Below are 288358 nucleotides of genomic sequence, written 5' to 3'. Positions count from 1 at the left end.
GTAATGCAGCCTTGTAGGACTGACAAGGAGTTGATGAGAAGGTCTGTTGCTTCTACCCTGAAGATCAAATGGCAGGTTCTGTGCACAAAGGATAGTGAATGAGATGAGAACTTGACACATGCAAACAGTACAGCTATATTTGGTTTAGCAAGATCCCAATTCACACTGAGTAGTATGAATTCACTCACAACTACTCTGACTGTGACACCTTGAACTCCCAACATATAATTGCAAATTTACTTCCTCTACTGCCTTTCTTTCAGAAAAACACAGAAGTTACCTATTGCATTAGCAACCTAACGAAATAAAATGATTAATGTAATCAGTAACAGGAGGATTTTTTTTTCAAATAAATATATCATATATGAGAAGGATAAAAGCATTTCACGGAAAAGATGGTTATTAAGATTAACGTAATCATAAACTTCACTTAAAATTTAAAATGAATCTTCTTAGAATATTCTTCTTCTATGTGTGTATATAATACACATACGTATATATTTGTACATAGGAATATATGTATGTAATATATACATATTTGGAGTAGTTATAGAAGAGAAATTCCAGTGTACAGAGAAAGATTTTACTTAGCTTTTGACATGCTACTAGATCAAAATCTTAATACATCCTCAGCCAGTTAAAATAGTACTTATGTGGCACTCCTCTGAAAACCACCATAATCTACAATAAACAGGACATCGCCAACAAGTAGCAAAAATTAGAAGTAATACATAAGAAGCTTAGTTGTTTGTGTTCTCTCTGAGAAGATCTTGAAGTCTGATAGCTTGGGGGAACCTCAGATTAGCAACCTAACTCTTTTAGGTCTGCAAAACTGGAAGGAGGTATCAGCAGAAACCACTTCACTTTATATTGCTTATCTGGACACCTTCACCATTACATTTTGCAGGTCACAATCACAGAAGTATCTATTATTGATTTACCACATGGTTGGAATTGGGTACTTCATATTTAGTACTAAATATAGTTCATAAATATAGTTCACTTAAAGGTATGAATATCCTAACACTATTCCCTAGGGATCTCCTTGAACTCAGAACATACTTTTTCAGAGCACCTATAACTGTTTTCTGTTGAAATGCAAATATGAAAGAAAAGAACTTTCCTTAAAGAATGGAATTTCTTTCACTTATTCATAATGTTGCTATCTTTCTGCCAGGGTTTCTGAAGAGAACAGTCTTTTCATGTGCAGTAAATTCGTGCATCACATTTACTGAAGACATATGGACCAACTAAATAGCACAGTAAAAATGACACTTACCATGAAATTTTGGACTTACTATTTTCATGCCATGCAGATAAATAGCATACACACTGTAAAAATGGGTCAGCCTCCACACAATGTGTCTGACTTAAGTCAGTATTCAGAAGATGCAAGTGGATTACTGGATGTCCAAGGATTCAGAGAGAAGTAAAAATTCCTCAAATTTCGGAAAATATTTTTGTGTGATACAAGAAGCCATATCTAGAAGAAACAAGATGCATGCATAAAAGCCCTACTTCTTTATTTACTTCTCTCCACCCTTTTGTAGCATCTGGAAAAGTCAGCAAATCAAAGAGAAAAGCAGCTATCATGCCAGAAAAAACAAAGATGTAAAAAAAGGAAAAATTATGCTTGGAAAGAGAAAATAAGCCAAATAAGAAAGCATTCCAAAAATAAAGGATAGCATTGTTAAAACTGGAAGGTTGCCATGTAGTTAGAGTTTATCTTGTATAATCAATTAAATTTGTCAACCCTGGATAATTGCCATAGATGACCATGAACTAAATAAATCTGTGAGGAGGGTATGATAATTTTCTTCAAGGTAAACACTAGGACAAGCAACATAACTGCATTCAGCTTTAATTTGTAAGTTACAATATTATTTTCTTTTATTTGCTTGTCTTAAGAGTATCAGTATTAGCCTAGAAACTTGTTTACACAATGCCAGCTTTACTGCAACAGTCATTTACTGTATATACCACTAAATGTAATTACTTTGTGCTTTATTTAGAATAAAATCCTTTGGGCCATGAGTGGCTTATTTGTTCTCATGCAATAATTCTGTTTGAGAGGACACAAAAAGTGCTTAGTAGAAAAAATACAGGCTGAAAGGGATGCCGCAGAGCTGGAATTCCAGCACTATTCAGCAAATCTCCTTAGTATTTAACTATTGGCACTTACTTAAGACCTCTTCCCTAAGTGATACTTTCACGCATGGATTGTAAAACTTTGGAGAATTTGGCCCTATTGTCTATCAAAATGACCAGTTCTGCTCCCCGTGGAGGCAGTAAGATTTCTGTCATTGACTTCAACACAGGGAAGACATAAGTTTCTCAAAATTGCCTTGAACGTGCCTTTGCCTGTGTAATAGCCACAGTCAGGGCACTGAAATTCTGTTCTGCGGTAGGAATCTCCAGTTCTGACATCCTTTGCTTGTTCTCACTAGATTTCAGTCTATATTCCTATTTAACAGAATGGAAGAACTGAAACACAGAGAAAGCTGTAATTATATTTTCTTCAAAGTTCAAAGTTTCTGGCATTTGTTATTCTCTGCCAGAATGAAAATTGCATCTTCCCCAGAACTCCACAAGGAAACAAGATCAGCTCCAGAATAGCCATGGGCTACAGCTACAGCTATGGTAAATCAGGGTCTCAAACGTGAGCCTCTCATATTCCAGACAAGTGTTCAAATCCTTCGATCACTGAATTGATCTTATGTATTCTCTTGATCTCTTCTGTTTTCATAGCATGTGTAGGTGAACAGTATTTGAAGTAAAGGGAAACTGTATCTTCATGATATAGAGTAGAACTTCAAAAAATCAGCGTAGTGTATCTGCATCAGCATGGCACTGCATCTGCTACTCTGCATGTGTTAGCATGGTTAAGGCACACCTAAATTTCTGTAGCCAGTAACAACAGTAAGATGCACAAAGAAGGCAACCCCATAAAATAAGAAATAAATTACAACCTCGAGGCTTTATGTCATCTGAACAAACTCTAATTGACTAATTAGTGAACCTGGAGGCTGCTTGGAAATGACTATTTTTTCTTTGCTATTGATTTAATTTAATTTTATGAATCTATCATTTTTGATTATTTCAAAAAATGAAATAATGAATCAGATTTAAGTTCATTTCATTAGTGGCAATGTGTTGACTTAATCATTTTCTGTGGGGTTACTATTTCTTGTTCCTGTCATTTCAAGGAACCTTGGCTTTCCTTTTCTGCAACAAAATCATGAAATCATGTGATCTGTGCCAAAGAATCTCATAATAATAATCAAAAAGGCATACAGAAAAAGGAACATGATAAACAATGAGACAGAAAAGAATCCTCCAGCTGCCTGAAGGGGATGGGGGGTCACCATCAAAACACCTTGGAAACCAAACATCAGAAAAGACAATAAAATCACTTAGCAAAATTATATTGCTGTTGTTTGTAAATTAAGTGCATTAACAACAGGAAACAGAAATGTTATGTATTCAAACACTTTTGGGGAACCTCAGTCACTTCCAAAATAAAAAGAACCTATGTGATCTTTATTAGGAGCTAATTATTGTAAACTTTTTTGATGTGCATATATTAGAATCTACATGGACAAAAAGTGTTTATAGAGTAGTCTCAGACCTGACATCCTGTTAAGTGTGATTTTGCTTCTGTTGGCTGAATAAACAGTGTGGGACCTACTGAGACTCTATGTCATTTGTAGTGAAATGGTGCTGATGTCCCAGGGAAAAATGCCAGAGTCATTCTTTTCATTTGTTGTGTGTGGCCATTAAGTTAATCTGTGATTGCCAGCAAAGTGCACGAAGATATATATGGATGAATTATTGATTTACATTTGGTCACTAATTGGAATAGGTTTGCAGTTCATCTCTAAAGCTCTCTTTATCTTGTATGCAATAAAAATAAAAACAAATTTAATTTGTCTTTCTGTTGTTCTTGTGATTAATTGGATGTATAAAAACAAATCAGCACTAAGTTCCTAATAAGACATATGCAAATGAACCTTTAAGGTTTGAAGACATCATTTTCCTTATTATATAACCTTAGAAACAGCAGTGATTGTCAGTAACAGCTTTTCACAGAAGGCAGGAGTTGGGGGAAAATTAGTTATATGTTAATACTGGATTTATAATAGATAATATGCTTTGATTTGAAACTATTGGAAAAATAAAGCAGAGAACATTTTATAAAATAGTAATTTATCACATGATTATCTACTGGCAATGGCTTTCAGCCTTCCCTTTTCCACTCCCTCAGCTCCCTAAGCCTGTGATATGACATTTACTATCATATGGCAGCAAACCTGAAACTCCATTGAAAGCTTCCTTTGAGACTGTCCTTGTTAGCTGGGTGAATAGTACTGTCTCCCTTTTGCTTTAGAAACAACGGTTTCAAAGAACAGCTCTGGCCACTGACAATTTAAAATACGGAGCAATGGCCTGTGCTGCCACCACAAATTTCATTTCACTCTTTATCATTAGGATTTCATCTCAGATTTTGAGTTAATCATAAAGGTGCCACACTCCCAGGCAAGCAAAACCGATCTTTAACAAGCATCATCTTTCAGCAGGATCCTCTCTTACTAACTCATTTTTTTATAGTTTTTAAAGTCAACATGTGTTGGATGATCCAACACGCTGATATGACACAAAAATGTGACATAATTTATATATTAAATGGGAGAAACAAAGATGACTACATGAAATAACAGTTCCAATTTGTTCATCTTCATTAGTTTTAAAACTTGATTTATGCTAATTAAATTCACACTATAGTTTTTATGTTAACAGTTCACAATTACCTCACTACTTAGTATTATTAGATTTATTATACCTTAAAGAACAGAAAATCAGAGTATTATCAGGCTGTTTTCTCTTGATGCTTAATAGCATGTGTAAGTCCACAGACAGAAGAATAAACACTACTTGTAATTCCTCCTGCCTTCCACTGCCCCCAGATGATACACAGACATCAAATTGGGCATCTACAATATACACTCACTTTTTATATATATTTATATATTTATATATATATAAAGATGTAAGAGTGCTAAGACAAGTATTCACACTCAGGAAATGTCAGAATTAAAATGTGCATGTACAACTCTAATTGGACTCCTTTTCTACTTATATCCCGAAACAATGCCTGAAGAACAAATGTATTTTTCCACCGGACTTCTGTGTCACTCAGTACACAAATGAACAACACACACTAATGAGCAACTATTCAATATGTTGTTTTATCTTCCTTGTTCGATATTATCAGCACATTTAAATCCTGATTTGAAGACAGAATGATTAATTTCCCTATTTACTCTTCCATAATACTTATCACTACAGTGTCCTAGTGCTTCAGACATTGATTCACATTTCCTCAGCATCTACGTGAGATAAGGGGGCATTGACGGCATGTTTAAGTAGAGAACTAAGTCAAAAAGTGAAAAGGTAACTAATTTTAGTTACTAATTTGAAACATCTTCATCCTGATCTTGCAGAGCAATTAGCATTAAATAATACTACCTAAATTTAAAATATAGTCCCCCATATCAGTTGCAGTTGCAAATGCTCTAATGCCATCAGACTTTATCATCTCACACTCTCCTGCCAGAAATGAGGAATATAATTAGTGAATATCTATGAGAAGTTTTTTTTTAAATAACTTGTTTAGCATCAGTCTAAAAATTTTGGAATAAAGAAAAAGGAAATCAGTTCACTGGGTTGGCATTCAACAGTCTTGCATAAAGCACCATCCTTTCTTTTTTTGCTAGTAATCCTCTGCCTCAGTCACCACACATTTTTCAACTAATGTAACAAGTCACTTTTATTCATCTATAGAAGCTGCTTCCTGCACAGTGAATTAGCCAAAGCTCTCATGAGAACAACGGTGCCAGATCGCTGGCCTGCAATCCTTGCCTCACTCCCCACCAGTCCAAATCTGTGAACTGCAGCTGCCACTCCCGATCTGTAATCTTGATTTCTCACCCGCTCTCCTGCCCCCAGGTTGTCCCCTTCCTCCTTTGTTGTCCTTCCTCAGTGCAGCCTCCAGATCCCCTCCAGGCCCCATGCCCGTTTGCCCTCACTCCCTAACATCGTTTGCCAAACGAGCTCCCTCGTGCCAAGGATGATTCTTGGCCTCCTACAACAACAGCAGAAAACAAGGCAGAGGGAAGAGGCCTTTGGGTTTCAGAATACTTGTGGATTCTGAATGGCTCTGATAATATTCAAAAGAAGTTTAGGACAGGTAATAGTTGTACAGGCCTCTTCACAGGTCAAGGGGAAAAGAAGGAAAGAAAACAAAATGCCAGAGTCTAAAAATATACCAAAGGCAAGTAATTTTAATCTGTGACATATCGCTGTTGCCCCCATCTCTCTCGATTTGCTTCCTTTTTCTCAGTCTTACTTTAATCTGAAAAGTCTCTTTCAATCACTAAAAGTCATTTAATTTTCTTTTACATAAATCACCTTGAAAACTAACCATTTCAGGAAGAGAAGAAAATCTGCCCAGTTTCCTTAGCCTTTAGGGGATTTTTTTATTACACTTTTCAGTTTGTTTGTTTTTTTCCCTCCTCCTGTCTTTCAAAATTAAAAATGTAAAGACTGGTGTTTGCTCTGTTACAATGTTTCTTATACAACAATAGGAAACAAGTAGTATTTACAATTTTTTCTACCGGTTTTAATTTTGACAAATTGAAACATAATTATCTAGTGTGTTCTGAAGATTATACTTGAAAGGAGTTATGGAAATTGTTTTTATTTATCATATTCACTATCATCTATTTTATGGATTTAGAATCCCATAACATTTTAAACAAAATCAGGCATTTGAAACCCAGGCTACAGGTAGATCTTAGTGCTGGTCTTAAAGTGCTAGTTCCCAAAGTCTTTGAAACTTCCCTTAATTAATTTTTCCTACAATAAATAGTTTTGGATGAGGCTATTTCATTGTCCCATTTGTCCCTATTAGCCAATTACATTAATTCCTTACAGGATATAGCCAACAAGATTTTCTTCTGCTTGCTGTCCAGCATGTTTGATGTGCAATTTTTTCATCAGGCTTTGGCTTAATTGGTGTCCTTGGGTTGTTCACAAGTTAGCGGAACTAAAGGCTAACACTCCACTTTCCATTTCCTGTTAAGTACATGCAATTAGAAGTTCTTAGAGAGCTTGCTCTACACCGACAGCGTGAGGTTTCTACCGTTTACTCATAAGCTTTAAAATATTTAGTATTTTCATGGTCACCAAAGGAAATAAAGACATCTCACTATGTGAGTAGCATTTCTGGGATCCCTACCCACATACCAGCTTGCATCTATGTATTTATATAGCTCAGAGCAAAGGAAGTAAAGGTGGGATCATTTGATCCATTAGTCCAGAGGCCCATTTGGATGGCAAAAATGTTGGACCTGATCTATCCATATTCAAACCTTTCATGCTGTTGATAAGAGTAGCTATACTGGTCTACATCCCCTACGGAATCTTTTCCATAGGGATTCTCCACTGGCTAGAACTACTGAGTTTTTGTCCACTCTGTACCAGGGCAATAGCATCAAACAGATTTAACAGTGTACAATAGGACTGAAGACTTAGATCAGCGTAAACTAAATGAGGTATTGAAATAGCAGGAAAAAAAGACAATTATGCCTTCAATTTACATCAGTAAAGAAACAAAGAATAGATCAGATACTAGAATCTGCAATCTATACTAACTTGGGAATATAATGAATTTGATAAGCAATTTGAAAGAAATGCAATAAACAGCTTTAAAAAAGATTTAGTCTGTATTTTATATATTCTGAGGAAGTAAAGTCATAGTTTTACATCCTACTAATTCAACCAAAATTTGGAATTGTCTGTTATGCCTATGCTGAAACAAATATAAGCATTTTATTTATATATTTAAAGCAAAATCCTGATTGAATCACATTGGGTCTAACTCTGCCATACTTTTCACACCATCTCCACCTCTTCACCATCACGTTCACCTCCACTTTAACATTTACCCTGTTCTCATCATTTACCTGGATCTTGCTGTGAGAGCATGGAGAAAAAGCAGACTCTGCTCTTTGGATGTATACAATTTGAATAAATCCACAGAGGAGTGCATGAAAAGAAGCAAAAACTGAGTAGGACCTCAGCAGCCCTAGCTTGGTGAGGAGAGCAAGTTCTTAAATCTTTTCAGATACGGGTGAATGCTACAAGGTGATGAACAGCTCTTGCATTCCCTGGCTCCCACTGACTTGGGTGTACTCAACATTTTGAAGGACCGAGCCCACAGTGCATTAGAAATTATCCAGATCATCTCAACCTAGAGTCTATTTCCGTACATGCAGGTTAATATTTGCACGTTTGAGTGCAGTGATGTGGTGTACGTTTTGCTAAATTGCAGTGGATAAACAGGGTAATTGCATATGCCATAGTGGATCCCAGGTCCGAATTTTGTTGCTTTCAAAATATTTGGAAGTTTAAATACATTAAAATATTTTACGTTGCATCTTGCTTTAATTTGCTAAGTAATTATCAGTTTCTAGAAGGTTTGCTTCTCACTCCACGAAACAATGATTTCATTTTTTCATGTATATTGCAGAAATGGACAGAAGTGGATCGGATATGTTGATAGTAACAAAGCAAAAGGGCTGCAAAGAGACAGTCACTCCATTTCAGTAATGTAGCTCTACAGTCTTAGAAGATCCAGGCCAGTTTGATAAGAGTAAGAATGTGCCTTATACATCTGCTGTTTTGGATGACTTCATTATGTGCATTTTTTATGAGTTAGCACACACTGAACACAAGTCAGGCAAAATTCCAAGCCACAAATCAGTCTGAAAGTGAAAGTGAATATAATGAGACTGCTGAACTACTTTATACAGAAATTCTGTCTTCAAATACCTGAGTTATTTTTCATAACTATTTATTCTAGAAGCAAAAATTCCATTTTTCCTATATATATCAAAGCAAATGCAGAAAAAAAATCTTCAATGGTGAACCATGTGCAGTAGTTCAGTCTAAAAAAGGCAACTCCACAAGGAGCCACTAGAGTATAAGAAATTTCACTTATTTGTAAATGCATGAGAAATATAGTTAGCCAAATCCAGACAATGAAATATGAATGGTTCTCAGTGAAGGAGGAAAATCATACATACCATACAACTGACAAAGAACATTTTGGCATCCAAATACTGAGAAAAATACTGAATACAAAAAAAAAATAGTAAATGACATTATGAAAACATTTTTTATCTCAGAGCTGCCAATCTGGTGGTAAAATATATGTTTTGAGGATGCTGTCCTTTATTTACATAAAGAATTAAATGCTGGAGCCATGAATTATGTCATCTATCTGTTTCTGGTATTTCTAAGTTGCCTCCCCATCTGGTAGTTATTAAGATCTGTTTTTCTGAAGTGCTTTTTTTAAAGAGAAAAGCTTTTGCCTCTAGCTACACTTTTTGAGTACACAAAAAAAAGAGCAGCATGGTTTTTGTATTAGATAATACAGCAAAAAAGGGAGAGCAACATGAAGTGTCAAAGGTCAAACTGTAAAAGTGCTAAAAGTATAAAACTTTTAGCTACTCCTATTTTTTGCAATTCATGGAGATGAGGAAGGGATAGGTGTCTTGTTTCATTCATATCTGATTCATGGAAGTTGCCAGTCTATTTACTCATCTCATGCCAAGTCTATTAGATCTAGAATCATATACACTAATGACAGCAGTTTGCCATGACAACTATTAATATTTTCCTTCCTGCAAATTGAGACTATTCAACAATAGTTTCAGATAGACCACGCTGTTATGAAGAGAAATAATATTCTAACACAATTCCAGCGCAAACCTGGCAAATGTGTTGCATTTCACGCACATTCTCTCACAAGTCTGCTTTTCCCCTGGATCCTGAAAGCTTATCAAACCAAATCTTTCCCCTTTTTCTCTGTTTCAAAATCTTACTGTCAGGGCCCTGGCATAAAAAGATCTTGCAAATCCATAGCAACCTAATTTTAAATCTGCACCACCAAAAGTACATGCGCATGCGCCCCCTCCCCCCGCATTCATATGCCCTGCTGACACATCCAGCATTGGGCGCATGAGGGATTAGTCACTGGAGCAGCAAGGGAAAAGTAAGGAGTCCTTACAAAAGAAGGGCCTTAAGATTCATCACTCCCTTCGTGTGAGAATACTAAAATACTTGGCATGGTTAATGGCAAGTTGTCTTTTTAAAAATAAAATGATAATACTGGGACCTCTCTGACAGCTGCTCTGTGGTTAGAATATGAATACTTGTCCCAGTGGGGACAGATTAGAAGGCAAAGTGCAGATGAAATGAGGAGAGGTGAAAGGTTACTGGCCCGAGACATGTGTCTCCAAAAGGTATCATATAGGTCTTCACCACATAGCTGTGGTTTTATTTTTTATTATCTATCTATTTTGACTGGTTGCTCTTTAAAACTGGATATTTATAAAAATATAGATTACATCGTCATTATACAAATGACATATCTGCAAATACTTTGCACATTTCTAGCAAACTTTATGAATACTATATATTATAATTAGGCAGTGCGATAATTATAGGCAGAGGAAAATTCTCAGATTACTTTTTTTTCTTTTGCTCATGAATTATTTTCATATTTACCGAAGTATGCACTGTTATCAAATATTACTTTTTTTGTTGCAATGTTTGCTATTCAGGTAAAAATACTGGTAGCTGCCAATAATACTTCGCCAAATAATTTTTCTACATGGACAGTCTAGTACATGACAGGAATAGGTCAACACTGTAGTCCTGGCATCAGATATTGCATGGAGAATGTGCTGAAACTGCTGGGAGCAGCTCTCAAGATTCAGAAATGGGATATGTTATGGGATCATTATGAAACATTTCTGCCACTCACCTTCTGATGTAGCACATATCCTCAGCAGCCCATTTTGTACCTGGGCTAACATCAGACAGAAGTCACCCAGTTCCTCCTTAGAGAGAAAAAGAAAGCTGAAAAACTCTTTGTTCAAGCCCTGTCCCCCTTAGGATGACAGCATATAGCATATGCTGCCGTAAAGCACTTAGTGGTAACTACGCATTCTCTAAGGATTTACACACCATTGACACTATACAATGAGGTGTGTCTTAAAGTCTTACATGAGATATTTTAGTTTTACTTTTTCCTTTCAAAAATATCTAATGCTGAGTAAAAATGTACTAAATGATTCTTAAGAGGTCATTTTAACGTTGTTAAGTTAAGCACTTGAAATTTAGGAAATGCAAGATTAATAGATGCTTCTGAAATTTCAATTTGTGTATCTTTGTGTACATGCATGTTAATGTTTTTCAAGGATCATTTGACACATTTTACACTCATTTTAAACACACAGTGTACACAAGGAGAATGTAAATAAGAGCTCTAAAGCTACTTTAGTTTTGTATTTTCAAATATTTGAAGTCCTAACTTATTTGCAAGCTAAACAGTATCCTTCTAATAATTCTTGAATACCATATAATTATAGAATATCACTCTCAAGCGAATAAAAGCTTTTGAATCCAGAGAAACACTTTTATCACTACGAACCTGCCAAGAGGTCCCTGCAGTACTCAGTGATCAATACTCTAGAAAACATCAGGCACATCCAACTTCCCCTTTCTTCCCATAGCACTATCACACAGCATAGGTAACTTGACACACAAAGACTTCCCATAATGCCAAAACCCCTGACAATTCAGTGACATATTCGACAACTTTTGAAAGCTACACTGAAGACTATTTTAGTGGGAGGAGGAGTTCAGTATTAATTGAAGAACAGCAATATCTTTTTCTCTAAGTAAAATGCATTGCAAGTTTGGAAAAAGAATAAAGGGTAAGTAAGTATTAGAGGCTCTGGCACTGGTATGTATTAGAGGCTCCTGAGCAGAGACAGTTACTGTGTACGGCAGGCACTGTCAAAGTAACTAATTTAATCACTGGAACTAACTCCAGAAAAAAATCAGTTAATTGTGATCTTATATAAGAAGTGACGTCAGTCCATGTCTCAGTACTGGAAACTAATGTAGCCCTGTGGGGGATTTAAATCTGGCAGCTGGCAGACTGTGATGTTGACAGGGAGAAAGACTAGAAGCAAAAGCTATTTTATTTCTAAAATCAGGATTCTCAGTTCGGAGTTGGGAGACATTTAATATTTTTTCTTTTTCCTTTGCCGTCTGCCAATTTGGAAGCTACATTGAGGCAATTGTTCTAGGTTAAAGGTGTGGGAACTAAATGATCTGGAACCTGGGCAATGTAAATTTTATCATTATCATTTACCTGCTTCAAATTGCAGATATGAATAAGCATCATGATAGTCATGCTACCAAACACTAAGAAATTACTGTGAATGCAACATTCATCATAATGTTTTCCCTCAAAGGAATATTTGAGAAAAATGTAAGTACTCCTTATTTCTTCAAACTACTTTCAGAAAATGTTCCTTAGGGATCTTCCCCATTATGCAAGTTGCTGCATCATGTGAAATTGCCAGTCACGTGGCACATAATTTGGAGACACGGCTTGTAATGTGCTCTATGGACAGACCAGCTAAGGTACTAGGGCAGCACTGCATTATGCAGGCTCCTTTCTGTGACTGTGTACAATATCTAATTCACTCATCTGGGTCCACAGTGGTGGGAACAAGAGCAGATACCAAAAAAGAAAGATGTGGATACTGTATAGCTGATCTAATATTTTGTTTCATGATAACAAAGCTACTGTTTTGTTTCTATGCTACATGAGTAACATAAAACCTTTTCTCTATGAAGATCTCTTTGAAGAGAAAAGAAAGCATGATGCTCTCTTACAGGTAGGAAAATCAAGGTCTAGTAAACTGAAAGGACCGGGACACACTTAGGCAGTAGGCTTCTGGCAGAGCTAGGAACAGAACCTGAAGTTTTCTGCTCTGATATACCATTGGCCTACGCTGCCTCTTTGGTGATTAAGAAAAAATATATACATATACATATGCTCTCTTAAAACTTACGTTTTTGACTTGGATTAATTTCAGTACAATTTAAATCTTTATTTTAGAGGGTAATGACTCGTCAGACTCCAGAAATAGTAGCTGGAATGTCACTTAACCATTCTTTTCTTTTCCTCCACTCTCATTTGTGCAAACAGCATTTCTGTACCACTAGGCTGAGGGCACTGAAGACTTTCAGTAACTCACAGGATTGAAAACTAAACCATCACACAGAGCTCTAAATAATTTGATGAGGAAAAATATTTCTCTGTCTCCTCCCAGAGGTTGCCTTCAAGGGCATAGATATGTTTTTCCACCTATAAAAATTCTATTGTTCTCCTTTAAGCAATGAATTGCTAGAAACAAAATACTACTGGGCACTTCAGTAAACCACTTGGAGCTGCTTGGCTTTGCTGACATGGAATGAATGAGTAATAAATGCCCCTTGAAGCATCAGAGCAATTGCCAGTGAATGAGATTACAGGCAGCATCCTGCTGCTGCCTACCCTGGGTTCCAGTCACACATAGGAACATTAGAGGAAGATATTATGATATCTTATCTTATCTTTAATATTTATAATATTATAAATATTAGTTGAATATAATAGTGGAATATGAGTATCTAAATAGAGCTATTATCTCATGATAAACAACAACTGAATTTCAGGTTCTACACCACCTGAAATGCAACACTTAAAAGAAAAATGCATGAGCAAGCACAGTAAACCTATAAGAAGAAATTAAATTTTACTGAATTTTCTGCATTCATATTTCTGAAAAAGCCACAAACATTGCTTATAATTTTTCCCATGGAATATCATTCTGTGAACTCCATTTGGTTAGAAATATGTTCATTTCTGCACAAATATTAAAGAAGAATTCAGAATGCCTAATAATTTGTCTTTGAGATAAATGAGCAACAAGTATATTTCTCTGTGCCATAAATCACAAATATACAGGAAGGCCAACCAATCTGTGAACCAGATATGCCTTCTTTGGATTTAACATATAAAATAAAGCCATTCTGTCCTAAGACAATGATAGTGCTTTCACCACAGCCAGTGACTGAGCTACACAGACCAAAGGTAGCTGTAACTTGTGTTGCCAACAACTTATGCAGCTTTTCTTGCCCTCTCATTGTGCTGTTCAATAAAAATGCATACGAGTAGTTACCATGGTAATTCCTGCATCATGTGATAATCATAAGCTGTTGCAGAGATATAGAGCATCTTCTTAAAGACACATGCATAGATATACACAGATAACATAGATAATAAATTTCAGACAAACTTCCCTGTTCAGTACATTTTAAAACAGATCAGGTTTGAAAACATCAGCACAGAAAAATCATGTCAAGACTTTCCTAGCTAGACAACTGTAACAGCGTCTATAATTAACTGAGTAGGCACAAATGACTGACCATATTTCAAAGCTTTGGGACAAATGTTGTCCTAATTTCTTGTATAGTGTAAAGAGTATTGCATATACTTTGTAAATAATAACAAAAATGACTGATGGATTATTTCCTTTGCAACATAGACTTGAAAGAACCTGATATATATGCTAAGAAGGTACCCATATGCATTAAATTAGACACATACAGTCACATATAAACAGCAGAATGGATCTGATTTCCAGATTATGGGGCTTTTTCAAATATGGAAGCAACAAATTTCATTGGTAAAGCATGTGTTCTAGTCTTTGGTTACAATCTAAACATGCCTGAAGAGAATATTCCAGTTCCTCAAACAGAAAGAAGCATTTCAAGCTAGGGAGGACGTCCTTGCCTTAGCTTCTACATCTGAGATAAGAGCTCCTTTTTTGCTTCTGAGGCAGCTTGTCTTTAACCGTGAAGCAATCTCTCTCTCTTGTCAGAAGGCTCAAAAGTTCTCACTTAAGTCGATCTAAAGCAATGCTTACAGTGTGACTAGGGAAGGTCAGGAAAGGATAGAGGAAATATTAAAATGCTTCATTAAAACATGTTTGTTTACATGTGTGGGGGGAGAAGAGGAGAGGGGATGGAGGAGGCAGTGTATTTATCTCATTACTTTTTCTGTTTCTCTGCTGCAGCTACTGAGTTTTTGTGTGGCTCACAAAATGCATGGAAGAGAAGGCCATTAGGCAGCCTCATTGGTGTTCTCAGCACAATAAAGGCAAACAGGGATTTTTCATTTCCTTTTTCACATCATTTACAACCTGCTACAGTGATTTTTCACAGAATCTTTCAGCACATTGGGCCAGACATACTATAAACAGTAGAAAGATGTGCTTGTTGCAAAAGTCTAGCCTCTTCTCCCCTACCAACAATACAGAAACAATTCAATGCCGAAAAGGGAAAGTGATGTTACCACTACTGTCTACCAACAGGATTTGTAACAAATTTAAAAGCATTGAAAATGCCTGTAATCCAGTGGATTTCCCCTGACGATGCAGTGGCTATTTGAATCCCAAATACATTGGCTCCTCAGCCAAACTAACTAAATTTACATCAGGTCTGATGTTTGAATCAATCTCTGAATTCTGCTTCAGAAGGTCTACTAACATTTACACAGCAATTTTGAAAATATTTTAAAAATCACAAATATTTCATTAGCCTTTCCCCCCAAAGCTATTAAAATTGTACACAGTCGACTACTATACTATACACTGCATTTTTGCATTTCACATCAATCTTTTGCTATTGTCACTACTTATCCAGTATCACCTGATTAAGAACAATGGTGATGAGATCCTATTGCCATAAAAGCCTACGAGAACTTTGCTTTTCTCCCTAAGTGGAACCAGTATTACATAAATATTCTGTTAGAAATCCTGTTTTTGACTGTTCAAGGCCATGTAAGTGAAAACTAGCATCTGGATTTAAGCCAGCATACATGATGAACACAGGTGTAAGACGTTTAGTGTGAAAACACTGCAGACTGAGTGACAAGTTTTTGCACTTTCCCTCAATCTTTAGTGAGATTTAATGAAAAAAAAATATACAAGATAGATTGTAGAGACAGTACTGGAGGTGACAGAGTCCAGCTGAGAGGAGTGCTGATAATTTTAACTGGAAAGCCAAGACTGGTATTCTTTGTCAACTGAAGATAGGGAGAGAAAAATTAAACATAGCTCTAATTAGGGACAGAAATTAGTGAAACTTGATTCTGTGTACAAGCAACTGCCAGGAATAGAGCACTGCAGCTTCTACTAGCCACTGTAGACAAGGAGGGGTCATAATCACTTCACCAATGCTTTTTCCAACTTTTGAAAGGTTTTTTTTTTTTGCCTATTTTCTTTGTCTATGTTCCATATCAGAGCAAACCTCATTTCCTCTGTTCATTGCCATAAACTACTTATAGTTAACAAAACTCAGTTTCAGAAAAATGTCAAATATAATGAAAAAGAAAGAGGAAAACTTATAAAAGAGAGAGAAAGTTGGCAACAAGTTCTCCTATGGGTCACATTCACACAGGTTCTGCAAGTTCTTCTGTTTCATCCACTAAAAAACGTGCTACCACCTCAGCTGTTTCTTCTGCTGCTCTGGTTTGTGTCACCAGGGTATCATCCATAAAAAGAACACCTCCTAAAGACCTGCATAATGTCAATGCTGGTTGACAAGGTGGAAAAACAGCTTTACTATTGAAAAACACCAACAATGAACCACTGGGAGTTTACCCCTTTTCTTTCTTTACTATCAAGCAGATTGTGAAAGAAATGAAGAGTATAACAATGCTGATGAAGAAAGAATAAAATATTCCTGAAGTTATTCATTATTGTAATGTGACATTCAAGGATAATTTTGAGGATTATTAGAATATATGATAGATCTGAAACCTGAGCAGTGTCTACAAAAGAGAAGCATGAAAAAAGAGGAAATGCCACTGGTTTGTCAGTCCTATATAATCAGTAGAATGGTCTCTGTTCAAGCACTTGGGAAGCTAAAGAGAGCCACAATTTACAAGAATAAAAATGAAGGTTAGGATTAAACTAGGAGTTAGTGGGCAAGTGCTGAAAAATAACAAAAGCCATGTCAGAAAGTTTAATATGTTTTTGCTAAATTACCTGCTGGATCTCTATGTTGACAGCAATTGGTTTACAACTAGTGTGAAATTCATTCTTAAAAAATGTAAAAATTAGCTATCAACCAGACCCCTACAGAGATGTATTTGAGTCTCCACAGATTCCAAAGACATTTTAGATAATACCTATTGTACTGCGTGAGACTTTAAAATGAGATACAATGAACATCTGTAGACATTAAAATACTAATGACTGTGGGGAGAAAGTAATGAGTGATTTCTGTTAAAAGTGAGGGTAAATAAGACCCTTCATTTATCATTTAATGATGTTTATGAATACCTTCCACAGCTGTAGAAACCAGCAGATCTGATTTATCTCAATATCCTTCAGAGGGAACAGGAATTTGGGGAGCAGATGAATACAAGAACAATGTAAGGTAGGATCAAAGTACAAGCTCATTTATAGTTTATAAAAGTTAGAATGCCAACAAGGTGTCTAACCACCAGACCATTGAGCTCCTGGAAGAGCTTTCTGCAAGGGTCATGAGGACAAGAAAAATAAGTGCTTTTAAAATGAAGCTTGATCATTTTATGAAAGTGTTTATCTAATGTGGTTGCCTCAATAGCAGCAGACTATAGGTGAGGACTCACAAGTTTATTTCTAGTCCCTGCAACATGTAGGAATATTTTTCAAGCATCAGAAATCAGCAATGGGAAATATTCTTAAGGCAGGCATCTCAATATCACTTCACCTCCACTCTCTTGGCATATAAGCAAAGTCTAGTCTTCAGAAAACATGATGTGATTTTTTTTATTAAGCTGGATTCTGTTATAGAGAAAACAGTCTTTGGTTTTCTTTTACAGTGAATTCCTGAGGCAGAATGGCTAAGAGCTGATTACTGGGCTGAAAAGGGGTTGCTTACTGACCAACTGATTGTTATAATGCTATTAACTGGCCCTACTACTGCTTTGCAGCTAACATACTCATCTACATTTGACCTTTAGGTCTAGACTTTCCACATACAACTGTATCAGGCTGTTTTCCAAAACTGCATTTCAAACTGACAGAAAAAATATTATCTGTTCTCTTCTTTTTCCATATGTTTTCTGGTTGTGAAAGAAAGTTGTTATTCTCTAAATAACCAAATGCATCTTCTAAGTTTTATGCATATCAAAAAGTCTGTGAGGATCAAGATGAATCATTTGACACACACATATTTCAATGAAAATATGGGTGGATGCCAGCATGTTTTATCCTTACTGTTAACTTTAAGGCTACAGTCTTGTATCAAAATTATATCACTGATTCCACAGAATCTTCACTAACAAAATCTGTCAGGTGATGATTAAAGAATTATTCTGAGATTTGGAAGATTTCGCTTTAGCCCCTGGTTATGATATGGGCTCCCTGGGTGATCTCCTGCATGTTATTAAAGCCATTCAAACAGGATGCAGAAGGTCTATGTTCTCTCCTCCATACCAGGGCATTTGTGTCCCATTCTCTCACAAGAGTTGTGTAGTCACCAGGGAGTAAGGTATGGTTTGGGCACAATCTTTTACCCCTCTCTGCTGCTGAAGCAGAGGACACATTGCAAGGAACACAAGAATAGCTGTACTGGTTCAGACCACATAACTTAGTACTTTGACTACAACAATAAACAATAAACAAAACTGAACATGGCAAGAATATGTGACATCTCACCTGTTAATACTCACCAGCCTCCAACAATTTTCAGCTCAGAAAATTTTCAAAGCCTGCTGGTATTCGTATACTTAGTAATCCTCAGTGAATCTCTCTCCCAAGTACTTATCTAGTCTCCTCTTGACACATACATTTTGTCATCCAAAATGTCATAAAGTAAGGAATTTCACAGGTCTAATACCACTTCCTACTTGTGTTTTTAGTTTTGTTCTTTTTTCAGCTTGGCTCCTACTGGCCTAATTTGATGCCCCCAAGCTCTTGTGATGGAAAAGAAAAGGAACACCTCACCCTGCTACTCACGATTCTGTAGACATCTGTCTTGTCTAAATTGTCTTTGTTTCCATGCAGAAGAGTGCTAGTCTACTCAGTCATTCTCTGCATGGAGGCTATTCCGTTCTTTTCTCTGAACCTTTTCCAGTTCTAGTACGTATTTTGTGAGGTCAGAGGGCCAGAACTGTCCACAGTATTTAAGGTGTCAGCAAACTACGTATGTATTCAGTGGTTTAATGCAGTCTTCTGTTTCATTCTCTTTTCCTATTCTAGCAGTTCCTAACGTTTGACTTTCTTTTTGACCTCTGCTGAGCGCTGAGCTCAGCCTGGCTCTATCTGATTCCAATGCTTTGTTTCTGAATGGAAATGGTAATCTCAGAGACTATCATATTATATATGAGGGTAGGACAATTCTCTCATGTGCAACACTTTACACATAAACACACCTAGATTTTCAAATATAGTTTATATATAAATAATCTAGTCCAGAAATGAGAACCAGGAATAGGAACACAATTAGCGTCACAAAGAAAGGGGAAATGAGATTCCTAATCCCTACTTCACTGAATAATTCATTTTTTTTTATATTACTTATTGACTGGAAATATTTCACCCTTCCTACCTTAATGCTATCACCAGGCTGTACGCTCTCTCCCTTTTCTCAAACATGCATTTTCTCTCTCACAGATCTCCATAAATATTTGATAGTTCAATTCAAGTGAGGGACAACTTCAGGCAGGAGAGGCCAACAACATACTATTCCACAGTATTTTACTGGCTGATGACTAAAACTGAAAAGAAGGGAGAGAGATAGGGAAGGAAGCAGAGACAGAAGAAAGGAAGGAGAGTGGGAAGAAGAGAGAAAGCAAAGGAAGGAGCAGAGAAGTTAACATTTGTTAGACAAAAGAGGGAACTGAACTTAAGTCTATAGCTCACATTAGTCCTTATACTACTGAGCTATTAGATAAATCTTGGAGCACCTGCTTCTGCTACCTTTTGAAAGAAGATTGGCCTCACCTCAGAAAAAAGCTGAAAAGCTCAATTTCAAGAGAATGTTCAGGACTGAATTGAAAAAAGTAATTCCTATCAGTAATGCAGATCAGACTCAGCCCTTAAATTCCCAGCTGGAGATGAGTTCAAGCTGCATCTTTCTCGTCATGATTTCCTGTTTGCACATTACAGCTTCTTGGTCAGTATTCTAGTCTTTGCACATCACATTTTCTGCTAAGCCTGACTCTTCATGCATTGTACAGGACCTGAGGGACTTTGGCTGTGGACTCCATCTGGTGGCAAAGCAAGCAAGGGTGAGGGTCTGACAGGTGTGGCATTATGAAACCCAAGACCCCACTAGATTCTTATTAAACAGAAATAAAGTGGCTTATTATTTTTGAAGATCTTAGTGTAAGTCACTTATTAATATGACACAAGTTCCTAAATGAACTAGATATTGAAATAAAGGATGAAGACATAAAAAGGTATCTTTAATATATAGCACTTTAAATGCCTCTATGTCAGTTCATTCAGTTTCCCATATGTAAGGTTAGTATGGTAATGCTTTCATTCATATATTATTTCTATGTGGACTTCATGCTTTTTTGGGACAGGTAATTTTATACTGTACACACACTACCTAGTGTTGCAGGGTCCTAATCATAGTTATGGGCTATAGTAACCATGGCAAGATAGTGGTCACCTATTTCATTCATATATGAGCCTTTTTAGTCACCACTATCTGCTTTCATTATGTCCTTCTCTCTCACAGAGAGAAAAAAACTTTCAAAATAGTGGAATTTGTGGACACTAATGCTGGCACACACACTTAAAATACCTGATTCCATATGTGTAAAGAAGAAACCTGAATAAAATCAGCAGTCACTTGAAGTGGCTTTGAAAATTCAAGCCTATGGGATTTATATGTTCATTTCCCATTGAAATGAAAAGGAAATAGGCAAATACCCTACACAACTCTGAAAACCTTATCTTAAGACTTATGGCAATGTCTAAAAAGCTGAGAAGGAAATTCTTTCCTCAGCAAGAATATATGTTATTGATCTCCATATTTAGTTGTATTTTCATTCTTTGGCAAAGAATAAAATATTAGTAAGCCTATAGATCCTGTTTTTAATATTCCTGGCAAATATATAATTGTCTTCATTAGTGGCAAAATTACTTTTGTTCAGCAATGCACCATTCATTCTATATGAGTTATATATAAAGCTAAAAGGTTTCCTTGGGTATGCAAAATAGTTTATTATTATTAACAGTCACATACAGCCAAGTTTAGTTAAACAAATATGTCTGGGTTTAAAGGGTACAAACCTTCCAAAGACTTAAAAATAATCAATTCTTTAGGGGGTTCTGTAGCTTTTAAGTATGTTTCTGCACTGCAGAAATCTGATGTGGATTATAAAAAGAAAACAGTACTGTAATAGCTTACAGTATTATTTTACATGACAGAATTGTCCAATTCAATGTGTACATTGAATAGGTATAGGGCCAAAATCTGCCTCAACTTACTCCCATGTGTCCCCATTGATTTTAACATGATTTAAAGTGTTCAAAACAGAAAGAAAGCTCTTGTAAAATTTTCTAGGCTGTAACACACTTCACTGTAGTGACATGTATAGTTAGCATACTCTATGGAACACAGCAGAATTTTCACCTGGACTAAGTCTACCTTTTCCTCCAAAGGTGTAGAGGCCTCTGGGCAGTGAACCAAGGCAGTTCTAGTAAATGAGAGATTACTACATTTGAGCATCCCCGCCAAAATAAAGGATTGCTACATTTTAGCCCAACATTTGAGCATATGGAATCTGAGGATCCAGCACTGAACATCCTACCCTGAATATTCACAAAGCATTAGTCAAGCCCTCAAATCTATGGATTTAGAAAAAAAAACACATAATTTTAATCAGTTAAAATTTAGTTTAGTTATTCTCATATGCCTTTTTCTTGCTTTCTGGATCATAGCAATGTTGTTGCATTATGCTGACCAGCTTTCTTCAACATTTATGAGGACTAGGAATTTGCTTTTAAAAAAATTGAAGCTTGTGATTCTCATTGAACTGTCTGAAACAAGAAGCTGGGTCTTGGACAAAACTGGTAAGCCTGGTTACACTTCTGATAAAATGCTGACAGTTCACTTGCAAACAGGTACCTCAGCGGTTCCTTCTACAGTTTCCCTGCGGGATGTGTTCAGGCCATACTGGCTACATAGATTAGGGTTCCTCCTCTTCTGGGCAACCCTGAGAACAGAACTAAACCCCATCCGGTTTAGTTGTTCACAGAGCTGAAGCTAAAGCGTATGATATATTATCAGGTCTTTGACACCAGTGTGGAGGTCTGGTACACTCTAATCCGTAGACACGCTGGGATTAGTAAAATATTTTTACAAAGAAAAAGTCTGCTATTTGCAATGAGCTCTCTTCCGTACAGCATTTAAAGTGTTCTACCTTCCGAGGAAAGGATGACAATCTACATCCTCATTGGACTAGTGTGCTGAGAAGCAATCCAAAAACTATGTTATTGAGCGGCATTTTCACAGGAGAATGAAAAAAAGACAGTGCCACATGAAGATGGTAACACACCTGCAGCATAACTTCTAGTTTCCAGAAAAGCCTCCTAACACTTTCAGAAAATGCTGTTATGTAAAAGAGAATAAAGAAGACAGAAACTAATGGTATCTCTTGAGCTATACTAAAACAACAAGACAGATTTAACAATCTGAGGAAGACCATAGTATTTAGCCTCATGGCAGCTTTCTAGTTAGTTCTTGTGTGTCTTCAGCCTCCATGCATAATTAAAGACATGTAGCGTAACATCATTAAAGGATATATTATTCCTCAGTGTACAAAGAAAACACTGATTACATATACATTTATTAAACCAGCTTGTTTGACCACACCTATGATTTCATGCTTATAAATTAAAAATTTATTTAATGAGAACAAAGATGTGTAGATGTGTACATACTGCACAGTCATACAGCTAATACAAAGCAAATCTCTGGTTCAACTTAATTGGCACACATTAGAAAAAAATGTAGATTTTTCTACAAAGAGATTCTACAAATCTACAAATAATTGCAGGTTTTCCACCAATCATATGTCCCTTTCTAGGTAAACTGTTTACTGATTGGAATAATGCTAGTATTAAAATGGCAAAAGAATATTAAATGACCTTTTTTGTTGAAAACAAAAAAGATATATTTTTTTCATTAAGTAGAAACATTTTAGCAATATTTACTCAGCCTAAGTTTTCTACTTGTATGGGGGCAGGGTGGGCCCAATGTATTAGAGCCCTTAAGCATTGGCACTTCTAACTAAATCCATAGATGCTGGCAAGCTTTGCTTATTTATCAGAACACTCTTTGCTCTGCTTGGTTTCACAGTAGCTGTAAAACTGGACTCCGAAGCCTGTGCACACCACAGATATTTATGCATACAAAGGGATGGAAGCAAGCAAAAGCTTTCCAAGAGTGGGCTGCTTGTTCCCATCTGGAGCTCTAAATGAGAAGCTTTAGCCTCACTCTGCCCCACAGGGTACATGCACACCACTGCAATAAGGTTTCCTATACATCTTGTTAAGCCAGCATTAGACTGAAAAATGCCAGTTTTCATCCACATGCCACCATCCCCTGAGCCCTCAAGCTTGTCCTCAGGTCTCATAAAATACTTGCTTCCACCTGTTTCCACCAGTATCCCCTAGAGTTTACAGTGAATTTAATTGCCTGCCGGTTTTTATGTCTGCTTAAACTACAAGACCTTTAAATAATTTATATCCTAATTACTGTTCATCATTTTTTAACTAAAAGTCTCAATCCAATTCACACAAAAGAAAATTCATAGGATTTATTCTGAGGAAATACTTTCAAGGAGCCATATAAAAACAGTCAGTGTGATCATGGTTTTGAAAAATGAAGTTAAACTTACTTTAATAAAATGTCATAAAAATATTAATCATTCCCTCCTGATATGGATCACAGTCATTTTAGCACAGCTTCTATCAAATAAGTTGATAGTTCATGTGAAATCAGTTTTCTGGGAGTGTTTATTTATTGATCTTCTCATTCAGGACTAACATTCTGCTTACAATTTATATTCCTTTCTCACAACCATCAGGATTAAACCCAACTGATGTTTTAATCAATCTGACAACCTCAGGCTATCAAATTCAGCTATGGTAATTTGGAGCAGAAGCCTGCAATGCCTCTGGGCCACAGTTCAAAATTAAACTTCTTTTTTTTAAAGGGAGAGTGATTTTCTTCAGGACTATAATATTTTCAGGTACAAGCAAGTAATGCTTTACTTAAAGTTGCTCTATGATTTGTGATAGGGCATCTTAGGGAGATGGGAAATCATTCTAATGGAGTGTTATAAGTTTCCCAAGTTCAACAAGTTAATAGAAGACATATGTCTGGAATAATTTTGCTGTTAGCATTTCGTCTGAGAAAAATACACGAAGGAAAAACAGAAGATGAAATTATAGGACAAGGGTAGACTGAAGGCTTTTGAAGTTTTACTGTCGCTACCAGGAACGGTTGTAACTCTTTTACAGGTTTATGGTATTCCTGTTAAGTATATCCTGGCCAATACTTTAAAAATCTGATTGTGTATCCATGCATAACTGCCTCTCTGCTTTTGCCCAGATGGGCCTATTCAAAGGAGTAAGGGCCAAAACTTCAAAAGTTCCAAGCACCCAGAAGCTCCAAAAATGCATTCATTCCAAAATTAAAACATACCTAATTTTGTAGACAGAATTAGGATTTACAGGAGACATTGGTTATTAAAATGTTTATTTGAGAAAGTAAAATTGCCAGATGCTGAGCACTGTAGAAAATATAAACACATGTAATCTGATTGTGCAAACATATTTGTACATAACTTCACTCAAATGATTAGAGCTACATTTATGAGTAAATGTTTCAAAAACTGGGTCTTAATTTGTTAATATATGGATATTCAACCTCTGGCTGTGGGCTGGATCTGACTCATCAAAATAATTCAATGCCTGCTCTCGAATTCATCTCTTCAGGAAGCCCTTTCAGCTTCTTATCACCTGATCTATCTGGCCTTCATAGTTCAAAAGTGCAACGTCCTCTATCACAACAAGTGCATAGCATCGTAGGATGCGAATATCTGTACGGGTGTATTCATGAAAACAATGCTGTGTTTGCTATTGTGTGCCCACATGTATGTGCACTGCACTGGCTGCATTTGGTCAGATACCCTTGTAGTCGTGCAGTTGGGGAAAGGAGGATACATGGCTCTCCATTACCTTCAAAACAGACTACTGGCATTTCCCCTCACTAAAAAGATTGGATAGAACTGGGTGAGCTGGGGAAAAAGACAAAAGCAATCAAGTGAATCCACTCAGTTGTGATCAAAAGTCATGTATGAGATAAAAAGCTTCCCAGCTAGTTTCCTGTAAACCTTTTGGAGTAAAGGGGCTACGCAAAAACAAAGCATATATTCAGTGACTGCATATTTAGATTGCAGAAGTTACTTATCAATTGCCCGCATTTAGTTTGCTTTACTTGAACACACCATCACTTTTGAGCTTCGGCTATTTTTGACTCAGGAAGTGTGATTAGAATTTTTTATCAAATACTGAGAAAAGGTGGCAAAGATTTCTGAGCTGATTTTCTTCCTCAGCTTTCTCTGAAGGCCTGGCAGATACTCTGTTTTTCACCTTGAGGAGAAGCAACATATGGAAATAATATTGTGCAGATCTCACTACAAGCCACTTTTATTGCTCTTTGAAACCTGACTGTTCTGGAGGCAAAAGTGTTCTTTGACATAATCGCTCTCAGCTACTATGTTCTTGCTAAGGCAGCCGATATTGTTTTCAGCCCAGTCTGAACAAACAGAGTGACCTGTACGCTCTTGGACCTGAGAGATATCTCCTCCTATCTCCAGTCAATCCATATCATGCCTTTATTGGAGTCTATCAAAAACCAGCATACAGTCACCTACAGCAGCTTAATATAGTGCAAATTCTCGGCACTGTGACACTGAAGCCTTTTAAAGACAGCTTAACACTTTCTACTTGCTTCCAAAGAAATATACATGCACCAAAGAGAAAATCAGAGTCTCACTTTGACATCATCTGCCCAAGCTTGGAAGTTTTATGCCTGCAGAAAAATACTTTGAAGAATTACAAGCACACATGGGGATTACAGGGAAACTCTTAAAAGCTTAAAATAGAATTTCATGCTTAGGTCAGTTACACTCTTCTGACCTTGTATCATTAAAATTAAAAGCAAAGATTTTTATTGTTGAATTGTATTAAATACAATATTTTTGCTTTCACTGTATCCCTTGTTTAAAACCAGATAGCTATATCCTGTGAAAGGTTTCATTAATGACAGTATGGATGTGAATTTATAAAAGGATAGTGACTATATGCAATCTATTTAGCAATGCTAATGCTGCTTTGCCAAATGTTTCATCCCAACAATTTTTGTATAAATAAGGGAAGTTCAGGGGATGTTGCTGTAATAAATTACTTTTTCCTGAGAGGGATTAGAGTCCTCATGTGTTGTAATAACCCTGGGCTACAACAATTTCATCCACATATCCTTTGTTGATTTATTGCTTAGCTAATAGTCTTTAGAGGGGAGATTTGCTAATATTTTGTAATTCACTCCACACAGAGTTAACACAGACAGTATTATGTGTACCATGAAATTGTGAATTTCTAATGGTCCAAAAGAATGACCAGCAGGCTCATTTACAAGGAATTAATCAGTATCTAAAGATAAAAGATCCTGTTCAGACAGTGAGAAACCCATTAGGATACATGACTCCTATCTCTTAAAGAGAAAGAGACTTTAAAAAATCATTTAATAATTCCTTTACAGAATAAAAGTTCATATGTTGTTTCTCACAGAGCAGCAATTAAAAAATCTAACTAGCTAGTTAAAAAGGCAGATCTGTCTGTTAATTATGACTAAAAAGATGCGGTAGGTGACGGAAAAATCAGTTACTTACATTGTGGTGTATACTCTTTTTTTCAACAGAACTATTCATGGAATATGAGTTGCAGAACCCAGATTTCTGTGAATATAAAAAAAACAGGTTTGTACTTCAAGTTCACATTAGAAATACTGTTGTTACTTAAAGAAATCATTTAATTTGTCCAAAAGAGCCACAGAAAATATATTTATAAGGTTTTAAAATTTTCTTTAGGTGAATTGTATTTGATCGCTGAATAAAAATTAGACCTTTCACTAAGAAAAGGACTCTACTCCTCTGGTAGGAGCTGATTTGTCATTCCATGGCAGGCAAAACTTCTTTAAAGTTTTTAATGCTGGAACAAAGAGTGCTGAACAGAAGCTTATATGAATTCTCATTAAAGACAGCAGACTGGTGACATCCTTGCTCTGCTTCTGTCCCTAGAATTTCCTTCTCTCAAACTCTACTTCTTCTATTGTCTTTCTAATAAGTCCATTAATAGGTATGCAATTTGTGCATTTGCTTAGTTGGTGTTGATGACTGCCTTAAATTAAAGGACCATTATTCATCTCTGTTTCATAATTATTTCTATCCTGTTATAACTTCTTTTTTATTATTTCTTGTGGGGCTCTAATGTAAAGTCTATTTTGAAAGCTATAGGAACAGTATTCATAACTAGTTTGGCAGTATAAAAAGCCTATCTACCTAATTTTAGTGCTTAAGGCTTATATAACTCTTGTTTCTTTTCCTCTTCACCTCTCTCATGCACCAGGTACCCAAACTTGCTATATATAAAGTGCATGGGTAGAATATATCCACGCTCTGAGTACTCTCTGATCACAAAAAAAAAGTATTCTTAGCTTTATATAAATGCAGGACATACAAGAAAGCCAGAAAAGGACAAAGTAACAAGCATCCCTTATTCCTTCTCCTTCCTGATCTTTGAAGGATAACACAGCAGAACAATAAAAAATAAAATAGTTGCTGCTCATGTATTATAAGGCAGGATCAAGGCAACAAGTCTTATCTGTGTTTGAAAAATATGGTCCAGAAGTTCAGGCAGAAGATGAAGACATGGTCTGTATTCATTTCCTTGTTCTGCTATCAGTTTTCTTAAGAAAATGTCGTGACCTTTTTGCTTCAGATCCCATTTCTTATCTCTCAAGAATGTTTTGTGGACACAAATACTAAATCTTGCTAAGTAATCAAGCAGCAAAGCAGTAGGAACTATAGAAATACCTATTTCATGTTATTTTGACAAGCCAGTACCTGCTTTCCCATAGCCACTTTCTATAGACTATGCCACTTTCCATAGACTACATTTCTACATTCCTTCTACCAGCTGCTATTCAGAATGCAGTTGTTATAACAAATCTGAAAGTAAGTTCTCTTTTGATTTCCATTAATAAGTTAATACACCATTCCTAGGTGTGTTTACTAGATTTATATAAAGAATCATATGGATGAAGCAAAATATTTTGTAACACATTGCAATGGACTAGCAGAGAACAAACATTCAGGTAGTAGGTGGATAGTAACTTCCCCTTGCTAGAAGATAAAACAATTTTCATTTCAGTCTTTTTTCTCATGTGAGATGGTGCTAGTGTTCAAACAGAACTGGCAGCTATTTATGGTCATGAAATTTCCAAAACACAAAAATCACAATAGCAGTAGCCCCACAGTCAGTGGTGGTGGAATTCAAGACCTGACCCAAGAGAAAATAACCAACATTGAGGTTGTCTTTGTACAAATCAAACCCATAAGTAGTATGCCACACACGCTGGTAACTTCTTTTTGATATATTTCCACTTGTTTCCTCACAATTGTAAAACACCTATCTAATAACAGTTTCTAATTGTTTTTCTTAGTTAATCAGACAGATCTAGTGGATTGCAGACTGGTTTTGCCCCGATACATTTTTAGTTTTATCACGAAACTGAATTACTACTTCTGCTCTTTAATACAGGAAGAATAGTTTCCCTTTACACAGATAAAACCAAGTGAAACAAAGGACAAAAAAGTGGAACATTTTATTACTGAAGAGGCATTTCATATTCATCTGAAGCATTCCAATTTAATCAAATCCACTTAATGTTATTTGTAGTCTGGCCCAGTGTTGATTTAATCAAACTGATGCAGAGCAGTTGAAATCAAGACCTGGTTGAAGTAGCATCCTCAACTATATTTTCCTTGAAGCTGGACATATTAGTTTAACACACTTTGACACTTCTGATAATGAAAACATCAATAGCTTGGTACAGTTGTAATGAACATATGAATAAAAGCTACAGGATCAGGTTTTTCATTTGCTACAGATACTTGGGAAGTTCAAGACACTTCTGATTGGGACACAAGAATCTGATGAAAATGCAAAGTTATGAACCTGGGATGTAATAACCCCATGCAATCCAAGCTGGGCACCGACTTGCTAGAGAACAGCTCTGCAGAAAGAGAGATGGGCCTCCAGGGGGGAAAACAAGTGGAACATGACCCAGCCCTGTGCCCATCTGGCAGAAAAGGCCAAACATGCTGAGCTGCATTAGCAAGAGCATAGCTAGAAAGTTGATGGAAATGATTCTTTTCCTGTATTCAGCACTTGTGAGATGGCATCTGGAGAACTGCATCCAGTTTTGGGTTCCCCAGTACGAGAAAGATGTTGACACACTTAAGCAAGCCCCAGGGGAGGGCCACCAATACAATCAGGGGACTGAAACATAATGCATTAGGAGAGGCTGATTGTGTTACAAGAACTGGATTTGAGAGAATGCTAAGGGTGGATCTTACTGCTGTATTCAAGTGCCTAATGGGAAGGTAGAGAGGATAGAGTCAGAGCCTTAGTGGTGTACAGTGGTAGAACCAGCAGCAATGGGCAAAAGTTCTAAGAATGGAAATTCTGATCAGATATTAGGAAACTTGTGTTCACCATAAAGGCAGTTAAATACTGGAACGGATTGTTCAGGGAGGCTGTGTAATCTCCATCTGTGGAGATGCTCAAAACTTGACTGGATGAGGACCTGAAAAACCTGATCTAAACTGACCCTGCTTTGAGGGCAGTGGGTTTGGACCAGATGACCTTCAAAGTTCCCTTCCAACCTGTATTGTTCCATGATTCCATGATTACACTGAAAGACATCTCTAGACATTTAGTTCATTTTCTGGTTCTATCGCAGATATGTGATATGACTAACAGCTTTATTATAATCGTTCTGAATCTTTGTCCTCACCTAAGATGTAAAGAAAACTATTCTCTATCATTTGTCTTAGATTGTGCATGTTCTTGAGGGAAGGATTTCTTTGACTTTACGTTTGGGAATGACCAACCACAACAGGGTCCAAATAAATCTTTAGGGTTTTTTACACTTCACAAAATCTGATCTAGAGCCACCAATAAAAAAGGATAATAAAAAACAAATTACTGACTTCTTATCTGTTGCTTGACTTCTTATCTGTTACATTTGGTCAGATATTTATGATATCTCTAACTTAATGCCATTTTGGTTGCAGTACTGGTTTTGAAATAACTATGATCAATGTGGCATTAAAATCATGCATCTGCTTCTTTAGATTCCTATTATTGTTATATATATTCAAACTTCACCCTTAAGCTTTAGACTGATTTATTCACTATGCCCTCTGACTTGCAAAGATGTATTATATATATGTAATGAACAAGCAAGGGCTACCTAATAAATAGAGTTCACATCTATTAAAAATGGTAAACAGTTACTGTAGAAAAAGCAGTACAATCCAGTAGACAGCATATAAATTGAAGAGATGGTACAGGTTCTATTCTAGCCTCTGTCATATCTTGCTATGTAACCTTTTAATGCTAATTAAATCCAGGTCACTGTGGTTTCCTAGTGAATTTCAGCCTTCTTTACACAATTATTGCTATCTATGAATTATGTAAGTGCTACCCAAATAAGATTAAGTATACAGCATCAGTATTCATACAAAATTTGAAAGTGATCTTACGTCAATGTGTAGCATTAGATCACATCCAAAAAGCAAAGCAGAACCCTCCCTTCTCAGCTCATTCTTTAGTTCAGAAAAAAAATATGAGGAAATATATATTCATTTCAGCGTGCCCTGAGGGTGAAAAAAAATTTGATTCAATGAGGAAGGAATCTAGGTGATACTAGGTGAAGAGAGCAACTGATCAAGGACAACTTGTCTACAAAGATATGATTAAAGTAATGAATGATTTGCAATTAATAATATCAACTGAGTTTAGCCTTTTCATCTTCATGGAGTATTTTCAAGCAGGCTGTGATATACTAAAATTATTTCCTTACTGACCTGATCTAAAATTCACTGAAGTTAATGGAAAGACTTCCATTAATAGAGATGCCATAACTGTTTTGGGAGATAGTTTTGGCTCTGGATTGGCCACAAAGAAATCTCGGCAAACAACAGAATTTAAAGAAAGTAAGGATGGAAGGATCTTCTTCTAAGGGTCATCTGTTACTGCTGTGCCTTTGAATAACAAGTCAGAATAAATACTAGTATTTCTATTAATATACAATATTTCTTGCTGGAGATGAGTGGTTCATGTTCCATGTCATGCTGCTTTCTGTGCCTGCTATAGTACTTCTGTTTCTTATTCTGGCACAAATGCTCCCTTGTATAATTTTAAAATTTAGTTTCTACTAAATCATGTTAAGAGTCTGTGAAATCTTGTGCCAATAAAACTCAGCTCCGCAAAGTAGCTACAAAAGGGACGTGTGTTTGAAACATGAGCTAAATGCAATCACTTAAAGACAAGAGAGGACATTTATGTGAAGAGTTCTTACACAGTTGCTGTTATATCCATTCTCATTTGGGTGTCTGTTATACAACCAGGAAGCACACACTAAAGCTGCGCAGTACTAACTACTTCCATGACCATATGTTCATATTGAACATTTCTTTAATCTGAAATATGACATTCAGAAAGATGCTTTAACTGACAGCCTTCAGTAGTCTTGAGGAATCAGTGATACAAACATGAAGTTCAGCTCTCTACTTTTCCAGTCTGGGCGAACCACGTCCTCCTTCCAGCCGCAGGCAGCTGGGCCCCGGATCATGGATAGCCCGGAGCCCCTCTGTGTGGCAGCCAGCTGGCTCCTGCTTAGCCTTGCTGCTGTCAGGCTCCAGGCAGCCACGTGCCGAGTGCTCTGCACTGAGTCAGGGCATGCGAGCAAACACTGGCATGACGTTGCCTGCAGTGTTTAACTGCGAGCACCCTCCCTGGCACAGTGTTGGTCTGTGCCAGCCAGCATCCTCAAGTGCTTGAGTGTGACAGGAGACACAGCACTGGACAGGGATTATTCTTACCAGGCAGTATGAGTCAAGGCCACCTCTATAGGGAGGAACACAAGCTGACCCTATAGCTGTGAACCCTGCTGTGCCAGAGAATGGGCCTTTGTCTATTTTACGTGCCTTGACAAAGTCAAAAGGATGCAGGCTCCTTTTTAGAGAATACATGTATGTTCCAAAGGCAATGTCTTTATTTTCCAGAGATCTTGCCATCTGCTAAATAATACATCAACACAGGAATTTTAATATAAATGAAAATAAGCATTTTATGTGCCTTTACTAATGAGACAAAACGCTAATTTTACACGTGAGTTATAGATGAGAACTGTTGTAAAATTTCCAAATAAAATATTCATCAGAATTCAACATTCTTGCAAAATTAGAGCAATAATATAGTCTAGCTACAATTAAGCACTAATTGCTTACCACATTGTGATGAATGTCTTTCTTTACACACACAATTATATGTTTATAATATACTATAGTACTACACTTCTGTAGTGCAGGCTGATTTTCTGAGATAATATATTTATAGCTTAACAGTATGAAAAAGCAATGTATTGATTATTTTGAATTCACAGCAGGTGTCCCCTGTGACTAATTGTGCATTCTGTTTTGCTGCCGATCCTGCATCCCTCTGCAGCACTCCCATGAATCTTTAATTCCATTCTAACTCAGCAATGCCAGAATCACTTATCATCATCATATCCACTCAGCTGAATTCCAATGATCTCCACAAAACAAAATATCAAAACATATTCTGAGATTGATTGCTTCACAAGTCATGAACTATAATAGAAGAACATTAAGTTTCATTATACACACTGTCTTCTTAAAGATTTTTCAAATAATGTTTCCTTTGACTATTTCAAATTCTTGGGAGTAGAGGAAGGTGGGAAAATGAAAGTGGTTTCAATAACAAAACAGATACTTTGGAAAAATTATTTCCATGAAACTGATAATTTCTCATAAATTATTTCTTTTTCAAAGTAATTCACTAAAATTGTAAGTAAAAAATCTTTCTTCTTCTTCATTTTTTTATCTCCTTTTTTGCTGGTCCTCTACCTCACTCCTAGATTCCTGCTATGCAATTTTATTTTGTGGTATTTGTATCAAAATTTCCGTATATATCATTATTTTTATTCCTCTTCTTTGATCAGCCTTATATTTTGCTGGTAATAATTTTTTATATTTATTCAGTAATACTGCTCCTTTTTGCTGATTTTTTCAAACTGTATTATATTTTTATGTTTATGCATCAGTTTCCATAAGATTTCTTTTCCGTGTTCAGCTAAACTTCATCACTGCCTTCCTCACTATTGCATTGCTTGTTTCTTCTTTGTGATGGAAAGAAGTAAAGAGCAATGCATTCGTAGCCTCCATCAGTTTGCCATATTTGTAAACCCAACAAATTTTAGTAGGAAAATTTTAATTTCCATAATGTTGTAATGTTTTTTAAGTCACTTATTTTGAAAATTAAAGTATTTAAATTAAAAATACCAGATATATTTTGTAATTATGTGTGAAGACTTTGCATCTTGTATTATCAATAGCTGTGTATTTCCTGTATTTTGAACAGTAATTATAGTTTTGCTCATTTACCTAAGCATAACATTTGACTATCTCATGTCCAGAGCACTCTGTGAGAATATAATACATTAAAAAAATTATTTCATATATTATTTTATATATATCTATAGGTATTGTGTATATATATTTATACCTATATATTTATAGCAGTGCTAGAATATATATTAAGATATAAAATATAACATATATTATATATTATATATTGTATGTTTTATATATTTTATAAGATGTATACATGTTTTTAGCCCTGATAGTTATTCCTCTCTCACCGTGTTCAGTCTACCTACATCTCTCATTTCTCACTTTAACTGCCACAACATGGCCTTTGATTAAAAGATAATTTGTGGTAGTTAAATTCAGAGGTAACAATTTATCATCAGCTCTTTGGCATTATTTTTGGCAATAGTAATTTCAAAGCCAAGAAAATGCATCATAACTCTCTACTAAATGATGTAATACAGTTAGTGGAATCCTCATTCTGATAGGCAGTAGGGGAAAGAAATTGAGAAGAGAATATCAAAGGAAAAAAAAAACATCAGTGCACCCATAATTTCATACAGGCCAGACTACAGGAGATGAGAAATGATCTTGAGTGCGAGACAGCGCACAACTTCCCTGAACCCAGGAGAAGCGCTGCTGAGCTCACGATGCCCCTTCCTGGAAAGGGGAGCCAGTTGCTTCAGGCTTCCAGCAGCGAGTGGTTTCATCCTTCTTCCACACTCACACCCCCCACTCGCACACACCACAGCTGGCCGGCATGGGGAATGGGAGCAGCTTAGCCTGCTTCCTCTTGTCTCCACTCTAAACTAGAGTGAATATAAATCACAACGGCAAATAAGAGGACATCTTCTCTCTTTCCCTCCTGTCACATGTATGTAAAGTCAGCAATAGAGTGAAGTGTGTAGGAAGGAAGTGAAATATATTTAATGTTTATATTGCAACGTTGCCTCTTCTCATAAATAGATGCAAAGTTCCCTTTCTCCTTTTTTCTCTCCTTTAGCCTCTTTTTTCTTAGTTGTCTACAGAAATGACCACTTAAAGATACTGTATCTATTTGTATCAAGGTCACCACAAAAGTAACATGCTACTACCTACTGAATTATCCCTTATCTGAGAATAAAACTAGAAAAAAAATCCCAACATATCTTCAGCTACTTTAGTATTGCATTTCTAACTGTTTCTTCAGATGTTTTTGTTATAGCTGCTGCTAATAAACAAAGTTTTGGATATGGGGCAGTGGACCTTGAAAGCATGGTCTGACCAGATGGGTACAAGCACGCAGACAAATAAATAATTCAAGATAAATGAGGCTCCATGGCCCCTGCAGGAAATGAGTGACAGATCTCATACTCAGAGCATTAACATGACATGAATTCAAAAGGCTTGAAATTTATGTGGACTGTTAACATTGCACACATGTGCACAAACACATGCAATTTCTTAATCAGTCCTGGCTCTATTTTCATATACCAGCCCCAGGTCAGAAAGGGTGAATGCTTCCAATCAATATCCAGTTGTTAGAGTAACAGCCATGTCCGTTCTGGATGGCTGAGTGGGTGAAAACATGTTTGTTCTACTTAATGTGACACAGTCCTGTCAAATTAACAACCACAACGGCAGAAGCAGGCTTGCTTAATGGGTTGAAGTCAGTTCCACAGAGAATTTATCAACACTCAACCAATAGATCTGAAACCTCATTACTAAAGGTTTATTTGCAGATAATAACTAAAGGCACACTTTACGTACATAGGGGTTGTCTGATTTTAAAGATGCAGTGTACTATACTGCTTAATAAACAGATGGTCTTTAAATTGACATAACCTCAATATAACATAACATCTGTATGTTATGTGAGTAGTAGAGTACAGCCCTCATTTGGTTAAACTACCATAGGTGCTACCCTAGTAATCACACACACACACACACACACACACACACATATTTTTTTTTTTTCTGTGTGTCAAAGATAACTGTATAGGGCTGTATAGAACTATGCACACAAGAAAGCTGACCCACAACACGCGAGGTCCAGTCAAGGTCTGAATCACAACCTTTAGCTCCCATGTGCATAGCTCTGTCACCTGACCCAACGGAGCAACTGGTAAAGCGGGTTTCTCTCTGGGCCAGCTCTTTGTCAGCAAGCTGCAGGACTCTTTGCTACGCAGCAGTGAAATCCTGGTAACCAGGCGGCCAGATCCTCTGCTTTTTCCCCATTCCTGTGAGAATGATGTCTAGTGGTTATAGACAGCACAGCCAATCACATTCATTCAGAAGGATACCGAGACTAATTAGATACGGCTTGAATTTGTCTTACTAGATCGTGCTTCATCCTCAGTTGTGGAAGAATCAACTTTATTTAGCTTCTCAGTTAATCTAAATGTACATAGGAAAGGATTTTTCTTTGCCTGACTGCTATGGATAGAAAGTTTTGGATATTTCATACATACACAATACTACAGTGTCTATATTTTATGAAAAATATTCTTACTAGTAGTTGAGGTAAGATTAATGGTTTTCTGTTTCCCAGAAAAACTATTCTTTTCCATATTGAAAGCAATGTGTTATGGAAGTAGCAACATATCAGAGCAAAAGTTCATCTGCTGGGAGGAAGCCCCTGGAGTGCTGAAAAGAGTCCAAGATCCTAGTACAAGCCCCAGGAGGGCTGGGCAGTGTTAGCAAAACTCAATTCTGCTGCTGTATGGATGAGGGGATGGGGCCCAGGGACTCCTGCCACAGGCGGGAGAGAGGAAGAAGAGCTGCCAAGCTGGCTTTACCCTTCCTGCTGCCAGAAGGGGATGGCAAAGGCGAGGATGACAACGGGGAGGACCTCTGCCCTCCCAGAGGGCTGCCGCAGCTAGCCTGGCTTTCTAGAGCGCTGGGCATTTTGCTGTCCCGGGCAGCCTGCTGCCATGGCCAAGCGTTTGCGTTGCCTTCCCTCTGAACTAGCCCTGAGCCTTCCCTTGTGCAAAGGATAATTTTACATAGTTCCTCGCCTTGTCTGTTCCTGGTTGATTTCCACTGGGAAATCAAAATTCACCAGTTTGCAAGATAATTCCCTGCCACATTTCATAAACATGCGGTTAACTAGAGAAAGGCTTAAAAATTCATAGGGGAAAATTTAATACTAGCATATTTCCCCCAACATTGTTCTCAGTAGTTCTCATTTTCGCTTCTAAAAATTGCAGACTAAATTAGCAATCCAACACTAAAAATTCAACCAGAATGAAAGCTTAATGAAATAATTAGTTTATAAGAAGATCTAATAATGGCAAATGTTAGTCCCCTTTATGGCACAGAGGCACATATTAACTTTTCCCTGTAAGCAGACTTGAATGAAATGTTTCCAATAATACAACAAAAAACCATCCAAATTGTTTCACAGAAAAATTGTTTTTCACTTATTTTTACTGTTATTATTCTACCAAAAGGGCCTGTTTTCCATGGAGAACTTAGAAATTTAACCAAAAACTTCAGTGCTTGAAAACTGAAATATTTTGGCTGCAGCTGAACATCATTTGATTATGAGATGCTGCCACCACAGAATCTGGAGTGCAGGTGTCCTCTTGGTGTGCTAGGAAGCAGGGTGAGGCAGAAAGACGCAGACCACAGTCAGCTTAGTGGTCTGTGCACTTACATAGGAAGAGCAGAGATACAAAGAAAGGGCCTGTAACAGGTTTACGGTTATTCCAGCTTCTTTGTATATTGGAACAAAACTGCTAAAATGCTGCAGCTATGCAATATACACTAAAACAGGTATATTTTTGAAATCTCAAAAAATGTAGTGATAGAAAACCTGGTTTAACTCACTTGTCTCTCACTAAAATATTTTGTGGTTTTAGCAAAAAATTTATTAAAAATAAAATTTTCTACAGTAAAACAAACAAAAAGCTTTGGCAGTATCTTGAATTCATCCCTAACTACAGTGAATTAAGAAAAGCAAATATATCTTTATTTAGGAAATAAAGATAATTGTTCTAACATTTGGCAGAACTCTATAAGAATTTTTTCCTTAGATTCAAAGTTTTTATACCTCCTAAATCCCAATTTAATTATCTCTTTACTTGCCAGACCCTGGGTGACACGCTTGAGTCTTTTTTATTCAATTTATATTTGTCTTTGAGTTTTTCAGCAACACACACCCGCTATCCGTCTGCTGGGGAGCTCTTAATATTGCCCATTTCTTTCAAAGAAGAGTCAGACAGGAAAAAAAAAGAAAAAAAACCCTTAATCTCTGATTTTGGACTGACTGTGTGAACATATGGAGGCAGGCATGGTTCATGTTTTATGACTGAAGTGTAATCCATATCTAACAATTTGCAGCTTTATATATTTCATCCTGAATTTCCAATTCATCAGGAACTCTTTTAAGTGAATTAAAGATTTAGGAAGGTGAAAGCAGCAAAACGTAACAGACTTAGGGCAAAATCCTGGCCTCGTGAACTCAGTCAGATTTTGTTATTGATTTAGGCAGAGTCAGAATCTCATCCTTATGGTCTGCCATTTTCTCTTGTTGTGACTGTTCTTAGGCCTCGGATGCATCCTTTGCCAGGCAACATAGCAACGAGGAACATTCTGTGATCAAAAACCTTCGGATTAAACAGAGAGTTTCAAATAATTTAGTCAATATATACAAGAAAATTCACTCCAAGTTTTTGTCACGAAAATGAATGATGAAGCACAAAGCATTACGAAATGGGCTAGGAGGGTATCTACTTCGGAGACAAAGGAGTAGGTCAAAAAAGCTTGCTATTCTGTGACAGTTAAAAGCAGGATTTTTTTAGAGAGATGATATGTACTTGGATACCTTTGCCTGGTAATAAAAAGCCCTAAATCTATCAGTGCCAATGAATCAGCTAGAAACAAGACAGAATCATATCTGCTTCTCATTAAAAAAGGAGGCATAGGGAAAAGTATAAGAAAAGAGTTTGTATGAGAAGGGAATAAACAGCATAAAATTTGTGTGCATGAATAGATCATAATTTTGTAAATTTTCCTTTTGATCTTTGCAAATTATTTTCTTAGACTATGTCTAAATTGATACACTCGTACTAGGGTTGGCTGCATTAGGTAGAGTGTTGGCAGCAGGTCAAAGTGATTCTTCCCATATACTCTGCACTGGTGAGGTGACATCTGGAGTGCTGGGTCCAGTGTTGGGCTCCCCAGTACAAGAAAGACATGGACCTGCTGGAGCAACTCCAGCAAAAGGACACAAAGCTGATTAAGGGACTGGAGCATCTCTCATATGAGGCAAGGTGGAGAGAGCTGGGATTGTTTAGCCTGGAGAAGAGAAGGTTCAGGGGGGATTTTATCTATGCATATAAGTATCTAATGGGAGGGTTTAAAGACGAAGGAGCCAAACTCTTCTCAGTGGTGTCCAGTGACAAGACAAAAAGCAATGGGTACAAATTGAAACACAGGAAATTCCATTTAAAGGTAAGAAAGAAACTGTGAGGGTGGTCAAACACTAGAACAGGTTGCCCAGAGAAGTTGTGGAGTCTCCATCCTTGGAGATATTCGAAACCTGACTGGACACAGCCCTGAGCAACCTCCTCTTGCTGACCCTCCTTTGAGCAGGGGGTTGGACTAGACCATCTCCAGAGATGCCTTCCAACCTCAGCTATTCTGTGATTCTGAAGCATTAACCACCACCTTCCTGCAGAATTGTTACTGCAGGAAGGAGACCAGGGTAGATGAGCCAAATGTGAACTGCATTATGCTCAATCCAGGTCCCCAATTTAGATGATCCTCGGTTCAGAAACTCAGGTCACATGCAGAACTTATCTGCTCCTTAACTAGATGGAGACACAGAAGTCCCTGGCGTGCAGAGGATGTTAAAGCAGCACAGAAGAAATCCTGAAAGTAACCACTAGGAAACACATCTAAAATATATTTGCTTTAATAAAGAAAAGAACTGTCACGGATTCTTATTTACAATGACTCAGGTTATAGTGGCTTAGTTATTTGTTCTTTGGTATGTCTTTCTAAAGGTTTGCTTCCCTTGTTGGCTGCTTCATATCAAAATAAGGTTATAAATGTGACAGCTGTTTATTAAGTGCAGAGAACACAGGTGTGTATCAGTTTCGGCAGTCACATAGGACAATATTCTGGCCCATAATAAGTAGATTCATTGAATGTTGGCAGGAGATTGAAGGGGGGAAAGAAGGCTGTACATATGTAAAAGAGGGAACTCAGAACAGACATCTGCCATCCTTAATATCCATGTACAGCATCAGAGAAAAACAAGACAATACAATGTATCTTAGGATGTCTGTGCTTAAGAGAAGGAGCTCTTACGAACTCTATCTTAAGCTTTGAATATAAATCATTTTCTCACAAAACACTTTTTGCCTTCCCTGACATCACAACTTATCCCTTGGAGCAGTGAAAAGCAAGGGCTGTAGCCAAGCAACAACAAATAATCTTTGAGACTCCTTCTCTCTTCAAAGCAAAACAGATCCTCAACCCACACTACACCATCCTCCCTTCAGCAACGTAGGCAACATGGAGCACAGCCTGTAGGCAAGTGGAAAACAAGCAAAAACCTTTGTGTTTCTTTGTTTCTCCAAAATAAATAAACAAGATGTATGAACAGATTAAGTTCTTTTAGCATATTTTGGAATTCCTCCTTTCATTAGAATTTAGCAAGGCTGGCACGCAAACTGCTAGAAAACACACAGTCTGTTCAGACTGAAAGCGCCTTAGACAATAGTAGACAAAAATTTATGTGCAGATTCATGTACTTTTCCCCTGCGCAGTAAACCTAGACCTGTACAGTTAATTGATTCGCTGGCTTACTAGAAGGAAATAAGTCTTAGTAGAAATTAAAATGTCAGATTCTCAAACGAGTAAAAAGTCCTGAAACAGTGAAAACTCTAGTTTCATATTTAAAGTCAGTTAGCTAATTGAAACAAGAAGACAAGATCTTAAGTTTTTGAAAAAGTAAGGTTCATTCTCCCCTACCCTTTCTGTCCTTTTTTGGCTGACAAAGCTAAACAAAAATTCATGCAACAGAGCACAGCATTTCTGAATGTCCATTTGTCAGAAAAACAGATTGAAAATTTTGCTCGCCTCTAGTGCAGTCTTACTCTTGTCTCTCCACTCAGGATGGCTTTGTTTTCCAAGCAGGCTCTGGAACTGGCATTGTTTTTTAAAAAAAAGTTTAACCAAAACTATTTCAGGGAGATTATGGAGCATTATCTCTTACCTTCTAGCTTACCAAACAACAAAGAAAGCAAACTATTTCCCACTTAGCTGTCTGCCCGAGGCCATTAGTTCTGTTGGCAAGATACTGCCCCCCCAACCCTTCTGAACAGAGGACCTTAATGCCACAGCTAGTGTTAATACTTTAAGGACAGATGTTCAGCAAGAAAATATGGTTTCAGCAAATGCTGCCACCTTGCAGCAGATGCTTGAGGACAGAAGGCATGTTGCTTACCTTCTCTTGCCTCAGTTTCCTTAGCTGTAACTTGGAGGATAATGATAGTCGTCTGCTTTGCAAATGGTATTGAGAATTGTTGATGAAAAGATGAGGTGTATATACCTATGCCTTTAGCAGTAACTATGAAAAGGCCTGCTGAGAGTGTTCTCTGTAGCTAAATTTCAGAGTCATCCTGCCATATCTGAAGAGTGGAAGGCTATACGTAGAGAAATTAATATAAACACTTTATGGTAGCAGTATCCAAGTATATTTCTCCATCAAAAAGGTTCTAGGTAGAAAAATTAATAGCTGTAACACTTAAATAGCAATGTTTATATTTTTCTCATAGATGAAAAGTTGCTATACACTTTCCAAATTATCTTTATTTTAAGATGAGGAAAGGTAGGAACAAAGGAAGGGAGAAAGCATTCACTTAATATTCATTCACATAATAATTAGCTTTGTTTATAACATGCTGACTCTGAAATGGGCACAAAATAGCAACTGTTTCCAGAGAAAAATGTTCCTATAAATAAATTAATTAATACTGTTTTTAAAAAAAGTGTAACAGTTCACACACTATAGCAAAATATTTTTTTCCACTGCAGATGCTGAAAAACTTAAGTTGTTTGACTAAGTTTTGACATTCATTGCTACAGAATAAAGTAAGAAAGGATGTAATTCTTTACTAATGATCAGCTCGGCCTGCATTATATTTGACTCAACAGTTTACCATAATAACTTTATCACTTACTGTGTGGCATTTTCCTCTCCTACAATTTACTTGTAAGTAACACTGTATGTCACAACATATTCAGTGGGCAATTATAACAGGAGCATTAAAAATAATCTAAGATGAAGGTGTTATTCTCAGGGTTTCGATAAAAAACAAATACATTTTGTTAGGAGAAACCTAACATGAAAGACATTTTTTCTTTGTTAAATACTCTCCCTAAGGACAGCCATAGCATTTTGTGGAAAGTGAATAGAGCCGATGTGATGAATGGCAGGCCAGCAACTTAATTTCACTAGAGGTGTAAAATTTGTTATTGTCAGATACACAGCTTTCCTGAAGTCACATCCAATCCACACATCATCTAAGATAATCACTTGTAAGATGTCTCAGGTGAAATATCTCTTAACCTTCAGGGATAAGAGAAAATTACAACTAACATATACTGCTCTAGATTTTTGCAGTGCAGATTCCATAGGATATAACCTGCTTGCATCGTGTTTCAATCAATGTAAATTGATTTTATGAGAGCTGTGTTGCAAGCTCTCAGCATATAGCAGTTCTCTTTGCTTAGATCTACTCTGCCCTGGTATAGCATATTTCTCTTTTGCAGTTGCCTTTTTTGTTATATTTTGCAATTAGAAAATAATTCATGGTGAATAATTTACCTGACAAATTTAGGCAATAAAAACAGACACTACAGAAGGACAGAAGAGTCTGTCTTTTGGGAGTCTATCAGAGAACTGGGGCATAAATATCTCTTTTTGCAGCATATTTGTTCACAGACCTGTAAGTGTGCTCATTATTTGGAAGTACATACTGTTTGATAACAATTTAACAGTACAACATTCAAAATAGAATATGAGACTGTTAGCCATGATTACATGTTAATCAAGTGAAACCATTCCCATCCCTGAAGTAGATGTGCATAACTTCAAAATCCAGTTGAGAATTAAAAAAACGAGCATAGCTTTGCATAGATCTATGCTGACGTCAAGTGGGTGATTAAGGATTGTGTAGACAGCCTTGTGCTAGCTTTGAACTGGCTATTGGAAACACGTATGATGGAGGCTGAGGAAGTGCGGAACATAAAACACATTGGAGACCTAAGTAAATACTTGATTAGCCCGAGTTCAGTTCTGTGTGCTATAGGCTCTTGCCACCAGTACTCAAACCAGGACATTTGAAATTGAGTGTTCACTGCTGTATTAACATGCCCTTACAAGCAGTCAGAAGAAAGTAGCAGTTTTGTGAGTACAAAGAGATTAGAGAGCTTGAGTAACTCACGCTCCTTGATGAAGTTTATTTTTGGATGGTAAAATACAACTTAGATGAGAAAAAGTCTATCTGATTGCTCTGGTTTCTCTTTCCTTTCCTGCCTAAGTCATATATCTGTTGGAGCTGGCATTTACCCATTTTTTAGGCTGCACTGAGAAGAGAAATTATTTATTATTTAGAGCAGGTGTAAAGTTCTTTTGCATGACTAATGTAGCAAAAAAGGCCATTAGTGCAATTAATGTCCATTAATATCCATTATCCTTATAAAAGGCTTCATAAAATAATTCTAAAAAAATCATAGGAGATTTTTGGCCCAGATGTTATCTTGAGCTATGTATGTTCATAAACCCTAACACCACTGTCTAGTAACCACAGAGGAAGCTTTTTACCCGTTTTGGATTCAGAAAGTATTATATGCTTGAACTTAAGCATCAGTGGATGTGTAGGCTTAACATCTTAGTTACATGTTTACCAACCAAACTCACATTCATGTACATTATCCTTTCTATAAGTAAGAATAATATGCAGTGATAGCAGTCTAAATAAGCTTATAGACTATTAAAAAGTGGCCTCATATTATTGCTGTTTGCTGAGTGAAAATCAGTTACGTTTTAGTTTTCATGCACCAGAGGAGAAATGGGTATCCTAAAGATAGAGAAAAGAGGGCCTTATCACTACTTCCCTACTTCTTGATCAAAACACGGGGAGGAGAGTGCGTATGTAGAAGGGCTGATGCAGAGAGGACTGGAAGAGGGGAATAGTTCTTGGAATAAAACAAAAAAAGCATCCTCAGCTTATTAATATTCTATGTCATCTTGCTTGCTTCACTTTGCTTCTGGAGCTCATTTTGAAGGTGTGAAGATGACGAATATGCATCCCTTTTAGTGTAACAGATGGTACAGAATTTCTGTGAGGTGTCTTAAAAAGATGATACAGTGAAACCAAAAATAAGATGACTAAATGTTTTGGTACTCAAATCACCAGATAATATTCTCCATGGGAGTCAATAAATATTCAGGAAATGTGTTTTGCCACCAGATGCTCTCATACAAGATCTTATGCTTTTTTGAGGTACCATAGATATGAAGAGCAACGTAATTTTTTAGGTCACACTTCATGAAAAAGAGCCTATGTACAGTGAAATGAAGTAGGTCAGGTGATGCCTGTCACTGGTTATACAGGGTGTCTAGAGGGTACTGAAAGGCTCTTGCCTTCTGAGAAGGCTTCACCACACTGCCTGCTGAATATTACTCCTCCCAGGACTTCCCACAACGTTACAATATCACGAGGAAGAAGAGAAGAGTCAAGAGGACAAAGGCCAGCACCAATTCACCCCACGCTACTGCAAACTGGACTGACTAGCTCTGCCTAGACTGCAAACATGTGAAGACAACAGGGTGGAGGATGAGGCATATACCCATTCTGAAAAAATATATTACAATTTAAATGAAAAGAGAGTCTAGGCCTCTGGCAGAACTGTCTGTAAGCACCTTTCTACCCTGGTACATCAGTCTTTCCTTTTCATGTAAAGGTAATAAAACATGTCAATCTATTATATCAATTACTATCTAGATAAAAATGAGGCAATTACTAATTGCTATGAATGTTTAACAGTGCAACATTAAAAATAGAATATGAGACTGTTAGCTGTGATTACATGTTAATCAAGTGAAGCCATTCAGTATTTTATTTTAGCTGATAAAAGTTATTAAATGAATTGTTATTTTTTCTTTCCATAGAATTTAAGTCATTTTCTGCATCTTTTGGAATTTGGAAGATCTACATTACTACATCATCATAACTCAACAACACAAATAATTCTCCAGACTTAGAGTAGAAAAATACATACAACTACACAGCATGCAGCTCTACACAGCTGTATCTGTGGAAGCAAAGCTAGATTCAGAAGTGCCCACTCTCCTTCAGTTCTCACAGCTCATTTCTGACTCCCCAAAGCAAGAGTGGTGCTACAGTAAGGGTTTTGGGGACTGAATTCAAAACTGGATCAATGATATGATCCAGATTTAAGGAGAAAAAAATAAGAGTGGGAAAACATTTGGGGAAATATGGTTCTGTGAATAGGACATTTACTTAGGACTCAAATACCTATTCTTTTTGGCCTAGCCTGTGGCCTGCTTTATGACTTCAGATAATTTACATTCTCTCTGCCTCAATTTTCTGCCTGTATAATGGGAGAAATTTTGTAAAATACTTCAGAATCTATAAATGAAGAATGTTTTCTAAAGAACAGGTTCTAATTTTAAAGAATTTAAATTATACCTAGAATTTCTTCTAATCTATTTCAGGGGACATTTTAAAATGTGAAGTAATGTTCAGTATTTTATTTTAGCTGATAAAAGTTATTAAATGAATTGTTATTTTTTCTTTCCATAGAATTTAAGTCATTTTCTGCATCTGTTAGATGCACAGGAAAAAGTTCTACTATTTCTAACATTCAGCATAGTCAAACCAGCCAACCATGAACTAATTAATTAACTTCTGTGACTGAAAAACATGTTCTTCTTGTGCGACAGTAGGCAAAATATGGCCATGATCTCAACTGGAAACTTTGGCTGCTTTATTAAATAATAACTACGTGGGTGAGAGTTAATTTAATCTTTTATTTGGCTACCAGTGAATGAATATCTTAGTTTTAAATGAATTATTTTGTGAAGTGTTGAGGTAGCTATCACTGTTCTTTTCTATGTGATTTTAGCATGAATAAAATGTCATATTAGGAAGAAAATATATTTTTAAACCTCTTGAATTAAAAGTCAGCAGTTCTGGACCAATATATTCCAATGGGATGAAATAGAATGCAGGGAAAAAAAGAGGAAAGAAAATGAGATATGATATCACGTCAGTCCTAAGACAAATACTAGAGCTTAAGCTAGCCACAAACCTTATACAGAAGAGTTATAAAAAGCACCAATCTTGTAAACTCTTGCATATATGTATAACTTTGAATATATAAGTAGTTTCCTCCCATTAGGACACCAGAAATAGTAGTGAAAATTGGAATTAGAAATTGATGTGATATCTGAGAGTGAAATTCTGGCTCCACTCTGAATGCTCTATACATTGCCACTCTGAATAACAGCATTATGATCAAAAGCACAGGTGACGATTGTAAACCTGATGCTGTTGTGAATGTATTTTTAGCACCCTCATTTTCATTCATTCATTCAAAAAAATTAAAAAAAATTGGGGATAGAAGCTCATTATTTGGTATTTTCTCTTAATTATTTGTCCATTTTTGAGCAGGATAGTCAAATGAGGGAAGAAAGAAAAATGTCTTACGTTACCAGTTCCATACTACTAATAACAGGTAGTCAAGGAGCAGATATATATATGCTATAAACCACCTTTTCCATGTTTATAATATCTGTCAGGATGCTCCCAATGAGAATATCTTACAAACAATAAATTATACATTAACTGGTGACTAATAGCAGGTGACAGCCTATAGGTTGAAATCAGTTCACAAATGATACATAAGAAGAAAAAAATCCAGGCTAAGTTTACAGTAGGTATTATTCTCAATTAATAATTCAAAGAGATGCACCTGAAACTGGCACACAGAACCAAAACAACGCCGAGTGCTGCACTTGGCGGGTTAAAGGCTCTGGCTAAGGCAAAACCTGATGCCAGTGATGGTCAGTAGCAAAAATTTAAGAGTCATCTGAGAAGAGAATGTACAGAAAGCAATCATTCAGGAACTGCTCAGGCAATACAGAGAAACACTTTGCAGAGCTATTGTAGTGACATATTCTTATCTACACAAATTTAGGACCTAGCCCAATCTGAAACAATCAGCTGTCAAAAGTGGAGAAATGCTGCAGTGCGCTGCTGTTCGCATTTCACCCACAAAGCGCCTCAAGTTATCTCAGTCAAAAAAAACAAGTTTCCCCAAATACGGGGAGCTAATAGGGAGGGGTTTCAAAGTTCTTAGAGTGCTTTGACAAATAATGGAAGCAATACCTTTTTTCTCCATTTAAGCACACTTTAGCAAAAAAGTTGCTAATTCAAAATGTGATGTCTATGATGTTATCAGGACCCTTTATAAACTTTAAAGAGAAGTGAGAGAAGGTATATGCTTTGGTTCTTGCCATCAGTATTCACGATATTGGACCGATAGGAGATATCATCTGTGATTAACCGATTTTCTGCAGGCTTAGGAAAGGATTTTGAAAGTCAGTGTCATTGGCAAATGTTCCTACCAATGCCCCTTCAGCGCCCTGAAGAAAAGAACATGCGAAGAATAGCAACACTACCTCACACCTCAGAAAAACAAAAGTTTGGGCTGAAGTGCAGAACCAGCCACATTGCCCAGAGCGATTGCATACAGAAGTCATCTGCCAAGACTGTGAATAACCTTTAAGGCCAACACAATTAAACCACTTCTTGGAAAGCGTTACTGTGGTTTGCTAGATTAAGCCAAGTTTAGACTATATCTGTGCTGCATTTGTGAGCACATGTGTTGTAGTAATCTTTCAGGGTAATGCATTGGCAGCAGTGGGAGACATTTTATTTTTACAATTGCTGGTGCAGTAGAAGCATATTCATCTGCACTTAAATACACTTTATAGTTATTCACGTTAGAGGCAAATTTTCAAAGAGCTGCTTAGGTTTTTGGCCAGGTAAGCCATTGATTTTATTGGGAATTGCATGTGCTAAATTGAGCAACGTGCTTTGAAGCACATACATACACTTTCTTTTTCTGAACATTCAGGGATGTCTGATTCCCCTCCGCCCTCTCCAAATTTTAAAGGAAGTTAGTGTGACTGACATTTTGAAAGATATGCAGAGAGAACTTTGATTCTCTTGTATGGCTGAGAAAAACCCTGTGCCCCTTGAGGCTTCCCTGAGATCTGGAAATCCTCCTGTGGTGTGGTTCAGAGGCTGTTTTGCGCCGCTGAAGCAGTGCAAAGCAGTCCAAAGGGTGAAAGAAACCCATCCAGAATTGTAATAGAGAGGTATGTTTAAGGCTAATACAGTACCGTTTCCCCTTTCCCCTCCCCAACCACACTGTCTTCCCCACAAAAATCACAAAATGTTTCAAAGCATTTTCCTTTTAAGTTTGTATGCTTGAAAAGAGGTCTAAGCTGATATTAAAGTGTCCTTCTCCAAACTAGATGGCCCACCACCAACAAAACAAGAGTATATATTTCATGCAAGCTCTTTGGTGCTCTTGTTGGCTTCAGTCCTGCAGAAATCCTGTCAACTCCAATATCCTGGCAGTTCACAAAGGCAGAGCAAGCCAGAGAAGCAGAAGGAGTGGAGCAGAGACTGTGTCCTCTTGAACTATGTATGGCAAAAGAGCAGCCACCCCAAGTTCAGAACCCTAGGTCTGCTGCCCAGTCTCCAAGGATTTGCCCAATTACTGGCACATTTAAATGTAACTTGTATAAAAGGAGTATCATATCTTGTGACTCTTCCTCTAACAGCGATTAGAAATACTTTAATTTATAAAAATTATAAAACCCATAAAAGTATAATGAATGTTACTATGTCAATCTATAATTAAGTCCACATTGTGCAATTTGGAATTCAAATTGGCTTCCTTAAGATGCAAAAAGTACTGGCTAAAAGATATTTAAAAGTATTTTTACACTTTTTGAAAGAAAGTGCTCATTACTTGATATATTAAGACAACAGTTATATCTGCAGAAAAAGTGAGGCAATCACTATACATTCTCCAAAGTGCTAACTCAATGTGTTAATTACTGTTTAATGTGGATACAGATGCTGCTCTAAGGCAATTTTACCCAGTATCTGGAAGAAAAGTTAAGTTTTAATCATAAATCAGGCAGTATGTAAAATCACTCTACAGCAGCTGTACACTTCACTCAGTACACATGCTGGACCTGCTTTTAAAAAAAGATTAGGACATGTTTAAGAAGCTACTAGGCTTAGAAAATCACTTTTCTTACCAAAACCTAATATAGCAGCAGATGGTGAACTGGCTTTAAGAAGCTGTGGAGAAGTCAGTACCCTTTTTTCCAGCCTTGCCTTTCAACATTAATCTCCCCAGATTTTATGTAAGATAAAGAGAAGGAGAAGCAAAGACTATGCAAAGACTATTCTCTCAACAAGTATTTGAATTAGTGGAAAGACAGAAGAAATTAAAGATATTGTCATTCAGCTTAGAAAATATGCCAACCAGAGGAGATTTTAAAGTCCGTCTGGGGAGGTAGAACAAATTATTTCCTTCTCCCAAAAGAAAGGGGAAAATGACAGTTACCAGAACCATCCTAAAAACATCCTAAACAACAGAAATAACTGAACCTACTGATCCATAAGCAATTTCAAAGAAATGTTATTCTGTTGAGACAGTGACTCCTGGTTCAAATACAAGTAATTGACCTCAAAATAGGGCATACAGCAGATGCGGTTGAAGATTTCTGAAGTGTGCAATCAAATCTTCTGCTATTATCCAGTTAACAGTCTCAAACAAAAGGTAGCATTGTTGTGTAGCCTGAGTCTGCAAATTCTACAATTTTGTAAAGCAGGTTTTCTGTTGGAAAGCTGGATATAGCACTGAAAATAGCAAATAGCCAGTGCTTCCTGCTAGCTGGACTACTGGAAGAAATAAAAGAACATAACCCTATTTCAGGAAGACACTGCTGCAAGGGAATATCACAGATTTCAAAAGACCAGAAATCTGTATTCAGGGAAAAAGACAACACCTTTCTTAACCAACACATGTTTGTTGGCACTAGGTGTGATCTATTATCTAGTCTTGAGCACCAGCAGCAGTACAAAATAAACTGTCCCATTCTGAAAGAAAATGTTCTTCTTCCTCTCCTATTGGCAACTTTCTCTTGCATTCTACACAGCCCCAAACTGTCATTTGCTGCTACCAGTACCTGGGCTTTAGACATCTCCTGCCTTCCCTAAATATACAGTTCATTGTATAGAATAATAAAACTTGCATCATATCAGATATGTTTCTGAGTGAATTAAACCACTACGGTCTTTTCTGTTTTATGGGATGAAATTTATGGACATTTATGTACCATTTATGGTCTCTGGAGCCAGAATGATGTACTGTGGTTAAACTGTTTCAGCTGAAGCTGTGAAGCAGTCTAGAAAGGCGAATGAGTCAAACACCTTCAAAGAATTTTGAAAATCCCAGTCTATTTAAAGAATTATATTATCTTGAGATATATGTCAGAATCTGGCAACATAGGTAATCCACAGACATGGTCTTCATATTACTAGTCTTTATTTTAAGGGGTTTTTTTTGCCTCTCAGCTGTGGTGTTTGTTTTTTGTTTTTTGTTTTTTTGGTAAGTAATTCTGTTTGCTGCTTTGTTTTATTCCTTCTGATTTAACCGGACTGCTGTCTTGATCATTTCTACATAGCACTGTATGGTTTGTTACTATACAGCCTGTTTTGTGTTATTTTGCCTCATTCTGAATTGCTTATTCATGTAGGCAGTGCTTCCTTTGAGCTGAGTGGCCATATCCTATCGCTTGCCTGTGACATCTGCTTCTGTTCCCCACCTATACCCAGCAACAAAGGGATTGGTGCCTGTTTCTTCAATTTGGATCTTTTGTATAGGATGCTGCTGTGCTGGAGGGGCTCAATCCTTGTTCTCTCTGCAGCAAAGAGTGGAAAGAAACAAAAACTGTTTTCTTCCGGGAACAGACTATTGTTGAGATGAAGACATAAAGATATATCAGTATCTTTCATCTGCTGCCAAGATACAGAATATCTACCTAGAATTTGCTGCCAGGATATGGAATATTGAAATTATCTGCCAGGATACAGAATTTCAGAATTGTCTAAGCGTGTGACTATTAGAAAAAGATTTCCATGTGTTATTTTGGAGAAAGACTTTTTGTTGTAAGTACAAAACTATATGATGTACAAAGAAAACCAGCTTTTTGCAAAGGTAACGTATTTTTTCACAACAGCTAGACTATCTTGATTTAAACTTCCAGATATACTCTGCACCCAGACAATGACCCAAATAGCCTATAGCTATGACATACCTACAATAGTAAAGCAACTGGATGTAAATAAATAAAATGGAAGCTGTAAACATAACTTCAGGCTGAATGGTCTTGTCATATTTCATCCTCTCATTTTAATTCAATGCTAAGCAAAGCACAGAAACGTTTACCTTTGTCTGATCTTTAATTCCCTAAATTTATGTGGACTCATGCACAGATGCTCTGGAAGCCAGCCTGGAAAAGCCTGGCATTTTAATTGATCCCAGAGCCTCTTCCCTCACAGCCCCTGCTGCTATGAAGTCTGCTACCTCTTGCAAAGCCCCTGCGCGTGGTTGCCTAGCCACAGCGAGAGCCCAGTCGAGGTGGAGAAATCCAGGCGAGGAAGTAACCAATCAATTTTTTAATTTTCCTGCGTAAACAGCAGCAGCTCAGGATGGATTTTGAAATCTCATTAGTGGAAAGTGAGATGCATTGTGCACACTGGAACATATGTATTAACCATATGCAATGGCTTGTGGCCAGAAATTATAAGCCATTAGGTATTTTTGACAAAGTTTGTTTGAGGAAATAATTTGAATGTCAGTTAAAAATCTGAATTTTCTGAAAAAAATTTGGTTTGCAAAGCTATACCACTACTTTCTTAATATTTCTCATGTTTCCTTATACTATCAGTTAATCATGTTTAAAATCATAACCAAATCTTGATGCTAGTAAATCATAACCAAATCTTGATGCTAGTAAAATTTAGTACAAAAGGAAGAATTATATGCTTGTCTCTAAAGGTTTTCAATTAGAGTTGTCTTGGCATATGAGTAAAAAAAAAATAAACGTTTATGTGTTGCATTTGTAAGTCAGTTGTTTGAGTGAGTTTTGCTCACCTTCCTGAACACCACGATGTTTTCAGGTTGTTTTTAGATATTTAATACAGGTTGCCTAGGAGGGTTGCCTTTTTGTGTCATGATGGATAGGGGATTTTTCAAGGTATTCTATACTTTCTGCCACATCACCCCAGTAAATTCCTTGAATAAAGGGTCAATCTTTGAAGCTCAAAATTTTAATCTGGATAATTGTTACATATGCCACACAAAATTTCTGACTTTACAGTAAGATAATACATGAATTGGTTGTGGTAAGCGATATGGGGTTTGAACAACTATGATGCATATAAGCTATATACTCCATCAACAACAAATTAATAACAAATATATATACATATATACTGACCTTGCAGGAAAATGGCTCTTGTGCTTTTTAAAGGAAAGAATAAGTTGCTTAAATAGTTCCCAGGAGAGTCCCTTTTAGTGTGGTAAAAATATTAAACATGGACATTAAAGACTTCAGAGATCAACTCATTTTTTCAGTAATCTTGAAAAGGAAAGGAAATCTTAGTCACGTTCAAACTCATATGAGTTTTGCCACTGCCAGCACTTCATCCAAGGACTGAACCAAATAAGAGCAAAGGCCACAAGAAAAGAGCCAGGCTGCCTGATTACTGGAAGTGTGTATGACTGCGGGAAAAGAGAAGAGGAGAGACAAGAAACTAAAGAAGGGTCATGTGAAAGGTACTGGGGAAAAATTGTCACAAAAGAAAATTCTAACCCCATCCCCACGAGTGAAGTAAATGTACCCTATATGATTCAGACCCAGCAGCACATTGGGAAGATAACAACTGCAAGATTTAATATTCATACTGTTTAAAAAAAAAGTTATTCAGAAAGGGAACTAAACCTTCGCGGCCATTAATACACCCTGTCACAGTGATGCAGACTGGAATCTCTGAATGCTACTGAATTTCAAATTATTATTTTGTTTTTAAGAATAGATACGATGCTCTCCATTACAGTCTCCTGAACGCTGTGAGTCATGTTGGTAAACTTTTTGATGAACTGTCTTCCTATAAACACAAGAAGTAGCCTCTGTTGGCTAGCAATGGGAAAAGCTGATTGGAGAAAGGGCCAGAGCAAACTTTTCTGGAGTGCTCTGAGTGCTAAAGATATCCCCCCTCCCTCCCTCACCCCCAGTCAAGCTCACATGCTTATTGCAGCTTCTCCAATGATTTCACTTCACACTCCATCACGAGCCTGAATGCAGATGTCTCTGGATGAAAAGAAAGCATATAAAAGTCTCACTAGTGAGCCAGCAAGAATGCAAACAATTCCAGGGGTCCAGAGCCAATGCCAAAGTTGAGATGCAAGGCAAATCATCTGTTTTTGCATAACTAGAAGAAGGTCTGTTTTACTAATATTCAATGTCAGCCAAAAGCTTGAGTTTTCCAAGTACTTCAGAAGTAAGAAGAATAGATTTGATTTTAAAAACACAAATGCAAGTCTAAAAAATGCTATTTCACAGGCTGTGAACTTGAACTGAAGAAAATATTTGCTTAAAAATTGATATATTAAAGGCCCTATACTAATCATTCTCACATATGGAGATTCATACTCATCTAACTGAAAATGAAATTTTGCCCAAGGCCAATAAACAGCCTGAAAACCCTAATCTGTAAGGTAAATTATTATTTTCATAGGAAGTATACTGCTTACTCCAAGACTTTGTAAATCTTTATTAACAAGTGTAACTGATAAAATATATTAATCCACATGGAGTTGTGCACACCTGATTTTTATATCAAAATACTGAATGACTGGATAGCTGTCAGAAGTCATGTGACCTTTGTAACTACCAATACGTTTAACACAAACTAGCATTTGTATGCTCAAACTGGAAAAAGTACAGTCATACCTTTGGCAGGGTGAATATGGAAGGACAGTACTCACCAAGAGCTACAAGTATCAGGTATTCGGTATAAGCATTCCAAATAATCCCACCTTTAAACCATTCCATCCTTATGTAGGGTAGCTGTCTCCAGAAGAACAATCTGCAGTCGAAGAACAGCTGTGCAACCGCGGTGTTTATTAGAAGGAAAAGTTCCCAACATACAGCAATCAAATCCCAACAGCATGACTCTCGCGAATCCCAGAAGAAAGATCATCATGGATAAATGTTGCTTCCTTGATTTTTTTATTTTATTTTTTAATTTGGGCATGTGGAACTAGTCAAAGCAACTGCAGAGTTACAATCCCTAAAATATTCTGAGACACAAGTGACATCTCCACGTCCCACATGCACATTAGCCCTCTAGCGCATAGGGACCTGCACTCTGTGCTCTAAAACTCTAAAACCTTTCAGGATTAGGGATAGGGCCAGAATTTATCTGCTCTTTCTCTAAAATTTAACTGGCTTAACAGTAAACCCAGCTCACTCCTTTTCCAACATATGAGACACTGACGAAAATTAAATTTGATTAATTTCACTTATTAAAATAGAAGCAGGAGAAAAGTTCTCAATGAATTACAGAGACTGTGCCAAGCTTCATGCTGGCCTATTGGAGCCAACCAGCAAATTCAGAGTAACTGCACAGATGTTAAACAGACGTATGTTAAACTGGACAGCAAACAACTTCCTCCATGGACATTCCCACACTGCTTTGCCATCACCCCATTTTGTCATATCGGGAAACACATGCTATGCGTGTGTTATTGTGAGCTAATTTAAAACCAACTTAAAGACCCTTACAAGGCTCTGCCATTTAGAGCAATATTTTGCAAGCAAACTGGTGGCTTAATTGAGCTAAAATTATCCTGATAATCTGATCAGTTCTTGGTATGAAACAACTACAGCCAAAAGGCAAAAAAATATTTGTTTTAGAAGCCAGCATTATTACTTTTATTTTTAGTAATTTTCATGAGAAAAAGTGAAACTCAGACAAGCAATATTAGATTTTGTAATAAGTAAAAGAGTTGTTTGGTTGTTGGTTGTTTGAAGAGCTGTTTCAATTTTTTTTTTTTTTTTTTTTTAAGTAAAACTGCTTTTTGTTATCTTAGGTCCATATACAATAAAGTGGATGCTATTTGCATGTCAACAGACAAAATCAGTGAAAGTACCCTAAGTAAACCTCACATTCTGGAATGAAAAAAAAATATTTATTAAGCATTAATTAAAATCAGCAAAATCCTCATTTGCTTTACTGAGCTTTGATTCAGACTATACAGATACTAATTTAATTATAAGGGTCACTGAAAACTTTATCAGATATAATCTAGAAATAGTACTTTTATAAATGCAGACACTTTCCTGTCCTTATAAGTCAGTCATTGTTTAGAGAGAAGAGGGAAAATATAATAAAGGACACTAAAGGGATACTTCATTCTCAGTGGTTCATTGTATCCTGGACTTCTTTGCTCTAGCCTCCATAAAAGGTCCTAGCTAGAGACAAAATAGTAGCAATTTTCTCTCCTAAATGAAAATTCAGTAAGAGGAAAGAGACTTACTCATCTATTGGTCAGAAGACCTATGACTACTAGAATCTTCCACCACTATCAACCTAAACTAATTTTCAATCTACATGGCAAATGAGAACAGTTTCTCATGAACACTAAGAAGAGTGTTTGCTCTTTGTCAGACAGTTTTTCAGAATAACATGAAGGTGGTTGTTAAAACTAAAATCAAAACTTTTAGGTTGAAACTGCTTTCAAATAAAGGAAATATCCACATTAATGCTTTTTTCCTTAATACTTTTCCATTTGGCAATGAATGAAAGAGGAGATAAAAATATCTTTTACTCAGCAATCACATGGATATGACAGTTCAAGTATTTCTTGCATCATCTTTCAAATGGCATGAAAACCTGTGATGGCCTTGATCAGTTCTAAAACTTGAAAACCAACAACTAATAAGAGTATTAAAATAGTCACCTCATATTAAAAGCTTGATTTTTAAAAGCATACATCTCATCAGGTCTGAAATACTATAACGAAGGGTAAAACAATAGCAATTTTCTCAGAAATCAGAACTTCTGCAGCAGTTTGAGGGACTTCATTTTAGAGTTTTTTCTTTCCCATTACAAGTCAAGCCATCAAATATTTCTTCTGTCTCCCACAACTCTTCACATCAGTTTCCCCAATGGATTTTCCACTTCTTTACCTTTTTGTCTCTACTTAAACATTAATTTTCCTCCCATTTCATTGTGTGCAGGCAGAGAGGTGAAATAATTGCAGATGTTCCCTTTTATCATTGTGGTAAATAGGAGGACTCTCTTCACTCTGACAACATACTCTCAAAAAGCTGGACTTTACTTGTTTTACCAGACATTTGCTTTTTAAAACTCTCAAAGGGCCTGACCATATGTTCAGCTCACATTTGTAAAGCCTGGTTAATTTAACCCATTAGAGTCTCATAACTGGCTTGAGAAAGTATATTTCATAAGTATACCAGGCTTGTAAATGTAATTCTATAAAACATAAATAAATTTTCAGCGTTAGGACACTCAATCTAGGTTTCCTGTTTAAAATACTTCTTATTTTATAGAAAGTGCATAAAGTCTTAGGCCAGAAAAAAGAAGAAATCCATTTAAATCATCTCTCAAACACGTGATCTTTTCCAACTTTGACATGATGATTGTGGAAAATGGACTCTCAAAGTATTAACAGTTTTATTGATGTTTTGGTAAATGTTGCTTTTCTCATAATGATATATTAGATTAGTATTTGCAGATGTTCCCAATAGTAGCTTTTCTTGTGCTTCACCATAACATTTACAGTCTCTGGAGCAGCAAGACTCTCTAGAGACAGCAAAGAAAAGTGTTGATTCACCCCCAGCACTGTTACAAGCATTTCTTCAGAGGAGAGGAAATGATGGTACTAAGGCTGTCCCTACACTGATTGCTTTGAGACACAGTAGGAACTTTGCCAGCAAAGGATACTAAAATATTTAGTGATTCCTGAACTTCTCTTTTCTATATGAAGAGCATTTTGGGCTAGATATATTCCTACAAATTCCCAAATAGGTAAAGGACAGTGTCACATCCTACCTTAGCATCCTAACTTTGTTCCGCTAAGTTGCATCTATTTTCCCTGTTTAGTCAATGGAGAGATGTACATGCCTGGGGCCAGGGGGAGAGGAGGGCAATGTGGAACATCTAAATGAAGTGTCCAAAGGAGACTGAACAACAGTACAATTACTTCCTTTTGCATGACTGTCATCTTCCCAGCTTCTTGTGAGCTTATGTTGAGGAAGGCAGACTTAATACTACACTGGATCTGGTCTATCATAATTAGGTTGAGATTTTCCAATATGTTCCACCCTGGCCTTTCCATATACAGCCGTGTTTTTTCTATATACCAAATGGAAAGAGAATTAGCTAACACTGCTTTAAAAATCCTATCCCTCTGCTAGTTTGCTTATTTATAAAAATATGGCACTGTCACATGTAATTAAAGATAAAGGTTACTTGTTATTAGTTTTCAGTAACACCTGCAATACAGTGGGCTCTAGAAGACATAGGGAAAAGATCTTTCTTCCCTAGAAGGGTTACTGGATAGAAGACAAGCAAGTGGAATAGAGGACATAAATACTGTCTCTGACAGGAAAGCAGTTCAGGTAGTAGCAGACCTGAACAATCCCAGTCCTGATAAAAAGCCTATTGAAGCCAGTGAAAACCTTTGGTTTTAGGATTAAGCTCATGAATTACAGAGAGATGATATGAAATATATAACTATTTATTTTTAAAAGTGAGTTTAATTATATTACATTTCCTACTAGCCTTCTCAGTAGGAAGGGACTACTAGAATATATTGCTGTATGAAATTACGGACAATGGCTTCCCAGGCTACTTTCTTAGAAAAGTCTTTCATAAACAAAAGAACCACTGCAACAGCAAAATATTCTCATATCTGTGGAAATCAAAAAGCCCACTTCATAGAAATTTCTGCTTGCAGAAATTAAACATTCATTTCTTGGGCTAACATTTCATTATCTGACTACACTTGCAATCAGGTGACAAACCTTAGGTACATGTACAGTTTATATTACTCTGCTTTTTGCATGTTACTTATTCACCGACTTAATCCTCAAAATAGTTCTATAATCAAGAAAGCATACTATCTTTCCCATTTATTTTCTCAGTGATGGCAGAAGTCTGTGCATGACAATGATCTGATCACAGCCTTTGATCTAAATCAAAGTCCAAATCCTTGATTACAAATATTTTTTCTAAACACAGCAAAAGGAGACATCATTCAGGTAGGTATTCATACCACCTGGTTTTGGAGAGCTGACTCTCTCTGTTCATATATAGCTAATGGTGGGAGTATACATATTCATTCTGGAACTGAATCAACTCAGAAGAACCCACCTTTCTTCACTAGTCATATAAAGAGTCATGAAAGGCTAGGCTTCTGAGACACAGAACACAGCTTCCTGGAATTTTCCAGTTTTTTCTTGAGGCCAGAAACTGCCTGGTATACTTTGCTTCCAGCACGGACTGGCAGCCCAAATCACATGGGGGATGCTCAGCAGAAAGGTAAACCATGATGGGAAGACAAAGTGAAAGAAAATGACTCACCAATCGTAACATTTTGGTATCACTTTTCCTGATAAATGTGAAAAGAATGCAATATGGATGCAGTCTCTTATTTGGTTAAGACAGTTGATGGGGAAAGTGACTTATCAGAATTCTTTCTCTGTCCAAAAGTAATTCTATTTTCGTTTTCACTTGTTTCAATGCATCATTGTTACTTCATACATTTAATTTAAAGAAAAAAAACTTGTAATCTTCACAACTAATGATGACTTAACAACAAACGGCTTTGAAACAGCTGCCATGACTTAATGTTGTACATAGTTGTAGATTTTGCCATAACTGTACATACCGGTAAATATCTAGTGCTTAGTCCGTTTGGGGGATAACTGTCTACAGAACTAACAGCTAGGAGTAAAATCCAGCACCTGAGCTATGTTGTTTTTATTCATGCCAACAACTGGTGATGGAAAGGTCTTATAAATATATCCCACACGAATGCTAAATTGTCAAATCTCACTAAACACTAAAATCATTAACACATGCAACAGTAAAAAAGAATTGACTCAGAAGATGATGCAAGACATTTTAAGTGAGATGTGCCTCTAAGTTCCTGTGATTATGGTATGGAGAAAACACCACTTAAAATTATTTTGTAATTATGCACTTATATTTATTATAAAAATCCTGAATATCAGAATCACAATATGGTTGAGGTTGGAAGGGACCTCTGGGGATCATCTAGTCCAAACCCTCTGCTCAAGCAGGGTCACCTAGAGCACATTGCCCAGGATTGTGTCCAGATGGCTTTTGAATATCTCCAAGGAAGGAGACTCCACAAGCATTATGTTTAAAACTATTATGCCTGTTCATTTGTGCAGAAGTAAACAGTAGAGCTCACTAGAAATACAGACTGCAATAATAAAATATTTAAAGAAATTGATTCATGCTTGCATATTAGTAAATCAACTGATAAAGTGAAGTTCATTACCAAAAGGTCATTAATACAACTTTTAAAATATCACTGGGTAATACCTGATGCTACTTGGAGGGTGAACCGAATATTCTATTATTTTTACTCATACTTTACAAATTTTTCCATTTTCAGAAATGGAGATTTATGGATGCAGACAACAGCAAAACAAATCTACTGTACTGTACTGGGAAGCTGGCAGTTTAGCTTAATGAAATCAAATACATCTTGCAGGTGTGATTGCTCCTGCATTGGTTAGTACGCTAGGAACTGAACTGAGTTAGAGGTAAACAAATCCTGTTGGCTTCAGGATTCCAGGGATTTTTTTTGTCTCCCAGCCCACAATAGGCAAGGCTCTGCAGTGTAGAGTTCCCTCTCTGGGTGCAGCCAGTAGCAAGGCTGGCAGACAAGACTGCTTTTCCTGGCACCCACATAAATATCGTGCCCTGGTCTCCTCTGGTAGCTGGAGCCCCTCAGCCTCTTGCTCCCATGGCTGGCACTCAGACCTTTCCTCCTACCTCCACATACAACAGTCCAGTTTTACGTTTGCTAGCGTTCACATTCACAGGCTCAAAATAGAGAGCGCAACCCCCCCACAAAGATAGGAATAGGATTTAATAAGACTGTAGGATAGCTGGTGGGGATCTAGCCCAGGGGTCAGTCAAACAAGCAAGACCAGCTGTCTGTTGGCATGTCTGATAGTTTTATCCCCCTTCCTCTCTATTTCCCCATGTTTGTTTCTCCCCAGTCCATCTTGATCCCTCCCTTTCCCCACCTTTGGTCCTTCTCTTAAACATCCCACAAGAAGTTTTGCACGTTCCCACAATCTCCTTAAAAATCCCATATTAAGGTTTACACTGTCCCCAAATTCTCTTCCCCCTGCATCCCATAATAAGTCCTATACCCCTTTAGTCAATCGTCCCCTTCAGGTGGCCTGGCCTTCTGGAGAGAGAGGCTTTTTATTGAGGCATCTGGGTGGGTTTCACACCAGGGACCATGGTGTAATCGTTTTCCTCTGGCAGTCTTAGGAGTAGCCAATTCAGGGGGATCTGCTACCCTTTAACCACATAACACCGAGGACACTGTGAAGTGTCGTAATATAAGTGACAGTTGGCAGTTATAGAAAGTCTGTTCCTGTGTCACCTGAATACAGCGAGTTATCTCACAAGTGAATTACGCATCACAGTAGCCCACAGTACTTCTTAAACCTAATTGTATAGCCTAAATGTAACTCAAGTGACTCCATCAGCCTACTCCTGCCTTTCCGAGTAAGATGCAGATCACAGTTGAAATTCACTTCCAAATAGGTGTATTCAAAAAAACTGCATGCAAAGCTTGACAGCTGCAACTTTAAAGATAACTTAGAAAATTTAAATCTTAAAACCTGGTTCTGTCATAAAACCTCCCAATGACTTCAGCAAAGCTTGATCAGCTCTTTTTAATACATATACACAGACAAAAAGAGATTTTATAACTGATTTTTGATTAGTAACTCTGAATCTGATATATGCTGTACTTCAGAGAATACTTTAATGGATTATATGCACTATATGCATCCAATACACATTCCTACTCTCATTACCTCTAATCTCTAGCTTACTTTTTGCCTTTTTTTTTATTCAGATTATTTTTGCTAACCATTTTGCTAACAGTTACAGCAGCTAAGTACCCCATCATGCACACAGGTCATCAAAATTAATTTCTTGTCAAGCAGCATCAATAATGCATTGCTCTCAGAATAGAGCAGGCTTGGTCCCTCATCTGAAAAAGGATTCGGCTTCACCCTAATGATGAACTCAGGTTTTCTTCCCTTTGCAGCTAGTTTTAGTAGCTTGTTAGGAGCTGTGTGACTATTCAGCAGATTTTCTGCATTATTTTACATTCAGTTTATGTTTGCAACCTTTTTTTCCATAATACAGATGATTTCTTTTATTAAAACAAAAATTGAGAGACTTTAGGCATAGGCTTCGTGTGTCTGTGCTTTCACCTGCTCCCTTTATTTTGGCCTTTCTTATAGTAGTTAAAGACTGATCCAATTCTGCAATTCTTGCTGAAGAAAAATTCATTCATTTAGATTAGTAAAAACTGCCTCTGAAATATAATTAAAATATTCTCAGAATTACTATATAATTTTATTTGGTAATCATGGATCCACAGTAGCAATTTTTATATTTGCTGTAGCCTAGCCAAAATTTCAAATTATATATAATTGGAAGTATGCCATACTTCACACCTGAAACATTTCTCTTTCTACAACTCCCCACATTCTTCTTCATCTTCTGCAAGTGATTAAGGTACATGGTTAAATTTTGATCATGAGGTCATGCTTTGATTTTATTCCGCAAAAATAAATCAGCAACAAAAGCTGCTAATTCAGATCAACTTTGGTGCATATATTAATACAGACTTCTGCACTGATACAGATTGTTGTCACAAAACGTACTCAAAAGGCCAGTGTTTCTGCATGCTCGCGCAAATGTCAGACTATGGCATCATTAACATTGTGTAATGTCCAATAACTCTGTTCTCCCCATGGAGAAGGACTGTGCAGAAATAATTACTTGGCAATCACATGCACTTCATCACTTCCAAATTAGATTTTAGTAATCCACCGCTTTATTTCCAGAGTAATCAAATTACTACAATGGAGTTTCCTTCACTTTTTTCCTTTGGTTTGATATTTATTACCACAGATGCAAACTGTGAGTTAAGCACAGTCAAGAGAAGTATGATTTAGGGAGAAACAGTAGGACAATGTTTCAGAACGTAAATGAAAACAATCTTCCAGATCTTCTCTATTCCAATGTAATCACATTCAGTAAAGCAACAATATGAAAAAGAACTAAAACCATTTCTATGGATACTCTGAAGAGATTCAGATTTTGAAAAATAGTAATTTTCCCGTCACATAAGAATTCACTCTTCACTTTTAACAATATTCTTACAATGGAATTCTATGAAAAATTCTATTTAGTCACCATGGAAAACTTTGTGTCACCTCATTCTACTGCTGTGTTATCACCAGAAAAATGAAGACAATTTTTTTCTGCTAATAAATATGTACTTGGAATGTGAGAATTTGGGCTTTTTCTGGACTCCAGTATGGCTCTGGATCAGGCAAATTAGCCCATATTTATGAGGTCATGTCTATTCATCACTACTTAATCAAGTGCTTAAATTTAAGCACACAAGCTCCCTGTTCTTGAGCAAGATCTAAGGAATTGCTTACATTAAAAATATATTTAAGGGATTTGTTAAAGCAGACTTACTTGACTACACTTTAACTGTTTTGTTCTTTATTTTCTAGACTGGGGACTTGGTGTTGAACCAAACTTATTGAAATCTACATTAAGTCTTGCAGACCCTCATGATCCATACAGCAAGCTGATGATTATTTTTGTAACTCTTTCTTCTTTATGGGTTCTAAGAAATTTTTTCATAGCAAGGGCGGTTCTAAAAGCTGACATGATCATGTATCAGGTATTTGTTAAACTGGCACCTATCATGTTGGACCTTTAAGCAGCTATGTACCTGAATTTTACTGAAGTCTCAGCATGCCTTTTATGGATGAATCAAGTACACCAACATTCAAATGAAAGTTTGAAGCTCAGAGTCAATCAGTCTTTAGTGGGTCCTGAAAAAGAATAAGCAGGGTTCTTAGTTATTGCTATATTCACAATGAGATAGAAAGGTAGGTAGATCAAAATACTACTACTTAAAAAATACTGGGAATCTCATGACTTTGACTAGAAGCAGAGGTGCCTATTGGTTGCTGCTGTGATATTAATGCTTTGAAATATTATTTCTTCTTTATTTGTGAATGTACAGATGAAGGTATCAAGGTAAACCGTAATTCCAGAAAGCAGTATTCTTGATTGGCTGATAGCCTAGGTTTTATTTCTACAGTAATCAAAAACTAATGTTTCAAATTAGAAATACAGACTATTGATTATTATTGCAGAACTCAAATATCTCTTTTAAAACTCTAAAAATGCAGAGCATTTCATATGATTTTTTCTTCAGGGAATCAGTATCCCTAAAGTTTCACAAGTCAAGAATGAGAGAACAACCACATTTCATATTTTTCTCCCACATTTTTTATTGCATTTTCAGTCTACTGGCTTGCACATCCTCTACTTTACGAAGGCATTCTCTGAGATCCTTTGATTTAGGTTACTTTCTAAAGAGTATTTTCAGGCACTCAGGGGCACAGCTTGCAGTATTTTTCTTGTATCATGAGGTGACAGAACAGAGACTGCAGTACTGCAGTCACTGAGGTCAGCCTCGCAAACACGGAAAGAGAGCACCAGACTCCCATTTGATGAGGATCTAGAGAACCTCTCTGAATAGAAAAGATGCAGCCCCTTTGAAGGCATAAGCACCCTCTCTGAAGTACAAGCTTTATGCTAAAGGTGGTTCTTCCCCCCAGCATCAAGGATGGCTACACTAAAATCAATACAAGTTTTGTTATTGCTTTAAATGGGGACATGATTTCATTCTGTGCGGCCAGCCAGCACTTCTATGCAAATTTAGCTTGCAGAAATACCAATGTAAAACAAGCAAGCAAGCAAAAAAGTCACTGCCTGAAATCCACCCCAAGCTCTGTCTTTTTATTGAGACTCTCTCATTGATGGCAGTAATAGCTATGATTAGATTTTCATCTCTCAACTCAAACACTGATACAACCATATTAATTGAAATTCTGAGCTAGGAAGAACTGTCAGAATTGTCTCTCTAATAATGCTTTGTGTTTTCCACTTTACAATTGCTAGACAGACTCCAGTGTTAGAAACTTAAAGCTCAAAATGTCTATTGACAGAATGAGCAAGTGCAGGCAGCACTTATGCAAAAAACCCTGTGAAAGAACAACTGGTTTTAACTATTTAAAACCTAAGCTTTAAGTTATACTTTCACATATGCTATACCTAGAAGCTGAGCTTTCCTTTTTAGACATTGATTAAAACTGGGTTAAAACTATGCAGACATTTAGTAGAGACTGGTGTTTTACAGCATAAAATAACTGACTATTTTAAGGTGAGAGAGGTTACTGGAATCAGTACAGTGTAAGCAAACATTCTGGTGCACTCTAGTGGCAGAACACTGAGATTTACAATATTTCTGGTATTTATTTGCTTTTAAAAACCTTGGAAAAAATAGAATTATTATTTTTCTATTCTGGATACAATTTTATGTAAAGGCAAGTAATGGTCCCTGTACTGTATGTAACTAATGTTCTCAAGTGGGAAAAAAGTGAGGCATTTTTAAGTAACAATAGTAGACAAGGAACCCACAATAACAGATCTTCTGCAAAGCCTATGGACTTCTGATTCAAGGCTTCATCTCAAAAGCAATGAGTTACTTGCATCTAAAGCACAATGATTTGGATTTGGATGCTAAGTCTCTCTACCCTCAGCTTGGAGTTTGTGGCCTTTCAGTTTCAGGGTTTTATGACTGATGATTACAGACACATAGTTGATGTAACAGTCATATAGAGACATGCATGCATGCCTGTACATACACCTGCATTTACCAATACACACACACATGGAGTTAAAGGCCTTATATCATGCAAAAAGATAGTAACATGGGAAAGGTAAAGAACCATATGTGCATACTGACCAACAGTTTCCCAAACATTCAGAAATTAAACAAGACAAAAGCTTTGGAAAGAAAAAAAAAAGGAAGCTCCCCCTCTCCCCACAAAATAAAGAGACTTGATGTACACCATTTTGCACCCCCTCAAAAAGCAACAAAAACAAATGCCAGGTATGATATTCTGAAGCTGTAAAAATTTTTTTTAAAATGCCACAATTGTACTAAAATAATCTATATGCAAGACCGCTACTCTTGTTGATAGAATAAATTGTTTCTGTTAAAAAGGTACTTGGCTTATTTATTTTAATGGATTGATACAGAGCTATTAGGAAGAAATCTCAGCTATTCTGAGGAGGGGGACAGGGGAGACTCCATCCCTAAAAGAAAAACAAAAAATGTCTCACCCAGCACTAGGTCACTAGTTCGTACATGCAGAAAGTGAGATGCAGGAAGATAAACTATGTTGCCCAAACTCATTTCACTGGCTAATGGCAAAGCAGAATAAGATCTCAGGTCTCTCAAATTCCTCTCTAGTGCTTATCCAATAAAGAACACTCCTCAGTGAAAGCATGTATCTTATTTTGAAAGCATAATGGAAAAATGCTTGCTTTTGTGGAAACTATTTTCACCCTAATCGCTCCAATTCAGGTGCTTTATCCAAAATGTTGGGATGAATGCTTAGTTAACGCTTAGTTAAAAAACTTTGTGCAGCACAAGATAGATGCTGGTGAATGAGAGTATTACATAAATGTGTATTAACATTTTTCTCCAGAAGCGCAGTTACTTTAGGACAAAATAAACAGTATTCCTCACCTTGAGCATTCAAGTTTCATTAGCCAGCTTGTCTCTTTCTCAGATACATAAATTTGTTCTGTTGACTTGCTTTCTAGCCTATGAACTTCTAGCTGTTTTTTTTTTTTTTTTAAGCATGCAGGTTTCTCCCTGAAAGCATGAGACTTAAAAGCTTACCCCCCCCCCAAATAATTTACCAGATGTACTCACATGTCCTAGAACTGAGGCTTTAAATCAAAAAGACTAAATTTCATGAAGTTTGTGAAAATTCAGAGAGATGGCAAAATTTTATATAGCTAGAGATTAAAAATCAAAGGCTGGAACACAGGATAAGAAGTAAGCAGAGATTCTACGTATGAAGGACAGCAGGAAAACTCCCTACTTCCATATGCAGAAGCCAGAATGTGATAGCAATTAGTTTCCCAGAGTAAATACAAATATTGTCACTTCTAGACCATTGCTTCTAAAGATGTCTACTTTGGATTCCAGAAACACAATCACAGCTTGTGTTGATATATGTAGACTAGGTTTAAACTAGTTAATTTACATTAAGGATAATACCAGTTGTTCCTGCCTGGGACCTGAGGTCTGTATTGCACAACGAAAGCTCAAGTCAGAGCATCTGCAGTGTTATCAGTAACCATACTACACTGCAAAGGTCTATACAATATGTGGCCAAACTTGGGACAGAAATGTACATATTATCTTAACCCATTTTCAGATCCCTTCAGATTTTAACCAATAACTTGCATTTATCCAGCACAGGCTAATTTCTGGTACCCCTAAACATACTGAATGCTATTCTACTCCATTACTAAATCCATTGAAATGAAAGGGATTTCTCAAGTAGCAAGATCCTACATATATAGATAGATAGATAGAAAATTGATAGCATAACTACATTTTTCCACTGCTAGGTTTTAAAAGTGCTCATGCACAGCAACACGTAAAAGATCTTCTAATGTAAAAATAGGATATTGAAAGTATTTATCAGGTGCTGAGAAGGTAAGAATGATTTGCTAGCATTTGGACAATTACAGCCTCATTTTTAGTATGCCATTCTCTATTATTTAATTTTCCACCCACTAGCACCAGGAAGGACCAGATTTTTCAAAATTTCTGAGCATTCTGAGAAGTTCTCAGAATTCTTCCCCTCAAATTAGGATGATTTATGGTATCTAATCTCTCATTTTTCACTGGGTGGAATGGGAAAAAGAGGTTATGATGATTGTGAACTGGGTTGTGGGCTGCTGCTGGGAAGGAAACGCAGATGCAAGAACAGAAAAGTAGAAAAAATAAAGGAGAACAACATAGGAAGAAAAGCAGAAAACAGAAATAGCAATAGCATAGAAAATATTTTTTAGAGGTATAGTAAATATTTAGTATTTCACTGTCACAAATAATAATTAAGAGCTACCACAAAGACCAAAATCTCTTTTAAAATCTACTGATTTCATACTGATATCAACAGAAGTCTCCTGCTTCTGGCCATGCAAGAATTATGGCATCAGATACCACACCATAGTTTGAGGATTTTGCCCAGATAAAGCCTAACCTATTGGCATAGTTCTAATGCATTTAATAATTGGTATCACTATAAGCTTTCCTAATAACGTGATAAGAAAGTTGGTGTTTCATTTTCATATCAAAGTTTTCTGCAAAGGTTTGTTAAAAAGTGAAAATGAAGAGGAAACACCTTTATGGAGCAGTAATCTTACACAGAGAAGGAAATTCTTTTTCCAATCCAAAAATACCAACCCAAGGGTATTCTTCACCAGTTCTGGGGAAGGGAAAGACCAGACTCCCAGAGGAGAATGAGTCAGACTTCTTGGGGGCTCACAGCAAATTACTCTGCTTTTGACTTTGTATTTGCCAAGACATCTCAAAAACAAAACAAAACCAAAAAACACTCCCCACACTAAAAAAACACCATGATTTCAACCCACAGGAAGGTATTCTACAATTCATTCTAGGCCAAACAAAGTAATTTCATTTCTTTGCTCAGATAAACACACAAGTTAAGTGTGTTGTTGCGATGCTCCCTCACAGCATCTTCACTTCCATGTACATCAAGACAAGAGCTTGAAGAGTAGAAAATCTACCAGGGAAGTTGCTTATCATTCATCTGTCAGATGAGAACTCACACTCCCACATTATTTTATTTCGAAACACGACTACATAGCAATTCTCTGCAATTGCTTACCTCTCCCAAGCTCTCGGAATACCTGAGGAGATTAAAGTTCCAAGACAGTTTACTCTAGATTACTTCTGAAGATTTTAAAAACCTGTAATGAGTAATTTAAAGCCTTCTAACTCTAAATTGCTAATTATTATTTGTAGTATTCCTGATCATGGATGCTGCTGTGCCTTTTGCTGTGTAAAAAGAGAAAAAAGAAACAGTCTTTATTTAGGATTCACACTTAATTCTGTATGTGTTGTCTCCTGTCTTCCACATAGCTTTGAACTGCGGAGCACAAGATTATAGTGAGCTGTTTGTGGAGCTTGTTCTGGCTCTTCAAGAGAAGCATACCAATTCAGAAATATATGTTGGTGCCATCTGGACATTGCCTACAGGTTGGTAGCCATCCAGACTGGTGGGAGGAAGTCAACTGCCAGTGCTGTACTAGCAGTGGTATGAGACAAACAGCAGGTGCTTTATGCACAGAGAATTAATATACTTAATAACCCTGAAATCTGTTGCTTTCAGAGAATAGCTTTCCCAAGCTGCATTGCAGGCCCTGAGAGCATCCATGTGCCAATAATTTGCCAGCCATAAGATCACAGGGATATGTCCTGATCACAAAAGATGCAATGTCTTCATTCTATGGTACTGACAACCACAAACACTGACAACCAGGATGTACCAGAAAGGTACATAACAGCAGAGAACTAAGAAGCTTTGTAGCTTAGCTGGGAGACTGAAGAATTTTGCTTGCTTTATTTGAGTATTTGTGATCATAGCAATAGTCATTTCAAACTACATTTAAACACACTAGGATCTGTTTTGGGGTTGGGGAGGAGAAAGGAATTAAAGCAGTCAGACCAGGGTCTGTTACCATAATTGGTTTTAACATAATTTCAGGCTAGGGAATACCTAGAGGATGTTAATCTGCAAGAGAGGCCAGAGTAGGCTAGTACTTTAGCTATGCAAAGGAAATTTTTCATTGCTTGATGACTGAACAGTGCTGGAGAGAAATTGTAAATTGCATGGACAGCCTTTGGATGGGCGCCCTACCCAAAAATCTCACTGATTGCCTTGGGTTTCTCCTGTACGGAAAACTTCTCACTGTCCAGACGTGACAGAAGACGCAAGTAAATACTTAAGGTTTTGAGGTATGGGGGAGAAAATCTGAAGATCATTGATTCTAATTTTTTACTCTCTTAAACAATTTAAAAATAAAAGAAATGCCAAAACTCAGTATATTTACTATATTGATGAATAAATAAATTTTTTTTCTAAGGCACAGAAATGTTTTCATGGAGATATATTTTGAGTACGAGGACCAGGTCTTGGTGATAGTGCATCAGAGTTTCCACTGAAAATTAAGTCCTTCACCCAGTGTGAAAATACAATTTTTAGTAAAAAAACAAATGTGAACTGTTAATGAGCAATCACAGACAAAGAAAAGCTGCAGATGGTCACACCCGTCTGAACAGTGGAGCAGAATAAAGAAAAAACAATTTTTTTTTGCAGTAAAAGTAAGAATGAAAATAATCTTTCAAAGACACCAATCCCCTCCCACAACAAAAATCAAATTAAATGAATGCATATTTAAGGCATATTCACTACACTACTTGCAATTTGATCACATGAGTTGGAATAGGCATACCACAGTGTGTTATGCTACTACGGAAGATCATTCTTCCCTTTCCGGACATGAGTTCAATGGAGGCGTGGACTACGTTCAGATAAGAAACTGTAGTCTAGCATGATTTCAGGTTTAACCACCATTGCTTCATTTTACTCCTGAGAATTTTTCAGACTGTGCTATTTTTCATTCCATAATGCTGTAATACTGCCTTTAACCAATCACCCTTTCTTTCCTGGCATGTTTTTCTTCTCGGATTCTAAGTCACAAACTGACAGCTTGGCTCATTTGCCTTTGCGAGTGCTTGCAATGCAAAATTACAGGCTCAGTACAGCCTAATTGAATTGGGCTAGACAGATAACTCAGGAGCATCGTGCTGCCCCTCTCAAGAAGAGGGCGACGCCTCTTGCGGGGAGCTCGCGGAACCAGGGAGGCAGGCGCTGGGGAGCTGCCTGCTGCGCAAGGGGAGGCAGCTGCCGCTCCCTGCCGCCAGCACCGGGCAGGCGAAGAATCAGAGCTTTTGGGAGATTTCCTGCCTGTGTTTATCTCACCATCTCCCAGGACAGGGAGCAAAACACCGGAAAGAATACAGGACAACTGTTTTCTCAGCATAAATCTAGAGGAATTCTAACTTAAGGCAACAGGAATATATTGGATTAAAAAAATAAACACATTGAAGTTAGGATCTAGTCCGATCCATTTAATTACAAAGACAGTCAAGGATGCATTTGTATCCCTCTATCAGCACAGTGAGAGTTGCAGAATTTAGAAGCAGCCAGGAGGAAAAAGAAAAAGAAAAAAGAAAAAAAGACAGTAACAAGAACTAAACAACATTAAGAGAATATTAAAAAGTAAAATCAAGCCCTCAAAAGTTTGGAGTAGCCAGAATTTAATGCTAAACATACAAATCCTACCTTTTCCTTCTCTCCCTCTCCCTTTCCCACTCCACTCAGAAATAGATTAGGTTGCTGGAACTTTTCAAAAATGTTCATCCTGGGGCAGACACCTGGCATGGAAAATTTAGCTGAACTGTCAAAGTTTGGAAGAGTTCTAAACATTTGAGATAATTTTTAAAATGGGAAGTGTAAGATAAGCATTACCGATAATCAGCAATACGGGGGCTTCTTATAACCTCACATTTCCCGGATAAAAGGAGGCAATTACAAAAGTGACACACCAGGCAGTGCACATTGCTCAGACTGGTCTTCATTTGATAAAATATTCCATATAATTCCAAAATAAAGGACCATGGTCTGTGACTACAGTGAGAAATGAAGACAGAGCAGAGGTTTGCTTTCCAGCTCCACCAAATGACACAATGTTTGATCCTGATCAAGTATTTTGGACTATATCACTGAACCATCCACTTTTCAGATTTCAGGAAATTTTATCCAAGTCCAAACCTTATGAGCTGAGATGAGCAGTCCAGAACACGAGATCCAGACAGCCCTGTGTTATTAGGAAATTTGGATTTAGATCTGGACTTTTACACTGGGAATCCTCCCTGATGCTTATGAGACACTGAGAACCATGGAGGCATGGGAAAGTTATTAGCACAAAAATCCCGTAAGACCCTGCAAAATCTGCCACATGGCAGTGCTGGGATTTCACACCCTCAGCTGAGACAGCTATGATGCAGCCTTTCATTTTGTTGCTTCCTAGTTTCTTAACAACTGATTCTGGCACCTTTTGCTCGCCCGGGCTGGTGCTTCCTTCCCCTCCTGACTTTAACACATCCACTAGGCAGCACTACCTAACTTCAGCAAGTGTGGCTGCAATCCAAGCCTCGCTGGGTAAACAGAGAGGCTAGCAATTCATGTAAGCACAGTCCCTTTAATGTACAAGCCCCTCACCAGAGCATTTTTCTCATTAATATTTAAGACATTCAGATATAAAACCTATGGGGAATACCTTGAACGCATTTACCTTCTCTGCTCTTTTGCTCTGCTCTCCTCTTCCTCCCCACCTCCCATCTTGGTTTCTCAACTTCCATGCCAGTATTTTTATCTTTGCTTTCCCTGATTTATGCTTCTTATAAATTCCATGAATGAATTTATGCCGTGTTGATTGTTGGCTTTTCACGTGATGGATCTCATTTGTTTATTTCTGTGTTTATCGTTTGTTAAAGTTTTCTACTGTGGTTTTCCACAGTCCTATTTCTCAGATCCTTGCCTCTTCCTTTTGAAGCCTGCTCAACACCACAGTATGTCTATCATTATCAGTCCCTGAAAATATTTTCAGATACTTTATTCAAAAATTATTAAACCTCCTCTTCACCGACTGAAATACAGAAAGATTGTCTGCTTTTTCTTTCCCTTTGTGAGCTGTTCCTGAAATTCTCCATTTTTACAAGTGTCTTATGTGAAACTATTAGCTGAATCATCCTAAAAAAATATTTTAAGCTACGAATTCATCATTAAGGGTTCCTGCTGAAAATTGCTTCATATACTCAATAAATACTTATATACTGAAATCTATGTCAGCTGACCACAGAAGAGACATTTGTTTTCAATCATGACCATATTCTTAAAAAAAAAAAAAGTTCCCTGTGATTTCAAATTCAAAATCCAAATTCCATATTCCACAATATCCTTAAGGCTTCCTGTGTTAGTAAATAGTCATGTTAATTTTTTTTCCAGAAAAATCACAGAAAATAAAGGCAAAAGATGAATGTAACAAATGAGTTAAGACTGATAGCTGAATTAACATATATATTCATGATTTCTATTTCTTGCATTTGTTTAAAAAAAAACCATTTCTGCCTTAAGCTATAAATTACACTAGTATCCTTAGCACATATAAAAAAGCAATGCGAACTAGAAATATGATGTAGTAACTTATTTGTGCATGACAACTTGCATGAAAAGTGTGGCTTTGACTTGTTCAGAAATATGAAAAAAGTTCACCATATATCCACCAAAAGTCCTCTTTAAAATATACGTAGAACTACATTACCATTACTCTAAAAATTAAGTATCTGAAAGTATCTAAATATCTAATCATAAGCTAGAATACAATTAAAAACTGCAAGAAGGAGAAACTGTAATAAAGTTTACATGGTCTTCCAAATTCAAAAGGTAATACATCTTAATCCAAACCTAAGAGGATAAATTCATCTTGGTTCTCTGCTGTCTATGGAGATACTTGAAAATTGTCATAACTAAAAGCAGACTTTCTTTTCCAAAACAGTTTTACTTGAAAGCATTTGCAACCAGTGCTGAAAATTCTGCCCGCAAACAATAATTATCCTGGTAAATTATACTATTATACCAACCAATTCGCATATACATATTTCATTATTGAAAACTAAATGGAAAAATAGCACAACTAAAAGATTTCAAAGGTATAACTTAAAAGCTCTAAATTCAAAGAATTTACAGCAGTTCCTTTTATGCCCAAAGTAGTCTATTCATACTTTATCACAACATCGTGAAGTGATTACCATTGATATTACAATGTCAAGACAATAAAATATTCTGGATATAACATATATATATGTGCACTACAGCCAATTTTCAAACTGAAACATCTTAGCAGTTTCAAGGCTTTAAAAACTATCTAAGAGGGGTGCTGCTTGCAAAATCTAAGGTTTCTTTAATAAGCAAGTAGATTTTGGCAAAAAACTCATGCAGGACTGTCTTTAAACTACCTTTCTGCACTGCTCAGTAACTAAAACATAGCTTAAGATATTAAAACCATTTGGAGCTTTAAAAATGCATTCATGCTGAAAAGCTGACTAGTAAAGTACAAACTGAAGCAGCTGGGGCAAGAACCTCACAAAATCAGGTTTTGTAATGAGAGAAGCATCTTGGTTTCCATTAAGAGTGGCATTAATAGCACATCTAGAAAAGCGATTGCTTTTCAAGGTGTCAGTGGTCTGACTGCCTAAGTGACTTGCCTGAAAGTCTCTCTCTGAAAAATCTGGTTGAATTTGCATGTACATACACCCACAAACACACACCCCAGCCCTGATGATACTAAACAAAAGCCCTTGCTAAAAACTTTAAGTGAAAATGCTGCCCCCAAATCTATCCACCACATGGAGCAGTCCCTTAACACTAGCTAGTATCTCTTTTGGAAATCTTCTTAGATAAAGAGCTCTGCTACCGGGGCAAGTTTGAGGGTTGTAAAAAATAGCTTTTTGCACACTTCTGCAAGGCAAGACAGGCTACATGCGTGGATGATAGTGGAAGGCAGTCATCCAGAAAAGGAAGATTTACACCAGCATTAATTTACACTGTACTTCTGCTATTTTGAATGACCAGCACACCTTAAAGCTGTCAAGAAATGTTCCGATTCTGCCCCAGGCCCTAGGAACTGCTCTAAAACGGGCCAGGAAGGAGACAGGAGCCCGCTTTGGCTGAGAGTGGCGAGGTGCACAGTTTCGCAGAAAGACATTTCTTGCCCTCTGCGGTTGGGAAGAGTCTGTTGTGAAGTGGAACAGAAAAGTTTCACTGTCTATTGATTCAAATCAGAGAAATATCCACAAAGGGAGCGAATTTTCTGTCGGAGTCAACAAGTGGTCACAGAAGCCATCAGAAATAGCAGTGATTGGAGGAATGGCTTCCAGATTACAGGCCACCATACGGGCTCAGATGTTACTCCCAGCTCGCCCTCTAGGTGCAAGCTTTACGCACAGGTCTGAGGAAGCCTCCCTTCGTCCATAACCAAAGCATATATGGCCCAATAGACAGTAACAGCACTCACAGCTACTCCTGTGCCAATGACTGCAAATTTAACCATGCATAGGGAATCCACAGTTACTCCCTTGACTTTTTTTTGGTTCTGCACCTGTACTTAGCACATTGGCAAAGCCACGCTCTGTGGCACTCAGGAGTTGCACTTGATTTTCCTACCTGCTCTTGCACAACAGAAAACAGAGGCAGCAAAATTGTCAAAAGCCCTAAGGCAGAATTTAGTCCCACTATAAGAATATACTGCAGTAAAAGAACTGCGCCAAGACAGTACAAACATAACATTACCTAGAGCCCCAGCACAGAATTCTTAAACCTACGGTTAAATACCCATCTTGAGGAATCATTGTGATTTAAAATCCTACAAAAATGTAGTAGTGAAAGTGCAATTAGCAGAAAGCAAATTTATTTCTAAAGTGGTAACAATAAACTAGTGAACAGGCTAAAGTCGCAATATAAAATTGTTAGTGAGCCTAAAACAGATGGTATCTCATTTTTAGCTACAGGCAAAATGCCAAATGACATGACTAAATAGAAAAAAAATCCCTATAGTATTGCATTTTTGTGCCTATTGAGCATGGAGACTGAAAGGCAGGAACATTTTTAATAACCTTTCTTTGACAAGCTTAAAGCCATTTAATGCTGAAGCCTGTCCTCGACATAAAGCCAAGAGAATAGGCCCCAGAGAAAGCTCACTGCTGCACAGCTTCACCTCCCAGCAAAACACATTATGCAGCAAAGCCACATAATACTTACTTTCCATAAAAAAAAAGAAAAAAGAAAAAAAGAAAAAAAAACCCACAGACTCTCATCGGCTATCGCAGTAGTGACCTTTCAATTCAGGCTTCTATAGTATTTATTGGCTGAAAAGTTGGTTCTATGAATAGCAATTGTCTGGTTTAAAAACTGAAAATCTCTTCTATGTTTCAGGGAACAGCATTTATAAAAGCAATGGAGTCCAATGAAAAAAACGAAGGTACCTCAAAGTAATCAAATGCCATATACTCAATGACTTCTATTAACTACTAGTAATACTGAGCGTGTTTTTGCCAATAAAGCAATTTCCATCAGAGGACCTTAAAGTAATCCCAAACACAAAGCTTCTCAACATGAAAGCATTCCAGCCATGAAGGCTTCACAACACCTTTGAAAGATACTTATATGACAGATAGGTAAATTAATTAAATAGCGGGCCATGCTCTGGACTTCATTTTGTCCCCCTTCTTGCTCCTGGAAGAAGTCAGAAAGCAGCTAGATCTTTCCAACTCAGGATTCACCTAGCACAGAGAAGTCTCCAGCTGGCCTCACTGGCACCTACTTAAGGCTCACCTGGAGCAGAGTGCAGGGAGCTCTGGGGACACTGCCGCAGTATTCCTGCACTGCCGCAACTTCCCAGCTGGCAGGTCGCCCATTTGACACTGCAATGAGGATGGCCAGACCAGAACAGCACCAAGACCACGCTGATTTATGCCAGCACTCAGAGCAGCACAGCGTTTGCCCCAGAACCCAGGAAATACTGCTTTGGCAACTTCCCACTGTTTCAAAATCAATCTAGCAGATCCAAGGAACAAGCAGGCCAAAAAGCCTTACTGTTTTGCCCAGTCATCGCTTAATGCTTCTTTGGTAGAGTTAAGAGCTTAGCATGTCTCTGCCCTATTAAAAAAACAAAACAAACAAACAAAACATCTGATTCCTACAAATGTAGGTAGCAAAATATAAGAGAGAATCAACAGTACTTGGGGCATAAAAGGTTAAGAATATCATGGTCAAGAGAGTGAAATTTTGTAGATCCAAAATCAGAACGAAATTGCTTCCAGCAGATGAGCTGTTTCTAACATACTTAAAAGAAGCGGTGTGGAATTCTGGACTCATTTAATCCCCACTGATTTCACTGGGAATCAGTGTTGCCAAATCTTGTGATTTTATCATAAGTCTTGAATTACTTGGTGATTTGTTGGTTTTTTTGCCCCCTTTTTAAAAAAAAAACAGAAAAGCTCTTGCAGTCCTTATATATGTGAGAATCTGTTTTTCCTTTCTCTTTCTAAAGTATCTAACCCTCTGGTTGTAGGGCGGGAAAAAATCTAAAGAACAGAAGCCTTAAGGCTCTAGCGCCTAAGTTAAAAAAAAAAAAAAAGAGAGAGAAAGAAAAAAGGAAAGTATACCTTTAAAATACTAAGATGTTTAAGTCAAACTTATGATTTGGGGCCCAGATTATTATAAAGTATTGCAGTAAGTATAAAATGGAACAGAATTTTTTTTAAACAGTGCATTTTATATTATATTTTATATAATTGTTTATATATATATAATATATAATATTTTATATTATTAATCATTCTACAAATTGTAAGAGGGAATTCTCAAAAATAAAATAATCCTGTTAAAATTGTCTTTTCCCAGTAAAAGATCTAGTGTTACTCAGAACTAAATATAATATTTTAGTAATCTCATCTTCTTTGAGCACCAGTTATTGGCATGTATTTTGCCAATAACTACATTTGTTTTTCAAAGGATTTAGTAAATAAGAACATTTAAATAGACATTGGGCATTTCCCCCTTGCGCTAAGGGTTTCAGCTTGTCTCAGCTGTTTCATTGTCTTTTTATCAACCCACAGTGTTCCCGCTGTAATAACTATGAGCTCCCGATTCCTTCTGTTCCTTCTGTTAAGGACACAATGGCACAGAAGCCACTTTCATTCAGAGCTTACCAATTTCAGCGAACGTTTCATTTAACCCTTACTGTGTAAGTTAACAGGAAACCCAAATACCTCCCCTCACCCCACAAAAAAGAAAAACCCTGTAGAAAAGGTATCAATTTCTTTTGAAATGTTATTCATTTCAGCTGTACAAAACAAGTGGTCTCAGTTCTGCCTTCCTTGTTCATTCTACCTGTACATTGTACTTTGTCATTAAGACTAAAAGGGGCTTAAAATACTACTAGACATGAATAGAGGCAGCAGAATCTGATAGCCCAATTCATTAGATCACATGTATGAAAGTGTGTTGCAAATTGTCTTTCTGCTTCAGCTTACATTTATTACATTTTTCACCAGCTATCAAAAGTACAGTGGAAGATTTTCAGTGTTGAGTGACTGTGATTTTATTTTATTATTACTAATTTCACCTCTGATTCATTACATTGCATAGAGATACTGCATTGCATACAGTCAATCTCAGAAGAGCTCTTCAACAGTATAGCCTTTGGTGTTTAAAAATAAGCCTTAATACTAACAAGAATATTTTTTCAAAAGTATATATTATGCCACACATTTATGGCATATTTAAAATTCTTAATAAATTAATAATCACTGCATCAGCTAATTAATGCATTAATTGATGGCTACATTACCTTGTGATCATGATATTACCATAACTTCTTAATAGAGAAGATATTAAAACTGGAGAACAATGACAAAGCTCCCTCCTCAGCCTGATTTTGGATAAGATGGATTCCACAGGACACAGAATAAGGAATACGTTTATCAAAGCTGTGGAACGTCAGAACAACAAGTTCCCCGTAGGCCATCACTGCATACGTGTTATTCCACTAAGCAGAAAACGGGCTGTCAGAGATGCATAGCAGCAAGCCACTGTCAACTTTCCTCAGCGCATGCCCTGCCCCAAAGCACATTCATGTTACTATATGAACGATGCTCCAGAAAGCCAGGCCTTTATACAGCCTCTATTGGGAGGTTTCAGTTCAACTTCTTGTCCTTACTTATAAACACCGGGAGGTTTTATTACAGGTAACTTGCATAACAGTGGATGTCCTGATAGGCACAGCAGCTTCCCCTAATAAACTGATTTTGCCAACTAGTCAGATCATTGGCCCTTCTGTGTGGTTACAGACTTCCAACAAAGTGCCAGGTATTTGGCCACGTATATTCAATATTCTGCTCTTCTGAGCCTTTCCATTTTAAGCACATCTCCTACTCTCCACCAGCCTTAAAGAGAGTAATGAAACTTATCACTGTCTGTTTTACAATTAAAAGCAGGCTGTTAACTCCAGCATTACCAGCCTATAACCCTCTAAAATGCAGTTGCTGCATATTCCTAATCATGTTAGAAAAGCCTAAGAAAAATGATGTATATGGAAGCCCTAAGGAAAAAAAAAAAAAGAATTCTTGTACCTAATAGAACGGACAAAAGCATAATGGGCGACAAAGCTCTGTGCCAGGGACCTCGTGAACAGTAGCTTTTAGAGAGAGCACAAGCAGGAACGGGCTGAGAGATGGGCCAGGCTTGCATCAACCCCAAAAGCTGATGAAATGACTTGGCAAGTAAGAGAAGGCATGACACAAACTCTGCTAATGCTTGAATGTTTTCATACATTTTCATGTAGGGACTAATAAAGAAGAATTTTGGCTCAGTTTATATGTGGTCCATTCATCCTTTCTTCTAACATAGGAGAGAGTAACAGGGACACAATCCTGTCTCTAATTACATCAAAACAACAATGAAATAAGGGATCTGTCTAGTATTTTACCTATTTTCCCACATCCCAGGCATTCCAAGGTCAAAATCACGTGTTTCAAATTTGAATTATCTGTTTTTTCCCTATGTAACATTACAGCTGAATTCTTTTTATTCCTGCTTATTCGAATGTCTCCACTCTAATATACTGAATTTTTAAAGTAACAAATGAAGCTTCTGCAATCAGTATGATAATTTTCCTATTTTTCCCCTTTCCTCTTCAAAAAGTTAAGGATTCTTGTCAAGTTCTCTTACTCCTTCGTTTTTGCTTTCTGTTTGAAGATAAAACCTGCTGTCACCGTATTGCACAGACAAGGCTACAACAACGGAAAAGGCTGCCATATAAAGGTAAGAAGGTGCTTCACCTACACCATTACTTTGGAGGCTATAAAAATTCCCAAGGAGGAACATAGCAATGTTGAAGTGTCTTCTGGAACACAAATTCATGATAAGCATCTTTGTCATTGCTGAATAATGATAAATCTTTTTATCTCTTATTTCTGCATTATTTGTTTTCTTTCAAAGACAACAGAAACAGCACAAGTGTACGCTGTCGCAGGCCATTCACAACTGAAAAGAGATAAAATGAAATGAGTTCTGTTCTCTACCTGCTGGAATATACATCTGCATTAAAAGTTATTTTAGTCTGTTCACTTAAAGTGTAAGGGCATAGAAGCTATTTTCATTCATAGCTCATGACAAAATATTTAGCAATCTGGTAATTATATTAGCTATCCTATACTCTGTCAAAATGGCCTCCTTCCCAATTTATCTAGCTACGAATCTTAGAGTGAAAAAACAGACCTCAATTCAGATCAAGTCTGAACATCATGTTTATCTCCAATCCACCATGTCTGAGACAATATTGTATTAAAATAGTTTAAAGGATAAGAATCTTGGACAAAAATTTTAACTTCAGACTCTTTACAGAACAGCACATGAATTGCATTAGACATGCCCAACCTTATCCCAGATTCAGCTATTTCTTCCCTTTGCTAAAGTTCTGACTTATGCTTCCATTTTTAATATTAACTTTCTATTCTTTTCTCTGAAAAGGTGTTCAATTACTGAATTTTTAGTCACCTGTGCATTTTACTATACCTTTAATTTTTAATGACCAACACACAAAATAAACAAGAACAGTTAGAAGTAATACATCAACAAAAGAAACTCATTAGATAAAATCTGTTTAGTCTACAAAGTTATAAAAATCTATATAAACACAAACTGTTAGAACATGTTTTCCGTGTATTTTTATGCATTACTGCAAATGCACACTGAACCTAGCAGGATATACACAAAGAAATACTGTTTTCCTCAATATTTCAGCCAAAAATATTGTTTTATGAATTAATAGTATTTTTGTAAAATTTCAGGATCACAAAATGTTTTGCAAAAGTTAGTTAATTTAGTTTCACAGATCCCTAGGGAATGAGGAAAGTATTATCAACATTTTAGAGGTAAAGAAACTAATGAATGACTGTTGGTAACTGATGCACGAGCTCACAGAAATCCTGCACCACCACCAAAAAAACAAACCAAAACAAAACCACTACAAAACTTCTTCTGTATTTAAGACTTGAGTTATAATAACACAATTTCAATACTCTTAGAAGTGTGATAGTGGTTACCACACATGCTTATATCAATCCCTCACCCTTTAACTTTGGCTGCTGAAGAGGCTTGTGACATAAAGTTACTTTTTAGTGTGAATCCTTACACAAGTTCAACTTGACCAAATTCTCACAGCAAGAGAAAGAGCTGTTTGTACGAGAGGTCACTGAACAATCACAGTTAATAAATTGTCCTGAAACCATGAGGGCACAGCATGAACAAAGATTTACAGGTGTGGAACAGATTCTAACACAGGGAGCGAATCAAACAAGTGGTGAGTGGAATTTTCTCTACATTTGGCAGAATGTTTATATAGAAAACATTATGGAAAGTGAGAAAAATTTAGAATACTGGAAGTATTTTCCAAGTACCTGTGCCAAAAGTAGTAAAAATTTTGATTATTTACTGCATAAATGCTTGTCATATGTATAAGACCTGGAATAAGATGATCACATTAGTTTTAAGGATTATTATATTGCAAGCATGAATCGTTATTTTCTGTTTTCTTCAATCAAATAAACAGACCAATTAATAAATATAATTAGTAGAATCAATTACATTTCCTAACAAAATAGATTGATACATTTATTAACAAATTAATGAAATTAATTTATCAGTTTATAAATATATGGATATGTATACAAATAAATCATTTCATAAATTAAATCAATTTCTGCCTGGGCAGGAAGACTGAGTAGCTGATATAGAAAGATTTTTCATACCTATTGCCTACAATTCATTTCTGCAATTTTGTGGATCAGCATATTATCAATATCAAGAATTATGAAGTAGTGTTAAACACTGACCAATGTTAAGTGGAAGAATGCTATTTGAGGGAGATGGGGAATGTAGTTTGCTAGCAGATATCTTGAGTCTCCTGCATGTCTGAAAAGAAAGAATACATCATTAGTCAAAACAAAAGCTGGTTCATGAACTGCTAAACCAGAAACTGAATGCTCTTGACTTCATGCCAGAGAGGATGCAGTTCATCACAGTTTCACATAGTTAATCTCTATCACTGAGCGCAATACTGTGAAACTTTAGAACAACTCTTCTGCCCAAAGGAGTTATTCCTTAAAATTAACAAAAAGCAAGTCATGTAGACAATACAGTTCAAAAATAACACATCATATTTTTCCTTATAGATGCACTAAAAACATGCATTGTAATTTGATATCCAAACTAAGCACTACACTATAAAGAACCTAAAATCTGCAAAAGATGAAGATGCTAAATATGCTCCAATATGGAAAGATTCAGCAGGCAACTCCAAGAGAGCGGCAATATGTAACTGCCATTGCCATCAGCTATAAAAAGATAACTCACAGCTACTTTCATGGTATCCATGCTAAAAATAGATTCTGTTCTTCAAGTGTTTGAAAATTGTGCAAGAAGTTCAGCTCCCAGTGTGGACAGACCCTGTAGAAGCCAGGTTCTCTATTCTCCAATTTGAGTGTCACCACTGAAAAGTCCACTAGACAACACAGTATAGAATAAAAACATCATTTATTATGGCAAACTCCACAATAAGCAGCTATCCTGAAAATTCAGTGAACTAACCAAACTGGAAGCTGTTCTGTACTGTAAGATATTCCACAGCTAACATTTTCATGTTCCTTCAACACCTCTCTCTGTAAACCAGCAGTGAGAGTATACATTTTACATACTTGCTTTGATAAAAGTCAGGATGACATAAGATAGTTTCATAGATCTCAGATCAGCAGCTATTAAAGGACAAACACGTTAACAATGATGAAAAATGAAAATTATGAAAAAGTTTAGATCACTTGCACAATTAAAAGTTCTGATGCTATTCATATATTTTCCTTGGGTATAAACCATTCTTAACCATGCCTTCACCCAGCTGTGTGCCAGGGAACTCAGAATTTTAACATGTTTGTGCAAGCACAGTGCAGCTGGGGATCTTAAACTCTTTATAATGCAGCTGAGAGACTACTTTAAAACAAAACAAAAAAAGCTGCAGCCAATCCAGACAGATGCCGAAGAGAAGACAAACCTCCCTCAGTGACTGTATTTGTCCTCTGCATAGCTGCAAAAGGAGTGCAGTGATGGATTTCTGGAAGATATGAAAGATTATTCATCTCTAAAAGTGACTCAGACCTGAAGAATGCTGAACAGTGAAACTCCAAAGCTTAAAAACTTTGCAGACAATTTTGTTCTTTAAACTTACTATTTGCCTCTTCACCATTTTCTTCAAATAGAAGCCAAAAAAGTTGGCTGAAACTTTCCTTTATGACAACTTCATTGACTCCTATCAGGTTTGAGTTTGGTGCTCAGACTTTAAAAGATTTGGTAAAACAATAAGCATCACTGATTGGATCCGTTAGACAAAAGAGTTTTTTAATCTCCTTCATGGGTCCACCCAAAGAACTTGCCTGATGTGCACTGATACACTTGCTTCTGATACGACAGCCTAGGTAGGAAGTGAGTAGTGCATGGGTCAAATTTAAGACAGGCAGATACTGACCAGATATATACTGAATGTCTGACACTTCAGCAAACTACTTCATATTAGTTTATAAGAAAAACAATTAAAATCTGGATTACACTGAATACTATTCATGGTACACTGCTATATTTATTTCAACAACCTACTTGTTTAAGTAAGGATTTAGGGATCAAACTACTATAATCTTTTTGTTCCATTCTTTAACAAACAGCTTGAAAATCTGACCTAGAAAAATAAATAATGATTTCCTGGAAACAGAGAAATCCACAGCAGGTAAAAATGCAAGATGATAGGGCTTGACAGGGACTGAACCACAATATGATGTGCTCCAGTAATCCCCAGGTGATGATTTAGCTCAGCTGGCTCCTCAGTTTTGTACTTCCAAATCCAAAACTACTACAGAAGAACTACTACACAGATTGTGGATGCTGCAATCCTGGTGAAACAGTAAAAAGCTTAATGTGAAGCGCAAAGGCCTGAATTTCAAAAAAAAATCTCTATGTATCAACTGCCATAAAATCAGACTCCATGTTCTCAGTTTACACCCCTTTCAAAAATTGAGGCATCCAAAATACCTCAGTTACTCTCAGAAGTCTTGCCCACAGCTCTTCACGTATGTAAGGGCTATCAGAACCTACTGACAGAATCTATAAGTTACAGTAAAAAATGTATTGTATGTATACATTTATATACACAGTATGTATATATAAACACACACACATAGCAAAATATCATAGTCCTAAATATTTATTTCCTGCTTTTGAAAAGTACAGGGTTATGAGTCAATCTGCACAGCAGTATCTGAGATTTGCAAGACAGAGACAAGCATACATTTGCTTTTATTATCATTGCTCACAATTGTTAACTATTCATACATGATAGCCACTTAAGTGGCTAATTGTGCGTCTTGCTGGGCTGATAAATTGCCAGCTCTGAATGCATCTTATTTTTCTGTGGAAAACTGCTTTGGACTTCCTATGAAGTAGGATCCCTGGTAGGATAAGTACACAGATGCTTGCAGCCCATCTTTTTTCCCCTGTGTTCATGCTATTTTTCTTCTTGTGGGACAGGTTGCATGTCCATCATCAACCTTCTCTTAAGATTTCCAGGATTTTTCTTTTGTTTTTTTCTATTGTTATTTTCAATAAGGTTTTGAGTTTATCTTCCATTTATTAAATCACTCTTCACAGGACAAAGATCCTCCTTTTCTGATGTTCACTAAAAATCTCAATGCTTTCAAGTTACAGGGTTCTCCTGCTGCTTCCAAACCTGATCTGAGTGGTCCCAGCACATAGTCTCTCTCACCAAAAGGAGATTTTAGAAGTGAAAATAAGAGACAGACTTTGAGCAAATGTCTTAACACCATAAAACCCAATATTCTGGGCCATATCTGAAAGTATCCTAAAAAGATGACAAGTATTAAATAATATGTCGAAGCAGCTTTAATATTAAAGAAGATATTGAAATCTAATAATACACAAAAAAGATGCCTTGATTTGCTAAAACAATGTTGCTTTTTTTTTCCAGATTGTTAGCTCTCTCAGGTTACCTTAACACAGTTCAAATATGTCTTATTAAAAGGTACGCTAGTATCTTTGAAACTATATTGTTTTGTTAAACATGGCCAGCTAAAACAGTTTAAAAGTGCCAGCTGAACTTGCAACCACACATTTCAATCCTGTTAAATTTGCTTAGAACAACTCATTGAAAGAAAAATCCTACTGCTAAAAGCATCTAAATGCTTGTCTATACAGGAGATTTTTTGAAGCTATACTGGAGCTAAATTGCTACAGTCATACCAGTACAGCTACCCCAGGTTAATATTTTTATTGCAGAGTAAGAGCAGCCTTTATATTGTCTAAAATATATACTTTTAAAAGACACAACATGAATTAGAAAAAATAGGAAAAGAAGTTAGGGGAAAAAGAATATAAGTGTCTGTAAAAAGATTGTACGTACCGTTAACTATACCGATACAGCTATGGAAGTGAAAATTCATATCCTGCCTTAGATACAACAGACTGGGTCTCTGTACCCAAATGAGTTACTAGGATGTAAGATGTGCCAGTCAGCTACTACACAGTAATTGTCAACATGTCCTCTCACCATATAATAATATCACATAGCTTACCCCTTCAGGAAAGGGAGCTAGTCCACCTCACATCGGAAAAGGACAAATCCAGCAGATCAGCAGCTGCCATGGGATACCTGCTGTTCTCTAAAGTCACACTAACTTGTCTAAGTGCCCATATCCCAACATCTGTAAATGGATGATGATTCCCACGTGCTGACTGAACAAGTGGCATGATCTTCACATGTAAAGTTATGATAATTAAGAAAGAACAGCCTTTGTGGTGAAGGCATTCCCTTTTCTTTTCAGCAGGACTGTTTATACTCTAACAAATACTTCATGAACAAGGTTCTTCCAGTCTGTCCCAGGCCATGGTCTCAGTGAAGACTGCAGTGTAATGTATTTCATTATTATATTTACACAGACTTAAGATATGTTCTTATGACCAGTGCTATTTATGCAAACAAAAGGCATGTAACAAGACTCTGAGATTGCTTTTGCACTGCCGTATCTGGCAATTGTGCAATGAACTAAAGTTGTATTCCTTAATTCGTTAAGTCAAGAATGTTACAGAATCAGTTCACCACTTGCTAAAAACTCAGAGAGAGGGAAAAAAACCCCAAAACTAAATGAAAAATGATACAACTGAAAAAAAGATACTGGTTTAAACCTTCACTAGGCAAAACCATTAGCTAATATAGCTGTGGCCTAGCTGTGTTCGTTGCAGCAGGTGCTGTTTTTCAACCGAAGGGGACCTCTCCCTGTATCTGTTATATATGGCATGTCTATAGTAGGTTTGTGGAGTAGGCTCCGGTTCCTGCTAAGCTTAATTCATGTGCACTGAAGTGAGCTACATCTGCACAACACAGTTCTTTGTGACAATGTGCATTCTATTATCAATACTGAAAGCATATAAAGTTCAGTGCTCATTAGGTCTTTGTTTATAACACTGTTACGGACACATCCCTACCCCATATTAGCTTGGAAACTCTCCAGTCGTCTCCCACTGGTTTGCATCCCAGCAGGACAGCCCCTTCTGAAGCCCTCCAAAATTCTGATCTCGAACCTATTTAAAACAGCTGCATCTGCTAGAGCCTTCTCATCAAGACTGCCCATAAACTGAACAGAGAAAACGCTCTGGGAGTACCAAAAGGCTTATTACATTATGGCACCCAGATACAAAGGAAGTAACCTGGAAAGAAAAAAGGGGGGAAAAAAAAAAACAACCTTGCAATCTGCCAATATCAGGAGGAAGCTGAAAGGTGCAACCAAATTGATGGAAGATGCTTTATTGCAGACGTGAAATAAATAACCGTGAATACTATCCACAAGTCCCATAACCCAATGGATACAATGTACAAGAATGGAATCCATAATGATCCACTAACAAAACTGACAGGCATTAAAGGAAAAAAAAAACAAACAAAATATGCATTTATAGATCTCTTAGAACATGAAAAGCAAAGACGGATGGCTCAAAAATGGAGAGGATTCCTCTGGTCTGAGTAAGAGGAATTACCACTCTAAACTGGTTCTCCCTTTGCTCAGGAATTGGCTCAAAGAACAATACCAAGAAATTATGAAAAGGATGCAGAGGCAATTTCTGAAAATCACCAACAGGCAGGCTGGCTTCCTCAAAAACACAGCACAGCTACGCTCCTTCAGCACCACAAAGCAGCTTCCCTGGAACCGCTTCTGGCTCACAGCATTCCCAGTGCTCCAGATCGCAGTTCAGCACAAGCTGCCGCTTTCCTCCCCTTCCACAGCAAAGCCCAATGAGTTTGAGCTTGTACATTAAGAAACTGCACGCTCCTAAATTTTTGTTGAGTTTATGCTCATGAATGATTTCAAAATGTCATTTCATTACTTCAAATATTTGCACTTCTGATAGTTAAATATCCTTGTATTTGGATTTAAAATATTTAAGTACTGAATACTTCAGGAGAATTGAATATTAAAGATTCTATATACTTTAATATCTCTATGTAAATACGTGCAAAAATATTGTCTGAAACATTACGGAGTTAATAAGGAAAATACAAGTTTAATAGATGTATATTTAAAGTTACATAACTATATCCCTATAGGCAAGTGGGACTATTAGGCAGTCCGACCACATGGTCCCTCCATGTTGCTTGAGGGAATCTCATGTTACAGCATTCCAATAGTCTCTGCCTTTCTGCCTCTTAACTGCTGCTGAATACCTCTTCTTCGCTTTCCGCAAATATCACAAATGCAATGTACAGTTGACAGAAGACCAAGATTGGTCAGCAACTTTTAGAGTTATCAGACAATAGATTTACTCAGTTTTAAAAGGAAAAAATGCTCTTTTTAGAGAATCTATACTCTCTCAATTAGAGAATGCATCTTTACTACCTCAGAGAACCATAAGAATTTTCACACTACTATTTTAAAAAGAAGCAAGTTTTTCAAATATGGATTTTAGAGACAAATAACATTTTTATGTATATGCACTGGGACAGATTTACAAAGAGCTCCTATATCCGTGTGGGCACCGCAGCACAGCAGTAATATTTAAAGCAGTGTGGTGCTCCCCACTGCTACTATAGCTACCACTCTCCCTTCTACAGAGCACCCCACTATTGCCGAGCTTCATCCTTCCTCACCCAATGCTCATGCCAGGAAAGCGGAGACAGAAACCACAGGCTTTTTTCTGCCTCCCCTTCCTGTTTGTTACATTACAGAGTGGCAATCTAGCTTGACACCTTTAACCCTCCCCGCCCTCAACTTCTTATTATTATTCTGAAACTATTATGATGCTTTAGGAAAACGATCTTGCCACTGAAATCCATTTCAGAGAACATCCATATAGAAAGTTATAACTAACAGCTGAACCATCAATCTTCCAAATGTACTCAGGCAAAAGGTAATCAAGTCTGTGTGTCATGTTAAAATAAGCAGAGAAGGAAACATTTTAATTAATGAATATGAATGTTTGAATTAATCATGGAGCTTACAGAAAGAAAAAAAAATTACTATTCTTGGTAAAGACCCCAAGGAAATAAAACAACATTTAACAGAGCTCAATTTTCATTTGTCACTGAAATAATGAATACTAGAATAATAATTAAATGCCCTAAAGATTTCTGTGGTAGCTGGTAATAACTATATCATGAACCACCTAGTAAATTTCTGTGTTAAGGTTCCTTAGCTGTAGGTATGTTAGTTTAACGGACTGAAATAACTATAGTACAAACCCTCAATTCTTTTTCTGCTTTCATAGCCACCATACACTGCAGTCTGAGGCTCTGACGATTGGACCAGCAGTTCTGACACAAGGTGCTGTTGCAGCTCTGCTACTACAATATCCTTAAACACTATCCTAAGTAGTTTTACTTCATTCTTCAGGCTTGCCAGGCAGCCTGAGATATCTCAGATATCTCCATAATTAGCCTGGTACCAAGACCACGCCAATAAGCCCGCCTGAGAGGCTGGCTAAAGCTCAGCCTGTGTTAATGGGACCCTGTGCTTTTTTGTTCACTTAGCGTACACAAAGAACAGGCTTGTAGAAGACAATGAATAATATCCATAGTTATTTAAAGCATAAGCCCTCCGAGACAGCGTGCTCCTTTGGTCTCTTGCTCCAGGACACAACTGGGGCCTTGAGGCTAGCTGAGCGCTAACAACACTGTTGCAATACAAATGACAGCAATGCAAAGATATGAAAATATTAAGGAGGGAGACAGGAAAAAAAAAACCAAATACTTTGCTGATATCATCACCCCAGCTTTATGGGAGTTACAAAAATTTTTGCTTACGATAGTTAATGGGTGTCATGATCAGTAGCAAACATGCAATTTTTCTGTCATAGCATAATGACCTTCAGTAAATGACTGCCACTTTATTATTTATGCCATGTAAACATTATGCTCTTAAAGGTTAGAAGAGAAATTTTACTTTTGTTTTGCCCATTGTAACTTGATAACTTTTTCAGTCCAAATTTTTCTTGGATTATTCTGTTCAATCAGGATAATATTTTGATTTTTGGGGGGTCTATATAGTTGTGAAAAATGTATTACTTAATCATAAAACTTTTATATCCAAAATCTGTACATTAGGAAAAAAATGAAGAATGTTTTATTCAATGTTATACATGTTTTGTGTATATTAAAGTGTATCTGCATATATTCTGCCAAATACTGTGCCAATTATAGCCTTCCACCCAAACTTAAGTCACATCAGTCACTTCAGAACAGAGTAGCAAGAAAGTGAAAGCACTTGAAGTTGGATTTATATAGGGGCTTACTCTTCATTTAAATAGACAGAAATCCACCCTCAGGAGAAACAAAAAGTCAAAGGAAGAAAATGGAGGTAGGACTGGTTACAGTAATTTAAGGAGTTGCAAAAAGCCACCACAATAAAATGGAAGAAAGCTCAGGTATAATGTTATATCAGGATCAAAACATATATAAATCATTTAAATCAATTAAAAAAATACTAAATATATATATATATAAATGAAATAGCTAAGTAATCTAAGCATGAAATGCTAAGAACTTACACAAGAAAGCCTGTGCACTTGCTAAATACTTAAGCCATTCCTAAAAGGCCAGTTCACCAGTAAGTTACCACATGAAATCTCATTTTAGTTGCAACTTCGACGTTTTCAGCAGAATAAAGTACGAACAGCGCTTTCGCTGCCTTTTGCCCCAGGCTATTTCGCCTGCGGGGCGGAGCAATAGGCAGCCTCCTGCCCGCGCACCTCAGCGCAGCCTCCGCGGGGCTTCGCGCGCCCGGGACAGCGGAAACGCCGAGTGCCGCTAACGGGTCGGAGGAGTGACGAGGGCGCCGTGAGGGGAAGCCGAGCCGCCCCCTCGCAGCGCGGCGCCCGGCCCCGCAGGCCGCCTTCCTCGCCTGACACACAAACCCCTTTCCCCCCAAATAAAGGCGCGGGCCCCAACCAGCATAACCTCCTGCGCAGGCTTTACCAGTGCTCACCCCTTCTCGCCCGGCTGCGAGCCCCCGCTCGCTTCGCTGCCCTGCTGCCCGCCGCGGGGTGCGACGAGGCCGCCCCAAGCCTGTGCCGCACCGCGCGAGTCCCCGCCGGCAGCGCAACCTCCGGCAGCCGAACCGCAGCCAAGCCTGCCGCTGACATAGCTCCGAGCCGGCACACAAGCGCGCTCATCACCTCGTCATGGGCACAGAAACCGTTACCAGCGACCTTCATCCACGGGATCTCAGAATCTGTAATCTACTTTTCCAGTTCCTGAAAATCTCCTTGGATTGTACCAAAAGAAATGTTTGACTTGCTCTGTCCTGGAATCCTTTTGGGCTTGGGCCTCTGCAGCCAGAAAGGCAGAGCAAGTTCAGTGTGTTTTAGAAAAGAATTTGAGACAGAAATGCAACTTGGCTCTAAGTAATCTGGTTGCATTGAGATATTCTGACCCGGAAACTTCCTTACTTCATGTGGCAGAAAGAGCATGGTAATGACCCAAAACACACAGCATGGAAATAAAGCCTGCAGAGTAACTCACATATTTAGATAACCATCTGGACAGTCCTGTTCTGCAGCCCCTTATGAAGTCCTCACCTTTCTCCACGTCAAAGAGACAGGGCTGGGGAAACGTTGACCCGTTCCAAGTCAATAGATGCATTATTGTGACTCAGAGCTGAGATTTCACTTGTAATTTAGGTCTACATATCATTTTTTTCCTGACCTACAATAACGAAACACAGCAAGCCTAATGAAAGCAGTTCCTGGCTGTTGGGGGGAGGAAAGGCTTTAAGAAATTAAGTCCTTTTCACACTACTGTATCCCAAGTAACAACAGAAGGGAGAAATAGGATTTGGACTTTTTATTTCTGTTCTTTGAAGTGTTATTTCACAAGTTAAAATTTCAGAACAAATATTTTTATATATTTCCTATAAAATAAATTCAGATCTACAAAAAGAGAAGAACCCAAGGACCCTTGCTTCTGCTGACTTCAGATGATTTACAAAACATTCAGGGTAGCACACCAACAGGCAACATTAAAACATAAATAAAAACCTAAGGCCATTTTTGTGAAGGAACAGGCAAGAAATCAAGACAGAAATCAATGAAAAGCCCACTGAAATTCTGTGTGGATTTTCACATATGTCAGTGAAATGACATTATATTTCTACAGCTTTATTCTCCTTACATCTCTATCACTAAAACTTCTTTGTGTTAAGAAAAAAATACTGATGATAGGAAGGCAAAAGGTTACACACACTCAATACTAAGTAAATTATCTAACAAGTCCATAAGCTAATATTCCAACATTTCAGACGATCAAGTAGTATGGCTTCTGAAAAATCAACACAAGTTTTAACATGTCCTATACATTTAATACCGTAGAACAACCAAATACGTCCTTTTCCCTTTTATTTGTACAGAATGGATTGAATGTTTTTGTCAGAAGGGAGATTTTTTTTTTTCCTCTCCAGGCTGATAGGTATTGCAGAAGAATATAAAACAAATATGCTGTTGCTGACAGCAACCACCTACTGATTTTACAACATGGAAAAGTTTCAGACCCCAGTTACTTAAGTGTGTGTGCGCGCACATGTGTGTAGATGTGAAAGAGAAAGCCTAATGAACCAGCTGAAAGCTTATCAGCAGACACACCTTGTGCTATTAAATTCTGCTGCAAATTTTAGTAGTAGTAAAGGTAAGGAACCTTCACTTTCACCGGGTTATGCCTAATAAAAATTCAATTATTATAGTATGGTCCTGTTCAGAAACCAAAATCTAAAATATAAATGTCAAACATGAATTTTAAAGCAACGTATTATAGTGTCAGGACTGAAAGTCTTCAACTGATATTAATGCAGTGTCCCAAACAGTTCCACTACTGAGGTAGTACAAGATAGAAGTAGACCTAGTCTTTGCAAGATTAGGATTTCCCCTCCCTTTTTATTAGATCTACAGCCCTCCCAAATAATCTTGTACAGTAAGAGGCATTTCTTCCAGATGGAAGCTAACAACATTGTTTTCAAATTGTGAAAAAGGATTTGAAAAAAGTAAGGAAAAGGATTCAACTAAAGTGACTGTAATAATGTACTTTTTAGAATCATTTTATTTAGAACGATTCAGCAAAACATACTAAAAGTTGTTGTCTTTCAATTTATCATATCTGAAACGAATACATGAATAATTCTTTAAGACAGCCCACCATGTGCACTTTTGCAATGGAGTAACTTAAAAGAAGAACTCAATTCCTCTGCTGTGCTTGTTACCGAATCGAAACGTCTACCCATGTGCTATACTGTTGGTCAGAAGCAAGTAAAACACATACTGAAGGGCATATGTACTTGAAGACAGCGTAAGGTACTAAAGTTGCCAGAACCAACTGTTCTACGTATCCCCTAGCCCAACCATATGTTCCCACACACGTACCTTCCCCCTTTGCTCTAGCACAAACACTTTTGAGCTGTAAGGTGAACCAGAATGGGAACAAATTCAAGTTTAACCTAATGCGTGCTGGGCTAGCAGGGCCCCCGAGCCACTTCATGTGGCCACACAAGCACTTGGCCTCCCCATGAACAGGAAGGCAAGGCCACCTCTTCCAGCGGCACCATCATGAGGATACAGCAAGTAATGAAGCCGCGACTGAGCCTGAGCAAACTAGCACCCAGCTCCAATTCCCCGGTGGAGGAGCAACCTCCTCACTGCCACAATCTCAGCTCCAGCTCTCTAGGTTCAAAGCAGACAATCCTAACACCATGCAAACAAGCAATCTGCTTGTCCTCTTTCACAGTGCCCTGGATATATTTATAGGTCTCAGTAACCTACTTCCCAGAAGGCAAATAGTGCCAGTGATTTTGTACCACTGGGGCACTCCCAAAAAAGAAAAATAACCAAAGAAAGAAGGCATTAATGGAATGAAATGGTCCAGTGATCATTTTGGAAGTGAAGCAGCAAAGGTATTTGGAAAACTAATCCAGACTACCCATACAGAAATAAAAACTAAAGGAACAGTAAATTGCCAACTCAGTAAGTATATCCAAAATGGTTGTCTTTCCTCTCTCCGAAAAGCCCAATTCCAAGCAGGTATAGCTTGTCACAGCTCTGCAGCAATTCTAAACTACATCAGTTCTAAGTTTGGTCCTTGAATACTAGAAATTCACATCTGAGAACAAGCCACACAAGAATGGAATTCTATATATGCCTGAGAGCATCAGCATTTTTGCTAGTAATAGAGTTAGCCCCCAATGCTGTGTTTCATTAGTAAAGCTGGGGGGGGAATCAATATGACTGGCCCGTGAAAAATTAGGAGAGATGTATTTCATAAACCTTTGTTAGTTTAGCTGTTATGAGACTATTGCATAAGTACCCCATACTAATTTTATTGGCTCACAGCACATATAATTTGAAAGTATTATGTTACCTGCATAAACCATACATATGGTTCAGAATGTTAGTTTAATCTGTCTGTGGGAACTGTAATGTATGATTGGAGTAAAGATGGTGTACATAAATTATGCAAGTTATTTTCTAATCCCCACAATATTTCAAGGAATGGGACAGCCATTATGTAACAAGAAATGTCTCCTACACCTTTCTGACAGATGGGACATGAACATTATTACTTTTCCCTATTCCTTCAGGGCAGGTCACTCTTTCAGTTCACCACAGTAATGTGCCACTAATTCTCAAGGCTTCATCATTTTTCAGATTTAAGCATTTTGTTGTGGTTGAAAAGCTACTATTTTCCATTTACTTCATCTGAAGTTTATTTCTTTGACACTATTATGATAAAAAATAATAAGAAATTGGCCTGAAGTTCACAACATTGCATGTGATGACAATTTTGTTGGGAGCATTAAATGTCTATTTGCATCTTCTGAAGGGTTATATATCCTTATAGTCCTTATATCCGGACTGTTGTGAAACATTTGAAAACGTCTCACTTTCATAATTAAAGGAGGACAGATTAATGATGAGACACAGGAATCAAACTCTAAATAGCTGCATCAGGTGTCCAATTGACACAAACTCCCTATATCACTCTGAACAACTCATCTGATTTCTTTGTACCTCAAGTTTTGCCTTATTAGCTTCAGACTTACAATGCTGATGTTTACTTCTTTAGAACTTAATTCAATTAACAAAGGACATGGGACATAAACTTTGTCTGATAATTTTAAAATAAACATATTTTACATTTAGGACACAAATTTTGCAATCCAGAGCCATGATTCAGCAGCATATATTGAAAATTATGTTGTATCATTACTTCTCCTAAAAAATAGATGTGCTGAAAACCACAGGCAGGCTGTAGTTTGAGATTTTGTAGAAAGATATTCCAAATAAATGTATTGAACAGCTCATATAAGTATCAAAATAGTAGAAGATAGTAGATAGTAAATGATGTCCCTTCTTGAGCCCACTAGCTGTAGTTGGACCAAGCCACTACAGTCCTGAGAAAGCTAATAATACTGCATATTACAGGCAGAAAAGACAGAAAACTAAAAGGACCAACATTTCCAGCCTTTGCAATGACAAATTCACTACACAAAGCATATCTTGATGAGGCTAAATGCAAAGAAAAATTAAAACCAAAGTCTATTCTAATCTTGTTGGAAGAAAGCCCCTTCCAGACCTTTGCCAGCAGCTGAACTTTTTACCTCGAATAAGTGTGCAATGTTCATCAAACACTGAAGTCATGATCTTCAGGATAAAGAGCAGAATGCCTCTGTACCTGAGGCTTTTGTAGTAACAAAGCTTCATCAGATATGTTATGATTACATGTCCCAGCCGCCAAGAAGATGAGAAACCTTTGCACTTTAAGAGGCCTTATATTTTAGGTTTATTTGGATACACCTTGATGAAGATGGAGGAAAAACTTCATCCAGGAGCTGGGTTATTGTCCTGTAACTAAAGACAGCAAAAAAAAAAAAAAAAAAAGTTATCTATTACTTTTAATTACTATTAGACTCAAATGAAGAGATTAAAATAAGAACATTATCCCTACCAATATACAGTAATTCTAACTTGTTCAGCTAACCCATTTACTGAGCTGACTGTATAGGATACAGTCCCGTTCTCCCCCCCGCCCCCCACCATCACCATTTTACATATCTTTTAAATGGAGTAATAATTTCTTGACTTATGGTCATTCCACCCAAGCAGTGGTACAGAATACTCATGTTGTCATTTTTTCTAATTTATAATGCAAAATTAAAATGGTCATAGAAGTCATGGTCTTGATTTTCTACTGCTTATAGTTTCTTGAGTCTTCTCAATCGCTGCAAAATAGCAATAACCATGGTACTGCTGTTATGCTATATATTTCTGTTATTCTGTATTTGCTTTGCAAATGTATAAAGGACTGAACAAAGCACAAGGTCAAGAGTTTGGTTTACATGAGCTTAAAGAAGAGTTTAGAAAATTACTATGTTGCTTAAATCACAGTAAAACAAAATTGCATGCAAGTGTTTAGAGACTGTGCTATAATACAACACACACATACACAGAGAATATGTCAGAGAATATTACAAATCAAAACGCAATCACTTTCTTGCGCTTAAACTGCTGTAGGAGGAACTGAAAGGTTAATGAGACAGACAGCTTTAATTGCTTTTTTTCTAAATATCTGGCCCATAAACTAAACACAACTGCCTTTAAAAGCTCCATACTCCAAAATTTCTATAGCAAATGTTCTTCTGTTTGAATTTTCTATTCATGGAACTGGACTATAAATAGGGATATAATATACTTAATAGGTTGCAGAAACCATACTCTTTTCAAATATCCTGACTTTGCTAGAGGCTATAATGACAACAGTGAAATAGCTTTGATACCACTGGGAGCAATTTGTCAGTGCAGTGCACAGGGTCCAGTGTTTTCCTGTTGTAATTAGCGGATAGTGCACGCTTACTATTAGCTTAGTTACTGTAGTAATTCCAGATTCAGTCATATGTCTGCTGACTGGCAAAGTGCATGTGTGTGCATGCGTATGTTTGGATAATGCACTGTCTGTAAATTGTTCCTGTTAGTCTTTTGCAATTTATTTCATGTTTCCAACAACAGTCTTCAACTGGCAGGGTCAGTGACACGTGTTTTTGACATTATTAAGAACGCAGACAAGAAAGTTCTGGGCCATTTTTCCCCTCCTCAGACTGAACAGGTATAAAGTACATGTCATCCACAGAAAGTTTTAGAAAATCTGACTTAGATGGAATGTGCAAAGATAAAAGTTTCATGCTATCAGAGTTGCAACTCAAGAATCTTTCCTCAGTTACTGAACAGAAATAATTTTTTTTTCACATTGTAAATTCCTTACACAGGAACTCCTGCCCTAAACATGTATTGGTACAGTCATTCCTGAATGAGTGCAACATTTCTTCTGCACTGACGTAATAATAATATGGGCTCTATCTTGCTCAACTACAGTCAGTGACAAAAGTCCAAATACCTTCAAAGGGAAGCAGTTTGATCCAGACAAAACTTTTCTCACTTTTACTGGATGGATTCCAATAGTCTTAAACAAAGTTCTGTTCACAGATATTACAACTTCAGTTTTAGTCATTACGAGCCATGTGCTCTGTGCTACACTCACCACTTACAGGAGATCAGTGTCACAGGGTGTGACAAATATCAAGGTACAGCATGTTAAAACGGGAAAAGCCATGCACTGGCACAATGTCCTACCAATATTTGGATCCAACATTTTGCCGAAGATAAATCAGTTTTTTTGTCAAATAAGAACGAACATAAGTGGGATAACAGTGGGAGGAGCCAAGAGGATCGTGGTATGTGCTGAACAGTGTTGTCATATCACAACAAACTATGCAAAACTCACGCAGTGACTCAATGCTTCACAAGGCAGCATCACCTTCTAGACCCACACTAGAGCACACTTCAGAGTTTCAGTTGACTCAAAGAAAGCTTTGTCAGATCTAGTAATGCTGGCAGAAGCCTTCTGGCTATATAAACCATCTCTCTAGCTATATCCATCTCCTTGGCCCTTGAAGTAAATCCATTCATTTACGGTAAATATGATTTATGAGGTTTTCAGCTATGAATAAGGACATATGCTCCATTTAAATCTGTGCCACCTTTGGAGGTAGCTAAGTCTCATAGGCCAATGTGCCTATAACAGAGCTGGCTAATGGTATGGGCTCTTTACTTCACACAGTACAATCCTGTACTTCAACATCTCCTGGTACTGACAGCAGGATTAAACCCCTAACGATCTCCTACTGTATCCAGAGTGCATCACCCTGGATGTATCCAGATACATCACTTAGTAACATGTGGCCTTGAAAACAGCCGCATATCTTTGCAGATCTTCCTTACAACAGGAAGATCCAGGGTACCCAGATTCACACCCCTAACCAGTGTAATAAATGGTTGCTTTTTTGCCCATTTTTAATCTATTTTTTTAATCCTCTTTTTCCTAACACAGACCATAGGATTCCACTTACTTGTTCCTACTTCTAGCCTAGAAACTTCTGGCAGAAATAAAGAAAGTATATTTTAGGAAGAAATTGAGTCTTGATGAAGTATTGGAAGCAAGCAACGAAAACCACAACTGTTGATAAGTATCCCAATAGCTGATATTCTCACCATTTCAGAAAACAGAATCTTGCTTTTAACTGTTTCAGGCTTTAACTTCCTGCTGCTGGATCTTATCTTTGTTTTGTTAGGTTAAACAGCACAGTCCGGCACAATATTTTTAAGTGTTTTACTGTCTTCTTGGCAAATTTTTCATTTGAAAATGAAAGTTTTAATTTGACTATTCCAGTAGTAGTAAGAAATTCTAGTTTCACATTATAGAAACTAATTTCTGAACTTTAACCCCCCCCCCCTTTTTTTTTTTTCTTTTCTAATTTCTAAATGTCTTCCTGGCATTCCCTTAATATATATTACCTTTAAACCTGAACAGATTTCTTGGCGTATTTATGAGGAACAGAAGCAAAGGTGCTTCTTACATTTGGGGAAAGCAAACCTGTAAACATGAATGCAAGAGTGGTACATGAATTGGAAATGAATTCAGTGCCCACACTCACTTGAAGTGAACATGGGCCGGATTATTTCACCAGCAGAATACAGCAACAAGCAGTATCTTCTTATTCAAGAGTAAATCAAAAAAAAATCTAGACATAAGTAAATTAAATCATGGCATTTCCTTGCTTCTCACTTTCAGTACCTAAAGATTTCTGTGTAGGTTTTGAAATCTTTAGTTTCAGAGTGAAAGCGTTCCCTCCAACCCCACAGCAATTTCCAAGCCAACAGAATGCTAGGGTACACGTTACCACGAGCACAGCCAGCCCTCCTAGGAGGTAAGCACAGCTGCTTTGCAAGGATACCAACTCTGGTGCTGTATCCTGCAGGTAGGGAGACAACTTTGTGTGTTCTTCGGAAAGTTTTGCCCAGACCTGGTGGCATTTGATTATCGCTCTTGATGGATCATTAAATTTAATTTTCCCTCTACCTTATATTTTACTACATGATAGAAATTTAAACTTAGTTACATGAGATAACCATTTCAAGGCAAACTGTAAGTCATCAAACCCTTCTGAACTCAGCAACTTTCACTTCAACATTAAGAGCAATGAGTCTGTGAGAGACAAGAGTCCACAATTAATTGTCAAAAGAATAATGATTTAAAAGCCTTTTCCCCAGGGCATGGCATCTTTTCTTAGCTGAAAGGGCAAGGTTAGCCTATTGCAACATTAAGCAGCTGATGAATGACCTTGTCACACTTGTTTCAGGGATTGATCATGTCCAGTTAATTCCTAGGAGAAATCAATTGTTCTTACCTAGATCATTTACATTAATAAGATAATATTAATGACTTCACTGCCTGTAAGTATTGGAAGTGGAGGCTGCATTTACATTTCAGCCTGATAGTATTTCAAGAGGATTCATTAACTCTTTCTATGAGAGCAAAACAGATAAAATCACCCAATTTTTCCTGTTATTCAGCATTAAAAATCAAGTATTTCTCTGTGCATTTTATTGACAATTAGATCATACAGCAATTAATTGTGGATTACTGACTTATTTTTATGGGTGGCTTTTTTTAAATCACACACTAGAGAACACACATTATTATTTTCTTCAATTGCTAAATTTATGTTTAGAGAATCACTATGTACAGATACTCAAAAATCACAAATTATATGATTTCCTTTTCAAATAGTCATAAAATATAATACACCATAAGGAAAAAGCGATATGAATGTGCAGGTAAAAGCAGTTCATATTATTTCATTCCTGGAAACAAACCTTAGGAAAACATTCAAACCGACTCTTTGTGGTGGGATTTAAAACTCACGATGACTGCCAAAAACTTAAATAATGCTTTATCAGATGCTGGGATTAGCCTCTTTGTGAGCTACACACTACGAATAGTACATGTCTGAGCATTCATTCTGGACTTTCTTCCCAAAGGGAGAAATATAATAGGAAGGTATAGTTCAAGACTCAATTCAGAATGTGATTTCTATATTCTCTGTTCAATGCATACTACTATCATTTCTGGTAAAATGTTCTAGTTAGGGGTTACAGTAAATTGATCACCTAATAGTACAGGAATTTATCATGTAATAGAAAAGGAATTTAAGAGCTGAATACCTAGTATTATTAATAAAACAGGTCTGTGAATAGAGACAACTAAGGGATACAGTTTATATTATTACCTGATCCCAGGTTAAAACAAAGGGCTGGTAAGACCAGCATGCCAAGGACAAAATAGAATCCCAGTGGGATTTTTCGGTTGGAAACTTCTGACTGGATAGTGCAAGAGTGGGTATTTAATCCCGGCATACCCTCTACCTCTGGAAGTGGCCCACAAGCTCTGCTTCTCCTTCCAGAGCAGGAGTCCAAGGCCATCTGTGCAGAGAGGCTCTGCTGCCCCCCTCTGTGGTGCCCGAGATGATTCAGAACACTAACTAAATGAAATGCCATCCACTAATCAGAGCTATGGGCAAAGATCTTTAGCCGTGGAAGAAAAAAAAAGCTGAAAACAAAACTACTAGGATATAATGAAATGTGGAATGTAATCTCAGTAACTCAAAGGTATTGGCACACAAGAAATTAAAGCGATGTAGGTGCACAAATGACTTCAGTATTAAAAAGTAGTATTTAGATTACATAGCTTAACACCTTTTCACATTCGAAAATGACAGAAGAGAATATATCTTAATTGTTTCTTTATCTCTGGTCTATCTCATTGCTAGAGATATTTCTTTTTTCCTCCTCTGAGAGCTTTTAAAAAATATAGGTAAAGGAGAACAAACACGTAACTGTCTCCACGTCACCTACGATCTTAATTTAACTACTTAATAGAGAAAGATGTGCTTGGTTAAAATAACACTGAATCCCTCAAGAGACAGGTAGAATACCTACAGTGAACAGCTTGTGCAAAAGATTTATATTAATGATTTACTGATAAAAGCTACTTTTTCCTGACCATACTTGGGATTATTCAATTCCCTTTTATACCATGATAGATATTATTTTTTGCCCACCTCTTTTGGGAAACCTAGGTAAATAAACACTATTTCCTACCTTGCATACATTACTTCCCCCCCCCCCACTCACTGCCAAAGTATTCTTGCCTGTTAAGCCACTGATCCACACAACGCTCATTAATGTCCAAAGGAAGGCAGAGGCCGAGTGCTTTAGCAGAGCAGCCAACATCAAATCAAGTCTTTTCATTTTTCTCATGATACTCACAGAAAAATAATCATCCCCAGTGCTAGCAAAGCCACACAGTTTTGGTGAAGGGCAAAGTTATCCTTTCTCCAGGGTGTTCACAAGGGAGGAGTTTTCCACCTTTCTTCCCTCCTCCCCATCCCCAATTTCTACTTGCATTACTGTTTTTCCTGTAGCTCTCCCCTTTGAACTAAACAAGCTGTGAAGCATATGGTTCCCACGCTAGTGGTGCCTCTTAGCTTCATCCAGCATGGGGGTGGTGTGGGGCCTTCACGCCCGTTCTGAAGTTGGTCATTCATTCAAACTGTTCGTGAAAGATGGAGTGTAGTCTTAAATTTTCCATTTTTGAGGAGGAGCAAAACTAAAAATAAACCATACGACTTTAACTTAGCTTTGTATTTAGACACTATCCATCTGAAAATACTACTGCCACACAATCAAAATATTTTACTGCATCTTGACCTAAAAAATATCTTCTTACACACAAAAAAGTGACTCTTCATTATCGCTGAAGGATAAGAACATTAGATCTTTTTTCTCCTTTTTGCACACAATCCAAAAGTTAATTTCACTGCATTAATAGACTTTACATAAAGACTGAAGATTTTGAATTTAACATGTGTCCTTCAGTCACAATCAAGTTCATATGTTCATCTGAATGGTGCCAATCTGCTGATATATTTTCCTAAACAATTTATTCTACCTCATTAAACCTTTTTTCCAGTTTCTAGCTGCATATTGCAAGTTACTAGAGAAGGCACATAATTTGTTTTCCTCTAAAATTGCTTAGCGGGTCACATTTAAAAAAAACAACAACATAGTAGTAGCAAATTTTATAGGCCTCGACTATTGGGCAAGTAAATTCCTCCTAAATCGCTATGTAAAGAAAGAAATCTTAATCCTTACAAATCTTCTGTAACAGATATAAAAAGGGGACCTAGCTCCTTTCTCATTGTAACACTTTCTTCAGTCATCATTTTTAATATAGAAGATAGTCAAGATCTGTTTCCTTTTATTAGTAAAAGGGAGGGGGGGAAGGAGGGGGGAACAAAGGGGTTGTAGCCTGTCATTTCTAATATCTTACTTCCCATAACAGTTGGAATCGTCTAGGTCAAGAGTTTGCAAGTTTTGGGCTACACACCTCAGCACCCAAGTATGAGCTGCAAGTACATAAATGGAGGAGGTTACAAATATCACACCTTTTCCTGTTTACACTTTTATTAAAAAGGGAACTCCAAAAAATTTTAATTGTGTCATTTGTTGCACGGCTACCTGGCAAACTCCACAGGCATCCTGAAATAATAGGGGATGTGAACTGGTGCATTTATTTCAATAAATGCCATATGTATTTTGGATTTTGGCAATCACAGATCTGGCATCTCTCTATAATGGATGTGTGTATATTTTGGACAGTTTGGAACATTTTTGCAAAACTGCTATAATCAGGTGCTTCTGCCTCACTGAGGTTAGATTACCTTTTCCTATTCAGGTTTCCTCATAAGGAGGACAGAATGGGATAACAAATATTATCTACACTGGCCAGTTCTCTCTCTCCCACACACTTTTTTTTTTTTTTAATGTCATGCTAAGGCACTGCATACTGCTATTACTTCCTAACTACTACAGTAGAAGATTCTAGAGTTGCATTTAGCTATTAAAAAGTGTAACCCTCAATTACTTGGAATGAAGACAACTGTCTTTACAAACCAAATTGGGTAAGTGAAAGCTTAAGTTTTTCAAAAAGCAAAACTGAAAAAAATACTGCAAGTACAAACTCCCTAAAAGCATCAGATTTATCCTAAAAATACTTAAACGATGCTAAGGCTCTTAATTCATTGGCAACATGCTGATTACATTAAGAAACATATCTGCCTAGCAAAAACAGGACTTAACTAGCACTGAAATCTGTCAAAGATTCAGGTATCTGGGAACAATATATTTTTTAAAAGTTGGAGTACCCTCAGTAAGAGAGGAAATGTCAGTAGCTTCTGCTCAACTTTTCCTGTTTGATGCAGAAAAAGGTGCACTGATAAGGTTTGTTTTATTCCTGTAACATATTTAACATCATTGCAACATTTGATATTCCTACTTCATGTATCAGGGGAGAAGGGAATGACTGACTAGTATCTTTGGGTATATCATTCATCAGGAACCTCCGATAGCAAGAAGTATTCTAGCAGACCAAAAAAAACCCCAAAAAACAAAAATCAAACCATGCCTGCTAAAAGCGTTAAGAGTAAGCTCAAGTGTAGAATTTCCATATCAAATGCCAAAACTACATAACACAGGGACCTGTGGCTAGACAGCATAAGTTCAAACTTCATACTTTATACTTTTAAGCAGTTTTAAATGTTTATAGACAATGTTCATATTCCTTTCAATACCACAGAAACACTGACTCAGTCCTGAGGTCCACTGACAAGGTGCTCTCTCTTTTGAGACTGACTACCACCCTGACAAGTTCCAGAAAGTGAAACAATCCCATTTTTAGAAAGTGCAAGACAAAGATCACTGCAGCTATAGATTTTAAAATATGTTTGTCTGCAGATCTCCATAACTTTATTGCTACAATGACACACCATAGCAGGGAATTCCACTTCTCCCCCCCCCCAACCAAACAAACCCCCAAACAAGTCACACTTTTGATCAGAGAATAATGGTGTGCCCTTTTAACTATTTAAAGTGAGCTACCTTTGAGCACTTCTTTTGCTATGGAAGAAGGGGAATGAGAACAAGAACTTATGTCATATATGTCCTTAATTACTTCCACACAAGTTAACATATGCTTCATTTCTCTTCCCAGGTAAACAGTGCTTGTCTCCTTGTATTAATCATTTCCATTTCTGAAATTATGGGATCCTTCCCCTCTAGTTCTGCTTTGTGGTACAGAAATATCTGCTATAGCTGTGCACACCATCACATATTGTAACACTGTATATTACCCTAATTAGTTTCAGTCCTTTTATTTATACATATCTTCTTTTCTTTTTTAAGCTTATAAGCAGAAACTGAGCACCTTCTAAACCTTTCTAAAGGGATTTCAACAGCAGCAGATGAAAAAACTGATCTTGAACCAATAAGAATACAGGCTACAGGAACTCTTTGACAGGTACTCCACACATAGGACTAATGGAGACCTCCTTTTGTGGCCTTTGCATATAATCTCCTCTCTTCCCTGGCTATTCTTTCTCCTATCGCACAGTCCTCTTTGATAAGAGTAATTCACAGAGCTGAATACACATGAACTTGTTACTTCTGTATTACAATACTCATTTTAAAGGACACTGATAAGGTAAGATAGAAAATATCGTGATCAAGTTTTGTTTGCAAAAACTGATTAAACATAAATGAAGAGAACAAAGACAAACAAGTCTCATCTCATGAAGAAATTCTGTTGTCTTGTCACTTTTTTGTTCCACAAAACAAACATATAAAACACACCAAGGAAAAGGGAAGAAGAACAAATGAACAGAGCACCCTATTTTTACTACAATTTTTCTAGGACATACTTGTATATAAGCATATAATATGGTAACTAAAAACGTGTTCTGATTTTAGAACTTTTCAGTAGGTTTTCCAATTGGCTTTCTCTCATCTTTACTTAAACCCAGACGTAAAGCCACACACAAGGTATATGGAAGCATGAAAACACCCACCAAAACAGATGACCCAACCAGTACAGCTATTACTAACGTAATCCTCAACTTGTAGTTTTCAAGTCTGAAAGTCCACCTTCCTCTTTGAACATTTGGTCAGCCTGCAACAATTAGAAAGAGACAGGACACTGTCACAACTGTAATGCATTTGAACTGCAATATTTTCTAACACCAAAGGAAAACTACTTTTTCTGCTTCTAAAACAAAAGGCATTTTCTGCATTTTATTATATGAACAGCAAGTACTGAAAAGGAAGACAGTTCCTGCTAGTGACCAGGAGAGTTAACTGTACAATTACAAAAAAGGACTAGGCCTCCTTTAACGGACATCATATGCAGTTAGAAAGAGTATGTTCAGTCACGTGAATGTTTAGTCTTCAGCCCTAAATGAGGTGCAGCTCTCTTCCTTGCCTTTCACACTAAATATAGAGAAGGTAAGTAGGTTTCTTGGATTTAATAAGTCTTAAGGTTGCTCTTGTGTTCACATTAGCGCTCCACTTCTTTTCTCAGGGATTTCTCTACCTCCATCAGTAAGTCAGTCCACACACTTAGGCCACAGACGTGAAAGTCTCCATCCTGCGCCTTCAGGAGCTCCAGGGCAGCTTGGGTCTGTCCCCCGAGTGGTGCAGGTCCCCGGCAGAGGCAGTCAAAACGCTCCCTCAGCTCCTCCCAGGACAACTCGGCCTTATCAAAACAACTATTATCCCACCGTCCCTGCAAGGGGTCATAGAGCAAACGGCTTCCCCAAGCAGTTAAGAGGTCCAGATAAGGGGCGCTTAACTGGGAATAGTGAGCAGCTAGGGAGGCGAGAAGAGAGCCTGGGAGCAGGAGGCAGAAGGCAGAAAATCGCTCCGGGCTCTCCAGCAGCCAGGAAAGCAGCGGCCCAGCCACGTGTCTGTCTCCTGCTCTGCCCCTCAGTCCTTCCTCGCCGCTACTCTCACCCCAGCCCTCGTCGCCGCCCCGCTGCTGCAGCAGCGCCGCCGCCACCACCTGGAAGGCCCTGGGCTGGGGGAGCTGCTCCAGGAGCCCGGCCACCCAGAGCAGCCGCTCCCGGGCCTCGCCAGCCCGCCCGCCCCCCGGCTCGGCCTCCTCCTCCTCCCGCAGCTGCATAAGCAGCATTTGCGCCTCGGCCCGCACCTGCGGCTCCAGCGCCGCCAGGGGCCCCGCGGGGCGCGGCGGCGCCAGCAGGCGGGAGGCCGCCTTCCGCCGGGCGAGCAGTGCGAGGCTGGGGGACTGGGCGGCGGCCCCGGGCTGCAGCAGGCTCTGGAGCAGGCGGCGGCAGGCGGCGGGCGGCAGAGCGCGGTTCTCCAGCAGCGCCAGCCCCAGCAGCGCCGGGCAGCGGCCCAGATGGCGGAAGCAGAGCAGAGGCCGCGGCTGGCCCTGCCGCAGCCGCCGCCCCAGAGCGGCCCGCAGCCGCGGCCGGGCGCGGAAGCGGCCATGGAGGTGCTGGAAGTAGCGAGCCCACTCCAGGGCCCTGCCGAGGGTCGGCGCGTCCCAGGCGCGCACCAGCGCGGAGCGGGAGACGGCCAGAAGCCCCGGCAGCTGCGCCACCTGCTCCAGCAGCGCCTCCATGGCGGCGCGCCCGGCCCCCGCCCCAACCGCCACCCTCCCCTTGGCGCCGCCGGTTTGAGCCCGAGGCCCACCCCCCGAGGCCCGGGAAACGGGCCAATCCAGGCCGGCGAGGGTGGGGCTTCGCAGTGCTATTGGCTGGCACTAGCGTCAATCCGCTGCGGATTGATTTCCGTTAAAGGGGAATTTCGCGTGCTCGAGCCTCAGGTGTTTGTTTTTCGCCTCTCAGTGAACGGGAGGTGAAGGCAGTTGAGCAGAATTAAAAAAAAAAAAAAAAAAAAAAAAACAAAACCCTAAACTAAGAGCTGTGTGACACCTAAGCGCCCCTTTAAAAATAATAAAAAAAGAAACCTCTTCAAAACCTGATACACTGTGCCTCGGGGGTGCACTCGCTGCCGTGGGTGCCCCTCGCTGCCAGGGAGCAGCCCAGGTCGGGTGAGGCGCCGCCTGCCTCTGCGGTTTCCTCACTAGTGATACCTCACGGCTCCGAGCTGGCCCTCAGTCCTCATGTGGCACCACAGCGAGCGAGGCTCGCTTTCTGCGTGGTGGTGGTGGACTCCTGTCCAACGGCCGGGTGTGCCCCCGAGCCTGCGGCGGAGGCCCCTGTGTGGCACCTGCATGGGTGCATCGCGGAGAGCGTGGCGTAAGCGTTCCCGTGCTCCTCCTGCTGCTAGCAAAGAGGCACAATCCCTCCTTTCCTTCCCTGCTCCACCACTCGAGCTAAAGGACTGTTTTACACCACGTGCAAGGGGTATTAGTCATACGCCCCAGGCTGTGGCCTACCTGCTGGAATGACGACGGCTCCTGCTCAGGTGGAAAACAGGCAGTTGAGCTCCTTCCTCGCCGCCAGGGCAGCAGCAGGCAGGAAGCATCCCTGCAGGGCAATGGGCCACAGCCCAGTTCCAGCACCTTCCGCGCGGCCTCGGCCCGAGGCTGCCCGCAGCGCCCCCCCGGCAGCTCACGTGCGCCGGCTGCCAAGCAGGGACGGAGGAAGGGGCGGCCGAGGGGCCTGGCGGGCCCGCGGCCAGGCCCGGGCTGCTCTGCGGGGCAGCGTCCTCTCCCCACGCCGGCAGAGCACTGCCGGGCAGCGAGGGGCACCCGCCCCCCAGGAGCACCATCACTGCTTTGGTCAGGGCCTGCCGAAGACAAAGCCAACGCCTGGCAAAGTGAACGAGCTCTGTGTGGAGCTTGTTACCGACTGTGAGCTGTAGTGTTGTAGGGCCAGCTGTAGCATGCTTGCTCTTCTGCATGGCTCACGTTTGCTCCTCTACATCTTAGAGCTGGCAACAGTTGCTTCTGGAGTTATTATCTGAATTACTTGCACTTGTGGGCAATGGACTGGGGGCATATAAACTCTTGATGGCTGCTCTTCTTTAGCTCAGATAACAAGGGACTCAACTCTTGCAGTCTCTGTGTCATACCAGACTTGAAACCAAGATGGCTGGAAGGCAAGAGAGAAGCCTAAGGCTTGCTTCTGCTGCTTTCTTCTTTGTCATTAGGAAAAACCAAAGCAAGTGCACAGAGCCCCTGAACCTAATACAGTCCCCCCACCGTACTTGAAGCGTGCTCAGATCTTGTCGCTGGCCACAGGCCCTTTCCCTAAAAGCAACTGCTAGCTGTCGGTGACCGCTCCTCTAGTTTGCATTGTACTTCTGTGAAAACAACAAAGCAAAAGAGAGGGAATTGTAAAAGCAAAGGAATCGTAAGTAATGGTTTCTCCCATTTTGTCTCTCTCCTGGAGTGCCCTGGATGGCTGTTTAGGTTTTTTTCTTTCTTAAGTACTCTCAGGAAACCAAAGCCAACTGAGCTGTTGTGTGGTTTTCTTAGATCAGTCATCTGTTTGTAAAACACTGAGGTTTCAGGCTTGGTGGTCTGGATCACCTCTAGTTTAAGAGCCTAATACAGGAATTACTGAGTGAAAATCTATAGCCCTTTTGATTGCAGCAGGCCATAGCAATCCCTTAAAATCTATGAATGTAGTGTATTTTAAAGCATTTTTATCTCATTCTAAAATAGATGTTTTTCTCCTGAACAGTCTCTTTTAGGCTTCTCGTTAGCTCTTCATAGAGCAGTAAATGTAAAATTCATAGATGGCTACAGACCTGTTGCATTGTTAACAATGGAATTTTTGCTTTTCTTATTAGAAATGTGTACTTACATATTGTCTGTGATTCCCCTTAGAATCCAAAGCATATTGTAAACTAATATACATTAAAGGTAAGATGAAACATGCAAACTTTTCAGTTCCATGCAGTAAGAAACGAATATGATAATGAGAGGCATGCAGTATAGAAACTTTTATACAATGAAACAGCAATGAAAACCTAAGGTGGTTGGAATACAACTAAATAACATGTAATTTAGCATCTCAGTTAGGTTTAACATAGCATGTCTTGAATTAAGCACTGTGGCATAGCGAGAGAAGACAGTTACAGTGAATTTCAGACACACATTCTGTGTCAGTTAGGGGTATTTTTGGAGGTGTATATACTCCATGTCAAAAAGAAGAGAGATTTCCCTTCACATCAGGAAACTTTCACAAGAAACTTTTGCTTTTACTTTTAACTTTGCTTTTACTTTTCTTTTTCTTTATTGGATGAAATTTATAGGTTTATATCCTATGAATGTGTCTGTATATTTCACTTGAAAGAAATCAAATAATCACATTTGCAGCACCAGAAAACTTAAAAAAAAAAAAAAAAGTAGTGAAAATCTAATCAGACTGGAAAAAGCACTAAGTAACGCAGTATCTGGAATACCCTTGCACTGAAGGGAGATGGCATGTGTATTCTAATGGGTCTCTGTAGGGCTGACTGAAAAATGGAATTTCCATTTTATGAAAAACTCTGATATTTCAACACTTGTTTTTGTCTCAAATTAGGATGAAAAGTTTAAATATCAGCATTTTTCATTGGGGGGATACAGTTTGACATCTCTGAAATAAAATGGTTCTTGAAATAAGATATTTATGCATTTCTAGGCATTGCAGCTGTATCTGGAGTCATGATGGGGCACAGCTGATGGTTATAATGAAAAATAGAGCCTAACCTGAAGAAATAGCAGAATTCTCTTTAAGACAGCATTACAAGATGAATTCCAGGAACGTATAAAAGAAACAAGGTAATACTGAGACTCTTATGATTTATGTAACATGGGGTAACCCTATAACAGCTCCCTAAAAATAGTAACTCTTTTTCCACACTCACCACTGAAGGAATTCCCTTGCTGCCCCAAATTGTACGCTGTTGTTTTGTGAGCCTTGCTACCTTCAGAATGTGCTTTGCGTTCTTCACTGCAAGACTGGAGCCTATTGATCTGTTTAGTATGCTGGTGCAATATAGTAATCAAATTAAATTGAACAAACTTGGTTTCTTTTTCACAAGTGAATTCTTTTTCTATAATTTATAAGTGCTAGTATTTTCTCTTCTGTAGCTAGGCTTAATTCTAGCTAGGTCAGGCAATAGCTTGATAGTCCATGGGGCTCTCCTTACCAAGAACAAGTTGACTGAGCATTAAAGCCTGTGTTCTGCAGGGAACTTATGTCAAGCCTGTTCCTACCCAATGGCACTGCTGAACCACATTGCAGGCATTGATCAGAAATGCCTGTGCAGCACTGAGTTTGTTTTCCAAGTGAGGAAAGCCCATGGGACACTGGGGAGACCTACTTGGGCAGTAAGCACTGCAAGACTGAGGAGCAGAGGTCTGAGGTAGATTGGTGTGGTTGGGAATGGGAAAGGTTGGGTTGGTGAACGGTTAGGATATCAGGAGATAGGGTAGGAATACTACAAAAGTGTGGGGATAGAATAATGTTAAATAGACTTTCAGATAGCTTGGAAGGGTGACTTCTTGCTTAAGATGTTTATTTTTTAAGGAAAAAATTAAAGGTCCCCTTCTGGACCTCACATAGGACTTTGCTTGTTTAAGGTCAGTCTGCTTCCTCCATTAATGACTGCTGTAGTAGTCCCTTGTACTGTGTTTGGCTGTGTATTGCATGCTAGAGAAATTATACAGTCTCTTTATTTTGTTTAACAAGAAATGGAAGCTACAAAGGCATCTTAAAGAAAATCATACCTAGCACATGCAGTATACAAGTGTTTTTTCCTCTTCTGAGGAGATTGGGGAAATGTGTGACAATAGCATTTGTCAAGTATTCTGAAAAATTATAATTTCATTTCACAGTCTGAAAAGAAACCTTCTTGTTTTGCCTGATTTAAAAATAATCGAGAAAATGAACAAAAGAGAAAACAGAAAAAAGGGGCATATTTTGTATAACATGCCAGTGTATAAATTTATAATTAATACTTGCATCAAAATTGACCGGTTAAGCCCTTCTGGCAGATGCTCCTCCAAAGTAGCCATGATGACAAATGTGAACAGGAGATAGCAAGTGTCTTAAAAAAAAAAAAAAAAAAAAAAAAAAAAAAAAAAAAAAAAAAAAGCCATCCTTTATTTTAATGCTCAGAATGAGTGTTAAAGTAAGAAAAGATTATTTGAAGATAATCACCTACCATTGTGTTAGGCTGCATTAAATGTTTCTACATTACAGCTTTTGATTGATAGGATACATGGCAAAGTTGTTGAGCAAGTAAAAAAGCAAGTGTCTGGTTAGTTAAAGAATCAGGGAAGTCATTTCTGCAGCTCCCTGAAAACAAACCCACTTTTCACTGAAGTATTGCAGAATGGTTTCACAGGCCCTGTATTTTGTTTGAATTACTGTACTGTTTTATCTAAGTTGAGAACTCAAGTGAAAGATTCATATGAAATTTTATGAAACTAGTGAGTTTTTTCACTCTAGTTATGGAGCCAGTAAAATTCACTCTGGCAGGGAAGATAAGTTTTGAAGCTAAACTGGATTCCAGACTTCTGGCAAGTTAGACCATTGTTATATTTACCTTCCTCTCAGAAGTCATATTTGCTGTAACACGGGTATGCTATTTCTCCTAAAAATAAAAGGGAGATACACTCTGTTTACTCAGAATACCTAGTATTACAAAACTGTGAAATGATCTTTCCTTAGATATGAGGCATTTGGTTCAAATTACAAAAATAAATAAAAGAATAAATTGACAGGAGCATATGATCATCCTATATATTTGTGGTATTAAGTTGTTGTTGTTGTTGTTTAAAACCAGTAAGGAGGGTTTTTTAGCCTCCTCAAATTGCATGTTGCCGAACCCGTTATATACCAACTTGAGTATATTCATGACTCTGAACTGGTAGACTGTGCTGGTAGAATGGTTTGCTATTTCTGCAACAAACTTTGTGGAAAACTGAGGTTATTAGCCAACCCAGTGCTTGGCAGAGTATGTCACCCCTTCCAGAACTTCCAGAAGTCCTTGGGAACGTGTTGTCAATGGAATCTCTCATATCTGCATAGCTAGTAAGCTTGTGGTGGGCCTTTGGAAGGAGAACAGAAGAAGTGTGTGATCAGACTGCCTAATAAAGGTATGAAAAGGTATTGAACCTGCTAACTTGCGTATCAGTGGGAGTCTTAGACTGTACAAGAGGCACATCTGTCAGCAGGAGAATTTCCCCTTGAGACCTTTTTGTACTATACCCCAACCGGGATAGCATGGTAAGTCCTGCATACGCTCATTGCGTTGTATCAATAGCAATGCCCCAGCTGTGATGGGTTAGACATATGACTTGAGGAAATGATGCCAATGACCAAGCAGTGCTTGTATAATGAACTGGACTGCGTAAAGAAAATCTATGTGTTGGAAGAGACATATATGTAATATATGTCATACTGAGATAAGCTAAACAACACTTTAATTAGGTATGATACCTATATCTGGCTATACCAAGACTGATTTTCTTGGAAATTCAGATCAACAGGCAGACTTTACTGCTTGGTCCCATTTCGAATTTTGATATTATGAGTCAGAACTGTATTAGCAAAGCTACTAAGCTAGAGTTTAGCTCTTAAGTATTCTGGAAATAAAAATAAGTAAAATTCTGAGTGGCAAATTGTACCTCCTTCTGATTGTGAACAGACAGTTAGAAGTGGTGAAGTTGCTACAGACTTAAAAAGCCTCCTTTCACCAGATGAGCCACATTAAATGATCATATGTAGCCTCCTAACCAATTGCAGTTGTTAAGTTTGCACTAGCTATAACTAGTTCTGCCTTAAGGTTGTTTCAGCTAATACGTTTTATCTGACATTTACAGTGGAATAAGAGCACACATGCAGTCAGTTAATGCTGCTTGGCTGATGAGTAGTAAGGTATTAAGCTGTGCTCCTTGATCACTTGCTATTGTTTCTTATACCTTTCAGAGAGGTTTCATCTGCTCTCTGTATCATGGCCACTGGTTTGATAGATCATGGCATGTATGATTGGAGTATTTCCTTGCATGTATTTGTCCAGATTTCTTTTCCTTGAAGCCAGGAAAATTCTTAGTTATTTATTTTAAATACTTCTTTTATAGGAACAGGTGCAAAAATTCAGTCTGTAGTGATATTCTGAACTGCATTTTTTTTTTAGGGTGCCAAATAAGTATTTTAAAGAGGTATCCGTTTCACGGAGCATATTATCAGAATACTCTGAAAATAATGGCTTCTATAAAGCTTGAGGCATGAAACACTGGATGTGACCAAAGATTTGTAATTTTGGTTAATAATGCTTTGTTACTTGTGTAAAGTCAAGCATCCTAGGACTAAGCTAAATCAAGCATCACAGGTTTACTACTTAACAATGAATTGTTTTTAACTGTCTTTGAAGCAAAATGCCTGCACTTATGAATAACAGCTAAAATTCTTCTTTCTATTCAGATTTTGCATGTTTCCATGACAGTTAAATTGCTGTCATTCACAAGAGTACAGGGAGATCTTATAAATACGCTTTCATGTTGGAATCCTGTCAAATTGGTTATATTTTTCACATATATAAAAATTTATATAAAATTCAATGAGACAACTATTTGTAAAGCTATTTATATAAATGTCTGGGTTCTAATAACATAAGTCATTTTGATTTTCCTTTACTTGCCCAATAACCTGAGAACATCTTAAATATTTGGATGCGCTAGTATCTCTCCTTCATAGCTCTGTCCAATATCCTTAGAAATAATACATGTGTCTGTGTGTATACAGATAGACACATTAACACACACACATGCACATGTGCATGCTGGATAGACATTTCTTTTTTGAGCAATAAGTTTTTAAGTATCTGTTGTTTCCATTTTCATGTCTCCTAAGTTTTTATGTGAATTCTTCCAGCACATTTCTCATTATTCTCTCAACCTTTCCTCTGCTGGATGGCTGGGGTTTCCAGACATATAACCTGAAATGTCCTGGGAGAATTTACATAAAAACAATAAAGCCAAGGAAATGGAAACCACAGAATATATACATAAATTTTTTTTCAGTCTTTGCTAAGAAGCTCATTGGTTCATATTTACAAAGGAATTCAATTTTCCATATTAACATCCTTTTCACTGTGAAGCAAATGTGGGAGATTGGGATGGTAGAAATTGTTACTTAAGTGAATATTCTAGGTTGGGGGCTTATATGTTAATCTCATTAATGATTAAAAGATTTTACTTTCCTCCATCCCAGCACATCAAGAAGAACATACCCTGAAAAATCACAGAAATGGCAATTATGTAAATCCTAATGCATAATATAGAAGTGACTTTATTTTCCTAATTAAGAAAAGTTTAAAGAACTCTTTTGTTTGTTGATGTAGTTCAGCAAACATAAGAGTACTTACTGGTTTCTGTTATCTATATGTATAGCATCTTCTGAAAGCAAATCTTATTGAAACTGATACAGCTGCTCACAGGATCAATAATACAGTAAAACAACTCTCTTCTGTTGAGATCCGCTTGTTCATAGTATAATGTGTTGTGTACCTGTCTATGTGAGATGTCTCTGACAGGTTTTGTCTGGACCTTCCTGATGGTAAGTGTCTCAAATCATGGAAATCACCACCATAACTGTCATATTCTCCTGATATTGATATTTTCTGCAGAAGGAGCAAGTCAAATAAACAAGGACTAGAACCATTTTCCTGCCTCTGGGGTTTTTAGTTTAATGGTCTGTGGGTTTTTTCCCCCTCTTCTCAAAGTCTCCCCTCCCCCCCCCATTTTCCATAAAATACAGTTTTGTATTGTTTTGTTTTTTTTCATGAAAAATGCCCAGAAACCAAAATATTTTGATCTGGTGTTACAGTGTAATACCACAGCAGTAATGATCGGTGTGTTTTATACTGATTCCGTGTTGCTTTTGGTTTTCTGATTTGGTTTCTGGTCCAATGATGAACCACAGTTAAGGGTTCCTATAATGGTGAAGGGTGGAGCCATTTTGGATACCCCAAAACTATCACAATACAGGTGATTGATTAGCATATGCTAGTCTACAGCTGAACCTGAGACATTGCACTAGCTTTCTGAAGAAGATAGGAAATTAGCAGTGCTAAACAATTAATTGTACTTGCTGAAAAGAATAACAGTGGGTGAAAAAAAAACAGAATTGAGATTGTAGCACGTAGGACATTTGCATAACCCTAAAATCCAGCAGAAAAAAATTCTGTGTAATTCATACCTGTGGATGTGTTGAAGGCCATGAGTGAGGTTGAATTCCTATAATTAAAAAAAAAAAAAAAAAGCCTAAAGGAAAGGTCTGCTTTCTTCAAGGTCCCAGGTTTTGGTAAGAAAAAGGTAAGTTACCCAGTATTAAATCTGTGAATATTCAAATTCATGTTAATCCAAATTATTCTGATGAAAACAGGGAAAACAGTGTGCTCAGTTGAAGCCACTACTAAAATTATCCTTCTGTTTCTTGATATTAAATGACTTTCCCTAGTTTGAGAAATGCATTTATAACTATGCCAAGGAACAATTATTCTCTAATAATCTATTGGAGTTTTACACTCCACACAAAGGAAGAAGTTAACACTCATGAAACAATGAAATACTATTGTTTGTGTCTCTCCTTTTGTTTTTCTATGAAATGCTGATGCTTATCAACTGTTTCGTGAGAGTATGAAGTTCTAGTAACTGATGACTTAAAACCCTTGAGGGCTGGAATTGGTTCCCTTGGCCTTTTGTAGGAAAAGTTGGATCTAATGGCTTTAAGACAAGGGACCATGAATAAGTCTTTCGGGCATAACCTGCATGTAACTGATTGTTCAAAAACACCTAAGGGAGTTAGGCCCCTTGCCACAACAGCAAGTCAGTGGGAACCAGGTGCCTAACTGTCTTAAGATTTATTGAAATTTGTGAATAATAGAGATGTTTGTGTCCAGGTTAGGGAACTTCATTCTTCTAGCAAAAGCATCCTGTGTATCCAGTGGGCAGTCATGATTGAAGCTTTACATGTAAATCTTAACGGCCTGTAATCTGGGTGTAACTCGTATCTGAATACTACAGGCTTGGCACATGGATGCTACAAACTATAGTATAGAGAGCGTTCATCTGAGAGAGTAGTCCTGAGCATTTCCATGGGAGTAATTTCTGAGCAGTATTTTAATCTCCAAATTAAATATTTATCTATTTTCTTGGTTTGTGTTTGCTATCAAAAGGTGATTTCACTGTGAATGAGTTGCTGGAATTTTCTACAGAATGAAGTTATCAAATAAAATGACTTAGGATCAATTAAAATGTTAGTTTAGATAAAAATCATAATCTTTTGTTTAATTTTTGACTTTTTTTAAATAAACATTTTAAAGCGCAAATTTGGTTCAAAGATTTTTAAAGATTTGTTCAGAAAAAATTCGAAAAGTGCTCCAATTCTATAGTGATGTTGAGGAAGGGGGTTTATTTTTTTTACCTCAACAAATTTTTCTCCAAGCAAAGCATCCCTTTGGAAGGTTCAGCTGTGTGCAAGGCACTTCCCAACATTCAGTCAGAACATTTTCAACCTTCTCATGTTAGTTTTAACAGATGTTCGCTGGCTTGAACTGCAGTTCATTGACTTGATCTGTTCAAAGGGCTTGGACGAGAAGGAGGAGTCTTGTCAGTCTGAAAAGTGGCCTGTTGTCAGCATAGAGGTTCATGGCCTAGTTCAAAATGGCCCTTACTCCTGTGGGGGAAGAACTGCGGAAGAGGAAGAATCAGAAATGTAGAGCCTGCCTGGTAGGATGCAGTGGTTCCTCAGACAGTCTGAGAATGGGTTGATACCCAAACTGAAGATGTTTGTTTCTCTTTTTGCTTATGATATATAGTTTGTTTTGTTTGCTTCTCTGATTGAAGACATAACTGTCCCTATTAGTGTTTTGTTCTTCTTGGTTTCTAAGTCCTTTTCTTCTACAGTTTTTACAAAATTTTCACCTGGTAATGATTTCAGCATATGGATTTAGGCTTCATACTAAACATGTAATGCTCAAGTTATACACAGTACATTTGGTTCTAAGTATTTTTTCCTGCAGCTACACAGTGTGCAGATTGTGTCTTTTGTCTGCCTAACTTGCTACTTTACCTAATGAATCCAATGAGTTGTTCTGAGTCCCTGAGGAGAGTTCTGCTGAACTTTGCAAAATTGCAAGTCTTTGTTAGATTTTGTTTTTCAGTATCTCTTCCAGGAGAGTTTTCAGGTAATCTTTTCCAAAATCTATGCATTGTGGGTCTGGCATTCTTTATGCTTGCTACATTTTTACAGTAGCATGAATCTTGTTGCTTCAGTAATGCTTCTTCTGATTTGTCTTTTATGGCATTTAATGAAGCAGGAAGCAGCCCATGAACTCAGAGTTTATTGATAGGTTATTAGATATGATTATCTACTCTAGTTTATTATATTATTAGGTTTATAATTTAATTTTTATTATTAGGTTAATAAAAATAAGTTACCCTAAGTTATGATTTTATCTATGTCCAGTAAGACTTAGTGTGTATTACAGCAGAAGATGTGGATCACCAGTTATGCCTCAGTAGATCATCACATTTTTCTTTACCTTACATTTTTTCTATGGATCATAATTTCACACACATAACAGTTGGTATGGAAATCAAATGGTCTTTATGAAGGTTTTAGTCCCTAGCACTTGCATATACTAAGTCTGAAATATCTCAAATTTAACATCTTTCCCATCTTGTCTTTTGTTGAGCAAAGCCTCAGGTTTCCCAAGGCCATAGATACTCAATGCACTATTTGATAATTAATTCCGTCTGGAATTACTAGCATCCATGTACCTTATGCTATCATTCAGATTTCTGATCTGAATGTTCAGTTTTAGTTATTTGGTCTATTTAGTTCCTAATACTTTTCACTTATCAGGCCTATGATATTTTGCACAAGCTTCCCACCCCCGCAATTTATTGAGTTATTTCTTGTTTTGATTATTTTTTTTGGGCTCTTTACCTGGACTTCCAATAGGTTAAGAGCATGCAGCATAGTAAATTAAAAGATCGCACACAATGTTTTCTAATATTGGAATTTGGACACTAGTCTTGCAAGCATGCCTATAATGTTCACAAGGTAAAGCACTGGCTTTCTGTCTATGACTTTCTCTCCTCATTATTGGTTTTGGGCATCTGGTTTCAAGGTTGGTCTGAAATTTGATCTTTCACAAATTCTCTCAATGTGTTTCAGCAACATATGTCATTAATGAAGTGAGTCGGGTAACCTGTCTCCCCATTGTTTGTAATTCGGCCTATGAGCAGGAAAGCAGAAAAGGTTCAGCTAGCTCCAATTAGGAAAACATGCCAAAGGCATATGCCATAGTATAAACAGAGGTTTGTCAAGTCCCTCGCTAGAAGGAAACCAAAAGAGTACACTTAGCAATGATGCTTTGCTTTTACACTGAACAAGAAACCTGCTGAGAAGAAAAAAAAAAAACAAAAAAACCCACCTTATATTAACGTTAGTATGGCTAACAGCGAGGATAAAGAATCTTTCCCAACTAGAAAAGGACAATCTGCAGACTAGGTGTTGAAGTAATGTTTATGCAAAGTAATAACCTCCTGAATTAAAAATTTGCAGGACTGCAAGAGCATATTTGTGCTTGGAACAAGCCTACTAAAAACCTAAAAATCTAAATAGAAGTCTTCTGTCAGCAATTACCACATTTCAGATAGTAATGCTGTGAACTGGGAAGATTCTTCTCAAGGAAACAGCCATTCAGCAACATAGCCTTATACTCTGGAAGACTAATTTTAAAGAGCAGATTCTGGAATTCAGCAAGTTCTTCACAGCAAGAAGAATGCTTGCAAAAGAGGTAATAAATTAGAAAAGTAATCAGCATTTCTGTAGAATCTTCAGTCTGTGACATCAGAATGTCTAATAAGTGTCTCTTACCTCACAATTCAAGGTATATGTAGTAAACATCTTATAGACTGGAAATTTGAAGCATCTGGAAGATTAAGTAACTTTCCCAAGATCACACACAGATTTCTTGTTTTGTTAGGACAGCAAGTGACTGTCAGAGCCAAGATTATTCCCAAACCTCCTAACCTCCCTTCTCTAAGAACATATTACCAGATACATGGATTGCAGGATAAGGAAGAAGGAAAGACAGAAAAGGGAAATATGTTCAGGACTCTTCTATGAATTGAATTAAGAAATCAGGCCCATCTTTACATAATTCTTGCTGTTTCCTAATGTCAGACTACTTTGCAAGGGAAGATTTTTTGCATATGCCTATTTTACAGATGGGAAAACTGATATAAAGACAGTTAAAGTGATTTGATGAAACTCATACAACAGATAAGTTGCAGGGCTGGGAAAAGAAACCAAGTCTCCCCCCCCCCCCCCCAAGATAGGAATAACTTATTGTATGAGCTGGCGTTCACCCTATTTCATTTGGCAATGTAACACAGTGCACAGGGAATGATGTTCTTTCCATTAGGAATGCTTCAATGATGCCCCTTTAATAGAAGAATGAAAAGGAATGCTGGAATGAAAGCATTCGCTATGGTTTAAGATTGACTGTTTGAACTAAACAGTTGGAGGGAAAAAACTGAAAAAGAATAGAACTGAAGTAATATCTCATAAAGGAGAACAACAACAAAATGCTGAAAAGTGGTGTCAGAAACACCAGGACAAAGACTGCAAGAACTATGAAGCTAGTATGGAAAGAAAATCGAACTTGCAGAAAACATAAGTGAAAACCTGATTTTCTCCTACAAGGACAGGTCGGCTTCTCTTTCCTCTCCATGGTTGGCCAGGCAATGAAGTTCTTCAATTTTGCTGTTACAAAGGCAGGTTTATTACGAAGTTACACATTTTGTGAGTATGCATCACTTCATGTGAGGTAGGATTGTGTGCTGCTTTTGACTTCATGCATAGAGCAATGTGAGAAAAGTAGAACTGAGCTTGGGAGATAGCCAAAGAATCTGCTGCTTTATGGGGTTTCATATGGAAATAGGAGCCTGAATGGGACTACAGAAGTTACTCCAGCTGTCAGGGTAGAGTAGCTCCATGAAATGGCTATATACGTATTCTGAAGCCAGTGGAGAAGGTAGAGCCCCAGATTTGTCTCACATAGGCTCGTATCTATCTCATATATGCCACACATTCAGTAATCATAAGTACATAAGGAGTATTTGCTTCTGGACTAAATTTAGCATTTTCATTTAGAGGTATCAGATTGCTAGCTAGCCTATTTAAATACAGAGCTATATCTGTACTTATTTACAATTCTTCCAGATTTAGGATAACTGCTGATCATTTAGTTCAAAATGTTCATTCTTCCTGTTAGAGGAAGGATTATAAGCTAGAGATAATTATATATATTAAAAAATAAAATAAAATAAAAGCCCAATCTGATTTCCTTAACATTTAAGGTCAGTTTTACTACCAGTGACACTGGAGAGAGAGTTGGACCCCAGGTTACTACTGTAAATAGAAACTTGAAAAAATGGCTTCACACCAAGTCCAATAAACATATAAAATAAGTTACTAGGAAGGAAAATTGAAACCAAGAATGTTAATGATTTTAAGGGAAACATAGATATGTGCTTGGAAAATGAAGACATTGAATGGTTAAGTGGGAAGGTGGGATTATCCCCAATTAAAGAGGAGCAGGTGGTCAGGCGTACTAGTGTGTTAAAACGTTTCCTGTTTTAAAAAATTTTCAATTCTTCTTGAATAATGAATTGGACTTCTGGTATTCTTGGTCTGGAAAATTTGCTCACTTTAAAAAACTGATCTGCATCTGCACTTTGTAAACTGTCTACCAAAGCATAGCATCTATTAGTTAATTCCTACAAAAGTTAGTTTGATGTGTATTTTAAGTCAGCCACTGTACAAACAGAAAGCTGATACAATGATTCTAAAACATCTCTGATGTAAGAGGACAGTATTGTGGTGGTAGCTGTTGACATTCTTGGATTCTCTCTTTTTCTCATTGCTCTTCTTGTGCTGTTGGTAGTTAGACTTCGATGCTTCTATTTGACCTTAGATAGCACCTTATTTTAATGACTTGTCCTTCCCAAGTAGAAATCAACTGTGAAATCTGTGACTTTTGTTGTAAAATCTAAGGAATAGAGATTGATCTTTATTTTTATTCAGTAGCATTCTAGGTACTAAATAATCAAAATGGTGGTGTACATGGACATAAATATTTTATTCTTTAAATTATTTTGATAATGATTATACAAACTGAAAATCTTGGAAGCACAGTGTTTCAACTGAAGGCTGATTTACTACATGTTTACCTTGGCATAACAACAGAATTTAGCCTATGATGCTTATGACTTCATCTGACCTTGTGGCAGATGTCTCCTTGGAGATAAATTTGTATCCTGAAAATGTGTGAGAAAATAAAAGGGGTTGCACTGAACAAAGGTCAATAGACTTAATTTGTCTCATCAAGTAGTGGGGAAAATCCCCAAATCAGTCTACATACTCACTCCCATCACTTTCTGTTTACATTTGGGGTAGTTCTGTCAGGTATTTGAGATACTTTCAAATGCTATCTGGAGTGGTGTGACTGACAGCCAACTTGGAGTTCCGTATAACAGAATCATCCATTTCTGTTGCTTTGGGAAGGGCCTAAGGCACTTTGACGCCTATCTAATTGACCTAGGCAGTTAATGATCTTTGTCAGTGTAGTATCTGAGATCCTCCCTCATATTTAAGAAAAATAATAATCGTAACAGTCGGTCTTTCTTGTTAATATCTAAGGCACTGGTTTGTTTAAAGGCGGATTATAATATTTTAATCTAACTGTTAAACAAAACGTAAAATTTGGTCTGCTAATCACTGTGTCAGTCCCAGTATTTTTCTTGGGATGTCAGTTGCATGCTCTGTCTCCATGAAGAAACTATTATGACAATCTCAGTCAAAAAATAGCTTTCTGTATAAATCCAAATTGTGACCACTTTGTGCCTGTGGTGTATATTCCATAATGTATGGAATGTATGTCCCAGAGAGGCATCTTCTACGTACCTTTAGCTTCTGAGCAGTCTCTATATGCTGGTGGAGAGTACAGAGATTCTGGTAACAAACAGTTTTCTATCATCACAGAGTGCACACATTTGATCAAATTTCATCCAGTTGACTTCCCTTACACTGATGAAGATTACTCAAGGAGATCAGAAGTAGGCGTATTTTGATAAATATGATGCAGAGGAAACAACTTCTATTTAGGCTTACAGTGATCAAACTTGTCTTGACTACAGCAAATGGTTTCACATTAGACATTAACAGCAAAAAAGTTGGATGAAAATTGTAGTTATTTAAAGTCATGTATAATTATATGAATAGAAATTACATTTCTAGCACACAGTTTACAAGGTGGAAGGACAAAACATACTGGTTTATAGTGTAGGAATTGTCTGCAGAGTTTATTAGTAGATTTTTAAATGGATATTCCACTGCAGATTTGATAAAAGTTCCATCAATTGCAAAATCATTGTGTGCACTGGACTGAATTATCAGAGGATGGAATTAATGGAAAGGGAAAATCACACATGACTGAATTCATTTGATGTTTTATCCCTTTATGTTTTTTCCACATGTTCTTCAAATTACCAAACATAGAACACCAAAACTAGGATCTATATATTATATTCCAGCTGTTTTAGAGAAATGTAAAATTCAGAGGTATCTGCCACCAGTTAGTGCAATAAGTTTCAGTTAGTTCCTCAAGGATATATTGATCACAGGGCTACTTAATACTTTTTCCTTCTTTCTTTCTTTTTCTTTTTTTTTTTTACTCAAGGAAGACATGGACATTTTTTCCCAAAGTAAGTCCTGTAATATTGGGATGACACCAGGTCACTTACAAAACATGTCCTGCACTCATTGTGGCTGCTCAGTAGAGTTCTCACATTCTCACATGTCCTGAGTCATGTATCAGCAGTTTTTATTCACCTCTTATTCCACATCTTTTGAACTCTAATTTCTATGGCATATACAGCAAGAAAAAGAGTGTGTCTGGAGTAAATGTATTTTTGCATTCTTAACTTCCCTAATTTTGAGTTAAGCAGCTTAATTTTATAGTCCCTTCAGTGGCAAAAATCAATGAAACCAACAGGTATGACGTGTTCTACTCAATATACACTTTATTCATCATTTCTGTTCCTCAGCCTCACTTGCTGTCCCTCATCAGTGTTCTCTTATTTCTCAAGGTATGTCCTGTTTAATGATCAGGTTTAATGGTTGTATAGTCTTATAGAACTGAGATGACTGTCATAAATTACATTGTATCTATTATATTTAATTGATATTATTTTGCTATGTTATGACCCCAATTACATAGTGAAGGCGGCTTATTTTGGGGTTAGAAGTTTCTTTGATGAAATATTAGGGAATAGCTAAGTGTCAGCCTGTTCCAGCTCCAAGCTGCAGGACACTTGCTCCTTGCTGAACCGGGAACATGTGATCTAGAGCTATGGCAAACCTGATTCCTGTCTCTCTTCACTGCCCACCAAGAACTACGACCCCCGCTCTTCGTTCTCACTCTCCTGCTCCCTTATTCTCCCCCATTAAGTGACTGTTGCTCCAGCTCCAGTGCATTATTAACACTGTTAATGCTGTGATCTATGTATTTTTCTCTCCCTGTCTGTAAGTGACCAGCAAGGTTCCTTTTTTTTCAGAAGATCCTGAAACCCCCCCAGAATGATATAGAGTCAGCTGCTCACTAGAGCTGGTGTTTTCAAAAGACACCTTTTATTAAAGCGCTGAGGAATTTCACAGGCAAGAAAGGGTTGTTGCGATCATCTTTGACCTTCTGCTACAGAATTTCTTCTTTAATTATCTGTGCATCAGGTTTAACCATCTCCAAGTTAGAGAACATTTTTGGAAAGTTTTAATCCTGATTGGTAATCCTGAATCAGGAAATTTAGCACATCTTTAGATAATATTTACCGTATCTCAGCCAATCGGACACGTCTTCTACCTTTCTCATATATGAGTTAATATCCCCTTAAAACTCTTAAAATTATACAAATGAGAATCTGTAAAATAATTTTGTCCTAATTAGCGTAGTATTTTTGCCCAGGCTTCCTGCACAGGCATATAACTTCCAAATGAGCCTTACTTTCCTCAGTCCCTCTAAGTCTGCCCTCTCTCCCCTCTTTCCATGTGTCTGTCTTCAAATCATCAAGTCTTCATATGCCCATTCACCCTCTTATCTGGCTAGAAGTCGTCTGTGTCAGAAATATTACCAGAACACATGAGCTATGAAAGTTGAAAGTTTGGGGAGCTAAGATTATTCATCTTGAAGAAATGGAGGGGAGGGGGGCGAAGAGAGGGAAGGGGGTAAGGAGAGAAAATTTCACAAGGAAACATTTGTGCATTTCCTCTACAAAGATTAGCAAGGATGTTACTGAAATAACCTTAAGTAGAAAATACTTGTGCTCTCAAATTTGAAAGCCAAAGTCAAATATTGAAGTGTGAAATAGAAAAGCTGTAGTCCTGCTTTAAGTGTGAATCTCAATGCACTCATAATTGTGGTGTCACTGCTGAAACCTCCATGGCATATATACAATATACATTTCAGAAGCATACTTGGAACTGTGTTCCACTCAAGCTTGCTTGTATAAGAATTGATCTAACTTCCAGTTTTTGTTGTTCTTAACTGTTGTACTGGATGTTACATATTGCTAGTCTACTATCTATCAAATCTTTATGAAGTGATAGTAAGAAACTGTAACAACTGAAATAATACAAAAATGATTCATATAGATAATGTCTGTGAATGCATGATCTTTTACTATCAGCTGATGTTAGATTATTCTTTACAAACTGACCATATCAAAAAGTGCACAGCCAACTTGGGCTTAAATCTTATGACTACCTTTTCTGTCCTTCCCACTGTTACATATGCAAATGTACATACAAATTTTATTGCATAAGGTCTGGAAAAGCCTCAGCTTCATTTTTCATGTAGAATTGCTCCTAAATTTAGTAGGAGTCTTGTAACTTCAAGAGTATGTGTGAATCTTGAAGTTTTTACTAGAGACCTAACTTAGTGGAATGTTTTCTAGCTTTCTATTAAGTGGCAGGGCTTTTAAATATACAAAACAGCCTGACAGAATTGGTCTTCTCACCTCAAGTTGGTTTTCATATAGGGGTGTCACTGGATTTAAATTGTTGCTCATCTTTTAAAAATTTATTTCTCAAGGTCAGATAAAACCTCTGGAAGATAACTAAGTGCATACAGGAATCTGTCTGCTGGTCAGTTCATTTTCCTTTCTCTCTCCTCACCCCCCAGCGTACTTTGGGGAAATCTGAAGGCTATCTTCTCTATTTTTCTGACCAAGCATATTGTCCAGGAAAAACATCACCCTCGGGGCCATCCAAATATTTTTGCAAAACAAGAAACTAGGAGTTCATTTACTGTTGTATTGTTTCTCACATAGTCATGGCTAGAGCTCATCACAGTTAAATATGTCAGCATGCTGGTGAAATGCTCTAATTTAAGTAGCACTCAGCACAGCAGTTAATAGTCCATCAGAACAGCATAATGAGTATATGAATACAATAAATAAGCAAAGACATTTGTATTCTGATTGGCTAGAAATGAACATCTACTACTTGGAGAATAGGAATTTGCTTATGGTGCAATTATTGAGAAATAGCCCAGCATTAATTGTGCAAATCAGATTTTCCCAGCAGATCAGAATACAGAGAAATGAATGTAAATAAAAAATAAGGGTCAGCTTGATGTGCTTTTCAGCAAACAGGTTAAGACAATTCTTTCAGTATAATCATATATAATGTGCTTTGGCCAGAACAATTTAATTGAGTAGATATACATTGTGGGGAAAAAAAAAAAGTGTGCTGTTTGACTGGGGCACTCTTATGGAAAGTGATAACATGATACCATTAGGAAACTCAACAAGACAATCTACATCCATGCATTAAAAGACGCAGAAGTCTGAACATCTGTTTCCCGCTATTGAATTCACGAAAGGGGCTTCTCTGTGTGGGGAATAAGTGAATAAACAACTGTTGGGGAAGGTTATCTCTGACATTTAACAAAATGTTGACATGTCACAAAAATGAAATAAAAGTGAGAATGAAATAATGACTGAAATAAAGGTGTGCTAAGTTAGCTGGAATTCAGCTTAGTTAATAAAGCACAAACATACAAAACCAAGAAAACCCGCTACCTATCCCTCATAAATCTTTTAAAAAGTGTAATGTAAGGATGATTAATTTATGAACAGTATATACTTTTTGTTTAAAATACACTACAAGGTGGCAAGAAAATATTTTAGAGAAATATGCAGTTAAAGCTGTTCCCTCAAAAGAATTTCCCCCAAGATACAAAGCTGAAATTATGTTGCTTCAGCCAGAAAAACCAAACTGTGACAATCAAAGGAGGTGCTACTAAATGCTAAGGAACAGACCTACTGAAATTAAAGAAAAAGTTTTAAGTTAGATATGGAATTTTCCCTTCTGCTTCCCCCCCCTCACCCCCCCGCACAGATGCAATCAAGAGTCTTGGAAAGGGAGTAATGATAATAAAAGCGAAATGGACCCAAGCACCAACTTGCTGCCAAGGGCTGTAATACAATATCTCAGCATTTCAAGGGTAAATCAGTGTCAACTGCATTTGCCGTCCCTCTGAAAAAAGTAAGCATTTAACTTCCGTTCAGTCTATGTGGACTGCTGAAATATAGGAAATCGGTTTCTGGGAAAGAGGGAGAGAGAGAGGGGAAAGGAGGGGGGAGGAAAAAAAAAAAGAAGGTTTCCCAAGGAGAGCGCCGAGCGCAGCGGACAGAAGTATGAGGAGCGGCAGCGCGGCTGCTGCCGGTCTGCGCAGGTCGGGGGCACGGCGGGGGCTGCCGGAGGCGGAGGGCTCAGCGGCGCTGCGGGCGGCCAGTGAGTGCGGGGCCGGCGGGCGGCGCGGGGGGCCGCGGCCACGGGGGCGGCGGGACCCGCAGCCGCAGCGGGAGCCGGCGCCGGAGCCGGCGCGCTGCCTGCAGCCGGAGCCTTCCTGCCCGCCCTGCCGGCGGCGCGGCGCTGGCTCCCGGGCTCCCTCAAGCTGAGGGCGTTTCGTGTGTTTCCCGGCTGCTTTTGAGTTTAAAGAGAGAGGGCGCGGGGCTCCCCGCAGCCTTGCCGTCTCGAGTAGGTGCTTTTGTTTCCGGCGAGGCGCCTGGCCGCGGGCAGCGCCGGGGGCCGGCCGGCCGCAGAGGCTGCGCTCGGCCGCGGCACCCGCTCCGCGGCGGCGGTGGCTGCCTCTCGCCTGCGCGCTGCGGCAGCGGGGATTTTCTCTTTCACTGTTTTTTCTTTGTTGTTGTTGTTAGTTTTTCCCTCTTTACTCTGGCTATGCGGAGCTTGAAAGCCCCAGGGAGGCGGGATGAGCGCGGGGGTGGATGCGAGCAGGAGATGGGGGCGGTGGAGGAGCCCTCCTTGTTCTCCGCGGCCAGGCGCGGGGGAGCCGCGGAGCCCCGCGCGTCCCGGCGTCCCGGCTCGGCCCGGCCCGGCCCGGCCCTGCCCTGCCCCGAGGGCAGACCTGGAGCGGCGTGCCGAGCCCTCCTGGCGGAGCGGTTCGCTGAGCCCCGCCGCGGCAGGGCCCCGCGGAGGAGGGCGGGCAGCCGCACGCCCGGGCCGCGGAGCCGGCGCTGGTTGCCGCCGCGGGGCGCCCGGCGGGCTCCTGGGGCGCCTGCAGCCCTGGCCGGCAGCTCCGCGTCGGCGGCGGGGCGAGGGAGGGAGGAGGCCGGGCGTGCAGCCTTCGGGTGCCTGCTGAGCCCTGCGGGCTCTCAGCGAGGGCGAGGCTTGGGTTTTTTTTTTTTTTTTTTTTTTTTTTTTTTTTAAGGAGGGCTCCGGTTCCTCGCTACTGCTTTATCCGTAAGAAACGAGGGATGCTGCCCTCCTTTCCAAGGGCCGCTCTCGGCCGTCTCCTGTGGTGCGTCGCCTGAGCTCGCCTGCACCGCTGGCTTTGCGGGCTCTGAGAGGAGAAGGCGCAGGGGGCACGGGGAGCGATGTGCTGCAGGCTCCCCAGTGCAGTTCTGGCATACTTCTGGCATTGCTTTGAAATTAAAAAGAAAAAAAATGCACTCCTCGGTTTCCATTCACATTAAATCTTGAATGGTTTCTTCACTGCGGAGTAGACACTGTGCCAAGAGTAATGGTTTTATGACGGTTTTGTGATGTGGATTGTGATTTAATAGGAAATTAGCTGACATTCCTAAATTCATCTCATATGGCCCAAAAGGCCATCTGATCAGCATTATGCTGTGGTACCCTAGTTGCAACCACAACGAAACCAAACCCTGATGAAGGAGGTGAGGTGAGGAAGGCTCAATACTATCCCCGAGCTTCTAGTTCTTACTTTAAGCTACTAACTCATTTAGTCATTCTGATATATATACATATATATATATATATTTTTTTTTACCCATGGTGATATTTCAAGTGGCAGACTTACTATTTGGAGTACCTGCCCTGCTCCACTTTAAATCTCTCAGTTACGCTTGATTTCAGAAGGACAGGATTTGAAAATGGAACCTGATAACAATTAAATGCAAAGCTGATGATTGTGGGTTAATCTGTAATACTGTTTACATAATATGCTTGCAATAAGAGACACACATACACACCTCTTAAGATGTGATACTGGTTATAAATGTGCATGTATACTTTCCTATTTGGTGGAGATTAAGACTTTTTTTTTAATACTAATTTTTAATGGCCACTTTGCTCAGGCAAGCAGAAAAACATGTGGTAAGGGCCAGGCAAAGAGAAATCAACTTAGAAGTTTTGGACTGTGTTAGGAATCAGGCTCAGATTCCAGAAGTTATAATTTTGCAAGAAAATAGATATTGAACATTCCTAAAGTTTTGGTCTATGTGAGAAGGACTTCTGGCTTTCCCTTTGGTAGAGTAGACATTATCAAGCCAAGAAAATTACTTCTACTAGGCATAGTCCTGAAAATGTCTAGGCTTTCAGTGATTAGCTCAGATTTTTGTGTGTGGTTAACTTCATTTTAGTCTGGCCTCAGACCAGGGCCCTTACAGGTCTAAAGTATCAGTATGCTGCTTTTGCCAGGTTCTGTACACTCTGCTCTAAGTACTGCACATATTTGTAGCAAGTACATTCATAATGTAAAGGACAAAGGCTTCTTGTGATTAAAGTTTACTTTATCGGTGTAGATCACATTTTGATGTAAGCCCTTAAAAATTCTAATTGATTAATGAGTTTCAGATGGTGGTTCCCCTCCAGTGCCCCTCCCCCTCTCCTAGCATGTACAGTGTGCTCCAAGCTAATCTGGGAAAGCTCCAGAAACCTTGGGCTATGTTGGTTGTGGTATAGTTTATAAGGATAATAAAATAACCAGAAAAACTGAATTTCCTTACAGAAATATGCTTGCTGCATCGGTGAGCTTATGTTTTATCTTCCTGTTTATGATAGTGAGAAAACGAAGGTTGCAGATATATGTGTTTAAGATGATGTAGACAAGAATGACCTGTTGTTCCTTGTGGAAGGGAAAGTTCTGTAACAGCTCTGGAAGAGGAGCTACATGATGCGGTAGCAGAATCATAACTTCAAAAGTGATTATGTTTGTTGTTACATAAGTAAAAGGGTAAAATGAGAGTGATTACTGTTCTATAGTAAATTGGAAATTGCAGATGGTAAAGACTGACTGTGTCGTATCTACCAGTGAGTAACAGGTCTCTATTTTTTTCTACTGATTCTTTTAGTCCATTTTAAGTATTTCAAGTAGGGGAGCTTTTACCATTTCACTTGGGGAAATTATTCCACTGTCTAGCAGATCCCACCGTTGGGAACTGTTTCCTGACGTTAAAAATATCAATTACAGAAGTTGTTAGTTACCTCTGTGGCTCTCAAAGGAAGACATTCATATATCTTTTTTTTCCTCCCTTTCTGCATGTCTGAGCGTGTGTGTATATATGGAGGGGATGGAGAAACAAAAGCTAATTGAAGAGCAGCCTTTAGTCTATGGACTCATCTTACACTCTCCAAATCTGAAAAATATGTCAACATTGAAGTAGAAAAACTGAAATCAGTTTTCAAATGTGAACATACTTATGCTTGGGCATGCTGTGTGGCAACTGACACTTATGTGAAAGTGGTGATTGCAAGTATGAGTCCCCCTTTGTGGGCAGTCTCATTTCTGCTTGCACAAATATTCACTTTGATGCAACTTGATTATGAACTTATAATATGCACTTTGATGCAACTTATTTATGAACATTGAATCTTAAATCTTCTTTTACACCCAGCTTACAGTTATAGTGAGTGATTGCTTCACACAGTCCAGTCAGACTCCAGTAAAGTTTCAGAAAGTTTGTTCTTTTCCATCTGCATGAGATGATTAGAACTAGCAGGGAGATCCAGCAGAGACCCTTGCCAGATACTCGTGAGCTCTGTTCTGGCTTTTGATCCTCTGTCTCCTCTCTTTCCAGAATGGCTGCTTTCCAATAGCATTACCTTCTCTCTAAGACAGCAGGAGATTGTCTACAGTTATAGCTGATGCCCCTCCATCACAGTCAATGCGCAGTCTAGTGTTCAAGTTCCAGTTCCTTTAGAGAAAACTATTGCTGCTCTTGACTAAGTTGCTGTCTGCTCTCTCAACTATTGCTTAGTTCTGTGCATGATGTGGACCTCTTATTCTAGTTTTGTTTCTTCTGCAAGCTGATGGCTTGCCTGCCTCCTCACATCATGTGAGAGGAGACCTCAATTCACAAGCATAAAGCCTGAATATTTTAGTCCTATGAAGATTGTATGAAATAGGGTCTCTGAATCCAAGTCCAAGGCACAATTTTGCCATCTTCTGTACCAACTTTGTAGAGCCAGTAGGCCACTGAATTGGCATAATGAAAATCTTCAGTCCTGGATAACTCTGGTTTGGCTGCCAATTGGTTGGATCCAGTCTATTAGCTTGCCTGCTAAGCAATGATACCCAAGCAGGCCGAAACAGATCTTGTTTGCCAGGGCACAAGCCTGTCCATGGTACAGCTTACATCAAGGTGGTATGGTACAAAAGGACATCATCATCCTTTGTGTCACAGATGGTTTGACTGATAGCACAGGGTCCTGTATTTACTTTTTTTTTTTCCTCTTCCCTTCTCCACACACATTTTTAACATCTTTTTATTATTTTCTAATACAATGAAAAATGTTCCCTTCTCTGGGTATTTAATTCCTGTGCTAATTCTTCAGACAAGTAAAAAAGAGGAAATGACTTGGCAAGGCTTCTTCATCCCTCACCTGGAATGATTGTATCTAGGAACGATTTAAAAAAAAAAAAAAAAAAGTTCAATCCTTCTTTTGTTTATTGAGACCTAAATGCACATGTGATTATGAACAGGGCTGAAGCAGTAATGAAGCTCATGTTACACGGAGTACTGTACAGCCAGCAGCTTCTTAGTGTAAGCTATTATGTATGTATACTGGAACTGGATGGTTAACTTGGAGAATTTTTATTTTGCTCGATTAATTCACAGGCTAGAGCATGTGAATTTTCTGTATATATGTGTATGCATATATAAAAGTATTTGCATATGCATATATATACATTTTACTATATATAGTAAATTCAATCTTTTCATCCTCATAATACTCCATTTGGGTTGAAGAGTACTATTATCACCACTTCATAGGTAAGGGAGGAGGTTGGAACAGGAAATGGAATTGAATCTAGGGGTCTACAACTGCAAGTGAGTGCCTAATTGTATGACCAGTCTTACTTTCTGGACTAAACAATCTTTGCCTCTCGTGTGTTTTCCATACAGAGTGTATCGTTCTTGAATCCTTTTGTCCTACCAGGTAACCCCATTAAAAGCCAGTGGAATTACAGAAAATTACTTGTTTGATTCTCATTACTTTTCCCTGATGATCACTGACAACAATCAGCAGGTAGTGTAAGTTGCGCTTCTGGCAAAATACAAGCAGTGAGCTACAATACAGAGAAAACTAAATGTACTACTGTACAGCAAAATAAAAACCTCACTGTTTGGTGGAAGCAAGCAGGGAGAAATATAACCTTTGAGTTTGTTGAATCTGTTACATGTCACTGGGTGTACTGTAAACTATCCCACATTGAATTCTTCAGCTAGACAATAAGTCTAAGAATTTGAGATGTCTTCCTGTCATTGAGAGAGGTGGAATAAGAGACTGCACTGCATAAATATGACCTGTAACAAAACAGAATGTAAAGTAGTTAAAGATCTTTCCTAGTCTGCCTTCAGAATAGTGGGCGAAAGAAATTGCTTCTTGAGGAGAAAAGTATTTAGAGGTAAGTTTTAAAAACATGTATGCGTATCTGATATCAGCCTCAATAGTTTATAGTAAAGTGTGACATTGTATAACATGAGATATTTGACATGTTTGTGCTGGCTAGGTTTAAAGAGATGTATATATAATGATTTGATGTTACTATTAGAAAGCAGTGAGATTAGGAAAAACAGTATTTTTAGGCTACTTTGTTCATACTTTATTTCTGCCAAAAAGAAAAGATGAAATAGTTGTTGGAGCCAGAGAGGCTTGCCTCATCCATGTAGAATCCTGCAGTGCTACTGTCTACCTCTGTGGCAAGCTAGTTGGTTTCTTTAATCAAGTTCCTCATTGCTGAATTGCCAATAGACTTCTGTAGCTCACAAATACGTTAAGATATTTCAAAACGGTGAGACGATGGTGTCTGAGTGAGGAATCAAGAATGTGGCCTTGATTACAGATGGGATCCTTAAAGGGGCCTTGGAGCAGACAGCGATCCAACTGTAGCCACCTTGGCTTAATTTCCTCTCTTAAGCTTCTTCGAAGATCCCAGCTGGATTTGATGATATTTTAATGGTTAATGTATGGGCTAGTAGAACTTGACTGATGAAGTAGATGAGCATTTTAATGAAGCTCAGCTACTTCATCACTCAAGTATTGTGGAGGCTTAAGTTAAGCTTAGAAGTTTACTGTCATTCAGTGTTTGCACAAAGAGCAATAAAGGGTTTGAGAGCTTTGATACAATTTGATAGCTGACCTACCATATCCCTTGTAGAATTGGTGAAGGGAGCTAGCGGGACAAATTGTGCTCCATTCCTTGAAGAATGATTTTTTTTTTTTTTTTTTAATCCAAGGGAAGAGTGTTGTTGCTCTGGGTCTAACAAAGTATTTTGCTGAATGTAGGACAGGTTTTCAGAGCAGGTTTTCAGAGAAGCGGGAGAGGAAAAAGAGGAAACTTTCCTTCTTTCAGAAGTGAAATTAAGGTTGGATCTTGTTATTCATCTGTGATTCTTCAGTGTTCTGGGTGGGAACTCTTCATCACTATTAACTTCTGCAATCCCCATTTTGCATGTATGCTCCACAGTTTAACAATAATTACTGAAACAGTATGGGTTAATTTAAGGTACCATTTCAAGCAGACCTAGTCCCAGTATAGAGATGAATCCTTCTCAGCTTCTAGCAATTCTGTTACCTCAGAATTCTCTCTGCCTCTCCTTATCTTTCCTACCTTTCCCAATCTGAGAGCCTATGTCCTGTTAAAACTACCTTAAACTCAGAATATCCTCCTTATCTCTGACTCTCTTCTTACTGCTAAAGTTACTGCCAAACTCAAGTACCCACACATCCTCAAAAATCAGAGCTCTTTATTCTTCCACCTTTCTTCTTGCAACTACAAGACTGAAAAGTTCCTTGGGACTTTCCACAGCTTGTTTGCTTAATTTCAAAAAAAACAAGTGGTAGGTCAGTATGAAGTAAGTTTAAATTCAGCCCTGTACTTTAGAGCTGAATTGAAGTAACATCACCAATACATGAATTCTCTGCTCTGTGTTTCCACAGAGTTCAACCTGAAGCGTGAACAGACTGCAGTGCTTGTTTCAGAGTGTGGTGGGGCAACCTGAAAGGGCCTCTGTTTAGCTGTCCCAGAAGCCTTCTCCTTCTTTTCTCTAGTAGTAAAGAATGCAACTTTCAGACCTTAGAACCACTCCAGCCCCATCACTAGTTCCCAGTAGCAACACACTATATCATATCTGGCTGTCTATCAGCCCTGTTGTTGTTTGCTACTAATTAGCTCCTGGGTTTCATAGAGCACTTCATCATATACGTGGTCTTGGATGTCGAGACACAGGTGAGGAGAGGGAAAGGACATAGTTTTCCTGTTAACACAACTGAACTCAGTGCATGTGTCATGTGATGTGGTCCTCGGAGGACAGAGCCTGTTTAGGGTCCTATTTAGGATGTGGCAGTGTGCATCCTTGAAGTATAGTATTATAGAATAATTTAGGTTGGAAGGGACCTCTGGGGGTAACCTATTCTGACCCCTTGCTCAAAGCAGGTATGCACCTCAAAGAAATTTTCTGCAAAGAAGCAGTGAAATGTCTAATGGTTTCTTTTAGAACAAAGGTGCTTCTTTTTCAGATATATTTTTCCAATGTGTGCATCAAAAGAAATGAACTGTAGGATTTTGTTTCCTAAAGATTTAGTTGCATAGTTGTTAATATATTGAAAAACCAATGTGGAAAAAATCATATATTTTTACTTTGCTTTACTTGTCTGTTGTAAAACAAGTGAACATTTAGGAATGAGATAATTTTTTTGACTACTTTTTACCAATAACACTTCAGAAGTGATACAGGAGAGTAAACGAGTTCCAACTCTGGCTCTCACACTATCAACTGAGCTGATAGACTCCAGAAATCAGTCAAAAAAGCTGTTTTAAGGCTCTTTTTTGGAAAAAAGGTGTATGACAGAGGTATTTATACCTTTTTTTTTCCATATACTCTTTGAAGACAAGGTGACAAGTCAATTATCCATCTTGCCTCTGTTTCCGTCTAAAATGTATCAATGATTTGAAGAACAAAATTGCATGATTTGGGGTTACTTACAGCAACTTTAATTATACTGTTGTTATAACTCCTTGACTATTACTATCATCTGAGTCAGAAGGAATCCATTTTGAGCGATGTTGCAGTTTGAACTTGCAGATCTAACCACCTAATTCTTTTTTTTTTTTTTTTTTTTCCTTGAATAAAATGAGCAAGTATGACTTGGAAGTAATCGACCAGGAAACCATAAATCCAAGCTGACATTTTTACAAAGTCTGTTTTCAGAACAGGGCTATACTTCCATCACATGTTTTGGTCTGTCTTAAACTCCTTTGCTTCCAAAGGAATTTTGATGCATAATTTTTTTTTTTGTGGAAAAAAATGTAAAATCTAATGATAACTCAGAAATGTATCTTTATACTAGGGAATAAAGTCTTTTCTTTTAGTCTTTTTTTTTCCAACTGAAAAATTGGTATGATTTCAGTGAGAAATGTATTCAAAGCGAAATCTGAACCTAAATTTCTCAAGGACAACTAAAACTTCAGGATTTGGGATAAGGAGGGAGATGCTATACTATATTCATCAACATGGGTTAAGCAAGAGCCTAAGCAGATGTTTTTGCTAACAAGGAGTTTAGTTACCAAGGGTATGGTTACAAAATGCTGGAGAATTTTAATGTAAATATTAAAATATCCCAAATAGCATTTCATGTATTGGAAATATAGGTTACAGCATAGTTTTATGGAAGAGCACTTGCTTTTTACATTCAATAAACATTTCCTTTTTTTGGCAAAGGAATTGTTTTTAGTATTCTTGTTATTCCAGACCACAGTGCCATACTATAACAAATTGTTCTCTTTAATTTCTTGTTTTGTTTTGTTTTGTTTTTTATTACCTCTTACCTGACTTGAAAGGTATGCAAGGGGCAGGAAGAAACAGAGTATTTGCTTTGCTTCATAAGCTGAAGTCAGCTGATGCCACAGTTGGTGCCAATCAGCTAGGGAGGATAGGCAAAGCAGTATTCCTTAGTGACTTTTAAAAACACAAAACCCCCATTATAATACTTCTAATGCCACCTGCATAAGGCTTTGTGATTGCTAGTTGGTCTGACTGGGCTCTCAGTAGGATACAACCTACCAGGCAAGGAAGTATCCCAGCTCATTGCTACAAACCTTAGAGTCCAGTTCTGATACTCCCTTTAGAGAGAGAAAGAGCCGCCTTTCTTAGCGTGCTTGGGCCACAGGTGGGAGAATTAGTCTTTCAGGAACAGAGATATAGGTCCAGCGGGCCCAGCTTCTCCGGCTGTTGCACAAGTCAGAACGCTTAACCAATATTTAATGCATGACATATTCTCTTACCTGAAACTCTCGTTTCCATAAGTTGTTGTGGAAGCAGAGGAGTATTTTTAAAAAGGTTGAGTGGGAAACGTGATAATCAGCACTTTCCTTTGTGCTATTTTCTTATGGAATAAAGTTATTCAGTAAATGTTTTTAGTGTTTTTAAATTATTTTAAATTATTTTAACTATTTTAAAGATGTAGAATAGGGTGATTCCATTTAGTGACTGTATTTGCTAATTGTTAGCAAGTTTGCTGTAGTAGCGTAACTCAGTTATTAACATGTTTTTCTTGGGCCTGATCCAAAAATCTCTGAAGCTATCCATTTATTTTGAATGGATATTGGATAAAGGCACTGCAGTGAGTTGCTAGCTATGTGTAAAATGTTTGTTTTGATTTGATTTTAATCATTCCTTGCAGAATATCTGGCTGTGTGTTGGCAACGTGTAGTTTGGTGAGTACAAATGAAGTAGACATTTATCTATACGATTTAATCACTTGCAGTGTGATCCATTAACAAAACAAGACTTCAGTCATCTATGTTACATCCATGTGCTAGATCCACATCTGTCTGACATCTGATTTCTTGCAATCATAGTTAATGTTATTGTCTATTACAATTCTAAAAAGAGAACCTGCAAAATTGTATTTGGCATAATTAACTATCTTTTTTTTCTTCTTTTAATAATAAAACAGGTACGACAAGTGGATAAACAATGTGCACGGCTCTGAGCCCAAAGGCACGTGGGCCTGGCCTCTCTGATATGCATCAATATAGCCAGTGGCTTGCCAGTAGACATGAGGCCAACTTGTTGCCGATGAAAGAGGATTTGGCCCTGTGGCTCACAAACCTACTGGGTAAGATTAAAAATAAGACAGAATGCAGTTATTGACAAGTCACACTTGACAGTAAAAGAACTCCATGCACTGTCAACTGGAATGCAGTTCTTCAGACTTTTTTTCCTTTTCAAAAATTAAAGTAGTTACAATTAGATCGCTAGCTCCACCTCATGCAGCTGTCAGCAATGTCAGAAAAGCTCATAAGTAATATGCCTCCACAGTGTTTCTGTGAGTGGTATAACTGAATTTTATTCACTTGATGTTTATTGTTCTTCACATTTCCTTTTAAATGTTCTTTTCCTTGCGTTTTCTGCATTAATACTGGAGGATGTTAATTTCTGCTATCAAGTGCATCTGGTAGACCTCCTAAAGGCTGTGTGTATGCTGACCATCTTGAAAGGAAGGAACAACTGAAAAGTTCTTTGCTGCCCCAGCAGCCCAGTGATAGACAGTAGCTGCCCAAGGCAAGGCAGTGCATGATAAGACTTGTGGAAGCTTGTGCAGAGAGGGGTCCGACCATGTGGTTGCAGCTGGGGCATGGGGGTTTGCTGTTTGCAGCTGTATGTCTTGGTATGTGAAGTAGAAACAGGTTTGCTGATGAAAGCAGATGCAACCCAGAAGCCAAGAAAAAAAAGTGAGTGTGAAGAGGAGCAAATGAGAGTATGTCCCTGATAGAAAGGAGAGGGACAGTCCTTTGGGATATAGGACTCATATGAGAAGGCAGGATTTAGAAACAAGGAGCCAGGAAACAACCTACTGTTTGTTGGGAGCATTCAGGGAAAATGGCTTTTGTATGCTCTCTGTTAAGTTAAAAGGATTCTACCGAAGAAATACAAGATTTATATAATAAATTCCTCATCCTAATGGAAACAGCTCGGTAGCTCTTCTCATTAAACAAAGAGGAGAAACTATTTTAGGGGAAGTGATAATAAGAAATATTTTGAGTAGTTTTCATTCCAGTTTGCGCAGAATCTCATTGAAGAGTGCTTAAAACAAACAACAGAACAAAAAAACAAAAACAAAAAACCCCTTTGGTTGTCGCAACAGTGATTACTACTAGGTTTTGCTTTTAGTGGTGGAGGATAATTGGTTTTATCAAATTAAAAATAGTTAAAAATTTCAACCCACAGATATTTACATGGGACTTTTTCTGTTGTCATTTTGGAGGAGAACTTGGATGAACATTTTCAAAGGTGGGATTTTTTTGTGGAAGTTTGTTCTGGTGAGATATGGTATCTTTTCTGCCAAAAGCTGTATTTGAACCTTCTCAGTGATATCGCATAGTAATAGTTTATATCTGCATGTTCTATGTTGTTGTATTTTGCATTTCCGAAGAGGAAGGGAAGTAGCACTGTGTTAGAGAGGAGTAGTTGATGTATACAGTGCCAGTAGAATGCATTCAAGAACGCAGAACCAGAACTTTTAGCAGGTAGGTAATATACATTTCAGAGTTGGAATAGTTGAGAGTCCTCACAACTGCAAAAGTGGGACTCTCGTTACATCACATCTTTCTGTGGTACTTCCGTTTAAATCAATGAAAATTTCAAATACAAAATCCTCCAGGGAATGCCAGAACAAAATCTAGGAATTATGACTTTTTCATTCCACTTGAACACAAGACAGCAATCCAAAAGATTGTTTTTGAATCAGAAGAAGCACGTTCCATTAAGGATTTAATATCTTGTTTAAATGTTTTAAACAATGGAGTTCTAGTGAGTCTTTCTAAAACAAATAGAAGCTTGTTTGTCGTTCATAACAGTTCTCACAGTGACAAGATTAGGAATGAGGTCACTTTTTTAGCAAGAAAGTAGCAACCAGCAGGAGGTTCTGAAATGCCAACTATAATTAAAAATCTGATTTTCATACAGACACCAGACCGTGCAGCAGAACTAAATGGGCACAGCCTTCTTCTAATTAAACAGCATACACAGTACACTTGTTTAATGCATTCCCCCACACCTTCTCAGATCCAAGCTCTTCTTTTCTAAGAATTTGTCTATGCAGACTTTCAGAAGATTTAAAGAACTGTAATTATAGTGATTGAATCCCTGTATAGACATTGTTATTCAAATTATTAAGTCAATTAATTTAAAATTTATGTTCAAAATAAGTGGAACTTAATTAAATTAGTATACATATAAATATTCACTCAAAACTCAAATTTGGTTTAATTACTCTCTAATTTAGGTTAACTTTCATGAGAGGAGGGGCACATGAACACGTTGCTATAGGATAAATAGTATGAATTTACAGCATGCCACTACCTTCCTGTAAATACATATTTGTATTCTCTCATGCCTCAGTATCCAAAGGAACATTCAAGGCATTTTATTCTTCTTTCATTGGAGGATAACCTACTTTGCCATAATGGTCAGTAGATTTTCGTGTGCATGGGTGTGCAGATGTCACAGAACAGATAATATTCTGTACATCCATACCCTAGTCTGCTCTGTGCTGTAACTTGTATGGCTTCATTCTAAGTATCTTTATATCAGTTTTAACAAAATAAAACTACTCAATTTATTCTGCAAAGAAAATCAGTATATATTTTATTTTTTATCACATTGTTTCATGTTTTGTTTCATCTATATTTTGTTCATTTGTTTGTACTATGAACCGATGAAGGCAAATGACAGGCACTCAGTCTGGCCTACTTTTCAAATCAGTGTGAATTTTTAATATAATAAAATATATTTCAGGCAAGAATGTGGGCTGAACCTCTTTATGTGGTAGTTTGATCAACTGATGGTGTTTTGGAATTCTTTATGGGGAGGCAAATATATCTAGTTAGAAAAGTTAAAATGATGACAATTCTGTACCAGCAAATCCTGGTTTCAGTTCAGAATTGCAAACTAGAAAACATAAAAATAGTATTGCACTCCATAATATGAATAAAGGTCTTTGATATTAGATAGAAGCTAGGCACTGCAACTAGAATTTGACCTTATTTGAGGTGCAGTTTGGAAGACTGAGATACATGATGTTGTGGCACATCTGAAAAAAATAGCTCTCTAAGAATTTGTAACCATGAAAATTAAAGACACTTTATTTCAGCATGGACGTTGTTTTCTAGTAATTGCTGGTAATTTTTATCCATTCTGCTAATTGTCCTTGGAACCATGTCAAAGAAGCTCAGAGCTGCTGTGAGGACAGTTTGTCATTACAGCTACATTGCTGAATAGATTTTTGGCTGCCTGTGTTCCGAGTGGCTAGAACGGGGTATTGCAAGTCAAACCAATGTGTCAGATGGGATTGACTCATACTGCGTTGTATCATTATAGCATTCTCAAAGTGGGACACCTTGGCAGTGGGGCAGGGCGTGGAGAGCTTACGTTGTTACTCTCGTAACCTCCTTTCCTTCTGCAGGGCTCTGTCCAGCTCAGCCTAGAGATCCTTGCAGTGCCAAGGTTAAGGAGATGTCTCGACCAAAGGTGTTGCAAAACAAACATAGTTTGTCTGGCCTTGTTTTTAGTACGCATAAAGCCAATGAAGCATTCTGGAGTGCGTCAGCAGTGAAAACATAGCTTATTTTGTAAATTATGTATATACTCAGTTTAGTAGAATCCTCTTTATGATCCTGAAAACTTCTGTTCCACCATGGGCAAGTTTCACATGGGAATTATCACCGCTGGGCTGTACCAATCTTCTAGAGGAGGCAAAATGCCTGCCTTCCTTCTGAAGGAAAACTGTTTCTTACATTTTGAATAAAAGGAAAACCTGCTTCAGCTCAGTGATCTTGCTGATACTGGTGTCTAAAATGATTCTGTAATAGGATCTTAATTTCCAGCATCAGTGTGTTCAGCTCAAGACAGTGGGAAATAAAGACTTTAAGTATCTCTGAATATCACAACATTCATGATACTTCTAGTGATTCTGCTGACTGATGCAGCTTCTCATTTAGTTAAGAGGCTGTATAATTTTCTTTAGTATCAGCGTGCCTTTGGGACTGCTGCTTTGTTCCATTTCAAGTAAATGATGGTGTCTCAATGAGACCTGAACTATTTCTCTTGCTGTTAGCTATTCTAGCATCCTTGTCACACACAATAGCCTTCTTGTCAAAATAGATCCAGTTTTATGTGTGTGTAAAATCACTGCACTTTTTTTTCTTTATTTCTGTTATATGTTATCTGGGGTTTAAATGCCATGCTGTTGGGGAGGATGGGGAGGAATTCTTCTGCTGATGCCTCAGTATAGTAGAAACCATCTTCCTACTGATGTATATCAGTTTTACCTGAGTGAAATGTCTCCATTTGTAAAACATTATATTTATGCTATCGTTGAAAAATACAATTATTAGAGTTGATCAGCTAGTTATGAGGCTAGAGTCAGGGTCTTGCATTGTAGTCACTAAACACTGCAGTAGTAGAAGAATCAACTAGATTTTGGTACGTTATTCTAGCCTTTGGATCCCTCCACATTCATTTTGTCATTCTTTCACAGACCTCCCAGTCTGGTTGCATTAGGGCCCCTAGGACTAGGTGGCCTTATAGACAGCTGCCCACAGCTCCCAGGTAACAGGCACTCAGGCCTAAAGGTGTCTCTTTTTAAGGGGCATCTGATTGCTGTATTAAAAGAGAGGGTAAGCAATGCTTGCAAGGTTGGAGAAAGCCTTTATATTCCTGTTTTTTCATAATTTTAGTGTTGGTTTTTATTGTATATAATGTTATTACCATTCTATAAAAACATTGCAACTGCTTTCTTGAAATTATAGGGGGGGTTATACATTTTTAATGGAGTTTAATGTTTTTTCCATACAAATATACAGAGCCTTTTTTTTCCTCAGGCTATGAACATTACTCTCATTTGAATCAATACATTTCAACTGTTAAATATGTCAGAGTGTCTGTTTTAGCAAAGAAATGCCACCTTTTGGAGCCATAAAATACAGTGAATTGAAAGCTGACACCTAATATATTTTTCATTGGATACAGATGTTCGATGCAAAACTCATTCTTTCAGCTTTCATAAAAGAGGAACAGAACTGAAATACTCTGGCTTAATGTACAATATGTAGTGACCAAACTGCTAATGTAATTCAGCATTAAAAATAATGTAAATGTATTGTTAAATGGCAGCAGAAGATAAAAGTATTTTTCCATATCTGTTTAAAGAGTAAATAGCTTTAAATAGTTTTTTTTTTTTTTTAAGACTTGACCAGGAAAATAACAGATCTATAAATCATAGGACAGAATATATATGTAGAATGTGATTCTTTTACCAATGCAGAACATCCTGTGTATCCTTTTGCTTTCCAAAACAAAAAACCCTTCCATAGGGTAAAAATATTTGAAATAGATTCATTTTCTTTTTAAAAATATATAATAAAATGCAATACTGGACTAAAAAATAGAGCAGTTCCTAAAATATGGTAATTTTTCATTTTTAGCTTTCTGATGGCTTTATACCTTTTGCCAAAAATGCTGATGGGGCAAAACAGAAAATTTTATTATTAATAATGAGAAATATGCAGGCTAGAATGGTGATAAAGGCTTTTGAGGTGACAAGTTGCTGCATTTTTGTATCTGGGAGCTATTATAGCTTCAGTCCTGGCCTCAGCTGGATTGGAGGTACAACAAAAATAATGTCAGTTATGCACAAGCTACCACTGTGATGAATGTTTGCAGTGCTGCTACTGCTCTTCTGCTGCCTGCAGAAGTCATTTTGTATCTGGGGGCTAAAATGTGGGCTGTGTGGCAGAGAGAATTGAGGCAAAAAAAAGAAAATGGAAAAAAAAAAGGAAAAAAAATGTTCGCATCAAACAGATGCTTCTGAAGTAGAAATGTATTAGAAAAATCAGGTTTAACTTCAACCGAAAATGTAAGTCTGCTATTGCATCTGAAGATGATTTGCTGCAAAGATGTTGTTATCTTAAACTTTGGGCTTAACTGACCAAACTAAAAAGACTGGCAAATTTTTGCCCAAAGAATATTGCACTGATGTTGAAGTATCTAGCAGTTTTCAAACAAGAGCCTAGATAACTTTCCTTTAGCTTCCTTTTGATTATATTGCTTTCAGAAGGCACTGCTGTTTTCGGTGTTATAAGTGACATTGATCTTCAGAACACAATGTACTAACGATATATTACAGAGGTATAATATTCATTTTTACGATCTTCTTCATTTTTCTTGCTTTCTGTATTTTTTTTTGCTTCTTTTGCTTCTTCTTTTGAATGAAAAAGTATATGAGAGCTATACTTTTCCTGTTTTGTCTGCTTTTTCAAAAAAATGTTGTGAACCTTTTCTAATGAGATTAATGTTCTCTGTTCCCAGATCTCTTATTGAAAATAAGTTCCTGAAATCTTTCTGGAAAAATGCTTTATTCAGACAGCTGCTTTTTGGTCAAAAAATCTGTGACAAAAAAAAATCAACCAGCAGTGGGCAGACTTCTACCTACTGTTCTAGTTCTTGTAAAGGACTCAGTCTTGAGTAGGAGGAGTGGATGTGGGGATGGGAGAGGGAACCATTCTCACTTAGGATTTTTTTTTTTTTTTGGCAGTATAGAAAATTGTTACCTTATGAGTGCTGTCCAACAGCCTATGAAAAATGAGCTCATATTGTTATTCCAGTTCCCAAATGACATATGTAAATGTCATGGAGAGGGTAAAACGTCCTGTCTTAATAGGAGGAGCAAGAATTAGTCCTTGATGATCTCTTGACATTGGTAGAAGTTAAGAATGTTGGAAAAATACAATTGCTGCTCAAAAAAGTGTTCAAGGAGAAGAAAAATTTTCCAGTAGGCGTGTGAAAACAGAAAAACTTCAACAAGAAATAATTTTATTTATTTTTTTTTTGGAAATGCTGTCATAATGCTGGGAGTTTAGTTTGGTGGTAAATGATTCCCTTCTCATTTAGCTTGGCCAACCTGTTCACACTGTGTAACTCATAACAGACCTCTTGTGATCTCTCCTTTAGGAAAATGTAATTACAGTGTCATGGCAGAGAGTTTGGTCAGGGAGGCCAGCAGCAGCAAAAGAGGAGGATATGCAGCAGCTGAACTACAGTATTGAGGCACAATGATATATTACCAAATCAGAATATTTTGGTTTTGTTCTTTGTGTGAAAGTTTTAATTTATATGGCAAGTAAACACTTAACGTGTATGGGTTTGTTTGTTTTTTGAAGAATCTAACTCTCTCTTCTGAAAAGCTTATTCAAAGGAGCATTGCAGTCACTTCAGTATTTTGTCAGCTTCTTGCAGGATCAAGTCTTAAAGTAAAGCTAAAGAAAAATCTCCTTTCTTTCCAGACATGGTTGGCTACTTTTGTTAGGAAATAAGCTGCAATAAAAGTATTAGTGACACTTACACTATAAATAACCACACACACTAGCGTAAATCATTTGCCTGCTGCACTCTGTCTTTTAAAACACTATGATAAAAACACTGGAATTACATAAGTAAAATGAGATATGCAGATTCTGATATGTGCGAATTGTTTTCAGGTAACACATACCCTCCCAAAGAAAGCATATTTCTTTGGATAATTTGCTGTACCTGTACCAGTAAAGTAAAGTAGTAGTGAGATTACTCACCAAATGTTCTAAGTAGTGTAAGTTATTCAGCTAAGGCATGTTTCAAATTGTTGTAAAGATTTCTGTTGATTTCAGTGCATTTGGATCATGTTCTTTTTCTTTGCAAATGCAGTCTACACTGCTCAACTTTTTTGCCATGTTAATTTTCTGTTTGCTGTTCAGGTAGAGAAATAACAGCAGAAACATTTATGGAGAAATTGGATAATGGTGCCTTGCTTTGTCGGTTAGCTGAGACCCTGCAGGAGAAATTTAAAGAAAACAGCTTTGATGCAAACAAGCCTGGTAAAGTAAGTGTCAGTAAATGTTCTAGCATGTATTATCGATATCTAAGGTGTTTGACTGTTCTGGTGTTGAGCTTCTCGGAGCAGTTAAGAGGCTTCATTTATGGAGGCTCTGCAAATGGGCAGGGAGGTACTTGCTGTACATAGAAGAAAGAATTTAAAATCAGGGTAATGAATTTTTTCTTGAAATTATAGTTTACTTATTTCATGCAAAAATGTTCCATTAAGGAATTAGTTCTGATGTCCTAGAGAATATATTGCATCCACTGTAAGAAGGCATGCAGCAGCAGCTCAGGCATCGCAGCATAATAGCACATCATTTTTAGAAATGTGACTGTTGTCCTCCTGGTCTGTTGTGGACAGTGGAAGCCCTTCCAGTCATTTCAGTGAGTTTTAGTTACCTGCTAAAGTATGATTCTACTCTGAGAAATGCCCATATGAAAATAGCATTGTGAGATTCCAATTTGTAGAGTCATTAAAAGAGAAAAGATAAATTGGATCATAGAATTTGACCTCCCTGATTCCATTATCCATCTCAGACCATAGAAAGCTTCCCCATATCCTACAGTGTTGTAAAGATAATAAAAGATGAAAAGGAACGAAAATAACATATTACAAGAAAAAAAAGGCAGGCATAATCAAATGTTTTGCCTGCATTCTGGGCCTGCAAATAGCTCATATTTATGCAGTATTCCTAGATGTTCTTTGTGCCTCTGATCCCCATATCTGCTTATTCAGTTCATAAGTTAAAACATCATCAATCAGTCTCCTCCACCCTTGAAACCTTCTGTTCTGCAAATCTGGAATGTGAAAATTAAGTGGTTCCCTCTCTTCCTCCCTCCCCCCTGTTATTTTTGTCACCATAACTTAATGAAGCTAAATGCGTGCTGTATAGCTAAGAACCAATGATATGCAATGCTGTTTGCGGGGGGAAGCATTGTGTTTTGTAAGGAGGTTACTCAAAAAATGACTTGTAACATGTGGAGGATAAGACACTGAATAAGATCTAGCAGTATGATGTGGTAGCTAATAGAGAAAATGTGATCCTTGTATTTATATGCAGGGGGAATATTGAGTAGCTGTGGGAAGTGCCACGTCTTCCATAAACAGCTTTAGTGAGGCCAGTAATAAAATTCTATAGTTAGTTATGGTGTTTAGAATTTAAAGATCCTGTTGGTGTATTGGAAAGGATTCAGAAAAGATCTGCAGAGATGATGTGAGACGTGGAAAACGTGATCTTCCAAGAGATACGTAAGATTTTGCAAAGACCAGGTTAAGATCCTGCTTGATTGCAGCCTGCAAGTACATGGAGAGAAAAAATCCTGTTGTGCGCTGTCCTTTACCATTTAGACAAGTCATTAGAAATAGTTATTAAAAATAGTCATTAGAAATGAAAACTGAAATTAAATGAAAACAGAAACAAGACAAGTTCAGGCTACAAATAAGGCAAGCAAAAATGATAGTGGAAAAATAATTATTAGAGCAACTTAATTAGCGATGTGGTTAATTCTTCATCACTTATGTGTTTTGGGGTTCAGAAAAAGAATTGGATGTCTAGCTCAACCAGCAACTGCTGGGTTCTTATCCTCGTTATTGTGCAACATTAAACAGTTAAAGCAAGCTTCAGGTTTTCAAAACTAGAAATCACATTCTGCATACTCTCATGGCAAATACACCACTAAAATATGTTTGTTCTTGTGTAGAGACAGAAAATAAAAAAGATTTAAAGGATATAGAATAGGAATTACTCAGCAAATCTTTTTTCCTATTAACTATGTATTTTCTCTTTAGCTTAAATAATTTTCATAGGACAATCTTATTGGGAGAAATTAAAGAATGCAGCAAATGTCCTTTTGGAGAGAAGTTAGTTGAAATGGTCAATATTTACATTAATTCAGTTGCTCTCAAACTTCTTTATTAGTCTTGTTGAATTCAGATACATCTACCTGTACAGCCAAAACAGACAAATACACAACAAGGGGAAAAAGAACCCAAGAACAGAAAACACAAACTGCATCTACTATTTTTGATGTTCTCATAACTTGTCTGTAGGAGAAATTAGAGTACTGACAGCCTCATGTCAGCAGCAGCTGCATAAGTTGTTTTTCTTGGTTCCGGGCTCATAATAGTGTTGCAGAAGAAATTGTCTGGACTGAGGCAGATTTTTGTTTTTGCACCTTCTGTTTTCTATAAATAGGAAAAAAAAAAGGGGGGGGGGACAGAAGAGCTGGAAGAAAGATGAGAAATGCAGTCAATCAAATGAGAAAATGCAAAACATTTTTAAAGATTGACTTCTTGGAAAACCGTGTGCATTTAACACAGAATTCTCAGGATTTTTACCTTAGTAGTACCTAATCAAGAAGGCCAACAACTACAAAGTTCTAGTGAATATTCAGAAATTCAAACAATACAATTTTATTAGATACCTAACTATTGTGTTTTGGGTTTTTTTGTTTTGTATCATCACAGACTTTTGTCTGATCGTGGCTTATTTTGAGAGAGCTACCATTTGGAAAGATAAACCAGAAATGTTCCAGTATTTGGTACATCTGTGTTCTGCCACTGAAAAGAAGCAGAGTTGCTTTCTTGTATTAACTTACTCGACTGAGAATATGGCCTTCCTAACTTCAGTTAGCTAATCCCCTTTTTTTGAATCTAAGTTATATTAGAAACCAATTAAACATTTGTAATCCCATATGTTGTAATTACTTAGATTTGTTGGTCTTTTATTTTTCAAACTGGTATAACAGGCAATGCAATTAAATGGAAAAATTCTGCCCCACTGCTGTTTTCTCAATGTATATTATTTCATACTTAGTCTAGTAAGAATTCAAAGAAATGGCAGAGTAATAGTTGTGTGTCACTGCAGACTATTAGTGAACTATTTATCCTTTCAGATTGTAATTCCCTGTGTAGCAGTCTTAAGCAATAGAGCTAGTCTACATGTTGGAAAATCTAACTTGTGCCAAGAAAATTTATAAGAAGATTATACTGTATGAAATTTAGCATAGTAAGAATTCCACAATCCTCCCTTGAATCATTATGCACTGTGTTAATAATACGTGTGGAATTCTGGAGCCATTTTGCCTTTTCTCTGTTCACAGGAAAACGGAAACATGGTCTTCCACACAGGTGCCCTGCTGCAGATGACTTTATTGGCAGCTGGAAGTTCTGTAGAGTCCAGCCTCTATTAAAATAGATAACATGCTCTTCTATCCATGTATATAACTTTATTTTTATTTTTTTTAAGATAGAAGCAGACTGATATAAAATGAATGGCTGCCAGAAGGCTCAGCTTGCAGGCAGTACCAGGCTGCAGCTGAGTGAGGGAGACAGGATAAGGCTGAAGATATAGATAGTAGGGGGAAAAAATCTTACCAAGTCTCTCAACAAGCCTGAATTACTGTTTTCATAAGCAAAGCTTTTCCTCATAATTGAGTGGCTTCTTAGATGGCAAGTCTCCATAAAATACTTTGGTTTTAGTTTCAACTTAATTAGAGGAAGACGATATATCCTGTTCTGTTTGATATGTACTGCTGATTATGATCCATTTTTAAAACTCTTTGGGGCTGTCTGTCTTGTTTACCAGCTATAGCAACGCATCCAAGAACACATTAAAAACTAATTTTGCCCACATTGACTCATCAATCGTACACTGTAATTGCTTAAGGTCACACTGCAATACTCTACAGTATGGCAGAGATAAAGTCTCATTGAGTCTGAATGAATTGCTTGTGCAGCAAATTTCTGTTCAACGTCAGTGTTGCAGTTTGGTTCTTAACAGAACTGCATCATCCGCTGTCATATTAGGGAGGAATGAACTTTCTTCAGCTTTCTGGGACACCCTGTAGGTTGGCATCAGCCTTTTTGAGTGTGGAGTAAATCAGGAAAGTGTAAACTAAAAAGACCATGCTTCCCGAAACACAAGGTTTTCCTGATATGGAAAGAACATGGTGGTATTAATATAAACCTTTCCTTTTCTATCATGTGGGGATATTTTTGGATGCTGGAGGCTTTTCCAAAAGAGTTAGGAAGGTACTGGCAGTACAGCTTGGGAGGAAAGCGTTAAGAAACTGAAAAGGAAATAGAAAGGTATATGATGCAAACGCAAAAAGTCTTACTTAAGATTCAGAGGAAGGCAACAAAGGAGATCAATGAAGTAGACATGGGGTCATATGATAGAAGTCTATGGAATCGTGAATGGCATGGAAGATGCTGACAAACTCTTCCATACAAAAACTAGAGGGCCTTAAATGAAGTAGTAAGAGCCAAACAGAGGGTATTTATTTTCACAATGTCTGGAAACTCCTTGACAATGAATGTTACTGATTCTTAAAGTTTACCTGGATTCAAGAAAACACTGAATAAGGTAATGGAAGAGAAATCCCTTAAAAGTTTAAATACACAGAAACCCCCATCTAGCCTAAGACGTCCCTACAGCTGAAAATGGTTAGAGCCTGGGAGAGTATTGAGGGATGTAACATATGTTTGCTATTGTCTTAGTCTTCCCTAGATACCTGCTTATGGCCAGTCTGGGCTGGATGGACTTTGGCTTACCCAGAAGGGTCATTCGTGTGTTCTGTAGGTTATTGCTTCTTGAGGCTGAATACTTTGCTATTTGTGCAGATGGGCAAATCTATCTTCACAACGGTCAAGCTTCAAAGAAAATATTTTAAATTAAGTGCATGGTTTTTATTCTATATACAGATGGAATAAAATTGCCCATTCAGGGCTGAATCCCAACAGCTAAAATAGCACCTGAGTTGGACTCTACTTTGGTATCTGTATCCAGGGCAGTGATGCATGATTGGGAGCACCAGGGTTTGGCAGCCTTTGGTGCCATTTACAGTCTGTGCTCATTGCCCTTCTGAGCTTAATGCCCTAATGGGTACTTTAGGATCTTATATAGGATGCTCCAAATGCACCCTTTATGAGTCTAGTTCCCTAGCCCTGTGGGGTTAGATTTGTTAATCACTCAGGAATAGATTGTTAAATCTATTTGAGTTTCTAAACATTTGAGTTTCTAGAGATGAAGATTTTAACAGTTGTTCATTTCAAAGGATGTTAGGTGCTAGGTTCTTTCTCAAATCCCAGAAGACAAATTTTTTTATTGTTAAGCAGCTAAATTATGTCTCAAAACTTGATGGTTCTGAAAATATGGTTGGTGTATATCTGATGCTTTGCTTCAGGCAGACAAAACTTCATGGTCTTTGTGAGAATTTTGAGTAGGGAGTGCAGTATTAGGCTATTTTGACTGTAGGATACATTCTTTGAGAAGCATCCCCTTCCCCTTTTTGGAGATATTTACAGTATTAAATGAATCATAATCATGTGCATCTATAAAATGTCTAGGAGCTGATTGATAGCAATCTTAATAAATGCTGAAGACTTGTATGGCAGTAAGTTGCTGGAACTACCAGTGCTGCTGCTAATGATCTACTGTCTAGAAACTACAGACTTATTATTATAGCAGAAATTATTTCATAAGTGATTCATGTCACAGGATGCCATTTTGTAATTTTCTCCCATTGGCTGGATTTCATCTCCATGCTCTCCTGGCAGTATTTTACTTTTCCTGACAGACAGTTAATTTGAGAATTTCACAGCTGTACAAACAAATTTAAAGCATCAAGGCATGTGTGGTATGCACAGAGTCCACATTTGCTTGGGCTTAGTTTAGTAAGCCCATTAATTAAGATTTTAAAATAAACATAAATAAAGTGTGTTAATAGTTATCACCATTTAATAGACAGGGCATAGTAGTCTGCCCACCATACTTGAACCTGAATATATATTTTTGAATATTCCACTGAAAACAATGTTTTCATAGCAAATGAAGGAAAACAGATTGAAGCTGAATCATTCTTTTTTTCCAGGTTCTCAGAGGTTAATCAGATTATCTCAGCTCAAATCTCTTTTAGAAATACTTTCAAATAATGAAACTGAATCTAAAATTAAATCCCATTTTCAGGAAGCAAGGAGCTAGATTTGGTTTGGCCTATAAAAGAAATAGGAGTAAGTACAAAATAAATCTGGATGCAAATATTTCTTAAGTCTTAGTGTGTTTAATTCAAATATGCATTTAATTTTATTTTTTCCAGTGGTAGCTGACATTAAGATGATTTAAGAAGATTAAATTGAACATGCACTGAAATAAAACTACCGTATATAACGCTGAGTAAATTTTGCCCTTGGATGTGCATGTGCACTTTCATTGAAATTGTCTATGAAGACAGTCATTAATGCATAGATATGTGAATATATTTGCTAACATTAAGAGATTCTGTCCACCTCTTACCCATAGTCCTAGTATCTGAAATGTGTTTTGCAGTTGTTCCATATCCAAAGCTTTCACTTGCTCCTTGGAAATATATGTAATGAATAATATACTTGGTAGGTGCAGATCACTGTTACAGTGTTGGCTCCTCTAGAGTCGTGCAGATTTGCATAGGATGAGGTTTTGGCCTAGTGAGTGCACTGTATGCACTTGGTGAGTTACACTTAAGAGATCTAAACTGAAATTTGGTTGGAGGGTTTTTTTGCCCTTAATTAAGCTCTAGTCTTGAAGTTGGGTCTCAAGTAAAAGCAATTCATCACTTACATAACTGAAAACATGTAGTTTGTTCTAAATTTTCAAAATGTTTTTGTTTCTAAAGAGAATCATGTATCTGAGTAAGTAGGGGCAGATCCCTGGAAATTAAAGCACTCGAGTATCCAAGGATTTGACTTAAATTCGTTCGATATTGAAAGAAGTGGGTAGTGGCTAAAGAACAAGATCATAAAACTGGAGACCTAAGTTCATTTTCCATTTCAGCTGTAAGCTTATTGTTTGCTCTTGGGAAAATACATCTCTGTCCTTTCATTTCCCACATCCGTAACCTGGGAATACTATTCACTCTACACTATTGCTTTGAGGCTTAATTTGTGAACATTGTATAGTGCTTTGAGACCTTCTCATAATAGGTGCCAGACTGTATTGTTATCACATTTGCTGAGCTGTGACAAGTATTAGGTAGCTTCCATTATGAAAAGAAGTTGATATTTGACCCTGCTCATTTATGAGAAACATGGAAACTTATGTTTCTCTGAATACAGGTAGGGGGCCAACTTCTTTGTTCGTGTGTTCAAGCCTACCTTTGCTTGTGAATCTATTCCTTCAAAGAGCTTTGTGTCAGCTTTCCAACAGGACCACAAGCAAATGTAGTAAATCTAGTACTCCTGTGTTAGACAATCTAGATTATTGGTTCAAGATTTGACTCATTTCCCAAACCAGTGGGAGTCAGGAGTGAGTAACAGCTCTGGTGTTGCTCTAACAATTTATGAGAACAAAAGATGCGTTTGTTCTTGTTGTCTCTTTTCAACTGTTAGGTTAAATGATAAAAATTAATATGCTACTGTAACCTTCATCTATAAGTAATCTAGAAATATCAGTTTAAGCTGTGGAAAAGGGAGAGATGTGTACAGATGCTGCTAAATTGCTATTTTAGTTTACAGAAGACAGTACACAAATCTGACAAATTGTAGAGGATAAGGGTGTAATAGCTGATGTCTGTGTATTTTTCACCTGAACTGATCAAATACCAAATTAGAAAGAGAACTAGGAAAATAACAATTTCCCAAGGAAACTAGCTTGGCTAGTATACAAGACAGACTGTGCGTGGTGCGATTCTAAGACTCAGCAGCTGATTTAAGGCCTAACTAAACCTGAGAAAAGCACTAAAGACCACAATATTTTTGAAAGGCTCTTAAAAATGAGGAGAATAGTAAAAGTTCTTTGGGCAAGATGTACAGTTTCTAAAATCAACAGTGAAGCTATTTAAACTTCCCTTACTGGAGTTGTCAAAATCTGGGTGTGCAATAAAATTATTTGGGACATTAAAATGCAGAACTCGAGCCAAAACAGATAACTTTTTTTCTTTAGAAAAAAAAAAGGTCCAACCCTAATGAAATCATTCTTCTCAATGAATGATTGAGTTGCTGTGCAACGAAAACCAGTAAATTTATAATTTTCTTTCATTAGGTCTTTCTGAAATATAGTAATACTTTTCAAACTTACTGCCATGAACTATTCCCAATTGAGAATAAGAGGCTGACAGTTCAGATATGTATGCTTATAGTGAGAACATCCATAAATGCAACAGACAGAATATCTCTCTCTCTATATATATATTTTTTAATTTGGAAAGGATATACATTTTCATGCATCAAGGTATAACTCTCCTCAGAATGGAAAGTGCTAAGAATAATTTTCTCATTCAGCAGTCTTTTATCTTTGATGTCTTCAAAGTATCTTCCTTTGAAGCACATGGATCTGGCTTCTCTTAGACCTTGCATGTGCAAGCTGGACCTCTGAACTGATCAACATAGCAGTGGTGTGGGGTGGGGATGTGTTGTTTTTTTTTTCTTTTTTTCTTTTTTCCTTTCTTTCTTTCTTTTTTTTTTTTTTCTTTTAAACTATAGGCTTCAGATTCTCAAGATCATCTATGTGCTGTAGACAGGATGTATTCAGATTAAATACGGTATCCTGTAGGCTTGATGCCTTGAGCCCATCTGCCCAGTGTAAAGATTCCTCAGCTACCACTGATCCAACCAGATAAATCTGCATGGCACAGGAAAGCACTGGGTGGCCTCAGCAGGTCTGGACTGCCCTTAGCTGTGTTCAGGTGCGCTCTGTTAGCTAGTAAATCTTACTCTCCAATGAAAAATTGTATGAATGTAGTTATGCTATGATCAGATTCTCTCTGGTTTGTGGTAGCACCTTGGTTGTCTCTGCACTTAAACTTTCCAGAGATTTTTTGTTCTGCAGTTAATGCTCATGGAGCCAATTTCTAATCATACAGAGTATAGGTATTGTCCTCAGTTACTGGAGGGAGGGAGGGGGAGTATGACATTGTCCTTTTGTGTATTAATCTTTATAATGACACACTGACATGGATACAAGAGGAAAAGAACAATCTTGTGAAGTGACTCACAAGTGCTAATCCATCTGAGAGGACTCATTCCCACAAGACTGTAAAGCTGTTTGTTAGAGAATTCCTTGTACCTTCTTCAGTCATGTCAATAGTGTGCTGAGCTCATGTTCATACAGGCAGCTGGATTATTACCAGGTTTCTGGCAGTAATATTTGCCTGCAAAAGGTGATATGGACAAACCCTGTAAGTCTCAGCAAATAATTCTTATGAAGTTTCCCCCCTCCTCCCCCCCGCAAGAGGGTTGCATGGTAGTAGAGAGTTGTTCCTCCTACCAGACCATGACAGGAGATTTCTGAACAAATTTAGGATATTCTGTGATTGCCCGCTTGGCACGGTTGAATGGGTTGAAGTACTTTTTATAAACTTTTAGGTATAGTCAGTGCATTTAAAACATGTACTCTGTTAGGTGCAGAGCTACACAACCTTGGAAAGAGCACAGAGACATCACATCTCTCTGAGATTATTCTTTCTGTTGTCACTTTTTGTTCCTGGAAAAGCATGGTTTGCTCACTCCATTGACTGTCGCGGTTTTATTCTCCAGGTGAACTGGTGGTGCTCATGTCAGCAGACCTGAGGTAGGGATTATCCTGCATGCCTTTCCGCCCCTATCTGACCTTGCAGAAAAACTCAGAGTCTGCATCTCAACGTAATCATTGAAAAAGCAGTTGGGATTTGAGCAGTTAACTGCTTGTAAGCTCCTACTTTTGAGAATAGCCTAATGATTCAAACTGCAAGTCAGACCAAGAAAAAGAGCACCAGAACATGATTTCTAATAATATCATTTAACTAGAAGGCATATCTGAAGTTATGTTTTTTCATAGGTACTTAATATTGTTCTTGTATGGAATACTAATACTGGGACTCTTCATAAAATTCTACCATTATTCCAGTCTAGGTGTTACAGATATGGATGGCATATTTTCTCAGAGGGATGCACATACAGCCATTTTTTGATTTGCTCCTAGAAATTATGGGTTTTACCTCTTATATGAAATGAATTGTAACATTACTGTTATGTGTTTTGTTAAGTCTTTAAAGCAACCTATAAATGTATTTATAACTTTCCAACAGATCCTTATATAGGGCTTTTTATTCAGATTATTATGAAATAGTCTGAAACAGGAATATAAGATTAGAAATTTAAATGCAAATTAGCACACATTTTAAATTCTTGATAAAATATAATTTGGACTAGCACACTTTTAGCTTAATTTTTCAATTCTCAGTTCAGACCTAGTGTTGGCAGTTTGAAGTGAATAATGAACAAGCAAGAACTACGGAATTTTGTTCCTTTACTAATAGTGATTCTGGAACTGAAAATGGGGGGCCAAAATTTCTGAAAGGACAGAAATAGCAAATATACTGCTGTAAGTGATGACTGCAGTGCAGGAGAGCACATTATTCAGACTTTCAAGCATAGACACTGATTTCTATATAGCATAATTGTGTCTAATGAGTTTATTTGTATAAACATGTAGTTGGGCTTGTATACTTGAACCATTTTGGTCCAATTTACATATACAGTAAAGCTTTGTTTACAACTTTAGAGACTGATTTAAGGCTGGTTTGGAAATTTGGCTGTATAGATTAACATTCCAATGTGTTTTTCAAATCATGGAAATTTTTAAATTCTACACCAGCTTAGAATTCCCAGGACTGTAGCAGTTTCCTTGTGGTTTCTAATTGGAAAACTCGCAGAAATTCAGAGGCTTTATCATAAAGGCAAAGATGTAATTTTTCTTAAAAATGAACATACAGGGGCTTTGGAGAATCATACTTCCCTATAGTGAGCTACATGTGAAGTTCTCTCTGAATGTTTTCAGCATCTGCATAAAAATGGCATCTTTTCGTTAAACATCTGGAAATCCAAAAAGCAAACAGATAAAGCAACTGGAAAAAAATTCTGTCTTTCTTTAGACTGCATAGATCTTTATCTCAGTTGTCCTTGACATTTGACTCATGTTAGGTAAAGCACCATTTGGAACTAATATTGTAGGAAGTGCTGGGACCCTCCTTTCCCCCTCCCAGCCTTGTGATCTTTCAAAAGATCACAAAGCGTGAGATTGATCACTGAGAGAAAAATGGGAAGAAAAAGAAGAGACATAACTATAATATGGCAGTATATCCAGTGTAACAATAATTACATCTAAGAATTTGAATAGGTTCTTACGTTTGTTATTCAGACTGCCAGTGAAAAGCTATCCTCCTATAATTCTGTAAATCGAAGAAATACTTGGAATAATGGAGTTGTATTGATTGTATACAGATTGAACTGTGCTATTCCATACTGTAAGTGGAAGTATGGAAACCTTTTTTGACAGGAAACATTAGAAACTGTAATGTATTTTGATGGGTTTCAGCTATTCAGACCGAACATTTCTAAGCATTGTCATGGCCTTAGCTTGGACTTTTCTGAAATAATTAGAGGGGAAAAAGTGATTTTGTAATTTCTGAGACTAAAATAAGTTGTTTTTGCCCATGTTTAATATTTTTCATATTTAATTTCATTTCAAGAGAATCATCATTTTCACTTCAAGAACATGATATTTGTTAAGAGATTATCCAGGGTCAAAATGTTGCCTTTTGAAAGGTATCCCATAAAAATCCATTTAGATTTGACCAGTTTATATCTCATGGAAAAATTACTGCTTGTATGTATAGTTGGAATGCTCATTTGCAGGCCTTGCTGCATAGTTGTGAAATAGCCACAAATGACTTATTCAAATGCAGTCCTCCTGTTTTCCCCGTAAATTGCAATATGCAAGAGTGAAATTCAAAAGTTAAGATTTCTCAACCTCAGCTAACTGTACATTGGTTCTGCTCTGGCTTTTGTGATTGGAGAATACCTCAGCCCCGTTCTGTTCTAACTAGGTATTGTCTAGGAAACCTATCGTGAACTGACAACTTTTAAAAAATCCCAGTAAAAGTGTAAATTCTGAAAAACAAATATCTAAAGACAATGGTCAAAACATTTACTGAATGGCAATGAACTACTGGATCCCAGGCTTTGTACCTTGCATTTGTTTTCAGGAGCACTGCAAAGTGCTATGACTTACTTTAGTCTCTCTGTCTCAGTTTCTCTGGTTATAAAATTTTAATAAATTTATATTCTTTTTCTTGTCTTTTTAGACTGTAGTCTCGCTCTTTAGAAATTATCTTACTGCATTAAAAAAAAAAAAAGAAACCATTTAATTTTGCTTTTGGCCTACTGGCATTCTTGCAATGTAGGTAAGTAAAAGTAATGGCTTTTAATCTGTGGGGCATGCATCCGTGGAGTTTGTGAATTACTTCTAAAAGGTCTTTGAAGGACAATTAAGAAAAGTGAGCTTGTCAGGAGGCTTAGATATGTTATATAGAGGTCTGGGAATTTTGGAAGTCAATGTGTGGACCTTCCCAAAACATTGAACTATGGTGACTTAATCCCATTTTCAGTTATGCAAATTCAGTGGGCAAGAACAGGATCGACATCAGTTTAAATGGGCCCTTTGTCGTCAGGTTCCATTAGTTTTGTCTCACCTGCTCTCTGATGGAAGGTTTCTAGTCGTTGATCTCTTTGATGTGTTATCCAGCTGCCCAATAGCCAGCCCATCATAGGAAGCCTTTTGGTTCATTCATAACATGTCCTTTTTGTTTCTTTTGTTTCTCTTTCCAGATATTTCTAAGTGATTCAATTGCCGAATATCTGATGAATCTTAAGCAGAAATTCATTCCATGTCTTATTTTACTGAGTGTTCATTTTGCTTTAATTTAGATAGATGTCACTTACTCAGGCAGACATCCTGAGTTTTGCCTCCATACATTGAAACAGGAATGCCCCTTGATTCAATTTTAAGTTAATTTTTTTCAATAATCATATGTGTTTGAGCTAGTGAATGAAGCTTCTGCCTTGCCAATTTGTGACGTTACTTCCTTTTAGATATCTCTGTCAACTGGTGCGTTACTGCTGAAGCATGTAAATTGAATTCATCTCTTGTGTTCCTTGGCTTTCTAACACCCTGTTAGAGCTATACATTGCTTGGGTTTGTTATTTTCATAACTAATTATTAGTGCTGTCCTTTTGGAATGCTAGCCAATGTTTTTATCTTTTTTTGCATAATCAGTAAGCTGTCACTTAGAGCTATGTCATGAGCAAAATCTTAGCTTCTAAAACTATGTTGTTGTTAAATTAAGCTTGTTATCCATCTACACTTCCTCTTAAGAAGTCAAAGTTAATGCCACATGGAAGAAGTGAGAGAATGCGTTCTATTTAGATACTGTTATTATGGCTAAACCTTTCACTTCTGTATTTATTTTAATGTTGTGCCCTGTACCTTGTATAAAGCCCTCATTATGTTAATTACTTTTGCTGGCATATCATAAATCTGTTAGGTATTCCAAAGCGGTCACAAATGCTTTCTTAGACTCTAGGAAGTTGATGAGTGGTTTTTGGCTTTTGATGCAGTCTTCAGTGATTGCGTGGGGTGAAAATCTGGTCAACACATGATCTTTAAACTTGAAATCCAACCTGCTCTTCCATCAGAATGACATCCCTTTGCAGTACTTAATATGATAGTGCAAAACCTGCATTTGACTGAAAGACATGTAATGTTTGACCAGTTATTATATTTGCTGAAGAACACTTTCTTCGTTGCAAGTGCAATGTCATTTTTCATTAGTCTGGAAGCTGTTTCTGGTCCCATGTTTTTTGACAAGTTTGGTGATTTTTATTGATAATCTCTCCAAAGCCTTCAAAGTTTCCATGTTGAGTTTTTGTTTACTAAATTTTCCTGGGTGTTAATTTTTATTTCATCTTTGGGAGGGCTGGGGAGCATTGGATTTTTTTCTTAAGTTTTATTTTTGTGATAGGAGATGCCTCATTTCCTAATTTGATATATATAATTCTATATTCCCTGAGTTCACTGCATCCATTTTCCATATGTATTTAGTACATTCTTTTGATTGTTGGTCCATTTGTTATATTTGGAAGGCACTCTGTTCCATAGTAAGTGGGGAAGGGAAAGAAAGATCTGAGTCCAGATTGTCAAAGAGTAAATTGCCCTAGCAGGTATTACCATTTCATTTATTGTCCAGTTCATGTTGGCCAATACTTGATGGCATGGCTATTCACTGCATCTGAATATAGGCCCTTCAAAGCAGACTGAAGTAAACTTAGTCTTATTTTGCTGAAGAGAGTGCCTGGGACAACACTTCTGTGGTCTATGAGCAGGATCTGAAACATTTGAGGAGAGTTGTTGAGGAATTAAGAATAGCAACGGAATAAACAACGGTTGACTAGGTGTGCTGTCACTCTGCAATGAGCTAAATGTAGTACCTCAGTAAGACCTCCTTTCTTGTAGAAAGGAGCTTCAGTTCGCTTATGTTTAACGAATCAACAAAAGACAAGGAGAAAAATCATATTTACAGAGAAGATCATGGTAAAACTTCTGTTTTGTATTCTCTACCTGAAAGAGCTAGTTCAGAGGTCATGAAGGGGAGGAGGAGTTTTATAAGACTACTGCAACAAAATGAAGGAAGGATTTAAGAAGGTAAAGAATATCTCAGTGGCCAGTGGCAAATTTAAAGGCAAACTGCTAAAAAGCTCTGAAACTGATACATGTTCTGTCTAGCTTATATACTCAAATTTCAATGTGAATTTAGTATATGTATGTAGCACTGAATGAGGCACACTACTGCAGTCAGGTACTACAGTCTCCATAATACTCCTTTTTTATTTTTGCTGTTTTGGTTAATGTAGGTCATCAAACCATAAAAGAATATTTTTGAATGAATGCCTCGTTAATTGTAACTCTTTTCCGTAACGAACAATCTTTTTGTTTTTGCATTCCAGTGAGAAATACTGATCAAAAAGTTGTCAAATCTTCTATTCAAAGAGGGGGATATGATAAGGAGTGTTCAAGATATAGTTCAAGTCTGCTATAAAATTTTTTAAAAAAAAACATGTGTTTGTGGACCTCCATTTTAGAGGGGGAGGAAAAAAAGTACAGAAATACATTTCTTTTTCCATGTGATTTCAGAGCATCAGTGTAAGAGAGTCCCTTTTGGGTTAGAAGTGAACCTGACAGCATTTTTCCAGGATGCCGTCATGTATTTCACTCACACTTTCACATCCTGCATTAAACCGCATGCATGCACATCAACTAGACAAGATTGTAAAAGGAGTGTAACTGGGGAACTGTTTTCATGACATTTGATAGGAGTAATTGCGGGCATTGCTGTTTCAAAGCAACTGTGGTTATACTATACTATGTCAACAAAAGTCACTTTTGCCATATGGAAACCTAATTACTTCAAAATGATCTGTTAGAAAGCACTTTTGAGATATTCAGGCCATTTATACAAATCGGTAAAGAATATTTGTGCATGAAATTTTTCTTAAATAAGAGCTTTCATGTGTTGTAGGCTGAGCATTACAGTGATAGTCTTGAAAATATTAGAAAATAGACTTCTATTTAAAAGGTGGTAGGAAAATTTATTAGGTGATAAGAAAATAGGAGTATTTCCTTATGATTTCTATGATCTGCTGGATTATACTATTGTTGAATCAAGGAAGCTTTGGGTTTTTTGGTTGGAAGGTTGTTTTTTGCTGTTTTCTTCAGCAAAACCCCAAGATTCTGGGAAACGAGGTGATATATAGGATGCCATATATTAGTGAAATCATATGATGCTGGAGATAATTGTCTAGTATCTGTTCCATAAAATGATTTCAAGGTTTTTTTTGATATTGTGCTTTTTTCTCTTCTCTCCAGCACATGCCTTGTTTTTACATTCAGGTGTTTGTCATTTCTGAGTTGTTTAGGATACCTGTTAGTCAGACATCTTGTCTACGTCACTATTAAACTAGAGAATATCACAGATTGACTAGTTTAAGGCATGATAGTTTTGTACCTGGACTCTGCTATTATTTGCTTCCAGTACATGTTACCACAAAAATGTAGTGTCTAAAAGACACTACAGTCTTTATTATGGTGACAGAAATTTTCTAGCTCCATGAGTATCTAGGTTTCATAATGAAGTTAGATGGACTGCTGTGTTTAAAGGTCTGTCTCAGTTGTCAAGGTATACATATATAATTGATGGATATCCTGATAAATGGTGGTTTAGATAGTTTATTTACTGGCACTACCTGCATGTGTGTCTGACACATTAATCATCTGTTCTGAATTGCTTTTCTTGAAAGCACTTCTCTTTTCAGTTATAACCATATACCTAAATCAGTAGATACAAAACATTTAGAACCAGATTTATTCAGATGTTGTTAATACTGGAAAGCGATCGTGTCCCAGGGTAAAACTACAGAAATTTCTGTGTTCCAGCCAGGCACACTGCCTTCCCAGCAGCCCTTATAAGAATGGCAGCATACAGCATTCAGTTCTCCTGAATATCACATCAGCTCTAGCTATTGCTGAGGGCATCCGTTCCAGGGAGCTACTCCTGGCCTGCAGGCAAAATGGTGCAGACTGATTTGCACCCGGTATGCTCAGGCCTGAGTGGAGCAGACTGGTCATGCCTCCGTTGGGCCCATATCCTTGGAGTTCCAGCTGGCACCCACTAGCTATCTAGTACAATATTTCTTTTTTTGTGTGTTTTGGCAGTTCATATTTCCTGAAATAAAGTGAGGGTTTTATCACAGACTTCCAGAACAGTATTAATATCCTTAGCATGAGATCAAAGGATAGAGGTTGCTTATCATGGGATGTGGCATGACAGAGTACTTTGAAGGTACAGAACTGGCTGGGCTGGCGTTGGAGAACTGAGTGTAAGGAAACAAACCTGGTATGGCTTCACCTGTAATGCCCAGGGAGCTGTTCCTCAAGTTAAAAAGTTTTTGTCTTGGAGAGGACTAGCTTGTTTGCTCCGAAGGAGAGCCTGAGAGCAAATTAACTTGTATGTACTGTGGAAAATACAGATATGAGAATGCAGGAGTGAACTGAGAGCCTACATTGTTTTGACATGGCATGTATACTTTCAGAGGAGAAGTAACTGTTGTCTCTCTTACGCGCTCTCTGAAGTAGCTTATGCGCAAACCTGCAAGTGCAGGAATACTGGAGATGACTTCCGTCATCTTGTTCCTGTCACTGTGCTGCTAATGCATTATAAGGTCATCCAAGATTTGTGCTTTAAATTGAACTTTATTCTTTGCCATTTTTAAACAATTTAGATTTGCCAGATAAAATCTGTTTGGTTTTCTTGCATTAACCCTTAACTCAATTGGTCTAATATCAGTGTATCACCTGATATAACATGGTCGGTCCAGAGTTGCAGTTGATCCAAAAGAATTTCATTCCTTTTCACTTTAATGGAGTTGAAACAATTCATAGCTGCCAGTAATTTGGTTCTGTGAGAATATAATAAAATATGTTGTACATACAGCATGTTTCATGTAGTGAGATTAAGATACAGTGCTATCAAATAGCACCTCTCTGAATCTACTAACTAGTTAGCATTAATGTAAACTAGTAATATATTTCTGAAGGGACTGATTCTGCCCAAGTATTAAAAAGTACGGAATAGTTGCTGTCAGGGCCTGAGGCACCAAAAGGCATTAACTGTCCTGACCAGCCTCACCTGGGACCCCACTCATACCTTCTGCCCATTTCCCAGGAGCTCCATTTAACCTCAGCCCTGTTTCTGGCCTGAGCTGTGCCCTAGGTAGCCCTGTTTCCTGCTGTCCTGGCTTGCTGGTTGGGCTTCATGGCTGGAGCCTCCACCTATGTTGAGCCTTGTTTCCTGGATGGACCTGGACCAGACTCATCACCTCATCTTGTGTGATTACCACTGGACAGTTGCCAGAGCCTGTTACCGTCATCAGCGCTGCCCTGCACGGGTACTGTGGGACTGCGCCTTGGTGGGTGAAGGCACTGCCCCTGCCTGTGCTGTGGTCTTCCTTGGCTCCCGGCTCATCTTCCCTTTCAGAGTAGTCCGGCTCTTGCTGCTCCCTCACAGTTCCTAATTTTGCTAAGGCAGGCTGCCACAGAATTTTGAGCAACTTCTCTTAACAAAAGTCAATGTTCTTTTAGGAAACTTATCAGTTTTCTCCACAGTTCAATTAAATTCTCCTGATAAAGAATGTAGGAGGGAGTAAAGATGGATCAGTGCTTCATTACTTCTTTCAAAAGGTTGTAAGTCACAAGGGAGAGTTGAAAGTTTGAAGCAGTCTGTACTGTATGGTATGAATTTGCCTCAGGATTCAGGTGCTCATTGTCTGTTGAAGAAACTTGTATGATATGAGAAGAATGTTACTCTAGAAATAAGTCCAGTGCTAATAGATTAAAAAAAAAAAAAAAAAAACTGGTCTGTGAGGAACTGAGCAATTTTCCAGTTTTTATTAACTACAAATACTCCCTTGGGAGTCTGGGGACCTAAATCCAGAAGAGAAGATATCACTGTTGAGAGAAGAAGAAAAAAACAAAACAAAACAACTAAAAGGATGGAGAGGGTTTTAAAATAATGGTTAACAACTTTCATATGCTCTGACCTGTAAGGTTTTTCTGTCTCTTGATTCCCCGTAAGAATTTAGGGGTTTTTTTGAATTTTTTTCTTTTTATTTTGGGTTTAGTGGATAGTCCAGCCTCTCCTTCTCCACTTTCTCTTCCTTCCTTCTTCCCCTCCCTAGCTGAATGGTCCAGGAGGTAATGTGGTATCTGTGACTTAAGGTTAACTTTCATTTTCTTTAAAATATATATAACTGGTCAATCTTTTCTCATACTACAGTATAGAGAAACATTAATTTCTTCTGGTAAATATTTTGAACTATATGCTTTATTTTTGCAAAACAAGGAAATAAAATGTAAAAAAAAGTGCAATTGGAGGAAGAATTTTGGAGAAATGGGAGCTAGATGACTATCTAAGGAATATGTCTAAGTATTTATTGTATAAGGCAACTTATAAGCTTCCATAAACATATTGATAGAATAAGTAGAATACTGTTTATCCCTGTAGCCATTGTGTTTGCAGGGTTTTTTTGGTTTATCAGGCATATAGAGATCGCTAATTTTGTGCGTGTATACGTATTCTGCAATTACATTGCTACTTACCTATCTCTAATATAAAACCATAAATCTTTCTAAACAGTCTAAATACTGAAATTAATATGCTACCAGCAGCTGCAATAAGGGGAAGCTTACTTTTTCTTTTTTTCCCCTCCCCATGTTTTCAAGATTTTTAGACTGTTAAAACTGAATTTTGGACACAATCTAGGACCTAATAGAGACACAATTTTCAGTTTTCTGCCTCTTAGGTCACTTGCTATTGACTAACTACTGACTCCAGAGGAGAAGCAAAAGTTTCATAAATCAACATAATAGAAAAGCAGCACACTCAAATCAACATGGGGTCTGAATTTCTCCGTAGTTTGGAGATTTTTAAAGTTATGGAGTAACAATGTTTCATTCTTTCTTCCTTTTTGTTGCGGATGACAGCTATTTTTCATGTGAGGAATACAAACCACAAATGAGAACTGAATCCTAGAGCATTCTTTGTGTGTGTCTGTACCACGCATTGCAAAATGTGCAAGCAAAATACAAGCAAAAAATTTGCCTTGGCAATTATTCTGTTTGGGTCAGATTCTTATATGTGTTATACCAGTAGCAGCTCCTCTGATATCAAAGTTATGTAAATAGAACTAATTTGGTATAACTGAGATGGGAGTCTGGCTCTGTGTTAGACCTTGATCTTTTATCTACTGGATTATTTTTCTGTGTGTTGCTGAAGGGACTTGTGTGCTGTTAGAGGGGAGACAATGGCATTTCTGAAATGTTTACAATGCTTAAGACTGGCCCATGTAGCTTTACACCCATTACAAAACCAGAGGAAAATTTTCAAAACTGTACGGTTCTCTTTTAATGGAGATCTGAAACTAGACTTCATGTGTAACTTCAGGAAAGTTCAGTTCCTAGTCTGAAGTCTTTCTTCATAATATATAGATGTATTTTTTTAATTCAGTGAACTGGAGCAAAACATCAAGTCCCAAATTTGGAAAAAGTTGCTAATATTGGCTCAGATTTAAACTTCTGGTTAACAAGCCTTTGATTGCTCTTCTCATTCTTCTTTGTTTGGAATTCTTTCAGAACAAGGAAATATGTTGATGGCTGTGTATTCATCCATCTATGCAAAACCTGCATATTGATTTCATAATACTTACACATAAGTGTTATGCTAGCAGGTATCTAAATAGAGAGCTCTTGTTTTTCAGACCTTGCCAGTACGGAAGATTCCATGCAAAGCCAATGCTCCTTCAGGGTCTTTTTTTGCACGAGACAACACAGCAAATTTCTTATCCTGGTGCAGAGATGTAGGGGTGGATGATACCTGCCTGTTTGAATCAGAAGGTTTGGGTATGTATTTGTTTATATATTAGTTGGCATTATAAAGAATTTTGCTTTTGTATCTTTCCTTGAAAGAGAGAATGGCTCCTTTAATAGATCCTGACTCCAAATCTGACTTTTATCTGACTCTGTCAATTTTGATCCTTATCTGAAACACGAACAGATAAAATAAGTATTTTACAAATTCATTTAAGTCAAATTTACATGGAACTTAAACAGGACAAAAATCTTGCAATGATCTCTTGCACACAGAGGACTTTCCACCCTACGCACACTTTTTGATCAGCAAAATACCATGGAATGCTGCTCCTGTTCAGTGAATAAAACAATCTCTTTTTGTTCCAGGAGAGTAGGATACAACTGCATTCTTGGTGTTGGCTGCAGACACTTAGTTATTAGTACAGTTTTACTGGGTTGCTTGGGAAGGGAGAAAATATGAAAATTTTCTCTGCATCCTACACTGACCTTTTTTCCATCTGATTCCTGTGTGCAACTCAGGATAATTATTATCCAACGTTCATGCTTCAGGGTGCTCTGTCAAAAGAATTGGACTGTTTAGGAAATCATCATTCTAATAGCACATACTCTTCATGATTTTTACTCTTCTCCTATCAAAGGAAAATTTAGGACTCTCTTACCTCAAGACTGTAATTCAATTGAATATCATGAAATGAAGAGAATCAATTGTTTGTTTGTTATCTGAACTTAGATAAAAGTGTTGTGATGACAGACAATTTAGTTTGTATGGAGGATAAATGAGCACACTGTACTGTATCAAAACGCTTCTTTGTTCTGTTATTCAAAAGGTCTTTTACTGTCCAACTGAAGTTATCTGTGTTGCAACTGATCTATTTCCCTTCTTTTACAATCTTGCTCTATTTGCGCTGTTGTTTGTGAAGCAATTTTTTTCACTTGTCTGTTACTTTATCCTTTGATTTTTTTCTTTTTTTTAATTAAATGAAGTTGTTTTATTTCTCCAGGAGAAAATACTTGGCAGAGAAGAACTTAGTATCACAAAACTGACAAACAGTATTGACGATATATGCATTCTCTCTATTCTGTTAATTGAATCCTCAAGATAAAATTATTCTAGTGCATGGTAAATCATATGGAAGACAGACAATGATCATATTTCCAAAGATATGAAATGATGGAGAACTGCAACATTACCTAGGACAAGGAAAATTGCAAACACAAGAAGGGAGCAGGAGACAGGCCTGCCATGCTGAGATTAGCAGAAGTATCTATCTTAAATGAAGAGTAAGCCCTTCCTCGTTGCTTCCCATAGCTCCTTTAAACATTACACTGTCATGATAAACTCGGCAGTTTACCATTATTCCAATAATATGTTAATCATGTAATTGAGCATGTTTTTACAGTAAATTTTCTGGTGCTTTGTTAAGAAACAAGATCTTGTTTAGAATCAGCATGGCTGAAAGACCATCATTCCCTGCATTTTTGCACATACTCAGAGCTTTGCTTACTGCATTACAATGTTGAGTGTAAACATATCTGGAAAGTTGGTGTTAAAGATGACTTCCTCTCTCAGAAAACCAAGGTGAAATATCCCCAAATACACAGTGCACAAAACAGATCCGGCTGTATTAGCTTTGTCTCTTTAGCGACAGATTTTGTTGATAGGTTGAAGATTAGGGTCTGTTGTTTTCCTTCTCTGAGTATTATTGTGTACAGGATATCCACATTGAAAAGACTTATGACGCTGGAAGTAGGATCAGTTCTTGATAATATTTTGACCTATTTTTCTGAAATTGACTATGTTACATAGTGACCCTGCCATTTCCAAAATAATAAATAGCAGCTGCTGGTCTCTTTCGGTTTGAGCTAGAACTCTTAAAGAGTTTTGGCTTTGTTTGGGGTTTTTCAGTACCAGTGCGTTAGAAATAATAATGAATCCAAACAGCTGCCAATCTAAAGCTTTTATGTTCTCTCTCCCGCAAATCACTTTTCCCCTGCATAGCACATAAAAATTCAGCAAAATTAAGTAATTTAAAAGGTTCTCTTTAAAGTGGTAAGAAAAGTGTCTCTGAATGAAACGTTAGTGTTTGCATTGCATCGCAAAAGACTGCTGTATTTTTGAGAATGGATGACCTTGGTGAAATGACAGTAATGAAGGTAACTTTTTTCATGGCTAATAAACTGTATTGACGTGTAAAATCTATGTAAATTGTCAGTGATAAAGCAAATATTTTCTCTATTTATTGAGGAACCTTACTGTGTTAATGTTCTTAATTTACCTGATTTGTCCTCCTTTTTACTCTATTCTGCCTGCCTTATCATATGTAAACACTTTATTATTTAATTAGATGCACATAGGGATGTTTTCTTCATGTCATTGTACTGCCTAAATTACTCCTGAGGTCTCTTTTTCTAGCAAAATTCTACTGTAATATGGAGAGAAATTTTGGAATTTATTGCACTGAAACATTTGAAAAATGTGTTTATGACAAATTATTGATTAAAAAATCCCAAGTCTAGTCAGAATGGTAAAATTAGACATGCTACCTAAGAAATTATTAATTATTATTTCTAATTACTTTTTAAAAAAATATGTCTCTTCCTGATGAGGTCTGAAGTCTTTGAAATCATGTAAGTATAACTACACAGCAAGGCATCCAACACTCCTGGTTTTTTTAGCATTTAGATTCAAGTTATATGAAGATATTCCTCACTGGAATGGGACTGTATCAAATGGACGCTAAATCAGACAGGTGTAATCCGTATCTGCCAAGCCTGCAGACTATTTTTGTTAATTGTGAATGTTCTTAGGGGCTCGGTTCCGCCACGTGTGCAACACTCTAGGGTTGAGCCAGGCAAGCAGGTGAGTAGGCCTGTTCCTGTCACTTCCTGTGTCTTCATATGTTACTTGTGGGCTGATTTATTGATTGGAAGTGTGTACATAGAGTCTCTGTTTTTCTAATTAGCAAAAATATGTTGTGATGGTTATATTTAACTAAAGAAACAATTTACTGTTCAGGAATTTTTTTTTTCCAAAGTGGAAATGAAAATGAGTTACTATTTCTTCTTACTCCCTCTTTTCTTCAGGTGTCTCGTGTTTTAAAGAGGCAGCGGGACTACTGACATGCTTAATTTTAAGCACAAGTTTAAATACTTTGTCAGATTGGGACTGAACAAGGAAACAGGATCAAAGTCTTTCTTCAAAATAAATAGAAGATGAAAAAACATGATTTTTGTTATACTGCTAAATATGATTATGCCTTGAAACATCTTTAATTAGATGAATTCCAGTGTACTAGATTTAATCCAGGTTTCACTTCCACCCTGGGCAGTAACACCATAGACTTCAGAAGTTACTAGAAAATGATATTTTATTCGGATAAGAAAGTTGGTAGTAGTTTGGATTTTGTGGGGATATACTGATTTAGAACACAGGAATCTTTGTTAATTTTTTTTTTTTTTTAAGATGGTGATTTACTTCAGTGGAAAATCAGAAAGAATGGGTTGAAGTTGCAATTTTGATTCAAAATCTGTTTGTGATAGGCTTCTAAAACAAACCAATACTTTTGTAAAATCTCTTAAAAAAAAAAAAAAAAAAAAAGCAGTTCAGAAATATTTCCTGCTAGGAAAACAATTTTATTTCAAAGTCAGGTTCTAAAATGTATACTGCTCCTCTATTTCTGTATTTGTATTATTTTTTACAATGTTCCATGCTAAGTTGTTAATGCATGATATGACATATTTTGTCTTGCTGAATATTATGATGATTTAATGTAGTTTTAAAAAAAAAATTCCTGTAATGTCCTTTGTGCATATCTTAATACAGAAGGATGACAGGAAAGTCTCAGAATTAATGTCTCTGCAAAGAAAAGGCAGATAGTGTGCCTGTTGTATAAGCCACAAAAAATCATGAGCATTTCTTTAATAACTATGTTATACACAGTATATGGGGAATGCTGAAAAGCTCTAGTACATTCTCCCAATAAACAGTGGCTTTTTGTATGTTCGCTGTGCTTGTTCACCTATTTAGTATGTTTTTCATAATCATCACTTTTAGTGAATTAACTTTGTCCAACAACTATGATCTGAAGTCTGAATTTTCATCTTCTCGGCAGATCTTGAGGTGTACAGACTCTGAGTGGGGTTCTTGAATATATCAGAGGTCATAATTTATCCCATATCAAGGACTCGGAACGTGATGTGTTAACTCTTTGCAGTCTAAGAAATGTCATACTGTCTGTAACTCCCCTATTTCCATGTATTCTGTATGTTTTGCAAGTTCCCCTTTGTAGGTTTTAGGGCAGTATATCAGCATAGCTGGTGAATGGTAATTCAGTTTATGGAAGCACTCTTGATGGAGATTTTTATAATTATGGAGTTCAAGCCTGAAGAGTGTAATACTTGGAGAAAACTCTTCATGGCCAAATAGTACAAATGGTAAGATTTTCTGTGATTGCCTGAGCTAGGTGAACTTAGTTAAAGTTATGAGCTTGTTGTTGGTAACGTAGTGTTTTTGGATGATTATAGGATCTGGAACCAATGAATATTCTGCATCTCTTCTACGACAAAGAATCTACCCGGCAAGAAAAGGGTTTGCCACCAAGTGTGCCAGCATGCTAATGTGTGTCACTTGTTTTAGGAGTGTTGGATATTGATGTATTCACCTTTTGTGCTTGTATATTCTGTAACTGTGTGTATGTGTGTACACTGTGTGGCATGGACTTCTTTTGATGCAACTTATTGATCAGAGTTGAATGGAGCAGGTTCCCTAAACAAAGGCATCTAGTGTTTTAGGGCAAATATTAGACTCAAATGCAAACACCTCTGCTCTCCATTCTAAAGCTGTGTTTTCATGTTTAAAAAAAAACAACAACACTCAAATGCTGGTTAAATAAAATACTCAGAGTATTAATACAAAACATCTCTTGCCACTATACATAAAACACTTAAGTAATTTCATATTACAAGAAGGAAGTACATTCTTCACCCTCAGTGACACATTTACAGCTCTATAATAGGGTGTTAAATTTTATGTCTGGTTGCATCAGAATAAGACTTTGTCTTGTCTTTCACAGCATTTTACTAAATCCAATCCAATACTGTTGAATGTGTCTTGTTGCTTTGAGGACTATAGAAGCATCCTGGACACTGTGTTATTATGATTGGATTAGCATCTTAAATTAATGAATTCCAGTAAAGGCTTGGTGTTTAGATGATCTGTAGATTCATTCTATATTAATTCTTTACTATCCATGTATCTACTGTATTTGAAATGTTAGTTGTTTTGAGACTTCTGTAACTGATAATGCTGAATATGGTGGGGGGAAGCTAGAAACATAACCCCTTAATTTTGTTATGTCATACTATAACTTTTAATGCAGAAGCAAGGATAGGTATGGGATAAGCTGAGCAGAATAACAACATTAGAAAAAGTGACTCCTATAGGATAGGAGGAAAGTATTAAAGAACAAAATGAAAGGCAATACGAGGAAAGATCATTTTTTGAAAAAACTTTCCTAAACCTGTATGAATTATGATGGTAATTGGAAGCCTAGGATAATAGGTACTAATCCCCTTCTGAAAATCTCTTCTTTTCCCGTGAACTAGAGAATGCTTTAGAAGCAAAAAATCTTATTCATTTTTTTGATTCGGCTATGCCTGAGATTAAAACAAACAAACAAGCATGTTTTTATGCTAAGAATAACATAACTGACTCCACTAATAGCGGTTTATAAATTGTTAGGAGAAAAAGGCTTGAAACTTGGCAGGGAGGTAAGAGTGATATTCCTGTATCATGGATGTGCATTCTGCTATTCTGAAATTAAAAAACAAACAACCCCCCCCTAAGTTTCTTTCTCTGGAGACTCTTAGTTTATAGGTGCTCAGCATAAGTGCCATCACAGCATGCAATGGCTCTCCGAGACTCCGTGTGCAGGTGCCTTCTCTGTGTCCCCGTGCCCAGGGGCTGACTAGCGCTCACAGCAGAGGCTCTTCCTCCTGCACTCTCTGTGCTTCGCTTGGTAGCATTCAAGCACTGAGGAAGGGAGGCGTGAAACAAATGCAGAAATGTGATGAAGGGCAGGTAGGAAAGAAGTGAAATATAGGAAAGGAGAACAAGGGGTGAGTAAGCAGGGGAGGAGGACCTTTAAAAGGAGAAATCCGCAGCAGCAATAGGGCGTGTAAAGGAAAGAAGCTATAACCAGGGAGGAGTGGGGATAAGAGTTTGCTAGGAGCTGGAAAGGAACTATTGTTGGAAAGAGTAGTTGGGAGTATCTGGAAGAAATGCAAAGAGGAGCAAGATATAGCAGACAAGAAAGATTTGAAATGACTGAGATGGAGGAAAAAAGGGTCTGTAACTGTCAAGATACCTGAAGTAACCTGGACTTGTACCCACTATTTCTAAATCTTCATGTTGCTTTCTTGTCAAGGAAATACCAGTGAGATTCACTAGCAAGGTGGATATTTCCATTTATCTCATGCACTAGATATGTGTTTTCTACATTTACAGGTTGCTACTTTCTTACAGGCATCTATTCAGATGATTCCCCTTGCCAACGTTTGACAGGGAAGGATAGCCACTCCATATATTAAAGACTGAAAAAATGTATAGGAAATGGCATACAGAAACTGTATTAAGCTTGCAAAATAAACTACTTCGAATTTAAAAAGGCTAGAATTAAGGCTGCCTGTACCACCTTAATTAAATCCATTTAACTGTTATGATACAGTATGTCTTTACGTGGTCATGGATGGTTATGTGTTTGGAAATGATGCAAGATGTTGAAGGACTGTATTTTGATGTTACTGTTGAATGGCATTGGAGAACTATTTTTATCCATGCATCTATCAAATAGCTCCCGCATGCTGTGGCAGGATCCGTATCAGATTTTGTAATGGGATCACTAGGTGTGTTGACTTTGTTTTCATACAAAATGTAGCAGTAGGAAACTCAAAAGTACTCTGAAGGTCAGGAACTATGTATTTCAAAACAGCACCTAGATTAGTGGGTACTTTTGTATCTAATACTTATTGCTTAATTCCATGTGTGTAAGATGGAGGTAATACAACTCGCCTCATAGGAGTGTTAGATAAATTTCATTCATTTTTTTCTCTTTCTATGAGTGCTTCACAGCATACAGTGGCACTGTTGTGGAAACAAGTCCTACTGTGTTCAGTGTAGACTTTAACCAATGTGCAGGACTTTAACCAATGTGCAGTGAATGATGTATGTGGCCATAAGCAGAATGAAGAGGGTTTCTAAAAAGTTGTTGATTAGCTGCCTGTCAAATGAGCCTTACCTATGTGGAGTATGGAATGAGGTTTGAGTCCCATGTGTTACAATGTAAGTGCACAACAGCCTACTTCTATTTCTTTTTTTCTTTCTTTCTTTTTTTTTCCTGGAATGTTTTACTTGGCTTTCTTTTTTGCGAGTGTGTGTGGTGGTTAATGTAGTCTTTTTAAAAGTCACATGAAAACATCCAAGAGCGACATGTTAATGTTAGAAATAGTTTCAATACAAAGTGAGGAAGAAATACTGACTACCAGAAAGGATGTTTTTAAAAAATCAAAGTAAATATCTCACAGATGTTAATTAGAATCCCCCAGGAAAAGCTTTCTTGAATTTATAGACAAACTACTGGAAGAATCTGAGCGTTATTAAAAAAAAAAAAAAAAAAAAAAGCCATCTAAAAAGAAGATTCTTCCATTTTAGAAGTGGTAAACTTCTGAAAAATACACTGAACAAATAGCTGATGAGAATGATTATGTGCCTCTAACTAAAGACAAAATGATTCCACATAGGTGAAGCTGTATTAGAAGTGAATGTTTTCCTTAAATTTTATTTTTCTGGTTCCAGTTCTTACCTTGTCAAACTGCATATATATTGCTACAATTGCAGAAAATATGTTGCTTAGCAAATGTACATTTGCCTTTTAATGCACTTGGGATTGAGTGACTTGTAAGGTCAAAAAGTGGAGGTGGTACCTATTATTGAAAAGGAGATACTAATGTAGACTGTAGTAAGTAATTGAGAAAATGATGGATGCAGCTCCCACAGGAAGTTATAGAATACCATAGGTAGAGGTGTTAGATTTCAACCTGAGTCTATAATCATTCATTTCAGAATGAATTTCCTCTAGTCATCAAATGAGATTAGTTGTTACTGTGTACAGTAGAATTGTACGTATGCGTACAATTAAGTTTGTAACACTGAGTGTATATGCATGTGAGCATGCAGTTATCAACGAACTGCAGCACAACCAGAATGTGAGAATTTAAACTAGAATTGAGGACTGCCATATAGATTTTCTTTCTCAGTTCTGTATTTACGTCAAATAACATAAGTGAATTCGACACTGCAGTATCTCTGAAAGTATTTTTGCTTCCTCTTCTATCAGATTTCTCAAAATGCTTTAAAAATATCAATGAAAGCACGACTTCTTTACGTAAAATTAAAAAAGGAAGAGGAAGAAATGTTGCTCTTCCCGTTTTGTAGGTGAAAAAAGTGTAGTTAGGAGGTAGCTTTTTGAAAGTGACTGTTAATATCAAATTCTTTCAGTTATTGTGGACGAGCTCAAGACATCCAGCATCTCAAAATGAGCTCTCAGAAATCAAGGCACTTGAAAGCATACATGTTCAAAAGGCTATGATCTTATTTGTTTGTTCAAGGTTGTACTGAAATTTTGAGACCAAAATAGGGATGGAAATTTAGTTTTGTATCTCCACAGCTTTTGCTTTAACTCCTGAACGTTCTCTTGCTAGCTGGTAGCCCATGAAACAGCCCTACTTTAAAAAAACCAACCCCCCGCCAAACTCTTGAGAATCTAAATTTTTTCCAGTGGGTATTGCACTATTCAAAATGACGCTTGTTTTTCTCTGCAGTTCCCAAACACGCATGCTGGTATAGTCCTCAGGAATGCTAACATTTTCCTCTTAGAAGCACCGTGTCACTGTGTTGTTATCACATGACCAGATGTTTGTTTTCGTGGTTGGTTATTGCCTGCACAGCTTCTCATCCTCTAACAATGATTTCACTGTTTCACATTCTTCATCATGAAGTGCATGAAATGTGTCTAGAGTATGCTGAGTCAGATTCAGTAAAGGACCCTGGATTTCACTTGGGTAGAAGAACTTCAGCATTAAGAGAAACATTTTACCTTTCATGCTCAAATCTTTTGATTCCACATATGAATTCTTTTGCAAATATCATTACTTGAGCTTCTCTTCTCCTCCTCCCCTCCAAAAGCTTTTTGAATGGGTATACGTGTGAACGGGAACTCAGAAATATTTTGACGATCTTAAAATTGTTATATATCACTTATATTTTGGGAGATATCTATTTCTTACTATCAAGTTTTATTTTGGTATAGTCCCAACTGTTCTGGAATCAAAGCAGCAGGATATATTTCATGGATCATGAACCTAACACTTAAAAAATACTGATTAAGAGTTAAATGTTTCGTACAAATACTGTTTTGTGGCAAGAAAGAATAGTGAGAATAACTGAATCTCCAGATCTTCATCTCTTATATTCCTAATAACAGATGGCTGTAGGATGAAAATACTTTTCCTAGTGCCTTCCCATTTTATTTTTTATTCTCTGCAGTTTTTCTTCTTGAAATATATTTGGATGGGATTAGAGGGGAAGAATGCATATGTCTCAAAGGGCCACATGCACAGTAGTAAAAGACATTGGGGTGAAGATTCAGCTTAGGTAACTTATCATAGATCTGTTCAAGTCAGTGGAACTGTAAGAAGCTGAAGTTACAAAAGCTGAAGATCTGCCCTACTAGACATTACTTATTTTGAGATGCTTGACTGTGGATTCCCATCCTGGGTCCTGTGAATACAATATAGGAAAAAGCAATGGCTTTCAGAGCTTTAACTAGTCATTGAAATATCTTTTTCAGGTATGGTATTTTTCTTCATGTATTTGAGTTAGGTGAGTCTTTAACCAGAGTGTTTATACAGCAGATGTCTCAACTGTAATTTATTAAAAACAAGTTAATTTTGCTTTTTGTTTTCCTTACGATTTACACAAATACTGACACATTTATTTTTCAGGGATCAATTCAATCTGAAAGTATAAGGCAGAAATCTTTCAATGTTGTGGAGACTTTCAAAACCTGAATTTTATCCAAAACACAAAGGTTTTTCTTCAATAGATATTCTGGAGAGAAGGCAACAATGTACCCATAATTTTTATTGTTCTTTTTTTTGTTTGTTAGTTTTTTGGGGGAGAGTTGCCTATCTAAACAGCCACTGACCTTTCCTCATATGTTGATTTTGGGTTTTGTTATATATTTTGTTGGACTTTTCTACAAAACATTGCTTATCTGATTTTGAAAAAAGAATTGATCTTGGATTATGGTTGTGTTTCTGAATGAGAAATTCATGCTGGGTGCACAGCTCCTTAGGAAGCTTAAAAACTACAGAGTTCTCCTCTGGTCTTGTGCTGAATCCAAGAATGAAAATTTGCATATATGTATATATACAGAAAAAAGTAATTTCTTTATGATCTGAGTTCCTAAGCATCCTAACTTTTTTTTTCTTTAAGAGTAGATGTATAAAGAATTCAGGACCAAATTTATAGTAAGAGATATCCTCATCAATGCAATTTTGATATTGTTCTGATTTAAGTAGGTAAGAGTGATCTGAAGGATAAGAATACTCTTAGTTTGTAGAAAGAAAAGCATTATTTTAATTTCATTCATTTTTGATATTCTACTAATTTTTATTGTTCTGTCAGAGATCTTGATTATTTTTACGTAGTTATGAACTACTTGCAGGTTATGAAATAGCCCAAATAATTTTTCAGTGATTTAGGATTATGTTTTCAAAGGAACTAAAGGATAATTGATTAGGAATTTCCTAAATCATTTGTACTCTGAGACCATACCTTGATCTTTAATCTCATCCTCTTTATTCAGGTAAAACTTCACAGAAGCAAAAGGAAACCAAACTTTAGCTGAGTCAAGAGTTTAGATTCTGGTGATTAAGTTCTGTTTGTCACAAAAATCTCTAAAATAGCTTTTACTGTAAATATTTTCCATCTTTGTTTTGCTTTTCAGTTCTCCACAAGCAGCCAAGAGAAGTGTGCCTTTGTTTGCTGGAACTTGGAAGGATTGCAGCAAGGTCGGTGACAATATTTAAAGTATTAACAAATATTCATGTTTTTGACAGCAGTGACTTTTGAGAGACTTACAAAATTGGTGCATCTCAAGCTAACTTTTACACCGATTAGGTTCAAAGAAAACATTTGTCTAGATGTTACTCAAGAACATGTTGTGGGCAGTTGTTTAAGCAATATAAGGAAATCTGTATTAATACAGTGAAGGTATTTGTTGGCTATCTTCATATTAGAAGGAAAGAGGTTGTTTGTTTTTTTCCAAAATAAATCTTTAAGTTGTTTCTCCTTCTAACAATCATATCTGTCTATAAACAACAGAGACTTTGTTAACTTAACTGATAATAACCTGATCTTCAGATGACCTAAATCTGACCCAAGAAACACTGACTCTTATCTCATTGATTTAAGTGGACATAGCCCTGATTTTCACCAGGGCTGTCTGTCAGCTGTTTCTAACCGGCCTGGGCCCTCAATAAATTGTATCATTATCCTCACTGTCGAGATAACTGTGACTTTTGCTAGCCCAAATGATGGTAATTAGAATGTGATGCCCCTTTTTGCAAATACAGATTTACCAGTGCAGTGCACCAGACTTGTCACAAAATGTATGAACAACAGCGCTGCTGCCCAGGCTTGCATGTAAATTGCAGTTGTATCCATCCCCGACTGTTGAACTGGAGTGCCTTGCTATTCAAGCAGTCTCATTAATTTCAGTAGAATTCCTTTTAGTTAAAATTAATGTGAAAGAGACCTCTGTTTCTTTCTATTTTAAGAACTAATATTTTCATATTAGAATTGCATTATAGGTAGCTATATTTTTAGGTACAACTCACTTGGGAAGCTACTTAACTAAATTTGTCTCTTGGTAGAGTTTCTAAAATCACACTTGTTTTCAGTGAAAGTTTGTATAGGAATAGAATGGGCAAAAAAGAAGGAAAAAAATATTTCCAGTTTGTAGGGAATTTTCTTTTTTTCTCTCCCTAAAATTTGGATTCAGTCCAATGTGGCCCAAAAATGACTTTTTAATTTAATTTTCCATGATCAAGAAAATCTTCTGATCCTGTAGGTTCTCACTGAAAATCATCTTCAGGAATGTTACCTTAACTGCAGATGTATTGGGGTCCCAAACACCCAGATTGGAGGTAGACCTTCCAGTTTCCAAAGACCCTAGCCCCTATAGACGTAGCTGTCAAGCATGTCTCCCTTGGTCTGAGGATTTGGCAGTATCCAGCTTCAGTGCTTAGACAGTGTTGGATTCTGCTAAAGCTGATTGATTTAGATGTAGTTCCATAAAAGTATGCATTTAAACAACTAGCATTTTTGCAATGAGATCTGATTTCTCATTAGGTATACGAGGGAATTGATATAGAATCTTGCCCATTATATTTGTCTTTGTCTTAAACTTCCATGTCTCAGATGTTTGCTGTTCGAGGCATGAAGACAAATACTGAAGGATATTATACTTTCATTTATTAAGCATATCTATCTATCTGTCTTTCAAAATAACAATTTTATTTGTATATATAATACATGTGTAGTCTTTACAATAAAAATATATGTGTAATATATAAAATATATTAAAAATAATATATTTATTTTTTATTTTCAGCTTAGGGGTCAAATATTATAAGCTTGTGTGGTTTTTTTGTTTTGTTCCTGATCTAACATATCTTCCTCACCTTACAAAAAAAAAATAATAATAATAATAATCTGTTCAATACAGATTACCTTGTAAGCTTCCAAGGTGCACAAAAAAAAAGTGTTGAAGGGAAACATCAGGTTTATATAATTGAAAAGCAAATATGTCATGTCAGTTTTGCCTGAGCTGTGGTTAACTAGAACTATTTGTAAAAAGAAAATAGACAGTATTTCATCTATTGCTTTCACTAATCATATGGAAGAGCACATCAAACTGACATTACTGTTGTGCTGCTTTAAAGAGGAGAAGAGTCAGATATATTCTTGCTTTATAAAGCAAACTAGGTCTATTAACAGTCTTTGGGGTCTGCTTTCCAGAACAGAAGCCACAAATAGAGATCTTTAAAAAGCTGCCTCAATGAATTTCTAAGGAACCAGAAGAGTAAGAGAGACTGAATAATTTATTATTACTTTTCTCGTCCTTCTCTGCTCTGGAAGCAGAAAGTTGTGCCCTTCACCAAGAGAAGTCAGCTCTTAGTCCCTTAGCACAGTTTGCCCAACTAGATTACTGCTGGTCTTCAGAGTCTAAAACATTCATAAGTCAATGTAATTCTGTCTCATCAATGAAGTTTGGCTTGAGATTGGGCTCTAAGTCAATGAGTTTGTGGGTTGTTTAAGGGGAAGAAAGAATTTAACTCCAGTCTACTAAATTTGCACTCATTCAACAGATTTTTAAAAAAAAATTTTTATTTGTGTGTAGTCTGCACACAATGATGAAGACTTTTCCCCATCATTATGTGGAGTATAGAGTAAACAGAAGGTTCTAGGCTCAGTTTGACAAGTTTAAACTTATCGTAACGTTTACAATCAATGGAGTTCTTCAGTTTTGTAGTGGCATAGCTGATAACTAGATTTGTCTCAGGGCCATCTGTCAGGAAACCCCTTTTCACTTTGTTGTACCTCTGTTGTCTTTGGTGGAGCTGAGTGCTGGTGCCTGGGCATGCAGGGATGCAACTGGGGCAGCCAAAACTAAGCACTACCCATAGCAGAGGAAGGCTGAGCTAGGGACCACTTAAGCAAGCTGAACATATGCAGGTTAACGGGATGAGGTGGGATATATTTGAGGGTGCTGAGGGAGCTGGCTGATATCACTGCAAAGCCGCCCATCTTTGAAGGTCATTGCAATTGAGTGAGATTCCTGATGACTGGAAAAACACAAATGTCAGGCCGTTCTTGAAGGGCAAGAAGGAGGATCCAGAAAACTATGGGCCCTACAGCCTAACCTCAATCCCTGGGACCAATCCAATAGAGCACATCCTCCTGGAAGCTATTTTCAGTCGCTTAAAGAACAGTCAGCACAGATTTTCAGAGATCAGATTGCGTCTGACTAACCTGGTTGCCTAATATGATGAGACAGCTAGCTCTGTGGATGAGGGGAGATAGATATCATTTGCCTTGACTTTAGCAAAGCTTTTGATGTCATCTACCATGGTGCCTTTTTAGCCGAATTAGAGAGATATGGACTTGATGGATGGACAGCACGGTGCATGGAAAACTGGTGTGACCGCTTGGCTCAAAGAGTAGCTGTTCAAAGCCGGACTGGCAGCTGGTTACTAGGATAACTACCAGGGTTTTACACAGTGGCCAACTATCGCTCAACGTTTTCACTAGCAATTTAGATGATGGGATGGAGTGCGCCCACTGCAAATTCATAGATGACAGGAAGCTTGGGGAGAATAGTCTTCAGGGTACTGCGAGGTAGGACTGCCGTCTAGAGGGACAGTGGCAAGCTGAAAAAATAGACTGACAAAAACCTTGTGAAATTTAAAGACAAATGCAAATTGTGCACCTAGGTTGGAATACCCTTGTGCAACAGTAGGGCCTGACTGTCTCAGCAGCAGCATTGCAGGAAAGGGCCTGAGGGGCCGTCTGGGAGTGGACAATAAGTAGAACGTGAGTGGGCAGGGTGCCCTTGTGGCAATGAAGGCTGACCGCACGCTGAACTGCATTAGTAAGAGCAAAGCCTGCAGGTTGAAGGAAATGCTTATTAGTTGGAACATGTGATATATCACTGAGAGCTGGGTTTCTTCAGGCTGCGTAAGAGGGAGATAAAGTTGCTGTCTTCCTCTACCCAGTGAGGGGTTCTAGGGAAACAGACTGTTTAGGAAGCGCCCACTGAAAGGAAGAGAGGCAGCATTCAAAAATGACAGCAAGGGAAATTCCAACTACACATAAGGGAAAAATGTCCACAGTGAGAGTGGAGAAGTACTGGAACAGTTTTCCCAGTGAGGCTGTGGAGCTTCCAGCCTTGGAGCTGTTCAAAACTTAACTGGACAAGGCCTTGCACAACTTGCTCTAACTTTGAATTTGGCCCTACCTTGAGCTGGAGTTTGGAACAGCTGATCTTCAGAGATCCCTTCCAGCCTAAATTGTTCTGTGATCCTGAAAGAAATAGATACTTAACCAAAATAGAATAGCCTGATAAACTCTCCTGAATTTTGGTTGTTTATGAACACACAATTCTGAGGTCATCTTGTAAACTCTGAATATATAAAAATAGGCCATTGTGTGCACCAGTAGATTTCATGTGGGTAGAATGAGAGCATTTATGAGAGAAGGAAGGAAGGGTCTTATGGGATAAAATTGTGCATTGGCAATAAACAACACTATGGTAGTGGGTTGCATGCATCCAGCACTCTTGTACAATATTTTAAAGTCGGAGTGAATCATTTCAATTGAAGTGGTGCAAGAGCCAAATCAATCACTTTTCTGTGTAATCTTTGTAATGAGCACTTAATGGAAAAGTTAATTATTTGCTAACAGATGTGTGTGTGTGTATAGAGAGTGAGATTATATGATGGACAGCAGCTAAGTTGCCTTCTCTGCAGAAAGAATGAAGTTCTTATGTAGCTATTAAACTTTGGGAGGCTAAACAACCCCCAGATGACTTTTGTATGAAATTAGTCTGTTGAGCAATTTCAAGATCTTTCTGCTATTGTATTCAATTTTTCCTTGGGAAAAAATGGGAAGTGGTGCTCTTAGAAGTCTGCTGGGGATCATGTTACAGTCTGATGCTACTTCATTTGTAGTTATGGGAAGGCAGGCTAGAAAAGAACAGCAAAGGAAATTCTCAGCATACCTTCCAGAACAGATTTTGTACCTTTACTGCATGACAAACCCCTCTCAGAAGAGATTTGTTTCTACCATTTCAGCTTTTCAGTGACTTTGCTTCAGGCTGATGCAGTGTGTGAAGAATGCATGTTTGTTTGTTCAGTTCATCAGCAGAAGAAATTTAGAATACTGAAATTACAGGGAACTGTAATAGTCTGTCACAATGAAAAAAACGAGATTATGAAAAGCAGCAGAAGCAAAGAAGCAGCATTATTAAGAATAGAAGAGGTTTATTTGATGAGTAAGGCTGCATGCAGGTGTAGGCTTAGAGCCCAGTGGGAATTTAATGATTTACAGCCTGTCGGCATCTGCAGACAGACAGGAAGTAAATGGATTGTATGTAAGTGCTTGCTTCAATGTTGGCTGACTTTTCATTAGGCAGACTGCATCAGTTAGAAGCAAATGCAAGCATGATTTCGTTCTTAGTTTTCATTATAGTAATTTACTAGGCACTAGTGTGACTAAATTAAAATTTATCATAAAAATACAAGAGGCAGTATATACACTTATGCCCTTTCTCTTTATGATTTTAACCTTATTATGATATTTAGCCTAAATCTTCATATTTTTTAATTACTACTCTATTTTAGTGTGCAGATCTTTAGCTAGGATAAGTCAGCATAGTTCTGCATCTGCCCTATAGACTTTCCTAATACAGAAGAAAATATGGTTTCATTTACACAAGTAGTTTGCTATGAAAACTATATGTAGAACAATAACCTTTTGAAGCTGAAGTCTTTCTCTGGAAAAGGAGAGCTCTTGATTTCTCTGTTTTTGTTCAATGTTGGCAAAGAAAAAAACAGAGGGGAATTATCAGTGATTAGGAAAACAGGATGGGCCTTTGGACTCCTGACATGTTTCCAAGCTCTGCTTCTTGCTGAGATACTGACTTAATCATTTGCCATAAAGCTTTCAAAAGCAGGCACTGTTTTTAAGAACCTCACTCTAAGTGCTGTGTTTGAAACACTCCATGCCAAAATTGCACGTATTTGTTTTAGTTGGAGCTAGAAGTATTTTGCCACTGTAAACAGAGATCTGAAGACTGGCAGTCAAATATAAGGTTAAAAAAAGCATTAGCCACTCCTGAAAAATATTGGCCTTAAATGTCTCTATTTATTTTTCTGTAAATTGGGTGCAATACCCGTGCCCAGGATAATCTTGGATCTTTAATCCCTTTCCATGTGGATTTCTTTGAAAACTGTGAGCAAGAAGGTATAAGACATCAAGTAATGTGAAACGGTATTCTAAAATAAAAATGCTAATGTGCTGAACTTGAATCATATCTACATGATAAAGCAATTTTTGAGGCCTTTGTTGTTCATAAGTTATTCATTCACTAATATGTAGGTTATGATACAGACAGAGAAGCTGAATAAAAACTACATTTACTGTGAATTTGATTAACTGAGAGATGCCATTTAGTTTCATTCTTTGTATTAATTGAGAATGATGGCATCAATGACTGATATATTTTGTACTCCTTTATTAATGTACTTAGGAATTTGTTATTGCACAATAGTGCAATATAGAAAGCATAAATTCTATCCACCATTTTGTGTTAAAGTATGAAATACTTTATAAGGACTAGTAATTTGTTTGCATGTTTTCAAAAGGTTTGGGGTGGAGCCTCCTGGATTAATAAAGTTGGAAAAAGAGATTGAACAAGAGGAAACACTTTCAGCCCCCCTTCCATCTCCTTCACCCTCACCAACAAAGTCTCCTGGGAAAAAGAGCACAGGGAAACTGTTGGATGATGCTGTAAGTGTGTGGGGAAGCTTCTCCTTCTCTGATCCATTCTGGTATGCACTTACTTGCAAAGCACACAGAAGCCTGAGATTAACATCTCACTGTATTTAGAGATTTGCAGGCTGCTAGAGTTAATTTATTTTTGACCACAATTATTTATGCCTGAAGTTTGGAAAAAATGTAGCATTGTGTAGGAGATGTGCAGTTTAGCCTAGCTTTGTGCTTAGGGCCAAGTTCCTTCTTATTACTCCATTTTCTTTTTTTTGTTCAGATCTTATTCATCAGCTCCCACTTGGTGTTATGTCTGAGAAAACTGAATCAGGGTTATGAGATTTGGCCCATAATGACTTGTACAAATTGTTAACAAACACTTCTAAGTTATCTCAGCCTGATTTTTATGCTGCAGTTCTGCATGTTTCTCACACTGTAAAAATCCAGCATTTTTTTCTCATTGTTAGCAAGAAAGTATCTTGCTTTGAATTTCATTAAACTCTTTGCTCATTTCTGTTACAAACCCTAGAGGAGTTCATTTGAAACAGCTGGATTCAGATGAAAAGGATACATTTTGAGACCACGAAGAGGTTAAACTTGAAAAGTACAAACATATTCCATGAAAAGAAGCAGTTACTATAGTAACTGCTATATTACATGGTAGATGTGCCACCTGGGAGTTACAAAGCACTTCTTGAAAAATCCGTGTGCCACTTTTTTGTTACTATAAGCAGATGGAATATAATGTTTGGTCATTTCATTGAAAAACTTTTTATTATTTGATGCAAATAATTACATTTAACTTTTCTTACATTTTGTATTTCTTCCTCAAATTTCCAGAAGCACTTATTCATGCTTTAAGAGAACAGAGAAAGAAAGGTTATGTGTGGAAGGAGGGATGTGATTGTGTATCTTGCAGGAAAGGAGTGGAGAGTATGAAGGTTGTCTCCAACCACCTCCTTTAATTTAGAAAGCAATAGGAATAGAAACAGAATGGATTTCATCCAGCTAGATTCCTGACCCTCACTGCCCCAGACACTCACAACATAAAATAGCAGCAGTACTCATATACTGCAGACACGAAATAAAATGGGATATACTTCTTCGCTCTGCTTCCTTATTTGATTTCCAAATTCCACTCAATAATACTTCTGTGTCCTTTGGGATAGTAAGGTAATGGAAGCCTCAACAGCAGGATCAGCAGTGAAGGCCTCATTATCCTCTGTTTTACACCATTATAAATCTGTTGGCTTTCATTCTCTGCAGCACTGAAATGGCTCTATTTTGCTCACACAGTGCAAAACAACCTTGAACCAGTTAGGCCCTGCTACTCTGGGTTTTTGCATGCTTCGATGAACCCTTATAGATGGAGTTACTATGGCATTTTTCACATTGCTCATCTCTTGGCTTCAAATTTCAGCAGTGACTCCAGAAGTGATAACTACCATAGGATATTATGTCAGAAATCCCTGATTATCAGGGAACACTCAGAAGGCCATTGCCAGATAGATGAAGTTTGCTTTTAGAGGACTTTATACTGTATTCCAAGAGACATAGGAATGCACCTTTTGCATCCTCAGCAACCTATACTGGATTTAAGTCATCATCTGCTGTTTTCATTGAAGTTATTTCTATTATACACTGACTGTCTAAATAGTCTGATTCTCCAGAAACTGGGCCTAACTCTCACCCATTTCTTCATAGGAATCACTGGAATAATTCATCTTAAAATAATTCAATACATTCAAATTAAGGACCATTCATCTGATAGTGGAGAATCAATTTTGTGGGTCAGATGCCTGCACAGTCCCTCTGCTAAGTTTAATTTTAAAATGAAATATTTTTCACAAAGATAACCCATCTTATTTAAAAAAAAGTGAAGGCTTATTACCAACTATTAATCCACAAGGTTATAAAGTTATTTAGATAACAACAGTGAATCATTTCAGAAATAATTTGAAAGCCTTTATATCAATTGAGAGCTAGTTTTGAAAGCATCTTTCCCCCCGTGTGTAGTATAGAAAGAGTAATTTTGGTTAATTTTTAACTTCTTTCCACTTTATTTAACATATCAAAGCTTTCTATTAACAGCAGATCTGAAAATCATTCCTACTTCTTAATATTCAAGACAACGAAAATATCTATTAGTTCCATAGCTTTGCCCCATTTTTCGTTTTTCTTCCCTAAAACAGTTTAAGACTTTCATCTGTTAGCTGTTCTGAGAATATTTTTTCCCAGTCCTCAGTCTGTTTTTTACGGGGCCTTGGTTTACAAACTGTATCTGAAAAGGTCTTTGGAATATTACCTGAAGTGGACAAAACCTTTAGGAAGTTCCTCCAGCTTTTTATGTTGTTTGCCACCAACATACTAAGTCAGTTCCCACTGAAGAAAAGTGGAGTATGTGAAAATGTTGTACTTGTCATCGTTCCTTAACAGAAGTGCAACTTGAATGTCAAATGAGCGTTTGCTCAAACAAATCTGCTCTTTGGCATTGATGGCTGCGCTACTTCTAGATCACCTAAAAGTTCAGGATATACATTTACTAAACATTAACGCCCTTGGTAGCACATAAGTCTAAATTTTCACAAGAGGCTGCAGTCAAGCTGATGCAGCTGACAAAAAGTAGTTTTCATCTGTCTTTTCTTGACCCTTATTGTTGGGGTGCTGTGTTCAGGTTTGGCATTGATAGCCTCCTTTAAATTACGCTTTATCATACTAGTTCCCTAAGCTGAAGGTCATCAAAGGATAGCAGCAATACTGGGGAGTGTCTTGGCATGGAGTTGACTGGCAGAGGCTGGGCACATGGGCATGAATCTTTAATTGCATTTTTGTCCTTACAACCCTTCTGAATGACAGTGAAATTAACTTGGGCCGTGATCGTGTCACAGTATTCTCTGTATACTTTTATTAAGGTGCAAGGAGCAAAGTGAAGGTACTGGACGTGGCCTTTTATCAATAAGCAGAATTACTTCTACATCTACTATATATATATTTAGAAGGGAAAATATTGTTGTGACGCTTTCTTTTTGTCTGTCAGCCATACCTAGCACTCTGTCACCTTGGCTGTTTCCTCATAAAATACTGAGTACAAAAGCTTGACACTGAACTCAGACTGACAAACTACTGGCTGGCTACTTTTCTCTGTTAAACAGGGCAAATTTCATGTTGACCTGTGTGATGCTCATCTCTATTTTGCCTCTTCACAACTGGGAACTCCTTTTTGACATTGGAAACCCCACAGTCTAGGATTTCAGAAATAGTTTAAAACACTGGCATACTTGTTCCATTTTAAATATATCTAGTTTTAAGGAACTGAGCATGCAAGAGTATTTAATGTTAGCATTTTCTTTAATTGAATTAATTGAATATAGGTTATATTTCAAGTATGGCCAGTTATTGAGTCTGGCTAAATTTGGTCCAAATCCTGAAGGATTTGCACAAGCAATTTGTACTGACCCTTCTGAGAGACAGAGGGTGCTGATGCAAAAGTTCCCTTGCACAGTGATCTATAGGACTGTGTGTATTCTGAGGTTACACTAGATATGCTTGGCCAGTGAATAACCTGAAAAGACGGTGAAGCATTGCTGGATTTTTTTCCTTTCTCAGAGTTTCCAAAGAAGTAAAGAAGCCTTTTTACCCTCTGAAGCCCATTTAATATATATATGTGGCATTCAGATCTATGCAAGATGAGCCAAATCCTGAGTCCTCATTCAGGTTTTCTTCATTCATAGTTCATGCAAAACTCTTATGAAATTCAACAGAATTTTGGCCTGAGTGAAGCGTCTACAATTTTCCCTTTGAAGCAGTGGTATACAGAGTAGTATCTCCCCCTCCCCCTCTTCACCTCCCCCCCCCCCCAAAAAAAAAAAAATCATTCAAGGGCAAACTATTAAAAATGTTGAAGTTGAAAGAAAGGTTAAAGTTAAAAAGCATCAACAATGAAGATTTAGCAATATCACATTACGGCAAATATCTTCTTGAATATTTTGCTGTGGATATGTTACCTTAGTTTCTATAACAGTTTTTTTGATTTTTCAGGTTAAGCACATTTCTGAAGATCCACCTTGTAAATGCCCTAATAAATTCTGTGTGGAGCGCCTTTCACAAGGAAGATACAGAGTTGGAGAGAAGATTCTCTTTATTAGGGTAAAGGTTTTATTTTGTACTTTATAGAGAATTGCTAGTATCTGCTTCCTTCTCCTTTGGAAATGATATCACTGATTAATAGGAGAAAGTGCTTCCTTTTAACCAGCACTGACTCAGTTTTATGACACTGTCAGGGAATAAAGAAACCACAGTGGGTTAACTGGCCCAAGGAATTAATAGCATGTGGTAGATCTTCCTAACTCTAAGTCATTGAATTTGCTCTGTCTTTGATCAATGACAACCAAAAATCTTCAGAAATTGTAATGATGGCTTCCTCTCAGTCCTATTTGAAAGAACATCCACTTCATCATAATAGCCATCCTCCCACTTTGCATTGACATTTGATGGGTCAGGAAAGAGATCAAAGACTTCATGATCACTGAGTTGCCAAGTCATAACTAAGACATATTGCTAAGGGAGGATGAGCAAAACCATAATGTCCATAGTACTTCATTTGATTAACAGATATTTCAGATATTTCAGTGTTGCATGTGTAGATTTCATATGTAGTACATAAATTCTCATACCACAAAGTTAACTGTTAATATAAATATTTGCTAACATTATTATCTGGCTAAATTTAGCACAAAGATACTATCCAAACTTCATTTTGATCCTCTTAATCTTTTGTATGTATGCTTACAGTGATAATGTGAAAATATTCTAATCATCTGATTTTGTAATAGTAAGGCTAGAATTTAATTCATGTTATGCTTCTTTCCATTTTCCAATTTTCTTTCCATGCGTGCCATTCTGATAAAATTATATCTCTTGCTCTCCAGAGAACTGTTATCCTTATTTTCCTAAAGGCATACAACTCTGATGCGATAAAACTGAGGATTTAGCTCTTGTTATGAGAACAGCAGAAGTCAAAGGGAGTCCATCCCAACTGTAGAAGTCAAGTTCCCAGTTGAGTAAAACACCGGAGTGCTCGCTCTGTTATAAACCTATGCTTAAGTTCCACTGAAGTCAAATTTAGATAAACGTTTAGGTAGTCCCTTGTGTATAAAATTGAGAACATGTTTAAGTACTGTGCTGAATAGGGATTGAAAACTTTCAATTAATTCAACAGTAGCTCTGAAGGAAGAAGAAATATAGGATTTGTCACAAATAGTCTGAGATTTAACAAGCTAATATAAAGGATTAGTAGCTTTTCTGTTTTATAGCCGGTGAAACTTCTTTTTAATTCTGCAGTATTCGGAGGATATTGAACCTAGTAGCTTCGAACCACTTTGAAGAAGTAGTTAATGTTCATTAACCAAAGGTCCCATATCTTCATTTCTGTTTATCATTTGTGGTAATTTTGTTGTTTGTTCATTTCATGAAAACTCCAAGTTAGATTCTAAACAGAAAGTAGGTGCAGCTTTTCAGCTGCACATTTAAAACATTCTTGTACTAAATGGGTGTTTAGTAATCTGGCACAGTTTAACACTTCTGTTTTCTTCCTTTTGTTTTTAATTTCAAATAACAAATATCAAAGCACTTAAAATCTTCCAGTTTGGATAAAATAAGGTTGTTTTTTGTTTTGTTTTGTTTTTTTCCTACCAGAATGGTGAACGTCAAATTCTTTTTTGCTGGCTTCTTTATTATGCAATCTAGTCCAAGTCAGATTTCATTCCAAGTTTGCAAACAAAATACCCTTTTCATATCACACTACTGCATTCCAAGTAGAATTGTGCCAAAAAATATAACAGTAATATAGATTAGACTTTAAACTACAGTATTGCAGATCTTTCTTACAGCCTTGATATCAAAGGAAATTTGCCATTAACTTCAATGGGAGCAAGCACATATTCCTAGGTTTTAAGACAGTTGTCCTTGGTTTTGGTTAATTAGAATCTCATTATGAAACACTCCACTGGATTGCAGTAAGTTTTCACCCTTCGTTCTACATATTTTTATTTGGTACATGAATAGATTTATTAGACTTTCTTTGGAATCTTTTGAACACTTCCTTATGAGGAAACGCATTAGAGGAATGCATAGCTGACATTTAATTTTGTTCATCAATTGGTACCTTCTGATGCTACTGAGAGAGTTCCTCCTACCTTGTGTGTCCTATATACAGCAGAGTAAGTTTTTTCTGGACATTGTCATCAATTATGCCTTGCCTGTGAAATAAAAGATCAGAGATGGTATTTCTGGAATAACCTTATAAGTTATTGCTGCTCAACCAGATATTGTCTGCTTGTTTAGAATCCAACCTGTTCCAGCTGAATTGAGATAAAAGTTTTTACTAATTTCTGTAGATCAATTCTGTATCACAGAATCACACAGAATGGATGGGGTTGGAAGGGACCTCTGGAGAAGTCCTCATCTAGTCTAACCCCTCTGCTCAAGGAAGATCACCGAGAGCATGTTGCCCAGGATCGTGTCCAGACGGTTTTTGAATATCTCCAAGAATAGAGACTCCACAACATCTATGGGCAATTTGTTCCAGTGCTCAGTATCCCTCCCAGTAAAGAAATTTTTCCTCATCTTCAGATAGAACTTCTTGTGTTTCAGTTTGTGCCTCTTGCCGTGCATCCTGTCGCTGGGCACCCCTGAAAAGAGTCTGGCCCCATCCTCTTTACACCCTCCCTTCAGCTACTTATACACATTGATAAGATCCCCCCTCAGCCTTCTTTTCTCCAGGCTGAACAGGCCCAGCTCTCTCAGCCTTTCCTCATAAGAGAGATGCTCCAAGCCCGTCATCATTTTAGTAGGCCTCTTCTAGACTCACTCCAGTAGCTCCATGTCTCTCTTGTACTGGGGAGCCCAGAACTGGATGCAGTACTCCAGATGTGGCCTCACCAGGGCTGAGTAGAGGGGGAGAATCACCTCCCTTGACCTGCTGGTAAGGCTCTTCCTAATGCACCCCAGGATACCATTGGCCTTCTTGGCCACAAGGGAGCATTGCTGGCTCATGGTCAACTTGTCCATCAGGACTCCTAGGTCCTTCTCCTCAGAGCTGCTTCCCAGCAGATCAGCTCCCAGCCTGTACTGGTGCATGGGGTTATTCCTCCCCAGGTGCAGGACCCTGCACTTGCCTTTGTTGAACTTCATGAGGTTTTTCTCTGCCCATCTCTCCAGCCTGTCCAGGTCCCTCTGAATGGCAGCACAGCCCTCTGGTGTATCAGACACTCCTCCCAGTTTTGTATCATCAGCAAAGGTACGCTCTGTCCCTTCATCCAGGTCATTGATGAATAATTTAAACAGTACTGGACCGAGTATCGACCCCTGGGGGATGCTGCTAGCTGCAGACTTTGTGCCACTGATCACAACCCTCTGATCTCTGCCATTCAGCCAGTTCTCAGTCCACCTCACTGTCCCCTCATCTAGCCTGCGCTTCCTGAACTTGCTTACGAGACAGTGTTAAAAGCCTTACTGAAGTCAGGGTGGATGACATCCGCTGCTCTCCCCTTATCTACCCAGGCAATCGTTTCATCATAGAAGGCTATCGGATTGGTTAAGCATGATTTCCCCTTTGTGAATCCATGCTGACTACTTCCGATCACCTTTTTATCCTTCACATGCTTAGAGATGGCCTTTTCTCGACTTCTTCTGTACTGATTGATGAACATGGTTACTTATGAATGGTATAGCTGGTCAAAAAACATACAGCCAGACCTGCAATATTTTTTAAAGACAATAAGTCTCTATGGAGGCTTATTTCAGGGCTTGTTCCAGTGTTGGAGAGCTCAGGATTTCTGTGTTCTGCCTGTGCAGGAAAGCCTGGGGGAAAGCCTAGGACTTATTCCTGTCATGGACACATTCAGTGTGTGGTCTTTCTTTCAGGTTTTCATAACGTGGAAGTACTCCTTTCTAGTATGATTGATTATCAAGCATTTTCAGACAACAGCTACATCTGCAGGCACAGTGAGTTTGGAGTTGGCCATAGTTTTAACAGCTGAAATCAAAGTACAGCTAACAAATAAACTTTAACATGGTAAAGATTTGACTCTCACTGCTGTAGTTGCCTTACTTATCTTACTGCAGATGCCTAATATTACAGAATTGATTTCTGAAATGACAGTTTGTTCAACCTTCTTGTCCTTAATTCTGCTTTTCATTGATTGTATTAGGTATTAGTGTAAAATTTACTAAAGTCGTAATTGGCCCAGAAAGTAGAAGAGGTACTAAGTATCTGTGTTGATAAGGTCTGCCCTTCCCTTCTATGAGACACTTACCTACCTAATAAGTATGGTTTTGGGGGTGGGGGGGCAAAGAGGGGGGGTGTTGGTTTTTTAATATATGGCTGTTGATGCCCACATCTCTTTGGAAATGGCATGTTTGCTTCTAAAACATACATGTTACGTAGAACATTGAAAATGTTACTGTTTGTCCATTGTTTTAAGTTGGCTGAATATACTTACCCTTGTCTTTATGAGATATTGGCTTTTTCCAGTGATCTATATAGGACTCCTGTTGACAGAGATGATGTCTGAAAATCAGTAATAGTTTTAATGATACTATGATTATGTTATGTGATAGAACAGTGTAAGAGTTAAGTTTAAAGTGGAGTTAATACCTAGCAGCTGATGGTTTGGATGACTGAAAAAAAGACAAGTATTTAATAATATCATCCCTGTAATAAGTTTTTGTCTTATTCTAGCTCTGCAATCTCTCTCTTTTTTTTAATAAAAAAGGCCAACTCTCTTTTAATTTATATCTGTATATAAAACAAGTAAACAGCAACATAAAAGAAAAAAACCTGGTGGAACACAGAATTCCTGCAAAAATCACAAAAGTTGTGCTTTGATTCTGAAATCTGAAGTTAATTAAGGAAAGAAACTTTGAAATAAGTAGCAAACCAAGGGGGAGAGTCCTTCAAAACTTTTCTCATATAGTAGTATTTTCTCAAGTGAATGGTCACTTTAAAATTAATATAATGATTTTTTCATATGGAAAAAGGTTGAAAGTTGAGATCAAAATTCTTAATCCTTCTTCATGCATTTATGAAAAAGCATGAAGAAGCAAAATATAAATAATGGAAATCCATGCAAACATTGAGAGACCTTTTAAGTCTGCTGATAAGAACATTAGTTTAGATGAAATCTGTGTGTGCCATCTACAATCAATTATTTGCATACTCACTCATTGGATCCCACTGTTGTGCCATTAAGAGGTTTAGTGACAGGGAACAGATAGGCCTCAATCTTTCAAAGTAGTATTGAAGTAATAAACCTGTTTTTAAAAATAAAAAGAATAACAAGATGTGAAAACTTCCATTGCACAAAAAGGCATGTTTTATAACTTGGAAGGTGGAGCCACAGAGTTGGAAGTGCTTATTTCTTGCAGAAGGCAGTAAAGAATTTTTTTAGATTAACAGAGAATTTTATTGCAAGAAAGTCAGTCAGGCCAGGTCAGTTTAGAAAAAGGTAATTTTTTAAGCTTTGAATTTCAGTGACAGAAATACTCTTATTTCAAACCACCTTACACTTAATATGATATGAACATAAGGATGTACGCTTTCCACAGACTAGCAAGCTTCTCTCCTGCAGGCCCATACCCTTAATCACTGGGTTCTGCACAGTGAAAATTTGTTGTCTTTGTGACACTGGAGTGAACGTCAGTGATATAATGGTTCCTGACTTTAAAACCTATGATTCTTCTTATGACTTATAGGTCCTCTATACCTGGCAGACCAAATGATAAGCATGCAATTGCTCTTACAATTTTGGACCTTGTGTTTTTGAATCATTGATACCACTTAGCATTATTGTATTGTAGTAATAATAAAATATTTAATACTAGCTCCCTCTAAATCCTGGGTAATGGAAGGCATTGTTTGGTTGCTATGGAAACTGTGTAGAAATTTTCTTTTGGGATTTGCTATCAAAATGCGTGAATGTGTATATATGATTACTCTGTAAACAACAATCTGGTGTATATTACTGCCCCTTCATGGTGAGAAAAATGTACTTGTATAAATATATAAGTACATGCTACTCCAAACCATCCAGGTAGGGATGATGTGCTGGGTAAGTAGTGGAAATAAAGGAAAATGGAAAGCAGATTGATTATACCGTTTTCATGACTCAATTGTATTGTTCTGCTCTTCTGATCCAAATACATAAGCTTTATTAACAGATTTTGTTCAGTGTGCTTATGTGTGTGGGTTTTTCTTCAGCAGCATTTACCTGGCTTTTGTTCTGTTTTTTATTCTAAGGGTGACTGCAGCAGTTGTTGTCTTTCCCAGGCCCCTCCTTTTTATTGCTGAAATTCCTTCCATGAAAATTCATCTATATCAAATACCTAGCAGAGAGATCTCAAAATGTCAAAATCCATTAGTGGATCAGGGGACAGACTCTGCTTTTGTTTTGTTTGGTTGTTTTTGATTCGTTTCTCCTTATTAATGGGAAGAAATGAGGTCTCCCTAACAGAATGGGAGAAATAGCAGGATACCTGGGAAAAGAGAGACTTTTGCAAGTGAATTCTGAAAACACGTCTTGGGCCACAGGATAGTGGCAGTCACTGGCCTCCTGTTTTGGCTTCAAATCTCTGTCTGCTAGCATTTTTTAGACAAATATATTAATTCTCAGCTCTAGCTGTGCTGCAAGAGACACTGCAAAATGCGTGTATATAGTCTGGCCTTAATTTATTTCCCCTGCATAAAGTTTTTTGGAAATCTTCCAGCAGTAGGTGGCTGGACACATCTTCACCATGTGCCATTCCTCTCCGACTACTTTACCCTCACTGAGTAGTTGACGCATTTCAATTTTACTCATGCACAGAATGAATAAGGAATTCTTCTCAACTGTCTTGTAGTTTAAAAAAAAAAAAAAGTCCTTAAAGGGCCAGTAAAATTCAGTTTACAGCACTAAAAAGGTCTTGGACAGACAGTGAGACTGAACATGTGTCAGTGGGGTAACTGCAGTCCAGTGCTGACTATAGAACAGGCAGTCAGGAAATCTGTTTTCTTCTTTACTTTGCCATTAATCTGTTGAGAGATGTTAGGCAGACCCATTTTTTTTCCCCCTTGGCTTAAGTTACAGCATGCTTGTTCTCATAGTTACATATTCTGTCCTGTTTCTTCCTGCTTCTCTGGCTTTTGCTTTTTGCTTTTTTTGTGTGTGTTTTTTTTGTTTGTTTTGCTTCCTGCCTTTAGCCCCTCCTTTCCAGGCCTACCAACCTTGACAGAACAGAAGCCCATAGACATCTTTCTGTTTATGTTATATTTTATGATGCTGTGTTTCTGTTGAGGGCAAAACAGGTACAGTGTGTGAGTGCATTAGAGGGAAAGAGTGTACAGAGTTCTTTGACTGATCCTCTCTAATATATGTATCTTCTCTAACACATACATCAAAGAACTAAACCTTGCATTTGGGTTGGAAAAAAAGCAAGGCTTGTGGTAGTCCTGACATTTCTAGTTAAATTAAATGGCTAACAGACTTTCAGTGAGGTTTAGCCAAATGCATAAAGTGTTAGAAACTAAATAATTCTTCCCCCCCGCCCCTTGATTTCATTTCCTGTGTTTGTCCCTTGACACTTTTTTTTATGTGGCCATTCATGTTAGCTTAGTGTCTAAAACCTACATTTATCAGGTATATTTTGGAGTGCATATTGAAGTAAAAGTGCTGGTTATAAACTTTTTCTTTACCAAAAGCTGTGTAAGTCAAATTCTTTAGATGCTACTTTAATGGAAAAGTGATGTAATTATTACTTTTTATCTTCACTCAAAGGGTGTTCATATTAGACTTGATTGAAAACTTTCTGGCAGAGTGCATCTCCGATGCAGTATTCTGATTCAGTGACATTGACAGGCTATTCCATAACCTGGTTCTTTTTCCTGCCAGTTTAGACCCGTTTGCTTTAGTTGCCTCCTTCTGTATACAGTTAAATATTGTCTCTTCTTTAAATCCCAGTGTCTCCCTCTGTGGAATATTTCTTAATGAGAACTCCATTTGGATATTTGAAAAATCTTTAGCAAATTATATTGTGCTTTTCTAGGATATGACACATCTTCACAGTGTCGCATCCTACTCCTTGAAATGACTAAACTACACTTATGGTAACTTTCTACCAAAGTATTCATAATTTAGGCTCCTAGAGTTAAGTTATAATCACATTAGCTTCCCTGTGTATCAGTGGAAAGACAAAACTCCCTCAGGAGGAGGCTCAAAGCCAGATGACAGGGTAGAGTATTCTGAAGTTACATCCATAACATCTTTGAAATACCTCCACAATATCTTTGAAAGCACCACCCAAAGACTCCACTGACTTCCTTAGTGCTGTGGTAGAGGCCTTAGGAGCCCTTTGATGCAGCCCCAAATGCAGCCGCTGCCTGTAAGAGTTGAAGACGGAGAGAGGCCTCCCTGGGTGCTGCAGTTCCCTCTCCGAGGCAGCTGGCGGGAACATTGCAGAGTAAAATCTGCCTGCACGCCAGTGTGTCAGCGGTACTGTCTGTGCAGTAACTGATAGTACAAAAAATTTCTTAAAACTTAAAATGTAAATAAAGGTGGGTAACTTAGCTATATAAATATGTTAAGTATTATAGATGATTTCATTATTTCAGGCTTTTTTTCTTTCCCCTTGGGGTGATGAGAATACAAAAACAGACCAAATTATGTAACTCCTTTCCTCCTTTCCCTCTCTTTTTTGTGAAGATGTGGAGGAATGCTGTCCCTCGGACCCAACTGTCAGCTTATGTGAAAGGTATTGGATTGCCTTTTGCATATCTAAGAGCCTCGATGAACAGCTGATCCATTCAAACAGTAGTCTATGTACAAAAAATATTTTGCAAAATGGAAAAGTCTTTTTTGCTTATTATTAAGAACTACAGGTTGGGTCCCATAAGTTTATACTGAAAGTGTTAATAGGGGAGAGTATTTCCTTTTTGTTCAGTTGTTCTCTTGTGCTTCATCATAAATTAATCATCTTGTAAGAATCCATTTTACATTTATTAGACAACAATTTATTTCATATTAAGGATGAGACAGCAGTTAATGTTTGCAGTTTGGAATTAGTAAGCCTGATCTATTAGACCCGGGAATGCTATATTTCTGGTGTTTCTTTTTAAGGAGGGTTTCTTATTTAAATCTCTTGGCTTCTGTTGATGAGGTGCAAAGGTGTCATTTGACATTACTGTGAACAATACTGAACACAGTGAAGGTAGCACATCTATCTTTTATACGGTTGCGCTGCAATATTTTATACAGTAAATGGAAGTTAATACCTTTCACTGTAGCTTTATAAGATTAGTATCTTACATGAATTTAAAAAACTTACCTGATTCTTTAAGCTGTGATTTCCATTGTGTACAGTGTACTGCAAGGGAATACTTTTATACTGTAAGTATAACTCATTATAATGCTACCATTGAGAAAAATTACTGATGCCACATAAGCCTCATTTATTTTAAACCAAAGTTTCTACACTCTTCATAAGAGATTATCCATAGGCATTTGGGACCTAGGCATAAATGTATTTTTACTGCCTGTTGCAGTATTCTTTAGTATTAGGGTAATGTTCTTAAAGAACATGTAGTTTACATGAGAATTTCCAGCTGGGCTTTATATTTTGACTGGAAAATGGTGGTTCTACAAAGAACTGAATTGGCCATGGTTTAGCTTTGGAATATTTAATACAATGTGGTTTGACCTTTTCAGTTCCTGAGATAACTTGAACATGTTAAATTGTATTTTAAAAGGTTGCTTTATTTCTTTTACTTTGTCATACTCTTATCAATGCAAAACCAATGTTTTTTTTCCTCCTGTTGAGTCCAAAGACATCTTTCATTCATTCATGTTCTTTCCTTATGTTACTCCCTTGATAGCAAACTTATATTCACCCAGGAAATCCTGTTGACTTCAGCTGACTATTTCTTGCAAGTAAAATTGTTCTTCTCATGTATGGAAGAGCTTGTTCCTCATGAAGACAGTTAAGCTGCACAGAGAGGCTGTGCAATCTCCATCCTTGGAGTTTTTCAAGACCCAAATAGATAAAGTCTGAGTAGCTTGGTCTGACCTTATAGCTAACCCTGCTTTAAGCTGTAAGTTGTTGGCAAGGTATTTCACATACTTAGGGAAAACTTAGTCTCCCCACTGAAGTCAGTGGCAAAATTCTCAGGATTATAAAGATATAAGGATATTACTTTTCCTGCTATAATACTTTCAAATAAAGTTAGAGATAACAATACTGTTTTCTCTGTATAGTTTTGAAGTTCTTCAGGAAAAAGGATTGTGACTACTTTGTGTATAAACTGTATCATGCACACTGAAGTCCTAAGGTCCTTTTTGTCTCTAGTTCTTCTCTAAGTGCATTGCTACATCTTGATACATGTTATTTGCTGTTGATAAAGTAAAATGGTCTCATAGTTAACCTTTTTTTTTTAATACTCCTTTTTGCCTTAGATAAAGTTAATAACTCAGGCTAGTAATTATATTCAGTCCTTCCATTTCCCGATTTCTTTGTTGTATGTTAATAAGTAACACCTCTTATCTCAAGGACATAAAATGAGATTTAGCTGAAAGCATGTGGAGAAATGTGAAGGAGGTGGCTAGGGAAATATGAAATGACACCATAGTAAACTGGTTTTAGTATTAAAAGATGCACCACCACCACCACCACCGCCACCACCACCCCAAAAAAAGAAAACAGTTAAAAACTATTACTTCTTGAATATATGATTTCTCTGTATGCCAGAAATTGAAATAGTTGAGGCAAGTGACTACCCTAGTTCACATGGGGCCAGAATTATTCTTCCGTGGCTCCTGTTCAAATCAATAGAAATTGCAAATGCGCAATCAAGATCAACATTTGAGCCTTATTTTATTTCCTGAGGTTTTTCTTTAATTTCTTTTTGGCATTGGAAGTAGCATTTATGAGTCCAAATCCAATTCCAAACTTTGTGCATCAATTAATGAATTTTCACAAGAGTTATTTTCTAAATAGTTTTATTCCTTTTGTAATGCAACATTTAAAAAACAATAATTACTGTCCTTTTGCCTTTTTAAGAAGCTCATTTATCATCACATGAATGCTAAAGAGTAACCTACAACTTAAGGAGACAGATGTAAATTGGTAGATAAATACTCAAGACAGTGGTAGCCCACAGAAGCTAAGGAATAAAACTTCTAGCTTCTCCAAATGCAGAATTTGGAATTAAAACTGGGTGCTAAGTTCTGTTATAACCAATACCCAGTGCCATTATTTATCTTTTTCTGAAAATAACACTGTTTCCCTAATCTAAGTCCAGAAGTGATTACTCACCATGCAGTAAAGAACTATTTTATTGAGGGGCATACGTGTGTGAAAATAGATTTTCACATATATTTTGATGAAAAATGGTAAATGCACAAATTTCTAGGACCAGTTTTCAAAATTCAGCTTGTTTTGCAGATCTCATCAAGACCTAATCTGTGTAAAACTGATTTAGAAATTTTTAAAAGATAAATATTGCATGTTTTACTGGAAGTCTAGGAGCATCTCATATTCTTTATTTTATCATTGATTTGAGAAACCCAGAGCAAAACAGCAAGAGTCTGGTGCTGTAAGGAAGTATTAAATACAAAAACATTTTCTTCTGGGAAAGATGAGTAAACTTGGGATATCCCAGACTGAACTGCTTATCTGAAAGGTGTTTTCCAAAAACAGGAACTGTAAACCTGAAGGCCAGATACAGAGTGTTCCCCAAATTGTAAACCAGCGTCAGTTGATTGAGACTGTTTTATGGCATGCTCTCATGCTTTGTTTTTTAACCCTCCAGAATGGATTTAACTTAAGAAAAAAGATGCACACTAGATTATTAAAATTCTATTTTATCAAATTAGCATTTCAATCATGGCAACAAATACTGAAATTCTTATTTAGTTCTTATGAACACTCCATCTAGATAAACACATGCTGAAGTCAGAGCTGGTCTGATCATTTCAAATTTTGCTGTTAAAAATAGGTCTTTTGACTACACAACTAGATGCAAACTCATTTGTACTTTCTGAAAAGCTGAGAGAGTGCCAGAACCATTGTCCTAAACAAGCCATTTATCGTTGATTATCAGGTGGTAATTGCTTTCATAAACAACACTAAAATAACATGAGGGAAGTTTTTAATTTGCAGGCAGATCTTCCTTTAAATTCTGTCACTAGAAAATAGATAGAAGGAGCTGCTGCTTCTGCTGGATTTACTACAAAAAGCCTTTGGCAGTCTGGCTTTTCTCATAATATCATCTTAAACACAGTTATGTGGCAATCTTAAATTTAATTACATTCATGTAAAGTTAAAAGTAATTGTGTACTCATAAGGATACTTGTTTATTTGGGAAATGCATGACCATAAAAAATGACTCCATCATTTGAAGGAAGACACAACAATCTCAAAGATTTTCTAGATATAAGTGGTTTTGTGCCTCACTCTAAGTTGTACAGGTGTTAAACTACTTGTGCTTTTTGTGATAGAAAGATAGATATTTTCTACCTCATTTTTGTTTTACCCCAGCAGGCCCCAGTCTGACACCTTTTCTTTCTCTGAATTTTTATTTGTTTGAAAGCGATAGAGGTGTCAGAGGTGACCCCAGGCAGAATTCCTGATCTCCACAAGCCTGAGTGTCAGCTTCAGATTCCAAACACAATGTGGAGTCCTCTCCGTTAGAGCAAGAAAGCTTTTAAATAGATGTGCTTGTGCAAATGATTCTGGTACGACACTGAGGCCCAAAGTCTACCACAGCGGGTGGTTGGAAATATGGCCAAGGCCTTTTATCTTAGTAACTGACCGTTTCCCAGTGCCCTTACACAAACATTATTTTAAGTGTGGCATGTTAATAGACCACGTAGAGAATCTTGTAAATACTGAGTCACAAAATAAGAATTTCTATTGTCAAATTTTGTGAAGCCTCCACAGATACTTTAAATATTTTGATATCATTTTGGTGCAACATACTGCTTTCAGTGGAAGACATTTGAAGTCAAGTTAGCTCATATTGTTTACGGTAAAGCTTCATGTTCCAAAATCTCTCAACTTGCTGTCTTTAAGGGAACATATTAAAAAAAGTTTAAAACTGTAGTTGTTATTATTGTTACCACTCAATCTTTCTCTTTCCATGTTGGACCCAAGAAACCTTTTACCATTAGCTATCCTGTTTCCCAACCAATTAAATTTTTATAGGTCAGTTAGTTTCACCCACTGTAGTTAATAATGATATTTGAATACTGTTAAGAAAAGTAAAATGAATGCTTTTAACTATATGATAGTATTTAAAAATCCTGAATTTATCTTGCTGCCACTTCTTTTCATATTTTTTTCTTATCTGTTCATCAAGGCAATGATCTGTATCATTTCATTTCTTCATCCATCTTCACTGTATTGGGCAAGTTTTTTTTTTTTTTTTTTTTTTTTTTTACCATCAAACAAAAGCAGTCAGTAATTCTGTGGAAACTGGCTGACTTACTGTGGGTCTGATTTATAATGCTTCTGACTGTATTACCTTTTTGGACAATCCTACAAAATTATTCATGTTTTCCTAGTCTTTCTGTGTTTCTTTTCTTTTCTTTTCTTTTCTTTTTTTTGTGCAGGTATATTTAAATCTTGTTTTAAATCACAGGAATGAGAATCTTAGTGAGAGAGTCATGGGGAAGGGTGTTTGGAGGAAGCTGACCCTTAGTAAGACTGCATGGAGAACTAAAAGGAATCATTTGATTCCCTGGACACCCAAAAGCCAGATGCAGAGTAAGTCAGGTAAAGTCCACAATAAACTCCTTCAAAAAAATTTTTTTATTATTTTTCTGCATTATAGTGTATGCTTTCCAACTAATTAAGATGGATGATGCTGACATCCTATAGTATTATGATCTGGGACCAGCAGGCAGTTGAGGTGGGCTTACAAGAAAGGAATAATACCATTAAAAGTTTTATAACTTTAAAATAGGTCAGTTATATTCACTATTAAAAACATGAAATAAGTGATTCTATAAGGGATACTTACATGCAAACAAAAGTAGAAGCCAGCATAAATCCATCCGGATTACCTGTATTCCTGATCTGATACTCTGAAAGCTAGCTGAGGTTTATCAAGGAAGTAGGGGAGGTGATGTACAACTCTGGCACATTTTAATTAGTCAACTGTAAACATAAAGTGAACATAAGCATCTTTTTTTTTGTTTGTTTGTTACTATAAAAGTTTCAGACAGATTTCTTCAGCTTTTTGAAATCATTCCTTTTCTGTCAGGTAAAATTTTAATTCTGTAAACAAAAACAGATATTCACTAATCTTGTTGCTAAACTCCTATCATATCAGCAATTTTTTTTAAACAAACTTTTATTAGACCATCTTTAATTGTCCTGTTTAATTTTGCTGTGTATGGGGAAACAGCAAAAATTAAAAAAGTGCAACATGTTTGTTAACTTTGGGCTGCTTAAGTATTTCTGGCAGTACAGCAGCCTATTAAATGCCAACATGTTGTAATTTTGACCTGTAAATAAGGTCAGTTTCTCTCTTTTGGCATGATTAGAACGGTGTCAATTTTCTATGTTCTATCAAGTGCATTTCCAGTCTGTTCCCTGTTGAAACACACAAAAAAATGTAGAAGGCCAATGAGATCAGCAAGTGGGAAGTAAAATTAATATCTAAAAGTATACTCCAAGCCAATTTACAACGAGAAGTAAAAACAAATAACCCTATAATGTCAGGCCATAGCCAATACTATGATTTATTCCTTTTCTGTGTATACACATAAAACACAGATCTGTTACGAAGAAGATAGGGAAAATCCTGGCTGGCCTGCAAAGCCTTCTCTGCAAAATGTATGCATTTTAAGTTTCAATACACTGTTGTTTCTAAGGTCTAAAACTACAGTGGCTTTCAGAATTCTGTGTAAAAATTTTTAACCAGAGTCAAATAAATCAGGTAAAATGACGGTCTGGCATTTTAGTTAGACCAATTTTTCAGAAATGACTATGCTGTTTGTGCTAATTTCTTGCTCCTTGGTTCATGTTACTTAACTGCTTCCCTGTGATTTACTGAGGGGCAAGGGGGAGGGTACAAAGAACCCTGGTTCTGCTCACCGCCCCCCCCATCTCTCCCAAAGTATATATATTAGCAAGCCAAAGAATGATATCATGGTGTTTGCATGCTGAAAGTGTACATTGTTCTCAAGTCTCCCTCCTTCTCTTTAATCTGTTTTTTGTAGGTTTTTGTTTAAAGCAAATACAGTGTTTGCAAAAGATGCTGTAGAAAATGAAGCCCTACATAAGATAACTCTGAGCATAAACCCTTATTCTGAATGAGTCATTGAAAACCTGGTCTAGTTTAAAGATTTCTATTTCAGTATTTCCTGGATTCAGGTATAATGCTGTTAACTTGCTTAGGGTTTTCTGTCTCACTGGCCTCATTTTCAAATGCATTTTCCGATGAAGAAAAGGTAATGGAAAACTTCTTAAAATTTTTGATTAGGTACTGTAATTTAAATACTTAGTCTTTAACAAGCACATAGGTTTCCCTTGCAATCAATGGCAAAAATCTTTAGGTAGAGTTAAGCCAGCTCTTAGTGTTTTAGCAAATCCCATCCATACAATAAAACTAGTAAGAAAAAGCAATCTGCCAATAAATGAGGAGCACGCTGTCTAAATATGTGTAGAATAGTAGGAGAAATACCTTGTGTTAAATGTGCTATGTATCCAGATCCCTTGTTTCAGCTAGTGAAAATCATTTTATTTGCAAAATGTCCTTAATATACTGGCTATTGTTCTTTAACTCCTCTGTCTTTCCTCTTCCGTGGTTTCAATTTGGTCCAAAAACCTGGCCTGAGAGTTAGCCAGATGAGATGTCTTCATGGTCAGAGCTTTTTACAGTGTAGTATGGTGTTTGTGGTATGAAATCTTTGCTGCAGGAAATGTGGAGAGCTAGGGTTTGATCCAGGTCTGGCAATGTATCTACACCTATATAAAACATTTTTAACCATTCTTGGTCAATGCACTCTCTTGTGAAGCCAAGAGTCTGGCTGTATTTGGCTTAGAGCCATCAAGTAAATTTTTGCAGATTCTAGGGAATATTAATCTATTGACATTTAATAGTTCAGGAATTGTTACATAATATCCCTGTTTTGCCAATACAGAAGCCAAGAATCAGATAGAAAAATAAGACTATACAGGTAATCAGGGCTGACGTAATGAAAAAATAGGTGTCCTTAATTTTCTTCATACTGTCATCTTCAAGAGAGGGAGTCATTCATGTTAACTGTTACAAATTCACAGTACCTGCTCAGGATATGTCTTGGGCAGAAAATAATGTGGGAGGAAGTTCTCAATGCTTAGCATTGTCAGTGCTAATCTGAGGGGAAGATCTCTGTGACTCTGTATCTATCTAGGGCTACTGCTTGGGGTTACGCTTGACCATAAAAGAAGTTAAAACTAACAGAATCTTATTCTAACAACTGGTTTCCATTTTCAAGGTTATCCTAATAAGAAGAATTGTTTTTAAAGAAAAAAGAAGTCTTTTTAGAATGAAAGCTGAAATTAGCTTTATAGATTCCCCAGCCTAAAAAAAGTTTTGTTTTACAACTGAGCACAATTCTTTGGCTTTAGTAGTAATACAGAACTGAAAAAAGTGTTATGAAAATATATTAGGAACCAGTTGACCCACCATCCAAACACGTATTTTTGCATTTAGGAACTTTTGTCTGTTTTATAAACTATGTTTAATTTCTGTGAACTTTGTCTATTTATTATTTATGTGTGTATTGGATGGGGGGGTGTATACACCCATGCGCCACAGTTTTCTTTCAGTGAAACCATAGCCTAACTAAAATTTTTATGATATCAGTTCAAAATACATTAAAGAGCTGTAGAATCAGCTGATCACTTGATTTATTGAACAACGACTGTAGCTCAGATCAAAGTATAGGGGAGTCACTGTAGTGGAATTGAATGTCAGACTGCAACTTCTCTTAACGTACGCACACACTTACACATGCTTCCAGGTACAATTTCTCTGTCCAGTCGGTGGCTATATGTTTTCAATCTGTGCTATACTTTGCGAGTAGCAAAGTCTCCAGGTCCGGTTGTCAACTATATAGGATATAGGATGAGAAGGTAAGTTAGTGCAAATCCAGAACTATTCCCTCTGCCTTTTCTTGGTGGTCAAGATTTACTAATCCTTCTCTAATGTTTACCATTGACTTTTAGCCATTCCCCCAACATCCCAAGCCTACTCCTTCTGAGAATCAGCTCTCCACCCACTCTAAAGGCGTAATTACTGCTTTAACTGCTCTGCAAAATGCCCATGGCTTCAAGCAAATTCAGGCTAGCTAACCTTCTACTGCCACACACAGGCTAATCAGGTGGACTGGACTTTGGAACTGGACCCAAAGAGACACTGAGCTGAATGTGTCCCCCTCCTCTTGGCATTGTCTCACCCTGCCAAATCTCTGCCTTGAAAATAAAGTTGTGAAATTTCATGTTTTGAATTTTTTTTTTTCTCCTTCACTTCAGTATACCTTTTAAAAATATTTTACACTATTCAAGGACAGTGACATTAAGAAATATTTAATCACAGTTACTTCACAGAAGCTTTGCTGCAACCTGCAGCAAATTATAGAATTTACAAGCAACTGAATTCAATACACTCTTCTTACCATTTCTGGTATCTGTATTTTGGGATATAATTATTTGGGTGTTTATTTTAGTGAGACAACCAGGGAGAATTAAAAGGGAGAAGTGTGCCCTTTAGAAATACTGTGAATATAAGAAGTGAATGTTGATTTCATCTTGTGGGTTTTGGCACTGATTTGGGAATAATTATGTCTATATGCTACTTTCTAATCTAGTCAAATTTATGCAAACACAGAACATATACACTATAGTGAAAAGAAGCAGTTACAAAATAGTATATGATGAGAGACATTGTGAAGACAAAGATCAGTGCACAAGAATTCAGTAGAAATCAATCTGCCCAGTACCAATAAGGAAAATGACTTCTCACAAACAGCATCCTTGATGCTGGATCTGTTTTTTTTGTCTGTTTGCTTGTTTTTCATAAGAAATGCATCACCAATATTGGTGCATGTATGGCTGGAAAGACCTGAATTCACTGGTATTTATGTACATCTTATTGAAATTCCACACTGCATATGATCTTAGTATCTGTATCTACCTAGTCATGCAGTTGCAATTTCTTTGCAGGAATCTGGGCTTGAAGATTTTTGCTTTTACTATCTCATTTGAAAGAAGTACTTCATTTTCATTGTTTAATAATAAGTTACATCTGTAGGATTTCCATATGCAGTTCCAAGAAGCTGGGAATTATCATGCTTCATGCTTAGATTATATATATATCTTTATACTACTTCATTCTTGTGGATGGACTAATAGAGCACAGTAAGATGCAGCAAGGCTTTAGGGATTTAGATCTATAGAGTGAACTAACATTTTAAGAACTGCAACAGCTGGTTCATTCTAGTCATCTCTGATCATGGTTAGATTCTGAAATAGATGTAATTTTGAACACATATGGTTTCTTGACTGTCCAGATTGAGCATGCAGCTAGAGCCATTGTGACTTCTTTCCTGTGGAAACCAGAAAGCAAGAGGTGAGATAAGTTTTAAAAAAAAAGTCTTATCTTGTCATGGATTGAGATGTGGTCAGGGCACACCACACAGACCTGGAATATAGGAAGTGCTTTGTATCCCACAGTTCAGCTGTAGCAACAGTGAACGAGAGAGAATATTGGAGAAGGCATTTCAGCCAAGAATGTTTCCATAGCCTTTTCAGGCTTTACTGAGGCACTTCTGGATAATGATCACCTCACAAATACCACAACCAGTCATACAAATAAATGTCATCACTGTGCAAGATCTTCTGGTAAACATTCATGAAATTCTCTATCGGAGAATTGTCAGAGGAAAATCTATTACGCCAACAGTAAGCAAAAGATAGTTTTCTGAAGGAAGCGAAAGCTAAAGATGGAGTATGTAGAGAAGTAGTGGCATACTGTGTTTGTCTACAGGTAGCTTTCTTCCTACCAAAACAAAGAATTAAATTTAAAAAAGTAGTTTTCTATAGTTTCTCCCATGGAAATTATGGTGAAAAAGTGTACATGCAATAGAAGTACTATTTCTGTCTGTATGTTCTGTGTGTACCCACTCTGACACCTGTAATATAGGAGTAAATGATATAAAACTTAAATTGATTTATTTGTGCTTCCAAGTAACTGAAACTTGACTTGTACTCTAAGTCAATAGAGTCATGTATAGTCAACCTATACACAAGTTATTACTGAGGAAACATCTTCTGTCAGAAGGCTCAGTTCTAAATCAGAATCAAGTTTTGATATTAAAAGGAAAAGGGTAGAGATTCCAGGACACTCTGTTAGAGTAATCAGTACCTTTTTGGCAACTAATACATTTTCCCATTCCAAGATCTTCGCCAGAGCCTAAAAAAGATCTTTCTTCTGGTATTTGCAGAAAGATATAAAGCTGATGAGCGCGAAGAGATCCAACATACTAGAATATCTACAACAGGGGATTTCCATGTGACTAAACTTAAGTCCCATCAGGTTACAGCTGGCAGCTATCAAAACCAAACTAGGTTACTAATACTAAATTCAGGTAATTCATTCTTGTGTTGAGAGAGTTATCAGAGTCTTAAAGTTATTAAATATCCCAAAGAGTAAGAGCACTGCGTGAGAAGTCTGTATGCTGCTTAAGTTAGGTTGCTTCTCCCTTTGACCCCATCAATTCTTTATCATAACTTTCACACCAAGGAAGTGGCTTTTTTTGGTATCTGCTTTTGGTAATGGATTTCAGGGCTTGGCACCTTGTCAGCCACTCACGAGTTCCACAAAAATATAGTACAGTAAACTGTCCCAAAACTCATTCCAAAGATAAACTTGGAATTCTGCAGAACAAAAGTGATAGTATTACCATGATTTTTTCCTGGATCCTTCCATGGAAAAGTGAGGATTAGGCAGAAAGTTAGTATCACACATGCTGTCAAAGCAGACATGAAGAGAACAAAACCTTCATTATTTTCTCTTTTGTCACCCAAATTAAGAAGAGTAAATCTTGCCAGTTTTATATCCATTTAAAATGTATTGTCTTATGTCAAAACCATTTAGAAAGTCAGCATTTCACATCAAGCCAAATGAGACTACAATTTCAGCTGAATTTCACTTTGGGCTGGACAATTAGTTTTAGCAGAAATGCCCAGAAAAATCAGGTGATTCAAATATTTACAGCTCAGAACATTAGCTAACATCTCTAACAGTCGAGATCATTGTATGTTCAGCATTGATGGAATAGTAGTGTAGGTTACATACGGGGTGCTGGTAGGGTGGTCCAAAAATGGATGTAATGACTGTGACAAAGTAGTTGTGTGTGACACAGAATTGACAGCTTCATTATGTAAAATTATGTAATTTATTATATAACCTTTTGTAAGTTGAAATGCAGATCCTTCATTCTGCTACACTGCTGTAAATCCAGAGTAAACCCATTTAAAGTTCAAATACATTGGAATTTTGAATTAATGTGACTACTCGTGCAAATCTGGTCCCAGAAAGGAGAAAGGCAGAATAAGAAAAGCAGCTAATAGTGATAGATATGGCAGCCATGTCGCCACGTGTTAACATGTGCTTATCAATGCAATTACATCACTTCTAATTTGTGTTTGGAAGACTGTTTTTAGAAACTAGTAGAATAAGTAGGTGTGTATTTCCTGCTTCCACCTTATATCAGGAGTAAATTTTGTCCACATAACATGCAAGTTAAAATTCTCCATTTGCACTCTTCTCCAGTTTGAGTTGCACCCAGTATGTAATTTCCAGTGTTACTTATGTTCCCACTAAATTTGACCTAAACATTTCCATGCAAGCTGCAATCACTTGAACTTTGCTGTATTTGAATTCGGCTAATCTACTACAAATTGCACTTGACTGGGTTTGGCTCAGTATCTATAGTCAAGACTGATGATTGCTATGTCAGATAAATCATTTCTGGTCTGTAATATCATCTTAATTTTATTCAGAGTTGTTTATTGCATTTGGATTGTTGTTTTTGCGGTTTTTTAAACACATTAATATAGCTTTGGGTCATTGCTTACAATGTTGCTTTCATAGATTTGTACTGACATCATTTCATTCCAACCTTGTAACATCATACACCATAGACTTACACTGACATCATTTTGAAAACTTTGAGAGGATGCTTTGTATGGTTTGAAGGAAATTAAGCCTAAATATAAACATTATTGAAATTATGCTACCTTAGTTCTCCCCTCATTTACACCAGTGTAAATCAGCAGATATTGTAATGAAATCCATTGAGTTGAAGAAGTTTAAATCAGGCCTGTTTATTTGAAAGAATAATACCTGGTCTTAATTTTAGCAAGATCTGATAACAGTATGTGTCTCTAGATATTTTCCAAATGTAATTTTCTTGGTTATACATGCATCTCTGTTGATTTAAAAAATGGGCTGGGGGTAGAGGACACTTTCCAAGTCTCTGCATTTTTCTTTGGGACATCTGTGATTGTTTTGATCATTTTGGTCTTGCCCTAAGTTGTTCTTATATGCAATTGTGGAAAAGAAATGTTGAGACTTGTGTGTTCTCTGTCTTTTGGATCTTGTCTAAAAGCATAGGGACTAAGATTTCCAATGTAATTAAAAATCACAAAACAGAAGGAGTCTGAGGCGCTTTACAGATGCCCAATCAATATCTTGGAGTACTTGTGCTTTCCATTGGTTTTCTCAAGTATCTGAGAGAATAATGACAGTTCTTGTGAATAAAATTTGTCAGTGATGGTAATGTTTTCTGAATATTGTCAGATCACAGCTATTTTTCATAAGCCTTTTCTCTAAATTATATGTGCTAGTAACCAGAGGATTCTTCTTCAGGATAACTTTCCCATATAAGCTATAGTTGTGCCACTTGTAGTGTAGGTCAATGTAAGCAGTTATATTGCAGGGTGAAGCTGGCTTACCATTTACTTACCACACAAGTTACCACTTGGGATCTTAGTTTTCTCTGTTTTAGGTAATATTTATGCTCTTATTGTGTTGTTTACTTCCAACTTACATAAATTTAAAGATTGTATGTAAGACTGTGCCACATAAGTAAAGGCATATTGTGATCTGAAAACAAATTGAGCTAGACTTTGACAACAGTGAGAAAATTGTATTATTGAAAGAAATAATAAGGGATGATGTCTATGAATTGACATTAGAGCGAGATGCATATATGATAATTATAGTGCAGAGCCCTGTTGAAGCTCAGGACTAAGTCAGAAACTTTGTGTGAAAAAAAGTGAAATAAAGCATACAGATGCTGTATTGTTTCAAAGACAACTGCTTTATGTGTAAAAAAGCCCATATAAATTTGGACTGGAATTACTCTAATAACATTAGTTGTTAGAATTACTGTATGATACACCATGATATTTAGTATAATTAAGTATTGTTAAATGTCAGTTGAACTACTATTGGTTCACTATGTGGAGGACAAGTAATAGAGGAAATACAGAATGTAGAGATCTGCATATCATGACCTTTAATCTTAAATATTGGTCAACTCATGTTTTTACTTCACCATACTCCATCTACAGACTTTATGAATCTAGGAGGGGCAAAGCTTCCTTACTGCCTGCGATAAGCTGTGAGAGTGTAAGGTGCTTAACAGAGTATGGTGCTCCTCTGGAACTCATCAAGGGAATGAGAAGGAGCCTGGAGTGATGGAAAAGTTCCTGCTGGAGATGGAGAAAATGGAAGGAGATGGAATTACAGCTACTGCTGTACTACATCATGGGTGGAAGCAATCAGAGGCCAAGCCATCTCTCCGTGGTCCAGGATTTCTTGGAGGAGAGTCAGAATAGAAGAATTGTTTCAATATATTGGGAATTAATTTACCTCTCCATAGAGCTAGATTATACTACTAAGATTTTTGGGCAAATGAACAAGTTACTTTGTGATAGAATAGGGTATGCATTAGCAGGATGGCAGTTACTCCACAACAACTGGTTGTGTGCAGTCTTTTACCTTAGGGTAAATGTTAAGCAACTGTCCCTACTACATTGGTGGCAAAGGAGTATTGCGCCTATTTGAGGAGTACTCTGGCCTCAGGTTACCAGAGTGCTAGGACAGTGTGGCAAGAACAGTTCCCTCTTTTCTTCTCCTTGCCCTTTTGGAGTATTAGGTTGTCATGGGGCATCTGTAAAAAGGCTTGCACCCTTGTCCTTTTCTGTACTTTTTCTTTGTGCTTCAGTTGTTTAGGTGGCATTCAATTTTTCTCACCTGTAATACAGAGAACAGATTTCCCAATAGCCCCAAGATGTGAAAAGTGAAGGAAAAAAACATGCTGTAGAGGAAAGGGGAAGGAAAAAAAGGATGGGTTAAATTATTGAGATGTAACTCACTCTTAAAGATGATACATGTACCCCAGTGGTGTTTACTAATTTCTGTTGCCATTACAAGAGGTTTTGAAAGCAATATTGACAACATAGCCACATTCTAATGAGTCTTTTTCATAGAGAATAGTATAAAGGGATTGTTTCCTTCTAACGGACTGAATTGTTAAATATATTTAATGATGGGGCTTGACAGTAATATGTAACCTTTTGAATTAGACAGAATAAAGGCCCATTGAATTTCTTTATGTCTCCATTTGAGGATCACTAAGCAACCAAGGACAAATGACTTTATGTCTGTGTAGCATATTGTATTGCTTTTAAAAGCTTTTTAAAAGAACACTAATTCTTTGGCCCAGGAATAAATGGAATCTGAGTGTATTACAGCTCTTCTCAAATCATTTCTGTTTTTTGGCACATGATCTCAGCCAGGCCAGTGTACTGGAGCTTCTCCAGTTTTAGACTTCTTACTTTTTAATTAAACTTCATAACTATCATCACTGTAATTACTGTTTTTTTTTTTTTTATAAGATGCTTTCACAGTGAAATGGGAGCTTAGTGCACCCTGGAATTGTGCAGTACAGCTTCTGCATCTTCAGACACATGTAGGTAGCTAGGTGATTAATAAGCATGGTCTAATTTTACCTGACAGCCTTCAGTGAGAAGGCATGATAATACATGTGTTTCCTAGAAGGACCTGCTTTTAGTTTCAACCATAGATAACACTGACTGGTTTATAGCAGTTATTAGAAACTCTGGTTTCTACTGGAGATGTTTTATCTGTGTGTATTTGAAGATCCGGTCACTGAATAGCCCGCAACTCAGTGCACAGGATGAAAAAAAAGTCTTTTTATTTGATGTATAGAATTGAAGTACACTTACTTCCTGAAGGTCATGCAAGATGTCTGTATGTATATTAGAGCTTATAATTAAAACTAGATATCTCACATAAATTTGAGGAAGTGGAATATATTATTGCTGTTGTATATATTTTCTAATCCCATGGGCTGGATCAGACACCCCAGCCCTGTGCCATCCTTGAAGGCAATACTGTGAAGAGTTAGAGTCTGAGTAATAAAGGCATTATTGATCTTTTCATTGAAAAGATTCTAGGCAACTTCTGCTGCTGAAAGTATGTGTTCTGAGAATGTCCAGAACAGTACAAATCTTACTGGCATTCTTTTGTTGGGGCCATCATTGGAGAGGAATTTAGTGCTTTGTAGTTTTTCTTTTCTGAGTGTTATTGTTGCTTTCCTGGGAAAAGATGCAGTGAAACAACTTAGTATGTAAATTCTAAAGGCAAGGTCATCTCATTAAAGTGCAGATTGGAGGCAACATAGAGATGCTGCCAGATGGAGCAGTGGACATTATGGTTCTGAGAACTTCCCTTGGTCCAGCAGCAGGCTTTTCATGGTGGGCATCTAAGCCAGACAGATGCTCTTGCAGCTGTTGCCATCAGCTTCGAGTTTGCCAGTGATGATTCCCACTTGTCACAATTCAGGTTGTGGAAATCAAATCTGTGGCTGTAGGAAGAGACAAATGATTTTTTTTCAAAATCTCTCCAAACTAAAGGTAAGCCTGAAAGGAAACTGAAAGTAGGGACATGCCTACCCTTTTAGATATCCGTACTGGAAACAAGAGGTCTGTGCTCTGCCTTAAGAGTGACACACTTGAGAGAATTATTAATGAACAGATGAGCATGCTTCTATGCTTTGTCATCACGTTTCTTTGTGTAAGTGATAGCTGATGCTGTCATACCTTCCTATGGCTGACTAAGGTTTAAATTTTGTGACTCAGTAAGACATTATGCTGTACTGAAAGTGTCTTCTTCCTGTGCACAGCTTTTTGCAGCTCCAGGCAACAACTTTTTCTATTTTAAGTACTTTTGTATTTGTAGCATGGGAAGCACAGCTATGAAAATAGCTGCTTAGCTGAAAAGGGTTGAAAATAAACTGATTGGAACCAGATCCAAATATGGAAAATCCTGAAATTTGGAAATTGTGAATAAATTATTCTGTTTTACATCATTTTATTTAAAGATGAAGGCAAAGTGATATTTTTTCACATTCAGTTTGCAGTATAAGAAAATGGAGCATTTATGTTTCACAATGTATTAACATTATACTTTCTGGTTTTGTTCTGCAGAAAAGTGTAAAAAGTAGCTAAGATCAGTTCTCTCATGTTATACATTGTACAAACTCATGCTAAAAGCTGACTCTGTTTAGATTTTTCAGATGATGAGATTAGATAAAGTAAATGGAAGGGTGTGAGATAAATTTATTCCACTAACACATGCTTTTCTATCAATGTCATGGAGAAGGTTAGTCAGACAAACCTTAACAATGGCCAATCATATACCCAATTCTTGATCCATCCTGTCTCACTGAGCCACTTTGACACCAAGTCTGTAGAAGCTCAGGAAGCCAGCCAGAAGGAATATTTGTAGGCACCCTTGTTGGCATCCTGCTTAATGTCAGGGTGTGGGATTTTGATGTTTTTTTCCCAAAATATTACGACATTGGGTTCAGTATGGTAAACTGAAATACTAAAAGTCAACTTGAAGATATTACTATACCTATCCCAATTGATATTAATTTTGAATGTTGGATACAACAAAATATTTTAAACATAATTTTAAAATTTCTGGGTCATGTTTCTTATCAGTTTCTTACCAAGTGGCAGCATCTTAAGGTCAATAAGAGGTGATAGATGGATATATTATTCTCCAGCACAACATGGTTTCAATGGGAAAAAAAAACCAGGCATGCAAGCAGAAAAGAAATTTGGGGACCAGAACTATGGGGAGAAGTGTGAACTGCACTTAGATGTAGGTGATATTAAACATCCTCTAGTGAACTAAAATCTATGTGAAGTGCAATTCAAACTCCCGCTGTTGGAGGTAAGACAGAGATTTCACCCTCTGGCTCTGAGCAATTGGTGTTCATGCACATTTGATATCAGTATCTCAGTGTGATAGGAAAAATGTAATTACAGCTCCTGAAAGCTTTATTTCAGCAAAGATGCTCAGCTACTTAAATGTTCTGCTCAAGACTTTCCGATCTCTATAACATGCCTGATTGTCAAATGATTTAAAGGAATAACTTCTAATAATGAAATATCCCTTCTGTCTATTTTCCTATGCACTTGTGAGAAACCACATTCCACTGATTTGTTTTTCTCTACTTAGAGTACACTCCTGCTGTAACATTGCCTCTGAAAACATTCTTCTAGGTTTGCTGTCTGTAAAGGTAAGAGTGGCTCTGTGACACTTAATCCACTCTCACCCATTGAGGAAAACACTGTTTTGTGAAAAACAACCTACAGTCAGTTTCATGACAAATATTACAAAGATCACAGCTAAAGGGAAGTTATTACTGGCCTTGCTGTAGTGGTGTCCCTGAGGATGTCGATGCACAAACAATGAAGGAAGCAAACTAAGCATTTTGACTCTAGCTTCTGTGTTAATCTTACATACGCTGAAAAGTAGCACCAAAAAACACTATTTCAAGCAATTTGGAATGTTAAAATAAATACAAGTGGAGTTAGGGTAATGTACAGGCTGCTGCGGTTGGATGCATGTGATAAGTCAAATCAACCTGTGCTAAACTTGTAACATGTCTATGTCACTTCTTATGCTTGTATCACTTCCATAGGCAGGCATTGCAAAGAATTCTGTATTTCAGGGAAATTCGGGAAAAAGGGTTTTTTTATTATTATTTGATCAAGGGAAAGATTGATTTTCTTTATTTGGCTGTTTTGAGGCTGTTATTCAGAAATGAGAGACAGAATGAGTCTTGAGAAAATAGCTAGGAAGCAGATGGCACTTCAAGGTTCAAAAGAACATTTTCTAGTGCTTCTGAAATTCTGTAACACAAGTGTGTTCACATGCAACCCACGCACTTGTATGGTGAAATCCTAGATTCAGTAAAGTCAATGGCAAAATCTAAATTGACTATCACTCCATACACTCTGTAAATGAATTAATATCCTGAAGGGAAAGTAAATTTGGGGAATTTTAATAGTCTGGGTAAAATAAATTCCTTTTGTATTTACAGAGTCTTTTGTTTTAAACTGGTGCATAGTTTATTAGCCTAACTGCATATATTTTTATTTATTATTAGATATTGCCTCTCTAACTCATTCTGAGTAGTATCTCACTGTTCCAATATTTGATTTTAGTGGCATTCCTCGAGGAGAAAAAAATTACTTTGCTTAGTAAGTGAGAAAGAATCATCATCTTAGCTATCTGTTTTTAAGAGAGACTTTCCAAGGCTCAGAATGCTTATAGGAATATGAATTAACATTTAAGTATTTACAGTTAAGATTCATAAATGTTTTGATTCAAAGATAAAAATAAAGCCTTTTTCTTCTTTTTAAACAATCGCTTATGCTGGCACATGCTTATGCACGTTCATTTTGCCAGTTTCATGCTCATGTTTCTGACTTGCTTTTTCTGAAAGATGCAGTCTTCCCCTCCCTCCAATTATTTGACTTTAGAACATCTGGTTTTCCATGTGTCCTTCCAGACATAGAATATTCCAGTTTACACTTTTCCTTTCATTTAACCTCACAGCCTCTGCCTGATTTCTTTTTTCATATTTAATCTATTTGTCATATCATCTTTTCCGCTGAGATTTGTGTAAAATATTTGTTATGAGTCAGTCCTCTCACTAGAACTGCTCAGCAGCTGGGTTTCTGTTAAATATCCCACATTTCAACTGATAAAGAGTAGGTCTACTTTGTGGCTGGACCTTGTGTAAATATCTAGAAGGGAAGCAACAAGAAACTCTGCCACCCTTATTGCCCTCATAGTCGCGCTGATGCAGAATCTCATCCAAAGTGCTTGCAAATGCACATTCCCTTCACCTACATGATGCTGTCACATATTCAAGAAATGGAAAATGCCATTCTGAACATGCGAATACCACATCTAATTAATTTTTCTTGACATTATTCCTCCTGATCCAAGAAACAAAAGCCTCCACTTGACAGAAATTCACTTGTTTCCTAATGAATAAACAAGTGTGTTTACTTCTTTCTGCATCTGAGTCATTTCTCACACACAAAGTGCTCGCCTACACAGGATTCTTTTTTTTTTTCTTCTCTAAACAGCAACCAACATCTAGTGTTAATTAGACACCAAAAGCACACTATTCCCAAATTCCATAAAACTGTGTCAGAAAGAAACGAGAAGCAAGGCTTAAGGGAAAATTTAATCAAGAGCGTGAGAGTCTGAGATCTTCATGTTATTTATATCAATTCACATCCAAAGACATATCTTGATTTCAGAAAGTTATTCAGGAATACTTTGAGTAACTACTTTAATAAGTCTGTTATACTCTGAAAACAGAAATAAAGACTTAATCTTCATTAAGTGCAATATTTGTAATGCAGATGATACCTTAATTTGACCTTGCCCAGTACTTTTCTTTTGTAGATGTGTTTATGCAACTTTGCCTTCTCCTTAACCTTCAGAGGTCAATTGGCCATTGGCTTGAAGTTGTCTGCATTGTGCAGGATTAATGGGGCTGTGGTTTCACCCTCTAAGCCAAATCCTGTCTTCTTCAGGTATATGCAAACTGGCTAAGGTCCTGTTCTGTTACAGTTTAGAGCTTTGCAAACTAGACCTCTACTGGTTCTCTACATATATATATACACTCAATCAGGACCTAAACTAATGGCACAGGTAATTTTCTTCATTAGTTTCCATTCATATGCATTTGTTTTTTATGCTGTTATATCAAGCATATTCGCTTCTCTTGCCATGAGCAAATAGAGGGAGGAGATTGCATTTCCACAATGCAAAAGGGGAAAAATTCCAATTTCTTCACTTGATTATTTCTTTTGAAGAAGGTGAGACATTATTTCATGGTCTCTAAGTATCTTCTGTAGCAGAATGACTTGGGAAATCTCTAACTTAGCTCCACTTCTCTTGTTTGGGCTGACACTAACGCACTTGCTACTGAGATGATTACGTTCAGAGCTACCTTATCAAGACAATTGTAGCTATTAAGCAGTCATGAACCACTGCAAATGATGGCAAAATGAGGAACCACTGTGAAGATGGGGCACAGTTCACAAAATTTCTGGATGCCCTTCCACATCTGTCTGGAATAATTCACACCATGATAGCCAATGTCTTTACAGAAAAGGGCCAACCTCAACAAATCCTTCTAAAAGGGCCTTGAAATCATGAGCCAGACCACTATTTTCCTTTCTGTTTTGTGCCAATGGTATCATCGGTTCTATTCCACCTAATACAATCTTGTTTCACACCCTTATTTCAGAGGTAGTTCCTTTGCTAATTATAACCAGAGTATTTATTTGTCTGTGTTGTTTCTCCAGAAGACTTTCTGGGAGGTTTGTTTCCTGGATTGCTCAGTACTCACACTGTAGTGCTTGATAGAGTTACCTTCTACATTCATGATGTTTTTTAGTTCTTGGCCATCTCAGATGGCTATTGGCATTTTTTTGTTATATTTTCCTTAGCCTCTAAATCTCACACCTCCCATTGTTTCAAAAGGAATAGCCTACATTTTTATTTTAAATTCTTTATTTTAAAACAAGTTTCCTTGCTCTCTTATGTGACAGCTTTGCTAAGGCCAACTTGATAAAGTCTCCCAAGTGAAGGCTTTTTATTTTTAATGAAACTTGAGTGCAGACTGATCACTGTCTCAGTCTGCATGGCTTATCAGGTGTGATATACCCCTCGCTAGTAACTACAATAATCCGGTAACATTTCAGTGGCTGCTGCACCAACAAACATTTGCTCTGCCAATTGCAGGATACCATTATGAATCCTGCTTTTCATGTCTGTCCCAAAATCAGACACTGTTTCATATTATTCTTCTAAATTTTTCGATTTGTATGTTTCTTTCATCCTGGGACATCCTTTTTTTGTGAGAAAGGTTAGGATCCCTCATTCCAGATCAAAATCTGTCTAAACTTTTCCCATCTTTCACAGTTCAGGAACGTTCTGCTCTCTCAAGCTGGGACCCCTTCACTAATCAATTGATTGTTCCTTATTGCCTTGGGCTTGATGAGATCTTTCCATTCTCTCCATCGTGCATGTCGGTGTTAGTTCTCTCCCACCCCATTCCTGTAAAATTCTCAGTTCCCCTGATGCAATCTTCCATTTATGTATGTGTATGCGCCTCAGCTTCTGATGTAGGTCTCACATACAGTTCTCTCTCTCATTGCTCCATAATTTCAATATCTATTATCTCTTCAGATAATCGTGTGTCAGCTAAAATGATCTCTATGCTAGATCCCATAATTTATGGCATAGTGTTATCAGTCACACTCCCAGTTTGTCCTCAGCTGCTAAATTGCCTTTCAATAATTTCAATAATTACCATTAGTTGCCCCAAGATCTCCCTCTTCATCTTTTAATATTCCATGGCTCAGTTAGTTCAGGGCTTCACTGTGCTGCTTGAATCTTGCTTACTATTAGATGTTTGTCCAAAAGAACCTTTCTTTCCTCTGACCCTTAACTGTTGTTTGTTATAACATTTCAGTGGGTGTTTCTGAGTCACTCATTTCTTATCTTCTCACTCATGGATATCTCCACATACTGGGACTCCCTCTTTTCTACATTCCCACTCTGTCACCACCCTTCTCTGTTTCTGCAGTGCTGATAAATTTAGCACCCACTATTGCTGATATTAATTATTGCCCATGTATGCTGTTAGATCTAGGTTTACTGGAGCATTGTTTTCTGCAGTTGCTGCTGCCTCTTGCGGGAGCCTGTGTGCTGTTCCAGCAAGAGCTTCTGCTGAAATATCAAACAGAAGAGCCTTCTGGCATGTCAGGCCCGGTACCAGTGTACACGTGCCTGTACACTGCTGCCTATTCTCCGACCGCTGTAAGTGGAAGCCATAGTCCCTCTAGTTATCATCTGTTATTTCCCTCAGATTGTATGAGGCTTCAGTCATCTAGCATCCCATTAATCCTGTGTTCTTAGACACCTTATGTCTAAGCTCAAATGCATGTTCCCTGGCTTCTTTCAGACCTGTATAAACTGTCCAGTCTGAGCACTTGTTTGTTATAAACCAGGATGTAACTAAAGAGCCATCTTAACTTTTCCGCATATATACAGCCACTAGGGGAAAGCTGTAGGTACAGGCAATTTTATAAAAGTCTTTCTCCTTAGTATTGGATTTATAACCTCATAACAAACTATTTTGCTGTGCACTGTTGTGACTAAACTTAAATTAATTTTTGTTTTCATTGCATATTGCTGTGAGAAGGATTTGCCTCCTGCACAAACAGTAACATAGGAGTAATATTTAGCTTGATATAAGGGTGACGAGCAGAGAATTGAGAAACTTGTTAGTACTGTCCCCAAAGATACAAATTTTTAATCAGTTACGCAATTCCACTTGCCTTCCTATCAAGGTGCTAAGATTAAGAAGTTACAATGAGGTATGAATTATGTGGTCACTTAAGCACCATTAAAACTTTTTAACTATATCTTCAGCAGGTGACCAGGTAATATAGGTCATACCTACAAGGTATGTTAACATACAAAGCCTTTTTTTTTGTGAACTACAGCTATCTGATTTCAGTTGAATCATTAGATGCTATTTTTGTGCCTCTCTGTCTTCAGCAGGGTGCAGATGTCTTCAGTTCCCAGCTGCATCAACAGCCCTGTGCTGAAAATGTGACATAACGCTGTTTCATAAGCACTATAGAGAAACAGTGGTGACTGATAAGGTAGTTTAACAGTTGTGTAAGTACTGGAAAAATAAATTGAAAATTTGTGGGCTGGAGATCTCAAATGAGGCCCAAAGATTCTCTAAAGGGAACTTGCAAATGGAATTTAAAAGGTTTGAAAAGAAACAGAGTCCCAAGAGGTGAAGGGGATCTGATTTTAGGTCATCTTTCCCTGTACTCCTTTTTGTAAAGATTTTACTTTTAGAGTTTTTTGCAGATGAAAGCAGTTGCCGAATGGACAATAATGTCACTCTAGAAAAAAAGAGAAAGCAGCATAAAAGTAGAAAGACTATGTAATCAATTATGTAAGGATGAGTTTGGTGAAAGCAATAAAGCAGTTCACTCTGGGGAATGCTTGTTTTCTAAAAGAAGAGAAATCTGCACACTCTGCACACTCACATTCTGCAGTGTGGTTTTGTGAAGTAAAGAAGTTGATATTATCATACATATTTCACAGAAATATCAGTGAGATGAAAAGGAGATTGAGAAGGCTGCTTTGTAAGAAGTAGATTTAATTAAGAAAGGACACAGCAGATATAGTTTTACATGTTTATCTTTAAGGGCTTTTTCAGAAAAGAAAAAAATACTTTCTTATCTGAGCAAAAGGGTCAGATTAGGTTTCAGAAAATCATGACCCAAAGCACATTTTGAAGAATTAGATAAATGCCCATTGACTTCAGCAGGAATTGGCTCAGTCAATAAGTAAAAATGTTGTATAACTACTCTCATTCAGTTTTATTAGATTTCTTTATGTTTCCTTTGAGACCTTTTGGTGCATATGTTAGTTAATCTGCTAGCAGACCAGGAGTTAATAGTGTTTACGTACCTACCTCGCATGGATCATTTGATTATCAATGTTTAAATATTTAGAAGTTTCCAGACCTTATGCTCTAAGTATTGCTAATGAGCATTCTGGTTTTGTGGCAAAGTAATGTATATCTGTATCTGAGCATGTTTCAACCACCTCTCCCTTTGCCAGCTAAGACTGGTATCTTCATGTGTATGTGCAGCAATCTTAAGAAGTCAGTTTCTATTATCACAGAAAATCCTGTGAGCAAAGGAAGACACATAAATAATAAAGCCAAATAATTTTAATACCTGTAATGGCCAACTTTACTATGCAGTATTAAAAAAAAAAAAAAATTGGAGGCAGCACTGGCTTCCAAAAATTCCCTGGACATACTGGCAGATGCCTAAACTGGCTGAATCATTTTGAGGAATGAGTGTAAGTCAGGTATTTTTTCAAGCTAGGTAAGTCTCTGATCTTTTCACAAAGATCAGCAAAAGGAAGACTGATGATTTACAATTCAGCACTGGGTCTAAAAGCAGCATCGAGACCACCAGCCATTTATAAAACCCATAAAGAATTACGTGTTTCAGGTCAGATGTGAATAGTAGAAATTGAAATGTGAAAGCAAAAATAAAAATATCTCTATATAACTCTCTACCCCACTTCATTACTTTCTAGGCCAAGTTTTCAATTTACTTTTTCCCAGTTTAGTCCTTTCTAAAGACGAAGAATAAAAGAAGAAAAATCATTTCCCTTAATTAGAGAGAAGCATCAACCTCACTGTTATAAAACTTTTATTCCTGTTGGAACTCATTTTGTCTTTGCTTTTTTGATGACAAATGGAGACAGATACAAAGTCCTGCTAATCTTGAAGAAGGAATAGGAGAAAAGAATGTATCTGTTATTAACTGTTTTATTTGTTGACAGCAATTCAATAGGCTTCCAGAACTGGGAGAGTGGATCTTCACTTTCTTTCTGTATATATAAATGTATATATATGTATGTATATGTGTATATATATATATATTTATATATATATATATATACACACACAGAGTTCCATTTCTACTTTATTGGAAAATTCATTAAGAGATTTTTTAATGTGAAACAATAGGTAATACCTATTTACTACCTTACTGTAATCTGCTATCACTTTACAAATCCTGAAGAATTCCAATATTATTATTGAAGGCTTTCTATGTGATAGAAAACTGTCAAATGTCTGTGGAGGAAAGACAATTTGATGAAAATACAGTTATAACAATTCAAAAGCCAAGCATTCTTCCCTTGATAAAACAGGGACTATTACAGGTGTCTGCTGATTGCCCACTAAACCTTACACAACTTTCATTATGTCTTAACTTAGTTGAAGGTAAGCGGCTTTTTTTAAGAACTGTGGGTCATCTTTGAAGGTACAACAGTATCCGTGCTTGAAGACATTTTTCATACTATATTTCATATTTTGTACTATTATCTCATTCTTGTTACTGAAAAGGAATGAAAAATATAAAGCACTACAAATGTGAGTGTAGTATGTGTATCCAAAGAAGTTTGGAGTTGAATAAGCTAAATGGAATCAAAATATGTCATTGTGCCCTGCAATTCTTATTCATTGTGGGATGTCTTTGGGCCCCAGGCACAAATCAGGACCTGTCACACATGTGATGAAAGATGATGTTTGTCTCAGAGATGCTACTACGTGTAATATATTGTATCACTAATATCATTCTTTTATCTTTAGCACTGTAATAAAAAAACAATTCCTGCCTAGAAGAATGTATGGAAATTAGTACTCAGCTCAGTTTTGCAGAAAGCCTCATATGATGGATTGTATTTAACTTCTAATGAGATGAGGATAAGCTTAAAACCACAAGACTTTCTTCTTTACCATGACTAATGTCCTAAATGAAACTGCTCTCTGCAGAAACAAAACAGTCTGCAGTCCTCTTTGATAAATTTTGCTTGATTAAGGGATTTTATAGCCAAATATTGAAAAGGAGAAAAGCAGATACTTTTATCTGCCATCTGCTGCTTCATACTTCCCATGTTTAGATGGGCCTTGTAGGTATTTAAATGTACAAATGATTATTTAGATGCCTTTTGTATTTGCATATACAAATTCTGCTTATTCTTTTGGCCTGAAACAAACTTTGAAAAAATGTCAAATGACTCAGTGAATTAAAGGAGGCCTCTGAGTTGCCTGATCTATATATACTCTACATAAAATACTTAGAAGGCTCTTTTGGCGTTAGCCTCTATAGCTGCCTTACCTGGAAAATCTATAACGCTTCAGTGTATCAGCAGCCACTGAAACTCCAGCTGGAACTATGCTGCAGCAATTTTTTGTATCACCTATTTAAATCAATATTTCTCTAAGGTTTTCTTTTTTATATGTCAATCAACAGACGTGGAGAGTATGAGTGTGCTGATGTTGCTGAAGCAGCTGAGAACTTATTAGGTTCTACACGAAAACTGAGCTCCTTGCTCAGTGACAAATATCACTTGATATATAATAATACAGGTTATTCTGCACAGAAACGGAGACTTAGGGATTCTGAAGAATGCCTCCATTTGTGATTTATTTTCCACCAGAAATATTTACTGTAAAATCAAGAATGTTTGCATTTGATTTGTTCTGGGAATATTGACTTGAACCAATGAAGCTGAGCCCTAAATCATTTATAAAATATCTTTCCAGCCCATTCTTTGTTTATACAACATAGCATGAACTGCTCAGAACTGTAAGTGATCTTGTTTCAATAAACAGGGCAGATACCTGTTAATGTATTTGATACAGCCCACGATCTAACATTAATATAAAATTCTTTATAATTCGGAAAAGTGTTAATTATAAAAATCAACTCTAATGCAGCTAGAAATATTATGACAAGCAATTAGCATGAGCTCTTGACATCTTTTTTTCAAGCGGAGCTTCATTATAATGCATTTTCCATCTAAGTGAGATTCATTTAGTGTGATTTACTACATATAAATCCCTAAAGATGAGATAGAAATGTTAATCCAGCAAGTTGGCTATTTTCCATATCATTATCATAGTGTCTACAGAGAGGGAAAGTGCAGGCTCCCTTATTGGGGTTTTAGAATTACAACACAAAAACTCCAAGGAGGTCCTTAAAAAATATTTAATACAATCCATATGTAATATATGGAGGGATAGAAGTTGCATCATTTGGAACTTTTAAAACCAGTAGAGATAATGTAAAACAGTTTTGGATAATCCTATGTTATAAGCGGGTTAGACAAAATGTAATGTAATGAGGGATGATAAAGCAAAATGAGGAGTGCATTCTTTCTGTTTTTCAGGTAGGAAAATACTTTTTTTCTTAACATAATAGGAACATATGGTAATTCAGGTTGGAAGAGACCAATATAATGTTGTTTGCCAAAATGCACATTAATATACTATAAGTAGATTTCTTCAGCATGGATGAATAATTAATATCTGGAACTGGCTACAGAATTTGCACCTCTTCAGATTTGCAGAGTTGAGGTTTAAGTTGAATTTTCTAGACGTGCACTTAAGTGAATTTTTAAACATTTAAAATAAGACTTATCTATTGCCAGACTCAGACTTTTCTATAAGAAGACACTAACACACACAAATTCAATGACAAAAGGAGAATGTAAGCCAGGAAAAGTAATATTTTCAGGGAAGCTTTCTAGCATTCCAAGTGGAAGTTGTTTTACTTCCATATACTCTTAGGAATTTCTTCCATGATCCCTTCTGCCTCTCTTCCCTCAAACTGTCATCGTTCTTGAGATATTACTATCACTGCTCTTCCTTGGCGGCTCAGCATAACAAGTATTTGTTTGTCTTCTGTCTTCTGTATCCCTGCAGTTTACACTGGCACTATCATTCTCTTTGGATAATATAACGTTAGCACTTGCTTCCATTCAAGACATATATATGGGGGGAGAGGAAGAGAGAGAGAGAAAAATGTTTTATCTTCCTACTCGTCTGCTGTTATGCCTTATGTGTATTTGTACCTCTGCTTGCTAATTCCTAATAAGTAGTCCTATATCCTATGTATGTAGCAGCAGTAATGTCTCATATAAAATATATGTTACACTGGCTGAAAACTTTTAAAAATAGCAATGTTTCTAAATGCGGTGTTTAAATCTGATGATATTGCAGGTATTGCTATAAATTTTGTGATGAATTCTAGAGATGAACTTGCATAATCTCTGCTAACAAGGTATTGTTAATATCTGTAACTGTGTGGCTTGCAGCAATTAATCAGCAGACTATTACACATTGCTGGCATTTTCAGGTCACTGAATTCTCAGGAAAGTGCAAAAATCCATATAGCAACAATTACCTACATATTTTGAAAACTCACTTCCCCATGTCTTTAGAAAACTTAGTGTAAATGCCTAGTACAGGTCTGGACTGGAAATAAGTACACTGTTGATATGATGACACATTCTTCATAATGGAAATATGCGATTGCTAAACATCATTGTCAAGAACAGCTAACCCGTGGCCAAGTGGGCAGTACTGCAGCTCCTCTTTTTCCTTTGTCCAATATCCTTGCACTTTTCAAGTTATGCTTCCTCAAACTCCATGGCACGAGCAGGAATCCTAACCCAAATCTACCAATAGTCAGTCCCATCAGCAGCCAGCTGCTCTCAGTGTGTGCTGCACAGCTGTGCAGTTTCCCTCAATTTGTCCTGTATCAGACTACAAGTTCAGTGCCCATCCAGCTCTCCTCAGCGTCCTATTCTTGACAAACCACCAGTCATCACCTGTTTAAACAGAGCATAAACATTATCTGTTAACATTAACTTTTGTATATTTTGGTGGGTGTCAGGGATGTTGAACTAATACTGTTGACAGAAGGTCACAGTTTCTTTTGGACCTTCTGTGAAAGCATACAGCTAGATAGACTTTCTCTGCTCATTGCCAGTCTTTCATAGAGTCTTTCTGAGGGCCCCACCAGGCTATGCCTGGCTCCAGATTAAGTAATAAATGTGAGAATTTTAAGTGGCGAGCTTCAAGGGGACCTAGGTGACTGCAAAGCATTAAAATTGCAGGGGACTTTGAGGGCTGATTGTGATGACTTAGTGCTTTACCATTACCAGTATTCTGCCCTGAGCAGGAATAAAATTTGTGGCACTTGACCACATGCCTAGTTGTGTGATGCAATGAACTTGTTGGTACCTCAAGTCCCCCAAATTATACCTTTTCCTCTTCCATGTAGATATACACACCAAAATCCAAGAAGAGTTCATGTTCTGTCAGCCAGACACACAACCGCAGGTTGCAAGTTCTCTCCTCCTTCTTCAGGTCACACACTAGGACAATGCTGAGGGAGACCACAGGCACTTGTACAGAAGAGATGTCCTACTCCATCAAGATATCCACATAAACTATGTCCTGTGGAATAAGTTCTCACTACTCTACACTCTTGTATTCTAGATACAGACTCAGAGACTCCCTGTGGAAGGCTGGTAGCGCAGGGCTGGGTCCAGGTCCTGGTCTGGGTTTTGTACCCTCTCTCGTGTTCTTTTTACTAAGAATGACTACTGAATAATGCTGAGATTTTGGAAAGATTTTTTTTTTTTTTTTTTGCATTGAGAAGAGGGTAGATCACCAAAGTACATGATAAAGACGAGCTGGAGCAAAATGATCCTTAAATAGCATCAGCTGCAGTTGCAAAATCGTAAAGTAGAAGTGCCATATCTGAGCGCACCATATGTGTGGTGCTGTGTGACTGCTGTACATACTGCAGGCCTACAGGCCTGCACAGAGGTGCGGATGAGGCATTCCAGCTTGCTATCAGTACGGTTCTGACATAGTAACGCGGATATGTCTTGAACAACACAGGAATTTCCTGAGTATTGACCTGTGCCGTCTCTGGGCTCAGTGTGAAAATACAGTATGCTAGAAGCCCATTTAATGATGTAGTTCTGAACACCTCTCTAAATGGCTCATATTCAGTAAAAAATAGTTGGAAGGTATTCAATTGTTATCTTTCACAATATCATTATTTTTTCACTATTAAGAGTGCAAATTTTTCTTTGCACAGCCCCTGGTGTGGTGCACTGCGTTATTTTGCCAAACACCTTTGGATTTTATACTCAATGTACTCTCAGTATGTAGCCTACATAATTTCTGAAGTTGGCCTAAAATCACACCAACTGACTCCAGACTATGCTTTGCTTTAGGTTGCTGAATTTGGCTTCCAGAGCCCAGCCCAAGTTCCATTAAAGTCAGTAGGATTCTCTCTGTTGGCTTTTGCAGGACTTGGCTGAGATCAAAGTGTGTAATTCCTCCCCCCCCCAAATATTCTTAAAGAAAGTTGTAATATAATCTGAAGAATAATAATATTGAGCCAGGTTTTCAGTTCCTATAAAACAGAACAGATTTTTTCAAGTCAGTAAAACTATGCTCATTTACATGAACTAAGATATGGCCTAATATCTCTTTAATAAGCCATAAAGCTCTCTATGAACTCATTTATGTGAAAACCAGAACCCCTTAAACTATATTACATTTTGATTCTGAAGTCCTGTGTAATGACAGCTCAGTTCATCTAACTTTTGTTAAACATTTTTCATGTTATCTCTTGATATAACCTTAATGCATACCAAAACACTCCATAATTTCTCCCTCTGTGATGCTATTTTCTGGTACTCTGTTTTCTCATATTTTCACTTCACTATGGATTCTACTGTTCTAATTTAAAGACAGATTCTGAAGAAAACAGCTCATGTGACAGCCCTACTTCATACTTAACAGAAATAATGATTTATGTCAGCTATAAACATATGTTGGATTTTATTTTACTTAAAGGGTTTTCTCAGTTTTGATTGGCTGGGTAGCAATGTGAAAATACGTGAATGTCATGAATTTATTTTACACTGATCGCTGACTAATAAACTTTATTTTTGTAGTATCCAACCCTTTTCTTTCACAAAGTTCTCTGGCAATGGAAAAGCTGAATTGGGTGGATTATAAAATCTCAAAAATTTGATCTTCAGCTGAAATATGTTGGGGTGGAAACTGTTTTTTCAGTTAGAAAGTAGAGTATGCCATATTTATTTTATTAATTTTTAATTTCTTTTTTAGAACTCCTTTATACTTCTGTGAATCTGGAGCAATTCTGAAGCTGGCAGAATTATTCTAGATTTGCGCTGGTGTTACTGAAATCAAAATGTGGCTATAGGAGTATAATGGTGCTTTTGTGGCACAGCACAGCATGAACAGTGACCATAATTAGGATGTAGGAGAACCCAGTTTATATAAAAAGCAAGCATTCAATGATTTTTATATTATAAAAATACAACAAAGAGGAGAAAGATGGAAGATGAATATTTAATCTGAGCATCAGGAAATAACATCCCAGCAGGAGGTTTTATTTGTTCGTGCAATAGTCCCTAAGGGAAATTGAACCAAATATACCTTTTACTAACTTTCCATACCTACCTCTTAATCAAAAGTCCAGATACGAACTGCTTCTGGAATGCGAACCCCTCTGTGGCAATATGGAGAAGCTGCAGTTAACTCCTTCCCGCAGCAACATTTCGTGTGTAATGGGCCAAAAGTTGCCCTTAAAGTGCTTTTACTTCAAAAGTTTTGGGGCATTTCTCAAATACCTTTTTAGGTATTTTAAGAGGAGAAAGCTGCTAAATAAAATTCCATAGACTTTGTTATCTCAAGGTTGTGTCACCATTTGAACTGCAGTTTTCCAACTTGATGTAAAAAACATTTGCTTCTTTTGTGATATATTGTCCAGACTAAAGACGATTCAAATCTCATACCACTGAAGTCTGATCATACCATTGTAAGTTCAAAATGAAGTCCTGAAACTAAAGAACAGAGCTTGAGAGGAAAGAGAAAAAGTGTGATTGACAAAGATATCAGTCTGATTTTGCTTTCATACCAATGTAAATCTAGAGAAAAGCCTCACTGCGTATCGTGGAGGAACTAACTTTCCTGCCACACACAGCAACAGCACCTACAGTCATAGTATTTGAGAGACAGTAATTAAACTCAGAGTATTTGACTATGCCCTCAGTTATTTAGGATGGATCAGAAGTAACTTTATTTTTCACTATCTGTAAAACCGAATTAACTTCCCACAGTGTATATAAAAAGCCAAAATGTTGAAACAACAATAATTTTCTTCACATAAAAACCTTTTAAATGAAAAATTTAAAACATGATTTCATCTGCAACTGCTTATTTGAATGGAGAATTTGATTCATTATAAACTTATCCTAATTTGCAAACTTCAAAAAAATTGTACTAATATTAGTTGTATTAATCCCCATGCTTTTTTCACTCCGACTGAATCTGTCACCTCATGTAACAAAAGTCAAACTATATTTTTAAGGTTGAGGTGGGCTTTTTTTGAAAACTAAAATTGTTGCATTTTATTATCTAGGATGTTGTTTGTTTGTTTTGTTTGTTTTATTGTCTATACTTCGTGTACTAATCTGACTTGCTGTGTGTTACAAAAAATCTATGTGCCACATAAGTCTTAGAGCTGTCAACCTTCAGGGGAATTTCAGATGTGTAGAACAGTCCATATATACATCACAGCCATAAATCCAAATGTCATTATCCAGACCATGATAAGTACATTCGGGCATGCTGTCTGAGGATGTCTGTATGGAGGCGGAGCTTTTACAAGGCAAATCTTTAATTTCTTGAGCTATGGCTAAAAGATGTTTGCCATTTCATGAGAGCCATTAATCGAAGCATTTTTCACTACCTGAATTACGACAGGGCTTTCAGAGAAAATGCTATTTTATGATACCCAGCTGGTATTTATTTTACCATTCTGAGTGGAAAACTGGATGAGAGAAATTAGAGTGAAATTGCCAACTGAAATCACAGGTGCAGACATTAGAGAAGTTACATTTTTGCTTCATGAAAAAATTTGTTTGAGTTTAGGCAGAAGTTGGGTGTGGATCTTGAGGATATATATTTTAGAGTTAGGTACCTGATTTGGCAGTTAGATCCTTATGTCATATGTAGTTGTGTCCATGTACCTATGTCCTACATACTGATTTTAGGTTACCTATGTACCTAAATAACCTAAGATTGCTTTATAGGTCAGGCCCCAGTGTTTCTGGAATAAAGACTGCAAGCATAAACAGTGGTGAAACTTCCCACTAATAACAACCTGGAGACTTTTCTTGTATTTTCCTTTACAATTCAACATAAATTCAGGTATCTCCAAACAGTTCCAGATATATTATTTCTTATGTCCCTCATTAGACTACTTTAGTTACAATATATGTCAGCAATGTTAAATTGTTAAAATAAATGGTACTTCATTTTTTTAAATAACTTTTTGATATTTTAGGAGTCAGAGGAGATTTTTCTGGTTGTTTGCCCTTCACTAGTCCTTTTACAGTATATGGATCCCTTTCCTATAATGAGAAGCCAGTTTCAAGACATACAAAATGGTGTCTTTACTAACATAGTTTCAAGAAATTCATCTGAAAAACATCTCTAGATTCCCTAACATGTTTATATGAAGAACAGGAAGAACAGCATCACTCACTGCTATGGGAAAACATATAGCAATGTTTACATAAAATATGAAAATCTTTAGTTTTAAATATTCCCTCATTTTCTTACAGTTTCTATTAGTTTACTTAGTTATTAAGTTGAAGTACAAATAATTCTATTTCATTTTGTTTCCTACTGTTGTAAAGCAGACTGCTAACAGATATCTGTGACTCTTAACTAATGTAAGCACAGTTTTTCTAATAGAAATGTGATTTACCAGTGAATGGTTCACCTTCAAGACTTCATATTTTGTTCGGGATGTGTAATTCCAGATGCTGCACAACAAACATGTGATGGTTCGTGTTGGAGGAGGATGGGAGACTTTCGCAGGTTACTTGCTGAAGCATGACCCATGCCGAATGTTGCAGATCTCTCGAGTGGATGGAAAAACTTCTCCAATCCAGAGCAAATCTCCAACCCTCAGGGACATGAATCCAGACAATTATCTTGTTGTTTCTGCCCATTACAAAACCAAGAAGGAGATAAAGTGAAATAAGCTTCTCATGTGATTGGGACTTTATGTATGTAGGTCCAAATTATTTTCTCAAGTGTAGTAAATTTAGTTTATGCTTTAAAAGGACTTCAGAAAATTTAAGACAGACTGAAAATGGCAACCCATTTTGAAGATCTTTGAGTTGTAGAGCTATTTATTTCTAGCACTGTACCTTTTATAGCCAATTACCCTTGATAGGCTAATTACTACAATCAGATAAGAAACAGACATATATTTTTAGCCAAATTATTACTCTTTAATATGTGAATGTATACTTAGAATTACATAAAGGAGTGGATCATGTTAATGGAAGAAAATACACAGTACAATATATTTGTATGAAAATCTTATGACATTGAGTCCTTGACTGTTAGGCTAGTTGAAAAATATCTATGCAGGTAGAAAATGAGTATTTGTGGAAATTATTTGGTAATGCCTCCTCAGATGAAATCAAAATTGTCTATTTTTATGGGTTGCAAGATTTTCTTAAGCAAGAGAAGAAATATGAAAAGAATTATTATTGCATGCCAAACAATTTCCCAAACTGATCACTTAATAAAAAGATCAAGGAAATAACCCCTTTGTACTCTCTATAGCTAAAGACAATGCTAAGTGCCAGATTTGTACGTAGATCCTTCCTGTTTTTCACTCATTTGCCCAATATAGAAGCCTAGGGAAGTCGAGAGGTTGCCCCTTCCTCTACCAGACAATAGAGGCGGCCGGGTGTCCCGGCAGGCCGAGGCAGCGCAACCCGGGACGGAAGCAGCGAAAGCTGCGCAGCCTTCCTTTCACCCAGGTGGGAGCTTCAGAAGACGCTAGTCCTTCCTGCATCAGAAAACACTACACTCTTCTTGAATCTGAGCTTTTTCTCCCCCCTTTTTCTAATTCAGTTAGTCATGCCAAATGTAAAATATTCATTACCTTGTCAGTAGAGTGATTCACATTCTTGTAAATCATTCACACACCTCTAAAATAGCTAAAGGCATATTGGGGCTAGGTTCATAATTTTGGCTACTTTCCTTTGTCTATATTTGGTAATTTATGTGCCTTGTAATGTCCTAGAAAAAGCATTTTATAGGATTATTTGAATGACTGTATAAATTTGAGCAGAACTCAGTTGTTTCATTAGCAATGAAATAAACAGAAACTTTTTTAAAATATTCATACCTATTGAAAGTCTTATTATTTGTAATCTGTATTCCTGCACTTTGCTGCTACTGACTGGATGCCTGCAGTATAGGACTGCTTACTAACCTGATAGTAAGGTAAACAGTGCAGGCAAGCATTCATTTACTACAGATAGCACAGAAAATACCTGGATTTTGTTGAAAATCAATTTTCCTTTGTAGGGAAAACAGGAAAGAATTGAAAATGTTCTTGAAATAATTTTTAAAAGTACTAGTTGGTTTTTTTTTGGGGGGGGGGGAGGGTTGTTTATTTATAAGGTTAATTTTAAAACATATCCCTAAGATCAGCTCTTGTAGACTTTAACATTAAAGGCAAAATTTCTATTGACCATAGCAAAACAGGTCCAAGACCTTACTTAATCTTTCATGCTCGATGAAGCCTTGGCCTTATTAAAATCAGCCTGTTTTATTTCACTTAAGTGGAACCATCCTACCTCAGTGCCCATGAATATCTGCTATAATATAATATAATATAAATATAATATAAACAGTACACAGTTGCTTGGTACACAGTACTAAGTAGCAGTATATAATTCCAGAAGTGTTTTTTAGAAAGAAAACTTGTAGACTTTCATTCGTATTTTGAGAAATTTTCTAGAAAGATTAAATATATACTTTAGCAGTAAATCCTTTGAAAGACCATAGAAAGACCCAGTTCTCGTAGAAGCAATGGATGCAGCCCTTGCAGGAGTGGAGAACCAAGCCTAAACACTAGTATAAAAATGCAGCATAGCTGAAAAAAATAATTTTCTTACTATATGCACTGAGAGATCTGTTTTCAAATGAACAGAGAACAAAAAAATATCACTTGTGGAAGTGTCAGATGTTCATTCTGAAATAATGGTTACTCTTTTAAACATAAACAGAAATGTAAATAGTTGCTACCTTGCTATCAATTAAGATTAAGATTTATCATGTTTCTCCTTTAAAATATTTAAAGATGTTTACATGTTAATAATTCAAGAGCAGTCATTAATAATTATAAGAAGTATTCTTGTTTTTTTTAATATTAAACTTCAACAAATAATCCTGATAAACCCAAAACCAAATCTTAAATTAAACATGAACTGTGTTTTACAGGCTTGAACAGCAGCTTTCAGAACAGTCTTTTTTGCGTGCTTAAGCTGTTAAAATCACATTAAAGTACTTCCTGATTTCTCAGTCTGTTCCAAAATTGGAAACCTGTAAAGGACAATTGAAGGTAATGCCTGCTGCTACCTAGTTAGAGTAAAAAGCTTGCAGGTGGAGCTTATAAGGTTGCTAGAAAGTGACTGTATCTGCTGCACCTGGTATAGGTGTGTATGGCAAAAGAAGAAGATAAAGCAGGAACATCCAAAAAACCCTAACCCTAGAGAAAGGGGCTGGGATATCTTATTCAGAAGGCAAGTGTAGATGATTAGGTAGGTGGTATTCTTTCAGTATGATAGATCCTGTAGAGACATAGAAGTTAAGGGATTTATTGTGAGTTAGTCCTGCTCAGAGGAGTTAGGAGCCTGAGATTCAACTTACAAAGCTTGAAACTATAGCTGAGCAGCCAAATCTTGCTTAAAGAGGTGTGGTCCTTGCCGCTTGTTAGAGTGATGGGGACAGAGCAGAGTTCTTCACATAAAAAGGATTTGGAAAAAATCTTGTGTGAGCAGCTAGGGATAGTAGATGTTATCTGAAGTTTCTAAACCATAACATATGATATTCAGGTATCTGGTGTAGACTTCTAGGAAGTTGAACTGAATGGCAGAAAACCAACAAGGAAGACCTGCAGCCCTCCTCCCTGAGATGAGGGAGACATCTGCTGAGGCTGTGAGACAGGTGATGAAATGATGAAAAGTTGAACTAGCCATGCAAGATGTGAGGAAGAGTGCTTTGAGGTGATTTTTAGCCTACTTCATCACTGTATGACTCAGCTCACTGTGAGTATTGAGGAGGATGGAAGTTGTACAAAATTCAACTGCTACCAGCAACAGAGGAATCTCTCCTTAAGTCCTAGCTACACCACAGAAAAAAGCAGTAGGGAAGCTCTTGCTGGCTGTGAATAAACAACTGTGCTGAAAACTCAAGATGGTTAAAGCTAATTTATGTAAGACCACTTTTAAAAATTCTTATTGTGTAATGATGTCAAATGAGCATCACCATGCTGAAAGCAACTAAGAATCAGTTTGAAAGTCTAATTGTGACATTTGTTACTGCTCATTACAGTAGGTACCTTCTGTCACCTGGCTTTTCACGCATTAGCTGGAGTTCTTCCAAGCAGGATTTACCTATATAACCAATTTTTTTTCTTATTTATTACAATGATAATTACTCCTTTATTTGCTCCACCTTTTTTTCCAATGATTTAGAGATGGTATGTAAAATCTATGTAAACTACTTCAAGGGCTATTGGCTGATGACTAAAATATAGAGGTGTCAATAGTGCGTGTGGGAAGGTATAGCAAGTTTCTTATAACTTAAGACCCTGAATTCATTCTGTGCCTTCATTTTGGATGAAGGGGATGAGCTGTTTGCCATACTGTAGTGTTACAGAAGCATCTGTTAGGGAAGCTGGTAAGGGTTTGGTTCTTTATGAGCTTAAGTTTGGTACTGTCTTGTTGGCTGCTACCCCGCAGTGATGCCTAACAGGGAAGTACAGGGTTTTTTTTCTTTGCTTTGTCTCTCCTACTTCTTAGCCTGTGGGTATGTTGAAAATCTAAAGTAATGTCAAACAGACGTGTGGGATCATGCAAACATTTGAGGCCAGACAGGTTCTCCCATCCCAGTCCAACTGTTGGCACCGCTTCTTCCTGATGAGCTGTGTCCCAGCTACTTAGTCTGTAACTATGCCAAATCCATGCTGAAGTCATCTGTTTTCCTAAAAGCCCACTGTGCTGCAGTGTTTCTATACTACTGATACTGGGGGACATGTTTTGTGTCCTCCCAAACCTCTGAAAGTTCTGCCCCAAACACTTTCTCCCTGGCATAATCCATCCATTTTAATGCAATGGAGTAGCAGCTGGTTTCATTTTCCAACTACTACTACAACAAAGACTATACTGCCTTAGTCACTGAGAGTCAGCCCTTCCATTTCAGCTGATGAGCATTGTCCTTTGACTTCTATGAGGTTTTTTTCAAGTGTTCTGCAAGAAACTAAAAATGGTTTCAGAAGAAGAGGTCATACTGGTGTAAAGCAAACAAAATGTTAGCCACTTATACTAATTACTCAAATGTGTATTAACAGTCTCCAAAGTGAAGTAAACATTTTGGCTTGGAGGCAATAGGGACAGAATTCCTATTGTTTAATATCTTAGTACAGCACAGATTTGTATGTGGGTGGCAAGGAAAGGAAGGGAGGTGTTTATTTCTACAGATGCAGGGCAACTCTAATCTAGGTAGCTCTAAGTTTTACCATTTAATGGTACTCTTTATGCAACTATCAGTTGTACACTACTGAACTGCAGTATGTTCTGCCTTCATTCTGAACTGAAATTAATTTTACAAAACCTCTGGTAGCAAAAAAAAGCTTGTAAGAACAAGAGGTGTTTTCATTAACCTGTCATTCCCCACATTCAGTTTAGAGCATGGCCACCCAAAATGTTATATTAACATGGTGTAGGAATCTCTTTAAAACCAGCTTTATCAATCGGTGATTTGTAATACACAATCGTTTGTGTTTATCAGCTGTAGGAATAAATTTGACATTCAGGACTAGGACTCTTAAGAAGCACAGACATACCTGTTTTTTGTTGTTGTTGTTGTTTTTTGTTTTTTTTAAGGGAGAAAGAAGCAGTATTTTCTTCTACAGTAATTCTGAATTGCAATAATCACATTCTTAACACAAGGTCCATTCAATCTGAAGAGACTGACCTACATTTCCACCTTCCAGCTGCTAAGCGGAGAGCCACAAGCATACCAACCCTCTTGCAGGACTAAGAGTCAGAAGATTAGTGGTGTGGGCATTGAGATAGGGTGGTAATCTTTTAATTAAGTGTACAGCACCTTTACTGGTGACAGTACCTGGAGTAAAACAAAACTGGCTTCCCTTGGGCTACCTACTGAGGATGGCAGCACAGTATGATTGCTTCCTACTGGAAGCTCCTTTCATTTTGACGGCATCAAACTTCAACGGGTGGCTCAGTAACTTATTTGACTTATATCAATGGTATATCTTCATGGCATTAGTTCAAGCACAGAGAATCCTTCAGTTAGGTCAGTTTGCCAGCTTTCATACAGAAGGAGCTTGGAGTAGAAAACAACTCTGCAGCTAATGATCTCATCCAGGCTGATGGCAAACCAAGTCATTTCCCCCCTTTGGTTTTGTGGGAGAAGGAGGAGGGAGAGTAAAAAAAAAAGTATGCATTAGTTTGAAATATCTCAAGTGACAAACTCCAGAAGCTAAGTGGAACTTGGATGATATTTCTTTGTAGGACACCTGCCGAGACATATGTTGGACTGAAATTCGCATTCCAAAATAATGTTTAGCGCATTTTATTACATTTCAATGCATTTTCATTAGATTTCAAAAAATCACTCAGACCAATTAATACAGTGAAGAGAACAAGTACCAACAATCAAATGAAACAGGAGGTATTTGTCAACTGCCAAGGGCACACTTTTTTAGTTCTAATGCTATTATATATTAATATTGAAAAGTCTCTCTTCTCAACTAAATTATGAATGCCAGGCCAGGAAACTAGTTGTGTCAGGACTGGGCTCCTAATGTAGTGTGAGACACTATTTGGGGAGGTAAAAGAAGAAAAAAAATTTTTTTTTTTTTTTAAACTAAAAAGGCTTCTATAGTCCAAACTAGGTCAAATATGGGATCAGTGACATACTAAGGTCAAACATAATACCCTCCAGGGAGATAAGAGCTAGTTTCCTAGTGTTGATCATGCTGCAACAAATTTCCTTCATCTATTAAAGCAGTAGCTTGAGGTCACTGGTTTGGAAGTCTGGCTATAACACCATAGTTTAGGTAGCTGTAAATAATCAAAGGCAGTTTCACATTTGGGAAAAGGATTATGGAACATTCCTGGACATAGAAAAAAGTGACAGAGCTTCTGGCATTTGGCAAATATTACTGCACTGTAACAAACCCACCCAGATAGTACAGAAACTTTAGGAAATCAACCATCCAAGAGATGATGTAATAGGTCTTTTGCTGTTTTTTTTCAAAATCCTCAAGAGTGCAGCACTGCCCTCTTGTGTTACAAAGAGGAACAATTAATAAAGAACGTTCTTAAGTTCGTGTTTAACTTCCAGTATACACTACAAATACTTACAGGCTCAAAAGCAATTCACATCTGAAAATGAGGAGAACAATAGTTAGACTCAATAAAACAGTTTTCTCAGAATAAGTATACAGGGTTTATAAAGGATGCTATTTTTACTAAATAGTGTCACAAAATGCTTCCATTTCTAATGGCCATCACTAATCTCCTTTCTTTTAAAAAAGGCACTAAATCCATAAGCAGTTCAAAAATCATTAGGGAACTGAAGAGAAATGCTGTCATCCATACATTTGAACATACAGTTAAGAACAACTTTTTATATGAGGACATAGAGAAAAGTTTTAACTGCACAGCTTGAAATGAATGTCAAAAACAAGCGGTCACCTGAACCATGCCTAAGCTGGTTATAGATAGACAGACAGACATACATCAATTGACAAGACAGCATACACTGACTGACTACAAGTAAGGAGGTTGCTTATGTGTGAGAACGTTTATCTCACTCCCTTGCCAGGGAAGCAATAAAACATGCACATAAAACGAAAAACAAAAATTGGCCAAAACTCCATGTTCAGAGGCTTGAGTCCTTAACTTTCTTAGTATACGTTTCCACCATCTGCCCTCCTACAATGGCAAAGTACTGCTGAGTCTTCATATGCAAACAGCAAAAGCCATGTGAATAAGTGCCACTCAGCTGCGGAAACTGGCAAGTTATTGGCAGTAAACATCAATCCTCTTCTCTTTAGAAGTCATACTCTTTACCCAACCTGCCACTGAAGGGGGAAAAAACAAAACCAAAAACCACATGGTTATATAAAGGCAGAAAAAAAAAACCCAAACACACCAAATGGTTGTATAAAGATGACAAACTCCCTGGTCTATCACAGTTAGCTATCACATTCAGCAACTAATGGATGTACAGCCCACTAGCCATAGCTTATAGCAGCTCACTCCCCAGAGTCAAATATAGCAGTGAGGGGAAATGATGAAGCCTGTATCTCAACAGGATGCGTGCATTGTCCTGAGGAGATTCTGCTTCTCAATTAAATCTCCACCTGGCCTTCTGAGACAAAGTTTACTTTAGGAAAGGAATAGCAGTAATAGTAGCAAGGTTCATCAGTACGTATATCAACACTGCAGGGCTTTTGCGAGGAGATACATATACATGAAATGCAAAGCTATCAACCTTCTTAGTTCAAACATTGTCTCTCCTCACTCAAAGTTTATAGAAAATCTCAACCAGGACTAAAAAGGGGCACTGAGTACAAGTCAACTCAATGAGGAGGTTCCCCAGTGCTGCCAGTACGATAAAACTGAAGAGATCTGGATGCATTGTAGATGCAGGAATTGGGAGAAAGAGAAAAACTGGAAGCCCTCTGCCATCCTTGCTGTCCCTATGTCCCAGAAATGAAATCTCATTGAGAACACTGTGATGAGAAAACATGCTTCCATTTCCTTTGCTTTTGGTTCTTTCTTGGGTTATTCAGTTTTGCAGACATATAAACATTATATTCACTACAAAAATGCCACTTTATTAAGAAAGTTGCATCATATTAACTTGTTTCTCTTTTAAACTTACTCTCAGTCCTCCTCCTCCTCCTCCTCCTCCAGAACCTGAAGCTGCAATTCTTTTTTCTATTTCTTCTTGCTTCTTTTTCTTTTGCTCTACAGAATAAGCGTTCTTAATACCACGAGAGGAAGCCTGGGAGAAAATACATTTGAGGAAGACCAGTTAATTATTTTTTGGACAGAAACCAAACTGCAAGTCTTGGCAACACCATTTTGTGAATTTTCGTTTTCAAGAAAAATTTGAAACAGTAACTAAAGCTACTGTTATGTAAAACTGGGGCTTTCAGGATATTTTTTTCATATTATAAACTTTTGGTTCTGTAGCTATGTGAAGGTGTTTTTATTTTATCTTATTATTATATCCAGGTGAACATACTTGAATGCAATCAAGTGCACCTGGTTCATATCCAAGATGTAGAGTCAGAGCTTCCCATCTCAAAAGCCCCAGAAATTTTTGTATTGTCTTTTTTCCAGTGTCAGAGGCTCCCCATTCTTGCCCTTACAACAGTATTAACCGCGAAGAGATGATTCAGGCAGTCAGGACTTCCAAGAACCTAAGCTGTTTCATCATCTGATCACTTCTCCATCCTCCTCTCATCAAATGGCTGCCTGGAGGTAGGATACATCTGATGGAAACTGTAGTGAGATTTTCTATTCTAACATTAAATAAGTGGATGGGAGAAGGTCACAAGCTCTGCAGAATTACTAGAGAAATCAATGGGAATTTTACATGCATGAGAAAAACACGGTCCCATTATTAATGCTAACCTAGGCTGTGAGAAACCCAAGTTTAAATCCTGATCTGTGACAAATATCCTAAGTGAAAATCTACCCTTCAAACTCCATATGGATGTGTGGATAGCAGTACTCTGTCTTGCAGAAGTGCTCAGATGAGCAACCTATTAACTGAGTGCTTCATAGACCTCATGGTGACAATCTAACAAGCAGCTAGACTAGAAGACAGGAATATTAGAACTACAGATTAACTCTGTTAACTTAGAAAGAACATGTTTTTAAAATTGATTCTTAGTTAAGTTTACGGCTATGACACTACAGCATGAGCTATGCAGAAGTTGTTAAAACCTACCAAGGGAAAACAGAGAAATGTCATCACCTCGAATCCAAGGCACTGATGACAAGAACAATTCACCTTAGGCTAATAAGGTAAAACTTATCAATGGACAGTAATTTACTTAGACCCCATAATTTCTAGCTTTTAGGCATCTGATCTCTGAGTGAGCAAGGTACCCAGACTCTCTCTACAGCACACCAAAAAATAAGAATACCTCATATTACTTTATGCTGAACAGAGAGCAGTTAAGATGCATGCACAGGAAAATACTAAGCAGAGAAAGACATCTGGTATACTACCTTGCCCCTCACAATGAGGAAAATGAATGAGGCTGCTGGCAAGCTTTCTCCATTACTCAACATTCAGAGCCCAAAACTCTCTCAAAGATAGTCCTGAAAAGTTTTGGTAGATGCTTATCTCTTTGTCTTTAAAGAAAAAGTAAGAGAGAGAGTAATACTTATCTCTTTAGTAGCTTAATGGCTATCACAGAACTTCAAAACCATCCCGAAGTTGCTTTACATCTCCTTCCTCCCAGGAAAGTGTTTTAGCAACTTAAGAGCTAGATGAGCACACTCCACTTTTACACACTTCTCAAAAGTGTATTTCAAATAGTTATTCTTAAAAAAACCTTTGAGATTTAAAGAAGTTACATATGGAATGTTTTTAATAGGTAACCTGACACAAAACTAAGTTTCTACAGGACTCTGAGGTGTCATTCAGCTGTTGCTACAGTCATTCACCAAATTCCATTAGAACCAGACCAACGTGGTCCTCATCAATAATGATGAATTTTTAATTCAACATATAAAATCACTAACACTCATACAAATAACACATTCCTCTCTCTTTACAGTTCAGCTGTATTTCTTTAAGATTTACTTTCTGCTGCTTGTCTATTTTGTATGTTATAAACTTTTTTAAGAGAAGGCTGGAAAGGAAGAAATAGGCTAAGGCACTTGTTTCAAATGGGATGGATTTCCCTCTTCCAACTGTCATTTCTTTTGTCCTAGAACATTTGCATTCTACCTCTTCTAACTTTAAGGATATTGAAGTAGTTAAAGCTTAGAAAAAAATTACCACCAAAACAATTGTTTGAGAAATATTTAAAAGCAGAGTTGTAGATCTCTTGTTTTCAGGTCTTATCATGGGCAGAAAAGAATGGTAAACTTACTCTTCAATTCTTAGATTCTTTTCTAACTATTATAAAACTTTTTCCATCAAAAGAAGCTCAACTGTCTTGCCATGGTATTCAAATTACTAGCTTTGAAAATCTACAGTAAATAAATATATAAATACAGGTAAAATATGAATACTATGAAAATATTTAATGATCTCTTGCCCACAATCCATGCATACTATCAACCTGTGTTCCTGCAGAAGTCCTAGCTATTTTCCACATAAACCAGTTGTTACCTAAACATATTCTGAGTAAATGGCATTAAGCATTACCTCCATCTGTCTCTTTTCAGCAGCTTCTGCTAGCTGTCTTCTTTTTATTTCCTAAATAAAAAGTGAAAGACTGTGAAATTCTTCAATAAATAGTTTGTACATTTTTTAAGAAGTCTGAATTTTTAAATGACTCAAATCTGTTCTTAAATACTCAGAACTGCAATGTGAACTGTCACGAAATGCCATCCTTAAGTCAATTAGCATCATCTTTCCCTCCATTACAAGCCTGTAAGAACAAAATGTTTTTAGTGACTAATATGCTGGAAGAGCAGCTGCTGACATATCTGCAGTCATGCCCCACCAGCAATCTGTATCGTGCTGCCTGTACGACGCCTTCACTCCAGAAAAATCAAGCTGGAAAGAGAAGGGGCACGAAACTTTCTTTTGGTATTTGAAAAACGGAAAGGTAGATCTGTCAGAGTGAAGTTGTTTTCTTCTTCCACCCCATAAAAGTCTCGGGTGAGGGGTTCAAACACACGGAAATGGGCAACTATTCCTGCTTTGTTTATGCAGCAACCACAACCAGGCTCGTGCCTGCACATGGGAGATTTCGCTATACCAAGTTAATTAAGCAAGCATCACCGCCTATGAGATAGAAAAGCGTGTTTTTTTTCCCCATTTGCAGGTAAAATCAGCACCGCCTCGCCCTCGGTTATGGCACGAGCCCTATTTACGCTGCACGCCTGCGCCCCGCGCTGCGAGCGAACCGCAGGGCAGGAGCGAGGGCAGTGGCCGCCCCGAGGCGACGGGCGAGGATCGTGCGGCGCCAAGCGCGAGGCACTGAGGGCGCAGGCCTGAGGACGGCGGCCCGCCCGCGGAGGCCGGGAGCGCAGGGGGGCTCCGCAGGCGTTCCCCCTGCGCTGACGGCCCCTCGGGAGCTCTTTCTGGGACGCAGAAACGGGCCCTGCGCCACGCAACCGCCAGCGGAGGGTCGCGGCCGAGGCAGGGCGCCCGCGACGCCCAGCCCTGGCCGCCCCCGCCCGCGCGCCAGCCGCGGCGGCGCCTGCGCGCCCGGCGCCTCCCGGCCTCCATTTTGGGCGGTCGCGCGGCCCCTCCGCCCGCCCCGCGCCCCTTCCCCCAGCGCAAATGGCGCCTAAGCCCACAGGGCGGGGTGGGGAAGGTTGGTCGCCCCCTTTCCCACTGGGGAGCAGCGCGCCTAAAAGCCGCGGGGCGCCGCTAGAAACGCGCGGGGGCGGCAGCAGGGAGGGGGCGCCGCGGCGGCGGCCCCGCACTCACCGGGTCGGGCGTCTCCACGACGTCCTTGACGGCGCCGCCCATGCAGGGCAGGCAGAGCCCCATGGCGGGCGCCGCGGCGGGCCGCGCGGGCGCAGGCGGCGGTTGGGGCGGCGGCCGGCGCCAGCCGCTGCGCTCGGCTCGGCTCGGCGGGGCTCCGGCAGGGCCCGCCCCGCCCCGCCGCGGCCGGGAGGGGCGCCCTGAGGCGCGGCGCGGGGGCGGGCAGCGGCCGCGGGGCTGCTGCGGGCCGGGGCGTTGCGCGGGCGGTCAGCGGGCGAGAGGAGCCGGGGGCGGTAGCGACTCGTACGGGCGGCGGCGAGGTGAGGCGTCCCCGAGGTGAGGCGCGGCCCTGGTGCCGTGGGTGACAAGTGCACCTGGGAGACCGAGGTGAGGGCAGTTTGGGGCTGTCTGAACAAAAAAGTCTTTTTTTTTTTTGTGCTGGCGTCTCCTAGTGCTTTTTTTTGTCTTGAGGTGAAAGCACCCAAAAAGTCGTGTTTCACATACGCAGCTGAGACGGGACAGTGTGGGTGATGGAGAAGTGGTGGCCTGCCCGAGGGGACCATGCCAAATTCGGTTCGTAGCGGGCCGGCCGCTGACGCGGGTAAATAATCTGATATGAGGGGTTAGATAGAGACCACTACAATAGCTGTGTGTTTTATTTGTTAGTCTTACTGACAGTTTATTCTGGAAAGTTCCAGAGGCAGGTTTGCCCCAGCTGCATTTCAATTAAAAAACGGAGAAGCTTATCACCTACAGCATGACGAGAGCTAATATAACAGAACTGTAACCCCCTGCCTATTAGTGGCAGCTAGGGTAAAGATTTGGTAATAATCAGTAACATTTCCATTTAGACGAATTTGGGAAATGCTGGAAATGGGAAATCTTTCCTGTTGAAGATACTTTTTTTTCACATAAATGTCAAAAGCATGAGCTTACTTTATAAGGGATAGGGTCACTGACCTTGTGTGTTACTTTTCTGTTCAGTTGCCACTTGAGTTGGTAAATAAAGCATTAGTTAAACACACACATGCTCCAGCACAGAAGAAACTGTCAGAAAAAGGCTGTGAGTTTCTGTGGATTGGAAGTGTTCCAAATGACTCTCAGAATTGCAGTTTAAGGGTGTATCTATAAGCTAGACTAGCCACAGGAGATTGGGCTTCATGAACTATAAGGTGTTTTTCAGCCATACTATCTTAATTCTGGGTAACAACAACTATTTAATCAGAGAACTGATTAGGTTCGCTACTCTTTTGTTCAGTCACTGTCACTGTGAAAGACAGGTTGTTAAATCAGTTTGTGACTGGCTGTTACTTGTATGGAGATACATCTCACAATAAGCACTGACAAGCTGAAGGATATGCTCTTAGTCATCACTTCCAAAGGATAAGAGAGTATTTCGATTTCAGTTCACTTCTATTCATGACATTAATGTAGACATCTGTTCATTTGAGGACATGGAAAATAAAACAAAAATTAAAAAATTAAACTAAATTGAACTCATTCTATTAGGGCAAAAGGGACAGTTGTCTAATTAATTTCAAGATCACTCTGGTAAAACTTGTACAGGAATTTAGATTCTACTGGAAATATGCTTAAAATAATTAGCATTTTCATTTCCTAATACTATGCTGCCATCCACTGGTGCTGAGCAGAGACTGATGCTACTTCCACACATTAGAAACACATATTTCTGGAGGTAAAGCAGTGATACTGCACGTCACGAGGGGCCTTCTTGGTGTTAGCAGAAGGCATGTGAGGTCCTAATTCATAAACCTGAGACAGCTCTTTCCCCTGACCAGTCAAAAATGCACTTCACTATCAAAGCAAAATGTAGGTTTAAGCATTGACCCACAGTATTAGGAGGCAAATCCATATGAGAAATAATACATGGTCAGCTATCACGGTGTTTCCACTGTCTGCGTATTTTGGTTTGGTCCAATTGTATCTGTTTCAATACCTGACAATCCTTTGTTGCTATTGTACATGTTCATATGAAATGTGAACTTGAAAGTTTTGGTTTCTACTGTTTGTAGTATTTGTCTCCATTCCTCCCCTGTTGGCTTGGTCTGACGATTTTAGCCAAAACTGATCATCAGACCAGGATTCTCCTGCTTGGTTGCAGTTCTTGGTACAGCCTCATCCCATGGACCTCTGCACCTTCCTGGCTTTGAAATGCCATCTTCTCCCTCCGCTTAGCTTATAAAATAAAACTACTGTTTTTCAGTGCACCTTAGCCTGCTTGTTGACCACTGGGCTTTGACGTTGTCTCAGTAGTGTCCCGGTAGGAATTACACAAGGCAATCTCTGCCCTACTCAGTCACGGCTTGAGGGGGTAAAGGTTGTGTCACCACATAGCGCAAAATTAAAAATTCCGTATCTGAAAAATTAGCATAAACTGTTAAGTGGGATAACCGTTGAATTAGATTCACATTAAAGCTTAAACCATGTTTAGGGGCGTGCAGTTTAGTCTAAATACTGGTTGTACTTCGCATCTAATATGGTGTCAGCAATATGTCCTGAGTGTTCTTTTGAAAGGTAGTACTGATTTTCCTTTTACCAGACCCATAAATGCTCTCACCATCGCTTGCAGTTCTTAGCACCTGCATGCACTGTTTTTTTTTTAACTGAAGAATGTAGCACATTCATACATGTGAAAGCATATTACAAGAACTGCAGGGCTGGCTGGGGATCTCATTGAACTACAGAGCCCATTCCTTGTGCTGAGGCAAGCTAAATCTCTATCTCATCCAGCAACTTTCAGCCTTTTTTGATTTGCATATATAGCTGAGGAAAAGATTATTCACATTTCTTTGCTAATCATTTATGTTCATCCTTAGATGTATGGGATTTTTCTTTTCCTGTTTTAGGATGTTTTTAAAATGCTCAGGTCATTCAGAAAGCTCCTAGTATAGGTGGTTTAGTGTCTTATTTTGCCTTCAGTCTTTTGCCCTTCTTGGGATGTCTTCCTGTGGCTTACTGTCAGGAACTGCCATGCAAGAATTTCTTTCCTTGTTGGTCTCCATTGGTTTCCTCTGTTTATTGATATTGATTTTCATATTGATTTTTCCAAAAGTCTTTTTCTCTTATTCTGGGTCTTCTGCTAGTTCTTTCTTTTCCTTAAATTTTTGCCACCTTCTCCTCTTGATTAGTTATTTATAGCGGACTCCACCTATGGCATTACCTGTCCTGCATTCAGCCACATTTCCTGAATTTCAGTGTTTGTGTATATATCCCTCTCCTGAGGAATATATGAAGAATATAATATTTATTCTTCATAAACAATGCAACATCTGCTCAATTTCTTTCTTGCCTCTGTGCTTTTGAACAAAGTATGTCTTTTTGCACCTATATTTTAGTCCAGGGATTTATTCCACAAGTTTGTGATGTCATGCATTATTGTAGGGCACTAATTTAAATTCTTCTGTTTATTCCGTACAGCTGTAATTAGTCATCACAGAGGTTTATCATGTTGCTAAACTAAGTACTCTAAAGAACTCACAACGTGGTGCTTGACTTCTGGAAGTGAACATCAAAAGTCTCACTGTCATCATGGGAGATGGGAGGCACCTGGAAGGGGGAGAGCAGGCAGCTCACCTGCTGCTCCTCCCTCATTGACGCTGTGACAAAAGCTGCTGCAGAGCTGCTCTGGCTCATGTTCCCCCAGCGGCTGCAGCAGAGGTGGTGCAAGTCTGCTGCTCTTTGTTGTCACTATTTAACTGTCCTCCTTCTGCTTTGTAGTGAAAGTACTTTCATATTTCTAACAAGGAGCTTTTGTTTTATAGGTATGTGAATTAAATCATCAAGTGTTTGTCAAGCTTCAAGTTAGAAATCAGGAGTTCATGGCTGGCTGCCGTCCCCTGTTGGATCTGTCAGATGATAATTCCCCAGTACAACAAAAATATACTTTGCTTCACTCTGTATCTAAAAGGTTTAAAGGAAGACATAAGCATACTTGAAGAGAACTTCTTTGCATAGGGAAAGAGAGCAGGTTTCTGGCAGCAGGAGCTGATAAGATTCTTAACGAAAAAGGTGAGTGGTCCAAGCAAAACTTTGACTTTTTTAAAAGTACATGCATAAGGTATTCAGACTGTTACTTAGAAGCAGTGGGGAAAAAGGGTGACTACTTTTTGTTCCATAATCTAGGATTTATAGGTTATCACTGAGATTTTCAATGTTTATGCTTTTATTGCTGAAGTTCTTAAGAATAACCTTCCAGTGAAGTCACTTAGTTTGAGATGCTTTAATAAATATTTTTTTCTTGAGACATCCTGGGATAAGTTTTAAGGAATGCTGCCTATCTGTAGTTTGAGTTGAAATCAACAGGAGTTTCATGTGTTCAGATAACACTGCCAACTGATGACAGCTTGAAAATGTCATTAAATACGAGTCCACCTTTTATAGATAACTTGGTATATGGGTGAGCTGTTAGCCTCACTGTACTCCAAGAACCGGGTGAGGAGTGATAGAGAGCTCCTTGAATTGCTGCCCCAGGGTATGGCCTGGAGTACTGAAGCAGTTGATTTCCCAGGCTAGCTGTGTGTTGTGGTAGCACTAATAAAACGTGGACCTGTCCTGCAGTTTTTGGCTGAATTGGTCTACGTTGTCAATGGAACCATTTCTGAAAACGTGTAGTGGTGGTTAACCATCTTTCCCCTCCCTCTTAATCGTTGCCTGTCAGTGTCTCCTTTTCTTTCTCCTGGGAACTTTCTCCATGCGTGGGGTATGAACAGTACAGACCATCCCTTTGCCTGTAAAAGGGGTGGAAGTAAAAGACAATCAATAGTAGGAAAACTAGCTCCATTTTCACTAACCACTGTCCTAAGGTAAGAACAAAGGAAGTCTCCGAACTTAACAGTATAGCACATGCTTTTTTAAGGGGATTAATAGGTTGACCAATTTGAAATTTTTTTATTAATGGCATGTGTAGTGACTTTTGAATGTCTGATTTAACAAGAAACAGGTATTTCAAATGCCAGTGAACTTTCTGCAAGTTTTTGGCAGCTCATTAGAAGGTTTGGCAATTCATTTTCCATTTTAACAGTTTAGTTATGATGACGTTTGTGTAAGAGTGATATTTAATTGCATCTTAATCTGACTTCCTTTCATGTGGTTTGCTGTTTAGCTCTTTGAGGTCCAGCAGGTGGTACTATTGACCTAAGAATTTCCTCTATTTCCCAATCTGTAACCACATTGTCAATCTACTGTTTTGTTTTGCTGTTATGAGCAGTGTGGCTCTGAATGGGAATGAAGATGCTACTATCTGTTAAGTTTCTAGAAGTGGCAGAAAGCTTTTCCTCAACTGTGGCAACAACTGTGGCAAGGGCTGCAAAGAAAGATCCAAGGGGGTTTTGCCCTGCGCTGTTGTGGATGCAGTAGAATGCAGGTACAAGGGAGATTGCTTAAAGAACCTGGGCTGGGTGACTCCAAGGTTGAAAACTTTCAAGATGAAAATCAACCTTTGCATTTAGTCAAACTACCCCATAAGTGCCTCTGTCAGCAGCTCCCTCTTCTGAAATATTGCATCTCACTATACCACTACAAAAGAGAATCTGTTGACTAGAAGGTGTAAGCTGGCACAGCAGTTTCAGTGTTGATCTTTGAATGCAGGAGTTTACAGTTAATGGAGAAATAATACTGTTGCTATTAGACATAAACCTAGAGAGAAGACTCATTTTTGGCTGATAGTTTAACAAGTGATCATGATCAGATAATTAAATATTATAAAAAGAGCTTGTAAAGCTCTTATTACTGCTGTTTAGATCAAATTATAGTTGTGGGAAAAAACTCAGAACTGTTTAGTTAGTTATTTTTATTAGCTGGAAGGGAGGTATGATATTTATTTGACCTTTAAACTTTATGAATCTTTCTTCAAAAAAGAGTCATATGACTGTAAAAGTAGTTGCGGCTTAGTCTTAATTGTGATTTGTGAATCAGTAGTGCTTGCTATCACTAAACATGTTAAAATAATTCTTAAAACAACAAAGAAGTGTAGCCTTCAACAGGAAAGGCTTAGTTCTGGAAAAGTAATTGCAGCCTCTGTGGATGTTTGTGTAAGTCTTTGTGACCCTGATACATTACTCTATAGTAATTAGCCATCAGTTGAGATATCAATAGGAAAGGATTGAAGCTAATCAATACAAAGACTCATTGATTTTTGTGAGTGCAGGTACACTCCTGACAGGACGCTGATGTGAAGCATATGTCAGCTGGGTTTACTTAGCATGCCTCCCAGTCTGACAGTCTCCGTGATGGTTCCACTAAAGTCAGTCTTACTTGCTTTTTTTCTTCTCCAGCTGTATTGTCCCATATCGCCATGCTCTCTGAGTAGTAAATTAAAGGTGAAAATCAATTTCTGGTTGTAGAGTAGTTCTTCCATCTGTGTAAATGCCAGCTGCAGTAGAGGGGAATAAGCTGTTGTAGCCCTGTTAGCAAGCTGGCCTGAAACGGACTGTTCCTGCAGTTGTCCTTTCCTGTTCAGGTCCATTCCCATGCCCTATAAAATATGCATCATTCAGCCAAGAAGTAGACTGGCAGCAAGAAACAGGCAGGCTCTGCTATACTTCTGTCACACTGGATATATTGCAGCTGGCAACGGTGCTCATTTTAAATCCTCAGCTTTTTTGTTCTAGCTTTTTCATTCTCAGGTGGTTCAGAAACAGTCATGTGTGTGTAAAGTCTTCCGTCCAAAGGCAGTTTCTAGAGATGAATTGTTTATTATTTTATTACACCACTACTCAGAGTCTGCCTCAATGATTTTTTTATTCATAACATCTTATTTATATATGGGAAGATTGATTCCTGCAATAGAGATCATGCAGTCTTAAAACATACGTTGATTCTTAACTTGGTACCCTGCTAGTAATTCCGTGAAAGTCCGCAGTAAAAAAAAGATAAGTATGTGTTCTTGCTTTTGCATGAAAATTGATTGTGGGAAAAGACGAAAGAGACGGCTGCATGATATGAGCGCAGTTTAGTGATTTAGTATTTTATGTACTTTTTAAAGGACTGTATCTCAAGAGTTGCTTCCTAAAACAAACTTAATTTGTACCACTCTGGAAACTCATGACATGAAAGTTTCTAGACCATGTCTTTCTTGGAACATTTGGAAAATTAGCTAAAATCACAAACTTAAAATCACTAAATCACAAACTTAACTTTAAACACCAGGTATTGAGATACATACATACACACACAAACACACATCATGTATTGATATATATGTATGAATATTAGCAATGAAATAATAACTAACGTTCTTTATTCACTGTACTTAGATGTATGTAATTCTGCACAAAACATGGGAAGACAAGCTCTGTAAAAGCAGTCAGATTAAAATACACAATTATACTTGATTACTTCACAGTGAATGTACTAGTTATTTTTGATATTGCAATTTTGATTTTTTTAAAAGAATGTGACAGTGCTAAGGTTTTTATTCTAACTCACTTATCAGAGGTGAATGAGTATGGTGTATTGCTTAATTGTAGAATACAGACACCTGTATTTGGTGATCACGTCATGACTCTACAAATTTCTTTTTATATTTTGCTTTAGGGCTTATTGTGAATGTCAGGCTGCAATCAAAGCTATGTGTAATTTGTGTTTTAGAGTAATACTTTTGCAGAGATCCATGAAAGCTGACCTTTTAAGCTAAGGCTGAACTTACTTCATAAGCTTTCAGCTAATCTTGGTAATGTTTCTTCATTATTAATGAATCCTTCTCCATTAGTTTCCCATCTTTCCTAACGGAAAGCCATGATCTGCTCTGCAGAAACAAGACTGTCTGATTTAAGGATGTTGCCAGGTGCTGACTCAAAACTTGAACACTGCATACAAACCTTCTGTCTATACTTTCTCCTTCTGTGCAGAAAACCATACATGTGAAGCATTGACATTACTGGGAAGGCTCACTGTAAAAGTCGGTGGTATCATGTACCTGAATAAAATCTATAAAAGCACCTGGAAATCCTGTTCAGGTGATGTCCAGCATATGATGATGAACTTTAAATCCTGTTGGGGCTCCTTCAGTTTTCTTCCCTAGCTAAAGCAGCAAAGAATGCTTTAAGATACTGTACTCAGCATGTTCATATGATGCAATTATCACTACAGAATACCTCAGTTAGACAATACTTAGGGATTGCCAAAAGAGCATTTGTTACAGTCAGCGCTTCAAACAAATTTGCATCATGAAATATCTTGTATTTGAATACAAGTGCAATTAAAACCTAGAAGGAATAATTCACTGCTTGTTAAGGTCAATTTGCACTTTGCTTGCGCTTGTACCTCTACATAGTTTGAAAAATCACTATGCAATAGGCTCATTTACAAGACATACAGCAATGCACCTGCTTTCTCCCTCTAGCATTTTAGCAGAGAGATACCTCTTTGAGTCATTGGGCTTAAAATAGGTTTTAAAACACTTAATGTAGACCATTCTCCCACAATTGGATAGGAATGGGAGCAGATGATTTTTGGCTTTTGTATTTTCCGTTTGGCTTCTGCAGGTACCTGATATTTTATACCATTGTCTGTGGCACCAGTTTCTTATCTTTAGTACAGAATGGATTTAAGCTTTCACGCAGCTGACTTCTGCATGTGTAATAACCCTCAACAATGTGAGAAAAGGCTTCACAGTCTGTTCCATGCTGTAGTATCTTTATTCCTGGAGACTGGTGATACTTTAACATATCATGTTAAAAGATAATATTCTTACTGAAGTTTTGTCCTTCTCAGAAATCTCTCTTGACCTGGCTACTCTACTGCTTTCCTGTTTGTGCCTTGTACTGGTTGACCATTTATGAACGTGTTGCATTTGTTCATGTGTGTTGCATATGAAGAACAGAGCTGTGACATTGTGCAGAGAGTTCTACAAAGGCTAGGTCAGAATTTTGTAACGCACAATTTCACTTGTTCTCTGCAGGTGTGCATGTATATTCGTGTCCTATTTTTTCTGTTTGTGTTTTTTCTTGTTTTTGTTTTGTTTTGTTTTTGCTACCTCTCCCATCCACTCAATGGGGCATATTGGTGTTCACTCATGCAGTTTATATCAGTATTGCAGGGGAAGGAAAAACAAAGGGGGAAGGACACATACATGCATTTCCTTCCCCACTCCCCAATCCTGGAAACGTGACTTAAAGACTGAGCCTTTACATTAAGAAAAAAGTAATATACATTTCCATGTACCAAAACAAAGCATCAAAATTTGATACTTACAATTAGCACATCCTGGAGTGCATGACAGTGTACTTGGATGAAATTAACTTTTTTGGAGGGGTGGGGGAGGGGATCAGACTTGTTCTTAACAATAAAGCTTTTAGTGATACGTAAATTATTCTGTCACCAAAACTCATGGGTGCATGTTCTGGCATATATTTGCAATATTAATATGAAGTCATCATGAGGGCCATATAGCTAGCATCAACAGTGAAATTTAGGAAGCAATGAAGTCATGTTAAACTCCTGGACTTTCATCTGTGTATCATGTCCCCCCAAAATCCTGTTGAAGTAAGTTTTAGGGTCATTTGTTGTCTTCATTTGCGGGCGTTTACAGAAACGGTTGTCCCAGCTTTCCATACACATCAGTCCTGTGACTGTTGATATTTTAATCCCATACTAGAAGAGAATGGCAGTGGAAGGAGGAGTTCATGTTCCTAGCCCTTTACAGTCTTCTGATTTGCACCCATGTTAATTCAGTCACGTTCTTGCTAATTATCATATAAAGAACAAACAAGCAGGCCACAAGTTTGAACAAACCTTTGAAGGGAAACACTTTCTAGACTATAGCAGAATCATGTGTGTGTGTTTATAAACACACATAAATGCTTAATGGGTACATAAAGAAAGTTGCCTTAAGAATAACAAAGGTGCTTTTCATTGCTATAGGAACTCTTTAAGAATTTGCTGTGTCTCCTGGATAGAAAGTTTGCTGTTTTGAAACAGGCTCAGTTCTAGCACTGTTAATATGCTTTGGAAAGGACACCTTACAGCTGTTCATTAATTGAGCAAGTAGTCTACTGTTTTGAAATACTGACCTCAGAAGAGGTGTAGGTACAGCTTGTCAGAAGAAGCTAACACAGTAGTTTTCAGTGACACTTCATTCCTTCATCCTGTGATAGTTTAGCATTTACACTCCCATTTGTGTCATGTCCTGCTAGTGTCTCAACTTTCACATTCTTTTTTATGTGTTTTCTCTCAGCTGCTTCTTATCTTAAATTTTTCTTTTTCACTGGTGATCTTGCAAAGCCCTAGTTCCACTCTACTGACCTCTCAGAAGCATACTATCTTAGTTCTGCATTTCTCCACATGCTTTTTAGAGTCAAAGCAGCTTGTGTCACTCTGTAAAGTTTCCTGACACTCAGCATGACAAGTTCTGGGTTTCATCTTTTTCTAATGCTGCCAAACTTGAACTGCTTGGACTGAAATTCTTCATGTAGTGTTTGCCACAGGCTGCCTTTGTCTGAAGAGTTTAAGCAAAAACTTTTTGGCTACTATGGAGAGTATGTGGAAAGCAATAAGTTGCATGTTTAACGCAAACAACCGCTCAGGAAAACTCTTGTGCACTAAACCTCTAGAGCAAAGCTGGTGGTTACCCTTGCGTCAGAGGTGTGACTTCGGCTGTTCCAGCGATAAGCTGCCAACTGTTGCCTACTTCAAGATATTGATAACAGGGAATAAATGCAGTATAAGATGACTGGCTGTGGAGGAAAAGCTGTGTGGGTGAAAAAAAAAGTGGAAGAGTGAATAAGTGGGAAATGTAACTACTTCATGCTGAATGAAATTCTGGCTTTAATTTAAATATTCTTGACTGTATCTTCAAAAGCGATATTCACTATTTCTAACTGTCTGCAGCAATTAAAGAGAAATACTCTTTTCCCTTGACTATAGATCCAATCTGAGTCTCTTTAGGATAATGTTTCCATGGCAACATTTTACATGTTTATTTTGTATAGTTGAATCCAGAATTTGGGTTCAGATAAACTTTACATTCCGGGCAAGTAATAGCTTGAAAGTGAATTGAGGCATTTATGAACAGCTAATGTAGATCAATACTTTACTTTTTGGTGGTATATCAATCATACCTCAGAATGTGAGTCACTTCCAATTCATTGTTGTATGTATAATTAAATGAGAATTATAAATCTGTCTTTAAGTCTGCCCAGTTATCAGTCAGACTTACTTTTCTGTATGAACAACTCTTCAGACTATGAAAGAAAAGTTTCTCCAACACTACAGGTTGTGCTTACTCTGCTACAAGTGATGGTAATAATGTGCGTAGAAGAGCATGCTGTATAGGTTTAGGAGACTTTAAGACTCAAGGAATCTCAGTGAAATCCAGGCTGCAAATTAATCATGAATATACCTTTTGCAGGATTGCAAACTTGCATTTTTTTCAATATGCTACCAAACTGTGTGTTAAAAAGTAGTTGCAGGAAGTGTAAATCTGAGGTATGACTGAAATATTGGATGCATTGCAAAATCTCATACCATATTACAGGAGCCATTGAATTGCAACAGTATTGGATTCAGAGCTGGCACTATCTGAACAATCAGATGTTAATATGGTACTGTGAAAATTATTAATATTACAGGTCTTTCTGCTAACTGCCATGACTTGCTGAAAGCAAACAAATAACAAAGAAAGGACAACAAAAAACATATCAGACATGAATTCTGTTCATCTCTTACACTGCCTATTGCAAACATTTGTACCTCTCTACTAAGATATGTTTTCAATACTGTTATTATGCTTCCTGTTTCTCTTAGTTTTTGGTTATTACCTGGTTAATACATACACCTGGTTATACATATATATACGTAAATACATAAAAAAACTGTTTCAATTGTGATGTTATGACAAGTGCTGTCATAGCAGCACATCTTCTATTTAGTGCTGGTTAAAGTGCAAGTTAAAGCAAACCGGAAGGGATGCTGGTGAGAACACTCCAGAGACATGACTTGGAAAAATACTAGTGAATATTAAGCTACAACCGTGAACGTATAAGCTGGTATGTAAGAAACAGAAGAGGAATCATAAAGTACCATTAGAGATCGTATCATCTGTGACAGAATTTAATGGCAATCAAATAATCAGGGTATCAGTTGAGCACAGATGTTTCTGAGAGTCTCGGGAATTCCGTCTAGATACCTGAAGGATGAGTTGTATTTCTGTTCTTAACTAGTAATTCTAAAACCAAGCAGCTGGTTGTTGAGATGAAAGATGAGTTTGTAATGATCTAAGAGACAGCTGACCAGTTCCTGTGGTGACACTGAGTTGTTGCCTGATCTCGGGTTTTTGATGCCAAAGCGTCAGAATGAAAAGTACTGTGCAAAGATGGTGGTTGGTGGAAAATGCATGAGTAGTGATCTATGCAATTTTATGTGGGACAATGTGCAATATTAAGATACAGTTTTAGGACTAATGGGTTCCTGATATTTAGAATGATCCCTTAGGAAAATGAAAAAGGCCACAGGAACTAGTCAGATTTGTTTTGGGAGTCCTAATATACTCAGTCTTTTGACAAATCTTTTGCATAGGAAAAGCCTCTTCCTGCAAGAATTTTGGTGATGATGATCAGTTTTCTATGTCTGGAAATAGATCTCATGTTCTCTGTTATTCTACATTTTTCCTCCTTATAGCAGAATAGCCTCAAGAATTTAGGTATGTTCATGAGTGTTGTTTTTTTTTTTAAACTTGTATGAAACAATATCTTTGGGGAAGGTTGCATGATATTTCAAATATCAGAGACTGACAAGGGAAAATTGTCATGTATGATAGCAATATGAAAAATATAGTAGTACTTATAGGATAGGTGGAGGTGTAGACTTACTGTTCCACAAAACAAACTGTCTTGGGTATTATATGATGTAAGAACTACTAGTAGGAATGAACAGTGGCATAGATCACATACTAAATCATCAGAACAACCGGTAAACTAAATCTATAGATTTTCTTATTTATTGCTAATATTTGCCTGTGAGCTCTTTTTTTTATTTTTTTTATTTTTTTCCTTAAGCTTCTTATGATCTGTTTAAGCACTACAATTGCAAGAAACCTGTTTAGAACTAAAGAACATACTTTTCTGGTGTAAAACTGAACAATCCATTCATAGTGGAACCACTGAGATGTAATGTCTGTATTTATCCACGTAAATATTTTACTGGGAAATTCCTAGTCATGATCAGACTACTTACTCTAATAATAAATCAGTTTCAGGTGTCCATTGCTTACTGCCCCTTTTACACAAATGATAAAACTGCCCAGTTGTATCAGAATGCAAACAAGGTCTTTCCCCGAGAGCTGCATCTGCAAAGAGAAGCTTGCCCTTCCATGCTGCAGCAAGTTGCACGTTCCTGGTGTCTAGGGAGCTTGGAAGTTCAATGACAGTAATGACTTGTTCATTCTCCAAGCCTGTACTTTCAGTCAGAACTCCAGTGTTGCTTTCCCTTTTAATCTATACGTTCAGAAATACGGGCATTGAAGATGCAATATTACTTCTTAGAGGCCCCAAATGGAAATGAGGTTCCATTATATAGTGATTTATATGCATACTCATTACTGAGACAATATTATGCCATCCAGATTGAAAGCAAGTCAGAGGAAGTACACACAGAGCTTTATGGCCACAGAATTTAAGAGAAAAAGTGTTTGACAAGACTCAACAGGAAATGAAGTAAGGTGAAGTAAGGAAAAGTCTGCAGAGTTTCTGAGTATTACTAGCCTGGTACCTAAAACTCACTTCTTAAAACAGTCTAGCTTCTCCTATAGCCTTGTTAATATCTCAGTAGATACATTACTCCTCCATGACACATATGTATTAATGACTTGCAAGTGAATGGATATGAAAAAGGCATATGTACACACACGCACGTAGATATAAAAATAAAAAAGAGGGTGAAATTTATAACTACAATGGAGCAGATAGAACTGTTCTTCACAAATATTATTTATTTTCTTCATATTTTTTCCAAAGTGAACGGCTTCATTAAGCCTGTGCATCCTGCAGTTTCCCATAATAATGCATTTAAGATACATAGGGCTTTACTTTTCTTTTTAGAGGTCCTGCTATTTTTCTTCTTGCTTAAGATGTAAATGCAAAGCAAACCTCATTTATTGAATCTGAAAGCTCTGGATTAACAGAGTTGTTAAACTGATTTACAGAGCTTGTTTTTGAGAGCTGTTAAGTTTCACCTCTTTCCCCATACTTGATTGAAAAACAATTTAAGGATTACTGCATAGTTTAAATTCTTTCCAAGGTAAAAGCCATCATTCTGGAGACTTTTTGTTAGTTGTGGTAATAACAATGCCACACTTGTATTTACTTGTAAATACAGGCAACATATGAGATACTTTTATTTTACTGTCAATATTACAGAAGAAGAAATCAAACTTAAAGTGAGTTCAAGGTAGCTGACACTCATGGTTTGTGTGAAAAGATGCGAGTCTGAGTTGAGGTTCATGTCTAATGCTGTAGTTCTAATTAAACTAGCTGTATAATTTACAATTAAGTGAAACATTCTCACAGGAGGAATGTTTTCCTTCTAATGCTTTTTCCCCCTTTTTAACATAGGTCAGAAAAATGGTTTAACTAATTCATGGGTTTAAATAAAGTTAAATGGTATTTTTTCTTCTGAAACTAATTCCATTATGGAAAGTCCTATGGCATTTAACAGGAATGAAACCAATAAGGTTTTCTACAGAAATTACATTAGAAATGTGCATATTTTAAAGGAATTATCTGTTTTTAAAGAAGTTTTTCAAGCCCTTCACCAGAATTATTGCAGAGATGGAATTCTTTGTTAAATGTCAGAAGGTACTTTAAGAGGATTGCTCCCTGTATGATACTCTAATAAACTCTTCCAAAAGGGTTTCCATTATAAACTGTTCTGTTGTAATGAAGCTTGTGACTTTTTTTTTTCAGGTGAGTCAGGTGTTCTGTAGATTTCAGTTTAAACATGAGGTGAAATAGGTTTGTTTTATTTTAGTAGAACCTTAGCAAAGCAGGATAGGAAGAAGGAATGATGTTTACCTTTCAAATGTATAAGATATAGATGACTCATACTTTGGCTGCCCATGACCTGGTTTGAACCACAGGGGGCTGCATGGAAGGTTACCAGCTGCAGGCAGTCTTTCAAACATGTGAACGTAATATATGAGTGAAATATAGCCTGACATTATCTTGCTCACTTAAAGCACGTTCTAACCCATAGCAAATGTGTTCTGATTTTTTTATTATTTTACAAGAGGTGCATGCATATATTAAAATCAATATGTATATATTTTTTATTCATAAAAGAAGAACTATTATTCATTTTCTGTTCATGGCTGTATTTCATTTTACCATGCCCAGTCAACTCATGAAAATAACTTTCCTATCTTATTGTCTACTGGAATCACAGCTGCTGTAGTACAGTTGAGGCAACAGTCTTAAAATATTTTAAATCAATATATACATAGCCACAGACTTTAGGGTTAATTAACAGCTTGGATGATGGTTTGCCAGGAAAGAGCATAAGGTGAAGTGGGAGCCCTCCATGGGTATATGAGCTGCTCGCATCCTAGTCTTGGGTTCATAAGAATGTCATTTCTTGGGATTAAAAAATATATCCAATATATACATGGGTATAACAGGAAAGGGGAGAACTTTGGTTCTGCTTTTACAGTAGCCCAGCTGAATTGAGGACAGAAATGAATTATTTTGTGACTTCCTGTGTATTGCTATGGCTGCTCTGGCACACAGAAGCATTGCTTCTGAGAGCAACTCCTGAATGTCAGTGCTTCCATGTGTGCAACATATTCCTCACTCTTCCATGAGAGATCTGGTGGCAGAAAATAGTCTTGGTGGGTTGTAAATGCTCTTTTAAATCTTCTTAGGAAGAAGAAGTAGAATCGTGTCTCAATACTGCACTGCATGGCCCATGTCTCAATCCTGACCCATCCTTTCTGAAGGAGTTTGCAATGCCTGTTTAAAAATCCATCCTGTCTTTACCAGCTTCTTCCTTACCCCCTTTTAGGAGAAAAGATGTAGTTCAAAACTTCTAGGGAAGTGTTCCAGATTTCATTCCAAGGAATACCCATTTCCAGCCCAGGACAAGGTGCTGAAGCTCCAGAGAGAGAACTTGGGATACGCTTAATCCTTATTTTGCTCAGCCTCTTGCCAGATAAGTGACTGGCTCCCTCCTTGCCGTAGTCTGCTTTGGTGCCTGACTTTCTTTCCCCCTGTATAGAGAGTCTGAGTAACACAGTGCTTTGAATCCTGTTTTGAGGGTCGGTATTTTAAAGTAAGGTACTGCAATGCCTTTTTTGATGTTGAAATCCCTTTACAGATATGGTTGTTATGCTATGTGAAGGCTGATTACAGCCTAATGCATTGATCACAAATGTCATTACAAGCATATAATGACTATAGCATGCATGACAGCCTGCAATTATGGGCCTTCATTGCATAATTTTATTCTAGTGAGTCTCTTTTGTTACCAAGTCTGAGATCATAAACTGGAGATAACAATGATATTCTGAAAAAATCTCTATTATTAAAAAGCTAGAAGCAGCAGTTAAGATCTGAATATGTAGCTTGTGTGCAATTGGAATGTCTGCAATGTAACTGTGTCAAAATAGCACAATGTGTGTAGTTGCTGTGGATGCTGCAGTGCTGCTGTTTCCTTATTGGAGAATGAAGATCCAACAGATAAGAGCAGCTCCTGAATAATTTCTCTCTTAAACATCTCTGAAAAGGTTTCAGTCTAACAAAGGAGAAAGAAAGTTTTGAGCCCTGGGAAGTAACAACACTAGAATGAGGAAGGAGGTTACTGTGGCATTCTGATTGTCACTGGCCGAAACGGGCTCATAAAGGAGGTTTTCACATACAGCACATTTTGCAGAGCAAAGCTCAAGCAAGACACCGATCAATACCCGTAGCACTCAGTTGATATCTAATGTTACTCCCTCTTGTTCATTCATTGGATAAGCAGTAGCCTGGCCCATATTAAGAAGCTGAAGTCCATATTAAAGAAAATGGGAAGACCAGGGAGCCAAAGTGAGCACTTTGTGTTAGGTTGAAACTGGGTTATCAGTTTATTGCAAGGGATTTCTGTATACATTGGCTACATAATATAGAGCCATAATATGGAGGTCTGGAGAAAGAAAGATCTTCCTCGCAGTATGTTAGTGAAGTTTAGTGTGTGCACCCACACTATCTATGCTGTTGCAGAATAGTTTAGATGCTACTGCAAGGTGAGAAGGATGCACCCTGATTGCCTTGAGTATTGGAAGAGTCTTTCCCTGGAGACTTGAGAAGTAATTAGGATGCTATTTAGTTTTGACTAGTAAATTGAAAAGACTTGGCAATTCCATCAGAAAATTACCATTAAAAAAATTCTGAGAAACTTTCATGTTAGTTTCACTTCTTCCTTTGTTCTCAGCATAATTTCTGTTGCATGTTTTGACTATGCTCAATGCAAAATACTTAATCTGTACTCATGTGTGAACAGTATTTTTGGAGTTAATTTTTCAAAGTGGATGTATATTAGCCTTTAATAAAAAGATTAATTTTCTGGTTTAAAAATTGTACCCTTAGTATAGAATTCTGACCTTGTACAATAGCCTTCTCTAACATGCTCTGTGGGGCTATTTTTGGTGTGTTTATGTGCTTCTTAGACTTGTATGACCCTTGCAACTTATCTAATATTGATTTTTTTTTCCAGAAGTTTGTTTGCAATTGGAAGTATTTTTCAGATTAGCTGCTATGCTAATTCTTCACTGCAAAGGGCTTGCACTGAGCAGGTCAGTAGCCGAGAGCATGAGAATGGGAATTTACAAGTGCCCCAGGCCCAAGATTTCCAGCTCGAGTGTGAGCAATTCCTGAAAGATGCAGTAGTCATAACCAGATTTCAAAAGGCTCTAAAACATAAGAGTATTCATAAAATACTCCCACTCTACACCAGCAAATACACGCATAGCAGTGGGATGATTCCTGAATTCTATCACTCTTTACTGCATTGGGATGGTCTACCAATCACAATTCAACACAATGAAAGGAGAGCAGCTTCTCTTGCCCAGGAAAGATTTAGGGACTTGGTGGTCAGCCAGCAGCCAGGGAAAACTATGTGGAGTCTCTCCTTCCCTAGCAGTACTTGCTTTCCAGTCCTAGTAGCTTTTGAGTGTGTAATGTAGCCCTCCTTTCTTGAAACTGTTTTATTTCCCATTTCAGTTACTTTTTTAAGTGTGTGATCCATCAAAGCATTTTAGCATGTGAATAGTCCCAGTGATTGCAGATTGAATCAGATCAGAGTTTACAGTAAGACATGTGGAAAGAAAATACCAACAATGCAAATATTGTACTTAGGTACAAATGTGTATCCTCTTGAAAATATGCATTGATTTAGAACAAAAAAAATGATACTTATCTCTTTCCTCTCCCTTAGCACTCTATCCTATGTTACAGGAATGCTGACTACCTCTAATATGTGCCTCTCTCCTCTTTGGCACGTGCATCCTTTCAGACCCTCAGGTTGCAGACAGGAAAGGTAGATTTTTTGGGGTTCCATCTGAGTACTGTCTCTCATGATAAAGTATAAATCAGCTTGAAACTGCTGTAAATCAACTTCTGGGCAAATCTATGCTGTTCAGTCCAGTTCATTTGAACCAGCTGTTAAAATAACAGCCAGTTCCTGAGCTAGCTGCTAAAATATATTGCCTCGAGCAAGCTCTGCTTCCTGCTGCTACTGCCTCTTTCAGGAGCTGTTGCCAGTGTTTGTTAGTAGTCTGTTTGGCTTTGGTGGTTTTTTGTGTGTGTTTTTTGTTGTTCATGTGTGTGGGTTGGTGGGTTTTTTTTGTTGTTTTGTAGCTTCAGGAGGCTCTGAATGCAGAGAGTCCAGCTGCTTTCCCATGTTTGGACTCCTTTGGCCTGAAATTATTTTGGTAGATCGTCTCTACCACTGTGATGAAGGAGGTGAGGACTTAGTCCTCTCTGCAAGTGTCCAGTGTTTTGACAGATGGCTTAAGAAAACTTCTGTACTCCACTGCTTAAGGAGGACTCTGTATTCCAGAGTTTACAGGCATAATGTTGGAGGAGTGTGCTTACAGACATATTAGTAATCTGGTCAATAGTTCAAATAATTCAGAGTTTCCTGGAGCAAAGGATTTGTCCTCTTCAGAGTATCTAACATTTCATACGTGAATCTACATGGAAGCTGCCAATCAAGGAGGCTATCATTTTGTGAGAGAAGATGCGTCTTTGTTTCATGGAAATCAACTGTGGCTATAGGAGGCAAGATGTTTTTGTAGGTGGCTAACATTTAGCATTTAAGATGGAATATTCCATCTTCACAGCCTTCCACTATGTTCCTTTTCTTTTTTTTTCCCCCCCAGCAAAAGGCAAGAATAGATGAAAAAGAATATTTTCTTCTTCTGGGGTCTGTGAGAATTCACTGAATGCTGCATTTTAGACCTTCCTCCTGCCTTTCCTCTCCACGCAATGCTTTACGATTGTATTAGGTATGCAAGTGATATTCCACTGTAGTGGATTTTTTCTCCATGCAGATTTTCTAAATATACACCTGTAGTAGTAGACCTGTCTCCTGATTCAGCACCTAACCATTTTCTTTTTTTAGGTGTTTCTGCTGCTATTCAGCCCTCCCATCATTATAACTCTTATTTCTATGTGGAGAGGAAAAAGATAGTTACTCTTCTTCTATCCAGCAGAAACATTCAGAGTAGTCTCTTTCCTGTGAAATGTTGTGTTTGGAAACTGCTTGGCTCTTGTCATTCTGGGCTGGTGCATAGTCGGTCACTGTATAAGAATGGTGCTCATGCAGTTTTATTAGAATGGAGGAGCTGTGAAGCATGTGTCTCTGAAAGACTACAGTAAGTCTGAGTGTGATTATTTCTCTCAGGAGCTCATTGCCTGGTTATCTTTGTAGATTTTTTTCCTACTTCAAGTATGTCCCCCTAAGCCAATGCCTTGACAAGCAAGGTGACCCTTATGATGAATATGGAGACCTGCTTTTCAAAATATGGTACTAGAACACCTGCTGAAATTGTTTTACTACATCTGTGTATTGCTCCTTCTCCCACCTCTTTCTCCGAAACCAATGTGATGTTTTAGCTGGCTTTGTCAAAAACTGAAACAACTATGTGGGGTTTCTTCCTTGTGCTGAAACTTCAGCTTGACAAAGTTACAGGTAAAATTGGCTTCGGAATCAAATGTCAGAGGAAGCTTGGCGTATCCACTGTTAGCTGAATTGCGTTTTCTGTGGGCTTTAGAAATTTAAAAAACAACAACAAACAAAACAAAAAAAACCCCATAATGTTGTAAGTCAAATGACTTTGTGAAGCTAGCAAAAGAATAGTCATAAATGGGTAGTTTTGCCATACCAGGAATGGTCCCTGCTTAGGCTTTTTTGTTTAATTTAGACAGTACAAGGTGTGCCCTTAACTGCTTCAGGTTGTGAAAGAAGGGCTCTTTCAAGTATGAATCCCTTTTTTGGAACCCCTCTGTGCCTTGAAAGACAAGGACTAAAGTCACCAAATCTCAGTGAGAAGGTTTGGGACAAAATCACTGAGGTTTGTACTGCGTGCTGGCCTCTCTGTACTGTTTAAATCTTGCAAGGGCTTTCTGTGGGCTGGGGATCCTCGCAGAGTCGAGGGCTGGAGCATGGCAATCTCTTGGAAACCTGGGAAGCAAGAGGAGGATTCGTTCTACTGTCTGCCTGCTGGAAAGAAATAGCTGTTCTTCATCTTCAAAATTTGCTGTGTGAGCTGTTCCATATAAATTGATTTACTAAGTGTAATATGTTATTAATAATGAAATAAACTATCCATCATATTGACCACTTTTGACTAATAAGCCATTCACAAAGCTTTGGAGTGTGTTGAGAGAAGTCTTACAGCACTTGAAGCTTTTTTATGGTTAAAGATGCTGCTGTTGCATTAAACAATATATGCTTGCAATGGCTGCTGATCTATTTAACAGTCTGTGCCTAGAAAATTATTGGGCAGGTATTGAAACTGTTCTGTGTGTATTTTATGCCTATGCAAATTTTCAACCTTTTATTGCTTTTAGGTAAGTAAGCCTTATAAAATTGTCTTGAAACTAAAGGCAAATCCTGGAATCCTTTTTCACCTGAATTCTTAACGAATTCAGCAAATCCTGAAGCCCTTATTCAGTGGGAGACTTGTTTATTTAATGCTGTATCCAACCCTGTACTAGTTATTTTCATTCTGTGAATGTACATCCCTTCTCTCTCTTTCCCAAAGGAAATCTGGCAGCTTGTCTGTTCCAGAGGCTCTGAAATATTGGCAGGTTTCAAAACTAAATGTGTCAAGCTCTCTGACAATCAGTCAGTCAAAGGGCAGATGGCATTCCTGTCATTTTCTCTGAAACTGGGTCTGTGCTGGAGAGAAACTGGCTCCATGAAATAACAACTACAACAAGACATTTCCCAAAATGCTGTCTGTGAATGTGCATTAGTGTTGGAGATGGTGCAGACTGTGGCCTCAAATATAAACTGCCACTTCTAGAAACGGAAGAAAAATACTGGACCCATGAAGCTGCAAGTCCTTTCCTACACTATAAAGCCTCATGCCGATGGTCAGTCAGCTGGCTCGGGAATCTGCTGACCTGAGGTGGAGAGTTTGCTTATGTGTTTGCTTTTGCCTTGGTTCTGGAGTAGCAGATTCATCCAGTTTTCAATTTATGAATTTGCTGGGGCTTAGACTGAGGCTTTGGACTTCCTGATTCAAAAGGCAGAATTCTCCTGAGAGAAACCCCCCTACCTTCACGCATATGCTCCTGTTTCTGGTAATGTTGGTTGGGTGTGAACCGTTGGTACCATGTGTTTGCAGGACTGTGAGGTAAGACCAGTCCTTGGGATTTCAGTCCAGGCTTACAGTGACATGGGGGGACCACAGCAGAGCATTTAACTTGGGCTCCTTGGCCTTCCAAAGAGTAGGAATTCACTTTGTGTCCTGGACAGCTCAAGCAGTTAGATCTCCTGAGATCAAATCAGAACTTGAAGATTTTCAGATGGTAATCTTTTAACCCCTAGTTTTTGCCAGCTGCTTATACTTCAACAGTGAACAAATTAACTGTTTTGGCCTATAGTTTTTCTTTTTTTTTAACTGAAAAACAAATAAACATTTTTTTCTTACTAGAAGACCATGCACCCAGGGGTTTCAGATGAGACAATAATAGTAATTCTGGCATGGTGACATTTTAACATGCAGCCCCTGGCTTATTTGTGGCATTTTTAAAGCCATCAGAATAGCATCACTTTGGAGATCCCCTGCTTAACACATTATGTTGCTCAGTTCACTTGCCCTGTCCTTGTTACCTTTAAAAGAGGAGCTCCAGTGTTTCCATTAGCTCGGGGATTTCTGCGAGAAATGATTTTGTGTGCTGTGGAAGGAATGCTTCATTAAACTGGAAAATGATTTTTAAGTGTTCAAGAACCTGGGGCTTTTATTACAGTCAAGGTTGCAAATGGTCACCAACTACAGGGCATATTTGTTATTAGTTAGGAGAATCAGGGATTTGAGTATTTCTTGCAACTTTGCAGCCAAAGTGTTTTAGTTTTGAAAGCATTCTTTCTTGTTGCCGCCTTTTAATGAACAAACTTGTAGATTTTTTCAACTGTACTTTTTGAAGATGGGAAGAACCTATGTATTTTTTTAAGCTAGTTGTCACGTGCATTAATATAAAATGTACTTGTATGAAACAGAGACTTAGAAATACAAAAATACCATAAAACACATTTTGGCATTCATAGCCATTTGAATTGTGGAAGGCATATGTAGTATTTTGGGAGTTGCTTTTCAGTAAAAATATATTTATGATGATATATTATGTTGAAATAGATAATATGACATTCTGAGGAAGAGCTGGGGTCCTGGAAGTAATTTAGCTGTGTTATTATGATATCATGCCTAAAGTAATTCTCCCATTTGAGGAGGAAACACAATGAATCATGTGTACCTATTTGTGAGTAGATTAACGCATCCTAATCGTACTGTGTATCACATGTTCTTTGCTGTTCTTTGAAATAGCTCTTGGATTAACATAAAAAACTTGAAATGTATCTAAAGAATCCTGATAAATGTATGGCTAATGTAAATATGCCATAAACCTGAAATAAGATACGAAAGGACAGCAGAAATCTCATGAACGAATCTTGCCAAAGTTAACCTCTGGGACTGAAAAATATCTAGAATGCTTTTGAAAAGCCTGTATGTTTGATGGAACTTCCTAAAGAAGATTGTCTGAAAATTCTACCTTTCACTAAAGAAGAAAAAAAAAACCATACAGACTTGCATTTTGATTGGGGAATGGAAGTATGTTGGGATAAGAGTTGTGGGGTTTTTTTTGTTTTGTTTTGTTTTTTGAGCAGGGGGAGGTGTTAACAATGAAAGAAAAAAGGCTCTGTAATGAATTTTTAACGAGAGTAAACTTGGCACTGTCTAGTTCCAGGTTTACGATCAGGATTTCTGACTACTTGTACCTCACTCCTGATTAGGCGTCTGTTATACCTCTCGTCTTTCACTTTAGAAGAGAACATCCGGCTAGTATTTTATGCATAGAGGCAAGAATTACCATAGATTCTTATTCAGCAGATGATGAAAGGGTGCTGAAATGATAACGGTTTCTTCCATTATTCTAACTGATACAGTGAAGTTAGTTTTGCTACTAAAGAAATAATATTTTTCTTGAAGACTCTGTATTTACATTTCAAGTTCCTTAAATCACAGAGAGAGAAAAAACTGTGTATTTCAGGAAGCTGGAAGACTTTTTAATCCATATTTTTTTAAACACAACATTAACCCGCAGTTTTACTGCAGTTTTGCTAACTTGCTCATTTAAGCTTCTGAGTGTAAGGTGTAAATAAAAACCATCATGTTTCTCTTCTACATGCTTTGAGATAATTAGGTTTTCCTGTGACTGTGCATCAGGTTGTAATCTCTAAATTCATGATGAGATTTCAGTTTCCTTTCCTGCATTGAGAAAAATGTTCATACCATGAAAGTCATCATTATTTTACTCAACCTTGATTTATAAATTGTTACCATATTTTCTGTTTCTATATTCATTTTCTTCATGCATTATCTTACTGTAGTTGAAAGTCTGCTTAGTTACCTACTTGGGTGCAGGGTGGAGAGTGTATTGCAGGATACAGTGCATGCAACTTGCTCAAAGAAATGCAAGTTTTTTAGTGACAGGGCTCTGTTTTCAGGGTCTTCCTCAAACATATTTGTATTATTTATGTAGGACAAATGAGCCAAGCCAGTTCAGAAAAATTACATTTAAGCGCAGTATAGGTCCTCATCCCTTGCACAAAATCGCTGATGAGCACAGAGTAATGTATGCTTTTACAGTATTTTCTGTAGCCCAATGAAAATTTAAGGGATCAGTAACTATGAATTATGAACTGAAACATGTAAGAAATACTTTGTCTCCATCAAAGTGACACAGCAAATGTGAATCATAAAAGCTGTCTGCCAACTTGTTTACTTGCTCCAGGGGAAACTTTCCTCCTGATCATTATACTGTATTTATCATGTTTTTCTGATACTTCTTACATGCTTCTAATTCTAATCTTTGATCATTATGCTGATAATATTTTAAAGTCCTTTTTGAAAGTAAGGGCAATGTTGGAGTAGTTGGACAAATGCAAACATCTGAAGCTCTAAAAAGATTATTTTATTTTTCCTGCGTCGTGTCAGATATGTATTTTCCTTCCCTTGCACTTACGGGTGCAATTAGTCTTATTGACATAAGAAAATCTGCTTTACCAAAAGTAGAATTAGTGAAGAACCAACTGTGAATAGCAATAAATAAGCTGATTCATCAGTGAGAGGTCATCATACCCCTAACAGTATTAGCACAAATGGCTGTTTAAAATATGGTGTGAAAATAAATTTATATCCCAATAAAGATAAATAAGGTCTGAAGATAACCTGTGTAAGTCTTCTTTTGGAGATGAAACTGCCGGCAGTAGTCATGACATCTTTAAAATGGAACTATCCTAAATGGAATTGCTTCCCCTCTGTGCACTGAAATGTTAGTGATTATAAAGAACATTAAGGAAGTGAGGGAAAAATCCTTTTTAAGCAGGTTTCATGAAATCTGACTGCCGTTTTGATATACAGATCAAAACTTCCACTTCCCAAGATCCCAAAGGAAATTTGTATTCATTGCCATACAGGGTAATGAAGTATCTTTTTGTGCTGGATTTCCTGCTTTTGGAGACATTCTGTTTGCAGTAATAATATCGCAAAGGAAGCAAGTCTTGAGTGAAGGCACAGAGCTCTGAGCAGAAGCAGGCTATTTCTACTTTGGAACTTTTTTCAGGTTATTAGAAAACATTTTGAAGTTCCACAAAAAAATCTTGTAAGGAGTAGTCCAAGATTACCAGAGTATTAAGGCACTGCATAATTCCTGTGTTCTAATAGACACAACTGTTTAATAAAACAAAATAGATCATTAAGATAATTCAAGTAAAATATAGTCTGTACAGGAGACTCCATACGCTATTTAGTTTCCTTAAACAGTTGATTAACAAGCATTAATACTATCTTTTGTCACTTCAAAGCACTTAGATCCTTTATTGCTTTCTTTGTTTCAAAATGACTTTAAGAAAGCAAGAATGCGTTGGCAGGAACGGGGAGCTGGGAATCGAGGACTGAGCTTTTTGTTTGTAGCTCTACCAGTGTATTTGCTTCATGAGATGTTTTCTGTGAACCTCTGCTTCTGCTTTTCCCAACTTTAAAATGGAGATAAACATCTGCCCAGTTTTCTGAGAGACTTAATTTGTTTCTGTTTGCACAATGCTACGATAACCTTGAGTAAGCAGTTCTGTGGCAGTGCCAGTGAATTAGTAAGATGATAATTATATATGGTGTGACTAAAATAGCTATGATCAGAGATTGTGGGGGCAGGTCAGAAGGAAAAGTATGAAACTTAATTGCCAATGCGGGGCTGGCACCAGCCTGGAAAGGTGGGGAGCTTGTTTTCAAAACTGAGTCTGTGATTAGTTCTCCATGTGGTAAAGGTCTCTTCCCCTCAGGAGAACTCTGCAGCCCTTCGTGTGGAGGAAGCAGCGTTTGTTTTTTGGAAGGGGATAGCCATGTCTTACTGAAAATTGAATGCCAGTTAAGAAATTTTACGCTGCAGTGGCTATTTTTGTACTGGTAGCTTGTGTGTAATACCAGTGGATGGAGTGCTGTGTAAAAATTGATGATGTTTGCAAATGTTTCACTGTTTAACTCTGTTCATCTAGTGCTCTTTGAGTGATCTTTGTCACTCATCATAATGAATTGAAGGAATCTTCCTCCTACCCATTTCCCAGTGTGGTTTGTGCAAGTCTGTTAAGGAGCCCAACCTAGGTGAGGGAAACATATTCAGCACTGTTAGTCTAATCCAGTTAATGTAGGTAAACTGTGACTGTGTACTACTGGAAACACTGCACAAATTTTGAGGCTTTGCCGTTATAGTAGTGTTGTTGTAATATCAGAATCTGTCATACAACTTAATGTTTTCTTCTGTAGTGAAAGTTTTTTAGTGTATCCAAGTTGTCTCTGATTTTTGACATCAAAAGATATCAGGTGAAGCACTCAGTGGTATGATCAAGAAGACTTAAATCCTTCACAGATGAAGCCTGGAGTAAAATTTCTGATCTAAATGACCCTAATAAGGTAGGGAGAAGAGTAAATTTCAGGAAAATAGGCATCAAACCTCAGTGTCAAATGAGATGGGTATTTTATGTTGACTCTTCTTCTTCTCCGTAATTAAATCTCTAGCTATGAAGAGGTAGGGATAATGGGGCTGGTTTGGTTTAACAAGTGATATCATTGATTCTATAGTGAATGAAGCTTTGGCCCAAAATACAGCATGCAAATTGCTTTATAGATAAAAATCTGTTAAAAAAACACACGACTCCCCCCTTCCCCCGCTCCCCCAAAATCTCACCATCCTCACTGAGCTATCTAAAAACTCAGGCTTTACTCATGACAGTTTACTGTTCACAGGTGTATATAGCTTATAATTATAGCAACTTAAGCTACTGTTACATCTAACTCAGCTTGTATATTTGGCAAGTTTACTAGTGGGTATTCTTCCTCTCTCTAATTCTAGTGTCACATTTCAGAAACCAGAATTCCTTTTCGTTTTCATTTTTTAAAGCGCTGGGCAGCCAGGCTGTGCCAGCCTCTGTCTGAACCCAGCTCTCGGCCCACCTGGTAGTTTCCTGTATCTTATGTTGTGTATCGAATGAGCTTGGGATGTCAGTCGTTCCCTCTCCTGCAAGCTGGACTGTGGACTAGTGTAGAAATAATTTTCCTCAGTTTCCCCTTAGCTTGTTTCATGGTTTCCTTTACTGGCAGTGAGCGAGTCCCGCCTGAGATCCTCAGCTGTTTGAAGAAAGCTAATTCAAATGCTTCCTCCTCTTATTCATCTTGTAAGGCTAGTGTAAGTGTGGCAGCTGGACTTTAATAGGCCCTTTGCCAATGCTGAAGTGCACTTTCAGTAACTTAACCTCTCACATTTCATGTGCTCTTTTCTGTTTTGTGTACCTTTGTTGATGGTACAGTAGACAGCTCTCTTGCCATTTATTTTACTACGAAGATCAAGTGCTGCCTTACTTGAGTTAGAGATTGCTATTTTTTTTTTTCAAACTCCCACCCAAATAAATCCTAAAGAAAAAACTGCCTGGTGTATTAAGTGTATTTGTGGGCACAGCAGAAGGGCTTTTTTTTGTTTTGTTTTTTCTTTTTTTTTTCCCAGAAGTGTTACAAGCTTTGGGTCTGATGGATGTTAGCAGTCCCCAGGACTCAAGGATAGATTATATGTAATCATCCTGCTAAGTTTACTGCAGCTCAGCTATGCTATTTTGCAATAGTAACTTTAAAATCAATATGGAGAAAATGTTCAGATGAATCAACAGCTGAAGGAATGATAAATAAAGGTTCATTGAAACAAACAGAAAGAAGCTTTAAACAGTCAAATATAAAATGATTCCTATAGAAATAAGGAGTGTGAGCTTACTTCAAATGAAAAATTACACTGGAAGGCAGTGACTAAAAGGACCTGGGAGTAATAGTTTACAAGCAACAGAACATATGTTCTCTGTGTGATACTATAACCAAACAAGGTAATATACTCCTTAGGGGAATGAGTAAGGGAGTAGTAAGTAGGAGCAAGGAAGTGATTCTTTTTTTACAGTGCTAGTGAGAATGATGGTACTGATGTATGGTGCTGAGTTTTCAGTAACTACTTTTAAAATTGTGACATGCTGTTGATGATGTAAAAGAAAAGTCTGACACCTTTGAAGGCAGATGAAAATTCATCATAATGAGAGAAAGATCAATCTATTTGGTACTTTAAAATCAAAGAAGAAAGGAAAGAGGAAGTTATAAGTGACAGAATGTGTATAAATATAACAGGCGACATGCCCCCTCTCCAGCTGTTTACCAAAGCTCTTTACAGTCCAGCATTTTCCAGCCTGACAAATTCATGTTGAAATAAGTCTTTTTTTTTTTTCCCTCCTTTCCCCCTTACCCCCCTACATTGAGATGGTCAACCACTAAAGCTAATTACTAGGGAAGCTGTAATTCTTTCCCATGATCTCATTGTGATTTTAAATCAAGACTGACTGTATGTGTGGAAGATGTGGTTTAGCAAATGCACATTACTGGATTCAGTGCAGGAGCAATTGTGTGAAAGACTAAAGCCTCTGGTGCTACAGAACCTCAGCGTAAATGAGCTAATGGTCCCTTCTGGATTTATCTATGAATTCAGGACATGCATGACCTTTTCTATCATATCAGCTTTGTACCATGCCCCACACCCCCTCGAGGTTCAAGTCTGCATTTTGGGGTATAGGCTGATTAAAGGAATCTCTGAGTTCTCTAAATTTCTTTGCTACTTTTTTGCCATGTAAGCACTTGATTATAGTAAGTGTGAGGAATGGTAAAATCAACGCTATGTATTTTCTGTTTACCTGTTTCTTGATTGTTTCTTATATGTATCCCTCCCTCTCTCTGTATATGTAGCATACTATATTCACATTGGACAGCCTCTGTTCTCATGAGTAAATAGGACTCCCCTGCTTGCCATGGTTAATAATAGCTTCATGTACTGGATGCTGCTCGAGTTTCAGTGCAACTTTTACACACATAGATATGTATACTTATATGTGCATGAATACATATGTATAAATATCATGGGAAGATGTAAACCAAAACAGTAAACATTGGTAGGCTGTAATGGGAAGGGCATTTATTAAACCACTTAACTTGCTTTTAACCTGACTGCAAAGTTGAGATAGGTTATATTAATTGACAGTACATTCCAAAAGGTCTAAAACATTGCTATGAGTGCCACTTCTCTCAATGGTCAAGTACCCTTTCTGAATTCCTGCTGCTCCTCTGCTATGCTCTCAGAAGCCTTTGGACACCAGATGTTGTCCATTTAATCTTCAAAACCAGGCTCTGAGCGAGGCATGTGGGGAATGTCATAAAATCATTTCAGTTCTTTTATTTTAGTTGATTTTATGCACTGGCAATCCCTGTTACTATTGTCCTTCCAATTTTGGGTTTGATATATCAATCTCACAGCAAAATTCATATTAAACCAACAGATTTCAAGGACAGCAATTTTTATTTTTATTTATTTATTTATTTATTTTCCCCCTGGGGAATGCTTTATGGATTCACTCAAAGCTTTGTGGACTGTTCAATGGCTGTGAGCCAGACATTGTAGGCTAGATCTTTGCCTGGCGTAAATGACTTTCACAGTTACTGCATCATTGATCTGAATGAAACTACTATGCTTCTTAATAGCCGAGCATCTGACCTCTCTCTGTAAATCCTAGAGCCTGAAAATTTTTGTATGGTTATCAGTCCGAAAAAATCCTGGATTGTATCTCTACCCGCTTCCTGTAGCTGTTCTAAAGTGCTGTCGTGAGCTATTTATGAACTATGTCACCATATGTTTAAAATGAGTAGCCCAGTGATCTGTTTGATAACGTTCAGAGTTGTTCCATAATAAATATGGGAGGAGGAGGAGTACTTTGACTGTGTCCCTGCAAATTGCTCTCCTGACTGAACTGTGTGTTTCAATCTGTGCCACATAACAGTAGAAACAAAAGCAACTGTAATGGGTTTGAGCTCTTAGTCACCGTGGGTGAATTTCTGGTACCCTGGAGATATATTACAAGAAAGAGGCACATAGTGTATAGTTTATTAGTTCTATTTTATTTGTATTATGTTGCTTATTTTGTCCTAGTTTGCTTAAATATGCAAAAAGGGGACATGAAAATGTCATTTATTAGAAATGTGTTGACTGTCCTGATGAAATTGGAATTCCAGCACACTGAAGCATTTTCTGGTCTGTGCACAGAGCTGATAGGTTTGGCACAGGGTCTGCTTTTTCTACCCAGAAAAGCTTTTTCTATGCTTGTATTTCCTATTGAAAATTATATTTCTAGAGAAAATAGTTATTATAAATTTGGATAGCAAACTACTATGGCTTTTTCAGTAAACACGAAAATCTCCTATCATTCAGCTAGCTATTTGTGAACAGCTTGCAAATACAGATAACGGAAACTAGTGCAACTCTAGCCTTTTATTCTGCAGTCTGCCCTGTGGCAAAACTTACATTGTTGTAAAACTTAATTTTCATTGTATGCATCGCTAGAGATGATCCCCAAATTACTATTTTCTGAGCAAGTTCTCGGGATCAAACCTACCAAATTCTGCCACCAAAACAGAAATGACTTCAACCATCTGACAAAGCCAGTGTACATTCATTATAGCAGACTTTTTTTGCATTCAGTTAGCCCTGTGAAAGTAATTACAATGGCTTCTGGTTACAGTATAAGCAAAGATTTTTCTCTCTTTCTTCTCGTTAGCCTAGTGAGAAAATTTAAATGTGACTATTCCTGCTGTGTCTATACAGCAGTGGCTCATTACTGCAAGCAGGCTTTTTCTGTAATACATCATACGTATGTATATTGCAGCTAACTTGAGGTTTGTCTAAACTACTTTTTGCAATTTGTAGGAAACTATTATTTCTATATGCTGCTTCCCAAATCATTATGTCAGTGTGTCATTCATCATTTATAATTTTTATAGCATAGCAATAACCAATCACTTATCAGAGGTGTGGACAACCGTGATTTTTAAATTTGCATAAATAAAATAATTAGATATTTCTCTACTCATTTGTACTTTGACCAGATATATCCACTTTGCATAAGTCAGCCCCATTCAGTTTCTTTTGTGTTTCTGTTTGGATTTTTTTTTTCTGGCAGGTGTAGGGATAGTATATTCAGAAGCGTGGATAAACTTTCACAGATAGAAAAAACTTCAGTCTCCTTAAACCAATTCACTTTGTGTGGAAGAGTTAAATATTTGTTGGTGTAGCAAACGGAGGCAGCATGCCTCTAAAGCCCAGTGGCTCTGGTAGTTAGCTGGAAGATAAGGAGGCCTCCATCCTAGTGTCTGTTTTGTTGAATACTTACTTTACATTAAGCATTCAGTAGAGCAGTACAGAAAGCTGTGTTTCCCTGCCGAGTAATCAGACACCCAAACCAGTGGTCTATGAATCCTTTTTCTCCTTTTCTTGGCTCACTGAATATTTAATTCATCCCTATGAAGTAGATTAGCTTCAGTAGAAAAGATTGAAACCACTGCCTTTCCCACCTCAGACTGTCCTGTATCTGGAGATTTAAACATTTCCCATGACACATGGCTGCTTAACCAAGTCAAAGGATGGAACAGAGCTTGTCTGCCACGTCTTCTGTGGCTGGTTTAACCCTGCAGTAGTGAATAAAAAGGCTGAGGTGAGAAGAGAGCGCAGCACCATTATTGTCTCTTCCCCTGGTGCATTATCCCCACATATACTTGCAGATCAGCTACCAAAGGGTCCTGCAAAGGTCGTGGGTGCAAGAGAGCCCAGTTTTGCCAGACATGAATTCACAAAACTAGGCCCCTGCTGGTGGACCCTGCCAGGACTTGTGTAGCTGTTGGAAATGCTTTAGGAAGAGTTTTAGGCATATGAGGAATGTTAATTTGGAAAACTTAGGCCTTATGGATTTTAACTGACTCCTCAACTGAGTAGTAACTAAGGTGGGGAGGAACCTCTTTATGGATTCAGTATGTATTCTTTTTGTATTTCATTTGGCTGCCAAGGGAGCTCCTATCCCTGCCTACTCTAAAGAGACAAGAAAATAAGACAGGAATGTTGAGAGACTTGCATTGGTTCTATAGCACACAACATACTGGGCTCTAGTTTTTGTTGACTATGTACACTAAAATAACTATGTGCTATTTTAATACCTATAGTTAAAAGTATTCTAAAGCTGTTTGCAAATTGGCACATTGCATTGTTGTTTCTGAGCTGTGGGAGGAAAAATTTTTGAAACGTCAAACTCTGGCTGGAGTCTTCTCAGCTTTGACTTGCTTGTTAATTGATCCAAGGCAGATGCACTGAGTTAGTCTGGGCTAGAGTTTGGTTCAGAGAGAAGACTTAAGCAGATGCTGCGTATAGACAGCAAGGGCTTCAGAAGGGCTATTTGATTATGACGCAGAGACGAACCCTGCACCAGCAAACAGTCAGGAAATGTTCTTGCTTCTCCTGTACAATTCAAGAGCAAAACCTTTACTGGGTGAGTGGTGCAGGTTCAAATAGGAAGATCCAGAAAGAACGAGCTAAAACATTGCTCACCGGGAATATCCCTTAGATTCTTGTTGCTTCCCCAGGGTTAGTGCCTGGCACTATCATGTGCCTTGCATTCTCTTGGCAAAACTCATTAATCTCAATGGAAGTAGAATTCAGTATACTATCATTCAGTATTTGTTTTGTAGCTGTAATGGTATCACCATCAAAACTGGGAAGAAGTAACAGTTTTTAGTTTTCCAAAATGGGGGAAGAACTATCATTCAAATTCCGTTTTTGTAGCTGTAATGGTATAGAACATAACACATCTACTTGTACTCATTTGGGATATTAAACAGAGGAAATGTTGCACTGAGTATTGAAAGGTTCTCATCCTAAACATTGATCTTGTTGCAATTATTTAACAAAATGCTTGTACACGTTTCTCTTCAGGATAGGAGCTCTGTGCTTGGAATATCTGTCATATGATAAGTTAATATGTTGAGCAGACAGGCAGATGCTGTTCCTGTATGTAAGAAAAGGGTTGGAAATAGTCCAAAAATAACAGTGGAATTTCTTCCCTGAAACTTTGTTTTATTTCTAGTTAGATTTAGTACTCGACTGTCTGGGACATGATGAGTTATTTTTATCTTACGGAAAATTAATTTGAATTACTACGTTACATGTGATACATGTGAGCTGCAGGGAAGGGAAATATAACCTCTCTTTATAATAAAGTGGTATTTGGAAATTTGGAGCGCTAGGATTCTAAATTCTCATTGCTGCTTGATCTCATACAAGTCCTTGTTTGCAAGCTTCCCTAGGGAAAAAAGTGACACGTGTTCCATTTTTCAGTTTCAAAAGCTACTGCAAGAGAGCAGTGGTGGAGTGGGGAATTTTTGAGTAGTGTTACTCGAGCGAGCCTTTCTCTGGGCCAAGTCACCTAAATGAGAGATCACACTCAAATGATTGCACTTAGTCATTTCTCTCTTCTGTTGTTCCTTTGTCCAACACTTAAATAGCTATTTTAAGACATTATTAGGTTTCAGGGTCAATGTGGAGTTTCATGTTATTTAAAGATGCAGGTGTACAATACAAACAGCAGAGAACGTAAAATATTTAACGCGTATCCTGGAAAATGAAGTAGAAGCTTTATCCCAAAATACTGCCATAACCTTTTCAGATACCTCTGATTTATGGTCTGGTACTCATGAACATAAGTTCTTATGAAAGTGTCAACTCGCATCTGCATATGCATGTTACCGGTGAAACAGGCTTTTCCAGCCTGGTTTACAGAGAGCTTTGATCCTGCAGTGAATCAGACCAAAGATAAGCATTAATTCCTGGTGTCAGCAGTGCTCTAGTTTTCCAACTCTAGGCAACAAAAGAAAGGGCACTAGATCCCTAGAGCTTAACTGTGAGATGTTAGCAAAAATCTCACTGGAAGGTCTTTTAAATTTCAGATATCCTTACGCTTTGTTAGGCTGACTCCTGTTACTAGCTCATTAGGCTTTTTGGTTGTCATTCTAGTTCTGCTGCTGTTTCACTTTCTCTGTAATACTATGTAATGCTTAAAAAGCCTTAGAAGTGTAATATTTTTATAATAAATGTATAAATATGTATGCTTATATGAAATATATTTATATAAAGTAGGACTGATGTGATTCACATGTCCTTTCCTACTGAAGAACATTACTTCTCAGGTCATGTGTATGTACCTAACCGGGAATACTAAGCATGCTTTGTTTGTCTGGGAAAATGTTTCGTGTGTGGGTTTTTTGGAGTTTTTTTTTTGAAGTTAATTAGAAATGCACACACTATCAACAGCGTGGAATTTCTATTAAACACACGTTCCTCTCTACGTGCATGTGATCATGGATTTTTAATCATTCTTTTAAATAATAGAAATAGATCAATAATTTCTTGAATTCCAGCTGCAATCAAAGTTACTGTTTTACTACTTAAAAAAAAAGTACTGAGGGCTACTTAGTCATGCAAATGCATGTCTAATTAAATGCAACAGCATTTTATTGGAAGTCAACAGATTTTTAGAAGTGAATAATAACACAGGCTAGAGTCCACTGGCAAAACATCACAGCAAGTCACTCCTTTGTTTTCTGCAGGCTTGTGAAAATATTGATGACCCTAGCCAGATCCCCCAGTCGTCTTTATATTTTATTTGCTTTGTTCTTGCAGGCTACAGAATCCCTTATTTTGCCATTGTGCTTTTCTGAAACATCTTTCTGACCTTCTGAAGTTTGCAAATGGCTCCTACATGTAAATGAAATGGTAATCACCAAACAATTTATTGCTTAAAAAATGAGAAATTCAGATATATCAAACAGTGAGTCAGGGTATTTAAAGCCTCTAACTTGTGTGTTTGTCTGTTGTAAAACAATGTACATTTCAGTAGAAGATGCTTCAAGGTTACATTAGAGTGTTTTGCCCTATTTGAGTTCTTTAGTTTGGGGGTTTTCATTTGTGTAATGACTCACCCCTACAGTTTTCAATGAACTTGGAAAACGTGACGTCCTATTTTGTCTTGTTCGCCAATTTGATACATTACTCTATTACAGGCACTAAGACATACAGTTCTGTCAGAATCCGCTTTGCTCTACAAAAACAGACCCTGACCCAGAGGTGTCACAGTCATAGAATGATTTTGAACAGGCTGCAATATATTTATCTCTATGGTTTGTCTCAGAAAGAACACATCCTTTTCCAGCATCTTTTTTTTCAGTGAAGAGCAATGTGATTGGATTTGGGTGGGCTAAATATTAAATTAGTAATTGTGTGGGCATGCCTGAAAACTGTAGCAACTGAAATTACTGCAGTTGCAATTGCACAGCTGTCCGTTTTGTAAATAATATCCTGGGATTTTTTTTGATATCACAGCTATTGCTCTTTCTTTCAATTAGTCTGTTTTATGCACATATGGGAGTTTCAGCCAATTCTGCCGATCAAGAAATTTTCCTTTAAATAAGGACCTTGTGAAGGTTTTATCTGCACAGGTTACATGAAAAATTCCAATTAATAATAGAATCTATGTGTCCTGCCTATCTCCACGAAGCAACATAACATTACAGGAGTTGGTGAAGTTAAGCTGACAACCTTTTTTTTTTTTTCCAAATATTCTTCCACGCGTGGTACGTGTGTGTGTGTGTATGTGTTATTTGTGTATGTATATGTCTTGATTGCAGTATAGTCTGTTTATTGTAAATAGGAATAACTGGAATAATATTTAAGCTGCTTTGCCTTTATTTTTGTTGATGGTTCATATTCTACGAGGATTTCGTGGCTAATTTATGTAGAATAGTTTGCTGCAATAGGTGTAGAAAACTTAGCTGGTTCTGGTCTGATCTTATGTTCGGATAAATATGCAATGTAGGACTTGGCATTTGAAAGTACAACGGAAAAGAGAGGGTATTTATTCACATGCAACTCTCCAGTGCCCTGAACCTTTGCTGTGTTCAAATAAGCTCAGAAGCAAAGTGAGTGTAAAATGTTCTGACTGGAGAACACTGTCCACCTATTTTCTGTAGTAATATCCTACAGGAAATAGGTCTAATTGGTGATCTGGCTGCTTCTCTCTAAGACATGGTGGGAAGGGGAGGAATTGAACAGGGAACAAGAAGGCTGGGGTTCTACCACTCCTGGATAGTTATACAAATATCTTTTTTTTAATCTGGCATGTAATTTTTTTTCAATAACAGGAATGACTCTGAGATCCCTGTAGTGATGTTCAGAAACTTGTTCTTACGTTTAGGTGAAAGCATTATTTCATCTTTAACTTCCTCCAGAAATTCACAAGTCTCCTGATTTTGCTATGTATTATTAGGGTGATAGTGTAATGAACCAATATGATAACTATTAGCTAAAATTCTAGCTAACTTGGTTGTATCTAGGATCTGAAAATATTTACATCGTGTTTTAGATGAACTTGAACTGAAAACCTGAAATAGAAATTACAGCAGATTCTGTGAGGAAAGCCTTCGGTTCAAAACTGGTCATTTTAAACATCTCATGGAAGAGATGTACAGACGTGTGCTTGTGTGACTGGGAGTGTGTGCGATATACCTAAGTCTTTTGTGTACTTCAGAGCTTTCTAATTTTTAGGACATATTGGGCAATACTCTTCAATTACTAATATCCCCAGAAGTGCATTAGAAGTGTAGCTGCACCAGAGCTGGAACTGGAAACCTCAGTTACATTAAATGTCATGGAATAAAAACATAATACCCGTTGTGCTTGAAAAGGGGAAAAATTTTCAACCTTTAATTTTTGCCTGAATGTACTAAACAGTACTACTCTGTTTAGTCTAAAAGATTGAGTTCTTCCTCGTACCTCCCTTCCCCCCGCTTTTTTTTTTTCTTGAAATAGAACTAGATTTCTCAAGGGGATGAATTGGAATAGTGACACTAGCAGTAATGTTGAACTCAGTTATTTGTGAAAATAAGGTGTTTCAGTTTGAAGATGCTATTGTTACACGTACTCTAGGAACTTTGGTATCTTTTGCCTAAATTGATAAAGGCACACATTTTGTTATGAAAATTGTTAGAGCTGTAGGGAACTACTAAGTGTAGAAGGCTGTCTTTCAGATAGGCTTATAAAAAGCCTGGATGCATAAACATATTTTCTGATCCTGCGAAAACTGTGCCAGAAATCTGAGACTGACAAACATTCAGCTTTCTAATCATATTGGAACAAGGAGAACGGAGCTGAAGAAGGACTCATTTTTCTTCACACTTCTGCAATTCACCTCATGCTTTTCATAAGTTTTGTAGTGTACGAATATTGTCATTCTCTCTGACAGACTATGGATATAAATGAGCCAAGATCCATAGGAGAAGTAATATCAGATATGACTGGAAAAAACAGACAAAGTTTAGTATGTATGAGGCTTGATAAAATGTTTAAGCTGGTAAAAGCTAGTCTTGCTTTTTCCATCTATGTCAATCAGCATAACAGAAGATACTACCTCATCTCACAGAACTTCTCATTTAATCAAGTTTCTGTGTCCGTTAGAATTTTTAAGATTGTCTGTAAGAAAGCAAATTGAATTAAATATGTCCATAAGATTCTGAAATGCCACTATTTTGATCTCGCTGGACCTTTACGGTTTTGTACCACAGCTAGCTTCAAATTAGAGGGTAGGTATAGGGACATGACTGACTCTACTTACCTTGTTTAAAAAAAAAAAGAAAAAAAAAAGCTTCAGCAGGGGTGTTCTAGCATATTTTCTGTACCATTGTTGTTATATTGCTAGTATAGCATAAAAACATACCTTTTTGCAAAATGAACCTTAATCTGAAGGCTTTTAATTTGAGTTGCCTGGTATGCATTTGTGTGAACTGCATTGTTCATCTAAACTGTTGTGCCATCCTAGCTGGTCAATAGGTGCTTGTAGCAGAAAATCTGGGTTCTGACAGTAATTTAGTTTCATAGGAAAGGGAGAAAATGGGTAAGAATCAGTTTGAGTAGGGTACATCTAAAGATGAAACAAGTTTAACGAATGCAGAGCAACATGTCAAAGCAACATATGGCATTGTAATCTGGTGGTTCAGCTCAGTAGAACATGGTTTGTGAGAAGAGCTAGGAAGTTACCTTGATTTTGTTACTGTTTTTGTTTCTTTGTAGTGCAGTTTTTGGCTCCAGACAACAAAAATGAGGATAAAATGAAGGAGAGGATAAAAACAGTCTTTAATCAGTTCCATACTGCTTTCTACTCTGTAGCTGTTCAGAAAAAACATACAGTGCATAGTAAGAATGAGTCTGCCTTCTTCTCCCTCCCGCCCCCCTTTTTCTTTTTTAAGGTTTTAATTAACTTTGGACAAGGGAAGAAAAGACATGAAGCAAGAAGCAATTCTAACAACAACAACAAAAATTCACTGATAAGTTCTTCTCTGATTTAATAGAGTCCATGAAAAAGTAAGGTAGGTAACCTCTTCTCCTTCCCCCTGCCCTGTACGTATTTTTCCATAGTAGACTTCTTACGTAAGGCTAGTATGAAAAGAGGAAAGAATTTTTGCTGCTGCATATAACTAGCTGTTAGACTGTCACAGCTAATCAATATAAACAACCCCAAATCAATCTAGTCCCAATATATGGGAAGAATTGAGTTTACAATCTTTTTGTATACTCAAAAACAGCTAAAGCAGTTGGATTTGGGGATGACAGAAGATTGCATTTCTTATCAGGATCAGAAAAGATATATTTCCTGCTTTCCAGAATGATATAGAACCTATCATATCCTGTTTTATAGATTATGATTATTTTAAAAGCCTATTCAGCCTTTCTCTCTGCTTATTTCTTACATTATCTGAAAACAGAAGGATAATACATTCCCCTCACCTTCACTTCCTGGAACTGCTGTTAATTTGCTATGTGAACCTTTTAATTTTTTCTGTAATTCAGTGAAGAAAAAGCAAAATAATTAAAACTTTACTACAAAATTAGGTGTAATTCCACAAAGCACTCTTTTAGAAAGAGAACTGACATCCATGACTCATTCAAGTAATTCAGATGGTTTTCTTTTTCCTACCGTATTTTGTCTGAATACCTGGATATAAGTTTCTGTTTTAAGACTGCAAATGAAAGTAACGTTCTTTACAAAAGTCTGTAAAAATCTTTGATGTGGGTTCCTGCATTTTTAATTGATGTCTTTTCCCAGCCATGATGCTTCCAGATTATTTTTGTATCAATTTACTATCTAGGATCAGTTGGTGGAGATGTTAGCATGTAAAGTAAGTAGAGCAAGAAGAGCAATATTCTATGAGGTGAGAGTATGGCTGTGGAGTCTAACATCAAAACTTTTTAACTAGAAACTAATCATTTAATTTTCTCTTTGGAAATTGGAAATTCTCTTTGGAATTCTCTTTGGAATTGGAAACCAATGAGACTGTCTCATTCGTTGTACAAAGGTAAATTTTTATTTATTTATTTATTTATTTATTTATTGAAACTTGCTCAATCTCAACAGTAGTAGTTTTTCTTAAAATCTCTCAAGTAATTGGTGACTTGGGAGTGAATAGCTTTGGGCAACACAAAGGGTTACTTGCTCTCAACAGAATGATTCTTCTCATTTTGCAGGTGGAGTTACTGAGGCACAGAGCAGGTCTGTGCCTAAGGTTATTGAACAAATAATCAGCAGAGGTGGGACTGGAATAAAGAGCTCCAGACTCTGTCATGTGTTTCAGTCACTAAATCATTTCTTCTGCAGGAAGCTGTGAAGAGTTTGTTTTGTCCGTTTGATACTGCATCTGTATTCTCTCAGTCTCTGTGACCTCCTACTCTCATGTATTCTTGTTGCCACACGCCTTCAACCTTCATACTCCTCCATACCCATCCCTGTCACCGTTATCCTCTTCTCCACTTGTTTACTGTGGCCTTGTACTTTTCCAGCACCCTACCTATATTGCTCCCCACCCTTACCTGTGCAAGATGATGCCATTAAGATTCTTTGCCTTTCTTTTAATCCCTGTGCTGGCTCCCTTCCCTGAGAAATTGGATACATGTTTCTTTTTTTATTAGTGTAGCCCTTCATCACCTTTGTATTTGCCTCTCTTAATTGTAATTTCTTCCTCTTTATTTTCTCAGTGATGTCAGCCTCCTTTAAAGCTTGCTTGGGTTCTCACATTGTGCTATCTAATCTTTTGTATCTCTGTCCTGTAAATATTCAAATCCCTCCCAGTGAGCTACTCTGCTGGATACTTACGAGGTTGCAGAAATGTAGAGATTCTCTAATAGGTTTTCTTTTTCTTTTTAATACCTTAAAGGTATTATTTTATTAGAATGACATTTAACCATCATTTCTTATTTTCTGTCCCCTTCTTTTCAACTTCATTTCTTTTTTTCTACCCTCTTATTTTACTTTTTCATTTTGTCTGTGTTTGTGACTTCTATATTTATTATTTTTTGGCTCCTGGCCTCTGCTGCTCCTTGCTACCTTTCTTTGATTTGAAAGCAGCAACCCTTTTGAGTCAAATTATACTAAGAATAAAATGCACATCTATGGCTTCTTGGAAAGGTAAAGGTTTCAAGTTGCCAGTCAGTAAAAATGTGTAGTTCCAGGGTGAGTGAATATACCTTAAGCATGTTTGAACTTCATTTTTTTCCAAAGAACTGTGCTGAGATGAGAGGTGTTATAGCTGGGGATGAAGTTAAAAACATTAAGACTCATTGATATCTGGGGAAATATTTGTAAATATCCCTCGTTTCCGGTCACCTTTGAACTCTGAGTCATTCAGTGAACCTGAAGCCCCGGACTTAGTGTCACTAACTTTTCCAGACTTTGTCTCCAAATAACTTGAACTCTCCTAGATTGGCCACCCTGGGATCCACATCCAAAGTGTATTTGGTTTAGCTGTTGGATTAAGTGCAACCTTTTTACTCAATACTTCAACTCATTTGTGTGGCTCTAGTTCCCTTTTGCACTGTTTCATCCAGACTACCTGCTCTTGGTGTTTGTATTTTTCACCTAAACATCAGTACCCTTAAAAAAAACAAATACTTCTAAGATTATTCATTCATCTAAATTATTAATTCATTTAAAAAATTAAGAGTAAGGCACTGTTTGTCACCTGTGCATCTGTTTTCTGTATGCATATATGTAAATAGATGAGATTTAGCAGAAAGTCCATGTAGAATGAAAGTAAGGTAGGGTTCGAGTTCAGAGAGAGGGAAAGGGTAGAGCAGGAGGTGGAGTGGGGCTGCAAAGGGCATGCCAAAGGAAATGAGCGGCTGCAGCAAGCCTGCTCGCAGGACACCTTTGTCTTTGAAGGCAGACAAAGGTCTGGTGGGCACAGGTTCAAGCCACGCCAGAGATGAGGGTTAGGGTTATATTTCAGAGAGAAAGGGTAGAGCAGGAGGTGGAGTGGGACTGCAAAGGGCATGCCAAAGGCAATGCGTGGCTGCAGCAAACCTGCTCGCAGGACACCTTTGTCTTTGAAGGCAGACAAAGGTCTGGTGGGCGCAGGTTCAAGCCACGCCAGAGATTAGGGTTAGGCCAGGATTAGGGTTAGGGTTATGGATTAGCAGAGAGGGAAAGGGCTGAGTCACAGGTGGAGTGGGGCTGCAAAGGGCATGGCAAAGGCAATGCATGGCTGCAGCAAGCCTGCTCGCAGGACACCTTTGTCTTTGAAGGCAGGCAAGGGTCTGTTGGGTGCAGGTTCAAGCCACGCCAGAGATGAGGGTTAGGGTTAGGGTTTGGGTTAGGATTAGGAGAGAGAGAAAGGGTAGAGCAAGAGGTGGAGTGGGACTGCAAAGGGCTTGCCAAAGGAAATGCGAGGCTGCCCCAAGCCTGCTCGCAGGACACCTTTGTCTTTGAAGGCAGGCAAGGGTCTGGTGGGCGCAGGTTCAGGCCATGCCAGAGATTAGGGGTAGGGTTAGGGTTATGTTTCGGAGAGAGAGAAAGGGTAGAGCAGGAGGTGGAGTGGGGCTGCAAAGGGCATGGGAAAGGCAATGTGTGGCTGCATCAAGCCTGCTCGCAGGACACCTTTGTCTTTTAAGCTGTTTTTTGGTCTGGTGAGCTCAAGTTTCGGTCCATGAGTTAGATTAGGGTTAGGTTACTAAATCGTACTACATTATTTAGTATCGATCAATAGATGAGTTAGAGCTTCAAATATTTATTTAGGATTTGCATAATGAATCCAGGGCTGTACTTTAGAGAGACTTTCTGCTCTTCTGATTACCAATTTGCCTTTCCTTTAGTAAAATCTCTTTTCTTCCTTTAAAATTCCTTCCTTGTTTCGGACTGATGATGCCTGTGTTGGGACAGCGGTTTGGGAGCCTGCTACAATGTCCCAAAGGGCTCTTAGCCATTTTTATCACAGCAGAAACTTCTGCCTTGAACATATGCAGCATTTTGGCTTTCCATTGACATATTTGGGGTTTGCTGGTAGGGGTTAGCGTTTGGGTTGCCCAGCTGCAGCGCTGGAGCACACAGTCCTTGGGGTTCGCTCAGCCACAGCAGCTGGTGAGCAGCGCCCAACTTGTCCTTTGGTTCTTTTTGGTTTGAAACCTGGAAAATAGGTTGTGTGTGACTGAGAGGCAGTGGTTGGAAATAGTGTCTAGGCTGATTATCACAGCAATTCCTGCTTTAGGAGAGTCTGGGTCTGTTTTCTCTGGTTACCCCAGTGACACAAATCACCTTGAAGGGTGGCAATGCCTCGGTGTTGAGTATACATGGGCTTCTAAGTATATTAGGTATGGAGTTTTTGCAGGTAGAATAGCATAAGCATTCAGCTTTGTGTCAGACGTGGGGGAGATGGCTGGTATATCCTGAACGAGTTTAGGAAAAGGATGTGAGCTGGATTATTGTAAACTGTCTTGTAAATGACCTAACATTGTTATCTGAGAGCCTTTCCCATAGCGCAGGAGCCTGTTCTCTCAGACCTGTGATGCTTTAGGCTAGAGAAGAGATTTGTGTATTTCTTTGGCACAGAATGCGTTCTTGGATGCAGCTACCTAGCCCAGGTACGCTCCCTCTTGTCCATAATCTTTCGAAAGAGGGGGACGTAATGCTGAGGTATCTGATAGGCAGTTCCTTTGGACCATTGTGAACTAGGTAGAAAACAGAAAAGGGGCAGGGTGGGGTGGGAGGAGGGAAGAAAAACAAAAGAAAGTCGGGTTAAGTCAGATATTCATTGTGGGATCATGCACCAAAAAATTCCATAGCATTGTAAAAGGAACATGTGCTCAGTGACAGAGCCCTGATAGACACATCAAGTGATGATGCAGGCTTTTGCAAGTGAAAGATCTTGGAAGAGTGAGCAGGACTTAAACCTGATTTGACGGATAATATGTCTCTATTCAGTGCCTGATGATACATTTAGAGAAAGAAAAGATTATACCATATATTAAAAGATTTAAAAGATGCATTATGTTATCAACTGAAAAAAAGGCAAGATTTTTTTTAGAGCTTATTCCAATTAAATTGTAAATATAAATATAGATAGATGTACATAGACATACACATACACACAAACTGATATTTTAGTCCAGAGACTAGAAAATTACTGCTTTTTATCCAGGTAAATCATCAGAAAATTTGGGGTAATTATTAATATCCCTACATTTGCGGACTGCTGACTAGGCTCAGATTTCCAAGCACAAAAAGCTCTGTTCAATAAAGCAGTGTTATTCCAACCAAGCATAAAGAACTACATAGGAAAAATATAAGCTTTTATACAAAAGGATGCAAATAATTGAAATACTGACTCATTTATCACCAGATAGAGAAGAATGTTATATGTATTCAAAGGATATTTGAAAAAGGTGTAAAGTGGTAAAAAAAAAAAAAAAAAAAAAAAAAAAACTGAAAACCAGGATCTGATTATGCATAGATATAAGCATGTACATAATTTCATGAATGAGAATAGTTGAAATCAAAGCTAAATATATGTTTTCCTCAGTACAGGTTCAGAACTTTTGGAGTTTGCTTCTAATTTCTGGGTTATGTGAATAATGCAGTAACGCTGCTTATGTCAGTGAATGTGATTCTTTCAGTCACTATAGAACTGGTTTAAATAATGTGATCAAAAAAAAAATCTTTAAAATGATTTTTGGCCAGATGAAAGACCAAAAGCTTTCAAAAATGGAAAAACTTTAGGGGAAGATTTGTTTTGGTTAGATATATTTACTAATTTGATTAGATTTGGTTAGATATATTTACTAATTAATAAATGCATAAGAATGGCTGTACTGGATCTAACTTAAGGTCTAGTTCAGTGATGAGTAATGTATGTCATGGGCAGGAATGTAAGAACAGAGTGAAGAAGTAGTAATATTTCCCCAGAATATACTCTCAGCTCTGCTAATTTGCAATTCAAGGATTTCCTGAACCAGAGGATCAGTCTTTGCAATAGCTTCAGTTACTTATTTTTAGTGTCAGATCACTTGGTTTTTGAACCTTTAACATCTTACAACAAGGAGTCCCACAGCTTAATTACATGCTGTATGAAGAACCACATTTTGGTTTTGATTATACCATCTGCTGGTACCATTTGAAAGGAGCCAGATGTAATTGGCAGAAGTGAGACCTGACTCAGGTCATTCCAGATTATCCACTGATACGAATAACTGAATTCTTACAGTAGCACATTAAAACGTGAGACAAATTCTGCAAGATGTCATGTGGGGAGAGGGGAACTTCGCCTCAGAGCTAAGCATCCAAATGCCTTTGAGGATCTGGGCTTTAGTTTCTATGTTCCTCAATTTAATAGCCTTCTCCAGTACTATTTTCCATGTAGCCCGTTGTAGTTAGCGTTCAGTAATAATGTCCCAGCAGTTTACTACTTCACTCATTTGAACTCAAGTTGATTGGTCCAAGTATATTCTGGGCTACATAGCAAGAAGGTTGCTTGGCACCTATGACTGGCAGACACTAAAATTATGTAGATGTGGCCATTAGCCATCTTTAGGGATGGGTTTATTGCTTCACTACGTGGCATCGGCACTAAGGTTGTGAAGCTGCCACAGCTGAGACTCTGCGTGTTGTAATCGGATAGGTCTAAGTCGTGTGCTTCCCCTCAGTCACTGGGGTGGCCTTGCTTAAGCGCTGATCCTGGAAACAAAGGGTTACATATGGACCATTAGTGAAAATCAATGCATGAACTCAAACAGCGACAGATTTAATCCTAAGGGCTCTGATGCAAATCTCACTGAAAACTGTGCCACTCTCTCCCTTCATTTCAGGATTAGCTCAGATCTTATTTTCAGATCAGGACTCATATTCCAAGTTTTCAGTATTTTTGAATGCTTGAAAGCTTTATTTTTAACATCTTCAGATACAATGTTCCAACCATGTAGTGACCTGAGTGAAGTAGTCTTGATTGGCTATATTGGCTATTTTTATTGCAAAGCAGAAGCCTGGACATATTCTGATGTAGATTTCATTGTATTTAAGCAGAAAAGGATGGAAGGGATTCTAATAAAAGATCCCTATGTAAGCCCATAACAGATAGGTCCTAATCAGGAATCATTTTAAAATAATTTTTTCTTCTTACTTTAAAATAAAGTTTTGTTTTGAACGTTTAGTGAATGTAGCTAGAGAAAAGATCAAAAATGAAATAAAAAACTGTTCAAATTTGTCAAAAAGCTCCACAGTCCTTGAATTTCCAAAGGAAACAAATAATCAGAGCTTCTATCTTAGAAAAATATTTATATTGGTTTTTGTCACTGTTGAATGGAGATTGTTCCTAAGGTATGAAGATCACTGTTTAATCAGGGAAATGATACAGTAAAGACACCTGGGCAAACACAAAGAAGGCAGTAAGTAGAATAGTTCTGAAACAATTTTTGCTAATATAAGTATTGACTAGGTGCTCTAACAAGCGCACCAGTAAAATCAAGACTTTGAATTGAAAGGAGTGTGTACTAACATGTCTTGTTGGGATACAGGAGACTTGAGCCTTTCTACTTATTGCTTGCATTTGGTCGTTTTTCATGGGGTGGCCCAAATCAGTCAGGAAGCTTCCTGAAAGAAGAGGCATTATGGAATTCCAAGATTTAAAGAAAATCCTGCAGTATGAACGAAGTGTGGCTAGATCTCTGTGACTAGCTCCCCTGCCCCATTTTGGAAAAGTGGAACAGAGAAGAAGCTTAGTGCCAGACCAAAGAAATGGTCCTCTGACTGATCCTTGACTGAAGATCAATCTCTGTGCATATATTCACAGGTGCATAATTTACAGCTGTCCCATATGTCTAAATTTGATTTTTGTTTCCAGATATGTGGAGCAGAAGGAGGGCTAAAGGAATAAGCTGAGAGTTTTATTCCTGGTTTTAACACTGGCCTGCTGTGCAACTCTATGCAAACTGTAACTGTGTTCATCCTCTCCCTCTGTAAAATGATGATCATGGAGCTGTTTCTGTCTTTGCTTTGTGTTCTGCAGATTATGATATTTCTGAGTGTCACTGATGTGTGATTCCCATGAACCAGGTGAAGTGCCAAGAAGTGGTGCTAAGTCCACAATAAATGCAGTGCAAGGCATGGAGATGGTTGGAGAGATTCTCTCAGGAGTCCTGAGGTTGTCATCACGGATATTCAGCAGCTGAGGTTAAAGAGCTAGAAGGAAGTCTGTAATATACTGACGAAGTTTTTTTCAATGAATTGTGCTGGGCAGAGAAGACAGTAAGAATGTGTGAACAGAAATTAGAGCTTTCAGGTGTTAGACTTGTGCTTTGTAAACACTTGAGTGATCAGTTGAAGAGTCCTTCAATTTTGATATGTCTAATACTCGTTAAAAGTGCCTGCTTATAAAGGTCTCTCTTTCAACTATTAGATAATGGGTCACCCTATATCATCAGAAATTCACATACTATACTTAACATAATTAAATTCCATGCTAAGGACATTTTCATTTAGTTTTAGAAAAAAACTCTATTCCCTTACAAAGATATCAACGTATGCCCAAGAGCTGATTTTGCTTGCTTTCGTATCAGATGGGCTAAATTTAAACAGGGTCTGATAGAGTTTCAGAAGAGGAGGGGATGTTGTACATGGGAATTGACTCAGGAAACCTGCTGGAGTTCACCTCCTGCCTACCCACACTCAGCAAGGCATTTTCAAGTTATGTCTGCATCTGTTCCCACTGATGTCAGTGGTAAAACTTCAGTTAACTTGAGGTGGGAGAAGGAGGAGGCCCCAGCAATGACAATTGTAATTGTGAACTATAAAAGCAGAAATGCAGTTTTGCTACACAGTATGAAGTTATTTCTGTAGATTTCCAGAATCAGCAGGGATGAAAGTGGTAGATACTTTTGCAGGTCATACATTTCTCCTTACCTTGGTAAAATTACCTCTATTTGTGAACTCATTAGCAGATGAACCATTTATTCTACAAAGTGTTCAGGAAGAAGGGAGTGTCTACATAACAGCTCTTCAGAGGGTGTTAGATGAATATATTTTTGATGAGCTATCAAGTAAGCAGCATAAAAGCCATGGAGCACTATAGAAACAAATCAAACATAGCTAACTTTCTTGTGACTATAGAGGACCCTGCTTGTGACAGAAGCTATTGGTTTGAGGGGAATTAATTTCTGGGCTGCTTTTGA

At 37.6% G+C, this 288358-nt stretch overlaps 3 protein-coding genes across 7 annotated transcripts; 1 reads left to right on the top strand and 2 right to left on the bottom strand.

The window, feature by feature from the left end:
- Nucleotides 1-104521: 104521 nt before the first annotated feature.
- Nucleotides 104522-105912, bottom strand: FANCF (FA complementation group F). Its single transcript, XM_013959254.2, has one exon. The coding sequence runs from the start codon at nucleotides 105904-105906 to the stop codon at nucleotides 104821-104823; it is 1086 nt and encodes a 361-aa protein (XP_013814708.2). The 5' UTR covers nucleotides 105907-105912; the 3' UTR covers nucleotides 104522-104820.
- Nucleotides 105913-125861: 19949 nt separating this feature from the next.
- GAS2 (growth arrest specific 2) lies at nucleotides 125862-230111 on the top strand. 5 transcript variants are annotated; one of them, XR_010884115.1, is made up of 9 exons: nucleotides 125863-126121; nucleotides 136055-136216; nucleotides 143889-144013; nucleotides 164171-164312; nucleotides 175349-175412; nucleotides 181830-181974; nucleotides 185992-186099; nucleotides 186882-187008; nucleotides 203197-203212. XR_010884115.1 is itself a non-coding variant. In XM_067296241.1 (8 exons), exons 2-8 carry the CDS (start codon nucleotides 136075-136077, stop codon nucleotides 203320-203322), a joined length of 852 nt encoding a protein of 283 aa, XP_067152342.1. In that variant the 5' UTR covers nucleotides 125862-126121; nucleotides 136055-136074; the 3' UTR covers nucleotides 203323-203437. The 5 variants fall into 5 exon arrangements, 4 of the variants coding, with proteins under 4 accessions (XP_067152342.1, XP_067152340.1, XP_067152341.1 ...); XM_067296241.1 differs by lacking the exon at nucleotides 186882-187008 and having other exon boundaries at nucleotides 125862-126121; nucleotides 203197-203437; XM_067296239.1 differs by lacking the exons at nucleotides 186882-187008; nucleotides 203197-203212 and adding an exon at nucleotides 228731-230111 and having other exon boundaries at nucleotides 125872-126121.
- Nucleotides 230112-234580: 4469 nt separating this feature from the next.
- Nucleotides 234581-240808, bottom strand: SVIP (small VCP interacting protein). The gene is made up of 4 exons (XM_067296242.1): nucleotides 240666-240808; nucleotides 239430-239480; nucleotides 236919-237041; nucleotides 234581-236112 (listed from the first exon to the last, which is right to left on the bottom strand). The coding sequence occupies exons 1-4, from the start codon at nucleotides 240726-240728 to the stop codon at nucleotides 236098-236100; spliced, it is 252 nt and encodes an 83-aa protein (XP_067152343.1). The 5' UTR covers nucleotides 240729-240808; the 3' UTR covers nucleotides 234581-236097.
- Nucleotides 240809-288358: the final 47550 nt, after the last annotated feature.

The sequence above is a fragment of the Apteryx mantelli genome, chromosome 4 (assembly GCF_036417845.1).
Source record: "Apteryx mantelli isolate bAptMan1 chromosome 4, bAptMan1.hap1, whole genome shotgun sequence".
Taxonomy (NCBI): Eukaryota; Metazoa; Chordata; class Aves; order Apterygiformes; family Apterygidae; genus Apteryx; species Apteryx mantelli.
This window is presented reverse-complemented; position numbering and strand designations above follow the sequence as displayed.

Coding starts and splice junctions, on each gene's coding strand:
- FANCF (XM_013959254.2), bottom strand. CDS start 105,906: ATGGAGGCGCTGCTGGAGCAGGTGGCGCAGCTGCCGGGGCTTCTGGCC.
- GAS2 (XM_067296239.1), top strand. CDS start 136,075: ATGTGCACGGCTCTGAGCCCAAAGGCACGTGGGCCTGGCCTCTCTGAT. Junction 144,014..164,170: donor ATGCAAACAAGCCTGGTAAA/GTAAGTGTCAGT, acceptor CTTGTTTTTCAG/ACCTTGCCAGTACGGAAGAT. Junction 175,413..181,829: donor CTTGGAAGGATTGCAGCAAG/GTCGGTGACAAT, acceptor TGTTTTCAAAAG/GTTTGGGGTGGAGCCTCCTG.
- SVIP (XM_067296242.1), bottom strand. CDS start 240,728: ATGGGGCTCTGCCTGCCCTGCATGGGCGGCGCCGTCAAGGACGTCGTG. Junction 239,481..240,665: donor TCGTGGAGACGCCCGACCCG/GTGAGTGCGGGG, acceptor CTTTTTATTTAG/GAAATAAAAAGAAGACAGCT. Junction 237,042..239,429: donor CTGAAAAGAGACAGATGGAG/GTAATGCTTAAT, acceptor ATTTTCTCCCAG/GCTTCCTCTCGTGGTATTAA.